General features: G+C 46.8%; 11 protein-coding genes and 1 long non-coding RNA gene across 20 annotated transcripts; 8 read left to right on the top strand and 4 right to left on the bottom strand.

Moving 5' to 3' along the window:
- Positions 1 to 28,375: 28,375 nt before the first annotated feature.
- CMPK1 (cytidine/uridine monophosphate kinase 1) lies at positions 28,376 to 42,462 on the bottom strand. The gene is made up of 6 exons (XM_086753904.1): positions 41,918 to 42,462; positions 34,034 to 34,180; positions 33,001 to 33,153; positions 31,403 to 31,479; positions 31,225 to 31,321; positions 28,376 to 30,755 (listed from the first exon to the last, which is right to left on the bottom strand). The coding sequence occupies exons 1-6, from the start codon at positions 41,990 to 41,992 to the stop codon at positions 30,714 to 30,716; spliced, it is 591 nt and encodes a 196-aa protein (XP_086610030.1). The 5' UTR covers positions 41,993 to 42,462; the 3' UTR covers positions 28,376 to 30,713.
- A 504-nt stretch (positions 42,463 to 42,966) lies between these two features.
- Positions 42,967 to 63,684, top strand: STIL (STIL centriolar assembly protein). The gene is made up of 16 exons (XM_086753921.1): positions 42,967 to 43,107; positions 44,256 to 44,348; positions 46,011 to 46,126; positions 46,240 to 46,427; positions 47,415 to 47,662; positions 48,442 to 48,525; positions 48,646 to 48,732; positions 50,397 to 50,544; positions 51,737 to 51,843; positions 52,665 to 52,779; positions 53,639 to 54,697; positions 56,077 to 56,242; positions 57,026 to 57,251; positions 59,213 to 59,405; positions 60,015 to 60,268; positions 62,227 to 63,684. Exons 2-16 carry the CDS (start codon positions 44,257 to 44,259, stop codon positions 63,053 to 63,055), a joined length of 3,912 nt encoding a protein of 1,303 aa, XP_086610047.1. The 5' UTR covers positions 42,967 to 43,107; position 44,256; the 3' UTR covers positions 63,056 to 63,684.
- A 3,661-nt stretch (positions 63,685 to 67,345) lies between these two features.
- On the top strand, positions 67,346 to 78,921 carry TAL1 (TAL bHLH transcription factor 1, erythroid differentiation factor). 2 transcript variants are annotated; one of them, XM_086753027.1, is made up of 5 exons: positions 67,354 to 67,625; positions 68,869 to 69,018; positions 70,166 to 70,606; positions 71,413 to 71,504; positions 75,835 to 78,921. In XM_086753027.1, coding segments are annotated over exons 2-5 (954 nt in total). In that variant the 5' UTR covers positions 67,354 to 67,625; positions 68,869 to 69,016; the 3' UTR covers positions 76,254 to 78,921. The 2 variants fall into 2 exon arrangements, with proteins under 2 accessions (XP_086609152.1, XP_086609153.1); XM_086753026.1 differs by lacking the exon at positions 68,869 to 69,018 and having other exon boundaries at positions 67,346 to 67,625.
- Positions 78,922 to 93,154: 14,233 nt separating this feature from the next.
- On the top strand, positions 93,155 to 99,963 carry PDZK1IP1 (PDZK1 interacting protein 1). Its single transcript, XM_010119040.2, has 4 exons — positions 93,155 to 93,295; positions 96,802 to 96,910; positions 98,764 to 98,862; positions 99,370 to 99,963. Exons 1-4 carry the CDS (start codon positions 93,211 to 93,213, stop codon positions 99,440 to 99,442), a joined length of 366 nt encoding a protein of 121 aa, XP_010117342.2. The 5' UTR covers positions 93,155 to 93,210; the 3' UTR covers positions 99,443 to 99,963.
- Positions 99,964 to 107,322: 7,359 nt separating this feature from the next.
- Positions 107,323 to 115,201, bottom strand: LOC104478634 (cytochrome P450 4B1). The gene is made up of 12 exons (XM_010119039.2): positions 115,009 to 115,201; positions 113,977 to 114,118; positions 113,312 to 113,356; positions 112,532 to 112,659; positions 111,974 to 112,098; positions 111,728 to 111,879; positions 111,418 to 111,524; positions 109,957 to 110,147; positions 109,565 to 109,698; positions 109,034 to 109,098; positions 108,226 to 108,308; positions 107,323 to 107,491 (listed from the first exon to the last, which is right to left on the bottom strand). Exons 1-12 carry the CDS (start codon positions 115,192 to 115,194, stop codon positions 107,323 to 107,325), a joined length of 1,527 nt encoding a protein of 508 aa, XP_010117341.1. The 5' UTR covers positions 115,195 to 115,201.
- A 10,883-nt stretch (positions 115,202 to 126,084) lies between these two features.
- LOC147599981 (cytochrome P450 4B1-like) lies at positions 126,085 to 139,773 on the bottom strand. The gene is made up of 12 exons (XM_086753750.1): positions 139,453 to 139,773; positions 135,145 to 135,289; positions 134,450 to 134,494; positions 133,781 to 133,908; positions 131,104 to 131,228; positions 130,839 to 130,990; positions 130,137 to 130,243; positions 129,439 to 129,629; positions 128,736 to 128,869; positions 128,040 to 128,104; positions 127,467 to 127,549; positions 126,085 to 126,814 (listed from the first exon to the last, which is right to left on the bottom strand). Exons 1-12 carry the CDS (start codon positions 139,630 to 139,632, stop codon positions 126,646 to 126,648), a joined length of 1,524 nt encoding a protein of 507 aa, XP_086609876.1. The 5' UTR covers positions 139,633 to 139,773; the 3' UTR covers positions 126,085 to 126,645.
- Positions 139,774 to 141,529: 1,756 nt separating this feature from the next.
- On the top strand, positions 141,530 to 144,451 carry LOC147599980 (uncharacterized). The gene is made up of 3 exons (XR_015259194.1): positions 141,530 to 141,887; positions 141,990 to 142,720; positions 143,781 to 144,451. It is a non-coding gene; the product is annotated as an uncharacterized LOC147599980 (long non-coding RNA).
- Positions 144,451 to 156,181, bottom strand: LOC104478721 (cytochrome P450 4B1-like). 2 transcript variants are annotated; one of them, XM_086753393.1, is made up of 12 exons: positions 155,839 to 156,181; positions 152,020 to 152,164; positions 151,325 to 151,369; positions 150,780 to 150,907; positions 149,103 to 149,227; positions 148,838 to 148,989; positions 148,136 to 148,242; positions 147,645 to 147,835; positions 147,110 to 147,243; positions 146,409 to 146,473; positions 145,836 to 145,918; positions 144,451 to 145,183 (listed from the first exon to the last, which is right to left on the bottom strand). In XM_086753393.1, the coding sequence occupies exons 1-12, from the start codon at positions 156,016 to 156,018 to the stop codon at positions 145,015 to 145,017; spliced, it is 1,524 nt and encodes a 507-aa protein (XP_086609519.1). In that variant the 5' UTR covers positions 156,019 to 156,181; the 3' UTR covers positions 144,451 to 145,014. The 2 variants fall into 2 exon arrangements, with proteins under 2 accessions (XP_086609519.1, XP_086609520.1); XM_086753394.1 differs by lacking the exons at positions 151,325 to 151,369; positions 152,020 to 152,164; positions 155,839 to 156,181 and adding an exon at positions 150,985 to 151,223.
- Positions 156,182 to 156,643: 462 nt separating this feature from the next.
- Positions 156,644 to 175,944, top strand: EFCAB14 (EF-hand calcium binding domain 14). Of its 2 annotated transcripts, none has more exons than XM_086753399.1 (11): positions 156,644 to 156,995; positions 157,890 to 158,038; positions 161,994 to 162,139; positions 164,027 to 164,125; positions 166,982 to 167,092; positions 167,961 to 168,041; positions 168,892 to 169,083; positions 169,624 to 169,704; positions 171,027 to 171,138; positions 172,015 to 172,146; positions 172,980 to 175,944. In XM_086753399.1, exons 1-11 carry the CDS (start codon positions 156,814 to 156,816, stop codon positions 173,153 to 173,155), a joined length of 1,461 nt encoding a protein of 486 aa, XP_086609525.1. In that variant the 5' UTR covers positions 156,644 to 156,813; the 3' UTR covers positions 173,156 to 175,944. The 2 variants fall into 2 exon arrangements, with proteins under 2 accessions (XP_086609525.1, XP_086609526.1); XM_086753400.1 differs by lacking the exon at positions 156,644 to 156,995 and adding an exon at positions 157,002 to 157,117.
- A 101-nt stretch (positions 175,945 to 176,045) lies between these two features.
- ATPAF1 (ATP synthase mitochondrial F1 complex assembly factor 1) lies at positions 176,046 to 186,269 on the top strand. Of its 2 annotated transcripts, none has more exons than XM_010120506.2 (9): positions 176,046 to 176,245; positions 176,973 to 177,081; positions 177,649 to 177,699; positions 178,411 to 178,473; positions 179,831 to 179,881; positions 181,679 to 181,726; positions 183,772 to 183,867; positions 184,435 to 184,542; positions 185,488 to 186,269. In XM_010120506.2, the coding sequence occupies exons 1-9, from the start codon at positions 176,049 to 176,051 to the stop codon at positions 185,680 to 185,682; spliced, it is 918 nt and encodes a 305-aa protein (XP_010118808.2). In that variant the 5' UTR covers positions 176,046 to 176,048; the 3' UTR covers positions 185,683 to 186,269. The 2 variants fall into 2 exon arrangements, with proteins under 2 accessions (XP_010118808.2, XP_086609868.1); XM_086753742.1 differs by having other exon boundaries at positions 176,973 to 177,099.
- Positions 186,270 to 194,982: 8,713 nt separating this feature from the next.
- MOB3C (MOB kinase activator 3C) lies at positions 194,983 to 218,419 on the top strand. Of its 4 annotated transcripts, XM_086753212.1 has the most exons (5): positions 194,983 to 195,033; positions 195,453 to 195,623; positions 202,762 to 203,261; positions 213,133 to 213,335; positions 216,854 to 216,996. In XM_086753212.1, the coding sequence occupies exons 3-5, from the start codon at positions 202,844 to 202,846 to the stop codon at positions 216,881 to 216,883; spliced, it is 651 nt and encodes a 216-aa protein (XP_086609338.1). In that variant the 5' UTR covers positions 194,983 to 195,033; positions 195,453 to 195,623; positions 202,762 to 202,843; the 3' UTR covers positions 216,884 to 216,996. The 4 variants fall into 4 exon arrangements, with proteins under 4 accessions (XP_086609338.1, XP_086609340.1, XP_086609339.1 ...); XM_086753213.1 differs by lacking the exon at positions 194,983 to 195,033 and having other exon boundaries at positions 195,359 to 195,676; XM_086753211.1 differs by lacking the exon at positions 194,983 to 195,033 and having other exon boundaries at positions 195,360 to 195,623.
- An 8,329-nt stretch (positions 218,420 to 226,748) lies between these two features.
- Positions 226,749 to 251,046, top strand: MKNK1 (MAPK interacting serine/threonine kinase 1). 2 transcript variants are annotated; one of them, XM_086753528.1, is made up of 14 exons: positions 226,749 to 226,843; positions 227,815 to 227,901; positions 231,582 to 231,688; positions 234,365 to 234,463; positions 235,298 to 235,395; positions 236,818 to 236,897; positions 238,349 to 238,422; positions 241,858 to 241,962; positions 244,946 to 245,001; positions 245,529 to 245,624; positions 246,597 to 246,791; positions 247,439 to 247,603; positions 248,236 to 248,279; positions 249,213 to 251,046. In XM_086753528.1, the coding sequence occupies exons 4-14, from the start codon at positions 234,367 to 234,369 to the stop codon at positions 249,439 to 249,441; spliced, it is 1,239 nt and encodes a 412-aa protein (XP_086609654.1). In that variant the 5' UTR covers positions 226,749 to 226,843; positions 227,815 to 227,901; positions 231,582 to 231,688; positions 234,365 to 234,366; the 3' UTR covers positions 249,442 to 251,046. The 2 variants fall into 2 exon arrangements, with proteins under 2 accessions (XP_086609654.1, XP_010113590.1); XM_010115288.2 differs by lacking the exons at positions 226,749 to 226,843; positions 227,815 to 227,901; positions 231,582 to 231,688 and having other exon boundaries at positions 234,349 to 234,463.
- Positions 251,047 to 279,752: the final 28,706 nt, after the last annotated feature.

The following is a 279,752-nucleotide window of genomic DNA, read 5'->3' as shown; positions in this document are numbered from 1 at the left end:
TTTATTTCTTCAAGGCGCAGGAAATAGACAACCAAAGCAAATAAATTCTTCCTGAGAACTCGCTCCAAGGCACTAATGTATTTGTAGGTAAGCATGCAGCAAGGTCCAGGCAAAATAACTTATTCACAAAAAGTATAGGTAAAGCATTTACCAAACTGGGGAACATCAGGGAAAAATTCCTAAAGAAAAACTTGCCAACCGTTTTTCACTTTTCTAGGGAAGTTTTTTTTTTTTCCTCCACTACAGCCAGTCAAGATTTTCTCCCCCAAATTAATTCTGATATAAAAATGGTGACATTTTCTTTTATTCTTATGGAAATAAAGGAGATGAGAGGAAAAAAATCATTATTTTTTTGTTGTCTGTTTACTAAAAATAATATTAACAGAAGCATCTGTTTGTTTCAACTTGAAAGAAAACAGAAAAGATTCTAAAGGACTTGAGCTATTGAAAGCCATGACTCAGGGACAAAGTTTGCTTGGGAGCTTTGGAGACGTGGCTGCTATACACCTTCTCCCTGGTGGCTCAGTTGTCCTGCCTGGTGGCTTCAACACACTGGGAAGAGCAAAGAGTGGGTCATCCGTGGGGCTAGGAAGGAACATTTGAATATTTGTTTTTATAAAGCCATATTAAATACTCTAGAAACCCAAAACGGTTGTTACAATCATGGTAATACAAGGTAATACAGGTCCAAAAACTCCTCTTGGTGAACCTGCCCTACCAACAAGCTGCTCAGAGCAGGGCACAGCCTTGACTGTTCTCTCACCATCCTTCTGTCCTGGAAGGATTCAGGCTGTGCAGCACCCAGAGGCAGCAGAAGAAACCATCACACAAAATTACCAAGGACAACTCCTGCAAGGACAGATCTTCACAATAAGCTTCGGTCTTCTGCTTTCCAACTGCTTCCAATTCTTCCTAAAATATTGTCCTTTCCCAACAGAACACTGATGTGCACTGACCAGGTTTCCCAGGTTTTCTTCAGAGGATAGGAGGCAGGTGGTTAAAGCTCAGCGCCCTGCAGTGTCACTCTACAAAGCTCATTTGTGGCCCCTACCCAGAAATTTTGACGCTGTAACTGTATAAATAGGTAGCTAGGTCCATGGGAAAACCTGTCCCAAAAGGCATCCATATGAAGGCAACAAGAACAGGACAGGAACCAGCAGGAAAACTTAGCCTGCTCGCAGCACTGGAGCAGGAGTGTTTCGTGTGCTCCCACGCTATTTCCCCCTCCCTGACCCTCTACGGGATCCCGAGCCCTCCCCGCGCTGGGCAACCCTGCCTCTGCCCCAGTGCTTGCTGGCTGCCATGTGAGAGGTGTTTCTGCTGCACAGACACCTACACCACAGCTCCAGGTAGTCCCCCAAGCCTGCAATAGCTTGTGGTTTTCAATGAAATCAAGGACCTGATGCTCAAGTGCCCCAGAAGATTCACACCAGGGCTCCCAGGCAAGGAATTCACTGCAAAATTTTCCCTTTTCCTTGTCCATTTGCTACTCTCTTGCAACTACCAGACCAGTTAGCTGCAAGCCCAGGCAGATGGTTAAAATCCCACCTTGCTAGCTCACTACCTGCTCTCTTTTTCCCCTGTTTAATGCTCCCGCCAGCAGTGATTTCATTTACTCCAACCGTAATAGTCTTTTCCCTCCCCTTAGGCCAGGGGCACACCTCTGTCATGGAAAATTTCCCTCTGTCTTGTACCTTCAGCCTGATCTGCCTGCAGCCGGGCTGGCAGGTTGTTTTTTCCCTCACTGCTTAAAATGCTTTTGAAACAAAGGCTCTTTAATCCCCCCAGCCCAGCCAGGCACCTCTGGCAATCCCCTCCTGGTAGAGCAGGCAGAGCGTGAACCTCAGCAGGAGGTATGGGGCACCCCATGAGCTGGTGGGACCAGGTGGGTGGAGGCTGGGTAGGACATTGGGTCTCCTGAAATGGTGGGGACGGAGCACAGCTAGGAGCAGGGAGGGCATCCCAGCCAGGGCACAGAGGCCAAGCTATGAGGTGAGGAGAGTGATCTAGGGGGAAGAAGAGCAGACATCCTCCCATCCAGCTCATGTGCTCACTCACTAGCCTGGAAAGGGGTCTCCAAGGCCCACAGCACTAACAGGGGGCCAGGGGCTGGCAGCCGAGCACATCATCTCTGCTGGGCATTCTAAAGCCTGGCAAGAAAAGAAGTAAGTCCTGCAGCAAGACACCTACCTTCAAGTTCCCCAGGCATAGAGGGGCTCACAGGCCACTGCCCAGCCCTTCTGCCCAAAATGGGGACACCTTGCCACATGTCTGTGCTGGTGGAGAAGGTGGTTGTCTGGAAGGGAGACAACTTGGCTAAGGTTGTGAAGACCTCACCTGCCTTTCAGACCACTCCATTACACACATTGACCAATAATTAGAATTCTGTGCAACAACTTCAAAGTGCATGTATGTGGTTCAGGAAAAGGGGTCTCCAGCCACGACAGGCCAGTGTTCACATTGTTTCCTTGTGAGAAGATGAGAGAGATGATTCAGACTCGTATCAGACCAGACAAGCATGAATCACAGTGTTTGTCTCGCATTCCTCCTAGCCAAAATCATCCCTGCCAGGTGCTACTTGTGGCTGAGAGAATCAACCCAGACATTTCTTTATTTTTGGGGTCTGAAGAGATCCAGTTAATCAATTTCCACCTGCCACTTCTGGAGTGCTGTGGACACTGGGGTCCTCCAGCTGAGAGGGGACTCTCCAGATCACAGCAGTGTTTGACGCTGCTGGGCAGCTGGTGCCAGAATCCAGGTCTTGGATGGTTTCTGTCAGAGCAGAGCGCCTGAGGAGAACGTTTCCAGTTCATCCATCACTGCTTGCTCTGGAGTAGCTGTTCTGGAGGACCACACCACATGACTTCTATGATGCAGGTCACAGATTTGCCCTTCTTGTGTCAGGAAACCCCTCTGGTCTACACAGGATGGGGGCTTGAGAGAGGTCCAGAGCACCCGCACACCTAGTCCTGCCTCTTCTCTGTTCACGTTGCCAGCTCAAAGCCACATTATAGCCCAGACCAGAAGGGTCACTACAATGCTCGAGGGGAGCTGCAGCTTTCAGTCACACAGCAGGCTGAAGGGGTCTCAGGGTTCATCTAGAAGCTTGGAGATAAACCCAACTCCATGTGAGTATAAACAATGAGGGAGATGGGTTTGGACTTGAAACCTGGCTTGGATCCTGGTCACCCAATAGGATAGGTGCAAAACGGGACATGGACTTCCCTTAGGGGCTGAGCATGGAGGAGAGCTCAGCCGATACTACATCTCAGCCTCAAGGAGGGCCCATGAGCTTGGATAGTGACCACACAATGTAAATCTCCAAGAGCTTTCTTTAAAGACATCCAATACAATACGTCCTTGGAGAAAGGTCAGAAATTATTTTGCCTATCTCTAAATGGGGATAGCAAGTAGAGTGTTAATGACTGACTCATCTGGAGTAAAATAGCAAGGCAGCGGCTTAATCAGGACCACAGTCCAAATACTTTCTGCTGGAACCAAGAATCCTACCCATGTTGACTTTGCAGACGCGTCTAATTAGCATCTCTGGAAGCTTTTCCCACATACATCGTGTTGCTTGAGTTACACTGCATGTATTGCATGCAGTTAGTTTTTGTTTGCATTAAATACATTTTTACCATGACTTTGTAGGATGGAGCTGATGGCTTAACCACACAGATTAAATTTCCTCTGAACCTTATGTGTCCTTCAGTAAGCATGACATGTCTACAAAGACCTAAAAGAACAAAAATGGGCAGCTTGTCCCCAGCACACAAGGAGGGAAACTGAGGCAGGGGGAGACACACAGGAAAGCTGGAGTGAGTCTGGGAGTGGGTCAAAAAAGGAAAAATTTAGCATCTGGTCATCATTTTTCCAGCATAAAGAGTCTGGGAAAGGTTTGCAAGAGCAATTTAGGAACCCGGCTCCCATCCACATCAATGAGCACTAGGCACTTGCATCCTGCCATGAAGTTTTTAAAGAAAGAAAAAAAAAATCAACAGCAACAAAAAGCAGTCCTAGGAGACACATGCATGTTCAGGCAGAGAGGAAGCCGGAAGAACTGTCTCGAGTCCCAGATGAACAGCACATTGACACAGAGATGTTTGAGATTGGTACCTTACCACGGGGCTGAAGGGGTTAAGCAGAGCCCTGGTGAGCCGCCAGCAGCATGCCAGCACCCATGAGAGCTCTGCAGCTTCCACCAGAGAATTAGCTGGTTGCAAACAGGTCCTAATGGCTTTGCCTTGTAGAGCCACAAAATCCAGAGGCTGGCAGCTGTCATGTGTTTGTTCTTCCACTGCTCAGTCTCCCCCTGAGGAAAAGGGAGCCAGACGCAGCCTCCAGTAGTCAAAAAATTCCCAGAGGAGACAAGACAAGGGAAAGAGGATGGAAGACCTCTTCAGATCAGGTGTCCTTGCTGTAAGCATGCTGTGGGACTGAGGTTAGCCCCCTTCCCAGGGCTGCCAGCCTTTGTGTCTTCACAGATTTCTCAGAGCAGGAAGGATTTATTCACATGCCATTGAATTTTTTCCTTAGAGAGTCCTGATTGCAAAGGACAATGTGAAAACTGTGATCCTCCATGTACACCCCACAGAATAACGAAAGATCCAGTGTTGTTAATGGTAGTGAAAGCAGGCAGATGGGGGGAAAAAAAAATGCCCTTTTTAAGCCAGTCTGAAGAATTTGGCTGGCGTAAGCACCAAGCCCAAGGTCCTTCAGATCCCCCATCATCAGCTGCCAGGAACACATCCCAGTGCTTTCCAAACCCCACAGAGGGAATGTCCTCACCAGCTGGGCAATGTCCTTGGCCTCTGGAGACAGGTAGTCACTTCTCCGCCAAGGCCAAGACCAACGAGGAGCGAATCGCAGCACGCGCCCTCCATCAGCCAAAGCCATTGCCAACTGCTCTCATGAGGCCAAGAGCTGGGCATAATTGTACCAAAATTCATTAACTTAATTATTGCTTGTGTTCCCAAGTGAGTGGAGAGGGACTTTGGCAGGCGGGATAAGCATGGCACACTAGCAGGCGGTACCTCTGCACAGAAGGCTTTGTCTTTTTCTTTGCTACTTCCCCTACAAACGCTCGAATTACAAACTTGGCAACCTCATGCTCAGCAAGCGTCTCGTTCTGCAAACAGAGACTTGATACCCTAGAGGGGCTCAAGCTGATGCTTGTGAAGAACCCCCCCCCCCCCTTCCTACCCATTGTGGGGCAAAATAGCAGCAACAGTGGCGTCAGGCTAAGCCTGCCATGGGATGCTCTACGCAGGATCCGGACCAGAGCCCTGCATACCACATATGTCATGGGGGCAGGAGCAGAGCAGCCTCATGCAGCCTGGTGTCCTTGGCCATCTTCAGAGCATTGCTGCACAAATGTCCTTGCAAAGGAGGAGCTGATGGCCATTTCTCCCCTCTTGCAGCTTTGTCCCCACAGTAGATGCTGGGTCCTCACAGCCAGGGCAATTCCCATGAGCCTAAGAGCAGACTACATCCCATCTCTCATCTGACCCAAACCAAAGATCCTCCAGAGAGCAACCAAAAGCCTGAGCAAAAAGGCAGGACAGGCTGGAAGGGCCCTATACAAACAGTGTACCCACATATGGTGAGTGTGGAACAGGCTTAATTTCATATTTCTGCTTGGAGTGAGGGAGATTTCAGGTGGATTTGACGGCTCTCAGCAGCACTTTGATCTGCTGACTTGGACAGGAGCAGAAGCAGACCAGTGCTGAGCACGTCCAACATCCCATCTTTCTAGGGTGACACAAAGTCACCATTCCCCTTATGTATCTGGCAAGGTCCCCCAAAAATCAATTGGGGAACAGGACACAAGAGATTCTTGGAATGCAAGAAACCAATGGAGCATTATTTTTCAGATGGGATATCTTTGCTCAACTACATAGAAGAAACTCATTACTAGTCTTGATGGTGGTTTGATAGCTGCTGACCATTGCTCGGCAGAGTCACTTGGAAAGGAAGGCTCAGAAACACAAGAGGAAAGCTTGGATTCATGCCTGGTGCTCCAGCAGTGTGAAGCAACATACCTGCTCTCACTACCCTACTAGTCTCTCCACATTGAAAACAGAAATAACCTTCCTCACCTGCCTCAGAGGTGCGTTGCAAGGGTTGAGTCATTAACCTGTCCATCCAAAATGGCACACAAAGCACGAAGAGCATCAATGCCTGATATCAGCACCGTTTACCGAATCACACCCAAACTCCTGGAGCAGGACTCTGGGAAGCAACGGAAAAAAACACGGCAAGGTACCACTGACAGCCTACAACGGCAGCAGACCAGAGAGCAATGGTCACATCACTACCAGCCTGGGCTTCACGTGTCACTGATTGACTCAAGTTTTAATTATGTCCCAATACCTCCACATCTCCCTAAACACAAAGCTTTTAGCCAGGCAGTTCCTGCCAGCCGAAATTTCATAAAGAGCAGCAAGTGACTAAGAGAGCCCAACCTCCAAGTGAGATGCTAACAGCTTTGGACAAGTGTGGGATTTTTACACCCCTATCTGCAGGGAAATCTGATGTTTAGTGCCCTGACTGCCAGCAGGTCACTCTTAAACCCCTGAACATCCCAGGCAAAAAAAAAAAAAAAAAAAAAGAAAAAAAAAAAGAAAAAAAAAAAAAGAGGAAAAAAAGCGCCGGAGGGGAATTGTACTGGCTCTAATCCCTTCTGCCATTCTGCATATTCATGGAACATTGTCATAACACATCAGCGGGACAAAAGGTCTGTCGGCACCTCCTCCTCATTCCTTTGATAAACCACGAGACAAATGCTGAGTAAACACTTGGAATCCATTCACTGCACTATTCTCATCGGGATGAGAAAGGGCTCCTCTTTCTTGCAGGCCCAGAGCTGCTCAGCCTAATAAAGTACGGCCCACGGCCCGTGAAAAGAGAGGCCTATGGATGATGAAAACATGGATTATCTCATTTCACCCTCCTTGTATCAGACCCTGCTCACATTCTGAGTGCACTTGGTCTGACACGCAATTACACACACAAAAAAAAAAATCATAATAATGAAATCTAAAAAAAAAAAAAAAAAAAAAAAAATAGCCAGAGGAAGAGAGTGTTTAGCAAACGACGGGACTGTCCATGAAATTTCACAGATGACTTTTCCCTAGTGGGAAAGTAGTTTGTTTCTGCCCTAGCCATTGCCAGGAGTTTTCTCACCGATACCAGCATTCCCCTGAATATTGCAGTTGGTGGGAGAAGAGATAACGCGTAAGGACAAAGCTTTGCGGGTCACTTCAATGGCCTGGTTCAAGCTGGTGCTGAGCCCCCGAGAAGTCAATGGGATGTTACCAAGCCCCCCAAAAATGGCTCCCGGCTGCGCCGCTACCTCAGCTCTCTGTTGCCTGCTTGGCAGCGGGTGCAGGCAAAGCCCCGTTCTCCTCACACAGCTATAAATCAAAAGTCCTGAGGTCACCCAAGGGCCTGGAGAATGAGAAGTGACTTCTGCACCCACAGAGGGACATGAGCAACTCAGTGTTTTGTGATCTCTGGATGAAAACCACGATGCAAACCGAGCAGGTTGGGGCATGAGATCTCCCGTGGTGGGGGTCAATGAGCTCCAGGATGGAGATGAAACTGGCCAGTCCCTCTTGGTCAGGCTTGGAGCCCACCAGAGCACAGAGCAGGCTGGTGGGGCTTGGAACACCACAGCCTTTATTCACACCCCTCAGACAGGCAGAGGGACCAGAGGTGCGGTCAGATGAATGACAACCCCCAAAAATCAGCGTAAAGGGCCTCCTTACCATTAGGTGTTGACCAAGGTTACACAGGACATCAATCATCAAAGTCACCCCAAAGCAGCCTTCTCCATTGCCCAGCTTTCTGGAGGCTGAGCTCAAAACACCTGCAATAAAACAAACAAACAAAATTTTAGTAACCCAAAACAGAGCAAGGAAATGGCTCATTTGAAAACAATCATCTAAAGGAAATATTTTCCATTTAAATGTGATCCTTTATTTAGAAGAATATGAGCAGTTTTCAAAGTGGAAATTATTGTCAGAGATAGTACATGGAGAATGAGCACAATTAATGCAATTGTGCCCGTAATAGAAAACGGGAAACAATTTTGAATTGCTGTCAAATGATTAAGAAACAATACATACACTGCTAATTAACTAAAGTCTCTTCTAAATAAATAGCTCATAAACCTGTCTACTAACTGAGGGATGGGCAAATTGGTTGTAAACTGTATTCAATGCTTTAATTTCTGCAAAATCCTTAAACTCATTTTTAAGCTTCAAACAACTGGTAAAAACCACGAGCCGTTGTTCCTCAGCCTGGCACGTTACTTGTGAACGTCGCTATTCAAATATTTGCATTTTACAAGGTGTTACAAAACCTTCCAGAGGACTCGGCAGAGCCTCATGGCAGCTCCAGTTGCTTGCTGGGCTCCCAGTAAAACCCTCGCAAGCCCCCAGCCAAGGAGGCGATGCTGCTGTTTGTTTTCCCCGAGCGGGTGACTCCTCGCCCTACACAACCAAGACGCAAAAGCAAGTGTGAAACTTGTAGGGCTTCCAACGGGCTGCTCGTTTTGGTGCCCAAAAGCAGTTTTCAGGCTAAGCCGTATTTGTTATGTGTAATGGCCACACTTCCCTGCCCCAGGATGGGTGACAGGCAGGCTGCTGCCTGCCACCTACAAGCACCTACATCCGACCTGCGCACTAATGCAGAACAGTTTCATTGAAATATTAGACTAATGCAGTGATTTCCTTCCTTAGATGATGCTTTTATTTCCCAGTTGCTGCATTATTAAAAAAAAAAAAAGTAATAAAACTCATCAATGCTGTTATGCCCAGATCCTCTGAGATTACTTACGCACACAACTCCCATTCCCATCCAAACAATCTCAACCGTCTTTGGGATACGAGCCTCGTTGAGCTCATCGCTCGCTGGTTTTTGTGGACACAAGTCTCCAGGCAGCTTCTCTGCCTGCCCAGCAGCAGCTCATGGGCTCTGAATTCAACCCCCTGGGTGATAAACATTAGTTTTGGGCACACAAAGATGCAGAGCAAGCTCCCTTTCCTCCTGCAGCCGCCACTGGCAGCCCCTGGTACCAAACGCCCTCGGCTCCCTTCTCCACCAGCCAGGAGCAGGCCGGCAGACAGATGAGTTTTGAAGGGGAGTAGGAACAGTCCTCCGTCTGCTCTGGGCAGTTTTCCAGGGACTCTCCTATGCTTTGCACCAGGTCCCAGTGCTCCTGCACCATTCTCCAGTGTTGGGATGCAAGCAGCTGCCCTGCAAACAAGGCGCCCAGGCTTTAAACCCAACCCAGGGCTGCTCCAAGGATGCTCTCTGCTTTGAGGAGTAGGCGGCTCCATACGTCTCGTTCCAGCCCATTGCTCTCCAGGGCTGACTGACACCCTTGAGAGCTGCCAGGTCCTGGGGAAAGGTCAGAATTCAGCCCTGAAGATTGACGGCGAGTTTTTCCATCGACTCCTGGAGAAGCAGATTTGGTACCCATTACATCCTGTCAGCAGCACTCAGGTTAACACATCCAGCCTCAAATCGACAACGTTCCTCTCAAAACCCAATAAGTAATTGGGGGATCTGCTAATAGGGCTTGTCAAAATCAATTGGGGTTAAACACCTTTAGCTACAATAACAGTCATCTGACCCTGGGCTCCAGAAACCGCCGGGCTCAGAGGAACCCCGGGGGGTTATTCCTGGCTTCCCATTGCTTTGAGACAGATAAAAGAGCAGACGATGCAGAGCTGGGTAATCCGTTCAGCCCATCCCAGCCATGCACTGAAGTGACAGCTCCCAGAGTTTCTGCAGAGCTGGCTCCTCCTGGGAATTGTGTGCAGAGGGGCCAATTTGTTCAACAAAACCTGAGCAACCAGAGTTTTCTTAAATTCAATTGCCTGAAGGAGAAGGCAAATAGTGTTTAAGCAGAGGAAAGTGCATTAAAACCACATCTTTGATACAATGGCCGATACACCCCACGCCGCCAACGCCTGAAATGATAATATTTTTTTTCTTAAATAAATAGCTCAGCAGCAGGATCCCAGCCTCCCCAGCACAGGGAGGCTTCACGCTGCAGCAGCCGCATTTCCAGGCCAAATTAATTCAACATTTCCCTTGTTTGCTGGGCTCATCGCCGAGGGTGGACCAGCTCAGGAGCTACCAAGAGCAATGCCCAAGCTGTGCTGAGGATCCATACATCCAGTGGGAACTTTCAGCTTATGTTTCTCATCAGGTCCCAGGAGGGAGGTGTAGGAACACCAGTCAGCATGGGCATCCTTCCTAGGTTGGTAGGAAGGGCTTATCCTGCCCTTGGGAACTTATTGCCTTTAGAGACCTGCCAGACCTCAACACAGAGGGGAGCAAAGCAAGGCAAAGTTGTGAAAAGAAAAAAATATTCAGGATTTGAGGCACTTGCATAACCCAGTGGGCCCCTTGCTGTTTCTCCAGCTGCGGGATGCACCACCTCCTCCTCCCTGGGAGCTTGTGCCTTCCTCCCTTTCATCTGGGCAGTGTCAGTGACCGTGTGGGCACTGGGGACCTCAGGAGAGGGTCTTTGGGTATCCCAGGGGATGCTTCTTGGTGACCTGAGACCCTGAGCTAGGCAGAGGCGACGCAAGGGAAAGGGGCACGGCTCTCGTGCTGCGCTTCAGGCAGGAGGCTTAGTGGCTGGCTGCTGGTTGTCCCTTTGCAGAGCAGCAGCTAACTTCATTCTTAAGCACTACATGTGATATTTGAATGAAGTCAAGTCAATAATAAAGGATTTCCATTTGTCTCATCTAGTCTCAAAATTTCTGTGAAAATACATGACAGTCAAAGAAAAGCATCCCTTGCCATGCCTCCACAAACTGCAGAAAAAGCTGCTTTCAGGCTTCCCTCCCTAGAAGTTTCAGCTTCTCCTGCTTCTGTGAGAATCCTAACAAGGTTGTGTCTCCCGCACCCATCAGGCATTTTAACTTCTCACCTTGGCTGGAGCCCAAAAATCCAGTACCAAGGGCAAAGTGAGCGACAGAGAGAGCAAAAAATTACCCCAACATTTCCAGTCGCATGTGAGAGGAGAGGGAAGAGAGCAGCGAAACCTGAAAAGGAGATGAAGGGAGTAATGCCAGGGAATACCAGCAGGGAAAGTGGGAAGAAATTAGCTAAATATAATCTTTCCTTCAACACCAGGGAAGGGCTTCCATCTGTGAGATGACTTAGTTCCCTAGGTGACATCTGAGGGGATCAGGCTTCAGGCAGCATCCCTTGGATGCTCCTGGCCATGCAGATATGGACTGACAGGGTGAGCGCTGGATGCTCCTTTCTGCCCATACTCAGAGTGTGAGAGGAGTTGGCCCCAAGAGCTCTGGGGTTTGGTCCTCTCATTTTAGGTCCACACGAGGGAAAGGGAAGAACTGCTGGTCCTCAGCCCCCTCCTGAGTTGCTGAGGCAGGGGAAGGAAGGGCTCAGTGGCTACTGGAAAAAGGGGACACCAGCCACACTGCTGCTTGGGGCATGTCAGCTCATGTGTGTCATGTTTTATAAAATAAAATTGAATCCATCCAGTCCAACAGACTTCTAGTGACAGCAACAAGACCCCTCTGCAGGCAGACTAACCTGCACCTTCACCTGGGTTCTTTTTTACCAAAACCCCAGAAATCAATGGGAAGAGAAATACAGAGTGAGTTGAAGGACCAGCATGGCTCCACTTGAAGGAGACTCCAATTTCTAAAGAAAGTCTAAACCAACTGTCATCGGCCGAGGGGCGCATTGTCCCTTGGAGCAGTGGCTGGTGCCACATAGGAGGTATTCAGTCTAAATTAACTCCCCCTCTAATACCTGAGCAAACATTTTCAGTTTGAGACTTAATATCCCTGGACATGTCTGCTGTCTCCCAGGTGAATCCCCAGATAAACAAGGTCAGCTCAGCTCTAATGCGGCTGTAAAAAGCTGTCACTCAGCCCAGGAGGTCTGGCTGCAAGGTCAAACCAGTTCTGAAGGTTGCCAGGGCCAAACCTGGCCTGTCACTCATTTTAAGTGCAGAAAGGTTTGTTTTCTCATTATGATGTCAGGTATCCCAAATTTAGGATTAGCTGTTGGCCACCACAACATTGTTCTTTCAAAAAACCAAACCAAACCAACAAAAAAAAAAAAACCCAAAAAAGCCCACACCACAAAAAAATCAAAAAACCCAAACATGTGCATGCACACGTCCCTGGCCCCGAATAAATCTGTGTGCTGAGCCTGCCTGCAGCTGGGAGGTGAAAAGAAACCTGCCCTTCAAGAAAAGGGACCTTCCCACATATTGTGTGACAGTTTCTGGCACAAAAGAACCCCCAAAACCACAAAACACGATCCTTCAGTTAAATACACACTTGAATTATGATATCTCCACCAGAATAATCCACCGCTGAAAAGCCTCTCTGTCGAGCAGGTGGGAGTGAGGCAGGGCACCGTCCATCTCAAGTGGAACATGTGGAAGATGTCTCATGCCAGCCGTGAGCAAAATACCTTCATGTGGGATGAATCCTTGGTGCCATGTGTGAAATGAGTGCATAGTCTTCCCCAAATCGCACCAGCGGGGGAAGTTTGCGGGGACCAGTTTGCTTCTCTGCATCCTTTCTCCCAGCTACACATCACTTGCGACCAGATGATGCTCTGGGAACAAGGATCAAACCAAAGAACCCTCCAGAGCCGAGTCCAACCTTGGCTTGGTCCTCCCACCGCCCTTGCAATACACATCACAGAGATAACATTCACAGTCTGGAGGATAAACGGGAACATACAGAGGCAGTCCTCAGGAAGAAGGTGCTCCTCCAACCATAACACTGTTTAAGGAGGGGAGGCAGTCTGTCTGGGGTGGATACTGTGGAAATATATTCACAGGGAGAGATATATTAGAGGGCCTCTTAGGGCATCCCTTTCAGAAACACATCAACCTCCATCATAAAGCTCACTTAAGCTTTTGCCTGCCACCAGGTCCTACATCAATTGGCTTCAGCACTTCACCTTCTTCTGCTAAAAGCAGCGTAAGTCAATCCGCAGCCAATTTATCCCTTTTTGGGGGGAACCCTGGTGGGACAGGGGCTGTCCAGGGCCCAAGACTGGTGCCAGAGACTCTGCCTGCAGCTGAGGAGGAGGCGGGGGATTTTTCATCCTGTGTCTCAGAAGGGAAAGATGGGGAGCAGGGAGCCCCAGCCCCTTAGAAAGAAAAAGAAAAACAAGCTTCTCGGAGGAGGAATTATCAGACTATGCACAAAGAGGCGAACCTGAAGAGACTTGTGTCAGGAATGCCTGGAGTGAGACAGGCTGATGACTGACAGCAGCACCCTCCCTCCGCAGCAGGCGTCACGGTGAGTTTGTGGCAAAGAGCAGGAGAGGCACATTCATCTCAGCCCCTGATCTCTCCACACACCGGTGGAGGCTGGGTGTCCCAGTCCTCAGCTCGTGTTGTCATGCTCCAACCATCTATGGAGACTAATGCCCAGTGTCCCCAGAGCAGTAGAGAGGGCAGGTAACCGCTGCCTCTTTGGGATACACATATTTACTCTCCAAGGTTGTCAAAAGACCTGCAGTGCATCTCTAGATTTTGCTAGTAAGCAGCTATTTCAGCGTGTACACAACTAAGGAAAGCATCTCAACCACTGGGATGATTTATGAGGAGAGATCATCTGAATGGCTGAATATTCCTGTGTAACTAGATAAAGCCTTGGCTCCCAAGGAAAAAACAGATCAAGGAATTGCCATCCTTGATGCCTGCAGGTCCATGCTACAGTTCACTGACGCACCCCTAAAAGGGATTAGTTCTTAACCCAGAGTATTTTGTTATCCATCTAATTACACAGCCTTATAAAACAGTCATAGTTGTGCAGCACAGGAGATGATGAACTGTGGCATAGCTGTAAGAGCAGTCGGGCCAGGAAAGGCTTGGTCTTTTTTTTTTTCCAGCCAAAGTGACTCATCTACAGACTTAAGTGAAATTGAGTTGACACCATCTGCTGTCCATCCTGAAGCACGCTTCCCAAATTATATCTCATGGTGAAAGAAGCCTCCAGAAAGCAAATAGGCAAAAAGCCCTGTAGAACGCCAAGGGTGACCATCCACCATCAGCAGGGCTACAGTGTCTCCCCAGAAAGGTTCTCCTCTATGATGCCCATCACAGGAACATCCCACAGCTAGTTAACAATATCCAAAAGTCCTTTTTTTTGTTCTTTCAGTTTTCAAGGCACATTAACAATTTCAAGACAAAGAAACAAGACACTGTCCTTAAACACCCCCAATATTTCAAACTCAACTTTGCTTCAACCTCCCTAGAACTGTTTTTTCAACAATTAAACCATTAATGTTTTTCGGATCCTCTCAGGGACTTATCTAGGTACAACATTTATTCTTCTGATCTCAAACCCAAGGAGAAAATAGACATTTCTTTCTTCTGCTCCTACGAGACAATACTGTCATAACATTCGCTGCTTCTTCCAACTCAGGCTGTCAATGTGTTCAGTCATTAGGCTTTCCTCAGGTTGCAACTCGGCCTAAAATATCTGATTCTCAGCTTCATCCCATTACATCACTCTCTCAACACCCTAAAAATAAATAAATAAGTGACAAAATTCGGTGACCTAACCAAAAATCCACTTATTGCTGAGGGCTGTGAGAAACTTTCTCTCCCAGACTGCCCCAGAGAGGTCTCAGGAGCTGCTGTCACCAGCTCTTTGCTCTGCTGGAGATCGCTGCATCCAGTGAAGAAGGAGAAAGATCCACCCAGCCACCTACTTCTTAGCCTAACTCATCACCACTTGACCATCAGAGCCCATCATGACCATCACAATGAGTAATCATTCCTACAGAAGGTTACATTTAAGTGCTGTTCCATCTTCACTCCTCCTCACCTCTCCGTTCTTCATGAGGTTCAACTGAATCAAGATCCACTCTCCAGCAAAGGCATTGGAGCTAGACCTGATACACTGTAGTGGTAGAGGAATCTTGGCCAAAGACCAGTTCTCTTCTCTTCCCCAAAAGATGTCATTCCCTGTCCTGGAGCACAGCATGATGGATGTTTTCACCACTATCAACAAACACAACATACAACACAACACAAACACGCTCACAGTTTACAGAGCATGTTCTTCTCCTCTCCTGCCTTGCCTGCTTGAATTCAGAGATGGCCAACGACTATTAAACACGTCAACGTAAATGTTAGTAGATTGCTTCTAATAGGAAACAAAAATGTTTTGAGCAAAGCTAATTGCTGGGAAATAAGGTCGTTCCAACATTTCAGCTGAAGGTTATAAATCTCATGGTTCCTGCCTCCTTCCAGCGCTAAGGTTTTACAGATGTTGCTGTCAGAAGGAGAAGAATGATTTCAGATGCTTGTTTCCACTTAACGTTAAAAAAAGGCACAAATGCATGCAGCAAATTGCAGGGTGAGTTTTCTTTCTACAAGAAAAACACCCAAATCTCAGCAAACAAAATATAGAAAATTTGCACTGGGACTGCCAAAATCTCACAGTCGTACAAAACACTCAACACATAGACAACTAGCAAAATTGGACAAGTAATTCAACTCAGCCAGCTGCATTGACTGCTGAAATGCTTCTTCCAGTCCTCTGCTTCTTTTCACCCTTCTCCACTACCAAATGTTCACTCTACATGGAGGGACCCTTCAGCATCACAAGGAGGTCAGGAACCAGCCCAGTCCTTCCTGGGCTGGAAGAGAAGGAGAAGGAGTTGAGCAGCCATGGAGGAGAGCACTATTCTCTGCAAAGCCTAGACTTAGACCCAGATGCAAAAGTTAAGCGGGCAGGGAGAGGGAAGAAAGCATCTATTAAGTACAAGATGAAGGTTAGGAAAGAGAATGGGACATTGTGGCTGCCTCCGAGTTGGCTGGACAGAGAAGTTAACAATTTGCATCGGAAATATCCATCAGTAAAGGGGCTGGCTCAGCTTCTCTCCCCTTGCACAAAACAGCTGACAAGCTCTTGGAAGTCCCTAGACATCTCCAGTATTGAGGTGACACCCTAGGGTGTATGGACACAGAGTGTGGTCATCTCTTTGGAAACCACTTCTCAAGTGGAAAAATCTTGTTAAGAAAAATCAGAGCAAGGCCTGCCAAAATAAAGCAGTCAGCCCCACAAACAGTTCTCTTCCTGGGAAAACAGGGGAAGCAGAGAGAGGACCAAAGGCAGATGGACCATCGCAGACCAGGGCTTAGTGCCTGCAGGAAAGTGCCCATCAAGTTTCTTATCACTGTATTAATAGGATAATGTAGGCATCAGGCAGGAGGATTACACTATGGTTCCTGCTTAGCACCACCACAAGATCTCAGTCACCTCCTGAGCCAAACTGGTGCCCATGCTGTTAGCAGTGTCTGCATCCAGCATTCACACCAGGAACCAGTCAAACGAGGACTTGAGTGAGCTTCAGATGTCCATGCCCAAAATTGCCACCACAAAAGCCAAGGTGGCTCAAATCGTGATGGGGACACGTACACAAAAGTACATCGATTTACTGAGCTTTAACTCAATGAGCTGATTTGACATTCATGGGTGTCACTGTCACACATTGCAATGTGTTAACATGACCTTTTTTTCCAAGCAAAGCATAATCCATTCATTCTCCAACTTAACTTCGTTTACCTTTATTTCCTTAACACCATTCAAAGCAGGGAAGGGCTCTGCTCCCCCCATGCCCACCACCCCCAGTAACTTCCTTGAGACTCATTGGCATTCCTCCCAAGGCACCAGGCTTTCTCCAAACACGTCTGATACAAGCCAAGGGGTCAGGACCTCTCACGAGAAGCATTTGGGCTGCTCTATTTTTCCAGTCCAGGAGAAGCTGTGCCTCTCCTGCTGAGAAGCCTGGAGCCAGCTCTGAAGACGATGGGTCTGCTCCAGATTGACAGTATTTTTCCTCAAGCTCAGAGATTGCCTCTGAGCTGTCTCTCATCTTGCTTTTGGCATCTTCTTGTGTTTTAAATTGCAACCACAGGTCCCCCACAAAAAACATATCCAGGCAAGGGAGCATCCAGTTCAGCTCCCTTTACATTCTCAGGAGAGCAGTATGACTTCTCCAGCCATGGCAAGATTACACTTTGCATCTGATTTCCACAAGACCCAAATGGCAACCCTGAAAAATAAGCCAAGCCAGACATAACCAATGGGGACACAAGAGCTGATGTCCAACATCTCTCTTATTCAAGTTAGAGGGACTCCTGTCCATCTCAGAAACCAGACAACCACCACATACGAAGACGCAGGTAGAAGTTTATCTTACATCTCTTGATACTCACACGTGGCTGGACCTCTGCAAGGAGGCAACTGCACGGGGCCGTATTCACACAGCCCACATGACCATGCTGCTCATTTCCCACCATGTGGGCTACTCTGCAGGACCCAGAAACAGGGATTTTATTTAGGACCTGGGACTAATATCTGAGTTTGGAGAAGATAAAGATGCCAGGACAGCCCATTTCAGGATTAGCCCGTTAAATCTCCTGAGGCATCCCCACGCATCCCTGCGTGGCAGGTCAGAACCTCCTGGGCCATGGGCTCAGGAACTCACCAGAAAGGATCAGCCCCACCACCTCCATGCAGTGGATCGTGCCAGCTCCTTGCAGGAGGGGTGGCACTGCTGCCAGGTATGCATCCCAAGGTGCTCGTTTCAGGAAGGCTCCTGCACCCTGGCTATAAATACCAGCCCTGATTTCACATTCCCCAGTGGCTCACTGCATTCTTCCAGTAGATATGCCAAGACAAGCCGACGTGAGGCTCCATAATCAGAACTTTGTTGGTCTCCCAGGGCCAGTGAAAGCCCAGATTAGACTTTACAGCTGACTCGAACTCACAAGTAACCAAGCTCTGCTAGGGCCACAAGCAACTGTGGAATGATTTAGGAGATGAGCCCTTGAAGTTTCCAATTATTTATCTAGTTGACGACTCAGACAAGCAGTTTTATTGTTCAAACCTTGGGGGAAAACATGTGGAACTGATCAGGCTACACCAAAAAAAAAAAAAAAAAATCAAATTAATATAAAATAAGTTGAACTACACACACAATACCAAACCTGATTTTTCCTTCCAAATAGGCACCGCATCTAAGTGAGGGGCCTTTTCTTGCTCATTTATTATTATTTTGCTTTTAAAGGGCAACGCATGGCAGCAGAAGTCATTTCTACAAGCACAACAAAACATAATCTCTTCACAAAGAAAGGCAATGGCTGTTTATTCAGCAGGTCCCTTCTATTCATGACGTTGCCACCTAAAAATAAGAATGTAATTGAAATAGTAATAAACCAATGCATCTTTTGTGATTACCCTTGAAAGACACACAATTTCAGTGTTAAACCAACTGACACAAACAAGGATTTATGCTAACAGGTACCATGAGCTTGTTGCCTGTTAATGTAGACCAAAGATGGAGATCAGATGCTTTGGTAGTTTAACACTGGCTGGGAGATTTGGGGTCCTCTATCTTTTGCACTCTGAAACCCTTGGGAAAGTCACTCCAGCTCAACTCATCAGGAGCTGGATGCTTAACTCTCACAGAGATGCAAATTTTGGGATCTTGTAGGATTCAGGACCACCTTACTGCAGAGTGCTATCCAGAGCCCTCACCACTGCCCAGCCAGGATCCGTGTCATGTTAATCTCTAGTTTCACAGGTGCACGTATAGATAAAAACCTGAAACTTTTTTTTTTTTAAAAAGTACAGATTTTGCTTAAATATCATTCTTAGGGAGGGAGATTGAAGTACTAACACATTAAAACAGCGTGCTTCGAAACAGATCTGAGAACTATTGCACCCAGCATCACAGAGGACATAGATAAAGTTGAGTTGGCTTAAACCGGACTCATCCAAGCCAGAGCTCAGCTTCACACCAGCTCTCCTCCAACCTCTCACATCCCTCTTCAGCACTGGCAAAGCACATCCCCTCTCCCACCACGCACCACCTCTCCTTGGGACCCTAGGGCCCAACTCCCAGCCAGAGACTCCTGCTTGCCTGCCCATTTTGCTGCTTCCTCCTTGAGAACACAGCCTCCCAGATAACATCAGGCCAAGGCAATTATGTCCCTCCAGGGCCAGCAAAACAGATTTTCTGAATGACCTGCCCAGATCACCTCTCATCAGCCTCACGCACTGCTTGGTGCCAGAGCTCTTCCTTTACCCAGGTTGCCAGGTATTGTCCTGGAGCCAGACGGTTCCTCCCTCCTCGTGTTCACCGGAAGACTGGCCATGTCATTGCTGGAGCCATTCATTTCACTCACGCTCCAGCGATTCGCATCCTCAACCTGGCATCAGGTGACTGAAACTTGCTCTTCCACTGTGCCCTTCCTGTTGGCCTTCTCTTCTCCACCACCACCCTTTGATTGACTTGCTTAAAGGTGTTCCTATCAAGTAGGCTGTGATCTGGGGCCAAAAAGGGAATAGACCACAGGCGAGCAGGGAAACGTATCTGCTGTGAGAGCTTATTTCTTTCCCGGCAGTGGGATCATGTCTCACCTGAGATATAGGTCTCCCATTTAGACCAGCCCAAAGCTCTCCAGAAAGAACTCAACAGCAAACATTCCACTGCCAGTCCATCCCAAACAGCCTTCTGGCAGCTGCTGAGGGGTTTGTGTTACTTACAACGGGTATTTATCATAGAATAGATAGTATTGGAAGGGACCTTTAAAGGCCATCTAGTTCAACCCCCCTGCAAGAAGCAGGGACATCTCCAACCAGATCAGGTTGCTCAGAGCCCCATCCAGCCTAACCTTGAGCATCTTCAGGGATGGGGGCATCCACTGCCTCTCTGGGCAACCTGTGCCAGTGTTCTATAACCCTCAGCGTAAAAAATTTTTTCCTTATATTGAGTCTGAATCTGTCTCCTTCTATTTTAAAACCACTGCCCCTCATCCTATCACAACAGGCCCTGCTAAAGAGTTTCTCCCCATCTTTCCTGTCAGCCCCGTTTAGGTACTGGAAGCGGTTTGAAACAGTTTCACAGTTGTGTTTTCTACCAGAGAGCAGCAGAGCAACAAGAGCCTGATCTGCACCTGCCTCACCCTCGTCCAGCCCACAGCCATGATCTCACTCAGGAGGTGAGGGGTGACCTCAGGGGCTCCTCTTGCCCATGGAGCAAGGGGGACCCACAGCCATCCTGGGTGCCCATTGCTCCTCTCCTCCCTAGAACCAGGTGCCCAATTTAAGAGGCTACTGTTAAGTAGCCTCAACAACAGGTCTCTTCACAGACCTGCAGGCCTTGCCATCTCCCCTACTTTCACCAAAAAAAACCCTTTCATAGGGAACATGCATGCACCTGAATCGCAAGCCAGAGGAGACCAGGCAAACACTGAAGAGTGAGCAAGAGCGCACCTGAAAACAGAGCAACTGCCTCATGCTGTGTTCCAGAGACTTTTTCTTTTTACTAAAGAAGTGAGACAACCAGCATTCAGGTTGACTTAAAAGACTGAGCAGCACGACGACAGCTCTCATTTCAGGGGAGAAAGGGGATTTGGAATCAGACTAAACCCTTGCGGCAGGGACCCATCAACACGAACTCCAAGGTCACACGTGGGAGGCAGCGCCTTTGAAATAACAGGACAGCTCGGGGCTTTATTTACCTTCAGAAAGGATTTTTCACTCTGCTGGCAGTGGCTTCACTGCCCAGGGACCTCATGGGATGCCAGTAGTGTCACCCCTGAAGGAGCAGGTTTTGGGGACCACCAGTATCTATATGTAGGGAAGGGGGAAATCCAGGTGTGCAGAGCCCAGACAAGGGTCCCACATGGATGGGGGACACATCCCCCAGACAGACTCACATCCCTACAAAACCCAGCCCAGTCACCCCACTGGTGTCCTGCCCCCCATGTACACATCCCATGGGTGACACAGCCTCTCCTCCTGCAGCTACCCAACCCCTCCTTTCTACCTCCATGTACCCACAGACACCCGTGGCAAACAGCCCGTTTCCTCCGCTCACACCATCACAGGTTTAAAAGCACTGAGGATCAAGCCTGGGATTGCAAATTTGCTGGGGAGGGGACAGTCTGGCCCCATGGTCTGGCACAGCAGCAGCAGAGCAGGAAGGCAGCAGGTCAGCACCACGGCAAGCAGTTCTCCTTTCTGTCCCCCCTCTCAGGTGTTAAAAACACCTTTTTGAAGCAGAAAAGCCATAATGGCATCACCTGTACATGAAGCAGAGAGCAGGGCTGGTGCTGCTGCAGGCAGGGGACAATATGGGGTCATGGTCTTTGTCTCACCTCCATCACCTGCAGAAGGGTCAGGGCTTACTCCTGCAGGTCACTTGCCTGTTACTTAGAGCTTGCTCTGACTTAAAACTGAGCTAAAGAAATGCATCACATGTGCTGATCTGTGAGCAGGACTGAGCTCTGGGAGGCTGAACTTGCCACCAGCCTGATCAACCAGGGCAGCTCCTCCAGCAAGCGAGGTTCACGGGCTCGCTGCAGGTGTCTGGCAACATATTTAACCTTTGGCACTTCTCTTTCACCTCTTATCCTTTGCACATTTTCTCAGTTTAAGTGTACTTAGCAATGATTCCTTAAGGCTTGCAATACTGAAATTAGAGGAACTTGAGTAGGACTTTTTTTTCTTCCTTTAGATGAAGGGATGATACAGAAATATGAGGTCACTTTAAAATACAAAACTCTCCTACTCTTTGTGTTTACAGGACAAAAACAAACAAACAAACAAAAAGGGGAAATTAGAAAGCAAAGAGAAAATAGAAACTTCACATCATTTCTAACCAAATGTCATGCTCAGACTTTCCAGTCCTGCAGGCTTTGGGGCACCAAAGCCCCCTTGAGTAACATCAAACTCCTCAGCAACTTGGGAGCTTTGGGGCCTTTACCAGGGGGCAAAGGGATCAACAGGCAGCACAGCAAAGCAGCTGATGGAGACCACCGCCCAAGAGATCCCAAGGTTTTGTGCTCCAGTCCCCTCTCCACCTCCAGAGACATCCGATGAAAAACAAGGGAGCTACTCAACAACACATCCTTGGTAGTGCCCCAAAACACCCCCAGCACCTTGCCCTCTCACAGCCCAAAGGAGCCAGCAGCTTTGCCCCTGAGCAAACCAATGCAGTAATAAGTAAAAACACAGAGACTAAACCCAGAGCTCTCACCTCTGCTCCTTCCCTGGATCCCAAAGCAGGGGCTGCAGGACCAGCTCTTCCCTTCCCAACCTCCAGCCTGCAATTCTGCACAAACTTGTGAGAACCAGCAGGAGCCCAGTTAGCGAGTGCCTGTCCTCACCCACCTGGGCTGGGCTCCCTGCTGGAACCAATTAGACAATTAGCAGCATGTCAGGGTTACCCTGGTTCGTATCAAGGACTGTCATATGTGGGGTTTTGCCAATGACCTCACCCATTTCTGCACCCTTCAGCATCTCCTCGGCTGTTTGCGGGGTCTCTCATCTCCTCACTTTTATCCTTTTCCCCCAGAGCTCATATTTTTATAGGACCGTGCAGTTCAGAGAGGGCACAGGAGGGTAGATAAGGCATGAGTTAATTAATTGCTCATGATGAAAGAGTAATAACCAAGCTAATTAAGGCTCTTCATATGCCTCCTGTCTACTGTTGTTAGCTGCTGTGTTGACCCCATGCCTCCTGAAACAGCAGAAACCTACCTGCTCTCCCAAAGGGACTCAAAATCTCCCTTCTCCAGAGTAATCCCTAAGACAGTGTCAGTTAATGGATTTTTCCACTAATTTTTCAAAAGTAAGGTTATTTGCTTGTATTATTACTATTTATTATTATTATTATTATTGGGATCACTTGTGTCTTATCATTTTAATTAACTGATGTTCTTATCAACCTTTAAAAGCATATGTTATCTGAAGCACAATTATCCAGTCTGTTATTCTGCAGTGGACATGGACATGAGCAGGTTGGGCACAACTGCTGAGAGATATAATATTCATCAAGGGAGCCTGGACTCCCAAACTGGTTTTGGCTCTTAGACTCTGCCCACAAGTGTCTTAACTTGTTCTCGAAGCATTTCTATTCCAGCATGAGCAGGTGTCCTAAAAAATTGCACTGATGATTTTCCATGAAAAAAAATACCTCCTCTAAATACTCTGGAAAATGGCAGAACTTGTTTAACATCTTGACCTAAACACTTGAAAGAACTTTGGAGGTAAATGACTCTCGACTCATTGAACTGATACAGTGAAGTTCTGGTCCTTCCTAAGGGACCTAATTTATTTGCTGCCCCTCCTCAGAGCCCATCCAGCACCAAGGCTTTGCAGGAGGCAACACAAGCTGTTAAACCACAAGCCAAGCCAACTCTCATCCCTTCTTCCAACATCTGCACTGCCTGCAAGACACCTTCCCCTTCTGCTCAGACTTGGTCCTGCAAGCCCCCACTACTTAGCCTACGTAGGGGACTGCTGCCTGTACTGGTCCTGCTTGTGCCCCACATTCAGAGTTACTGGCCGTGCTTCAGCACAAGGCTTTGTCAATGTAACCCTGCTGGCATCTCCAGACTCATCTCCTGTGCCCTCCACCAGCCAAGATGCCAACCCCATCCAGCCTCTTCCTGTTCTGCTTTTGGGAAGCACAGGGCTGTTATTGCTGAGGGACGTCCAGGTAGTACCCACACAGCCGCAGCTGAAGAAGTAAGCTAGTCCATGCTTTTCCATCAGAATTCTTTGGAAAGAATAATAGGATAGAAGGGCAATTAGGAGATTTCACCAAAACCCATGAACCAACAGACAAAACATTTCAGGTTTTTGACTGCATAGCTACAGTTGATTCCCTCTAAAGTTCCCCTGGAAAAGGGAATCTGCTGCTTACAACTCAGCTTTTCCCAACAGCTTCCCTTTTAGTGCTCCCTCTGCCAGCCCAGGAGATACCTCACTTCTGAGGCACTCTGGGATGGAGAGACACCAGGAACACTTCTCTGTTGTGGTACCAGGTATGTGGCTCCTTTGCTAAGGGAAAGCTCTCACCCAAACAAAGCTCAGAAAGTTGCCTAGTAGGTTCAGGATGGGAATCACAAACACATCACACATGTAGTGGCACAGAACAGCCACGATCATGAAGTTGGCCCCGTCTAGTTGCTCTCCTGAGATGCAATTAAATAAACTGACAAAAAAGCGCGACCTTCACTGTTGCCAATATAGCAGATCTCAGAGGAACAAAAAAAAAATCCATCCAAAAATATCTATTTCTTCACAGGGATTTCTTTTTTTTAAGTTACACAATTAAAAAGCAGGCTTTTTTTTTTTTAATTAAAAATCAAGTCTTTTAAGATACGGGAAATATTGTACAGCCGATGAGCGACACTTCCAAGCTGCATCCGCCTCTCTGCGAGCCTCGCACCCCTCCTTGTGGTAGATTGGAGCAATTGTCGGGTGAGCAAAACCCTCTCCCTGATGGCCTTTGGCTTCCCAAAAGGTGACAGCTCTATGCCTGAGACTTGCCTTCAGCTCTGGCACCGAGCATCGTCTTCTCCAGGTTGTGAACGTCTCCGGGCTAGAGATACAACCAACTTCTCCCTCTCACTGGGAGCCAACTGGAAGCATGTGTTTCCAACATAATTAAACTGGAGGGTGTAGACGCGTGTAACACGTTGGAACAGTTACACTACCCAATCTTAATGTTTGTTTAAAGGTTACTTTTGGATGAAAGCCGGTTAGAGAATAAATAACAGATGCTGAAGGCATCCATTATGTATTTTTGCAATTAGCAGAAAATCTTGGTACTTTTCTTAAAGAACATACATAATTTTGTGGGATGTTTATTGCTGGAAGCAATCTGCTCTTGCTGGCAAGAACGGCATCCAAGAGCCCAGGGAAGCCTCACAAGAAGTCACACATGGTAAGCCAAATGCAATGCTTGCTTCAGGAACAGCACTTAAAATCCTGAGCTCTCTGTTGCAAGGAAGCAGTCAAACCCAATTTCTTTCCACAGAAAATTTTAAATCAGAAAAAACATGGTAAAATTATCCCCATTTCTATTTTCCACAGACATTTTGATTACCCGGCAAAAATGTGGCTGATTATACTTTGATTTGAAAAATGCATCCAGGATGTTTCACCTCATTGTTGTCTTCTATACCCAAGGGCTTCTCCCATGGTCCAGCCACCATCTCCCCTCCTGGAGAAGGGAGACATTGCTATACCTTGGGAAACCTTGTCCAGCCAGAATGCACGGCCTGGAAAGGAAAGGGGAAGTAAGAAAGCGACTACAGCTCCCAGAAAGCATCTCCCTCTCACAGAAGTTTGTGTGTGCAGAGTATGGGGTGGGGCAGCAGCTTGACTTTGGACTGTGCTAGTCCTGCCCCTGAAATACAGGCACTGATGATTTCCATCATACCCAGATGAAACCAAAGGAGGTGTTCAGACGAGGACAGAGGTATTTGGGTTAGAACATAACATGGACCTCAGGATAGTTGGTGGCCATGGCTGGGCAATTCAGCTGGTTCTGGTTGAAGATGACAACTGTAGTAATGCCCCAAACAGCAACCCAAAGACATCGCTCTATGCTCAGTCAGCAAAGAGGACCACCACGTGTTACATCCTCCAAATAAAAGTGCATGCCAAGCACAAAGGTTGTACAAGACGCCCTTTCCACATACCATCTACATATCGCTACACTTTGACAGTCGCACAGTAATCTTTGCCATTTCTTACCATGAAGAAACTGCATTGTGCTAAAAAGCCCTGCAGAATAAAGCAGATATTATCTTTTGGGATGGCGCCTTGTATTTTCCAAGAGTTGTCTCGCTGCAGCAGCTATTACAAGAAACTAAACCAAACCCTCCTATTTGTAAATTAGAAAGAAAAAGCACAACTCAAACTGGCATTTGGTTTCGGACTGAATCGTTCGCACAGTGCTTAAGAAACATTTTAGACAAAAGCAAGCTTTCTGCCAAACATTTGAGGGGGAAGAGAGAATTTCTGCTTTGCTGTCTGCAGTTATAAACCAGGATGACCAAACAGCCTGGCACTGCTGCCTACAGTGAAATAAGCTATGCATCTCGTTCTTCAGAAGCATGGCTCAGTTTGTCTTCTTCCTGCCCAACTTCTACAGCTGTACCCTGAAGACAAATTCCTGTCCCCACAACCCCTGCAATTCAAAGTGGCTGAGACAATGAGGGGAGATGGACAACTTTGAGGCAGGGAGTGCTTTTGCACAAATTTCTATCTGGTATAATCATGAAACAGCTATATTAAATACAAGCACTGCTGCTGTGCAGAACAGATATGTTTCTAAAGCTGAAGTCCGACTAGTGAAGCAGAATTGACTGAGCTTCTTTAAGCATCTTTCCTCCCCTCCTCAGTCACCTCACTTGCTCTCATCAAAGCATAACAGGTCATTGCTAGTTTAATGTCTAGTGATCGAGGGTTTTTTTTCACACCGCTGCTGCTAAGCACTGCGCTGAAGCAAGACACACACATCTGATCTCACTCATATAAGAGAAAAGAGCAGAGGTACTGAGATATTCTACAGTTGTGAAACAAAAAAAAAAAAAAAAGCACAATGTGCTTTACGTCAGTTTTGTAACAGATTATGCACCAAGCTTGTTGGCAGAACCAGGTTCTGATGGCTCTAGCTGAAGGTATTTAAAGATTTTGTTTCTTTTGAAAGGCAGAGAGATTGGTAAGAGCACCCCCTTGCCCATCCCAATAAGCATCTGCAATTCAGAAAGCCAAGGAAAAGACATTAAAAGGCAGAAAGCAAATAGGATAGAGAATATATCAGCTGAGAAGATTAGAAGGCTCAATAAAGACGCCTATTGTTACCAACAGAAATACTCCACAGACCACAGGCTGAAAGCTACCATCTTAAACTAAGCAATGTATGAAAAATAGCAGAGAGCAGCAAGATTAAATTCATCTATGCCCCTCTATCTCCACTAAAAGACTTACAAAGGTCTGCAGATCAAGAGAGTGTGACAACTCCTGCTATATGAAACCAAAAGCCTTAATATTTTCGTTACTGTCTCCTTTGTTACCTGATTAGCTGAATCCTCTTTGCATCGTCATGCAGTTTTCGTTATTAGCTGTTAACCCCTGGAATTTCTGGACTATGGCAAACACACAGCCTCAGGTGCCCAGTCTCCAAGTCCTGCTGCACCGCATCTTGAAGAAATAACCTGATTGTGCCAAGGGGCCAAGCGTTGTCCCCTTGAGCAGGTGACCAGCTGAGTAGTTGCAGATCGTAACTTTGAGACATCTGTATCACAACAGGGACTGAACTGGTATTGAACTTCAAACTAAGCAGAAAAGTAATCCCCCAAGCTGCAACTTTCCCAAATGCTGGCAAGCTAGAAACTGCCAACCGGTAACGACAACTGGCAGCTCCAGTCTGAGCTGAGGTTTTTTTTTTTTTTTTCCATTTAACTCTCCCATTCTTCCCAGTTCAGCCTCGGCAGCAGCACACAGATGCAAGACACTGTTGCAAGACAGCATTTTGCACAAGACGTTGGAACTCCCTCATGAACCATCTCTTATTAAGGACAAATGTTGCTAGTGGGGAATATCTTACACTGAGGCAATCCTCAACTGCATGCTTATGGTCTTCTCTGCCTGCCCCCACTCCATCAAATTGGACAGCAGGCATTTTCTGTTCAGGTCTCCCAGTTGTGGGAGCGGGAAGCTTGCTTTGGGGCAAGCTACCAGAGCCTTGCCCCTGTCAGTCAGTCCCCGAGGAGACACTACAACCGCAGGATGAGATTTCAGCAAAACAGGCAGGTTGATCTCATTTTACCAGCAGAAAAATACCTGCGACTGCTGGAAAATTCCTTGCTTTTCTCATCCCTTTCAGGTCAGCTCTGCAAATCTTTCCAGAGTAAGGTTTGAAGTTCAACATGATGTTTACTGGAAACCTACACATGAATAACAACCCATTTTGGGACAAACCTTTAAGCAAAATGTGAAGACTTATTTTAAAATAAGCCTGGTAACATCTCAGTGTCTTTTACAAAGAGTGTTACCCTGTGCCAATCTCCTTTAAGAACACAGTCTTGAGAGCAGCACATATGCATGTGCTGCAAAGTAGCAGAATGGCATTCAGGAAACCTGTTGGTGATTGAGCAAAGCGGCATAACAAATCAAGACAAAAAGCATCTCCAATAGCAGCTGTGCAATAGGTTTGTGTTTCCTAGTCCACTTCAAGTCCCCTTTCTCTCACAGATATGCCAAATGAATTATCACTGCACAACTATACCAACAGAGTAATTTGATAAACCTGTATAATCAATAAAAGGTACCAATTGCGCAGGCATTTGGCTGATCTTACCCTGTGCCTAACAAGGTCTTCAGGACTTCAGTTTTGATAGTGAAAACTGAACTTTTATACATATACTCATGTGTATGCAGCCATGCAAGGTATCTAATAAGTACACACTTTAGATAGATACGAAAAATATCCCTTGTGACAGATAGCTGTAAGCCAAGCACTCATATTAAGCCACAGAACAAAGTTTATTGGATCTCCTCAAATTCTTTGTACAGTTTTGCTGCTAAACGGACACAACACATTGGCATATTGCCTTTAATCTTTATTTCAATCATTAAGTCCAACTTGAAAGAATTGGTAACACATTTAATGGCATCTTCAATAAATAAAATGACCAAAAAAAAAATCTAGTCTTTGCACAGACACATTACAATCCACTCCAAATTCAATATTGCCAAAACATTGTTTTTTCTAAAAATTTACTCCAAAGGGTTTTTTCTTTGTTTCAGCACTTAAATACACAGAAAAGTATATGATGAGAGAAAACAGATACTCTATTCTGAACAGAACTTGTGAAAACCATTAACCTAGGAAAAAAAAGATAATTAAATCTCTGTAATTAGATTAAAGAACCCTGTTTGAAGTCTTTTTTGGAAAAACCCTGATTCTAACCTTCATATCAAAACATGCTGCTTCACTGGATCCTATCCTATGTCAGCATACTTACACAATAAGAATTAAATTCCATGATTTTTTTTTTAAGGGGAAATTCATAAAGCGAAAGCATTAGCCTCCTACACTCACAAAAGTAGTCATGGTCTGTATATTCTGCAAGAGCAAACAGCTATTTGTGCTCAGTCCATTGTTTGAACTCCTACTGCACTGGAAAAGATACTGTACTTTACCCTTTGTTTCTGTACCCATCTCTTCCCCAGTCCAGCAGCTTCAAGAACCTCAGCGAGATGAGAATCATGCAAACACAAATCTGCCTGCACAGATCAGATTGCAGAATGAGGACTAAACACGTCTGATTCTAATTAGAAGCTAGGCTTAATTCAAAGCTATTCCTAAATAATGAAAGTCATCAATAAAGAAAAGCTGAACCCCAAGATTTCCAAATCGGAATTCCCTGTAATTTGCAACATATATTAGCATATCACAAACCAATTACACTGTCAGTTAATGCAGGAAGAACCACTCTATCACTAAACTTAGTTAAAAACCTCATCTTCAAGCCTTCTGGAGCCTTCTTCAGGGAAAGCTTAGGGCACGTGAGGAATGCATGGTCAGGCTGCCACAGACCTATGCATACTACATAGGGGAGAGAAAAGGTTACTTTTAACAAAAGGCATAATTACACCACACCTCTGCAAACATTTAAACCAGTTTGCTTCAACTAGTTATCTACTTACACCAACTATTGCTGTTGACTGTACTTGGCTAATTCAAGAGAACGTGATGAAGTAGGACTCAACTCGTTTAAGGGAATGGAACTTTTTTTCTGCAAGTATCTTCTCCTCAGCTGACCACACCATAACAAAAGTGCAATAATTTACAATCTTTTCAAACAAACAGCTATTAAAATTACACAATTTTAGGGAAACAAATTCACTAGTTTAACCATAAAAATATTCCCCCAGGCAACAAGCCTTAAAGCATTCAGTAACACAGTATTTCAATAATAATAATAATAATACAGAAAATCCCTTCCACTTGTTACAAAAGACAGAACTGTTAGAAGATTTTTGCTTATTGTACACTATTTAAGTTTTGCCATCTTGTGAAAAGCATGCTGTAATTAAGAATATAACTATCATTTAAAATAAATGAGTATGCAAGTACTGACCTGACTCGGAAATTATATTCTTAACCTTTTGCAAATGAAGACAAGGTAAAGCCCAGGGCCATGTCATCCAGGTACTCAAGAACTTGTAAGACAGTTTACATCCAGAGTCACAAGAAAGCACCACTTTCCTTAGAGTACTTTGTACGTCTATTGCTGAACAGCATATTAAATAGTTTTGTGAGAACTGCTAAAACAGATTCTCATACTAACTGTAGCTTGAATTACAGAATTCAAGTTTGGGGATAACAGGGAAATACTCTGAAAAACAATATCTGCTAAATTTGGTCCAAGCATCTGAAAAACAAAAAAGGGCACACAGGTCCCTTATTGCTTAATGCTGCTGTTTAGTTGATCTGTTAAAAAAAAAAAAAAAAAAAAAAAAAAAAAAAAAGGTGTATGGCAATAAGGAATAAGAAGGGCTGCCCATGATAGGCACAGAACTCTGATAGAATAAATAGTCTCTTCAGAGAGATGTTTTAACTGTGGTTTTGCCACGTGAGTAAAAGAACTTGTACTAATGGAGAACCCTGAAATTTCTATACTATAGCCACAAGAAATTATTTCCTATTTAAAAAAACCAGATTCATTTGTAATTAATTGTTTTTCCAATCATCATTCGATATGTGAAAAACAATTAAAAAATATTTTAAAACAATAGCAGTAGCAGCTATTCAAGCAAAATTCAAGCACAAGTTTAAAGGAACTTTCAAGCTGGGAATTAGCCTTCTTTGTCGAAAATTTGTACAACTTTCTCAAAAACCTAAAAAGAGAGAGAAGAATGTTAATTTTATGAAGTGTTGGTCAAACAGTTACTTCAAGTTAAACCAGCACACACAACAATTGACAGCATTTTTAAAAATACGTAGGTTTTCTTAAAGCATTCACAGTAATTCTTTAATAGTGAAATTGGCATCAATTCTGGGAAACTGAAACAGAAGAGCACTACTACTTCAGAAAAGCAAAAGCTTATGTAAGTGAAAGACAAGATGCTGTTAAACACAGAAACACTGAAAATGTGTTTAGTCCAGCTCATGTTCAAGCAGAACTAATTGATTTCTTAAAGTTAATCAGTTTTTCAAGAGTCAAAACGAGAGTTCCAAAACCTCCCTCAGTAATACACATCAGTGCCCAATTAGCACACTAACCACACATACATGCATCTCGGAAGAATGCCAAAAATACGTACCCTGCCACTGTCATCCCCATGGTTTTTTGGCTTACATACTTACTTCATCAACAGATTTAGAGGCATCCACTTTTCTGACTTTTCCCATTCTCTCATACAAATCTATTATAGGCTTAGTAGACTGCAGATACGTATGAATTCTAGGAAAAAGCACAGGGGAAAAAAAGTATTACATAGTAAAATAGAAACAGAAGGGAACTGAAAAGTTTTAAAGATAGTACCTCTTTTCCAGACTCTCCCGATTATCATCACTCCTACCACTGCTCTTGCCTCTTTCAAGACAGCGGCCAATACATATCTACAAAAAACACCAGAAGGATGATCACAAGCAGGAACATAAGGTGCTATCTCGAAAGCAGGAACAAAAAAAAAAAATCCTGAAAAATCTAAACAGGCCTGACACACAAAATACTGTCCAGATTTGGTGGATCTAACTAGAATTCACATGGAAAGTTAGATTCTTCCAGAGAAAAAGAATGATAGCTTTACACTTTATCAGTTTATTAAAATCAGGGCTCTTAAAATGGGATTGAGGTCAGTGGAAGGAAAAGCAACATCAAGCTCTGTGGTTCAGCTGGGTCTCCAACTCAAGGCATTTAAAGAAGAAAATTACCCGATTTTCAAGGATGTGTTCAGACTTTCTGAAATGAAGCATGTCAATATGCCTGCACTGAAAGTTACTGCATGTTCTTCCAAGAATTCTGTAAGGCTACATACTAAGTTACTGTTAAGCTAAAACGTTCTTACTTGACATCACTATAACGAAGACTTAAAAATCAAAATCTAAGTAAAAACTGAAGAACTAATAATTGTTAAAAGCTGCCCAATGAACTAAGTTTTGAAACAAAGTTAAGTAAGCAATGCTGACACATGTACACTTCATCTATACATTTATCCTACTCATACAAGAGGATAATGGTTAAAAATTATTTTTTTCCTACAAAGTACACTTAGAGTAAAAAAAGTCCAGAAGATCATGTAGGCATTGTCGTCTATTTTTAGGTTAAAAAAAAAAATTAGTAAAAAAAAAATTAGAACCCCCTCAATTAACACCCCACCAAGTGAAAAAAAAAAAATCATTTAATCTTATTCAAGTTTTTTCAATAGAAACAGATAACCCCTCACTTGTTCCTTGAGATTAAAAAAAATTGCAATTAAGTAATTTTAAAAAGTAACAAAATTTCTCACGAAATTGGGGAAAAGGATAAAATGAAGAAAGTCAGCTTAAGGTGCTGGGATTCTCATATCAGTTTTTAGGCCTCAAGGGTACTGACATATTAAAAAGACAGCCTATCATGGCACTTGTTAAATTAATCTAATGTATCACTGTCAAAATGCCCTTGTAATCTAATGGCTTGCTGAATAAAACGTTGATTACTGGCTATTCTATAGTACAGCTCATAACTATGAAAATAAAGACTGCTGCTGCCAGCACTTCAGAATCAAAGCGGACATTGCTATTAAGTTCATTTTAGACTAAACAGCATCAACTAGGAGTAAACAGAATAACATTTTCTGAAAATTAACCACATAATTTTGTATAATGTATTTAAAGTTTTTATAAAATTTCCTTAAGAATGCAAATACCTTAAGTACTACTTCAATATAATTTATTTGCACGATTATACACCAAGTGCAATTAGCCGCCTCCTATTTAAAAAACACGCCGTTTTTCATCTCCAAAACCAAGTTGCCAGAAATCCTTGAAACTCACAGACCTTTTCCTGCTACTCTTATGCTAGACCATTCACTATCTGACAGAGTTTTATTGCTGTTCTCGAATGATTCTCACAATATAGCAAAAAAGGGAGTTCACTACCTCATTGTCACAATCAAAAAAGAGGACAAAAGAAACATCTGCCTTTCCATCCATAGTCTTATTCCAGCCTTGAAGATTATCTTCATTCCTGGGGAATCCATCAATTAAGAACTTGTTCTTCTGAGAATTGGCAGCCATTGTTTGATCCATAGCCTGATAAAAGAGAATTCAATTCATGATTCAATTCATCCTGCACATAAAACCATTTATCTACTTATTAAATTACCTGCAAAATGTTGACATGGTAAGTTGAGAAGCATTTATCTTAGGATTATTGCAGATTTACAAAAATATATTTTTGTTTCACCTTCAATGCATGCTCATTAATTCACTAATGCACCAATACAGCCTTCTTTCAAACTGAATTCACTATTTCATAAAGCTCAAAATATCAAAACCCACAATCCCAGCTTTAAAGCTGATTTTCTACAAGATATTAAAAAGTGCTGCTACACAATAAGATACCAAAACATCCCTGATCTAAAGTTAACCCTAATGGAAAAAGTCCAGATACATTCAGTGCTATGAGCACCAGAAGTCTTTTCTGTCTTAAAAGAGATACTTCAGTTGTTTTCCTGGATATCTAATAAGGATAAAGCCTGGAGATTTTCCTTCCACAGAAACAGTAGCAGGTGCTCTTCTCCTTCACCTGGCTATCTATTTTGATAAAACTTACAAAAACTTAGTACCTTTGAGGCCTCTACCCTCCAGTCAAATATGACTGAGCTGACCAAGAGGTCCAAAAGCTAGTTAAGGGAAATACGAAATATAGACTTTCACTGATTTCCCTAGAGCTACTGAAAAAAAAAGAAAGTGAAATTAAAATAATCCTTTCTCACAGATCTCCAGGTATCAGAGGCCATCACCTACTGCCTCCAAAGAAACATGAGTAATTGCTCAGAGAAGCCCAATATGCGATGTGTACCCATGTGTGCCATTTTATACTACTCACAGAGGAAGAAAGGCAGTTCCTCCAGAATATGGCCAATGCTAGTCTGCAAGTGGCCCAGCAAAGAAATAGCCCTTTCCTTACCCTCTTCAGCAAGCTGATTGTTATTTCAACCGGTACAATTTCCCCCTCCTTAATGTAGTTCTCAATGAGCTCTCCGTACTGCGAGCCTGGCCTTTTTCGTTCATCTCGAAGGAGGTCACCAGCAGAAAGGTGCGTGTAGCCATATTTCTGAAAAGTAAAAACAGACAGGCACAGACTCCCATGAATTAGTACACGTGCAAAGTTAACATCAGCCAACAGTATCAAACAGATTCATCTTCACATTACAACAGAAAAATACAGGGAATAGCACCTTGCTAGTGACATATCTATTCCATCTTCAGTGTGTAATCTGACAATACAGCACATTCAGCGTGCACAGAAAGCACAGCAGTAGAGAGATTCTCAGGTAAAATGCTCAACAGGGCTTTGATCAGGCATTCATGTCCTGTTTTCAAAGGTAATTTTGTCACAGTTGGAAGCAAGACTGGCTCAAAGTCTCCAAAGCGCTTCCTGAAAGGTTACACTGTGTAATGAGACATTTAACAATCACCAAACTGGATACAAGCTATACCCCATCCTAACAGTTGAACTACTACTCTTACCAAAGAGAAATGCACTGTTATATGGGAAATTTGAGATCACAAAACAATCATTTTCTCAGCTCATTTAAAACCAAAGAAAACTAACCAAGTGTACTATGCTCCTTCACCAAATATAGTCCATAAAAACAGCCATAAAGAAATCTCCTTGGTGATTACCTAAGTTAGCTATACATCCAAAACACTTACACATAGTTATCCTAAAGTTTTTACACAAAACAAAAGCAGCAGCAAAACCTTTAGGGTTATCAGCTTGGCTGCAGCAACATCCAAAGTAAATTTCAAAAAGGTGTCTGAGCACAATAACAATGTGACTACACACTTCTTAAGCCTGTGAACCTGGGATTTAAAAACTTGGCTGTTAGACTAAGTACAACATAAATACTACACAATTCACTAAGTGACTTTAAAAACATTTCAGTTGCTTTCCAATTTCACTCACAGAAGTGTAGAAACTTAGTTCTGTCACAGTTATGACTTAAGAAGAGATATAATTACCTAAATTTCAAAAATTCTACACAGTTGGGAAAAAAAAAAAAAAAAGGAAGCAAGATTTTGCTCTATGAAGAAAAAGCTCTACAGACATCCTCTATAAGCTCACTGTACTCCTGCTTTAATGTGCACTGCATTTAGAGATGGCTATTTAATTGCCAATCTAAATATTTACTGTGAACTACAGAAGCCATAAACCAGAATAAATCTTTCCTTATAAGCAAGAAACCTTACTCTGCTGAACCCTAAATTAACATGTAGTTCTTTTTGCTAAAGTTCAAGAATGATGATATTTATAACATTAAGTTTCTGCAAAGGAGAAAACAGGAGGAAAACATAATCCCTTTGGTTTTAGAGGATTACCAAACCATTTAATTTTCCCTGGCATTTCCCGTTTCATGCATGAAAACGAAATTGAGTCAGACCATTTTTTTTAATTCTCCATCCTTTGCAACAGCAAACGAAAATAGTTTTCAATGGCTGAACAGGAAAGTAAAAGTGTTTTAAAGTGCTGTTGCATAAGTAGACTTGTTTTAGATAATAGTAAATTGTATTCTAGAGTAACCTTCAGAATGGATTAACTAGGCAGTAATAAAAACAAACCTCTCCTTCAGGGGCAAAACATCTATTTGTTAACTGTACTGAGTCAAGAGCCAAAGACAACACGTAGGTTTAAACAATGCAAACAAGCACGGAGAAAGGGAGAAAGGCTTGGCTGCTGCTCCAAACACAGAAGGCTTCAGAGATGCAGTGCTCACGCTACTCTTGCCAGCTTTAATCAGTGTGTACAGGACACTGATTTTTTGGACACTGAAGTTTTCCTTCATGTGAGGCGAGATAAACCCTCAGCAAGCATCCTGAACCGGAGAAAAATCGTCACATCCCTAAGAGCTCACAAAAAAGACTGGGATGTAACTGCACAAAAACGAGGGCAAAACAGGGTCTTGAAGTTTGCACTGTGCCAGCATGACTTTCCAGCAGTGCCAAGTACATCTTGATGCAATCCCCAGAACGTGACTCGCTGCAACTACTGCCTAATTCTTCTCCTCCAAAATGAGAAAGGGAGCAGGACTGTGGCTGCCAAACAATGAAAAAGCAGTTTCTCCAGTTCTTGAAACATGCCTATATGCTAGATTCATACAGTTAGACTGAAAGGAAGACTTGAAATAGAAACTAGGTTAAAAATTACAAATAGTTGGATGCCAAGCACCTAAAATCTGGGCAGGTTTTACATTACAGAGACAAAAAAAAGAAAATACAGAATTAACTATTCTAAAACTTATTTCAGAGATAATGTTTTCTGCTATGCTAGTGGACTAGCATGCTGTTCTACAAGAAAAAAAAAGATTAAATTAGTAAATTGCTATTACAGAAGTTCTCATTATTTTTAAAACTATTTTTATCTTTTGAGACGCATAATCCAAATCACTTGCAAAAACAGACTGTGAATGAAAAAGATAAAAATCAGATGTCTTCAGCACCACTGTAGACATCTTCCTCCTTTGCTTTAAAAAAAAAATAAAAAAAAAAAAAATCACAACAACATGGAAAGGCAAGCTAAAGTTTCCATCAATCCCACCACAGAGGTGTTACTCAGCACAGCATTTAGCAGTACTGTATAGAGCAGAGCAAACCATTGCTCGCTTGTTTGTCACACAGCGGCCGGGTAAATCGTACACTACGACAAACCAGGACATGCAAGCTGCATGCTCCACATTTCCACATTACTGCGGCCTCCCTGGGACGCCCTTCTCTCCCCTGTCCTGTAGCCACTTCTGGCTTTCTTCTGTCAGGCAAGATTTGCAACTTCCACTCTGCAGACAGAACACGCTTTGTTTTCAGTACAATAAAAAGATGAACACAATTGAAAATACACGAGTCATATTTGTGTCACACTTGAGTAAGGCGGAGTCTGCCCCAGCAGTCTTCCGGAGGCAGTAAGAGAGGATCAGCAGTGCTGCTGGGACTCCTTACACAGCCACCCTTTTCAGGGGGCAAGGTTTATTTCTGATTCAGCCCTGTGTGGTCCAGCAACACATCACTCCACTAAACACACAGCTTGAGACTTCCTTCAATGAGCAGAAGCCAAGAAAAAGCAAGAGAAACACAAATTACTGCTTTGACCTTGACTCCTATCTTGCCTTATCATTGTTACTCGGAAAATGAAAGTCACAGGGCTTAAGATCTAAACAAACAAAATACAAACTTTTATTGCCCTAGTTCTGACCTGTCATATCTTGGGCAACCTTAAAAACCAACTGAAATTTGCTATATACACCATTCAAGAACTACTTAAAATAAAAATAGAACCACGTAAAGCCTGCAGTCTTTGTATTTTTTTAACCTAAAAAGCTTTTGTCTTTCCTATTAGCAATTAGCACACAGAATTATAGCTTTGGGGTATAAACTACAATGCAGTAATAGACCTTCTGCTTGCTTATTCAAATTTAAAAAAATTTTGAAGACATTTTCTTAGTTTGAAATATGTTCCTCGCCTCCAGTGGGGTGGAGGGGGGAGAACAAGCAAAAAACCACATTAACAAAACAAAACGCACAAAGGAGATCCCATTGGTGGTGCACCCAGGGGAGGGGAGGGCAAACAGTGGGACCCAGTGCTTCGGGAACGTTCAATTCACTAAAAGGCACCCAGTATATTTGGGAAAGTCCAAAATTCAACACCCAGTGTTCTGCAAAAAGGAAGCGTATAGGGGTAAATCTTTAGGGGGCAGATTTAAATGATCACTCACCATGTTTTTAAAAAAAGCTCAAAAGTTCAGAAATATAAACTTATATCCCAAAAACCAACTTAAGTTTAAGTGGAATACTAATACTTGGCACACTTGAAAGAGATTTCAGAAGTTGAGTGTAGAGCAAACAATTTTAAAAACGTTTTTATTTCAAGGAAGTTAACACTGTCTCTCAGTGGACTTCTCGAAGACAATTAACACATGACAGCAAAACCTAAATCCACTGCTACTTTCAGAGAAGTGTTTCTGGTACAATGAGTTCTTCTTTGCATTATTTTTTTCACCGTAGGAAATCTCCTTATCATATATCCCAAAGCAACTTAACAGCTTTTTTCCATTTGGATATTAACTTACGCTCTTACAAAAGGAGAAGACTTAGCATCTCACCTTGTGGGATTAATTTTAGATTTAACCACAAACATACAGGATAGGGCTGTGGTGGAGGTAAATTATATTTTGGGTACACAGAAAGGGATGTTTTGCATACTCCAAATCCCTACAGACTCACCTTGATAAAACAAACAAACAAACCACTAAAATCTTGCTTGGAATAAAGACAAATGATTTAGTTATTATTTTTCCCTCCAATTAAAAAGCTTTTCATTTCAGGCAAAGGTTGTAATGATTTAAAATTTAAGTACACAAAAGCATAGTTTGTGCAGACTTGAAGATTTTTTTTTTTTTTCTCTTGACTTTACCACAACCATTTTATAATAACTTTTCCAACCCTAACCATTCTATGATGCTATGATTATATAAGCAAACTTCAGAAGTCAGCAGTAATAAAACAAACTCATTTTGTCCTACAAGAACCTGCATTCAAATGACATAATTCAACTACCTGCTCAAATATTCTGCCTCACACGACAAGATATGCAACAGTCCCAGGTGATGGCAAACGCCACCTAACACGGCTGTGGAAGGTTTCAGGACTTAATCTGCAGAGCTGGAAGGAAGATGATAAGAACTTAAGAGGGAATTCTGCTTCATCCCTTCCTAAATAGGAGGAACTGGTCCAGAGCAGCAGTTCTGCCGCATTTGAGCGACAAGTCTGTGAGTTTGTGGAATGTATACATGAGTCTTCCCTCCATATCGGAGAAAAACAGCCTGGTTCAGCTGTCTCCTCCAACCTTATCTGCAAAGATAAAGAAGCCTAATCGCTTACCTGCTGTTCCCTTTCATACACTGTGTCAATATCCAGTTCCGCTTGTTATTGCGTCTTCTTCCCTCAAATCATTTCTCCATTTAGGTCCAAAATGAACACATGCCTTCACCACAATGAGGGACTCCAGCACACACATATTGAGCAGTTATGATTTAGGCTAGTACTTAACAAATACATATTTTGCTTACAATATGCGACAGCCACCTCCCTTCTCTGGGAACACAGAGCATAGTCAGCAAAACAATTACAACACTTCTTTGAGAAATTGTTCCCAGGTAGTATGTAATACCTCCTTTACTCTACAAAACACAGCTACCTTTGGTTTGTTAACAAAATAAATTAATGCTAAAATCATAAAACCTCAGCAAAGTGAGACTTCTTCCACATGTGATGTGCTCTGTCCCAAATCCCCAGTATGAACAGAAACTGCGAAATATTTATAGCTCATACTGATTTTTTTGTTCAGTACAAACTTCAAGATCTACAGCAAGATACTGGGTCAGATTCATTCAAAATGTAAACTAATATTATTCAGTCCATTTACAACAAGGATGAATGAGGTTTATTATTACTCAGATACAGCCCCTTTTCTCTGTGGCAAGCTGCCAACGGGGTTTAAAATCCAAACAAAAATACACCTTCAACTTAAAGGCAGCATTGACTGTATACAGCCTATTCAACCGCCTGCCCGAGGGCTCTCTGGGGGCTGCCAGGGGCCAGGCCAAGGACGCGTGCTGCTCTCCAGTACCTCTGCTGCGCTTCATCCACATGTCCAATTTTTCTAAGGTCTTCCAGTAGGCTCGTGTCAGTCCAGCTCTCACTTCAACTACCTCAGACCCTCTCTCCTTCAAAGTTTAGCCAGTGGCTCCTGTAAAGGTGTCCAAGAGAGCAGGAAAGCCAGTCTGCCATCAGCAGACCCACATATATTCTACTGTCAGCTCACTAACTTTAATTAACGTCCTTCCATACAGTGAACAGCATTAGCAGAATTAAAGCAAATTTACATTTACAGTATTTGGACTACCCTTTCCAGGCTTAGAAAAGGAAATACAAGCAAAGTTAACTTCTCTTTCATTTTTAGCTGCAAATACAATTTGGACAGCAATGACTCATTTGAACTCCTCCTAATGAAGTGGTCTTTATCCAATTATATTAGCCTATCAAGCCAAAGGCATTTATACTTCTAAACACAGGCCAGCAGCCACACAAGGTACTTCAGCCCTGAGGCTACAGTAATGGTTTGGTGAAAGCCATTAATGACAACCTACAAGATTCCCCTACAGTTTAAGTTCATTTATTAGCTATGTGCTAGAGGCAGAATTTGACCTTACCAAAAAGGCTTTATGAGCACTGTGAACCTTTCATCCCCCAATTTAATTTAATGAATAAGCTGGTTTGAATGAGAGTCTGTAATTTGAGGTTAAAATCATTCAGAACTAAAGTCATAACGGCATTTTTCAGTCTGGACCAAATTCGCATAACTTAGTTACACAGCACCGAGGACTGGGATATAATGGGAGCGTGGATAAACTGTAACAGCACTGCCAGGGCATCACCAGAATAGACAACATACAAAACTGCCTGTGCTAGGAGCTGCGGTTTTATTTTCCACCAGCAGTTTCAGAAACATGGGCATTGCTACAGTTCTTAGCCATTTCTTTCAGTGTGGGCATGGATAAACTTTGATCCTACATGGCTTTCAATGAAAAAAAATATATACAACTGCTCAAAAAAAAGCAAACCCAAAACCAGCTATTTCAAATCCAACATACACACATTTGGAAGCATTCAGCCTTAACTACTTCTGTAATTATCCACCTGAATACAATGCAATTATCCCTGGGTTCTTCTGTTTTTAAAAGGACAGTACTACACCATGTAGTCATTGTTCTTTCTTAGATACCTGTTCTATGTCAAAGGCTGTAAAAACATATTTGGAAAACTCAAAATGTGAAAAATATAGCAGAAAGTCCTCTCAACCTTTACTGTCAGTTTTAAGCTCCTCGAGAAGTGAGAACACAAGATTAACCATCTATGGGATGAGGACACTCTTTGACCTTTATCATATTCTGTCATAGAACAAAATTTTACTTTCACAACTCCCAGAGACGGCACCAGGTCAGAAAGCCAGCACCCCGCAATGTCTACTGTACCACCTCTTACAGTAATAGGCCAGGCTTCAGAAAACACGGACCTTGACCCCACACACTTGAAGTCAACGTATTCCCAGCCGCTGTAAACCACATCGCCTCCGCTCCCAGATCATCAGACCGGCAGCCGGAGGCGTGCGGGTGGCAGCACCGCAGTCACCTACGTGGCTGTGCAGACGTGTACAGAGCCACCCACACCGGCTGGGCTGCAAGACCAGCCTGACAACGCACCACCACCCAGACGGTCAGGAACTTCTCCAGGCCTGTGGTCCTGTCCCTCTGCCAAGGAGCAGCGGGTGACCAGTGCTCTCGCCCAGCCTGCCAGGCTGGGGGAGCCTCCGAGCCCCGAGCAGGTGTCCCACTGCCCAACGTGGGTGCCAGTGCCTGGCAAACCCACCAGCGGAGTGGGATCCCGCGGGGCTGAGGGAGGAAAAGGCAGTAGAAGGGAAAAGGCCGGCCCCCGGCTAAGCTGCCTGACTGAGGCTGGAAGGGGAGCGGAGGGGCTGGAGTGGGGCTGTCCCCGGGGAGACGCGGGTCAGTAATTTTTATTTTACCGCCTCCAAGGGGCGGGAGGTGGATGGAGACCGGACAAGAGCCCAGATCGCAAGGGAGACGCGGGGCCCGCCAAGCCACCACCCCGAGAAGAGGCACGGACCCCATCGAAGGTGGGTGGGCTACAACTCCCAGCGTGCTCCCCGCCCCCCCCCCCCCCCGCAGCTGGAGCCCCGCACCGGGACGCGTAGTCCCGGTACCCCCCGCAGTGCCCTCACCTCCACGATGCGAGCGCACTGCGTCCCCTTGCCTGCCCCGGGCCCGCCGAGGACGAAGACGACGACGGGCTTCATGAGGAGAAGGAGGCGGCGGCGGAGGAGCAGCACGACAGCGGCGGCGAGGCGGCGGCCGGAAGGCGGCCGTGGAGAGGGAGGGGAGCGGCGGGCAGCGAGGCCGGGGCTGCGGCCAGGGGGACCGAGACCGAGCGGCTGCCGAGCTGTTCCCTCTCGGAGGGAAAGTGCTTCCGGGTCCCGCGGCGGCGCGGGGGCGGGCACGTGCGCGCAGGGGCGGCAGCTCCGCCTCTCCCCTCCGGTGCGCAGCGGGGCCGCCCTCCGGTCCGGGTCCGGGTCCGGGTCCGGAGGTAGTGCCGCCCGCAGTGCGTTCCCCTCCCAGCCCGGCGTGCGGTGGGTTCGCCACCTTCCAGGGAACACTCGCCCCGAGCGCAGAGCCGCGGGCGCCGTGGGGTGGTTCACGCACCACCACACACAGCTGGGAAAAGGCCGAGTTCGGAGCGGCGCTGCGGCAGAACCGGGCAGGCGGGACGGTTGTACCGGTTTATTTTGAAACCCATGTCAGCCTCACCGTCCTCTCCCGCAGGACCGGACCGGGCCGGGCCCGGCGATGGCGGCGCCCCGCGCTGCCATGGCAACCCCACCGCACTGCGCCTGCGCGCCCCCCGCTGACCGTTTATTTGCTGGCTGGCGTTTTTAAACCCCTCCTGCGCGCGCGCTGGCGGTTGGTTCCCCGGGGTGCGCTTTGATTGGTCGAGCGAGCCGCTTTCCCCACCGCGCGCCGATTGGGTGGGAGCCGGCGGTGGGGGCGGGAGCTCGGCCTCTTCTGCCTTCTGATTGGCTGACGGTGGGTGGACGCGGAGTCGGCGGTGATTCTGAGGGAGGTGGCGGAGCGGGGCGGGTGCTGCTGCGGCGGGAGGCGAGGCGGTTCCTGGTGCCTCCCTGCAGCGAGCCCGGCGGGAGTCAGGCCTTGGGGAGGGGGTGTCGCTGGTCGCTCCCTTTCTCTCTGGGGGACGCCTGCAAGCCCCCTCCCGGCGCTTGGCCGAGGGAGGGGCTGTGGCGGGCAGGCCCCGCACCTGGGCGCTGCCCCCCGCAGGTGCCCGGCGGCAGGGAGAGGAGGAGGGAGCAGAGCTGCGGCCGCCCCCCGTGGACCCCGTTCTGTCCGGCCCGGATCTGAGGTACCCGCTTCGCGTCGGGAGAACCGCTCAGGGAGGGTCTGGCGTCCCCTTCTTCACGGTGGCGGGGAAGGGGGGGGGGGGGCGAAGGTGCTGCATCGCCCCCAGCCCTTCGGGGCACACGGTGGGCCCAGTGCCGCTCTGGTTATCAAGAGATGTGGGAGTGAGTTTCTGACCAGTGCTGGCTAAAAACTAGGGAAAACAGGGGGGCTTTTAACAAGTTCTCCCTTTTACCAGCCTAAATTAGGGACTTTGGGCATTCGGCTTTTAATGAGAATACATTAACTGTCGCTGGAAACTTGAGAGGCAGGTGAGTTGCTTAGAGGGCTGTTTTAAACATAAAGTTTTGTCCTGAGAACTTAAGGAAATGCAAAGAAAGCGCCTTGGCAAAGTTTGGTGCTTCAGATACCACCCCAGGAAGTTCTTGTTTATTTGTTAAAAAGTGTTGAGATATTTGCCAAATAATATGCACTGTCAAGTGTTTTGTATTTTACTTAATATGCTTGGTTTAGGCAACTCTTAAGAAGTGTAATCCTGCTTGTGTGAATAAGTTTGTGTGATTACATACTAATATCTTCAGGCCTGTTTGAAGTCCAGTGACAAATTTTGCACTATATTGTTTGAGTTCAGCCAGGGCTTTACTTCAGATGTCTTCAAAAGCTCAAGTGGACTCAATGCTGACTTTAAAAAGTGACTAAACCAAGGCTTTTGGAAGTTGATCTAATGTTGTTTGCTAAATCAAGATTTTCTGTGTACGATGGGGGTTTCTAATGACTGATAACCTGTTTCTTTCCCACAAAAGCAGAGCAGCTTTCTCTTGAGCTCTATTTGCAAACTTGTGTTTTGGCCTATACATCTTCCAAGGTTACATGAAGGAACTGTCAGGTGGAAAATGGAAGTTTTGTGTTGACTTTATAGTTCATATCCTTGACAACTTCATAGGACAAAGTTTCTGGTTTGTTGGCTTGGACTTGAAACGAAAGACATACCAACACCTTATACTATTTGTTGTTGTTGTTGTTGTTTTGGTTTTTTTTTTTAAACAGTGTTACTCCTTTTTTCCTTCTTATAAATGCTGGTTGAAAGCACTAAACTTAATCCATTTTCCTTCCTTGTCTCTGTGATGATCTTCCCGGATTTGTTCCCAAAAGGATGGTCCCTTTCAGCTTCCCTCTGTCAAAGTGTGCACTTTGGGACCCAGTCCCTATGGGTGATGTTGTTGGCTCACATATCACCTATTACAGGTATGAATAAGCTTTTTTTTTTTAAGCAGCTAAAGGTTAAAATAAATGAAGAATTATATGATTCGGGGCCTCATTTTATCTTTTGAGTCTAATGTATGACAAGGCACAAAGGAAAAAGAAACAACTGTTGTGTTCGTAGTATGGATATAGGGATTTTCAGTGGAAAGAGTTGGGAGTTTCCCTTTCTGTGGTGTATCATAGTCAAGTGGGTTGGAGGTGCCTCAGTCTAAAGAAACTTAAAATTTCTTTCAGTTTCCTTCCTATATGGAAAGGTGCAAAGGTAACTGCATACTTGTAGTTTTCTTTAACATGTTATTCCTTGCCTCTAAATATTTACAGAAAGAAAAAATTACAAACTGTATACAGATTGCATGCTTCAAGTAAAACTTAAAACTAAGCATTTTGCATGCTTCAGGAATCTGGATTAAAATGCCAAAAGTTCTGACTTTTGTCGTTGTTTAGAATTAGTCTAGAGGTAAATCTGAAGCATGTGTGAGTTTCTAGGGCAGGGGTGTTCCAACTCTGACTTGTAAAATAAATGGAGGGTAAAAATTGATCCTTCTTACTTCACTGGGTAATTTTTGCATAGATTTCATTAAAATCTTACTGCAGTTATTAAATTAAGTGTATGAGCAAGTGTATGCATATATGTGCATGTAAGGGTGGACAACCCTTACATACAGTTCAGAGGACGCTCCACTTGTACTTGCCACATAATGTTCTTTGAGTTAATATTAAAACCTCCAAGTTTTAACAAAGTTTAAAATAAATTACTCTTATTTCTATGGAGGTACTTCTTTTAGTCTTGAGCAGGTAGGATATGAGCCATCACCACAGTGTTCACATAAACCAGTAGCTTTGCTTTCAACTTTGACCTCTCTCCAAGTCAGAATTGTATAAGCTAAAATAATGTTGATGTATTTACTGACCTAGATTCCAAACTTACTACTTTTTTTTTTTTTACTAAATAATGATTTTATAATTACCTAGTCTCTCTCCATACTTTTCTTCCTGTGTCATTGAGCTCAGTCTGTTGCTGCGTCCACGTTAAATATTGTGCTAAAATGAAGCAACATCATGTCAAAATTAGTTAAGTTTTTTGGCCTATTCTACTCTTTAAACTTATGAGACTTTTTAGTGGTTCTGTGTTTTGGTTTGTGTTTCTTTTTCTACCTTCTATTAAAATAGTTCACTTGTGTTCATCCCTAGTTCTTGTGACAATGTTGCCCTTCAGATGGAAAAGCTTTTCTCTCTCCTTGTTACTTATTCTCCATAGAAAAAAGCTTTTTCTCTCTCCTTGCTATTTACTATCCATAGGAAAAATTGTTTCCCCTCTGATGCTGGTTTGCTGTACCAGTCAAGCTGAAATATGCTTGCTGAGATGATCATACAGATCATTCTGTGGAGCTGCTCCAGTTAAAATATGGCTTTCTTGGTTGTGAATATTTGGGGACATGCACAGAACTTGAGCTAAAATTCTGTTTAGATTTTATACAATGTTGTAGATTCTAACCTTTTTGTTGTTTAGGGCTTTGGGCTGTTTCTGCTTGTTTTATTTTTAAAGGACAAAAAAAAAATTGGAAGCTATTGCAATATAATAAGTACTTTTAAAAACCATTAAAAATAATTTTAGTCTTACACTTGCTTATTATCTCTTTTTAGAAACCCAAAGTTATCTATGGTAGAGAAAACCTTGCGACTTGCCTATCGCCATGCTAAGCAGAATGAAAATAAATTGTTTTCCTGCTTTTTGCTTGGGACTCTTGCAGTAGATGAAGGTAACTTTAAGCATCAGGTAGACAAACAATATTGATTGGTTGAGTAAGCTGTTAGCAAGGAGCCTGAGTTGTTGCTCTTGGACTCTAACTTTATTTATTTATTTATTTTAAAGATGGGGAAGGCATAACACTAACAATAGACCGCTTAGATCCTGGTCGAGAAATTGCTGGTGGATCAGGCAAAATTCCAACTGCGTCACTTCCTGGAGACTTTTTGATTCCATGTACAATTAATGCCTGGGGACCTTCTTCAGATAATGTTGTAGTGCACAGTGCTGAAGATATCAGCCTGGCTTTCAAGGTAGGCAGCTCTTGGCAATTTTGGGGTCTTTTACACAATAAACTGTCTTCTAGGCAGGAGACTGGACTATGCACAGGGCTTAATTTCCAGTGCCATCTGCTTCAAACACAGCAAAATTGTGGCTGAAGCAAAACTACTTATTTGGTTATGTGAAATGAGCTGCTCAAGTGTCATTGGAAAGTGTATCGGAAATTACTAAAATCAGTTAGTCTTTGCAGATGTTTAAGGTTCACAGTGTCTTTAATCCTGGACTAAAATCTTGCTGTCTGACCAGATTTTCAGCTGGGTCTAACCACCAAAACCAGCAAGACAATAGTGATTACAGCCAACTTACTGAAAGGAGAAAAACTAGCTTTTTCTTTCAAATCTATCATGAATGAGTTGCAGTATTTGCGCAATTGTTGAGAAAGTATTGCTAGGCAATGGACTTGCAAGAAAGCATGTAAAGTCTGTGTAGGTTAGTAGTTAGAGCTGAAATGTGTGTCTTTCACCTCTGTGTTCTGCTATATATTTGGAATCTAGTAAATATACCTTCCACTGCTGTAAACATTTGCCTGCAGTTGTTGGTGTGTGTGTTTTATTTTACAAATAATGCTTATTTTACATCTAAACTTTCTCATGATGATATACCCAGATGTTAAAATACAAATGTCTTGAATACAAGTAAGAGAACTTTAGCAGATCACTTTGAGCCTTCTAGTTGCCTGTTATTTTGTTATTTTTTTACACAATTTAAGTAACTAGGTTTTTTTAAGCATCATAAAACAATGCGAAGATACACATAGCTTAATTTCAAGTGTATTTTACATTATTCAGTATAGCAGTAAGCTTTGTAGACCTGGGTTTACAGCTTTTTACACAGTGCCTAATGCAACAGTAGCTCTGATGAATGATTTGAGTTCCTAGTGTAATACAGCTTGAATCATGGTAGTAATGAAGACAATTCAGTGTATATAACTTTTTTTTTCTCTTTTTCCCTACTTCTAGGGTCTGCAGCACAGTCTGTGCAGTAAAGAATCACTGGATCTTTCTAAACTGCTTACTGTTAGAGCTCACATTATTTTCACAGAAAATCTGGATAACCTACATTTTAGTTTTCACTGGGCTTCTATTACAGCAGCAAATACCCTGGAATACACCCCCGTGAAGTCTGTCCCAATTATTCCCACAGCCTTAGCAAGAAATTTGAACAGTTCTATGAATATTGCACATGTTCAAGGAACGTATAAATGTGGGTGAGTACAGGATGATGCTAAAGCTATCAAAATTGCTTGGCAGTTTGTTGCATTTCCTAAAGCAGGTACGTAGGTGAGATCTCAACCAGTGCTTTGCTTTTTAGTAAAATAACTGGCGTAAAAATAACATAACTTCTTGGATTTAGAAAAATTTAAAACATTATAAACAAGAAGCAGGAAATTGAGTGGGGCAAAAATTTTAGCTGGTTCAGTCTGAGTACTTCTTGCTTTTGACTTCAGTAGAAGGATCTTCTTGCTGGGGCAGGGGGACACACCTCTAGGTAACATAATAAATATAAACAGCACCTAGCTTTTTAAACAATATCAGTGCTTGCCAAAGAGTGAAAATCAGATGAATGTGAACTAAAGGCTTTTCTGTTAATCATGCTTATAATGTGGTATTGGGGAATTATCATTCTGACTAATAACTAATTTAGTAAGGTGAACTAAGGATAGGTCTGGGAAATAATTTGAAGCAGCTGAATGTCATTTTATTTGAAGAGAGACTTTGTGAATGCCTCTCTGAAAATTACTCTTCAAATTTAACATGACTTACACTTCTGGCTTTGTTGTGAATGCTGTAATACTAAGCAAATGTTACACAGGGAATTGATGAAAAGCTGAGGAGTGGTTGTAAATGTGGAGGAGGAAAGGTTTTGATTTTTTTTTTCTGAACTTTTTTCTTATAGTATTTGATAAGCTTGTATTTGTCCATTATTTTTTTTGTGAAAGTCTGCCTTCCAAAGTACTAAAAAAGCCCAACTTTGCTTTTCTTTCAGCTACCTTACTATGGACCAGACACGAAAATTGCTTTTGCTGCTTGAGTCTGATCCCAAGGCTTATGCTCTGCCATTAGTTGGAGTGTAAGTGTTCGGCTCTCTACAGATAAATGCACATATTGATTTGAGATGTATTTGAGGAATTACATTGTGGAAACTTGGTAGTGTAACTGTATCTAGTTGGATATTTCTTCTTACTTCCAGTTGGCTAAGTGGAGTTACTCATATCTGTAATCCTCACGTCTGGGCCTGTTGCTTGCGGTATTTATTCAATTCTTCAATTCAAGAAAGGCAAGTCACTTTTATCTATAAACATAGAAGCTACTGGCTGCTTAAAATATATATTCCACAGAAATGCATGGCAACATGGATTCTGAAATATGTTTGAGGGAATTCTGCAATTTGTGTGTTATATAGTAGGCAAGGGTGTCTGGTTTAGTAATTCTTTCTGGATTTGCCTTACAAATTTTCTGTGCCTGGAGTGTTAGAAAGCTGGGCTGATATCTCAAAGACAGAAGAGGGTAAACATTAATAACATAAAGGTCACTGCATTTTAGTTTAAGTAAGAACCAGAAAGCAGGAAACAGTAGTTTAAACAGTGGTGGAGTTTTGGTTTTGCTTTTGAACTTTTCTTGTGAGTGTTTTCTTTAACATGAGCTTTCTCCCTGGTAGTATCTGACCAACATATTTAAGTGTATTGATTTGTAGCTAATAGTGTCTTGTTATGCCTTCCTACTAAATATTCTGGTTTTATAGTTTTTGCATTCTGATTCTTTTTTTCATTGTGATGTTAGTGGATAACCATTCCTCATTGTCTAAGACTTTTCACTTGGAACATTTGCCAAGTTCCATCTATGTGGAAGCTGGGAGGGAGTTCAGGTGTTAATAGTTTAAAACTGCTCTTCAGGTAAATGAAACTCTAAAATGTACTGTATGCGTAAGAATTTCTTCTGCTGGACCATACTTGCTTTTAAATTATGAAATAAAATCACATTTGGTGAACAGATGTGTCTGTAACTAGTGAATAGACTTTTTTCCCTTAACAATTTAAATATGCCAAAATACAGATAAGAGCCCAATTAGATTATTAGATAGGCAAGCTAGATGCTTGACTCTTATTAACTTTCACTGATTCCATCTTGGAAGTGGATTAGGCAGATTTGATGAACCATGCAAACAGAATTAACCTCTGCAGACTAATTACTTAATCTGTGCATCATACATTTTTTTAACTCTTAAGTTGTAAGTGTAATTTTAAAGTTATATATGAATGTGTTTTTCAAGCACCTTTTTGCTACTGCTTTCTCTATCACATATATTATTTAAAGAAAAAATAATCTCCTTCCACCCCACCCCCCCCAACCAAATTGCTATTACAAATGCTATTTAAAAAAAAATTGTTCTGAAAGTAGTACTACCTTCTCCTGGAAATGCATGTTGTTGTCATTAAAATGTTGACTGCCTTTACTCACTAATCTCAACCTGTAGAAATAACTTCAATGTAATTTTTCTTCCAAAAAAACCCAAATCTGTTTGCTAATGAGCATTTTTGGAATGTTTAGGGATAATTGAAAAACTAAATGTCTTTATAATACATATTCAATTGAATTATGGAAAAAAAAAAATCACTATCATTTTTTAGAGGTGTTTTCTTCAATGCTATGATTGAAGTCTTCCAGGAGTTCATTTAAAGTACTAAGTGATCCTAAAGGTTTCAACTAAAAAGTAGACTAAGTATTCCCATTCCTCTACTTTGCTTTGATTCTTGCATGTGGCATCAGTCAGAAGTCCATCTGCTCTATCTGTAGCTCAGTACCACTCAAAATGCAGTGATTCACCAGTTTGCTAACCTGTGTGATATTTTCCTCAGTATGTTGAGAAACTAAGGGCCTTCTTCCTGTTTCTTAAGTATTTTTTTTTTTTTTTTTAAGATATGTGGGTTTTTTCTATTTCAGGGTTTTCTCAGAATCTGGGAGTTTTCTTGTTGTGCTTTATTCATTGACGCACAAGGAACCAGAGTTTTATGAGTGCGTTCCATGCAATGGACAGACTGACCTAGGGTTTCAGATCTTAACTTGCAATGAAACAGTACACCTCTTCAAAGTAAGTGGCTTGGTTTCCTACTGCATCATGGTACTTGAAAATTAGACTTTTAGTGTAAGTACTTAAAGGAAGAGTCACTGTACTGTGACCCAAATAGAACTGCAGTGTTTGAAAATGATGTAGCTCTAGAAAGCAACCTTTTTACAGTGATTAATGTAAACTCAGTTTGTCTCTCAAATTGAGAGAGAACCTCCAAAGTCAGCAACCCCTCACTTTTCCAACAGCATTAAGAATCTGTCTTTTAAAATGTAATGTTCTGTGTTGGACTTAGCGCTCTTTCTTACTAGTGTCCTTTTGGCTTTGTGAGCAGAGATTCCTATAGCATTTATTAATCTGGTAGGGTATGTGCACGCTGGACACACCTAATAACTGCTATAGGCGATGCATATCGGTGCTTTTTGGAGAGCAAAGCTAGGTACTTGTGCTTTGCTTAAAGTTGAATGCAAAAGGTAATTCAGTGGTTACTAATCTGCAGATCTCTTGCTGCGCTACAGTAACAAAGCAGGAACAATTTTACCTTTGTGCAAAGTTAAGTCTTTGAAAGAATTTGATGATACAGTATCTGGGAGATAACTAACAAAGTTTGAAGAAATTCTAAGAAATCTCAATTCCTTATGTGTTTTCCAAGGCTTGTGAAGAACTTAAACTTGAATTGTTAATCTGCTTGATCAATGTTCCTATGCTGTGGCAGAGAAGCAGCTGGTGTGATGTGTGTCCTGTGCTATTTACTCTCTTCTCTTCCCAATGAAACTTCCCTGTTTGGGGCTGCTTTCCACCTTTAGTCTAGGTACAGCTAAGCTTTCTGAAGATGACAAGCCTCTTAAGAGAGGCTCGCTTCTGTTGTCTCCAGGACTTGCCCAGCTGTGTTGTGTGAAACAGTATAGGAACAGTTGCTGTTTCCTATAGTGGTGCAGGCTTGTGGAAGAGTATCTAAGCAGTTACAGCAAGGAAGCATCTGCTCATGGCTATAATTAGACCAACTACTTTACAGAGTAGCAGGGGGAACAGTGTTAAACAGGAAGGGAAGTTGCCTGCCTCCTTGTAGTGGTGAAAGAATTGAGAATTGAAAATAAAGGACAAGCAGAAAAAAATCAGACATAAACGTCCTTAAAACTATTTCTTTGGGAGTAGTACCTCAGTGATTAGATGTTGAAAGTTTAATGCTTCACAAATACAGAAAATTTCATTCCAGAATGTTGAACCTTCGGACAAGAGCCCTATCCGCTTTGAGTTGAGTGCAGAAAACCAAAATGCAGAAACTGAGTTCTTCAGCAGAGTTTGCAAGAAACTTCCTATCAGGTAAATCTTTCAGATGTCATTTACATGCAAAAATTAAATATTTATTGGATGAGGGTTTTTGACTTCTGCTGTGCCAGGTGTCAGTTTAGCTGTGCATACAGTGATCTTCTCACTTAAAATCTGTGGGTTTTTTTATTCCTAGAGTTAATATTTTTCAAGTAAGATGGTCAAGCTGACGATATTCTGAGAGAAACTACTAATAGTTCTACTCTCAATACTGGTGGTTGTAATTTATTCAGTGGGTATTTCTAAAAAGGCTTCATTACTGATGGAGCTTAGTTCACTGTATTAAGCTTTCTGAGATCTGTCCTTTGAAGCAAATCTCTAATTTAAATCTACTTAAGTTGGTAAAAATTCCTTTTTCCTTCTGACTTTTCAGAGGTGTGAGATCTGGATACGTTGAAACTTAGGGATTTTTAAGAACCTGACTTATCCATCACATTTTTCTCTATGATTATAAGATGGCCTTTATTTTCTGTTAAACAATGTTACAATCTTTACTGTAGCAGTCCGTATCTTTCTAATATAAACCAGTGCTGTCCTGTTAGAATGTCACTCAAAAGGTGTGTGTGTGTCTGAGGCTGTGGGGAGGGAGGGTTAGTATCTTTTTGCCCAAAACCAGCATTTTATTTTCACTGTTTGATCTTAGAACTGTCTGCTATGTGAACTCCCTAGCTAACGAGGGAGGAGATGTATAGCAACTGCTTGAAAAAGTTATGCTGATATTGCACTGCAGATGGCACAGTGTAAAACATAAAGATTCATGTTACTGCTGCTGGATCTGACAAGCAAACATTTTGTTTGATGTATGTTGGTTTTAGTCCTCCCCATGGCTGTTCACCCAGCAAGTTGTCAGCAAGTGACCACGACTCTGGGGTAGAAGATGAGGATTTGTCCCCAAGACCAATTCCAAGTCCTCACCCAGTGAGTCAACAGGTAACTAAGTAAATAATTGTTTTAGGTGTCTCAGATGTGACACTTAGAAGAGCAAAAATCAGTGTAAGGGGACTGGAGAGTATAGAGCTTCTGTCTCAAAGTGCTAGCAGGGGAAAAACAGAACTGAAGAAATGGACCAAAAGTCCCAACTCCTGCTCTAATTAACCTGCCTTTTTTCCAGGTTTATAGACACTTTAATTCCTGTAGATGCTAGGATTTGGGACCAGAGATAGCAGGTTCTGCTTTGGGAATCTTGCTGCCATTAAATGGAAGAACGGTGGTGTCTGAGGCGAAGATAGAGGCAGCAAACACTTTCTTGTATATTTCTAGGTAAATTAAATAAAGTTCTGCTGGTCTGTCCTTTTTTACTGAAGCATTTACAAATATGATGAGTTAGCAGCCTTCATACTACATAGGTCTAGAAGTATGTGACAGTTGTGGATTATAAAATATGTTCTCCAGCCCAAGTTATTCTAGGATTATATGATTCTGTTGCACCTGTCCACTGGGCCTAAGAACAGTAGGAGGGAACATGTAGTCCACTTCCTGAAGGGGAGAGATCCATATTCTGAAAGGCACTCCAGGATGACATAAACCATTTGTTTGGCAGACGTGGCTATTCTGCCATGTGAAAGCAATTTTGTCTTCGAAAAATGATCCGAGAGATCTTGCTGCTTTTTCTGTATCTGGATTCTCCAATCTTTAGAAAAGTATTCAATGTGTAGCTGGCTTGGAGCTGGTAATGGTCCTATACTGATTTGAAATGAAAACACTTTCTTTGGTGAAACTCTACACGTGAAGAGCTGAAAGGCAATATTTTAAAATTATCTTAAACTTGCTTGTGTAATTGTCCCATTAGGTTACCAGGATCTTTCCTTCAGTTCCTGAACTGTCTCTTCTTTTGGATGGGAGTTTCATAGAATCAGGACAATCATCTAAGCCTGTGGTGACTTCAAATGCTAAAAGTCTACCCTCAGCGCTGCATCAGCCTATTAAAAAGAAATGGTGCTTAGGATCTGCATATTACCCCACCCAGCACTCTGAGGACCAGCAAAACTTTTCTGCTAATACGGGAGATCCCTCTTTGAGGCAGTTACCAAACCATTTAAACCAGAAAATTCCAACTTCAAGGCCTTCCAGAGGAAAGCAAGCTCTACTACAGCAACAGTTGCACTGTAAGAAAGCTTGTCCTCAATCAAGAAAAAGTCCTGGATCTTCTTCTCCTTCAACCCCTTGTAGTGGGCCTTCCCCAGATACATCTGTACATCACCCCAGAAAGCCATCAGAAAGACTTTTATTAAATCCTGATGGAGTTGCACAGCAGGGAGAGCATGGAATTAGAAGAACATCAACATCCAGTTCCAAGCAGCTTCCTGTTGTTACGCAGCCAGTCCTCTACACATCTGCTTTTTCACCACAGAGCTGCAGAAGACCACCAGAACTGCAGGTGCCAGTTCAAGTGTCACCTTGCTGTCCAGCCTGTGCATGCAACTGTCAGTTTCCTGCTTCTATCCAATATAATCTGATAAACTCATGGCAAGGAACTGGTAAAATGAGCCCCAAACATGGAGCAGAAATCCAATCGGAGGTAGCTCAACAAAATCCATGTACAGCACTCCATCAACATATCCTTTGTCCAAATATTTGCTGCAATGCAGGATATACTACAAGCAGCCCTATAAGCATGGGATGTCATGGGAAAATGGGAAACTGTTCTTTTGACAACAGCTTGTCGCCTGGAGTAAGACTACCTTCAAGTGCAAGCCCTTCTAGTCCACAGTTCTGTGCAGCCCACTCACCGTGCCTGCACATGCCTGCTTCTAAAGCAGGATCAGATAATGGGATGATGGGATTATCTTCAGATGCGTACCGGTTTCTTACAGAGCAAGATAGACAACTCAAATTACTTCAAGCTCAGGTGCGTGGACATGGCAGCTTTCTCTTCTGCTGTCTTAGTGATTAGGCCTTGATAGTTCCCCTGCCAAAGGAATTAAATTAGCTGTTGTCTATCCTTGTTCAAACCAGAGAGCCTGTCACACGAGGTCCAGTTTGGGGATGGAGGAGAGTCCTGATTAGCTTTGCTAATTGGGGTCTCTTGAAACAAATGGAAATGATTTGACTCCTGATTAGATTTTGCTTTTATTTTTATCATATTTTCATAACATGAAGGTTTCCCTTTTAACAGACCATCTTATAATGCAAACAGATATGCCTTCTGTGTAAATACTTTCCTATATATGCTTGTCTAAGTTTAAAAAAAAAAAAAATACTGCAGAGGCTATAGACTTTGGAATTATTGCTAACGTACAGGTGAAGCACAGAACGTTCTCGTGTATTGCTTTGCCCACCTTCAAGCCTGCATCTTCCTGTGGTGTTGAGACTGTTGCTTAGAAAACTTCCATTGCCTATTTACAGCAGACTGACAGGATTCATCAGGTGTTTGTTGCTGGGCTGAAAAATTGGGCTTTGCTGGTCTCCCTAAGTTCTGTTTTGATACTGGGCTATGCTGCTTCAAAATGTCAGTCTCCTGAGTTGCGCTGATGGCCCTGTTTTTTGCAGGGTATGATCTGGGGCTGAAGAGCCAGAGTTTAAATTTTGCTGCTGGTGATGAATTACAGGAATAGGGAAGTTGGTACAATTACTCCCAATACATATTTTTTTTTTCTGCTTCAACCAGAAAATTACAACGGAAATATGCTTGAGATGTAGTTACTGTATGTAAAATCGAGCTCTCAAAGCATGGGTGGTGCTTGAGGGAGGAAAACCCCTCGTTATTGTATAAATGCAGCCTTCACTGTTAGCATATTTCTCCATGGAGCTGTGAACTAATTGGTAAACAGGGTGGATGCAAATACTAGAGTGAAGATTGCCTGGGCAACCTTAATTTTATAATTTAGGTGCTTAGTTTTGTAATAACGTGAAGTTGGTTTAGCATGGTGTAGGGACAGTTGGCATATAAACGCTTGGCTGGTAAGTCGGTAATAGGCTTTGTATGTGGATGAAAGGGACGCAGAATACTTCCAACAAGTGCAGTGCAAATAGGCTTTACTCAAGTTGTGTTGGTATAGTTCTGCCAGCATGCTTAAAACCTCTTCTTTGCTAGCTCTGCCAACATCAAATTGATGTTTTGATTTATGCTGCATGCACTGCTGAGAACTGGAAGGTTATCAGACTTCTGTGGCAAAGCAGCCTGGGTTTGAATCCAGACCTCGGAGGAGCCCAATTTAGTAACTCAGTTTTGCCTGTTATACTCCATATTTTGTTATACAAATTACAGCTTTCTGATAACCGTTACAGATCCAACGCTTATTGGAAGCACAGGCTCGTCAGGCTTGTTCCTCCGAACCAGCTGCAGCTAGCCATGCTCTGCAGCCTGAGAAGCAAGAGGACCTTGTTTCCATAGAAACACAGTCCTCACCAGGTTCACACGTGAGGAAAAGTGTGAGCATTGCTGTGAGCACAGGTAATCCTTTATTCTTTAAAAATAGACTGACATAACTTTTTCTGGATGTTTCTGTGATTTGTTTGGGTATGGAGGAAACGTGTTACAGAAATGCTGAATGTACGCAAATGTGCACCTAGATACAGAAACCAGCTAGGTTCTGTAGGTGTTATTTGCAAGTTTAGGCTGGAGCTGCTTTTGTCTTTGGGCTGTGATGACAATGATTGCTATTGCTGGAAGAATTATGTTTCCAACAGCTTTAACAAGGTCTTCTATTTTAAATTGTGCCTTATTGAAAGAAAAAAAATCCACAATTTTTTTAATGTGGATTTTTCTAATACACTGTTCTGAAAATTAATAGCTTCTATCCCATCTGGTGTTCTGTTAAATGTATTATTGATGTTTTTTGTAAGTCAGGCATTTACATGCATGGAGGGAGTCTGTATTCACTTTAATTTTAGCAAGTTAGGCAGCTGTGTCTGTGAAGTTCCACATAATGTATTGGTTCCTGTTAAATCCATGGAAATATTGTGGTTAGTCTGGAGGAAATCTTAAAACTGGCTCAAGTTCAAGGCATTAAAATGCTTTAATACAACCATTTATTTTCATCAAGTATGCTTTGGAAGAAACTAGGACTTGAATGATGTTTTGGTAACTCTTAGCTGTTCTGAACCCTAAATCACTTTTTAAATGATGAAAAAACCTGAACGTGAGGAAATGATCCCTCTAGCTTTGCAAAGCCAAAGGGTCTCAGCAGATACTAATGACTTTCCTTAAATGTGTAAATATCTAATTTTCTTCTAGGTGCTAGCTTATTTTGGAATACAGCCTCAGAAAAACAAGACGACTCCATACCACAAGCCAAAAAAGAGGATGAAGAGATTTCTAAGGAAGACATAAGCCTTTCAATTAATGCTGAACAAGATGCAAGTAATACAAGTATTGCTTCTTCCTTAAAGGTGGTTGACATGCCCAGCTTTGTAGACAGTATTCACCTTGTGGAAGAAGGAACTAATCAGAACACTCTCCAGTAAGTAACCAGAAATCTCTTGTTTGCATAATAAGCTCAACTGCCTTTCATAAGGTACTACTTTCTTAATTTTTTTTTTTCAGGAATTATAGTCACCTGAGTTCCACTGTTGTGTTCTTTCCCTTATTTGTTTTTTTAATTATGCTTCCGATTGTACAGCTCACCGAAACACAGTTGCCTTTAGAGTCTGCATTTATCAGTCATGCACGTTTAGCTCGCCTACCTGTCAGCAGCAGCTGATGGCAAAAGCCTTAACTTGGAAAAGCATGTACAGTGCTGGCAGTATTCCCCTTCTTACCTTAAATCCTGAGGCAGGAAGGGGATGCTGCTGCAGTAGGTTGTTCTCCCTGGCTTTTCCCTGTCAGCATTCAGAACCCTTTCAGTTCTGAGGGACGTAGGATGAGGGGTTTATGATTGTGTGACTGTTACCTGAATTTCTCTACGTTTTACACCTAATTACTTTGTGTGTAGTGAACGCAGATACCAACTTCACTGCTGTTAATTTAATTATTTTTAAGCTCAGGTTCTTTATAGTGCAATGACTAATCTCAGTCTAATTTGGGAGGCGATTTAAAAAATATTTTAAATTATCTATATGGATGGGTTTTTTACATAGGGAATAGCTCAACAATTTAGCACTTTTAATGATCTAATATTCTCTTAAGTATAAAAAACCAAAGGAGAGGGAATACCCTTCCAGTTAAATTAGTTTTTTTAAATAATCATATTGAGAAAGATTATGATAATTACGCTATACCTTAAATATTCATAGTCCTTGATTAAAGTATTATTTGCAAAAATATACTGCTACCATAAATGTTACTGATTCAATCAGTCTTTTGAACATTGTATTTTAGAGAGACAGCATCTTGAGGTTTCCTTCAACTTGGACTCATAAACCTGTAAAAGAGCTGTATAAGTGTCTTATAATAAGAATGTAGAGCATCACCCAGATTTCTTTGAGGAGGAGATGTTTTTGGGACTGATGAATAATTGTTACTGTAACAGTAACTGATAACCTACATTGACTATCTAGTATGTCACATGATTTAAATCTTATCACTTTCAACACAGGCAATTGATCAGTTGAGTTCTGAAATTCCCTTATCTTACACTTGTCTCCTGAGGAGGAACAGGAACAGGGAGGAGGGTTGCTTAAGGATCTCCTCAGGATGATAGTACTGTTGATATGTCTGATCTCAGAAGGTTTATGGGATGTACACACCAGCAAGCAGAAGGGGATGCAGAGCATTGCATTGTAATTCATTCTAAAGTATTTACCCTGTTTATCTGGAGGCTTCAGGATAGATTACAGTTCCTCTTTAGCATCAACTGTTGAGAAATATTTCAACTAAGTGTGTATTCTTGGTTCAGGGTACTTAATGTGTGTTGTGCGTGAGTGTACTTGTAACAGTACACTCGTAACTTGAGAAGTTTTTAAAGCATTTTTAAGCTGCCACAGGAATCTCATTATCAGTTACCTTGGTAAAAACAGCATTTCTTTTTTTTAATAAGTCATGTTTCAGAACATATGGAAGATACTTACTCTTAAAGTATTTTAAGTGTCCATAAAAATGCTGAAAACACAAGACAAACTCCAAATTGCTAATAACTTTTATGTCATCTGTTCTAAGGTTAAGTCATAGAGTGTCATTGAGTTTTGACTAGTCCAGAGAAGCCATCACCATTTACAAATCATCTTTTGAAAAACTAATCAGACCGTTGTAGTTTCACGCTGCTAGGTATATTTCCTCAGTTTTCAAATGGCTTTTGAAAGAAAATGACTGCAGAAAGGAGCAAAGCCTCAAGCAGTAGACAAACCAAGAAATGTTAGAATCTATTTCCAGTACTTGATTTTTTTTTTTTTTCTTCTGGTGTTCATGAAAAGATAAGGTACCTGTAGTGACATTTGTGCACTCTGTTTCAAGAAGGCATCTACCTGTCTTGGTATTCTCTTCCAGAAATGGAAATGTTTCACAAGCACTTGTTCGCAGTTTATCCTTGGAAGAAAGTGTTAGCGTGCCTTTACAGCAAGAGCCAACAGAGGGAGCCAGCAACCACGTGGTGGTAACAAGTGAGGAAAACTCGGAACCACCCGCTTCATTGCTGCCTCGGCAACCATCAGATGATCAGAAGCTTTACCAGAACTTGCTGGTAATTCGTGTAAATTTGATGTTTTGCACTGAGTGCAACAGTCAAAACAGCACGCTGCTGAAGTTACGATGTGGTATTGGCATGAACGAGAACCACACACGGTTTTCAAGTTCACGTATTATGCTCTGCAGAAAAGTTCCAAGTTTGTGGTTCTCCAAGGTTTAAGTGGTTATTCTGTACTTCACTCTTCCATGCATACATGGAGTACTATCTAATAAATAAGAATTCTTTAGTTCAAAGATAATGTCGGTTGATAAAGGGCACTCATTTGGGAAGTTAAAATAGCACAGTATTTTACCTGCAAGTCTCTTAAAGGGCACATACTTTAATCTTGGAGAATATCACTACGTGATGTGTTTAAATTCAGAACAGACTCTTACAGAAAGCTTGAAATGTAAAATATTCCAGTGTTTGACTACACTTCTGTGGGTTTACATGGTTGCATCTGAACTGAATCTGAATTTGACTTCTCTGTCAGGATAAGCTGCTAACCCATCTAGTTGCATTTTAAGTTGCATAAGAATAAACCAGGATTTTGGTTTTTGACAACTCCTGGATGTCAGGATGTTTTTGTCCATGTGGTCTCTCCCCTGCTCCCTTTTTCTGTAGGGCCAAGTAAACCACATCTTAAAGTCCTCGGAAGAGCAAGATCACTTGCCCTTAAAATCAGGATTTGTTAATGATGATGGTCCCAAGTATCAGGATATTGATGATAAAACAGAAATAGCTTCAGAGACTGACACGGGAGTGGTGGATAAAGAGAGTGTGATTAATGCTACACTCAAACAACTGAAGAGTCTTGGAGTGACAATTGACTCACCCGGCAAAATGAAGAAAAATACACACAAAGTGGAGAATGCCAGGTAAAATACTGGTTGTTTTGAGTAGTAATTTGTAGATCCAACCAAAAATGAAGATTGGCTCGATGAACAAAGAGGAAAGGACTGTGTTCACTGCCACTGGGGATTTGTTTGGCAGCTTGATCCACATTTCCTGCAAAAATAAAACACTGGCTCATGCTATGGGTATTTCAATAGGTTTAAGAGCTCTGCTAGTAAAACTCAGATTATTTAAATGTAACAAAAGTAGCTGTGGGTGTTAGAGCATCTGGTGATTCTTAAAAATATCGTGCGTGCAGTAGCACACAATTCCCTAGAATAATAATGAAGCTGCTTGAGTAATTTCAATACTTTGGGCTATGTCAAAGTGTTACAGAGCAACACTGGACTTGGGAGGCTGAACGTTAGGCAGCTATATATTTTGTCACTGTTTCTTAACCCTCATCTTGTATTTCACCAGTATAGTGAAATTGTTATCATGGCTTCAATATATAATCAAAACTAGTTCTGTCCTACTTGCTTGTTACTGCAGTTTGAAACAAGGGGAGACTGCAGTGGTTGGGGAGGGAAACAGCCTTGATGAAACAGGAGAAGCAGAAGTAATTTCTGAAGATGATGTTTGAGGCACAGGAATTTACTTATGTGGCTGCTTATATACAGGCTGACTGCTTGGTACAGCTCCATTTTCATCTTTATTGTCTTGTTGATACTAGCACATAACTGTTAGGTAAACCAAAAATCTAACCATCTCCTAATTAATCTTCAACTGTGTATCAGAAGCTGTTTCCAGTCATACAGTTTCTAAGGTCTTTTATCTCCTTTTCATTTTAATTCTTTTCATTTTAATTTCATCAGGCGTGTTTCTGGAATTTCTGGGCTACCTTCCTGGCTGGAGAGTCTGTCAGTGTTCTTTTAAATGTCAATAATATGCTAATAAGTGCACGCATAAGACAAAACTGTTTGGTGTTGGGTTGTGTGGGTTTTCTTGTTGGTTTTTTTTTGTTGGGGGGGAAGGGGGTGTGGTTTGGGGTTTTTTTTGTTTTTTTTTTCCTTCCAACCTGGGGAGAGGGGTGGGAATCTTCCTCTGCCACTTTCACGACTGATAAACAATTCTGAGAAATGGTCTGCAGCTCAGTACAGAAGGAAACAACAGCGCAACTCCAGAGTGTAACTAGTGGCTGTTCATTAGAGCCAGGAGTTTACTCTCCCTAGGCAAACTTCAGAATCTGTGCTCAGAAATAGGAAGACTCTTAATTCTCAACACGAGGAGTTTGGATTTATGAACTAGTATAGGGCACATGTACTAAATGCACTGGTTTATAACCACTACCAGTGTACCAGAGCTTATCCTTTCAGTCTTTAAACTAAACATCTAATGTATACAAGAATTTGGTGTACCAAACGACAGAACAAATGAACACTTCCCTTACTAAAGGATGTCTTCAAAAACCAGAACCTTGCAGGCTTCTGGAAACAGATCATGTCAGAGTTCCTGTAAAAATCGTGAAATTGAGAAAGAGAAGATGTTCTTGGTTTCTGTCACTGGACTTGTATCTTCTACCTAGATAGAAACTTTAGATTAGATGGCAGCATCTAGAGTCTTAGGATCAGAGACACATAATGTCACATTCACTGGTGAGGATAGACCAAGAGCTCAAACTTGCTTTAAAAGCCAAAACAGCTCTGAAACCTGCTAGAGGCCAGTTCCCCTTCAGACGAGGGCTGTGGTTAGCATTGAATCGGAAGGGAATATCGTCATTTCTCTAACATGGCGTTTGGACATCATCAGTGTGAGTAGCGGGGAGAGCGGCTTTTTATTGTGTGCAGAACCTATGATCTCAGCACTGAGCAGCCTGATGGAGCTGTGGTGCTCAAAAGGAGGGAGAAATCGGTACAGCAAGCAGTATGAAATTATCAGATTGTATTGTGAAATGCATACTTTTTCTGTAATGCTAAACTAACTTTTTGATGTTTTATTTCAGCATCTTGGCGTGCATAAATCCTGAAGCAGTGGTTCCTGGACTAAATTATATGTCGTTTGCCAATGTCAGCATGTGTGGCTTAACTCCTAATGTGGTTGACCTGAGCATGGAAGCAAACGCTATAGCACTCAAGTATCTCAGTGAAAATCAGTTATCTCGACTTTCTCTCACTCGCTCAGGCCAAAATCCTCCCGCAGATTTCTCTTTCCAAGACATCTTGCATACAAATATGGACAAGAGCATGGTGGGTCTTAGCTTAATTTCACCAAACAATATGTCTTTTGCAACCAAGAAGTACATGAAGCGATATGGGCTGATACAGGGCAGTGACAGTAGTGAAGACGAAGAGGAACTGCAGGCTCAAGATAGCAATTCTAGCACAGTCAAAAGCGAAAGCGTGCTGGACAAAACCTGCACTCGTGTGTTGGATGGCTTCAACCACTGGACTGAATTATCCAAAAGAATTGAGGGAAGGCTTCCCATTCATCTAAAAAGTCACAGCAGAGAGTTGACTACTAATGCCTCTCCACCAGAATTACACCACCCTATATTAAGAAATGTTACAAATGACATTTTTCCTCCCAGAGCAGACCAAGCAGATGAAAACTCAGTTCAGATTTTAAAGGACTTAAAATCAAAAACCAAATTGCTACCTGGGAGGGTTGAATTCACAGAACAACCTGCCAGGAAAGACGAAGGAGATATTCAGGTCTTCCCTGGAAATCTGCATACTCCAGCCCTTGAAACATTAAACCAGTCAAACAGCCTGAATTCTGTTGGCACTATTCTTGATGTGAAACAACTCAGGCAGTTGCCGAAGTTGTTCTGAACGTCCCCTGAGATGGCTGGCAACCCCTGTTTCAAATCTGAGCGGAACCACTCTGTAAAAGACTCCAGGAAACCAAGGATTAAGCTGTCTTTGAAGAGGTCACTCTGCGGTAGCAATGTAAAACTTCCAGAACTGAGTTTTCAGCCCAGGTGGTGGACAGCCACCTCTGAATGCCTGGCTGAGTCAGTGCTGAACAGCACTGAAGTATGTGTGCACTTTTTTTTTTTTACAGTTAAGCATGATTTTTAAAGTATCTGAAAGGTGAATCAACTTGAGCCCAAGATGTACTTTTAATATACTTTTAACAGCTATGCTTATTTAATTTTTTTTCTGTTGACTTTTTTTTTTTTAAAACACTGACTTTTACATGTTTGTGCCAACTGTGAACCGTTGACACTGTGTGTGTGGCAGAGCAAGGGGTAGCAGAGCTAAAGCACTAATTTCTAGAAATTTGCTGAAATGGTTGGATTATTGTGGAGGGAGGTGTCTAGTGGGATGGGAAGTGTAACCGTGGCTTTACTTTGCCTAAAATTATTTTGAATTCAGCCACAACGGCACATGTAACTCTCTGTATCATGAAATCTTGGAAGGAAATTGGAAAAACTAGCACTTTTAAAACTTTTGTGTGTTGTTTTTTTTTTCTGAATGAATGTTTTCTATTTATTTAAGAAGTACATATTACTCATAAAGGTCAAAGTTTCCATTAAAAAAAAAATCTTCAGTTGTCTGATGTCGCCTTTATTTAAAACATTTCCCACCTTCCAGCCCTTGTTTAGAATGGCTAACTGGAAGTGTGAGGATGTCACTTGCTACTGAACTCTTCAAGAACTCTGATACTGGATGGTGGGGTAAGCAAAAATAATTGATTTTGCTTTGTTCTGTATTAACATACAAATGTTCTGTCACTGAGCACAACAGTCTGCTGATGAAACAGCCCTTTTCCATAACTCTGCGATGATAATGTTCTACAAGCTGAGGAATTAATTAAGTTATTTATTGTCTAGCAGTTCCATTGCTGTTAAGACTTTGACTTTTGTTCAATTTTTTGGTACGGTAGGGGGTTTTGTGGCACTGTGTGGTGTCAGTTATACAGCAGCCCCCTGGTGCTGGAAGCCCCGCGTGCCCAGCGCCGGCTGTGAGGGCTTGTCCTCCTTTGGTGAGTACGCCTGTGTGCACAGCTTGGCGAGTGTGGCTGTGGTGTCACACACCTCTGTCCTGACCTCTTGCTCTTGGAAATGAGGCTCTGGCGCTGGAAGCGGCAATTCATTCCTATTCCCACCGTTCCTGACGGGAGGACAGTGCGGAGTGATGGTCGAGCCATCTGTTTTCCCACTGGCCGCAGCACATCAACACGCTCTAATGGGAGTTTGAACAAACTTTGTTTTAATGATGGCATTGTCTCAACAGCGGTTCAGCCTACGGTGCTGACCTTGTCTTTCCTGCTCCAAGAGTGTTAAACTGGAGGTTAAAACATCCCACTCTGGAGTCCTGGGCCTTTCCTGGTCAAATCCAAAGGACGACACTGTTAATTCATGGTATGTTTTAGCGGGCAGTAATTGGTAATTAATCTGCTACATTGACACAAGGGTGTTTTCCATCATCTACCACCTTTGTGGATTAACAATTGGGGGTGAAGCAAGCCATTTGCTATTTCAGAGCCAGTATGTAGAGGGGAAGGCAGCAGCTCCCTTCAAGCCCTGTCAGAATTTTTCCTCTCACGCAGCCTCTTCCATCAACAGGAATATTTGCTTCCCTTCAGGAAAGGTGCTACTTTGCTGTGCTGAAAATAAAACCTTTCTCCATCCCTGAATCTTCCCTGGATCAGGCACAAGCTTATTATCTGGCAGCAGGTTTTCTGCTGAATCAGTCAAAAAACAGTTAATGTTTTTGAACATTCCAGTGAGATGAATGAGGCAATTCATACCTCTGAGCTATTGTTGTAGGGTTTTGTTCTTTGTTTCCTATTGTAAAATGTCTGGAAACGCAGGAAGATGACAGTTGTATTGGTTAATATTTTAAAGACTTTCTTCAAATGCTTGAGGACTAGAAACAATTTGAAAACAAAAGCCAAGCTACTTGCACAGAGCTCAGGAGAAGGGTGTGGTGTTACCCTAAGTTACACAAATCATATAATCCTGGACAGCAACCTCTGAGAGGGTGAAACATTAATTTACTTGATCAAAACAATAAAAAGCCACCCTTCCCTAAAGCGGCTTTTCCTTTCATAGCGTAATGCTGAGTAATTTCAAGATGCCTGGATTTATTTTTCTTTTTTTTTCCTGAAGCACCTACTGCAGCTTGGAGTCAAAACCACACGGAAAGAGAGGTCTGGCTTTGTTAACCCTGAGCAACGGGGACCCAGCTCAAGCGCTGGCTCCATCGCCTCTCCTGGCAATGACAGCGTGGAGGGGCAGCGTGGTTTAAGGTTTTATTGTTGGGTTTTCTTTTTTGCTTCTGATTCTCTTGTTATAATTAAAGGGCGTTATTTATAGTGCTTGCTCAAAAGGTCCTGGGCCTGCTCAGAGCTTTGCTCTTTATTCTGTATCGTTTTGATGCTCCCTACCCCGACTGCAGGGCTTGCTCCCATTTCGCCGTGTGAAAGTGTGGAGGAAGGGCGAGCCGTGGGTTGCTCGGCAGGACAGAGAAGCCCACCCGTGGCAGGGCAGTGAGCTGGAGAGGTGCCCGTTACCTGCCACGCCAGGGTCCGCGTGGGGTTGCCCAGCGAGGGGCTATCGGGTCCGGAGATGGGTTGACCACCGCCACGGCACCCACCCCACGGAGAGCGGGCACGGGTGGGAATGGCCCCGCGGCGGCTCTGGGTGCACAGAAGATGCTCGGTTTCCTCATCTCCCCCGCCCAGCCCCGGCTGTTCTATCTTTAACGCTTCCTGTTGGTTTCGTTAGAGGAGCCGGCTTGAAAATGGTCGTGTTTCCTGGCGGCAGGCACGGCGGGCTCTCCTGCGTGTCGTGACCGTCCCTTCCCGCAGCCCCATGCACGCTGCCGGCATCGTGCGGGCTCCTGCCCGCCGGGACCCGACTCCAGCCTCGCCCGGGCCGGGGAAATGGGGGGATGGGGGGAGGAAGGATTTGTGGAAACCCTCTCCCACGGCCGCGTCCAGAGCGGAGAGGTTGAAGGGAAGGAGTGAAAGGAAAAAGAGCAGCTCCGGCATTTCCCCCCGCGGGAGGGAGCGCAGGTGGCGGGGCGACAAAAGGGACCCCCGCACCCCCGGCCCCGCCGCTTCTTCCCCTCGTCCCGGGCTCCGCAGCCCCGCAAGCAGGGACTGGGTGGGGATGGGGGAGGGGGCGGGGGGGTCCCGGGAAGTGCCCCCTCCTCCCTAGTCCGCTCAGGTAGAGATTTCGTTGATTTTCGGTCGATCCCCCGAGCTACCGCAAGCCGCTGCATTCAGGACCGCTTCACCTGCTGGCTTCCGGGGGAGCGGACCCAGCGCTCTCCCTCCACCCCCGCCTCTCTCCCCCCTTCCTCCGCAGGGACCCTCTGGCAATTTGGGGACCAGCCCTGCCTCCCCCCAGCCGCTCCCTTTCCACGGCGGCTTGGGCAAAGGCCGGGGGTGTCCCCATCCCCCCGGGCCGGGCTGAGCCCTAGCCCTGACGGGGCGCGCAGCCGGTCCCGGCCCCCGAGACCCTCTGGCTGCCCCCCACTGTTCCGGGGTGGCCAAGGGCCCTTTCTCCCCTTCAGGCTAGGCCCTGGCCTTTGCGCCGAGCTCTCCCCTCCGCTCCCATCCCAAATTTCCCAAGGGCGAGGGGTACCCGCTCCGCTCCCCGTCCCCCAGGATCCCCCGGCCCAGCAGGGATGCGCGGCCCAGTACGGGAGATGAGACGGGGAGCTCGCCCCAATTCAGCCCTTCAGCGAAAACACACAATGTCAGAGGGAGGGGGAAAGGCCCACTTCTCTCCAAAATATCTCCTCTCGATGGGCTTTATTTACCTCCTCTTGTCCCAAAGCAGCCCACACCCCTTCCCTCTCCCACAGCATCTCCAACGATCTATTTTGGCTCATTAAATTTAATTAAGAACAGAGTAGGTGTTCCATATTTAATAAAAAAATTAAAAAGGAAAAAACAACAACAACAACAAAAAAAGCCCCAAACCTCCAAGAGGACTAAAATAAAGAATTACTATTCAGATGCGGGCAGCCACAGTGCAATTTTTTATTACTCTTTTTTTTTTTTTTTTTTTTTTTTTGCAGTGTCTTTTTAAGAGCATCTAAGCACACACACATAAAAAGCTAGAAGGCATGCATTCCGGAGTTATTCCTATGCATATCCCTGCAATAATTTTCCGCTTTCCTTCGATAAAATTGCCAAATAATAATGAATCATTTCATAAATAATGGGTTTAGAAGCTTATCAGGGCAGGCGGGCCACTGCTGGGGTTTTATCTCTCTCGGCCACATTGCAGTAGTGTTCCGCTCTCCATACTAAATAGGAAACTGGACGTGATGTGGAATTAGAGCCTCCCCAGCTGAAGCCACCCAACACTTACTACAAATATAGCCGCCATGCGTAGGCCACAAAATGGCTTCACTCACTTTTCCCAATGAAAAGCAAATGGTGAGTAGAGGGGAACCGGGCCCTGCAGCGGGTCGGGGCGGTGGGTAGGGTGGCCTGGGGGCTTAGGGGGTTTTGGGGGGCAGCGAGGGGTGCTTGGGGGGCTTCTGCCCTGTCTGAGAAGCGAAAGCGGGGAAAAAAAAACCCACCAAGTCTTTTCCGCGGTTCGTTTTTAATCTTTTTTCCCCCTTCTTTGATGCGGGAAGAAGACCCTTTCCCTTTTGAAAATGTGGGGTGCGCGTCCCCCCCAGGACCCCCGGGTTGTGCCAGGGAGGAGCCGGGGGGGCGAAGCTCCATCACGATCCGGCTCCCCCAGCCTTTCCCGGGGTCGGGGCGGGGGGGGTACCGGGGCCTGTTCCCGGGGGGGCCTCCCCCCATATACAGCTGCCTTTGCGCTTTGGAGCAATTTCCCTACAGAAAGGTCTGCGGGAGAAATGCGTTTCTGGGCTGGAAATTTCCTGCCGATCCGCTGCTGGAAAACAAAAGGATTTTGCGGAGCAGAAATTAACGGGCAGAGAATTAATGCACACCCCCCCTCCATTTTTTTTTTTTCTAAACAAATCACCCCCAAATTAAGGTAAAACACTGCGGGTATTTTTGCGGTTTTGTGTATTTCGTTTTTAACGAAAGCCAGAGGCGACGCCATCGGGATGATTTCGTTTTTTACGAAGGGGAAAACCTTATTTTTCATTATTTTGTTGGCGGCGGGGGGGGAAGCGTCCTCGCCTTCCTGTTGATGGGGAGCGGACTCAGCCTGGCCCGGCCGCCGCGGCTCCTCGGGCGGCAGCGCTGCCGGCAACCGGCCCCTCTAGGAACGAAATTTGCCCCTTTAGGAACGAAAATTTCCAGTCGGGCGTAGGAGAAACGTCTCCGCTCTTTGCCAGCCCATCGGGAGAAAAACAACTCCGTCTCCGGCCCCGTCTGGGATTTCCTCCTGGGGAGACCGGACTTGCAATCTGTCCAAAAAACCGCCCAATTCGCCCCAAATATGGATTAAAAAAAAAATCACTCCTTTTTTTTTTCTTTTTAATCTTTTTATCTTTTCCGCCTCGTCTTGTGGCCCCGTGTGCGAGGCGGCGGAGATGGGGTTGGGGGGTGGTCCCGGGGGTCCCCTATAACGGGGGCCACCCCAGGGTGCTGTCTCCTCCTTCACCCCTCTCTCCCCTCATCTCTGGCAACCCGGGCCCACGAGATCCACCCCCTTCTCATTTTCCCTCTTCCCCCCCGCCCCTTCTCTTCCTCCCAGGATTTAGCCGTTTTATCCCGATGCGGGTGTCCTTCCTCCCTGTAAAGTCGTAAGTACCTTGAGGTGGGAGGAGTAAATTCAGCCTGACACCGAGAGCGCTTTTGTTGAAACAGGAGAGACTTGCGGTGTCCCTACTTAAATATGACACATGTGAGTAATCTCTTCCTATACAATATCGGAATAGGCAATTAGATTTTTCTTTCTCGAGGGCTGGCGGGGAGGGGGCTGGAGGGAAGGCAGAAAGCGTGTGCTTTACGTTGGGTGGTTTTATTCTTTTTATTTTTTTTCAAGAGAGATGGTGAGATATGGCCAAAGAAATGGGGTTTCTCTAGCAATTCAGCCCAGCAGAAACGAGGGAAAAAAAATACCCAAGGCAAAGGAGGGATAAGGGTGGGGAGGAGACCTGCTGTGCGGCAGCTCTCTGCTCTGCAAAGCCCCTTATTTATAGGAGGAGAAAAAAAAAAAACCAAACAAAAAAAAAACCCACCAAAGAAAAACCAAAACGAACGAGGGAGTGTGTGGGAGAAACTAATAATCGCGATATCGCTGCCTGCCCTGTCGCGACAGCGTTCGTTCCGTGGGCGAAGGGGGACAATGCTGGTGCGCGGCCGCGGAGCGCAGGGCCCCTTCCTCCTTCCTGCGGTGGCGAATGGGGCGGGGGGAGTTGCTCCGTTATGGGCTACTTTAACCCCCTCTCCCCCGAAAAGTGGCTTCAGGTGTATTTAGTTGTTAAAATAATAATAATAATAAGAAGAGAGAGGAGAGGTGCTCTCCCGTCAGACTGAGGCCACTGCTGAAGGGGCGGGCTCCGCAGGGTGGCAAACACCGCCGGGGCCCGCAAAATGGGGAGAAATCCCCCGAATGGGGGGGAGGGGGCTGAGCCCCCTCCCGCCCGGCCGTAATTTGGCAGCAGAATTCAACACCCAGCCCCGGCAGGGCTGCGGTGCGGGAGCGGGGTTTGAGGGGGTGGAAGGATTCGGCCCGACCACCCCCTGCGCGGTGCGGGGCCGGGGTGCTGCGTGACGTCAGAGCGCCCGCACCGTTCCGCGGGGGGCTCCGTGACGTCAGGGCAGCGTGGCCCCGCAACCCCCCCACCCGCCCCGGCTCTTCTCGCAGCGGTGCCGGGGCCCGTTCCGCCGGCCAATTAATTTGGGGTGATTGGTGCCTCCCTGCTCCATTTTTTCCCGGTGAGCCCCGAAGCCCCCTCCCCGTCGGGGCGATGCCCGAGGTACGAGGTCCGTATGAGTCCCCCAACCCCATAGTCGGGGCCTCCCCTCACCGCTGCCTCTCTCCGCAGGACGATGGACAGGCCTCCCGCCCCACCGCCCCCCAGTGACCCCCGCGATGCCCGCCCCCCCCGGCAGCACGACTCGGCAGCCCAGACAGCCAGCGAGCCGGCCAGCAGCCGCGGGGGCATGGAGGAGCCGCCGGCCGACCCCCAGCTGCTCCTCAACGGGGGGGGCAAGGAGGCGGGCCGGCCCTCCCCCGGGCCTCCCCCCCCGCCCGCCGCCCCCGTCCCCGTCATCGAGCTGGTTCGCCGGGGGGGCTCCCTGGACTTAAAAAGCCGGGAAACGGCAGGGGAGGCGATGCAGAGAGCGCCTGGAGCCGAGCCGTGCCGTGCCGCCGAGGCAGCCTGCGAGCCCCGCATGGTGCAGCTGAGCCCCCCAGCCCTCCCGTTGCAGCCACCCGGCAGGGCCATGCTCTACAACCTGGGCCAGCCGCTGGCTACCATCAACAGGTCGGTGGCTACCCCGGCCCACCTGCGGCGGGGGTCCCTTGGAGGGGTTTCCCGAGGGAATTGGGTACTGGGGAGGAGGTGGGAGGGCGGCATCAGCATCCCTTCGTCGGCTTGGGGTTTAGTCATCGCGAGTTTGCATCCAACTTTGCGAAGGAAAAAAGGGGGGAAAAAAATAACCCGAAACGAAAATCTGTAATTCGTAGGGGAAAAAAATAATAAAAAAAAATGATGGTGGCAATGCCCCGGGGGGGGGGAGGGTGATCCCGTACAGATGTGCAGCAGCGGGGTCAGCCGGTAAACGCGGTGCCTGCCCAGAGCTGGCTGAGGTCCCGCAGCTCCCGCGCTCGCTCTCCCCTCCGACGAGCCCCACGAGGGACAGCAAACGCTCTGGCAGGGGCAGAGCGCGGCCCGCGTGTGCGGAGACGGACCCCACCGCACCCACCCTCTCTCCGTCCGCGCCCGCGGGGTGGGGGGCAGAAAGCCTCGGGGTTGGGGGGAGGTGTTGGGTTTTGTTTTTTTTTGTTGTTTGTTTGTTTGCCCCGGCGCCCCACGCCGCCCGCATCCCACCGCCCACGCAGGGCTGGCGTCCTTCGGCGCGTGGCCGCGTGTCTCCTCGCCGCACGACTCCGGGGTTCGGCTTCGTGAGCCGTGAGCTCTGTGAGGTCACGCAGCATCTCAGCTTCCCACCGGCTCCGACCCGCCCCCCTTCATCCTCCCCACGCCTCCACCCTCCCCCAACCCCCCCCACCCATCCCCGGGGGATGCCGGTTTCTCCTCACGGCCTCTCTCTGCCTTTTCGGTTCCAGCGGTTTTTTCGGTGAACCGGACTCCTTCTCCATGTACGGCAGCAACCGGGTGAAGAGGAGACCCTCTCCCTACGAGATGGAGATCACTGACGGTGAGAGTGTTTCGCCCCGCGCTGGCTCTGTTTTGGTTTTTTTTTTTGTTTTTTTTTTTTTTTTTTTTGAGGGGGGATGTACCCCATCTGCTGAAGGGGGGCAAGTTGCTGCACGGTGTCATGTGCTGGGAGTAAAACTCCAAACTATAAAGAGCAAGCAGGATGCCTGTGGTGGCAGGGTAGCTCCCTCCTCTAAGCAGAGCCCAAATCTGTCCCGACGGAGGACCAGCAGCAGATTACATCTTCCCAGAGCCGGCTGCTGGTCGTTCGTTGGGACGGACTGACCTAATCTTCCTAGAGATTAAATTCGAAGGAAACCGGTGAATTTAAGTCTTTGCTGGATCAGGGCCGTTGCGGTGACGGGCTGTGTTTGCAGCCCCTCTCAAGCCAAGGGGACATTTGTGAGACAGAGCACAGCCTTGGGCAGAAAGATGCCACCGGCCTCTTAGCTGCCGAGAAGCCAAGGGCTAAACCTGTGCCAGGGTCCCCAGGGCTGCGGTGGGACGGTGGCTGGTCCCCTTGCCAGCTCCTCTGCGCCTTGATTCAGGGCAGATCCCCACCGTGCTGCAGAAACATCCCGTGTCCAAAGCAGAGCCTGGGAGCGGACATGGAGTGTGACGGCCTGGTGCCGAACCAGAGACCCCGGGCGCTGGGGGTCCCTCTCGGACTGGCAGCATCGTTTTGGAGAAAGGAAGGCAAGGAGAGGGCAGGGCAGGGCAGGATCCCTGCGTGGGACATGGGGGGCTGCGGGCGGGCAGCAGCGCTGCCCACGGAAGGGGATGTTTGCACGTGGAAGGCCGACACGTTTATCTGCGGAGTTAAAAGCCTGTACAAACGAGATCCGCTGAAAAGTGTTTTCTCCTTAGCAATTGTGAACGCTGTATTTCAGTCACCAGACAATTAATTTTCCTTCTTTTTAGCTAGCTGCCCCTTTCCTTCTAGCCGGCTAATCTGAAATCAGATCAAATCATAATCCGCATCACTCTCAAACAGTACAGCATAAAATGATCGGCTCGGGGCATTATCTGCGCTCATCAGCCCCTCTCTCCCCGCTCTCTCCCTCCCTCCGTCTGCCTGGTCCTTTCAGACCGCAGCCCCATGGGGCAGGGGTTGTCTCAGCCCCCGGTCTTTTTGTCTGGGTTTCGATTCAGAGGCTTAGCGGCTCCGGTGAAAGTCCATCAAATCACGGTGTCTGACCAGAGCTTTCGGCTTGCTGTTAAATTAGGTATGAAGGATTACAGAGGTACCTGGTTTTAACTAAGTTTTTGGATATGTGCTTTCAGGCGGGTGTATAGATTGGGCCCAATCCTGCAGGTTCTGTCTCCTGTGAATTTCCAATATGAGGCTCAGATTCTTTTTTTTTTTTTTTTTTTTTTTTTTTTTTTGAAAAAATAGGTACCAGACGATGCTGTTTAAACAGTAGCGATTTGTAGGGACACACATCCCACAGTGAGGCATCGGTGCTGCCTGCTGGGCTTCGCTCTGATGGTCACCTCCTGGGCGCCATCCACGGCATCGCTCCTGCGGGTCCTCAGCCCTCGGGAGGTGCAGAGGGGCAGGAGGGTCTTGCTGGGTGCTTGGCGTTTGGTTTCCTCTGTAAGGAAATGAGTGGTGGTTTTTTGTTTTTTTGGGGTTTTTTTTGTTTTTTTTTTTTTTTTTTTTGCAACTATCTGTGTTGGGTAAAGTTTGGTGCACTGAATATCTTCTTACAAAACATATAAATGCAGATGAAAATGTAAAAAAAGTACGTGCAACGATATTCTGTAACTTTGGAAACTCCTCTTTTTACTGGTTTTCCTCAGACATCTAATTACAATTTTAAAGAGCATCAATCAATCAATTGGAACAAAATCCAGGCAAAAATTCTCAGCCAACTGCTTGAATTAATTATGAGGCAAATTTCTTTATGAAAAATGAATCTCTTCTGTTATAACACAGCTATGGGGCATTTAAAATTTTTCCGTTGCTTCACACATTTTGGCCAAAACCTGATCCCTTTCTAAAAGGTGTGTTTGATTCAGTTGATGCAGGAATTTGTGTTAGATACTGGAGCTTGCTTCGGGTGCCCCTGGATGAAAATAAGCAGGGTCTTTTTTCTGATTTCAAAATTTTACAAATAGATGCCTTTTAGTCAGCAACTTTCAGTGAATAGAGAAGCTTGTGGAGACTGGAGGTCTCTTGCGTTTTTTTTTTTTTTAATATAAACAATATCCAATATTTTTTTTAATCATACCCTTACGGGAGTAAAAAGGTGTTAAGCTCCATCTCCTTCTAGGTTCAAGGCTGGCTGCTTTGTCTGGGAAGAGGATTGAAGTGTTGAAGCTGTTGTGTTCTTGCAGCAGGTTGCAGCGTGTTCTCTGCTGCCTTACTGATGGTGCTGGGCAGCCTGGTGCTGTTGAGGTCCCCGTAGGCTCCCCCACCTTCCCCATGACCCCGTGGCTGTGCACATCAGGGGCAAGAAACCTCCCCTTTCCATGAGCTCTTGCACCTTAGTTCATACAAAGGGCATTTACACGCCGTTTGGGAGCAGAAAACCGGCTTTATTAATGCATCAGACCAGGATCCTAGAGGTTGGAGATAAGTTTCTCATTTCAACATCCCCCAGCTTCTCCCAGCTGGGGAGAAGCCATTTTGGGGGACTCCCTGCTCCTGAGCACACTGGGAGGAGAAGTGCATTGTACGCCTGCTCACATGCCGGAGAACCCGGTAGCTTTAATCTGGCTGATTGGGAGTGCGTGCCCATGCAAACCCTGCGGTGGGGGGGTATTTTGTGTGATGGACTAGACCGAAGGGGTTCAGTTTCCCCTGAAGGGAGGAAAGCATGATGGTGTTTAATTGGTTGGAATGTGGGATTCCTCTTCTCACGCTGTGCCAGGTGCGATCTGTCGAGGTGCAGCCTGACTAGGGTGCCTCAAAAATCCCACCTGTTCAGCTGCTCTGCCCCAGTCAAAGCAGCCAAGAGTTTTACTCTGTAAAAATAATGATGTTTAAGTGTCCCCTGGGCTGCTGGTTTCAGCGGGCAGAGCCTAAACTGCTCACCAGAGCCAGGGACTTGCTCTCACTGCAAGGGAGTCATGAGGCAAGTGTCTGGAAGCGGGGCTACAGGGATGGTGCAAACGGGAATATCAACAGCCTGCCCTGTGGGGTGCGGATCAACGATGTGTTACCTGCAAGTCTTTGCTTCACACTTTGTGATGATTTTCACTGCATGTGACGCTTCCCATCCTATGGGGGTTTCTGCCATGGTTCGTTCTCCCGAAGTTCCGTGAAATTCCTGTGCCCTTCCACTGTTAGTGTCTCCTGGAGCTGAGGATGGAAAGGGCGTAATAACAAGAGCATCTTATGGTAGAGCCTCTTTACTTGAACTGGTTTCCACAGACCCAAGGACCTGCAGTCCCGATTTAGCGCGTTGCTGCTCCTATAGTGCACAGTACTTTTGGGTAGACACTCTTTTGGGTGTCTCCTAGCACGGAGATGATATCTCGCTTGAGCCAACAGGAGTAACCCCGATGATCTGAAAGGAGAATTGATGTGTTTCATGCGTCCATCCTGTGTAGTGTGCCCTATCAGGAATACAGCTGTAAAACTACAGGGATTTAACTGGAGTTCATATGTGACTGAGCTACATGGACACCTGTAGCAATTTAGCGTCCCTTCTCCAATGACTGTCAGACAGAGAGGTTTTGCCATGATGTGCAGAGAGAGCAGGCGGTCCTCAGGTCAGTTGTGAAACTGCCTCATCCTCCACCCGTGACCACCTTTCCAGGAAGGACACTGCTTTCACTTTGTGGGTCACGTCGCTACGGGGTGAAACCTCCCACCTCGTTTCATACAAACCACCCAGAGGGCTGGTGGCAAGCCCATGGTCTCTGTCGGCTCCCTGCCTATATCAGGGAAGATCTTTGGATCTTGGAGTTGTCAGAGCCTCCATTCAAGCTTATTTCCTCCTGTTCCAGTGGTGTGTCCTTAAGGTGCTTTTGGGATAGAACAGAAAACTAGCTTGCAGCCTAACCTTTTAATAGGACCTTGTTGCTGAGATATCCTAAAAACATAGCAGTCTTCTGCACATGTGTCATAGCCTAAGCCTTCCTCCTTGGACAGGTAAATTTAGGCATCTCGGGAGACATCTAAAACTCAATTTTCCCCTTCCATTGGATTGAACAGAAATTACAGCTACCTCAGCTCATTGGGTTAGCTGGAAACTCCTGTTTCACTGCCTTGCTGATGTCACTAGAGGAAAGGGGTTAACCTGGGAAATGGTGACCTCTTTAGCAAATTAATAAATGACCTGTTATGCCCCGCTCCTAATTCTGCACGGTTGCAATTGCAGGTCCTCATACGAAAGTGGTTCGTCGCATTTTTACCAATAGCCGGGAGAGGTGGAGACAGCAGAACGTGAATGGAGCCTTTGCAGAGCTTCGCAAGCTCATCCCCACCCACCCGCCTGACAAAAAACTGAGCAAGAACGAGATTTTACGCCTGGCTATGAAATACATCAACTTCCTGGCCAAGCTGCTCAACGACCAGGAGGAAGAAGGAAACCAAAGGGGCAAAGTGAACAAAGACTCTGGGATAGTCCAGGAAGACCTCCTGCAGGACATGTTGTCTCCTAACTCTAGCTGTGGAAGTTCTTTAGATGGAGCGGCAAGCCCGGACAGCTTCACAGAAGAGCACGAAACACTAGATTCGAAACACACACGGAGCCTGCACCATGCCATTCTCCCCGTAGAAGGCAACGCACAGCGGTGATGACCTTCCGCATCGCTCCCGAAGCACCAAGGGGGAGGCGAGACCCGACCATGCAGATGTTGGAACTTGTGCCCATGGGATTTGTGACTCTGCCTTTCCCCAGGGTCTTGGGTTCCATGTTCTCCCCAGCCCGGGACGGAGCGGCCAGTGCGTTGGCCAATGACAAGACCAACTCAGATGGATGTTTGGCATTTAGGTACGTGATCGTACAAAGAAGAAAAGCATTGAAGTCATCTTCATTGTACATACTGCTCATGAGGTGACTCTGCGGAGGACCAGGAGACACAGCCAGCACCTCTCCAGCTTTCAAACCAATTGACGACCATCACTTTTCCAGTAGTCATCTGATTGAGACATGAAACTCCTCTTTCACTGCTCATGGAGGCCACCAACGCTTTCCAGCTCCATGTCATGCTGGAGACTGCTGAAACCCTCCAGCGCGTTTCTCCAGCCTGTGACATCCACAACCGGTCTAAGCAGGAGCTGGGGCCACGTGTTCCTGTTTTCCGAGAGCTTTTGACTGTATCTTTTTAAAGAGGTGAAAAAATACCCTCAGCAAAAGAGCTATTAAAAGGATTAAGACTTTTTCCTTTTATCTCCTTTTTTTTTTTTTTTTTTTTTTTTTTTTTTTTTTTTGCCCCTCTCCTTTCTTCCTTTCCCTTCTATCTAACTTTGGATTGTTTGGGGTTGTTGTATTTATGAGGGGGGATTACTTCTGTTTAACGCTGTCATGCAGTATCCACGGAATGAAAAGGTACATAGGTGTTTTCTGCTGCCCTTCCAGGCTCTGATTTTTCTGCTGGTAATGCTCAGTGAGTGAGCTCCTAGAGTTTTCCCAGCAGTTTCTGTCGGGCCAGAGCTTGTCTCAAAGGAGACAAATTTCAGAATTAGTAAGGGAAAAAAAAATTGCTAGTGAAGCATCCCCTTGGACTGGGGGGTTTTTAAATTCAAAAAGCAACAAAAAGGCAAAAGGAGTCGATGATGCATCAACAGTGCGCATGTACATAGGGTTATAAAGGGGTTTTAATGGTATGCTTTGAATTTTTTGGTTTTATTGTGTGAAAATGGTGGTGGTTCAGCTGTGCCAATGCCCACAGGCTGGACTCCAGGTGCTGGATTCAACCCAACCTCACCTGTCCAAGGCTGATAGGAAACCACAGCCCCTCAGGATCTTGGGGGGAAACACGAAAAGCCACGGTGGGATTAGCCATTCCCGAGTGCTTAGATCACTGCAAAACTGATGGCTGTGGCTGAGCTGATCCTCTGGTCCCTGCTGCCCCCAGGGAGGGCGTTGGGCAAACGGGGGAGCAGGAGGCTGCCGGGGGGAGCTGAGGGACCGCACCACGCCATCACCGCTGCATCAGGCCCATCTCTCACCCACCACCTGATGCCTGATGGAGTGGCTGCCCCAAGCCCATCATCTCCCTCTGCAGAGATTTCAAGGCAAGGAATCTCCACCGTGCTACAGTAAAAAGAAATCCTACACAAATCCTTTGGGAAGGAAAAAAGTCCTCTGAGCAGGGACACCTTCCACCGCACTTGTTCCTTTCCAAGGGTGCTGAGGTACAAGGAAACACAGAGGATTTGGGCGTCTGTCTGTGAGCCCCTCCAGGCTCAATTTAGAGCCCTGTCGCTCTCATCCCTGCTTGGTTTTAATGCCTCTTTGTAAATAATAAGTGGGAGGCTGGCCGCGTGGGCTGGCAGGTTAGGTGGAATTCATTGCCTGGGAAGAGGTCCCAGCCCAAGCAAGGGTTTCCCACATAGACCCCAGATCTGCCGAAACCTCCAATCTCCCCCATCCTAAATTGGGGAAAAGGAGGAAAACTCCTTCCTGAGTCCAGATCACCCATGCACAGGGTTTTTTACTAAAGGGGGTTTGCCGCAGGGTTGGCCAGGGGAGAGGGGCAGTGGGTGATGGAGTGATGCTGAGGAAGTTTTGGCTGCTCCTGGTGCCAAGGGTAGGAGAGGTGGGAGGGTGCTGGCACATAGGGGCTCTTCGGGAAGGGAGGGGGATGCCATCACACAGGTAAAGCCGTTCTTGGTTTTCAGCATTCAAAATAACCCTAGGGTGGGGTGGGTGGGGGTCTTGCACCCTTTTTATTAAACTATTGCAAAAAAAACTCACCGACATCCAAAAATTCCATATTCCCCACAATTTCATTACTATTTTTTTCTATCTTTTCAGTAACTTTACAGTTGGTAAAATGGTACAATCGTGGTGGCACCCCCCAAAGCCCCCTCATGCACATGCTCCAGCTCGTAGCACGGTGTAGGTCTCCTGGGGTCTGTACAGCTGTACTTTAATTGTGATTTGAATGGTACATTTCCTCTGCCCACCTCTCCTCCTGCCTGCTTCATCTCTTGCTGTGTGGACCATCGCCCCCCGTTTCTGTTGGAAACAGCACTTTGGGGCAACGTCGTACTGTGTGAGTGAATTCCCACCTTAAGATTTTTGGGTTTTTCAGTCCCATCCCTTTCTCTGCCACCCTCCCCTGGGATTTCTGCATTTTTTCTGCAGAAACGAAGTAACCAGACCTGGTACCCTGAGTCTCAACCCACTGTGGATGTGCTACTTAGAAAACACATTTGTTGTAATGTGTGTGTATATATAAATATATATATATAATGAATATATCGAGAATATTTCTAAATAAAGTTTTACAAAGCAGCCTCCAATTTCTGTCTGCTTCTCTCCCATCTCCTCGCTTGGATTCGTCACTACTTCAGTATTTCATTTCTGGGCACGGTGGGGTGAGGATGCTGGGATAGCCCATCCCCAGACATCAAAAATTATAAACAGGCAGCAAAAACCTTGCAAAAGGATCTGTTGTTTTTTGTTTTTTTTTTCTTGCATGGCTTACGCCGTCCAGCCTGGGCCAGGCTTTTGCAGAGAAAGCACGTGGGAGGAAGAGCGCGGAGGGCCAGCAGGAAGGAAGACAGGCAGTGAAGCAATCCCCTCGCCGCAGGCAAGCGTTACCAGCCACCGCTGCGTTACCCCCAGTGCGTTATTTGCAGGTGCCCTAAAGGCTCTGACAGTCTTTTCCCTTCTTTTGGGAAGGGGGACAGTGTGGGGAGGGGGCTACTGGGGGCAATGCTGTGTCCCTTCACACCCTGGCAACGTTTGGCCATGATTTAATAGGCAATGACAGTAATTGACAGTAATTCCTCTTTTTTTTTTTTTAAAAGTTGTTATTACAGCCATGTGCACAAATACTTTAAAAAACAATTGAGCTGGTAACATTAGCTAGGGACTGTTTACAGCCTAAGTGGTCCATTGAACGTGTGTGTGTATCTATATTTTATATATTTTTTATATATATATGACTACAGCACCGTGCTGCTGATGGTGGCCAGCACCATATCCATAGCATGGAGCAGGTGAACAAGAACAGCAGCACCACAGGTATTTTCTTGTCTTTAATTTCTATGATTTTCAGAGCCATTATCTAATTAAACAGGGTGTTTTAGACCACCCCTCTTGCTCTTCTAAAGCATCGCCCTCAAAAGCTCAGCTGCTAAAAACCCCTGTCCCCCCCAGCTCTGCAGCCAATGCTTGCTTTTAAAGTTTCTGTGTGACATTTTCCACTGGGTCAAAGAGGGAGACCCCTCCCAAACTCCAGCTTGGGGGGTGCAGGAGCCCCATCCATGCACAGCCCTAGACTGAGGTGATGGGGGGCTCCCCCCAGCTGGGCTGAGCAAAGCCCCCGTGATCAGGGCCGGGCTGGTTTCCATCCTGGGAGCTGGGACAAGGCGTGGGGCGGGCGTGGGGCAGTGTGTGGCTGCTGGGTGTTTATCTGGGGTCCGACGATCACGGCTGCACAGCTGGTTTAACTCCTGTCCGCCATCCTGCTGCGAACCCGGGGAGAGCTGATAACTCGCCTGCAGTTATCTCTTCCTCCCACATCCCAGCCCAATTCTCCTTCCACCTCCCCTTTCTGCTTCTTCTCTTTCTTAAATGAGAAGGTCCTTTGTGGCAACATGGCCTTTGCCATGCAAAGGGAAGAACATCCTCAAGGTGAAGGTTTCAAACCAGTCCCTGCACGTATATATTTAATACATAGCTCTACAGTCTACAGAAAGAACTGGGAGGGTGCCAATGCCACCCGCTTCACAGTGGGACGACCAAAGGACATCCCTCCTGATGGACCCTGGTGGTGGGGAGCCCCTGGGAGCTGCTGTGCTGGGACAGGCTCGGGGGACACGTCCCCAGTTGGGTAGCTGGTGGCCCCACATTGGCCGTGCTGAAAGGAGCATCCTCCTTCCACCACCTTCCTCTCCAGAGCATCCAGGCCCCGCTGCTGCTCGGCCACCAAGATACAAATGTAGGTAGCAGGCATCAGGTGTCTTTTTAAAAATATTTTTAAAAGTCCTTTCTGATGGAATATGTCATTCATTTCCCATCAAATGGTAATTTTTTTCCTACAGTTGTGTTTTGTGGCAAGTGGTGATGAGCACTGCCGTGGGGATTCAAATACACAGGGGAAAAAAAAAAAACAACCAACAACCCATTTTCTTCTCCATTTATACAAAACAGAGGAGAAAATTGGGAAAAGCACCTTTGGGTCCTGGTTTCACTGCACAGGGGAAGGTCCACAGCCTGTGTGTCGCGGGTGGTGAGGTGCTTGGCTGGGATGGGGCCGGGGTTCATTTCTCACCCCTTTTGGCATCACTGGCAGCATCACCGGTGGCGTCACCAGGCGATGGGGGTTCTGATCTGTCTCTTACTGCAGGAAATTTTCTGGCAAATAGCAATTCCATCACAAACTTAAATCAAGTGCATTTAGAGGGATTTTTTTTGTTTGTTTTGTTTTGTTTTTTTTTTTTTTGTTTTTTGTTTGCCCACATTTCTAACACAGGAACCTGGTGACATTTGGGCTCCTGGTGGCAGGAAATCCCCCTTAACATTGCATGGATGACACTAGGGAGCAAGAGCGGAGGGGAAGTGGCACTGAGATAAAATTGAATTAAAAAAAAAAAAAAGAGGTGGGAGGCATATTTATGTCCAAGACAATGAAACAAGAAATGCAAAACACGAAAGTCACCCCAAATTGGGGCAGCTTTCATTTTCAGGCCTCACTATCTAGTTTTAATTATGGCTTTTCTGGCAAAGCCATGTGGAGGGCAGCCTGCACTGGCACCCCTGCCTGGGAACACCACCGAACCCAAGAGCAGGGACCTGCTCGTTACGGGCATTCCCACATCACTGAATTAAACACGCTCACAGAAATGACGGGACCCAAGCATTCCCACCTCGGCAGACGATGAGAAAGCTTCGCCGCTTCGCTATTGCAGGCCAGCGACAACAGGAGGGAGTGATTTACAGCTCTCTGGGACCACTCAATATGCTCCTCGTCCCAGGGCTCGTTCCCGATGTTCCCACCGCCGCACAAAGGCTGCAGCCGGCCAGTGGTGCCCAGGGGACACTGCACTGTCACACGTGGCAAGGAGATGAGCAGCGAACAGGATCTCCTTTCTCCTCCCAGCCCTTTTCTTCTTCTCCTATTCTTCTGCCTCTCCTTTCACCTTGTTTCTTGCTCCTTGTTTTTTTTTTTTTTTTCAGTTTCCACCCAAAAATTGGTGATGGCGGAGCTGGGAGAACACCGTGCCTTGGGGGTGCTGGGGTGGATGGGAGAAGATGGAGATGCTCCGAGACCCCAGGGATTCAGGAGAGGGTACCCACGCGGGAAACCTCCCTTGGGGGGTCCAGCAGGCACTTTCAAACTTGTCCCCCCTCAGTAGACATTCCTTTTCCCCTGCTCTCCGAGCTATTCTCAGCCGCCCCAGTGACCTTTCCGGGGAACAATTTACTATTGTGTTTTGGTGAAGCCCGGCCTCTATTTTTACACTCTGTTTTGCTGATGCGGGCGCAGGGAGCGAGACGGGAATCCAGCAGGAAATGGGAGGGAGCGTCTGGAGCGCGGTTAAAACCGCCCCGGCACTTTGATGTGCCGGGCCGAGCTCGACCAGTGGCACATGGTGGGGTGGGGGGCTCCGCTCCCTTCCTATCCCTCTGGTAAATCCCACACAGCACCAGCTTAACCCGGGGATGGGTGCTGCAGCCAAGGACTTTTGGGGAAGAGGCCAGCAAAGCCACGGTGGTACTGTGCTCCTCGATGCGTGCGCAGTGCGAAACGAAAGGCAGCTTTCTGCTGGCATCGCGTGGCTTATGGGATGCTGGAAACAAGGGGAGGAGGTGACTTGCTGACAGGACTGGGAGAGGTTTGGGAGCTTTCCCAAAGGCATTTGGGAAAACGGTGGCAGAGCATCCTGGGTGGCATCACACACAACGAGCAGGTTGAGAGCAGGCAGAGGTAGCGAGCAGTTCTTTGTACGAGGGGCTGTCGAGCCATGGTCCTCCCTGATGTGGGACCCTGAGCCGGGCAAACGGTGAACAGCTCCAAAATGCCATGTGCTGCCAAGTGTCACAGCCTGGAGAGTGGCTAGGAGAGTGTGGCTGCCCACATGCCCTGTTCACCTGAAGCAGGGAACATCAGACCCTCCAACACCAGAGGTACAGCTGGGGAGATGGCCAAGCCCCAGGGAGGGTCTTGTTTCCACCGTCGTCACCACCAAGGGCAGGGGTAGCACCCTGCTGCCCCAGGGCTAGCCCACAGCCCATCAAAACTAGAGGCAAGGTCCTCCTGCATGGCCAAAGGGTCCAGCCATGGCCTCACTCGCCACCCATCCAAGGCTGCCTGGGAGGGCACGTGAGCAAGGGAACACTGTACAGCAGCCGTCTCATCTCCAGAGCGCTTCACTTCCACCCCATCAGCGATACATCCCCTTGTGCACTGCTGGAGCCGAAAGAACACATCAACATGCTCCCAGTCGTGGCTCTTGCAACCATCCAGCAACGCAGTATTGCTCCTCTGAGCACCCGGTCTGCCCCGTTCCTGGGAACGGCAGTGAAATGGGACTGGGATGCTGGCCGGAAGGATGGCCTTTTTGTGCATCCCGCTCCTGTGGGATGCACCTCTAAGAACATAGTCCTAAATATATGTTTGGATGGATGTGAACATGCAATCCTGCATGCGTGTTCAAACCATCTGTGTTCAAGCCTGTGACATTCTCACACACGTGTGTCTCTGCCCCGCTGGCTGTCCCCACCATATAAAACACCTGGGTGGTTTTGCTTTTGGTTGCATCAGCAGAAATCACTCCCAGGCTGCTCCCTGCCTCGTCCTAGCAAAAACTCCGAGCTGCTTTTTCCCTTTGTCTAGGTCAGGCAACACCAAACCGTCCCGGATGCTTTTCCCAGGGTGTTTTTTGAGGGGTGTCAGGAACGGCTGAGCTCAACGTGCCAGAGCTGACAGCCGTTGCTCCTATCTCAGCAGGCGCTGGGTGGGATGGCTGCCCGCCCCGTCCTGGGGGGCCACCCTCCAGCTGGCTCCGGCTCTGCTCTGAGCTGCCCCTCTCTATCTTGCCGTGTGCAGGCATGGGGGGGGACACAAGGTCCTGCAGCCATGCACACCAACAACCCTCTGGACGGGCAGCAGGAAGGGCTTATGGGCAGAAGCATGTTTTGTCCCCTTCAACGGTGATGCTACCCCAACGACGGCGATGCCATCGCCGCCACCCTGCGTGCTTGGGCCCGCTCTCCAGTGGGAGCTCACGGTCGATGTCGTGGCCCGACGGGGGGTCCTGGCCAGCCTGTCCCTCACGGGTCACACGGCGGGGGAGAGGGTCCCCGTCCTGGCCTCGCCATCGAGGACACGCAGCCGCTGGCGCTCCCCAAGCAGCCTCCTCCGAGGCCTTTGAACGGGTCTCGGGGAACCCCTCATCGCAGATAACGGGCGGATCAAAGCCGACCGCAGCCCCAGCGCTTCCTGCCAGCGCTGGAGCAGCCGGAGCCGGAGCCGGCGGGGCCGCTGGCCCCCACCCGCCACCGCCGCCACCGCGGGCCCTGCCGCCCCCCCCCGCCGCTGAAGGGCCCGCTGCGCCGCCGCACCGCCCGCCGCCGCCAGAGGGCGCCACAACGCCGCCCCGCCCCGTGCGGCCCCGCGGGAGCGCAGCGCCCGGCCGGGGAGGGTGGGGGGGCGGGGGTGAGGAAATTGGGTGGGTGAGAGGGTTTGGTGCTTCCTTGGTGTTCTCCAGAAACAGCGGGTTAAAGGCTGTCCTTTCCCTGTCCGTTCTTTTTCCTCTTTCTTTTCTTTTTCCCTATTTCTTTTCCCTTTTTCCCTTTTTCCCTTTTTCCCTTTTTCCCTTTTTCCCTTTTTCCCTTTTTCCCTTTTTCCTTTTCCTTTTTCCCTTTCCCCTTCCCTCTTCCCTTCCCTTTTCCCTTCCCCATTCTCCCTTTCTCTTCTTTTCCTCCTCTTCCACCCACACTGATGGGGATCTCCAGGTCTTCATGGGGTTACCATGGACCGACAATCGTTATGGTAAAACTGCTGTATTTGAACAGTACACCTATTTTCCCACAAAGTTTAGAATTTTGGGGTGGGAAGGCATAAAGAAAGTTTGGGACAGCTGGTGTCCCCCTCAGCTCAGCCGGGCCCTGGATGTCTCGGTGCTGCCCCGCAGGTCCCGGCTCCCGGGAATGCGGGGGCAATGGGCTCTGTGCCTGCGGTCCCCAGCTCCTCATTGGCACTGCCAGGACAGTGCAGGCTGTCGAGTCCCCCGTGATTTCGACAGAGATGAGGCAACGCTGTGAAGGCTCACACTTTCTGGTGGGAGTGTCAGTGCCTGCGCCCATGCCCTGCTATTTATTGAATTTTCATTAACAGCCCACTCAGTCCTGGAAACAGCCTCTCCTCCTCAATCCCAGGCAAAGGCATCTCTCAGGGGTTTTCACCTTTTCTCCTCAAAACCTATTCATGCCGGGTTCAAGGGCAGCCTGTTCTCAGCTGCGCAGCATGGCTCAGTATTCTTCAGCCCTTTCCTATCAATCCCGTCCCTCCCACAGGAGCCCCAGCTGCCTGTCCCCATCTCACGGCTCTCAGCTCTGCTGCAGTAGCATCCCACCGGGGCCACTGGCCTCCGAGGCTTCAGGAATGGGTTAAAGCTCCCAAAAAGCTTCCCCCAAATTGGTGTACCCTGAGAAACGCCTCTTTCACCCCTTGGACTCACACGAAATCTCTCTGACCTCTCCTTGTTCCTCTCGCTCCTTTCCCCGGCACCAGAAGCCACCAAACAGCAGCTCAGAGCAGAAGATGACGTGACTTTTCCCGTCTCCTTCACTACCTGCATCTGTTTGCTTGGGTGGCAGCCAGAAAAGTGACTTCATACAGTCAATTTTTTTTTTCTCTCTCCCTCCTTTATTTTTCATTTTATTTTTCAACCAGTCCAATACTCTCGCCTGTTGCAGAACGGGTGAAGCAGTCCGGCCAAATCCTGCCCCTGTGTTATGGTAATCGCGGCTGCCGCCGGCAGATGCAGCTCACTGAAATAATAAGGCTGTTTAACAGGCACGGAGGAGGAGAGGGGAGCTTTTGTTTGGCACTTGCTGGGGTTGGAGTACACTTGTAAAGCAACAAATGGAGCTCCTTGAAAAGAAGTGGAGGTTTTTAGATGCGTTTCGCTCACCGCCCATGGCCTCACTATTTTTTTTTTCCCCGTCAGATGCCAGGCAAAACTCCGGTGCTGAGAAGGAAGAGGAGGGAGATGCCACGTGAAGATGTGCTGCTTTTGCTGATGACAGTGGAAATAAACAGGGCTGGTGCCTGCTGGCAGGGCTCTGGCAGGTTGGACACCATGGTTCAGGGATGTTCAGGCTGATCTGTGTTGGGATGCTCCTCACTCTGCCCAGGGCTCACCCTTTGCCCTGGGAAGGCTGTGGGGTCTGAAGGAAGGAAAGAATCTTCCTCAGATGCTGCTGAGCAGGGGGGTCCGACTAAAACCAGACTCTTCTCTACCCACTGGGGACCCAGAGGGGTGTCCTTCTCATGGGACATGGTCTTCTCTGATGCTCCTCTGCTTTCCAGGAGGCCGGATCCCACCTGATGTGAGACAGCAAAGATTCAAGGGTGCACTGAACTGTGTTTGGAGCTAACAAAACACAGGGCTCGTCACCAGCAAAGGTGGTCCAGAATTTGTCAGGGCTTGGAGGGCAACGGGTTGCTGATGGGGATGAAAGAAATTCAAGTGACTGCAGGAGCTGAGGTGAGGTAAAACCTCGTCCTTGTGGGTTATAATCACATTTTGAAGTGTTGCAGTTTTGGATGGGAGGATGACAGAAGGCACATCTGGGTGCCATGGGGTTTTAATCTTCCCGCAAGTAAGCGGGGACAAGAAAATTATTAGATGGGTTGGGAGTCTGTCCACCCATCCCTCTGCTTACCTATCTACCCCTCTGTCTTGATGCATCTCTCTCCAGCCCTATCTTTGCTCTGAAAAAAACCCAACAATCCCCTTCAGAAGCCAGGAATAAAATCAATATATTCCCCCTCCAATTTAGGTAGCTCCCCATAAATCTTCCCAGCTTCAGTCTGGTCTCCTAGGACTCCTGGATCGGTTGGGAACCTATTTAATCAGCTGAGATGATCAGCGCGGTTTGTTGCCGAAAGGCCCTTTGAACTCTTTGTCTCTTCATTGAATGATGCCCGCGTCCCCCGGGGATGTAGCCAGACAGGCCCATTCTGCCTGACAGCTCACAGGTCAATAACACCGGGTGCTGGCAGCGCCCACTGAAGTCCGGCTGCGAGCCCAGGGCACTGGGAAGAGTGGCAGCCCCTCTGCCAAGCCCTTATCGCTGCATCTTCCCGCAGCCCCTTGCTTGGCTCACTGCAGAGCTCCGTAAAACCACAACAAATGGCAAGCCTAGCATGAAGAGCATCCAGCCTGGTGCCAGGGAAAGAGGGTGATAGTTCCTTTTGGCGAGGCTTGGCAAGGGCTGGAGGAGGGGTGTACAATCAGGGCCCCCCTCATCCTCAGGGTGCAGGCTTGGGTTTTTGCGTATTTTAGTGCGTTTTAGGTTTTATCAGGTTGGCAATCAGCCCCACACTGGTACCTCTGCTGAGGGATGGTGGCTTCTGGATGAGGTTTTCCATGCTGGTCCAGCCTTTAGGAGCAGGAGGCTCAGCACTGCTCAGAATCCAGGCTCCAGGTATCAAATCCAGAGCCATCCAAATCAGCAGGACTCCTTCCACTGCCTTGGACCAGTTTTCAACTAGGGAAATGCTGAAGTGTCACCTTCAATAGCCAAGTTTCTCTTCTCAGCTGTGTTGAAGTGGTACTGCAGGTGGCTGCTACCTGCCTCCCCAACAGCTTCCAAGCAACTCAGGCTGGTAAACACCAGCCAGATCCTCACCTCACCTCCATCCAGCTCTGGCCCAAGGGGTCAGTGTTTCTCCTTCCAAAGGCTGCTGCTCTCCACAAACCACAACTTAGCATGGACCACCATCAAGACAGGCAAAGCAACCTAATCTACGAGCGCATTAGGGTGTCGGAAAACAATAATCTGAGAAAGAAACACATTATCTGGCCTTGTTACTTTACAAAGTAATTTAAATTAATTTTTCCCTAGAGTGGTTAGGGAGCACTGCAACTTGCCCTTGTCTATTCTCTCTGGCTAATGAAGCTTTGCCAGTGACTGCTCCTGAATTCCTATTAAGACCTCATCTTAGAGGTTACAGGGCAAAGCAATTTCTGCTCCTGGGAAAGATGCCGATGAATTTGTAATTGTAAGTCCGTGTTTGATAGGGATTAGCATCTGAAAGGGGTAGAGTGGTGGGTAGCAGAGAAAACATTATTTCAATTAGCAAAAGAAAAGCAACTTAACATCTGATTATAGTTTACACTTTTAATTTTCTCCTATTCTGGCATCTGGGACAATTATTTCCTGAAACTAGCCACCCCCACCAAGCCAGCCAGTTCTTTCCTTCTCTTCCTCTTGGCCATCTTGGTCGAGCTTCACATGGAAATGGTTGATGAGTTGGGTTTTTTCCTTTCCTTTCTTCTCCCAGGCAACAGCTAATCTCACCGAATTTGGGGATAGAGAGGAGGATGCTATATCAAGCCAGGCTCAAATGAGATGTAATGTTTCTCTTTGCACCAAGGAGGTCCAGGATGAGGATGATCAGGCTTTGCTCCACAGCTGGGCTCATGTTCAGATTTGTGGACAGCAGCTGGACATGGTGCCAGTGCCCAGCTCTCCCAGGCAGAGCCCCAATGCCTAAAGCTTCGCTCTGCATTTGGAAATTGCTTCAGATTGCCCCCTTTCCTCCCAGTCCCTAAAGGCAGAGGCCATTTACTCTGCAGGAACTTGGCCCTTGTGCTAACCTGTGCTCCAGCAATTTTTTTCTGGCTGCTTGGTCTCCGATTTCCTAATGACGATGCAATCAGTTTTCAGATGGGAGATTCCTCATGAGAAGGCTTGTTGTTATTTAAGGAAGATCATGAAATCCATCCTTAATGAAAGGACAGGAGAAAACCCTTCCACCAAGTTACACTGAAGCCTAAGATTATCATTTTTATGGGTTTCCAATCTTTCCTGCCTCATGTCTTATCAGCAAATGCAGCTGGAGGCTTCAAAAACCCTCCCAGCTTACTGCTGATTTTATGGGATGAAGATTAGAGATGATCGGATAGTAAATTATTCATTCCATTCGATATCGCCGGGCAGGAGGGAATATCCAGAGCGAAGTCAGCTCCCTTCTCCCTTTCTAAGCATCACATATTGGGATCGCAGCTATCTGTCACTCCAGCCATGCAGCGGCGCTTCTCCCTGCGCTCGGAGGTGATTAGGGATGCAAAATGCCCTCTGAGCAGATGGGAAAGCTGAGGAGGAACCATGGATGCAGGCTCATCCCCCAGCAATAAGATAGACTGGAGGCAGCTCTTGTTTCAGGGATTTTTGATTTGACTCCTCCCAGCCCAGGGCAAGGTGGGAAAGATCGAGTGAGTGTTTTCTCTAATTTCTCAAAGCTGTGGGACCTGAGGCTGATGTCAGATCCCTGGCAGCTATCGACCCCACGGGCAGAGAAGCAGGGAGCTCAGAGAGGACAAATCCTGACAGCTGTGTGCAAGCAGGCAGCTAGAGAGAGGAGAGAGCCCACTGCTGCCCTTAGAGGGACGTGGCATCAGCAGCATCGCCCGTCGGGCCCCAGCACTGATGGCGGTCAGTGAGAACGCTGCCCAGAGACCTGTGCCAAAAAAACAGCCGGTGTAAAAACATCATCCAGAGGGTCCTGTGAAATACACATGGGCCATGGTGATGCTACCAAGCAGATCTCGAGGGAAAGTGAAGGGAGAAGCAGGGCCCTATTCGGTGCCCGATGCTGGTGCTACGTCTGGAGCCCATCTCAGACGGCTGCTGGGTACCAGCTCCCAGCGCGTGTCCTGCCAGGAGCATCCAGGCTGCCTGGGAGGAGAAGGGGAAAATCCACATCCTCCCCAAACAAGGGTCCAGGAGGGATCACAGCCACCACCATGCCACCCTCCTCTCCCTGCTGCTTGTTCAAGGCTTGCAATTAGCATCAGTCCTGGGGGCCTCACGAATGGTCTAATAAAATGTCCAATAAAATGCCGAGAGGTGGGTTTTTTTTTTCCCTTGGCCCTGTGTGTGTGTGCAGGAGGGGAGCAAACTGCCCAACTGAATCCTAGGCTGGCGAGGGGAGGATGGAGCCGGTGTGGGGCCGTTTCCCATTGTCACGCCATTGACATCGGGGTTTTCATCAGCACGTTAATAAGAAAATATAGTGCTGTTTAAAGGCATTTTTTAAAGAAGGGAAGTGAAGACACAGAGTTGTGATTGAAGAAAAGCCTTTTTCTGCTGCCATTTATCCACACTGGTATGCTGGGTCAAGAAAATGTCCTTTTTACAGCAGCTGTAGCTCCTGGCTCTCCCCTGGCAGCATCCATCCCAAGCTGGATTTGAATGCTGATGGGAAATCAGAGAATTCTGGGGCAAGTGAGAAATATTTGATTTTGATGGAAAATGTTAAAAGAAACAAGCAATTAAAAATTGGGTTTGTGTTTTTTCTTCTGTTTTTAGAGCAGCTATTGATATGCAACAAATTATTTTTTTTTTTTAAGGAAAAATACAATCTTTTCTTTACGGGCTGTTCAGGCTTGCACTTATCTATTTTCTTTATTTTTGTGGCTCTGTCTGAGAGAGGGGGAGGAGATGGAGAGGATGAAGGGTGGAAGGAGGGATGGAGGAAGGAAGGAAGGAAGGAAATGAAGGAGAAAGACAAATAACCTCCATAAAAACACAGAGACCCACAACGTTTTTTTAAGAGGAACTGGCATCTGTGCTCTGAGCCGTATCACCCAGGAACACATTTTAGGCTCGGGAATGTGCTTTGAACAAAAGTTAATTTTTGCTAAAAAAAGACGTATTTCTTGGGGAGGGGCAAAAATGCCATTTTTTTGGAGGATATCAGCGTAAATCCTGAAATCCCAAGACCTTCTTGGTGTGACTTGTTATAGGGGCAACTGCTCACACAAGTCCCTGCTCACACAAGTCCCTGGGAGAGAATGGAGCTGGGTCTGGCTCCAGTGGGTTTGACTCACTGCTGTGATGGTGACTTGCCTGTTCCGTGCCTCAGTTTCCCTCAGTTGTAAACTGGAGCTGTAGGGCTTTGCCTCACCACAATTGGGTGATGCTGAAGGCATCGATGTGAGAGGCAGAAAGATTTCCAGCGCACTGCAGCAGGAACACATAGCTTCTCATCTTTTCAGGTCCCAAGCCACAGCCAGAACAACAAAAGGACAAGTCGGACGGCTACTTATTTGCTGAAATTTCTGACTTTGCCCTTGCAATAAGGCTGCAGTGACTTGCTATTTCTCATTCCCCCAGGCCTGACCCAGCAATGTGCAACCAAGCAGGTGCCGTGGGCGCTTTCACCACAACGCACATACCTTCCTAATATCTGGGCTGAAGGAGATGCCTTGGAGCTTTCAGATAAGCAAATGAGCAATTCCCTGGTCTTGTGAGCAAGCCCAGAATGATTAAATTTCCTTACATTTCTTAGAATGTGCAATAGTAAAGTGTAATTTGCTTCTCAGGAGGGAGCCGCCAGCAAGACCCCTGGGTGGAAGCCTGCCTTCATCTCAGAGTCTGGTCTGTCATGTCCATCCCCACAACTCACTGTAAGGATACAGGTGGATCTCTGAGACATACCTATCATTGGAAGATCAGCCCAAGGTCCCAGAGCTGGGCTGGGCAGAGCCCTGGGGTGAGGAGACAACCTGGAGAGCACGTGGAGGAGGACCTGAAGGAACTCCAGAGCAACCCGCCGCAGCCCCAGGCGCGGCTGGGGTGTGGGGAGCGATAGCACTGAGATGTCTCAGACCTTGAATTTTCCAAGGGCAGCAGAAGGACGGGCTTCAGATCTGCTGATAAAGCCTTCTGCTCTAAACAGCCAGGTTTTGTTGGTCTTTTGTTATTTTTTTTTCTGGGATTTTGCTAAGAGACAAGCAACGAGCAGGCAGCAAAGACCGCAAGCTCTGCATGTGTTCCCTGATAGATAACTTGGAAACAAGCCATGGGGAACCCAAAGTTCATGCTTATTTTTATTTCTTCACAAGACATTCTTTTTTTCTCTGTAACAGGATTAGATTGCTTTTATAGGGCCTTATTATGGGCAGGTCCCTGTCATGCCACTTCCTTGCTGGGTGCAGCAGGAGAGTCCCTGCCCCGAGGAGCTTGTATGCAAAAATTAGTAGGGTTGGGAATGGGATTATCCCACGTTACAGGTAGGGATTTGGCCACGGAAAGGCATTTGGCAGAGAGCCAGGAACCGGCCCTCAGTCTTGTTTGGCTCAAGCCAGCTCCAGCTTGTTTTGGGGACAAATGACATTATTGTAGATACTGGGGAAAGAGGAGGGAGGAAGGACGGCAATCCCGCACTGGAGGGTATGCATTCCTGAGGGTGCTGCATGTTCCCGAATGTGGGTGCCTACGTGGGGACCTGGCACCCAGGTAGGATCCCTGTGTGGGGCGGGGGGACCACCAGACCCAGAGGCCGGGAGCGCAGACGCTGCTGAGGGGGATGCTCAGCCGCCCCGCGGGGCTGGGCTTGCAGAGATGTCATGACACCATGAGAAGAGCGGCAACGAAACTGCTGGCTCATAATTTTAAAATTGCCCTTCAGGTTTAACTGAAGTTGCACAGCCATGAAGCCAAATAGCTTTTATTCTTCCTGCAGGGTTTGTTTGCCAGCCATCCAAACCCAGCGGGGGCTGGGAAGCCGCTTACCTGGGGACCTACAAACTTCCCCCAGCATCCCGCAGCATCTGCACGGCTGATACGAAGCACCAGCCTTGCTATTTGCTGCACGTTGTCTTCAGGTGTTTCTACCTCTTCTGGTGTCAAAGAAATTTTGGAAATGGCCCTGGAGGCTCAAAAAAAATGAACGTTGTGTTTGCTCTGTCTAACAGTTTCTCCGTTAAACAAGGCATGGGAGGTGGGAGGCAGTACTCAGCATCCAGGCTGGTTTATTAAACGGATGTTTTTAAGCCACAAATGTGTTTTGCTGGGTTGTTAATGACACTTGTTGAAAAGCGAAGAGCAAGGAAGCAAGTGGGGGCTGTGCTAGGCAGCTCACCGCATCCTCAGGACCTGGGGTCCCGTGGGGTGAGAAGGGATATTGGAGCTGGGGCACCGCTGGACCCCCTGGCTCTGCTGCTGCGGGGAGGGGGCCTGGGGGATGCCCCAGTCCTGTTTGGCTGCGTTCCCCAAGCACCGCAGCCATGCTGGGGAAGGGATTTACCCACCTGGGCATTGTTTCTTCCTCCTGGGCCGATGCAAATGTTTTGTGGTCAAGTCTCCTTCCATGCCCAAAGGGGACTGTCAGGTTCAAGTTACCGTGCCCCAAATTCCCTGGAGAAAGAAAGGCACCTCCTTCCACCCCTTCCCACAGCAGGATTTGAATAACCAGGTGTGAGCACCAGCCTCCCTTGTTAATGCGTTTGATAATTGACCAAGGGCTCATTCCTGTGGGAGGGCGGCGTGCCCAAGCGCAGCGTCCTGTGAGGAGGGGCCGCGTTCGGCTGCTGCTCCGCGCGCCGAGAGCCCATGGCCCTGGCTACCGCCATGCCAGCCCACTGCCTCCTCCTCCTCCTCCTCCTCTTGGGGCTGGAGCCTGCCTGCTGCCAGGAAGGTAAGTGCAGGCAGCTGCCCTACCTCCTGGGGAAACTGAGGCAGGGGAGAGATCGGAAGGTGTCCCCAGCCCCGGGCAGGAGGGAGCTGCTTGGTGGGGTGGCTTTGGGGGTCAAGGGACAACTGCGAAAGAGCCTCTCGGGAAGAGAAAGAAACATCCCAACCCCTGCCCAAGCTTCAGCTCCGGCTTCACATCAGCAGGCGATGAGGACGGGTGGGTTGGGAGGTCTTGCCGGAGCCGGGACACGGAGACTTTCTACCTGTTTTGCTGAAGGCTGAGACTGCCATCTGAGGTTTATTTCTCCGGCTTACACAGAGATAAAGCAGCTCTGATTTACCTCGGGCAGGACTGTGCACTGAGATGAGTAATCTGTTTTCTTAAGGCTTTTTTTTTTTTTTTCTTTCCTTCTTCTCGCTCTCATCCCTGGGCAAGCGCTACACTGGTTCACTCCCTGAGCTCACAGGTTTTCCTGTTAATCTGTAATTTTGATCATTGCCGAGGTGAGGCAGCAAATATTTTCCTCTGCAAACTGCCCTCCCCTTCCCCAAGACTTACTAGAGAAACTTCCTAGGGTATTATTTTTATGAAATTTGTGGAAGGACTTATCCAATGCTAGAAATAATAAGGGGTAATTAAAACTCATCTGAAGCTGCCGAAGTCCTGGAAAATTCCCTCCCCCTTTCTCCTTCTGGTGCCCCAGCCCTGACCGCTCTTCCTGTGTTTGTTTACCAACTTGCTGAGGATTTAACAGTCTGGGGTCTTCACGGTCAGCAGGATTGAAAGTTTTGCTGTTGCTTGGAAAAAGAAAAGAGGAAAAAAAAAAAGGCTTTAATGAGGATTCAGAGCCTGGCACAACTTCCTCGGAGAAGAGAAGAGACAGGGGCCAGCCGATGCTTTCCGAGCACTGAAATGTATCAAAAAGCCGATCTGTGTCTTCAAACCAGCCATCAAGTATGGAAATGGACTCGTATTGGTGTCAGCACTTCCCCTGGTCTCATTTGTAGCTGCAGACTCATGGATACACGTGTGTTGGGGGTGCAGATCCCGCATTGCTTAGTCTGGCTTGGAAGATCTTGTTTGGCAGGGGAAATCCCATCATTGCTGTGGGGAGAAACAGAGAGGAAGAGGCAGAGCCTGAGGGACTGACTGCCCTGGGAGGGACATCCCTGGTAAAGTGTTTTTTTTCCAGGAGCACAGTCCCATTTCCACAGGTGAGACTCATTCTTTCGGCCACCCCTCCTGGCAGGGCAGCAAGGTGTGCTGTGCCGGGGCTCCGGCCAGCCGGTGCCCCCCACCCACACACTCACTCCTTGAGAAGACGTTATCGAGCTCTTCCCTCCGCCGGGTTCCCCTTCCTCCTCTCTTATGCCCACGCAAGCTCCCTGCACCCACAGAACTATTTCAGCCCCATGCAGAGGCATTTGCCGTGCCCCCTGCCATCCTCACCTCCCCTTGCAGCAGGGCTCTCAAAGCCAGAATCGCTTGATTTTCGGTTTGATATTTTTCCTTTTGGCTTTGGATGCTCCGAAATCTGGTGGAAACAGCCGTCTGAGTGAAGTTTCGCTTGCAAAAACATGCAGTACCTCCTGAGCACAGCTGCTCAAAGGGGGTTTCCTACCATTTATCTTCTTGCCTCCTTCGCTTGAAGATCACAAGAAGCAAATTTGGCGATTTCAGTCATCGCTGACTTCATTCCCCGGTTGACCTTGAACTCCCTTAACCCCTGCAGAAGCTCACTGAGGGCTGGACCTGATCATCCCCTCTTAGGCTTAGGCTGGAAGCCCTGGCCCTGGAAGGAAAAATAAACCACAACTAATAAATGAATCTGCCTGAGAACAGCCAAGGGCAGAGCAAGGGAGGAAGCAAAGAAGGCCAAAGCTCAGCCCGGAGGCAATAGGTGTGTTCAGGGCTGTACCCGCGGGGGTGGTGGGCAGAAGGGGCAGGAGCATCCCTGCCCATCAGGTTGGGCCGGAGGGGACCAAGCCCTGCTCTTTCCCACTGCCACCACCGCATCATTAGCCCCACCAGCAGCCTGCTGATACCATGAGATTTCAGTCAAAACACGCTGATACAAGAGGGAATTTCCACCGTGGAGCTGAGGATCTTACCAAACGATGATACCCCTCCCCAAAACCAGAGGAAGGAGAGGAGGGCTGTCAGCAGCTGTGGATGAGGAGCTTGCACGGGCGAAGCAGCACACAGCCCATCTTTATTGCCACTAGTAAATATTATTTGCTGTTTATGGCAGAGATTTGTCTCGTGTGAGATGGATGAAGCATTCGGCTAACGTAAAGCTCCTGAGTCACGTGAAAATACCAATGCATCCGTCCTGGGGCATTTCAGCCTGGCGGGTGCCAGTGGTGGGGGCTGGGTTTGAGTGGTCCAAGGTTGATGCTGGGGCTGGCAGGGAGCATCCTCCACCTGGCCAATCTGCCTGCGCAGAGGGACCTCATTTGTGTGCAAGAGTTGTTGTTCCGATCAGCAGAAAGAGGAAAAGCCGTGTCTCAATTAATTAGCAATTAAATCCTGACAGGATGTGTCTGCATGGACAAAGTCTGCTTTCGGTGCTGATATTCAGGACAACACTTAAGGATGGGTTGTGTGGCCTGTTGCCCAAAAGCTGGTGGGAGGTGAGAAGCAGTCATCCCAACAAGGACCAGGACAAGGTTTCTTCTTCTCATCCCCCTACCCTTGAATTCCCATGTTCAGGAATACCTCTCACAGTCTTCCCACCCGTGGCTGCATCACTGCTCGGGTCTGGCTAAAGAAAAGTGAACCCATGAGGTTGTCCCACCCCGGGGGTGCCAGGGATGTTACAGCCGGCTCCCGGCCTGCCCCCCACCGCCTGGCCCCCCGCCAGCCCTGCCTGGCCTTTGCACTGGAGGCTGTTGCTCTGAATGCTCGAGCTTTCAATTTCCCGTCATAAATCAGTTCGCTGCTCTGGAAACTTGTTGAATGGTGCATTTTACTGAAATCCATGCCGGTAACTGTTTGCTGTGAGAGCAACAACCGAATTTTCACCGTTCCTTTCAGAGAGTCCTTGTTTTACCGGCCAGTATTTGGAAAATAACCTGGGAACAACCTCTGTGGAATATGGGGATAAAGAATAAACAGTTTGCTGAAACCCCTCTACCTTCTTTCCCTTACCACTTTGAGCAAACATCCTCCCTCCCTCCCTCCTTCCCTCCATGTCCCCCAGCCCTTTGTCCCCCCACCCCAGAGTCACCTGAACCCCACTGCGTACGTATATGTGCGTATATATGGGACCCCAAAGCTGCAAGGCGCAGCACTCCACATGCAAACGCCAGCAAAACTGCTGTTATTTGCACTTTATTTCATTGCTATCACCCAGGTAAGCCTTCATGGATCAACAGCAACATGCTCTGCATGGCTTTGCAGGACTGAGCTCTTGGCTGGACGTTGGTGAAGCTGGACAGGAGAAGCTCGGCCAAGTAGCTAAAGCCTGAGGATGTGCCTCTAACACGTGTCCTCCTTTTTGTCTGCAGCCCGGGGTAGCCTCCAGCCATGGTCGCAGGGTGTCATCGCAGTGGTTGTGTTCCTGGTCCTGGTGGCCATCGCTTTTGTGGTCAATAGGTTCTGGTGTAAGAAGAAAGTGTAAGTGTAGGAGCCCTGGGGGTCGCTTTGGGTTGGGCTTAGATGCTTCTGCACGGGTCACTTCCAGCCATCTCCATCCCTGTGCCAGGGCTGGGAACGTCGTGATCACTGCCGGGCACGGAGAGCAAAGACCCCGCTTGTCCTGGTCTCCCTGTCCTCTTCTCCCTGTCCTGATCTCTGCTCCCTGTTACTTATTGCCAGGAGCGAGCATACACCATCCGTCCCTGCGGTTCCCTGCACAGGGGTGGCCCCAAACACGGCATTCAGATGCTGCTGCAAGAAAGACGGGAGAGCTGCAGCATCGTGGCTGGTTTACGTGGGCACGCGTCTGGGGGGGCTGGCCTGAGCCTGGTTTCCTATGGATTTGGGGGTGCATTTCCCAAGTGTCTTATATCCATAGCAAAACGAGCTCAAAACAGCTTCATTTGCAAAGCAGACCAGGTCAAGTTGGCAAAAGGCACCAAAAGGAGCTGGGAGAGGAGTGATGTACCCCAGCTGTGGCAGTGCTCTCCACCTGGAGCCCACGGCGCAGGCGGATGAGGTGGCTTTATTTGTCAGAAAAAGTCTGTGCTGAACGGTTACCTCTTGCTCGCTGCCGTCCAAGCAAAGCCACAGGCAGCTGCTCCTGCTCAGCCAACCTGGGCCATCCGGCTAAGTTGCAGTAACTTGATCTTGAATCTGAGCCCAAAGTCACCAGGGGATGAAGACCAAAAGTGCCCTATAGCTTGGTTCCCGGTTCCTCTGCACCGGCACAGGCACTTTGGGCTTTGCACCCAAAGGTGCTGGAGTGTTCTTGTATCCACTCATCCCTGCAGCCTCTCCAGGCTGAAGAGACGGGGACTTGGGGTAAACCCCAAATGCTCAGCAGGTTGGCTTTTGCTCCAGATGCGTTTGAAGGGGGCCCTTTGGGGTCTGTTCAGCGCCAATGCATAAAGCAATGCGTGTAGATATATTTATATGGTCTGATTTGCAACTGCAGTCTTTTTTTTTTCCCAAAGAGAAACCTTTTTCCTCCAACTGGACAAGCTCCCATCCCACGGAGCGGGAGGGAGGGATGGTGCCTACCTCTGCCGGTGCCCGGCTGCCTCTTCCCAGCCTGGAGGCAAAGGATTCTGAGGGCTTGAGGGGGGATGGCGGTTTCTTTTAATTAATCTGGCCTCCCTTCAGAAGAGCCGGTGGCGAGGCTCGGAGAGCCTGGCACTCCGCCAGCTCCACACTATCACTGTGACAGCAGCTACCAGCTCAAGCCATTGCCTGTTTACGCCAGCCTGCTCCCAAATTGTCCTTGGGTGAGTGCTGGAGGAGGCAGGGATGTGCATGCAGGGTGGACCTGCACCCACCCACCAAGGCCAAATCCTCCAGAGCCAAGATTTTAGGCTCCAGCTGAGGACGAACACCCAGTCCCTGGCCCACGGTTCCTTCTCTGACTGATTCAGACTCACGTCCAAGAGGAAGCAGCTCGGCCTCACACAGAGAGCTGCGGCTCTGGCAGAGCCTCCGCATTTCTCTCGGTGTCAGTTGGGACTATTTTGCAACAGATTACATAGAAAAAGACTGGAAAAACCAGTTAGTGGGAGAAAACAATCCCACGTATTGACTCTTGCTGACCGCCAGATCCAGGGGTTGGCACTCGGCGTGTGGGCACAGCCGCTGCGAGGGTGTCTCTCCTCGCCCGTGTCCTGCTGGAAAGGGGGCTGGGCTGCGTGTCTGAGGCCAGGATCACACATCCAGGTCCCTTATCCATCTCTGCGGTGTTGGAGTAGTCCCTTCCTCTGCACTGTCTTTGTCATGAGCTGCTCCCTGGCACAGCCCCTCCATTTCTCTGTCTCAGCTCCTCTCTTCTCCCTCTCCAGGGAAAATGTTGAGACGGTGGTGAGTGTCGAGGACAAGCAGGAGGCTGTCACGTCCAACGGCCACGATGGGAAATACCTAACTGCTGCGGCTGACTTCAGGTGAAGGACTCGCTCAGAACCTCCTCCCCGTAGCTCCTGGGCTCTGCTCCATCCCCCTGGAATGTGCAGAACCACAGCCTCTCCACTCAGGGTCTCACACGTCCCATGTGCCTGGTGTTGGGGCTTTTGTCCTCTCCAGGGGCTAAGGAGGTGGTGAGGGAGCATGCCCTCCTCCTCGGTCTCTCCTCATCCCTGCAGCTGAGCCCCCCATGGTCCATCCACCGCCTTGCAATCCACCACGTTTTTCCAACGCCACACCACACCTTTCAAGCAGGGGAAGCCACTAAAAGTGGCCATAAGTCACCATGCAGATGCTGACTGTCAGAACAGTCCTCGCTAGAAATTAGAACAGTTCCCACCCGGCGCTTGGCTCTCCTCCTGGCAGAGGGTCCCCTCCCGGCCTCCCCATCTCGCCCCTTGCTCAAGGTGCGGCTAGCACCAGCAATGTCAGGGAGGCTGGTCTTGCTGGGGGCAAGCTCACCGCTGTGCTTCTCCCTCCTGACACAGGTCCAAAGAGAGTCAGCATGCCTACGAGAACACCCTGGAGCCGGAGGAGAAGGTGATCACCACAGCCATGTAGCAGGCACCCCGGACAGCCGCCCTCCTTCCTCCTCTCGCTTTGCTTCCCGCTGTCGTGACGGGCATTTTCGCAGGGACCCTCTGCACCTACAGCCCCCACGCATGGCAGCTCCCTGGCCTCTCCATGGCACCACCATCTCCTGGTCTTTTCCCTTTCCACCTGCGGGACATGCTTTTCTGCCCCAGGGGCCGGTGTCCACGTGGGCAGGTGGTTTGATCCCCAGGAGAGGTTCGGAGGTGCCACCTCTCCTGCCTGGCGGCCACTCCACCTGGTTGGTGAGGCTGATGTCCTCCGTCTCAGGGGATGTTGAGCTGCTCCAGACATGGAGGGGTCCCTGCTGGGTGCCTGGGACCTTCTCACGTCTCCAGCCTCCCTCTGGATCGCTGCTGATGGAAAACTCACTCTCTTCTCCCCGTTTCACCCTCCTTTTTATGACCTACACCATGCATTTTGATGACAGAACAAACCTTCTCCCCTGTACATATCTTCCCTATGAGCAATAAAGAGAATTGTTGCCCAGACGACAGCAAAGACAGTCATTTTGCTAATCACCCAAAGGACCCTCTGGCATCTTGAGGCGCTCCCAGCCTCTGGGTGTTCAGGCAGGGAGGGACATTGGGGACAGCAGCGTAGGGGTGAGAAGGGTGCTTAGACAGGGGTCAGCACCCCTATCAGCCCCGTGATCCCTCCTGGGTAGGATCCATCTCTTATTTCCTCGCTTGGATGAAGCCAGGAGTGCTTTTGCATGTGTCTGTGTGTCAACAGGAGAGAAAAAGGAGGAGGATTTTATTTTCACTTGGTATTTGGACTGCCCCAGAGCTGTGAAAGGCCGCATGGGGAGGTGAACATCATTCTCTTCCACTTACCAGATGGGGAAACTGAGGCACGGCATCAACCCAGCACCTCTCAGCACTTCCTGATGAGCGAGAGGCAGCACTCTGTGAATCCCACCAGCCGTGGGGCACAGACCCACAGCCAGCTGGGGACGATTCCCAGGGCTGGAAGCTGGGAATGGCAATCACTAACCGGTGCTGCCAGGATGTGGCTCGGGGACTGCTCTGAGAGGTGCTGGCTCTCTCTGGGGCTCTTCATTAACCAGGGTCCGTTTTTTTGCTGTGGTGGGGACAGTGCTGTGGCGTTTGCAGGTTGAAATGAGAGATCTGTGACGCCTTGGCCTTCCGTGGGACATGGGCTGCCCGAGCAGCTCACAGGGTCCTCCCCTGACCAGTGAGGAAAGGGTTAAGGGGCTCTGCAATCAATGGCAGCCTGGGGCTGCAGGTGGAGCAGGACTCAGAAGGATGGGATGGGGTTTATAAAAGAGGCATTTTTGGCCATTCCTGGGTTTGGGGCTTTGCTGTGCTTATGCAAGGAGGAGGAGGTGGTAGCAGCAGGAGGACATTGGGTGCCTGAGCCACATCTTGCTTTCTGCTGGGCATCCAGGCAAAGGCAAATACTGGACCTGCTGTGAAACAGCAGCTGAGGTGGGTTTGGATCTGGAGGAGCCCTGGCCTCTGCTCAGGAGGTGTCTTGGAGGCCCATTTGCAGGCAGCGATGCCAAAACCAGGCAGAGGGATATTGGGGCTGGAGGTACCTCTTTGCCTATTGCTACCAGAGCTCCTGCTCTGTGGGTTTCAACCCTGAAAGGGTTTCCCTGCTGCAAGGGCTGTTCCCTGCTCCTCTGTGCTTGTCAGTGACCTTAAAAGCCCCAGGGCTGTCCTGGAAGACGTGCTTATGGTGTAGACAGACTTCTTCCCCAGGCAGGGGCTTGCAAACACCCCAATTTCCTACAGCACCAAAACCTGATGGATGTTCGCTGAAGTAAAGATGTGACAGTCCTGGTGAGGAGCTCAGCCCAAAACGGGCCACTTCCCACCATGGAGCCTGCTGGGATGGAGCAGGGAGGTGGAGCTGCATCTTGGTGCTGCCATGAGCTGCTGTCTCGTTTCCCGCAGGTCAAGTTGCCCATGTCCCCAGTGACACAAAAATTTGGGTGTAGGAGTAACACAGGAGCCTTGCAGTAACAGACCCACCCTGAAAGGCATCTCCCCGAAGAGCCTCACATAGGCAAGCATTTTGAAAACACCTTCAAGACTCGGCGTTGAGAAATCACAGCTCCAGTTGAGAAATTGCATGGGGGTAGAAGAAAACAGACAGAAGTTTTGGAGGGGTGCAGAGGCACGACAGCTGCCATCCCCAGCGTCACAGCAGAGCTCTTCCCTTCTACCATCCTGCCTTGGACAGCTGGAGGCTGGGCCAGCCTCAGGCTGGGACCTGGACCTCCCGACTCGTGCCCCTGATGGCTGCTGCTCCTCAGACTTTTCTCTTGCAGGCGCCAAACGTCACGCGGGTTTGGAACAAACAAGCTCCCCGGAGTTTAGCAGTAGTGCTTCGCTCAGCAGGGTTTAGGGAGGATTAGTCATTGCGCGTTTGGCCGCGTCAGCACTCGGGCTGGGGACTGGAGGTGTGGTGAGAAGAGAGGAACCCATTAATTTTTACCTCTCTGTTGCAAAAGGAGTTAGAAACGGCTTCCTTATAATGAGTAACAGCGGGAGTTTATTCTCTGCCCTGTGCACACTCTGGAGATGGGATGAACGCCTGAGTCCTTCCCCGGCAGTGCCTGGGTGCGGGGTTAAAGTGGAGGGGGCTCAGGGGGTCCCTTTCTCCATGGATCCCTCCCGTGGTGGTAGCTTCAAGCAAGCAGAGGGATGGTGCTTTACCGCTGCGTGTTTTGGGCTAGCCCAGGAACCTCGATGCTTGATCTTATCCCAGCCAGTGTCCCTTCAGAGTTTGCTTTCCTGGGGGAAACATCTTTTGTAAGAGTCACCGTGTTACCTCTCTCACCGTCCGTGGTGCCATCCTGCCTCAGTTTCCCTTGTTCACCGAGCACCACGCGAGGCTGGCTGTGGGAAGCGGGCTGCCTTCCCGCGAGCCGTGCAGTCAGCTCATGGCTGCTTCTCCATGCGATCCTAAAAAGAACAAAAGGGAGCGAGCATAAATGAAATTTATTGTAGGAAAATCTTAATTAGATTTTAAGCCCCAAAGGGAGAAAAGTGAGGTATTATCTGACACAGCTAATGAGTGTTAAGGGTCTATTGTTATATTTCTTGTTTACCTTTCTGTGCTGGCTGATATGGCCCGAATCCTCGCCTGTACTGCCATAATTAGGATATCTCATCTCTGATAGGGTCGGGGATGCTGTTTAAAGCACAATGCTGTCTCATCCCTCCCCGGCAGGATGAGCGTGATCAGGAAGGCAACTTCTGGCATCCTGGACCTCGCACCCACCACGTTGACCCTGTGAGCTGGAGGATGCCCTCCAGAGCCAGAGCTGTATCTGATAGCCCCCCAGGTGATGGGCAGCTCCGACAGCCTCAGTGACCACTCTGAAGGGCCCTGAGCCAACTTGCCTGGGGACCAAATCCCCCTCCCCCGCACCCCTCTTCACGCAGCACAGTGGGTACCCATGTCCTCCATAAGACACCTCGTGCCCACCGATGAAGGGAAAGGACACCTGTCGGTACCCCCTCCTACCCCTCACTCCATAATGCTGGTACCTCTGTTACCTGGGCTTCAGGAAGATATTAAGAGTTGGGACCTGCTGTGGACTGGAGAGTCTCCTTTTGGGCAGAAGATACTCAAGGTGGTCTTTTTGTGTTGTGAGGTGTATCACAGCTTTCCTTTATGGTCCAGGAGGGTGCAACTCATCCCTTGGATGCCCAGGTAACAGGACATCTTGTTGAAAGCCACCTTTACCCTGAGGCTTCCCCAATCTCCCTGAGGTTAGTGAGGCTCTTCAGCCATGGAGGTTTAAGATGTTTCTGCTCCAGCTGTGACCACAACCCTGGAGCAGCTTGGGCAGCTGGAAGCCTGCATCATCCCTTGGATGTCCATGCAGAGCCAGGCAGACAGCCATAGCTGCGTTAAACCACCAGCAAAGGCGGGTTAGCATGGCCTGGCCCTGAGGATATGTGCATTATTTGAAGGTGGTTTAATTAAAGACTTGCTGTATGCGCGTTAACAGCTGCTGGAAGGACTACCAGCTCCAGCCTTGGCCCAGAGCAACATAGCCTTGGGTTTATGTCCTGGCATCGAGCGCCTTGACACCCAAGCAATGTGATTTGGACCTCCAGAGCAAAATGGGAGCCCGTTCCACCGTCGCGCTCCTTTGGGCCGAGGAAGGAGCCCAGCCATCCGGGTGGGAGCCAGGAGGGCGACGTGTAGGGGTGGCTGTGTGTGGGCAAGGGGACTGCAAAGTTTTTGGTCTTGATTCAAGCCACTGAAAGCCAGAAGTAAAATACCATCCATTGTTGGTTTGTACACCCCTAGTAGCCAAACAAACATCCCCGGAGCCTGTCCTTATCACTTTATTACACCTGCTAGAGTGAATAGATTAAAGAGGATGGGGGTGGGGGGAGAAAGCAGAAGAATCCAGCAGAAAAACTGGGTTTTGGGATTGTTAATTATTCTCTGGGGTCTCTAATCTTTAACTGGCAAACAGCATCACTAACTGTCTTAAAGCCCCTCCTGGAACATCCTGATAATAAGCCATCTGCATGAAGGCACCCCGTTATCTGCCCTCCTCCAGCCGCCTGTGACATGGCTGGAGTGGGAGATAATGAATGTGCGGTGTGTAATAACGACACGTCATTCATGATTATCGGCCTGATACCCAACCTTTTAGCTCCATTGTTTGTGCTTCAGAAAAGAAGAAAAAAAAAAAAAATAAAAAAGGAGGAGGGAAAGAAGAAAAAGGGGAATTTTTGGTGCTACGGGCTGTCCCGGGGTCCCTGAAGTGTCTCCCTGCCAAAAGGGCTGGCGCTGGCAGCATCTCCCAGAGGTTTGGTGGTACCCTGGAAGGATTCACCAGTGGATTGGCGGCTGCTGTAGCCATGGTGATGGGGGGAGAGAGCCGAGACAGCGCAGAAATGTCACCGCCTGGCAGGGAGACGTTTGGGGCAAATGCTCCAGCGATTAGATCTGTGTCACTGGGCGCTGCCCAGCTCCTCACGCTGCTTTTTGCTGGTCTCCAAGCCGTTTAGCAGTGGCTTGGCAGAGGAGGTTATCTTGAACACGCTGCTGTCCAGAAACTGCCAGCGTTTGAAGGCAGGAGGGATGTTTGGGTTGCCTGGTTTGACCTGGATAAGCTGAAAAGCAGAAGAATTTTCTCCTGGTTGCTGCTGCGTTACAGCTTCATAATGCATTGGTGCTGCGGGATCTTCCCCAAAAAGCTTTGGTCCTTCAAACTGCAAACCTGGGTTAAGTGTTAATGGGGAGAGACTTTAAAGAGTTTGGCTCAGGTTACCTCAATTATTGTTTATTGTGTAAAAAAAAAAATGGCAGTAGTTTCTCCTCTCTTTCTTGAGCAGATTTCCCAGAGGCATTTCCCCGAGGAAGATCTTTTCTGGGAGTGGTTGGGGTTTGGCCATTCCTAACAGTCAGGAGGCCTCTTGGAAACCAATTGAGCAGCCTTGGTCATGGCAGTGAGTGGGGTGATGGCCTCAAAATACAGGGCTAGGAGGCCAACCAAGGCACCAGACGGACACAGGGATGGGCAGCAGCTCTGGGTCCTCATCAGATCCAACTTTTCCTGCTCTGGACTTATCCCCCCATGCCCAAACCAGAAGATGCTGTAGGGACATTTTCAAGTGCCACCCAGTCTCCTTTGCAACCCACCACCAAGGAGACTGGGCCGGGTCTTGGCGGCCAAGCACTCCCCAAGCTCATTGTTTGGACCTCAAGCCAGAGAGTGGATGAGCAGGGCTGTAAGGTGGCTTGCTTGTTCCTAGACGGGTGGCTGAAATGTTAGACAAATAGGGCCAGCAATGAAAAGCTGCATCAAGCTGCTGCCCTCCAACGGCCTCGCTGTGCTGGAGCTGGGGAGGAGGAGGAGAGCTGGAGTCTGACCTTTGAGACCAGCCTGAGGCCACCAGCGGTGCAAGGGTGGTGGTGTCGGCACATACGCAACCAGCACCTGGTCTCTTCCTGGGCTGAGAAGGGCAGGGAGTGGGGAGAAGAGGAACTCGGTCTCCAGCCAGCTTGCACAATAAATACAGGCTGCACCTTGCTGGTTATTCACAGCATCCCTGTCCGGTTAGGTACCAAGACAGCCAAAACAAAGGTCCAGATCCAGCCCTAGAGGATTTTTTTTTCCCGAATGGAAGACACAGCAAGCAGTGGAGATGGGGAGCAGGGGGCTACGGGGGTTTTTTCAAGTGAGATGCTCAGATTTGACTGCCCTGGTCTGGCCACAAGCAGAGGTGAGCTGCCCGGATAGACAGACACAGTTTGGCTGTGTCACCTGCAGTGACACTGGTGATGCTATTGCCACAGGTGAGAGCTGGACAAACAGCCTCGTCTCTCACCATGGCATGGCACACGTGCAGTCCTCTGTGCCTCAGTTTCCCTTGATGCCTGCTGAGAGCCCAGGCACTCGCAGTGACAAACTTTCCCTGTGCGTGGGCAATACCATCATCGTGCTGGGGACCACAACGAAGCAGTGCCGGCTGCGCTGCCCCGCGTGGCTGAGGGTGGGGATGGGGATGGGGATACCCCCAGGGATGGGGTCCGTCAGCCGCCCTGCTGGGCGTGGCCACGCTCTCTGCCAAGCTCGGGGAATTTTGCCAGGGACTAAGGGAGGACTTTGGGTTTTTCTGGGTCTCCCACTGCCACCTAGTGATCTATTTCCACCCCAGCTCACCCAGCAGGTCCCCCTTGGCCTGGGAGCCACCCCTGGCTGGTACTGCAGCAAGTGGGTCCCTGTACCTCGGCCCTTGAGCCTGCACCCCTTGGGCAGCTCACTCATGTACTGAGCGGTCAGTTCTCAGCCTCTGCAGAAAAGGGCTTGAGACAGACTTGTGCTCCTCTTAGGGTTTTTTTTTTTTTTGCAAGCTGATTTTGTTCTTGCCACCACCATTTGAGTGGGAGTGTGTGTGATTTCTGTTTTGTTTTGTTTGACCTCAGAGCGTTTCAGTTGTTTTCTTAACACGGAAACTCCTGGAGGCAGAGGTGAGGGCTTGGTGACCCACAGCATGGGAGGGGTGGAAACAGACTCAACAGAGGACAAACCTGCTGAAACGCCCTTGCATCTTGAGAAAACACTTTCAGGGCTGCACCCTTGGGCACAGCCTTGCCTCCGGGCTGCCAGGACTCATCCTGAACCCTCTGGCCTCCTAAATGCAAAGGAAGCTGAAGCCACGCCTGAGGAGCATCTCCATGAGGCTTTATTCTCGTTTCAGAGAGGAGGACAAGACCGATCACATGTCATTCTGAGGGCAGCGAGTGCTTTCTCCGGGTTAGCTGGTATCACGTCCCTGCCCTTGTTCCTGAGAAACCTCAGCTCAAGGAAGTTCAGTGCCAGGGCAGAAAAACCTGCTGGCTTTCCTTTCTGTAATGGCAGGCACAACGTCAGCCCCTGAATGGATTAGGAGGAATAATTTGGAGGGTGGTGCATAGGGGATACAGTGTGGTTCACGCAAACCACACTGGCATTATTCATTGCTGTGCCCAAGCCGGGAGCTGGCAGTGGTGCAAATAGACAGGCAAGCAGCAGAAGTCCTGGCAGGCAGCGTGTGAGGGCAGGGCGGAGGGAAGGAGATGGGCAGGACGCAGAGGATGCTTGCAGAGGTCAAGGCTGAGCTACAGCCGCGCTGTGAAACCCCTTAGTAGTGCTGTTCCCCATGCAATGATGGGACCCAGACCTGCAGGGTTCGGTGTGTGTGCAAGGGGGTACAGCATGCCCAGCTAGATGGCAGCGGGGGTGGTTAATGTGGGAGAGGTCCAAAGTGGCCAGGGTGAGTCTGTTTGGTTTTCCATTCTTAAACATCTGGGTGGAGAATGGTCCTTGGGAAAGCTCTTGCCTTCCGCCATGGTACCCCACAGGATCAGTGAATCTTCTTCAAATGCAGGTGGATCCCGTGGCTGGACCTGAGGATGATCTGTGATATCAGCATGGGAGGCTTGGAAGGGTTGGGGCAGAGCTCGAAACGGAGCAGGGTCAAGGCCAAAGCCACCTTCATCTCATTCATGGCAAACTGCTGCCCAATGCAGTTCCTGGGGAGAGGATGACAAAATGCTCCAGTTACTGCCTTCATCCCCGACCACCCCTGAGCTGGGCTCAGCCCATGCGTGAGCTGGAGGACCTCTGGCTTCTGCGAGTATGACACCAGAGCTTATCTAGGAATCCCCTGATGTCACACCAAAATGCACCAAGCATCTCTAGTGGGGTATTGCTGTTATTATTCATTATTCATTATTATTATTCATTAATAAGCATTGAAAAAAGATATGAGTTCGAGAGAACTGGGGTTTACTTCACTAGAAAGTGCTGCATGGATCCAGCTAAAACCCCAGACACCTCAGAAGGGTTATTTTTGGCTCTGTGTGGAGTATCTCCTCTTGAAAGTTACTGAGATCTCAGTATGCTGCATCTGTCTATTGGTGCAGTGTGGGAACCACAAAGACTTGAACCCAGCTTGGCATTGAGGTGCACTGGGTATTTCCCCCTAAACAAGGGAGCTTGTGTTCCCAATGCAGGCAACAGAAAATGTAAACATCTTCACAAATCCACAAGAAAAGTGTGTGAAACTCTACAGTGACCACAGAGCTTAGGGTGTAGGAAGTGGTCTGGAGCATGGTAGAGATCCTGTTATGGAAAGCCTGCTTGAGTTGGCCAAGTCAACTTGTCCATGGGCACTGAGGAAGGATTAGCTTCAGGAGCTCAGCTTTGAGCTAAGTCTCCCATGTAAGGCAGGTGCAGGGAAGGAAAGGGAAGAAGGATCTCCCACCTGGATCCAGCAGAGAAAGGCAGGAAAGCATGAGAGTGCCTCTGTGCCGAGTTCTCTGGAGAAAACCTCAGGGGATCATAAATCTGTAGGAGCAACAGAGGGCGTTTAGTCAGTGTTTGGTCTGATATGAACAGCACCAGCTTCTTCCCCAGCCTGAGTTGGGCTGCATGTGGTCTCTGTGGTTCCTGGGGGAGCTGCAGCTGACAGGCATCTCTCTACAATGCCACTGGGTGGATGAGAAGAGGGTGCTGGTGGCTATGCGGATCTTTCCCTTGGAGATATCCACATCACCCACTACAGCGCCCAGGATGCCTACAAGTGTTTTCTCATCCTTGGCAGCAATGATTAAGCCAGACTCCTTCCAGTCCAGAGACACCCGATCCTGGCTCTCCAGACTGGAGAGAGGCAGCTGTGTACCCTCCCTCAAGTTTCCCAGCTAGGTCTTTCCTTGAAGCCTCTAAGACACCAGCTTTGAATCAGACACTGCGTGGAGGGCTTGGGACTTCTCACACCGTACTGGGACCTAAGTCTATCCAGGGCAGCTGAAAGCAGTCTGCCTATCTCTGTGTCACCATGCATGAAGACAGACTATTCAACACACTTTCCCAGTACTTCGTAGTGTTCAACGCTTTTGGGACGTTTGGTAACTTAATTGAACTTTGCATTTGGATGTCGACTGTTGGAATAAGAAGGGAAAAAAAAAAAACAAACCAAAACATGACAGGGAGGCACAGTCTGCCTTATTCAAGGGGAATGGGCATCTGGGCTCAGAAATCATCTACCCCTTCCTGTTATAAAAGTGAAATACCTCAGGGTCCTCCCACACATCCCGATTCCTGTGAATAGCAAATATGTTCAGTGCAACCTGGCAGCCTGTAAAAGAAAAGGGAGAAAAAGCTCGTGACACCTCAGAGTGAAGACCCAGGAGAGACGTTTGTGGGATGCTCCCCCTCCCTGGACTTTGCAGAGCCTGTTGCAGGAGATCTGGTGGGGATGGTGTCCAGCCTGTCCAGATAGGTCACCTCCTGAAACCCTCACATAGAAGAAACAATGGCCTCAGAGCTGGAACCCATTTTGGTACCAGTGGATGAACTTTTACTCTTGGCCAGGATCAACACTCTGCAAGTCCCCTTTGAGCTCTGTAAACACCCCAGTGCCCCAGAGCATGTCTTTGGAGGCTCTCCACCAGCTGTGGTGGTGAGCTCTGGTGGCCCTGTACAGCCCCTGGGAGAGAGAAGAGATGCTGGAAGCCCCAGCAGCCCCTTTTCACAGCAAGCTCTAGTGAGGATTCCCCGCTTGTCATGGAGAGCAGCATGAAGGATGAATAAACTCAACAGACCTGCTGGCAAGCTGCGTCCATCAAAAAATGTGACAGGTTTAGAGAGGTATCGGGATACTGAAGGAGCTGGTGGGAACAGGCGCAAGCTCTCTTTGATGCACATTGTGATGTAAGTCATCTTCCCAAGGTCCTCCCTGAAAGCAAACCGAGGAGTCAGGCTGTGTTTGAGTGGCAGCGATAAGAACACCAGCAATGGGGACTAGGTGGGCCAGACCACTGTGTCTCCCATCTCCTCTTGGGATTTCTTCTCCTCCTAGTGCTCCCTTTCCTGCCGGCATTGCTACATGAAAAGCAGAATGCCCCAATGCAGATGTACCATAAAGTGGATGAAGTTTCATTCTCAGGATGAGTGGAAGGAGTTCAAAGTAAAGGAATAAGAAGTCCTAACTCACCACTCAATGGTATCTCGGTCTCCCAAGATCTCCTTGATCTCCTCTCTGCACCGTTGCTGGTGCTCTGGATATAATGACATGCAGTAGAAGAGCCAGGAGATCCCGCTGGCTGTGGTATCATGACCAGCAAACATGAACGTGTCCACCTCGGCACGCAGGTCCTCATCAGATAGTCCAACACCATTTGCATCCTAACAAAGAGAAGAGTATAATATCATTCTTAAGCGCACATTAATTGGACTTGCTCCTTTGGGTGTATGTCCTGGTTCTGTCTAGGATAGAGTTAACATTCACCTGAGCTGGGTGGAGAACTGAAGCTGGTAGGCCCTATGGCTGGGGCACCCAGCTGGGATAATTAACTAATTAACTAACAGGTGGGGTTAATTTACCCAAATTAGCCAAAGGGCTATTCCATCCCATCTGACATCATGCTCAGTATATAAGTGAGGAGGGTGCTGAGGGGAGCCTCCTGCTACTTGGAAGAAACTGGCTGGGGAGATTTGTTGTAAGCCATTATACTGTATTTGTATTCCATCACTGTTTTGTTTTCTTCTGTTATTGCTGTTAAATTTACTTTTTGTTCAATCTCAACCCATGTATTTTTGCTGGGTTTTTTTTGGTTGGTTGTTTTTTTTTTTTGTGTGTTTACCAATTCTCCCTTCTGTCCCACTGGAGGGTGGGGGGAGTGAGACTGCGTAGTCTGGTCCCGATCGGGGCTGAACTAAGACAGTATAAAATTACCCTGGATGGTGATGAAGAATGATCTGATTTGCTGTCTCTTGTATCTTTCTGTATGTTAGGAAGTAAGCCAGTAGAAAATATATCCAACATACGTGAGAAGAGTCAGACTTGCCGACTCCACAATCACCAGAGCTACAGAGTTGGGCATTGGTGAGATACCAGACCCCAGGCCTTCAGAAGGACACCCTGTTTGATCCCCTACCAGGTGTCCCTGTTATGATTTTCAGGAGTTTGTTTTGGAGAGATTTTGTTTCAGATTGAGACACAAAAGAAAGCAGTGGCTCCAGAGGGACGGAGTGAGCACAGTGTATCTCCTTCCTGTACACCAAATCACAGCTTTAGAGTGTCTAAAGATGTCTGTGAAGATAAAACTACAGAAGGGAAGAAACAAAATCTCAAGAGGACTACTGCCAAGGTGGCTCCCCCTGGAACCTTTCCAGAGATCTCATCCTTCTCTGGTTTCTGACAGCCCACTTGTTTTAAACCATTAATGTGATCAATGAAAATGAAGATGAAAGTCTGTTTGAGCTATGTATGTTCAATCACTACATCTCTCATATTCGTATTTCCTTCCCTTTCCTTCCCACCTTTCTCCAAGCTACGAAATCTGGAGCTCACCACCTGTGGCTGGAGTTGCTGACAACAGCTCCCTGCTGATGCATCCTCGGTGCCACGCAGGTATGTTATTTGGCATTTTATATTATTATTTCAAACATTCACCTTGGCACAAAGAAGAATGTCCAGAAAATCCAAGTGTCTTTTCTTCTGGATCTTGTCAAGCTCCTTCTCACTGGAGAGCAACATCTTTCTTTCTTTTATTACCTTATCTGCATAGAAGAATGACCAGTTAAATGCATCCTGCTCCTCCAGAGACCTCGTGTACTTGTCCACTTGTTCAGCAGCTTGGACTCTGTTTAATGTATAACTCTCTGGCCAGTGCATGCTGCAACTCCCCTCTGAGCTGCTCCAGATGGAAGTGGGGGAGAGGTAGAGCTGGGAGACAGGGCTGGGGAGAAAGGGGAAGAAATACCTGTGTGGGTATGGGCCAGCCTGCAGGTGTCCTGAAACTCACGGCCTTTGTAAGTCAAATCATAGAAGATATCCTTGTAAGAATAAGTCTGAGTTCTGTTGGTCACAAGGTAGCTCAGGTCATAAACAGCTCTGATATAATCGTCTGAATTGCTGTAAGGAGACCAAGGTTAAAGCTGGTGTTAGCAACGTGAGTGGGGAAACAGGAGCACTGACTTTCCCAGAATTTGAAAGTTCATGCCCTGACCTCCGAGTCTGACAGTTGGTGTTATAACTGAAGGCGCACTTCATGATGCTGTCCAGCGTCATCAGGCTGACGTCTTGAAAGAGCTCCACCGACTTCCTCTCCGTGCTCTTCTTTTCCCATTTATCCTGGTGATGGAGACAGGGGTAAGGAGGGACAGACTACCATCTGTGATCAAGTCATGTTTTCCTGTCCCTCTTCCCAGATCCACACTGCTAATTATTTTCTTTTCGGCAAGCAGAGGCCCTAGTTCACTATATATTCTGTGAATCCAATCAAACTCTTCTGTGCATTTCTTTTTCCAGGTTTACCATTACTGGGCTAGGAAAGGATATTATAGAAGTGGTTGATTTTATTACAAAGCAAATGAAAGAGAGAGTAAGTGGAATGGCCAGAGGAAGGTGAGGGGAGCAATTTTAGAAGTTCAAAACTACCTAAAATGTTCAATGAAACTCTAGGAACCATCTAAGTCCAGTCTCTTTCCCTCAGTCATTCCCAGACCTGATTATTTTTGCTGGTGCACAACTGAAAGATAGAAGTAGCAGGAGTTATGATTCTTACCAGCATCACTTTAACAGAGTCTGATACCAGGGCCACGTAAGATCTCAGGACATCGTAGTGAAAGGCTGGGGTGAGCAGCTTCCGATGCTGAAACCATTTGGTTCCATCCAAGATCAACAGCCCCTTCCCTGGAGACACAAACAGCAAAGGCACAATCAGCCCCTCCAGGCTCTGATCAGCCTTGCTGCTGCTTTTGGCCAAGCTCGGCCAACGCACAGGGTCTGGGAGGAGGAAGAGTTGGCGGTGGGGCCTTTTCTCCGGTCTCTCTGAGGCAGTTCACAGCACTGCTCTTTGGATGGAGGAAAAGCATGCCCACATGTCCTTCACTGCAACCAGCTGTGCATTCCTATTCTACCCTGAAACCAAACCCCTGATGGCAGAGGCACAGGACTTGCTTGCTCTGTCAGATGGGTTTTTCTGCCCTAAATTAAATACCTGGGTGCCTTTTGCTGAGAGTTGTTAGCAGGACCCCAGAGGACAACCTCAAAGCTGTGGTGCAAGCCATGAACCCTCCTGCCCTTGGTGTGTCTCGCCTCAGTTATCCCTGCTAGCATTCAGTCCCTGAGCAAACTGAAGGTTGTGTTGCGAAGGCCAGGGTGTGTGAGTCAGGGCAAAGCCACCTGATGTGCTCCATGACTAAGTGGGCACAAGACTGAAACAAACCCTCTCATTTGGAAGCTCTGGGTTTGGAATGGAAGAAAGCAAAACAAAGGAAGACAAGAGAGAAGCCACTGAAATGTACAATCCAGCTGAAAGGGATAATGGAAAAGAATGACTTACCAATCCAGGGAACTAAGAATTTGTAGGGTATGTTGGACTTGGGATCTGTAAAACAAGATAGATACCAGAACAGTATGAATGGCTAATGAATTCAACAATTCAACAAAAAGAAAATTCAGGATGAATTGACATTAGAGTTCATCCTCTAAATCACAATGTAGAAGTAGTCTCATTTTGATATGTAAAATACTTTACCATTAGAGGTAAAGTTTAAAGCTGGTCTTCTACAAATATAAGCTGAGTGGACTTGAGAAAACCAGAGAAAGGTATAATGAAAAAGGTGTGTGGAAAAGAAATGGCCATGGCAAATCCCAAAGTTGAGAATAATGGGCGGGAATTACTGGAGATTTGCTATGTATGTACCACTCACAGGCATCATGCTTCACAAAAAGGAGCAGAGGAGAAGATTTAAGATGTCTTCTGAGACCCATTGCCATGCCAGCTCACCCGTACTACTGAGTTTACTGGGAAGCACAGATACTGTGGTGAAATATTGTGTCTGTGAAACCTGGGGCAGATTGGGAGTTTGCGAAGGGGAGCAAAAAAAAGAATTGCAACAGCAGTGAAGGAAGCCAGTAGAGAGGATGGCTCCAGCCAAGTTTCCCATTATTTTCTCTGTAGGAAAGTGTCAAGGACATGACTTCCAAAACGAGGTGTAGACTTACCTGTTCGGCCAAGTATGCTTTTGGCATATTCAGGATGGTGAATTACTAGGGAAGGCAGGACTGGTCCAAGCCATCTGGGAAAGGCGTAGGGGTATTCTTCTCCCCAGGACACTGTCTGATCTAATATTTTGTCGGCGGTTATCTGCAGCAACAGTCAAACAGAGGCTGAATTCAGACAGAAAAAGAGGGATGTACCAGGGAGAGCAGGGGCTGAACTTGCCCTCTGATGGAAAGCATGTGCAAGATGTCCTCTCCTGGGAAATGGGGAGGGAGTGGGTGGACTTGCCACAGGGAGGCTTTCCATGCTGCCGGTGGACGAGATGCTGCGCATGGCAAAGAGACTGTGCAGAGGTGGCAAAGCTGCCTGAGCCACCTGCGGCACAAGGCAGCTCCAGGAAGAGTCCCCAGCTGGGGCTTGGCTGCCATCAAGCCGCATTAGGACAGCCTGGGCTCGGAGCAGCTCGGTGCCACACTGGGGAGCTACAGCTGGTGTGGGCAACGCCAGGATGCCTGGTGAACAGGGCAGGGGGCAAGGCTCTTACAGCCCTGTTCTGTAAATCCAGCAGTGCAAGGTGGGCATGCAGCATGCAAGTGAAAACATCTGCACTACAGGAGGATGAAAATGCCTGTGATAAAATGCCCTGGTTTTGTGGCCATGTCCTTTTAAGTGGGTCTAGAGGGAGAGACTCTTACTGGTAGAAGGTTTAATGCGGAAGAGAGACATTTTATGGTTGCTCATATTTAAGTAACTTCATGCAAGTTCCAGAAACCACTTAACTCCATGTTTAAGCACATGATCCCAAACAACGTGGTTCTGTTTTTTACCAAAATGATGCCCATCTCATATCCAGACATCTTTTCTGCCTGCCCTGCAAAAGTCTTGTCACTTCTTGTGCAAAGAGGTCCTCTCCCGCAGGTAGGAATAGGAGCAGGGGATGTGCACACCCCACCCAGCTCCCCCTCACATCCTGACTGATATCTTCCAATGTTTTTGGACAAATCCACCCTGACTGAGCCCAGCTCCCTCCTTACCAGGTGATTGTGGCCATAGAGCCAGTGTTTTGGGGGCCCAGGGAATGCCTCCAGAGCTTTGATGAGTTTCTTCCTCTCCCGGTAGAACTGGGCCACCTTCAGCAGCACGAAGATGACACCGAGCACAACAGACAGCTGCAAAACGACAGCAGAAGGTCTGGCTATGTTGTCCAGCAGAGATGCCATGCTAGCTCTGCGTCCAGGATGCCTGACACTGCCTGATGGTGGGCACAGGTAAAAATCCTCTCCCTCCCGTTCTGCTGGAGCTGAGCCTGGTGACGCGCTGCTGGCAGCAATTTATAACAGCAAGATGATCACGTTAAGCAACACGTCAGCTTCGCTGGCAGCCCGATTGCCTCCTTGCCCCCTTGCTCTTTGACCTACTTCCACCAGCCTGTGGATGGACACGGCTCATTAACAAACAACCTTTACTTATTTGCTGCTTTCTTTGGAGTTATAGAATCATAGACTGGTTAGGGTTGGAAGGGACCTTCAAAGGTCATCTAGTCCAACCCCCCTGCAAGGAGCAGGGACATCCCTGACTAGGTCAGGTTGCTCAGAGCCTCATCCAGCCTGGCCTTGAACGTTTCCAGAGATGGGGCCTCCACCACCTTTCTGGGCAACCTGTTCCAGTGTTCTATAACCCGCATCGTAAAAAATTTTTTCCTAATTTCTAATCTAAATCTACCCCCCTCTATTTTAAAACCATTACCTCTCGTCCTATCGCAACAGGCCCTACTAAACAGCCTCTCCCCATCTTTCTTGTAGGCCCCCTTGAGGTACTGGAAGACCGCTATAAGGTCTCCCCGGAGCCTCCTCTTCTGCAGGCTGAACAGCCCCAACTCTATCAGCCTGTCCTCATAGGAGAGGTGCTCCAGCCCTTTTATCATCTTCGTGGCCCTCCTCTGGACCTTCTCCAACTGGTCCATGTCCTTCTTGTGCTGGGTGCTCCAGAACTGGACACAGTACTCCAGGTGGGGTCTCACCAGGGCAGAGTAGAGGGGGAGAATCACCTCCCTCGACCTGCTGGCCACGCTTCTCTTGATGCAGCCCAGGATGCGGTTGGCCTTCTGGGCCGCAAGGGCGCATTGCCTGCTCATGTTAAGCTTCTGTCGTAGTTCAGCCCCAACGGGGACCAGACTACGCAGTCTCTCTCTCACTCCCCCCACTCTCCGAGAGAATAGGAGGAGATTTGACAAACAAAAGAAAACCAGGAAAAAAAAAACCAAACACGCGGGTTGAGATTGAACAAAAAGTAAATTTAACAGTAATGACAGAAGAAAACAAGAGAGTGATGGAACACAAATACAGTATAATAGCTCACAACAGATCTCCACATCCAGTCTCTTCCAACTAGCAGGGCCTCCCTTCAGCACCCTCCTCACTTATATACTGAGCATGATGTCAGATGGGATGGAATAGCCCTTTGGCTAATTTGGGTAAATTAACCCCAGCTGTTAGCTAATTAGTTAACTATCCCAGCCATAGGGGCTACCAGCTTCAGTTCTCCACCCAGCTCAGGTAAATATTAACTCTATCCTGGCCAGAACCAGGACAGCTTCTCATCCACCAGCACTCTCAAGTCCTTCTCCTCAGGGCTGCTCTCAATCCATTCCCCGCCCAGCCTGTATTTGTGCCTGGGATTGCCATGACCCAGGTGCAGGACCTTGCACTTGGCCTGGTTGAACTTCATGAGGTTGGCACGGGCCCACCTCTCCAGCCTGTCAAGGTCCCTCTGAATGGCATCCCTCCCTTCCAGCGTGTTGACAGCACCACACAGCTTGGTGTCGTCGGCGAACTTGCTGAGGGTGCACTCTATCCCGCTGTCCATGTCGCCGACAAAGATGTTGAACAGGGCCGGGCCCAGCATGGACCCCTGAGGGACGCCACTTGTGACCGGTCTCCACCTGGACATCGAGCCGTTGACCACCACTCTCTGAGTGCGGCCATCCAGCCAACTCCTTATCCACCGAGTGGTCCGTCCATCAAACCCATGTCTCTCTAGTTTAGAGAGAAGGATGTCGTGCGGGACAGTGTCAAAAGCTTTGCACAAGTCCAGGTAGATGATGTCAGTTGCTCGTCCCTTGTCCACCGATGCCGTCACCCCGTCATAGAAGGCCACCAAATTGGTCAGGCACGATCTGCCCTTGGTGAAGCCATGTTGGCTGTCACCAACCACCTCCTTGCTCTCCATGTGCCTTAGCATGGTTTCCAGGAGAATCTGCTCCATGACCTTGCCAGGCACAGAGGTGAGGCTGACCGGCTTGTAGTTACCTGGGTCTTCCTTATTCCCCTTTTTAAAAATTGGGGTTATGTTCCCCCTCTTCCAGTCATCGGGGACCTCACCAGACCGCCATGACTTCTCAAATATGATGGCCAGTGGCTTGGCAACTTCATCCGCCAGTTCCCTCAGGACCCGCAGATGGATCTCATCAGGACCCATGGACTTTTGCACCTTCAGGTTCCTCAGATGATCCCGAACCTGCTCTTCGAGTACAATGGGCAGTTCTTCATTCTCGCAATCTCTGCTTGCACCTTCTGCAGCTTGGGCGGTGGGACAGGAACTCTTGTCGGTGAAGACTGAGGCAAAAAAGTCATTGAGAACCTCAGCCTTCTCCATGTCCTGGGTAACCTGGTTCTGTACTTGGAGGGAAATGCTGGGTTGGTGGAGGACTGGGGCTGGAAGCCTGCCTCATGTGGGTGAATTCCAGACATATTGCAAAGAGGAGGATCTCCAGATGGGCTGAAATGATTTCCTATTTGGGTGTTGGAATATTATGAGGATCAAATGGGTCACCAGCTGCTGAACCTGGCAGTCTGATGGGCTGTTATGTAGGGGCTGCTGAGTTTTGTAGGTGCTTCTCTTCAACTTAATATGTCTCTGAGATGAGGGTCTTCTGATATTTGGACACTTTCCTTTAGCTTTTAGTCTGAATTACACCATGGCAAGTTGAAAAACATGTTTTCTGTTAGTAGAGTCATTTTACTGAAAAAATTATTGTTTAACTGTTATTATGAAGTGAGTAAATTTTCCCTCAGCTGGCTTGTGGCCTTCTTGTTAATTAATAATTGCAGCAATGAAGCCCTAGGTACAGACGGTACAATTTGTATTCCAGTCTCAGGGAGACGTGAGGTGTCTGGCTGCTATGAAGACATGCAAGGGATTGTTGATATGTTGCTCACCCATTGTGATATGTTGCTCATTGCAAATAGGCTGAAGGTGACAGCATGTGCCAGTTTGGGTGTAGCAAGGGAAGGTGCCCAGCGGAGAAAGTTGGACTAATCCTCTGCTCTTTCAGAGAAAAATCAACAGACTGCAGAAATACTTAGGTGTGGTGCACGGCACTCCTCAGGAAGAAGCATTGTTAAACCAACTTCTTTTTCACCTGAAATTTTCACACAAAACTCCAAGCTTTCAACCCCTCTTGGGAGCTCACAGTATAAAGCCCCCGATCTGAGGGCATTTGGGGCAGTTTTGCTTTACATCTGTGCAGACATTTTGCAAATGCTCGGGTATGATGTGTTGGAAGTGGCAGTTGCCAACAGTGGCCTCCAGCTCCAGCAGTGATGATGTTTCTGGAGGTCCTCACACACTTTTGGGTTTGCATCCTGAGGTTGGCAGCCTGGACATTTCCACATAAGATGGGACAAGAACGCTGACATGAAGACACGTACCATCACAGTACCCAGAGCGCAAAAGGCACTGGGCATGTCAGCCAGCTAACAACCAGATCCTACCACGTGTCCGGATGCCTGCTAAAGTTTGGGCGGGAGAGGGGGTCTGTCCATTGCTTCTGCATTTTGCTAGTAGAAGACTGCTCCAAAAACACACTGTTGTCTTGAAAGACATCTACTCTATGATCTACTCTTAGTCCATTCCTGGGCTGCAAATACCCTTTTGCTAGTGTGTCAACATTTTCTATAACAGTAAGTTTCTTTGGCATTTCCCTAGAAATGATTGCATAAGTTCCTCAGCTGGGATAAGATGACCCAGTCAACACTACAGCTGTCTGAATGGCACTGGGCTTTTGTTAGTATGGCAGGAAGATGCATTGGAAAGAGCCAATGGCAACGGCTAAAAATCTCTTCTATCTCCCCAGACTTGTGTGCTTTGGCTGCTTGAGCCCTGTCCTAGCACATTACTTCAGCTCCTCAGTGTGACTCTCCCCTGAACTGGACCCCTGTAACTTACATTAAGATGATGTCTCTGGTTCTTCAGACTGGGAAGAAGAGGAAGGAGGAGTTATATTCTATGGCTGACATCCATCATCCTGCTTTCTCCCTATTAATTGCTGATATGCTGAGTCCTTTGGGCCAGAGCCTCGTAAGTCATTACAGCCACATCTGTCAACAATTTTAAAGTTTAAAGAGCACACTGACTCTCCTTGTGTTGCCTTGGAGAACATCCCTGGCAGGCACTGAACAGCATTAACTTTTTACACACTTGGCCATCTTCTTGAGACTACGCGTATCTCATTAAGTATATCTCATATCTGTGTGAAAGTTCACAGGAAAGTTAAAGTTTGTTTTGTAGGTGACAGAAGGCTGTGGTCTGCCAGGTTAGACATTTCTTAAGTAAGGCTTTGGCTGTACCCAGAGCAAGAGGGACCCAATCTGCCATGACAACTTCATGCTCCTGAGCAGGAGCAACTGACTCCAGGGACCTTATGGCCATGGAAGGTTAAGGAGACACATCTAGTACCTCTAGCTCTTCCTATGATCCTCCACCTGTCCTGCAGCACCATGATTAATAGGCTTCCCATCAGGAGAGGAGGCAGTGCAGACTGGCCGGTTGGTTGGTTGGCCAAATGGCTGGGAAGCACGTGGGCTACACTTGTTCAGGAGGCTCCTGCTGAGGCCTCTTGCCTAGCTGAAGAGGTGGACAAAGATGAACACACAGCACATGGAGCCACATTGGGGCTGCCTGAGCCAGATCTATAGCTTTGCAGACTGCCTTGAAAATGTAAGGCTGACCTACATAGATTGGGCAGATGACAGGTGTGAGGACAGTGATGTTACCATGAACTTTCTTTTGTTATCAGATGAGGTCACAGAGGGGATTTGGACAGGTTTGCCGTGGTGCTTGGGATTAACTTTGAAGTTAGGTTCAAGTGGTGTATGCTACAAGAGGCCCCATGCCTCATCTGCAATGCATCACGGGCTCTGCCCCAAAACCGCACCTCCCCCAGGTATTTTTTCCTCTCAACCAGCTCTAAAATGGCCTTTAGGCTCTTTCAGAGACCTCCCTTTAGGAAACAGTCCATGAACAACCAGCCTCTCATCTGGCCTTGCATGTGACTATGGATGGGAGGGAGAAGAAGGGGAGCTCCATGGAGCTGAGAACATTGGAAGGTGGGATAACTACTGTGGGTCTGTTGTGTGAAGACCTGCAGCATGCTCATAAATCCAGCAATCTCACATAGTTGGATGCCTTAGAAGGTCCACTTAAGGAACACAGGAGAGCTGGGAGTTGAGCCTTTGGTCAGCACCAATGGAGCGGTTTTGGGGTGTCCTGTGGCACCTACCCAATTACCATCTGATCTGACTCGGCTGGCACCTTTCAGCAACCACTTACAAAATAACTCAGAAATCCCCCAAGACCCACAGGTGGAGGGGCCAGGCTGTTAGAGTCGCTGGCATGGCATCAGATGAAACTTTTGTAACAACACAGAAGTTGTCTGTGGTGACAAAGTCCCTGGACAATGGGTTTGACCACAGGTTACTGAGCAGGGTGGATTTTTACCCATTTGGCTCCTTGATAGTTATTTAACAACTGTTGAGCATGGAGCCAAGGGGAAGGTCAAGTGAGATGTCAGGCATTGAGCTGATAGGGAAGGGACATAGGAGACATGTGGCTAAATGCACATTTATGGGGATTTGGAAGAAGAATCTGAAATTGGGTGATAGCAAAACTGAGTGCCTAATCCAGCCTCCAGCTTCTTCATTTACTGTTTCACTGGGAGAGGGGAGAGGAATGCACTTCTCATGTATTTCAGAGATTTCATGGTAAGAGGGGCCACAAACATTTGATCTGAAAGCCTGGGGAAGATAACTCAGGAGTTCTTTGAAGGGAAGAAGCTGTGGAAATTAAAAAGGGAAAGTGAAGCGGCCACTATCACAAGTGGAGAAAAGTGAAAGAGAATAGCACTGGTCTGGTCGTCATTGTACTGAGGCGAGGCCAGGAACAGTCTGCTTAGCACCAGGAGAATCTACAGCCCTGCTTCTCCCAGGCATCCTGACTGAAGTAAGGAGCCTGGGAAAGAAGACCTCAGCATGAAGAAGCATCTACAAGGGTCTCCTGATAGCCAGAGTGGTCTGGGGGGGCTGGCAGGGTGAACAGAGTCTTGGCTTGACCTTCCGGATATCTGAGTCTGGCAAAACTGCATCTGGGTTTTAAAGGACACTTGGAAGGTGGTCAAATATTTGCAAAGTGCCCCCGCAGTTTTGGCTCGATGCTGTGGATGTCCACACGATGGCAGTGTACGCCATGACAGCTCAGGCCACAAACGTAAAAAAAAAAATTAAAAAAAAAAAAAAATCACACTGACGAATTCCCATCCTGTACCACAACCGTGGACACATCAGGCTGTGGAAGCTGCTTTCAGGGTCTTGGGAATTTCTCCACTTAGTTTAGACATCTGCACAGAAGAAGGAGAAGATCTTCCTCACCCATTTAACTCATACTACTGGCATTCTTGACAGAACTTGTTTACTGAGCAGGTGAAAATGAGGTGGCAGATCAGTACCGTGCCCCAGAGCGTGACCTTCCAGCAGCTGGTTTCCCTGCTTGCGCCTGTGTTTGTTCAGATAGGAAGAAGAGACCAGGCCCTTCTGTCCCTCTGTGTTCCTGCAGTGCTTAGCATGATAGATGAAATGTAGCTGGAATGCCAAAATACAAAAAAAAAAAAAAAAAAAAAAAGTTTCAAGCTTCCAAGCACGTGATATATGAGGAAATCATGCTAAGAACTCAGCAAGTGTTGCAGAGTAATGGGAGCTGCCTGGATCCCATTTGACCACACACATCTCAAGGATGAATTTATATCTGGAAGCATATAATACAGTTGGTTGCCTTACAAATACGTTGCAATAATTTAATTTACAGGCTGCTTCCAGTGTAAAATCCCAGTGGGGTTTAGATGGAAATCGCTGGTACCATCTGACAATGGGTTTGCCTGGAGCGCAGCGTGGGGCCAGCATCCCTTGGCAGCGTAAGCAAGCTGCTCTTGCCCCTGGTTCTGCTGCTCCTCTTGCTCTTGGCAGCATGCAAGAAAGTGCCACCACCAGACTGGGATGGACTGGTACCCTTCGCGTGACCGGGACGTGGCTGTACAACTGTTACGACCATCTCTGTGGGGAAAGGAATAACTGCGTAAGTAGATAGCATCTTTGCTCTGCTGTCATTGAAAAACCAAGCTGTAGCAATGAGAAAAATCCAAGATCTTTTAAACCAAAACAAAGACTTATCCCGCTGCACCCTGCATAGCCCCTCTCATGAATTTTTGTTAATTAGTTATCCGAAGGTCTGAATTAGGCAGTCCAAGGCCAGCTCATCATCTTTGCAATTACCCTTTACATAGAAAGCAGGGAAGGATTAAAGAATGAGGTAACCTCTTTGCTTCTAGTCCTTGACTGTCTTTATTGCTCTCAGTTTTACATCCCATGTGACTCAGCCTTTTTATTACTGCCATGTCTCTGACATCTAGGAGGGAAAAGGTAACTGGGGGAAGAAGCTCTCAGAAATTACATTCTGTACAGATCTGTCTTGCTCTGGCACTGGGATGCAGTTGCCCCAGAAGTTCTTTTGCTGCCTCAGCCCAGCTATCCAGTTCAAAGGCAGAGCAGCCATGGAAGATGTGGGATGCAGGATGTGCAATGTGGGATGATGCACGGATGCAGGATGTGCAATGTGGGATGATGCACGGATGCAGGATGTGGGATGCAGGATGTGGGATGCAGGATGTGGATGCAGGCTGGCTGGCCTGGCCTCCATGGCTTAGGGAGAAATGGGAGCCGAGCCGCCATGCCTGGTGCCATTTAGAAGAGCGTGACTCTAGCTCCTGGCCTGAGAGGGTGTTAGCACCAAGGAGAGATTTGTGCACAGCTCTGATGGGTTTAGGTATGCAACTGCAGGGGAACCGGGCTCTGCTCCCTTCGCATGCCAAGAAGCCACAAGCATGCCAGAGACAGGCAGATGGGAATGTTGCAGGCTACCTTTCCTTTTCCACTTCAGATATGGAGAGGCAGATTTTAGTTTTACTGCATAAAACACTGCCTGAGGTTTGTTAAGCCCTGACATAGGTTGCAGTGTGATCTGTATCTACTCAAACAGTTTGTCAGCTGCCATGAACTTACATGAGGACGGTTATGCCAAGTTCCCCTAGTTTGATCCCCTTTACCTACCTACTCCCTTTCAGTGGGTACAGCGTGACTTCAGCCTTGTGCTCTTGCTCATCAGATGTTCTTGCTTTCATCGTTCACATTTGCATACTAAGGTTCACCCACTCTTTTTTAAATGTTTTTTTTTTTTCAAATTGTGTCTTAAAAGAATATTGAATCCAATATAGAGATGCATGTTGTTTGCTTTCAGTGACTTCTGCTATTTTGATTAATGATTGTCTTATTCCACACTTCAGAATACGTAGGCAAGGTCCATTTTGGAGTAAATGCAGTTGTCATAACACACAAATCTCCAAGCAGGGTTGAAAGGACAGTGTCTCATTTCATCTAGTGAAAGGAAATGCAGGTGAAAAATGTTGAAAAATACTTGTATTTATGTCTCCAATTATGCTATCTGCTTTGAGTACAACAGCAGGATATTATCAATTCGCATGACCTCTGTCAGCCTCTATATCTAGAGGATACCTTTTGGAGAGATTGCTGCCTATCAGTCAGTTCCCCTCTTGGTTCTGTGCAATGGTTGTGCCTGCTCTTGTGCTTTGTGCCTGTGCTCACAGACTCAAATCCCATTCACTTCAGCATTTTTTCAATGTATCAAGATAATTTTGTATCCTAATACCATCCTCCAAAGTACTTGCGGCATCTCATGGTTTCGTACCATTTCACATTTTAAGAAGCAAACTCTATCTTTCCCCATTGTGAGGATAACTCTGATTTCAACTCAAGAGCTGCACCTCGCGTCCGAGGAGGAGACAGGCAGCTGGAGCGTGCAGATGTTCACCCGTGCTGCGCCGGCGCAGCCGCTGCAGGCGCAGTGAGCATCCCCTGCAAAGCGGGTACCGTATTGTTGTGCCAACACTCCTGCTTCTTTGAGAGGAGCTGGCTTACGCCAAAATAAATTGCATTAATTCGGAAGTGAAAATAAGTTGAACTGGGATTCAGTTTTCCTGGCATAGTGAAAAGCCAACACTGCTGAAGGCAGAGACAGAAAAACACATGGAAAAGCACATTTACTGAGAAATCTTATTTTCATTTTACTTACTAGAGTCCTGATCCCTATGTAGTTAAATAAGAGCAACGGCTAAGACTGTGTGCTGATTGAGCTGCCAGTAGGCAAGGATTGCCTTTGTAAGTTAACTTAAAAGTATTTTGAAAATATATGGAATTCTTGACAAAGGAAGGGTATAGCGTCATCATTCAGATTATAATGTTGGGTTCAACAAGTTTCTGATTTTTTCTTCAGAAAATAATTTTCTTTGTGGGAGACTTTACCTCTGAAAGGTACTGGTGTTCAGAGGAACTTGAGGTTTGAAAACAGAAATGGCATTATGAATCTCTCCTGCTTTTGAGACCAGAAAATAAAAATTGGATTAGACTGAAGTCTGGTTTGATGCTTGGTTTTTTCATATGTTTTTTTTTTGCCAGATAGTATGCCATATAAAATAATCTGCCACATTCTGAAATTCTCACTTACCTACTTACACCAATTAAGGGAAGTGGAGTAACCCAAAGGGCTCAGGCTGGCCCCTGAGCTCCACACTTCCCCAAGCTCCATTCATGCTCTTCCATGAAAGGTTGCAGTAAGCTTTTTTTTTTTAAAAAAAAAAAGTAAATTATTAATTATTTTTTTAAAAAAATTATTATTTTTTAAAAATATCAATTCAGTATCACAGATTTTCAAGTCTTTTGCTGAAAAAAAATAGTGGTCTCCCTGCAAACCCTTTCCAGGCAGACATAGTGCTCTCAGTAAGCACGATGGACTTGGGAAGGTGCCTGCAGGAGGGACAAGGCTGGGGGATGCTTCCAGCACTGCCAACGGGCCCTGGCGCTGAGAATGCACAAACTGCCTGGTCTGACAGATGCTCTCCTGGCTGCTTTTGCAAGGCAATGATGCCAGCAAAAGGCTGTCCTCTCACCTGGCTGGCTTGCGCTCTGCACAGTCCTGCTCATCAAAAGTGGGTGCTGAATCCAGGTATCTGGGGCCAGTAGGCCCTTCTTTAGGTACAAGGTGATGCAATCTTGCTCCATCCTCCTACCATCAGAGCACAGGTCTGATGCTGATGAGTGATGTGCACTGTGGCCTTGTTGGCACAGAACCACCTGCCTTGATATAAACAACGCTTTCCTCAGTGTTCACCAGTTTTACTGCTGTCACTTGCATCCTTGGTCATTGATAACGAGCCATTTTTGCAATCTTTGCTTTCTGTTATTCCTTCTCGTGCTTTCATACACAGCCATTTCCATTTGTGCTTCATGCACAGCACTCCTGCTGCTGCTGTGTCAGGTCTCTGCATGGCTTTGCTGTCCTGAGCTCCACCACGCTGGGTCTGTTCAGCGTAGAAGAACGACTGTGGGTTTGCAGGGGAACATTTGCGTCAACCCCAGATACACAGCTCCTCAGCTGCTGTAGCTGGAACAGCGCTGGTTTAGCAACCGAGGTGAGGTGAGTAGCTTTAAATGCAGATTGCACATTGGACCGCTGTTAAGGAGTTGCCCATGGAAGGAGATGCTGCGTTGGCTGCGGCTGGAGACCCATGGGCAGGGGCCCGGCCAGACACCCCCAGGGCTGTCTCTTGCTGCTCATGGGTTTCCTCTCCATCTCCCATTTCTAAAGGGGTTTTACAGTGCATTTGTGATGAAGCAGGCAAGCATCAGTGATAAAAACCAATGCAGCTGCTGTTATGGGAATAATTATTGGTTTATTAACACAAAAATTACAGAATATTTTGCAGTTTAGGCAGAATTTGAGAGCCCAAACTGGAATCAGTGCTTTCAACAGAACAGAGACACACTGAGTGTGAGAAGAGAGTCCCTGGGCTGTCCCTGCTGGAGGAGAGGAGGGCTGACCTCTAGGCACTGAGGAAGGCGCTGACAACGGAGCAGGGCTGGGAATGGTCATGGATTTGGCCAGGACACAAGTGCGAAGGCAGGATTTGGTAAGGAGGAAGCTGATGGGGCCTGCACATGTTCCCAGCAGGCCAGGCCTTACGGCAGGGCAAGGGGAGAGTCAGTGAAGGGGCATGGCCGTGCCCGGCTGCTGGAGGAGCAGATGGAGATGGGTCTTGTGCAATGCCATCCAGGCTACCTGCGCCCAGGCCAAAAAGAGCTTTCAGCTGGTGGAAGCAGCACAAGAAATCAGGAATACTCATCCTCAAATCCTGCTCTACGCTTTTTGTCCCAGAGATAAATTGTCCCGTCATCTGCGTGGTCCCCCCAGTGAAGGCAGGATGTTTTCCAGCATCAATGAATTTTCTTTAGAAACAGGTGAATCCCGTTCTTGGAGCGAAGGATGATCTGAGGTATTTTTAAGGGAGGTTTGGTCGGATCAGGCAAGAGCTCGAAGCGGAGCAGGGTCAGGGCCAGCACCACCTTCATCTCATTCATGGCGAACTGCTGCCCGATGCAGTTCCTGGGGTAAAAGAGAGCAGCTCAACTACCCTGGGCACAGCAAACCCCCACAGCCAGCCCTCTCACATCAGCACACAACTCGTCCCCTCTGCAGGTCTGGAGGCCCCAGGCAGTGTTTTGGGTAGCAAAGCAGGGGCATGGGCTGAGTACGGAGAGGGAGGGGAGAAGGGGAAGCCAAAGGAGAGCGGCCAGCAGCAGGAGGGTCTGCAATGTTTTGCCTTGGCAGGGTGAGCAAGGGCATAGGGAAGGATTGGGAGCAGGGGAGAAGGGAGAATCAAAGGATGGGGGGGTGGGATGAGGTCTCTGCATGAAGGGGAGCAGGTGAGCCCAGGATGCTGCAGGTTCCTCATGTAATGCCAGCAGGATACTCAGCAGCTTTGGCATCGCATTCCCCATCCCCAAGAGGGGCCCAGCAATGTTTCCTTCCCATTTTGCCTCTGGTCTCAGAAGCGCTTTGCGGCACACACTGATTATAGGCTTATGAACTGTTTAACTCTGCTGGGCCAGGACTTCAGGTGGGGGTCTCTGAAAGCAAGTTTGGAGTGATTCCTCACTAGCAACTGTACCAGCAGCTCACGCGTCTGGGGCTGAGCAGTTTCCAGGGGTGCACATTTTCTCTCCCCACTACTCCTTCTGCGTTCAATACACTTTACCTCATTCCAGCAGAAAAAGGCAGGAAGGCGTGAGAGTGTCTGCCAGAGACGTTCTCCGGGGAAAACCGCAAAGGGTCAAACACCTGGGAAGGAAGAAGATGCAGCAAGAAAAAAGCCATTATTTAAGGAACACAGTACTGACGTGTATCTTCAGAAATGTATCACCCCGTGATTTCGGAACAATCCCATTAGAGAGAGGATTCAATTCAAGATGGACTGAAACTCGTACACCAAACTCCCTTGCTTTCTACTGAGCCTGGCAAGGGTGTTGCCAAGACAGAACAGTTGTGACGAAAACCAGAAAGCGGGGGTTAAATTCTCCACCTGTAGGCTAAGCAAAAAATCATCTTTTTGCCTGTTAATACAAGCAGCTCTTTGAAGCACTTTACAGTCTTTCTGCTTGGGCAGTAGCCACAGTAACGCTGCTGTCTGACCGCCCTGTGCCGCAGCTGGCTGAGGCAAATGCAAGGCGGTCACTTCTCAGCGTGACTCCTGTGGGCAAAGATGTTCAGGAGCAAGTGCGGGGCACAGCATATAGGGGAAAAATTATTGGATAGGCAAAAGGAAACTCACCAAAGGGTCTTTCCATACTGCTGGGTTTCTGTGAATGAGAAAAATGCTTATCGCAGTGATGCTGCCTGAAAGGAATCAAGGAGGAGAGAAGGGCTCAGTGACAAAGAAACTAATGGGGAGGTTTCAGCCCACTCACACAAAGGTCTGCCTAAATCATCATGGTCCTAGCTCCCAACTGGAGACCTATCAGGGTTTTATCACTGGCTTCAGGGAAATCAAAACATTTTCCATTTGTTTAGTTGTAAGCAGAAAAGAGTAGAAATGAGGAAGGCACTGGCACTGTAGGCATGCCATCCACCAACACTGCCCGCTTGTGTGCCAAATCAGAGAAGGAAAGGAGCAGCACAGGGCTTTCCCATGCCACCAGCTGGGATGGAACCACTCCCAGTCCCCCTGCACCTGCACTTTGCCAAAGCAGGTGAACCAGGAGCTTGTGCTGGGCCAGGACAAAAAGGGGCCTTTGGCACAGGTATGGCTGCCATGTCATGGTTGTGGCAGAAAGGATGTCACAGGGATGCCACCATCCAGCCCAGGCCCTATTCTAGTCAACAGGACACCAACATCTGCATGGTCCTCTCTGAACATCTGTGCTGGCAAGGAGCAGGCCACAGAGGCAGGGCTGTCACCTTGGCTTTGCGGCAGGCAGCGAGATGTCCAAGAGCACAATTTAGTGAAGCAGGGATGGGATCTACAGACCTTCTGGCAAGGTGCGTCCATCAGGGAAGGTGATGGGTTTGCTGAGCTGCCGGGACACGCCGGGCACCGGTGGGTAAAGGCGAAGGCTCTCCCTGATGCACATGGTGCTGTAAGTCATCTTGCCCAGGTCCTCCCTGCCAGGGCAGAGGATGGCTGAGACGCACGCTCCCCCCGCTGCCCTGCGCCAGGAGGCCCCTTGCTCTGGGCCCCTGCTCTAGACAGACCCTCTTGCAACATGTGGGGCATATGGAGGAACCCACAACATCCAACCACGGGCTGCTGCAAGCTGGGGACCCCGAGGCCCCTCTGAACAACCTTAAGAACCTTTGAACCAGCTCAACTGCAAAGTGACAGTGAAAGGTGAAAAGCCGTGAGTACAACGGCCTGTGGTGAGAAAACAGGAGAGAGCGAAGGGCAACGTCAGTGGCCCAGGTTTTGGCACAGCATCCAGCAGGTCCCTCCTGGTCTGGGATGTTTTTTTCTCTTGTGTCTGCCTTGACAATACCAGCCCTGAAGGGCAAGGAGGCAGATTTAGGTGAATGATGCAGTATCAGCTCCATCCTATGAAGTCCTTGTACACGCAGCAACCTTACCAATCCGTCCTTCAGCACCCCAGCTTTCAAGCCTTGAAGACATTGCTCACTTAGAAATACCAGTGATGTGAAAAAAAAAAGTTACAGGCTGAGGAAATGTGCAGCCTTACCACTGTAACGTCTCCCGGTCCCCCATGATCTCCCGGATCTCTTCCCGGCATCGCCTCTGGTGCTCCGGGTGTGATGCCATGCAGTAAAACAGCCAGGAGATCCCGCTGGCTGTGGTGTCATGGCCCTCAAACATGAACGTGTCCACCTCAGCACGCAGGTCCTCATCGGACAGTCCAGCTCCGTTCTCATCCTAACAGTCCAGAGACACTTTCAGTGGCCCATATATTTATAAATAATATGTATAGTATAGATAATATAGATAATACAGGTAATATAGATGAGATATATATTATAGTGGCCCAGTTTATGCATATATTAAAAAAATAATATCTCAGTAGGGACCATTATATGCTTTCAGCTATTGCAAGGAGGGGTGGTGATGCCCCTGGAATACGTATGAACAAAATCAATCTCTGTACAGAGAGGATTCAGAGTCCCTTTTCCTTCACTTACGAATCCCTTTATCCTCCGCATATTAAACCACCAGGACTATGAAATCCCTCTGCGTGTTGTACTCTCCAACAGATGCTACCAGCATTTTAGTGATGGAAAATTGGCCCAAACTCAACTGGGTCAGACTGGCCTAATTTATTTTAGCGGCTTGTGCAGAGGGTCTCTGGTGGTTTGTGGCACCTGGGAAGACAGACTGGCTTTTGTACCCTGCTGCCCTGCAACACACCCACTCCTCTCCACTCACTTTGGCACACAGCAGAATGTCCAGAAAGTCCAAATGTCTCTTCTTCTGGATCTTTTCAAATTCCCGTTCATCTTTAAGGGATTCCTTTCGCTCGTGGATCACCTTGTCTGGGGAAGAAAGACTTAAACGTTCAGCAGAAACAGGACATCCTTAGCTGCAAAGCTGCCCTGCCAATGCAAAGCTCACCCAAGGGGGTGACCACCGCTCGGTCCACAATGCATTTGACACCTGCGCTTCCCATGCCAGGCAGTATGGATTTTCACAGCACGGCAACAAATGCTGTGCCCATTGCCAACCTTCTCTGCAAACTTCTTTGTCCCCCACAGGTGACTCAGCCTATTTTAGCCACCTCTCCTGCATTAAAGTCAGGCCAGGACTGACAAGGAAAAATCACGCTTTGCGGTGCTGTTGCCTGCAGCACCCATCCCTTGTCTCACCACTCTCTGATCATTTAGCAGGAGCATTCTTAGAGGAGAATTCCTCCGTTAGTGGAGTTTAATAACTCAGGAGCTGTGAGGCCCCTTGCTTCATGCCCAGCACAAACCACTGCTGCAAGCTGATGCTCTGCTTGGATCCAGGATCCAAGCCTCAGGGCAGGATCACTGGATGGACAAGGAGATAAAGCCTCCGGTTCCCATTCCTCTGCTCAGCCATCACTCACCCTGCCTGAGAGCACTGGAAGGGGATGAAGGCAAGGAATACCTGTGTGGTCGTGAGCGATCTGGCAGGCCTTCCTGAACCGATACCCGTGGGGGCTGAGCCAGTAAATGATGTCATTGTGGTAGGGGAAGATGCGGAGGCGCTGGTGCACCATGTGGCATAGGTCGTAGACAGCCTGGATGTAGCTGTTTTTCCTGGGAAAAATGGAATGGTGGAAGTTTGTCAATTTGGGATGATCACAATAAGCAATTTGCCCGCTTCCCCTTGGAGCTGCAAACTTTCAGCCAGGGTCTGGGGCAGCACTGACCTGCTGGTCTGGCAGTTGCTGTGACAACTGAAGGCACATTTCATGATGCTATCAAGAGTCATCAAGCTGACATGCTCAAAGAGCTCCACTGGTTTCCCATCTGTGATCAGCTGTTCCCACTTATCCTGAGGCACAAAAGAAACAGAAGTGAGAAGGCAAGGGACAGTTCTGCAAGATCTGCAGTCACCCTCTGCTTAAAGAGTGCTCAGAGAAATGGAGTTTCCAGAGAAATAGAAAAAGAAGAGGATCTCTTAGTCGCGGTCAAAATCCCAGAGGATGGAAGCCAAGAGCGGGATAGTTAATACAAGATTTGCCTCCGGCAGCTGCCGCTCTAGAACCCTGGCAGGGGTGAGCTCTGGTACACCCTACCCTGGGGCAAAGGCACCCCAGAGAAGCTAAGGATGGGTGCATTGCTGGGTGAGGGGGCATGTTACCAAAGTTTTTCTTAGGCTGCAGTGTGTTGCCCACAAAAGAGCAGCAGTTGTTGGCACTGGGCTTCATCGAGTCTGTTTTCTATCTCTCTCTTACAAGCACATATGACTTTGGTGCCTTTGGTGTCTAAGATGCAAGGTTCCATCTCATGCTCTCTCTCCCACTATGTTTTCCAGCTTCTCATACAGAAGCTCTTGCTCCACTCTTCCCACAGGGGACCCCTAGAGAAACTCTAAGTGGTGTCTGTCTTGCCTGGCAGACATGAAGGGATGTTGAATCCTGTGTCCCTTTGTGGCTGTAAGAAACCAGTGACCTCAAAAGCTGAGAAAGAAAGAAGAGGGAGGAGTAAAGTCACCATTCTCCAAGTGGAGATCAGTGACCAGTGCCATTCCTCAAGGTGTGGTATTGGGACCGGTCCTGTTCAGCATCTTTGCTGGTGACGTGGACAGTGGGGTAGAGGGCAGCCTCAGCAAGTTCACTGACAACACCAAGCTGTGTGGTGCGGTTGACACGCTGCAGGGAAGGGATGCCATCCAGAGGGAGCTTGACAGGCTGGAGATATGGGCCCGTACCAACCTCATGAATTTGAACAAGGCCAAGTGCAAGGTCCTGTACATGGGTCAGGGCAATCCCAAGCACAGATACAGGCTGAGTGGAGAATGGATTGAGAGCAGCTCTGAGGAGAAGGACTCGGGAGTGCTGGTGGATGAGAAGCTCAATGTGAGCTGGCAACGTGTGCCTGCAGCCCAGAAAGCCAACTGCATTGTGAGCTGCATCAGAAGCAGTGTGACCAGCAGGTTGAGGCAGGGTATTCTGCTCCTCTACTCTGCTCTCGTGAGACCCCACCCGCAGTACTGCATCCAGCTCTGGAGCTCCCAACATCAGAAGGACATGGACCAGTTGGAGAGAGTCCAGAGGAGGCCACGAAGATGATAAGAGGGCTGAAGCACCTCTCCTATGAGGACAGGCTGAGAGAGCTGGGGCTGTTCAGCCTGGAGAAGAGAAGGCTCTGGAGAGACCTTATAGCGGCCTTCCAGTACCAAATAGGGGCCTACAGGAAAGATGGAGATGGACTTTTAACAAGAGCATGTAGTGATAGGACAAGGGGTGATGGCTTTAAATTAAAAGATGGTAGATTTAGATTGGACATACGGAAGAAATTACTGTGAGCACAGTGAGGCACTGGCACAGGTTGCCCAGAGAAGTTGTGCATGCCCTATCCCTGCAAGTGTTCAAGGCCAAGCTGAATGGGGCTTTGAGTGTCCTGGTCTAGTGGCACATGTCCCTTCCACTAGACCAGGAACTACATGAACTTTAAAGTCCTTTCCAACCCAAATCATTCTATGATTCTATGATTTGAGCTCCCCCAGCATGACACCAGGCTGGGGTACAGGGCTTACATGGGCAGAGTTATTTCCTCAGCACGTACAGCGATTGCCACCTGGTGGTACGGGCTCCCACAACAGGCGCTTTGCATTGTCTGCAAGGAATTCTCAGCTGCCAGGCACTCCTGTGCATCGCAAAAGCTTTCCCAGCTCTTCAGCCCCTGACTCCTGGCTGCTCCCTGGGGTGGTGGCAGGGAGGACGGCCAGCATCCATGTGGAGCTGCTAGGGAGGGTGGATGGAGGGAGGCAAAGGAGAAGGCACCCAGATTCCTGCTGGTCCATGTGCAAAAAGCCCGGTGGCCCTCACCTGCAATTCACACTGGTTTCCATCGTGCCCAGCAGCGATGGATGGAAGAACAGTGCAGTTTCCTGTGTGTTAGGCAAGGCAGGGACTGCAATCCAGTCATGGGTATGGTGACAGCAAATGATACCCTTTCACCTTAGGTCACAGTATGGCTCTGCTCCAGCCTTTCTGTTTTCAGGGTATTTTATGAACCTTTATTGACTTCAATTCTTCATTGACAAAAACACTTTATAAGAAGTTGCAGTGGGATTGAGAAGATGCACACTTTGGGGACGGCAGTAACATTAATCCACAAATCTTAGCCGCAGAGCCCAAAGCACTACCAGAGACACAGTCCCTGCAGGGAGGCTCAACTTGCTTATTCCTTCCAACGCACAGGCAGGGATTTGTGGTGACTGGGAAAGCCTGACTGCCAGGACACAGCCTGTCCTTCCAGCTACCAGGTTGTGAGTAAGGGCACGGCCAAGAAAACTCTGCCCCAGCATTTACTCACTAAGCATCAGCATCAGGGAACAGAAACCAGGGCAGAGACAGAAGCATCAGATATCAGTCCTACCAGCATCACGTTAGCAGACTCTGCCATCAGGGCCACGTATGGTTTCAAGACGTCGTAATGAAACCCCGGAGTCAGGAGTTTTCGATGTTGGTGCCATTTTGGGCCGTGTAAGATCAGCAACCCGTTCCCTGGGGAAACATAGGCAAGGCATGTTTTGCTAGGCACAAGCAGGCTGCTTTCACCTGCCTGAGGACACAGCCTTCACCTGCAAGGAGCATGATTAAATCTGTCTGAGCTGCCACAAGAGGGTATTTCCAAATGGTGCCACCAGCTCCAGGGTTCCCATGGCCGAGCAGAGTCCTGCTCATGGAAATGACACAGCGCTGCCTCCCAAAACAAACACCAACACTGCTGGAGCTGGGAAGTTCAGATCAGCAGATGCATTTTTCACCCGTCCTCCACTGAATCTGAGCTTCTCCCATCACCGCCCTTTGCCATCTGTGGATGTGGAAGTGGTTCTCATTTGTACGTATGACTACGTGTGAACTTTCTCTCCTCAAATCACAAAACCCAGCATTATTTAGTACCTTTTTTTCAATAAACGTAATGATTTTAGGCAGCTTTTAGCTATAACTGCATCAAGGGACAAGCACAATACTGTTTATGTATAGCATGTTCTTGACTAACTTCAAAATCATTGCTGGAAGGCAAAGCCCTGGGAATACATACCAATCCACGGGACAAGGTGTTTATAGCTGATGTTATCCTTGGGATCTGTAAAAAAATCATCCAGAAAGAGAAAAGAAAATGGTAAATGTTTCAGTAGCCTCAGCCCACTGGTTTGCAGCTGAAGGCTCTCTCTGGGCTCTCACTTTTGGTTGGGCTGAAGCAGAATTGGTGGCATCCCTGCACAATTCATCAGTATTTCACAATAAAACATCCCCATTTGGGCCAGCTGCAAGAACCATATATAAAAGCAGATGCCCAGACTGGAATAGACAAGAATATTGGTAGTCCAAAGTCTGTGCTGTAAGATAAATGATTAACCCTGCCAGTCAGCACAGTTCAGCACCTTTCTCTCTGGATGCAATAGAGATGTGGTTCCACAGTAGGAGCCAGGGGTCTGAGCTTCCAAAAAAGCTTCCAGCTGTCTTTTCCTTGCTGAGGTCAGCCACCAAGAAAACTTTTCAAAGAGCTCTTGAGGAAGCTTGATTTGCCAGATCTCGAGGGGCCTCGCTCACCCCTGGGACCCTGTGCCCGAAGCACCATGGTCCTGGCATGAAGGAGGGGTGTCTCTGTGCCTTTAGAGGATTTCTGAAGACAACCTCTCTGCAAAACCCTGCCTTGCTGTGAATTTTCAGGGTGGCACAGGAAATCTGCAGGCTGTGGTTGTTCCTCCACAGCCGAAGGCATCATCTCCTCACCTCCTCTGGCCAACAGAACTTTGGCATAGCCAGGATCAGTGACAACCAGGAATGCCGAGAAACTCCCAAACCAGAAAGGGTGAGCGTATTGGTACTTCTGTGCCCAGATCTCCGACTTTTCCAGCACCTCTTCCTCCTTGAGAAACTGTAGTTGCGGGGAAGTAAAAAGAAAAAAAAACAACTTAGATTCAGAGAAAAAAAGTAAATAATCTCCCAAAACACTGTTTAGAAAAGTTAAAAGTGTTTCTGTATCACAAACCCAGGTAATCATAGAATGGTTAGAGTTGGAAGGGACCTTCAAAGGTCATCCAGTCCAACCCCCCTGCAAGGAGCAGGGACATCCCCAACCAGATCAGGTTGCTCAGAGCTTCATCCAGCCTGGCCTTGAACGTTTCCAGGGCTGGGGCATCCACCACCTTTCTGGGCAACCTGTTCCAGTGTTCTACAACTCGCATTGTAAAAAGTTTTTTCCTAATATCCAATCTAAATCTACCTCCCTCTATTTTAAAACCATTACCCCTCGTCCTATCGCAACAGGCCCTACTGAACAGCCTCTCCCCATCTTTCCTGTAGGCCCCCATTTGGTACTGGAAGACCGCTATAAGGTCTCCCCGGAGCCTCCTCTTCTCCAGGCTGAACAGCCCCAACTCTATCACCCTGGCCTCAGAGGAAAGGTGCTCCAGCCCTCTGATCATCTTCATGGCCCTCCTCTGGACCTTCTCCAACTGGTCCATGTGCTTTTTATGCTGGGGGCTCCAGAACTGGACACAGTACTCCAGGTGGGGTCTCACCAGGGCAGAGTAGAGGGGCAGAATCACCTCCCTTGACCTGCTGGCCACACTCCTCTTGATGCAGCCCAGGATGCGGTTGGCCTTCTGGGCCGCAAGGGCGCATTGCCTGCTCATGTTGAGCTTCTCGTCCACCAGCACTCCCAAGTCCTTCTCCTCAGGGCTGCTCTCAATCCATTCCCCGCCCAGCCTGTATTTGTGCCTGGGATCGCCATGACCCAGGTGCAGGACCTTGCACTCGGCCTGGTTGAACTTCATGAGGTTGGCACGGGCCCACCTCTCCAGCCTGTCAAGGTCCCTCTGGATGGCATCCCTCCCTTCCAGCGTGTTGACAGCACCACACAGCTTGGTGTCATCAGCGAACTTGCTGAGGCTGCACTCTATCCCATTATCCATGTCGCCGACAAAGATGTTGAACAGGGCCAGGCCCAACACCGACCCCTGAGGGACGCCACTTGTGACCGGTCTCCACTTGGACATCGAGCTGTTGACCACCACTCTCTGAGTGTGGCCATCCAGCCAACTCCTTATCCACTGAGTGGTCCATCCATCAAACCCATGCCTCTCTAGTTTAGAGAGAAGGATGTCGTGCGGGACAGTGTCAAAAGTTTTGCACAAGTCCAGGTAGGTGATATCTATTGCTCGTCCCTTGTCCACCAACGCTCTCATCCCATCATAGAAGGCCACCAAATTGGTCAGCCACGATCTGCTCTTGGTGAAGCCATGTTGGCTGTCACCAACCAAAGGTGTTGTCCTTCTGGGTTTGCAGAGCATGAGAAGTACAGATGCTTGTTACTCTGAAGCCTGATATAAAATAACTCTTCCTTATGAATTGACCCTAACCACAGAGAACGTCCTTAGGGGCAGTGGTGCTGCCTATCAGTGCACGTACATTATCTGTGCTTTTTCCATGGCCACCGCAAGGAAGACTCCTGTATCAGCAGCACTGGCGGGTTTACTCTTTGAAAGAGATCACTGTTTTATTGCTTTTATAGCCACTGTTGTTGTACATTAAACAGGAAATAGCCAAAGAACAAGTGGAAAGATAGGTGGAAAGATCCAAAGTCAAGGCAGAGACAAAAATATCTCAGACAGAAAACTATGTACAAATTCCCTTTACTTTGAACAGAACAAAGAGCAGCCCTCCCCAGCGCCCACCCCTGCAGCAGTGCCAGCAGAAGCAGGGCTTGGCTTGGTGCCCTTAGCCGAGTGGTACTTGAACACATGAAAGTCCCTTTGGTACGGCTGCTTGTGCTTCCTCCCGTCACAAAATCCCAGAAAGCATACATGGTATTAATGGGGAGATCCTGAGCAAGTCTCACTGGCAGAAGTCCTAACACGAGAAGCCTTTGCCTCCAAGCTTGGCTTTGGAGACCCAGTTTTGGTTTGTGGTATCAAGAACCATCCCTGCACGGGCAGAGGGTGGGATGGGTTTATTTGAGAGGGGAGGTTACCCGCAAGGTGAGTAACATCCACCTGCTGTGCCGAGGCAGAGGGTGCAAAGTCCTGCAAACTGTGTAAGAGTGGGAATGGAAAGCTCCTTCCTCTTTAACCAGGGCTCCAGCTACCAGGCTCTGGTTGAAAGACCATCACTTCTACTTCTTCCTCCCTTTGGGGCTTGAAGAGAAAAGTATATATCCCGGTCAGGCGTAAGGAGGAAAGGTGAAACCTGATTTCACATGGAAATGCAAGTTTTGAAATGAATCCCATACTAAAAGCGTCTGGGAAGAGGCACTTAAAGGCGCTTTTAACAACTATGCAGCGATAGCACATGAAAGAGAAAACAGGGGAGCTGAAATCTGAGCACAAAGCAGTGCTGTACTCTGTCAGGACCAGGCTGGCTCCCCTCCACCAGCTGCCTGCACGGGGCAAACGCAGGCAAAGGGCTGCCGAGGGACCGACAGCCCCCCTGCGCTTGTGGGGCAGCTCCCTGCTCTCCTCTGCTTCCCACCAGCCGAGGCATTGGGAAGTCGGTTTGGCCAGCTCGGGGTGGCACTCTGGGTTTTAACGAAGTCGTGCCGCTGCAGTGAGACTGAACAGCTCTACACAACCTCTCCTGCTCTGGTAATGTAATTTCTACCGAGTGAATTGGATAAGCGCAGCCTCATACCTAAGAACACCTTAAAACCGAGTGATGTATTCCCAAGAGACCCACCCAAAGCATGACAAATATAATTGATCTGAATCAAAACTGGCAATTAATCATTTTAAATCAGCAGAACAGGAAATGTCAGTGCTCTTCCTGAATACAGCTCTCAGGTTCTCCTCTGAGGTGCATGTAAAAACTTTGTATTCAGCACGCACCCAGAGCACTGGCAGTTTCCTCGCTGGCTCAATTAACTGTTGGAGTCTGATTAAATTTGCAAAGCAGGAATTCTTCCAAAAATACAGTCTGAGGTAAAAGTCGAGCCATCAACAACCTAGCCACGATGGCAACAAGCAATCAGCACAAATGCTTAAATCCCATTCCAGGACAAATAGTTACAACTAACAAACAAGCAAACTTACTTTATTTAATCACAGTTTTAAAGTCTGACTGGCAGTGCAACAAAGCCCTGAACTGGCCCATCTTCCTGCTTACGTTGCCAAAAGACTGACTGTCCCGTCCAGCGCAGCAAAACTGGGGCAGCCATGGCACAGAGGTGAGCCCTTGGAGGTCCCCTCCAGATTTCCCAGCCCTTTTTCAGAGTGCCCATTATTTAACGTAGCACAGATTTGTCCAGGGCAGGGAATGAGCAGAGCCCAGGAGAGGTCAGGGCCATTTTAAACAGCCTTTAGCCTGCACAGAAAAGTTTTTTTTGCATCAGGCAGCTCAGTTACTGCTCAGAAAGCTGCTGATGAGTTGTGGAAATCGGTTTGCCAAGGCAACCATGCTGATCTGTACAGGCAAGCGCATCTGTCAGGAAACAGACATGCACACCACCAGCACCCAGAACAAGGCTTGCTTATGTGCACAGGTTTAGCTAGTCATTAATTTAGTGCAACCTTAAAAAGATCCATGGCCCCTGTGCCAGATGCCATACCTGAGATGTGTTTTGTGGCTGAAATATGACTCAAAACGATCAATGCCCTGCCTGGCTCACCTGGCCGTGAAGCCGATGCGAGGTGGCAAGGCAGAGAAGGTGCCTCGGGATGCAGGGACAGCTGCAGCAGCCACACTTGGACTTTCCCAGGAGCAGAGCAGTGACAGCGGAGCCCCGGGACAGAGCGGTTCTGCCGCCTCCAGCACCAGTGCTGGGTTACACCCCAGGACCACCCCACGTTACGCTCTCACTGTCTCGACTTGTGAGCCAGCTCCCAGCTCTGCCCATCGTGCGTGTTGCAGCAGCCTGCGTGTGCGGTTCTCTGGGCGCGGCAAGAGGGAAAGCAGCATGGCTGGGCGAAAGGATGCCCACCCTACCCTGGGGACTGGGAGAAGCAATTCTCCTGGATCATGGGTACAGGTCTCAGCAGCACCACTGCCGCCAGCACGGGGCAGGTGCCCCCCACGCCCCCTCCGTCCCCCCGGCTCTGTCCCTACCTCGTGGACGTGGCCGAAGAGCCAGTGGGTCGGGTGGCCGGGGAAGTCGGCCAGAGCCCGGAGCAGCTCCCGCCGCCGGCGGTAGAGCTGGGCAGCCTTCAGCAGCAGGCAGGTGAGGCAGAAGACGGCAACCAAGTGCAGCGCCCGGGAGACATCCACGCCAAGCCAGGAGAGCTTCATCCCCCCGGCGAAGGCCTCCAGCCACGGCAGGCTGGCTCGGGAGAGGCCGGTTCAGGGTTTGCGCGGCTGCCGAGTCACGACAGGGAGGGCAGCATCCCACGGGACCTCGGGAAACGCCCAGCTTGCCCGCAAACCGGGCTCACACTGCCGCCCGCCCGCCCACCCACCTTCCCCGCCGCCGACACCGGCCCCCGCCTCGCCGGCGGCTGCGGGTTCCCTCAGTGTTGCGGAGGGGGGGGCGGGAGGCCGGACCGGGCTGGACCCGGGGCCACGGGAGCCCGCCCGTGCCCACCCACCGCGGCTCGGGCTGTGTGCGCGTCCCCGGCCCCAGCCCCGCTGCGCTGCGCCCTGGGAAACGGCAAAGATCGAGCGCGGTTGAATGGAGAGAAAAAAAAAAAAAAAAAAAAAGCGCCTGGCTGAGTGAGGCCATCAGCCATCCCAGTGGGTGTGGGGAGCCGGCGTTTGGGGATCTCGCTCTTTTATATGCGGTTCTTCAGGCTTTTAGTGCACACAAGCCTGAAGGAAGGAGAAAATAGGCTTACCTGGTGCTTCCTCCCCGAGGTCTTCATCACATATTCCTGCCTCTCACCCTCATCTCCGTCCATTCCCGTCCCGGCATCCCGGCTGACAGCTCCCCCTCCCCGCCGCCGGCGCCCCCAGCCAGCTATCCTTTCCAGCCACATCTTAAAAACGGCAGAAACAACATCTCCTCCGCAGTCAGCGTGGTGAATCCTGCAAATCCTGCACCGGGCTGGTTTCGCGGTGCTGTGTTAAAGAATTACGGGGGGCTGTCTGGGCATTCACTATCATCCCCATGGTTCGAACCCTAGGCATCCCGTAGCAGAGTCTCAGGCATCAAATCTTAAAAATTAAATTGTTTAAAAGGTACAGCTGGGAAAAAAAAGCAGCTCGAGCTGGGTGCCTTTGGAGAGGGACCCAGAACAAAGAAATTCCTGGGCAATTATGCCCTTACACGCACCCGTCCCTCATGCGCTCTTCGTGTGCCTTGCACATGCCTCTTGGTCCAATGGCAATTACTGGTCTGGGGTCTTCTAACACCTGGTTGGATTCTTCCTCTGTCTCCAGACAGAGCGTTAGCTGTCCGCGCCTTGTCCAGCCACAGCAGTCAACAACTGCTGCAACTCGTTGAAATGAGAAGAGCCAAGGCAGGGGAGATGAAAGGGGAGACCACTCTGTTGTTGTCCGCTGTGGCTTCCTTATCTTCCAGTTCGCCTTGGTCTCGGGGCCATCCGGGTGCTGTTGCCTCCTTACCCTTCGGTTTGGGCTAGTCTCAGGGTCAGCCCTTACGTAACTCAGTAAAAGTGAGGAAAATCAGCAAAAGGCCACAGCTTGTGGCCTAAGGCTTCGGTAAATCCAGCCACCCATGCTAAGTAACGCTAAGCAGACGGCATAGCACATCCTGCTACGACTCTTGCATCCTAGTGCTAAATGCTTGACCCTAACTGATCCATACTATTTCTAACATGTTATTCAAGTTAAACAAATAGTATTTTTTATCAGCTGTGCGAGGCGGGAGGCAGGGTGGGTAACATGGCCGCTTTGGCACAAATTTACGGCAGACAGGGGCAGGCAGGTGCCAGGCAACAGCGCTTCTCGGCCAACGCTATCTCTGTCAGTCGGGGCCCCCGCTGGGCGAGGGGACGGAGGGAAGTACCGGCCGGGCCGGGCCGGGCCGGGCCGGGCCCCACAGCTCGGCCGCTCCCAGCCGCCTCCCTCAGCGCCCGTCGCACCTGCCGGGAGCGGGACTCGAACCGGTGGCTCCTCCTCTTGGGTCTTTAAGCCCCGAGGCGGGGCGCTCTCTCGCGGCCCAATGGCAGCGCGGCTTGTTGGCAGGCGGCGGCGGAGGGTGGATACCGGACGTGGCTGTGGTGCGGCCGGGCCGGAGGCTGGCGAGCCGGGGCGTGCTGGCGGCGGCCGGGGAGCCGGTAGACAGCTGCAGGCCGCGCCGCCACCCCACAAGAGGATGAAGAAAGCGGAAAGGAGCTGAACGCCCTCGTGGGCCTGGCCGCCGCGGGCCCGCAGGAAGAAGCCCCCCCAAAACCTCTGAAAATGCAGATTCCCCAGGCAACCTACGTCAGGGCTTAGCAAACCTCAGGCAGTGTTTTGTGCAGTGTGATCTGTGTCTAACCAAACGCAGTTTGGCAGCTGCCATGAATTCACATGAGGACAGTTATGCCAAGTCTGGAGCTGGCTTACGCCAAAATAAATTGGATTAATTCGGAAGTGAAAATAAGGTGAACTAGGATTCAGTTGTCCTGGCAGTGTTGGAACACTGCCGGAAATAGAGGCGGAAAAGCACATTTACTGAGAAATCTTATTTTCATTTTACTTTCTAGAGTCCTGATCCTTGTGTAGATAAACAAGAGCAACTGCAAAGACTGCATGCTGATTGAGCTGCCAGTAGGCAAGGATTGCCTTTGCACGTAAGCTTTAATATATTTTCAGAATATATATTTCTCATTATAAGTTCAGTTTCTGATTATTTTTGTAGAATTCATTATGAAGGAAGGGTGTAGCATCATCATTCAGATTATAATGTTGAGTGCAACAAGTGTCAGATTTTTTTTCTTCAGAAAAAAAATATTTTTTTTTTTGTGAGAGACTACCTTTAAAAGGTACTGGATGCCAGAGGAACTCAAAGTTTGAAAAGAGAAACGGTATTTTGAATCTCTTCTGCTTTTAAGCCCAGAAAATAGTAATTGGGTTAGTGTCCTGATTTCAGCAGCAATGGAGTTAATTTTCCTCTCAGTAGCTGACCTATTTTGGATGTGAAGAATGTTGATAAACACACTGACTTATGACTTGTTGCAGAAGAGACCAAGGACACTGTCTGGTTTTCCACGTCTTGCTAATGTGCAGCTGCAGAAAGCTGGGAGGGGTATAGCCAGAACAGCTGACCCAGACTGCCCAAAGAGAGTATTCCACGCTGTAAGTGTCATGCTCAGTATGTAAGCAGGGGTTAGCCAGGGGCGCATCTCGCTCTCTTTCGCTCCTTTGCTTGCTGCTTGGTTTCGTTTCTGCGATTGCTGCTCGCGATGGGCTGTATCAGTCATTGGGACACGGGGTGGTGAGAAATTATGGGTTGTTTATTTTGTATATTTTAGAATCCTTATATTTTGTTATTATTGTTATTTTGCTTTACTATTCTAGTAAACGGTTGTCTTCTTAACCCACAGGTTTTCCTTTCTTCCAAATTCTCTCCCCCATCCCACTGGGGAGGGAGAGCTAGCTAGAGGGTGGCTAGGGCTAAACCACAACAGTCAGACTGAAGTCTGGCTGGTGCTTAATTTTTTTCATATGCTTTTTTGCCAGAGAGTGTGCTGTGTAAACTAATCTGCCATATCCTCGCTTACCTACTTAAGCCAATTGGGGGAAGTGGGGTAACCCAAAGGGCTCAGGCTGGCCACTGAGCTCCCCACTTTCCCAAGCTCCATTCATGCTCTTCCATGAGAAGTTGCAGTACGGTTTGGGTTTTTTTTTTTTAATAATTATTTATTTTTAAATTATTATTTTTAAAAAATACCAATTCAGTATCACAGATTTTCAAGTCTTTTGCTGAAAAAAAATAGTCGTCTCCCTGCAAACCCTTTCCAGGCAGACATAGTGCTCTCAGTAAGCACGGTGGACTTGGGAAGGTGCCTGCAGGAGGGACAAGGCTGGGGGATGCTTCCAGCACTGCCAACGGGCCCTGGCGCTGAGAATGCACAAACTGCCTGGTCTGGCAGATGCTCTCCTGGCTGCTTTTGCAAGGCAATGATGCCAGCAAAAGGCTGTCCTCTCACCTGGCTGGCTTGCGCTCTGCACAGTCCTGCTCATCAAAAGTGGGTGCTATATCCAGGTATCTGGGGCCAGTAGGCCCTTCTTTAGGTACAAGGTGATGCAATCTTGCTCCATCCTCCTACCATCAGAGCACAGGTCTGATGCTGATGAGTCATGTGCACTGTGGCCTTGTTGGCACAGAACCACCTGCCTTGATATAAACAACGCTTTCCTCAGCGTTCACCAGTTTTACTGCTGTCACTTGCGTCCTTGGTCATTGATAACGAGCCATTTTTGCAATCTTTGCTTTCTGTTATTCCTTCTCGTGCTTTCATACACAGCCATTTCCATTTGTGCTTCATGCACAGCACTCCTGCTGCTGCTGTGTCAGGTCTCTGCATGGCTTTGCTGTCCTGAGCTCCACCACGCTGGGTCTGTTCAGCGAAGAACAACTGTGGGTTTGCATGGGAACATTTGCATCAACCCCAGATATGCAGCTCCTCAGCTGCTGTAGCTGGAACAGCGCTGGTTTAGCAACCGAGGTGAGGTGAGTTTGCAGCTCTGACCCAATGAGCTTTTACCGAGTGACCCTGAAATATGACTGAACATAACTGAGGAAAGTGGCTTTTATCAGCTCATTACTTGCCAAAGCACTAGAGGCTGTGACTGAGCAACTGTAAGCCAGGTATAGTTACTGCTTTCCTGTGTACCTCAAGCATACAAGTCTCATAGCTTCATCAGCTTAGGAAAATTAAAAAAAAAAAAGAAATAAAAAAACCTTATGGAACTATCAGAATTCCTCCCTTGCAGCTTTTAATACAGATTGCACATTGGACCGCTGTTAAGGAGTTGCCCATGGAAGGAGATGCTGCGTTGGCTGCGGCTGGAGACCCACGGGCAGGAGCCCGGCCAGACACCCCCAGGGCTGTCTCTTGCTGCTCATGGGTTTCCTCTCCATCCCCCATTTCTAAAGGGGTTTTACAGTGTATTTGTGATGAAGCAGGCAAGCATCAGCGGTAAAAACCAATGCAGCTGCTGTTATGGGAATAATTATTGGTTTATTAACACAAAAATTACAGAATATTTTGCAGTTTAGGCAGAATTTGAGAGCCCAAACTGGAATCAGTGCTTTCAACAGAACAGAGACACACTGAGTGTGAGAAGAGAGTCCCTGGGCTGTCCCTGCTGGAGGAGAGGAGGGCTGACCTCTAGGCACTGAGGAAGGCACTGACAACGGAGCAGGGCTGGGAATGGTCATGGATTTGGCCAGGACACGAGTGCGAAGGCAGGATTTGGTAAGGAGGAAGCTGGTGGGGCCTGCACATGTTCCCAGCAGGCCAGGCCTTACAGCAGGGCAAGGGGAGAGTCAGTGAAGGGGCATGGCCGTGCCCGGCTGCTGGAGGAGCAGATGGGGATGGGTCTGTGCAATGCCATCCAGGCTACCTGCGCCCAGGCCAAAAAGAGCTTTCAGCTGGTGGAAGCAGCACAAGAAATCAGGAATACTCATCCTCAAATCCTGCTCTACGCTTTTCGTCCCAGAGATAAATTGTCCCGTCATCTGCGTGGTCCCTCCCTCCAGTGAAGGCAGGATGTTTTCCAGCATCAACAAATTTTCTTTAGATACAGGTGAATCCCGTTCTTGGAGCGAAGGATGATGTCCTGTATTTTTAGGGGATGCTTGGTAGGGTTGGGCAAGAGCTCGAAGCGGAGGAGGGTCAGGGCCAGCACCACCTTCATCTCATTCATGGCAAACTGCTGCCCGATGCAGTTCCTGGGGTAAAAGAGAGCAGCTCAACTACCCTGGGCACAGCAAACCCCCACAGCCAGCCCTCTCACATCAGCACACAACTCGTCCCCTCTGCAGGTCTGGAGGCCCCAGGCAGTGTTTTGGGTAGCAAAGCAGGGGCATGGGCTGAGTACGGAGAGGGAGGGGAGAAGGGGAAGCCAAAGGAGAGCGGCCAGCAGCAGGAGGGTCTGCAACATTTTGCCTTGGCAGGGTGAGCAAGGGCATAGGGAAGGATTGGGAGCAGGGGAGAAGGGAGAATCAAAGGATGGGGGGGTGGGATGAGGTCTCTGCATGAAGGGGAGCAGGTGAGCCCAGGATGCTGCAGGTTCCTCATGTAATGCCAGCAGGATACTCAGCAGCTTTGGCATCGCATTCCCCATCCCCAAGAGGGGCCCGGCAATGTTTCCTTCCCATTTTGCCTCTGGTCTCAGAAGCGCTTTGCGGCACACACTGATTATAGGCTTATGAACTGTTTAACTCTGCTGGGCCAGGACTTCAGGTGGGGGTCTCTGAAAGCAAGTTTGGAGTGATTCCTCACTAGCAACTGTACCAGCAGCTCACGCGTCTGGGGCTGAGCAGTTTCCAGGGGTGCACATTTTCTCTCCCCACTACTCCTTCTGCGTTCAATACACTTTACCTCATTCCAGCAGAAAAAGGCAGGAAGGCGTGAGAGTGTCTGCCAGAGACGTTCTCCGGGGAAAACCGCAAAGGGTCAAACACCTGGGAAGGAAGAAGATGCAGCAAGAAAAAAGCCATTATTTAAGGAACACAGTCCTGACGTGTATCTTCAGAAATGTATCACCCCGTGATTTCGGAACAATCCCATTAGAGAGAGGATTCAATTCAAGATGGACTGAAACTCGTACACCAAACTCCCTTGCTTTCTACTGAGCCTGGCAAGGGTGTTGCCAAGACAGAACAGTTGTGACGGAAACCAGAGAGCGGGGGTTAAATTCTCCACCTGTAGGCTAAGCAAAAAATCATCTTTTTGCCTGTTAATACAAGCAGCTCTTTGAAGCACTTTACAGTCTTCCTGTTTGGGCAGTAGCCACAGTAACGCTGCTGTCTGACCGCCCTGTGCCGCAGCTGGCTGAGGCGAATGCAAGGCGGTCACTTCTCAGCGTGACTCCTGTGGGCAAAGATGTTCAGGAGCAAGTGCGGGGCACAGCATATAGGGGAAAAATTATTGGATAGGCAAAAGGAAACTCACCAAAGGGTCTTTCCATACTGCTGGGTTTCTGTGAATGAGATAAATGTTTATCGCAACCATGCTGCCTGTAAAGCAATTGAGGAGGAGAGAAGGGCTCAGTGACAAAGAAACTAATGGGGAGGTTTCAGCCCACTCACACAAAGGTCTGCCTAAATCATCATGCTCCTAGCTCCCAACTGGAGACCTATCAGGGTTTTATCACTGGCTTCAGGGAAATCAAAACATTTTCCATTTGTTTAGTTGTAAGCAGACAAAGAGTGGAAATGAGGAAGGCACTGGCACTGTAAGCATGTTGTCATCCACCAACACTGCCCGCTTGTGTGCCAAATCAGAGAAGGAAAGGAGCAGCACAGGGCTTTCCCATGCCACCAGCTGGGATGGAACCACTCCCAGTCCCCCTGCGCCTGCACTTTGCCAAAGCAGGTGAACCATGAGCTTGTGCTGGGCCAGGACAAAAAGGGGCCTTTGGCACAGGTATGGCTGCCATGTCATGGTTGTGGCAGAAAGGATGTCACAGGGATGCCACCATCCAGCCCAGGCCCTATTCTAGTCAACAGGACACCAACATCTGCATTGTCCTCTCTGAACATCTGTGCTGGCAAGGAGCTGGCCACAGAGGCAGGGCTGTCACCTTGGCTTTGCGGCAGGCAGCGAGATGTCCAAGAGCACAATTTAGTGAAGTGGGGATGGGATTTACAGACCTTCTGGCAAGGTGCGTCCATCAGGGAACGTGATGGGTTTGCTGAGCTGCCGGGACACGCTGGGCACCGGTGGGTAAAGGCGAAGGCTCTCCCTGATGCACATGGTGCTGTAAGTCATCTTGCCCAGGTCCTCCCTGCCAGGACAGAGGATGGCTGAGACGCACGCTCCCCCCACTGCCCTGTGTCAGATGACGCCTTGCTCCATGTCCATCATCTCTCTGGGCAGACCCTCTTGCAACATGCAGGGCATATGGAGGGAACCACAACGTCCAACCACGGGCTGCTGCAAGCTGGGGACCCCGAGGCCCCTCTGAACAACCTTAAGAACCTTTGAACCAGCTCAACTGCAAAGTGACAGTGAAAGGTGAAAAGCCGTGAGTACAACGGCCTGTGGTGAGAAAACAGGAGAGAGTGAAGGGCAACGTTGGTGGCCCAGGTCTTAGCACCCCAGCTTTCGAGCCTTTAAGACATTGCTCATTTAAAATACTGGTGATGGGGAAAAAAAGTTACAGGCTGAGGAAATTTGCAACCTTACCACTGTAATGTCTTCCGGTCCCTTATGATCTCCTGGATCTCCTCCCGGCATCGCCTCTGGTGCTCCGGGTATGATGCCAGGCAGTAAAACAGCCAGGAGATCCCGCTGGCTGTGGTGTCATGGCCCCCAAACATGAACGTGTCCACCTCAGCACGCAGGTCCTCATTGGACAGTCCAGCTCCATTCTTGTCCTAACAGTCCAGAGACACTTTCAGTGGCCCATATATAAATATATATACATATAAATATATAAAAATTTTTTTATAATGCCCAGGTACATATATAAAATGACAAGAAGAACATTGTATTCCTTCAGCTATTGAAAAAGGGTGTCATGATGCCCCTGCGACATCTACAAAGAAAATCAGTCTCTGTTTAGAGTGATTTCAGGGTCCCTTTCCCCTTTCAGGGCTCCCTCAGCAATACTATAAAATCCCTCTATGTGTTGTATTCCACAACAGTGGCCACCAGCATCACTCCTCTCCACTCACTTTGGCACACAGCAGAATGTCCAGAAAGTCCAAATGTCTCTTCTTCTGGATCTTTTCAAATTCCCGTTCATCTTTAAGGGATTCCTTTCGCTCGTGGATCACCTTGTCTGGGGAAGAAAGACTTAAACGTTCAGCAGAAACAGGACATCCTTAGCTGCAAAGCTGCCCTGCCAATGCAAAGCTCACCCAAGGGGGTGACCACCGCTCAGTCCACGATGCATTTGACACCTGCGCTTCCCATGCCAGGCAGTATGGATTTTCACAGCACGGCAACAAATGCTGTGCCCATTGCCAACCTTCTCTGCAAACTTCTTTGTCCACCACAGGTGACTCAGCCTATTTTAGCCACCTCTCCTGCATTAAAGTCAGGCCAGGACTGACAAGGAAAAATCACGCTTTGCGGTGCTGTTGCCTGCAGCACCCATCCCTTGTCTCACCACTCTCTGATCATTTAGCAGGAGCGTTCTTAGAGGAGAATTCCTCCATTAGTGGAGTTTAATAACTCAGGAGCTGTGAGGCCCCTTGCTTCATGCCCAGCACAAACCACTGCTGCAAGCTGATGCTCTGCTTGGATCCAGGATCCAAGCCTCAGGGCAGGATCACTGGATGGACAAGGAGATAAAGCCTCCGGTTCCCATTCCTCTGCTCAGCCATCACTCACCCTGCCTGAGAGCACTGGAAGGGGATGAAGGCAAGGAATACCTGTGTGGTTGTGAGCGATCTGGCAGGCCTTCCTGAACCGATACCCGTGGGGGCTGAGCCAGTAAATGATGTCATTGTGGTAGGGGAAGATGCGGAGGCGCTGGTGCACCATGTGGCATAGGTTGTAGACAGCCTGGGTGTAGGCATTTTTCCTGGGGAGAAGGAAATGGTGGAAGTTTGTCAATTTGGGATGATCACAATAAGCAATTTGCCCGCTTCCCCTTGGAGCTGCAAACTTTCAGCCAGGGTCTGGGGCAGCACTGACCTGCTGGTCTGGCAGTTGCTGTGACAACTGAAGGCACATTTCATGATGCTATCAAGAGTCATCAAGCTGACATGCTCAAAGAGCTCCACTGGTTTCCCATCTGTGATCAGCTGTTCCCACTTATCCTGAGGCACAAAAGAAACAGAAGTGAGAAGGCAAGGGACAGTTCTGCAAGATCTGCAGTCACCCTCTGCTTAAAGAGTGCTCAGCTAGGGATACATCCCAGAGAAATGGAAAAAGAAGAGGATCTCTTAGTCGCGGTCAATCCCAGAGGATGGAAGCCAAGAGCGGGATAGTTAATACAAGATTTGCCTCCGGCAGCTGCCACTCTAGAACCCTGGCAGGGGTGAGCTCTGGTACACCCTACCCTGGGGCAAAGGCACCCCAGAGAAGCTAAGGATGGGTGCATTGCTGGGTGAGGGGGCATGTTACCAAAGTTTTTCTTAGGCTGCAGTGTGTTGCCCACAAAAGAGCAGCAGTTGTTGGCACTGGGCTTCATCGATTCTGTTTTCTATCTCTCTCTTACAAGCACATATGACTTTGGTGCCTTTGGTGTCTAAGATGCAAGGTTCCATCTCACGCTCTCTCTCCCACTATGTTTTTCCAGCTTCTCATACAGAAGCTCTTGCTCCACTCTTCCCACAGGGGACCCCTAGAGAAACTCTAAGTGGTGTCTGTCTTGCCTGGCAGACATGAAGGGATGTAGAATCCTGTGTCCCTTCGTGGCTGTAAGGACCCAGTGACCTCAAAAGCTGAAAAATGGAGGAGATTCAGGAGCACAGTCACGTGAGAGCTCCCCCAGCATGACACCAGGCTGGGGTACAGGGCTTACATGGGCAGAGTTATTTCCTCAGCACGTACAGCGATTGCCACCTGGTGGTACGGGCTCCCACAACAGGCGCTTTGCATTGTCTGCAAGGAATTCTCAGCTGCCAGGCACTCCTGTGCATCGCAAAAGCTTTCCCAGCTCTTCAGCCCCTGACTCCTGGCTGCTCCCTGGGGTGGTGGCAGGGAGGACGGCCAGCATCCATGTGGAGCTGCTAGGGAGGGTGGATGGAGGGAGGCAAAGGAGAAGGCACCCAGATTCCTGCTGGTCCGTGTGCACAAAGCCCGGTGCCCCTCACCTGCAATTCACACTGGTTTCCATTGTGCCCAGCAGCGATGGATGGAAGAACAGTGCAGTTTCCTGTGTGTTAGGCAAGGCAGGGACTGCAATCCAGTCATGGGTATGGTGACAGCAAATGATACCTTTTCACCTTAGGTCACAGTATGGCTCTGCTCCAGCCTTTCTGTTTTCAGGGTATTTTATGAACCTTTATTGACTTCAATTCTTCATTGACAAAAACACTTTATAAGAAGTTGCAGTGGGATTGAGAAGATGCACACTTTGGGGACGGCAGTAACGTTAATCCACAAATCTTAGCCGCAGAGCCCAAAGCACTACCAGAGACACAGTCCCTGCAGGGAGGCTCAACTTGCTCATTCCTTCCAACGCACAGGCAGGGATTTGTGGTGACTGGGAAAGCCTGACTGCCAGGACACAGCCTGTCCTTCCAGCTACCAGGTTGTGAGTAAGGACACGGCCAAGAAAACTCTGCCCCAGCATTTACTCACTAAGCATCAGCATCAGGGAAAAGAAACCAGGGCAGAGACAGAAGCATCAGATATCAGTCCTACCAGCATCACGTTAGCAGACTCTGCAATCAGGGTCATGTACGGTTTCAAGACGTCGTAATGAAACCCCGGAGTCAGGAGTTTTCGGTGTTGATGCCATTTTGGGCCGTGTAAGTTCAGCAACCCGTTCCCTGGGGAAACACAGGCAAGGCATGTTTTGCTGGGCACAAGCAGGCTGCTTTCACCTGCCTGAGGACACAGCCTTCACCTGCAAGGAGCATGATTAAATCTGTCTGAGCTGCCACAAGAGGGTATTTCCAAATGGTGCCACCAGCTCCAGGGTTCCCAGGGCCGAGCAGAGTCCTGCTCATGGAAATGACACAGCGCTGCCTCCCAAAACAAACACCAACACTGCTGGAGCTGGGAAGTTCAGATCAGCAGATGCATTTTTCACCCGTCCTCCACTGAATCTGAGCTTCTCCCATCACCGCCCTTTGCCATCTGTGGATGTGGAAGTGGTTCTCATTTGTACGTATGACTTCTTTAAAATTTTTCTCCTCAAATCACAAAGAATCATTGCTGGAAGGCAAAGCCCTGGGAATACATACCAATCCACGGGACAAGGTGTTTATAGTTGATGTTATCCTTGGGATCTGTAAAAAAATCATCCAGAAAGAGAAAAGAAAATGGTAAATGTTTCAGTAGCCTCAACCCACTGGTTTGCAGCTGAAGGCTCTCTCTGGGCTCTCACTTTTGGTTGGGCTGAAGCAGAATTGGTGGCATCCCTGCACAATTCATCAGTGTTTCACAATAAAACATCCCCATTTGGGCCAGCTGCAAGAAGCATATATAAAAGCAGATGCCCAGACTGGAATAGACAAGAATATTGGTAGTCCAAAGTCTGTGCTGTAAGATAAATGATTAACTCTCCCAGTCAGCACAGTTCAGCACCTTTCTCTCTGGATGCAATAGAGATGTGGTTCCGCAGTAGGAGCCAGGGGTCTGAGCTTCCAAAAAAGCTTCCAGCTGTCTTTTCCTTGCTGAGGTCAGCCACCAAGAAAACTTTTCAAAGAGCTCTTGAGGAAGCTTGATTTGCCAGATCTCGAGGGGCCTCGCTCACCCCTGGGACCCTGTGCCCGAAGCACCATGGTCCTGGCATGAAGGAGGGGTGTCTCTGTGCCTTTAGAGGATTTCTGAAGACAACCTCTCTGCAAAACCCTGCCTTGCTGTGAATTTTCAGGGTGGCACAGGAAATCTGCAGGCTGTGGTTGTTCCTCCACAGCTGAAGGCATCATCTCCTCACCTCCTCTGGCCAACAGAACTTTGGCATAGCCAGGATCGGTGACAACCAGGAATGCCGAGAAACTCCCAAACCAGAAAGGGTGAGCGTATTGGTACTTCTGTGCCCAGATCTCCATCTTTTCCAGCGACTTTTCCTCCTTGAGAAACTGTAGTTGTGGGGAAGTAAAAAGAGGAAGAATACTTAGATTCAGAGGAAAAAAGTAAATAATCTCCCAAAACACTGTTTAAAAAAGTTAAAAGTGTTTCTATATCACAAACCTAGGTAATGGCAAACAAGGTGTTGCCCTTCTGGGTTTGCAGTGCATGAGAAGTGCAGATGCTTGTTACTCTGAAACCTCATATAAAATAACTCTTCCTTATGAATTGACCCTAACCACAGAGAACGTCCTTAGGGACACCACACAGATACGTGGTGCCTATCAGTGCACATATGTTATCTGCTCTATTTCCATGGCCACCTCTAAGAAAATTCAGATTTGCCCCAGACAGCATCTGCATTTTGTGGAGTGCGATTATGTTCTCACTTGCACATGGCTAAGCAATTAGCTCCCTGCAGTCATAAGAAAATACAGCTGCACTTTTACAGGAGCCAACGGCATTGCTGCTGGGTCGTCCCCAGTGCCATGATAACCTCCTGACCAGGAATCCTGGTCCACAGCTTCCTCCAGCCATTTAGGTTGAGATGGCCAGTGTCCAGGAGTCCTACAGTCACCAATGGAGTGTACAGGGAGAGTGGTTAATAATGTCAGATTAGATATCATTGATTTCCAGGAATTGAATTTAATAGCCGATGAAGAGCTGTTGCTCGCAGAAAGGTTCATCTCTGCTCCTCGAGGCTGCACTCTGAGCAGTAACACAAGCACTGGCACTCGTTTCAGTGACACTGGCGGGTTTGCTTTTTGAAATTGATCACTGTTTTATTGCTTTTAGAGCCAGTGTTGTTGTTAAAGAGCAATAGCCAAAGAAGTGGAAAGATCCAAAGTCACAGACAGAGACAAAACCATGTAAGAATTCCCTTGTCTTTGAACATAAACTACTCTGCCATAACATGCAGGGGGAAGGATTTTGGTGAGCTAGGGCTGACATAGCTGCTACTGCTTCCACGTGAAGCTGGAAGTTCAATTACATCTGCATATTGTCAGAGAAATCAGCCACAAAATCCCCATATTGGCTGAGTCAAGTGAATATTTGCCCAATCGCTTTGGTGCTGATGTAGCTCGGCTCAGCTTTTAGTTTGGCTAGTATTTCTCAACCCGAGAGATGGCTTCTACTCAAATAATCACCCACGTCAGGCTTGTCTCAGAGAAGATGCTCAGGAGGCATGGGGTATGTGCCAAAGGACTGCGCAGGCTTCGTGGGGGCAGGTGTAGGCTCCGTGCTCCAAGGCTGAGTCCCCTTCCTTGTGAGAAGGGTGGTCCGTGCAGCACATCCAGCTGTCTCTCGTATTTGGCAAAATGACAAACTATATCCAGTTACCATTTATGACAGAAAGTTATCGTTCAACTTTTCTTGCTGAAGGTCAAGATTTTGGACTTACTAAAGAGACTCATCAATTTCTCTGGTTGCAGGGATCAGGTTTTCGAGTGAAAGGAGCAGCCCTCCCCTGCCCGCACGCCCACCCCTGCAGCAGTGCCAGCAGAAGCAGGGCTTGGCTTGGTGCCCTTAGCCGAGTGGTACTTGAACACATGAAAGTCCCTTTGGTACGGCTGCTTGTGCTTCCTCCCGTCACAAAATCCAAGAAAGCATGCATGGTAGTAACGGGGAGATGCTGAGCAAGTCTCACTGGCAGAAGTCCTAACACAAGAAGCCTTTGCCTCCAAGCTTGGCTTTGGAGACCCAGTTTTGGTTTGTGGTATCAAGAACCATCCCTGCACGGGCAGAGGGTGGGATGGGTTTATTTGAGAGGGGAGGTTACCCGCAAGGTGAGTAACATCCACCTGCTGTGCCGAGGCAGAGGGTGCAAAGTCCTGCAAACTGTGTAAGAGTGGGAATGGAAAGCTCCTTCCTCTTTAATCAGGGCTCCAGCTACCAGGCTCTGGTTGAAAGACCATCACTTCTACTTCTTCCTCCCTTTGGGGCTTGAAGAGAAAAGTATATATCCCAGTCAGGCGTAAGGAGGAAAGGTGAAGCCTGATTTCACATGGAAATGCAAGTTTTGAAACGAATCCCATACTAAAAGCGTCTGGGAAGAGGCACTTAAAGGCGCTTTTAACAACTATGCAGCGATAGCACATGAAAGAGAAAACAGGGGAGCTGAAATCTGAGCACAAAGCAGTGCTGTACTCTGTCAGGACCAGGCTGGCTCCCCTCCACCAGCTGCCTGCACGGGGCAAACGCAGGCAAAGGGCTGCCGAGGGACCGACAGCCCCCCTGCGCTTGTGGGGCAGCTCCCTGCTCTCCTCTGCTTCCCACCAGCCGAGGCATTGGGAAGTTGGTTTGACCAGCTTGAGATGCTAAATTGATCTGAATCAAAACTGGCAATTAATCATTTTAAATCAGCAGAAGAGGAAATGTCAGTGCTCTTCCTGAATACAGCTCTCAGGTTCTCCTCTAAGGTGCATGTAAAAACTTTGTATTCAGCACGCATCCAGAGCACTGGCAGTTTCCTCACTGGCTCAATTAACTGTTAGGGTCTGGGGAATTCAGCAGCATTTAATTAGCAAATTATTAAATTTGCAAAGCAGGAATTCTTCCAAAAATACAGTCTGAGGTAAAAGTCGAGCCATCAACAACCTAGCCACTGATGGCAACAAGCAATCAGCACAAATGCTTAAATCCCATTCCAGGACAAATAGTTATAACTAACAAACAAGCAAACTTACTTTATTTAATCGCAGTTTTAAAGTCTGACTGACAGCGCAACAAAGCCCTGAACTGGCCCATCTTCCTGCTTATGTTGCCAAAGACTGACTGTCCCGTCCAGCGCAGCAAAACTGGGGCTGCCATGGCACAGAGGTGAGCCCTTGGAGGTCCCCTCCAGATTTCCCAGCCCTTTTTCAGAGTGCCCATTATTTAACGTAGCACAGATTTGTCCAGGGCAGGGAATAAGCAGAGCCCAGGAGAGGTCAGGGCCATTTTAAACAGCCTTTAGCCTGCACAGAAAAGGTTTTTGCATCAGGCAGCTCAGTTACTGCTCAGAAAGCTGCTGATGAGTTGTGGAAATTGTTTTGCCAAGGCAGTCGCGCTGATCTGTGCAGGCAAGTGCATACCTTGTGGAATAGTCATCCATGGCATGAGCACCAAGGGTTGCTTACGTACATGAGTTTGGCTTTAGTGCAACCTTAAAAAGATCCATGGCCCCTGTGCCAGATGCCATACCTGAGATGTGTTTTGTGGCTGAAATATGACTCAAAACGATCAATGCCCTGCCTGGCTCACCTGGCCGTGAAGCCGATGCGAGGTGGCAAGGCAGAGAAGGTGCCTCGGGATGCAGGGACAGCTGCAGCGGCCACACTTGGACTTTCCCAGGAGCAGAGCAGTGACAGCGGAGCCCCGGGACAGAGCGGTTCTGCCGCCTCCAGCACCAGTGCTGGGTTACACCCCAGGACCACCCTGCGTTACACTCTTACTGTCTCGACTTGTGAGCCAGCTCCCAGCTCTGCCCATCGTGTGTTTTGCAGCAGCCTGCGTGTGCGGTTCTCTGGGCGCGGCAAGCAGGGAAAGCAGTTTGCATGGCTGGGCGAAAGGATGCCCACCCTACCCTGGGGACTGGGAGAAGCAATTCTCCTGGATCATGGGTACAGGTCTCAGCAGCACCACTGCCGCCAGCACGGGGCAGGTGCCCCCCACGCCCCCTCCGTCCCCCCGGCTCTGTCCCTACCTCGTGGACGTGGCCGAAGAGCCAGTGGGTCGGGTGGCCGGGGAAGTCGGCCAGAGCCCGGAGCAGCTCCCGCCGCCGGCGGTAGAGCTGGGCAGCCTTCAGCAGCAGGCAGGTGAGGCAGAAGACGGCAACCAAGTGCAGCGCCCGGGAGACATCCACGCCAAGCCAGGAGAGCTTCATCCCCCCGGCGAAGGCCTCCAGCCACGGCAGGCTGGCTCGGGAGAGGCCGGTTCAGGGTTTGCGCGGCTGCCGAGTCACGACAGGGAGGGCAGCATCCCACGGGACCTCGGGAAACACCCTGAGGAATCGTGCTCACACTGCCGCCTGCCCAGCTTCCCTGCTGCCGGCACCGGCCCACAACTGGTTTTGCGGTGCTGTGCAAGGTGGGAGGCTGGGTGGGTAAGGTGGCTACTTTGGCTCAGCTTTGTGGCAGCCAGATGCCAGGCAACACTGCTTCTCTGCCAACGTTGTCTCTGTTATTCGGGGCCCCCGGTGGGCGAAGGGATGCAGGGAAACCACAGAAGAAGGCACCAGCCCCTCAGCTCTGTCACTTCCAGCCGCCTCCTTCAGCGCTCGTCGCACCTGTCCAGGGTGGGACTCGAACCGGCGGCTCCTCCGGGCGTTTCTCGGCCTCCGCGGAGAGCGCGCCTGGGCCTTTAAGCTCCGAGCGGCGCGGTCCCCCGCGGCCCAATGGGAGCGCGGCTTGCTGGCAGGTGGCGGGGGCGGGAGGCGGTGGAGTCGGTGGAGTCGGGAGCGGCCATGGCGCGGGCGGGGCGGGTGGCGGTAGCGGGGCCGGGCGTGGCGCCGCGGGGCCGGCGGGGGAGCAGCGGCCGCGGCCCCGCGGAGCGCCTGTAGCCGCGGCCGGGCCGCAGGCTGGCGAGCCGGGGCGCGCTGGCGGCGGCCGAAGAGGAGGAGGGGGGAGGCGGGAGCCAGCTGCCGGCCGCGCCGCCGCCGACGCCGACGCCCCACAAGAGGATGAAGAAGCGGAAGGAGCTGAACGCCCTCATCGGCCTGGCCGCCGACGGCCGCAGGAAGAAGCCCGCTAAGAAGGGCTCGGGCCACCGGTTGCTGCGCACGGAGCCGCCCGCCTCCGACTCCGAGTCCAGCTCCGAGGAAGACGAGTTCGCGGCGGCGGGGGTGCGGGGCCGCTGCGGAAAGTGAGTCCCCGGGGCCGCCGCTGGCTCCCCGGCCCGGTCCTACCCGCTCGGGTCCCAGGCCCTGGCCCCTCCGCACGGGAAGCCTCTCGGTCTCCGGGGCCGTGTTGCCTTCATCGGGTCAGGTTCGCGGTTACGGGGAGTTTGTGGGGCCTTGGGAACTGCCAGGGAAGACCTGGAGCTGCACCGAGTGTGTCTCGCCCAACAGGAACCCCGACTTGGGGCAGGAGTAGATCTGACCCATCCTGTGGCTCTTTTATTCTTGGTTTTTCTGTTTTACGCTCACTGCAGCTGAAGTCCTTAGAGCAGCTCGGGGTCAGTTGCTTGAAATGTTGAGCACAGTTATCCCCGTGTGGTCAGCGTGGCCCGGTCCTGTATCTGTGATCTGACCCGCTGCTGGTTTTCTTGTGAACATGATGTGCTTGTGCCAATAAATAAACTTTTCAGTTAAGTAACAGCGTTATTAACAGGCCCCTAAGAATAATTAAAAGTAGACATGTCGCAGAGAAAGTTAGGCTTTGGCAGTTTGGGATAATCTAGAAGTACTTGTCATAACATTGTGGTAATACATGTTCTTGAAGCCTGCTTTCCAAGCTATCAAGCAGATGTTCCTAACATAAGTTTATGTGAGCAGAACAGGGGATTTTAGTACAGAAATCCTGACAATTGCTCTTAAATGTGCTAGATGTGCCTCCTGAGGATAAACTGAACAGAGGCTAAAAGCCCTGATCTCACTCTATAGCCTTATTTATTCTTGGAAAAGCTCTTTGTTAGCTCTTGTCAGCCAAAACATGTGCTCTTCTGACGCTGATGCTTACTTTGATAGAACAGCATTTAAAATAAAACTTTTCTAGGTACTGTTGAATATTCACAATCTGTTATTTTTGTTTTGTCCAGGGGAGACTATCTACGATGCTGCAAGCTCTGTTACCCATTATGTGCGTTTGTCATTCTTACTGCTTGTGTGGTAGCATGTGTTGGCTTAGTCTGGATGCAGGTGGCTCTCAAGGAGGATCTGGATGCAATAAAGGAAAAGTTTCGAACTAGTAAGTATAAAAAAACCCACACTATTTCACATTTGCTTTAAGCAGCATGAAGAGCTTTAGTTGTCTCCTGCTTGTTCAAAGTCTGAAAGTACTGAATAGACAAACTGGCCCTGAGCTGAGGAGTTCCCTGAGCTAAAACCACTTATAGGCTGGGCGAATCTGAGGCAAATGTTATATGTTCTTGCCTGCTCTGTGTCTTCTGAGAGGCAGGGACACTGGACTAGGTAGGCTTGTAGTTGTTTGTACATACATTCCTAAAATTCCTGACTTTGGTCTTGGGAGTGCTCTCTTCCAAAGGAATCCCCAATTTAGAAGAAGTAGTTCTCATCAGCCCCATAAAAACAGTCTAGGGGATTTTGATGCATCCCTAAAAAAAAAAAACCACCTAATGGAAAACACTGTTCTTGTCTTGAGCTCTTTTAAAAAACTTCTAATATTTGCTATGGCATTGCTACAATTTGAATGTTGCTTCATATCCTCTGAATGTTTCTCTCGCTTGCATTGACCTGTTCTTGTTCAACTTTTATGTTGTGTTGCCCATGGTGTGGAGTTGCATCATGTTTCATACTTTGAAGTGTGGAGTTTCTGCGAAGCATTCTGCTTGCAGGTCTAAGGTTTTCCCTGTCATGTAAGGTTTCAGTATTATAACTTCCATGGTGTTGAGGTATAACATGGTGAGATTTGTATGTAAGGCGTGCTTTCGGTTCTCTGTATCTCATCTCTGGACGCAAGAAATGTTTTGGTGCCTTATTTTAGTAGTGTTTAAAATCCTGTATATTGAAAAAGGTGAGGATAAGCTGAGGAGCTGTGTGAATGGCGGAGAAGAGAGTGAAGCTTAAGCGTTCAGGGCTATGTAGTTACATTTTGCAGATTTTGTCCCATGGCTTCGATCTTCATCTTAGAATTTTTGTGCCCAGGACATGAAGATAACCTTAAAAATAAGGCTGGTGAAATCAGTTCAAAAACTAGGAGGCTGCTAGGGCTGGAGATAAGCAGAGGGCTTGGTTTGCTTGTGGTAAGAGGTATTGGGGATACGTGTGTAGAAATTCTTTGCTGTTGGTGTTTAGGGCTTCCTCTTCAGCTGTGTAACTCTGCTTTGAGGTGGGGATGTCAGCGTTGGAACCTGCTGGCTGGGAGTGAGAGAAAGCATTGCTGATAGATGTGCTTTTATGTTAACTGATACTGAGCTCTGAAAGTTAGCTGTAACTGGTGTCCACCAGTTATGGAGGATATCTTCAGTTACAGGTGCTGCTTTGTGGCTGTGAGTGTACCGAACAGCTCTGTAGTAGCTGTTTCTGTGTTCTGGGTATGCTGGCTGCTGCTCTTTATGGACTGGTCTGCTTTGAAGGGGCCTGCCTAGCTCAGTCAGTAGAGCGTGAGGCTCTTAATCTCAGAATCGTGTGTCTGAGCTTCACGTTGGGCACCGTAAAGGAACTGTCATGGTTTAACGCCAGCTGGCAACTGAGTACCATGCAGCCAATCACTCACTCCTCCCTCTTTCTTAGATGGATTGGGGGACAGAATTGGAAAGAAAGGAAAATCTATGGGTTGAGATAAAGACAGTTTACTAGGACAGCAAGGGAAAATGTAATAATAAAATACATCAATAATGATAATAAAACATAATGATAATAGAATATACAAAATGAACGATGCACAACTTCTTGCTGCCTGATGACTGAAACAGCCCATCCTCAGCTGCAATCGGGGAATGGAACCAAGAGAGATCTCGGAATGGTCCTGAGAGAGAGGGAGCTGCCCACCAGCCAGCCCCTGCTTGTCTACTGAGCGTGACATCAGTGGTGTGGAATACTTCCTTTGGCCGGTTTTGGGTCAGCTGTACTGGCTGTACCTGCACGTTAGCAAAAACTGGGAAGCTGAAAAAAGTCTTTGATGTCTTGGCAGCAACTAATAGTGTCAGTGTATTATCAGTGATCTTCACGTACCAAATCCCATACTAAATCCAAAACAGATCAGCTACTGGGAGGAAGATTAGCTCCATCCCAGCTGAAACCAGGACAAGTATGTACTGGCAGTAGAAGTTTTGCACAATGACAACATTTGTTGGCTTTGGTGTAGTTAAGTTTCATAATTCCTGTTCTACATAGACGTCTTTGTTAAAGCAGTTGTTCTCTCTGAGCTTACTGTCGGGCAATTACAGATGTGCTTGTTTTCTTCTTCATAGCTCTGATAGAAAAGCCATGCATTTTATACTTCATTTAGTGATAAAATAGTCTCAAATTTTCTTAACACAGTAGTAGCATGCAGAGAAGCTGGATGGAAGGCTCATAATGAGGCACAGCATTAAAAACAGCAACAAAAATGCAGATATCAAGAATAACCTGGTTCCTGAAAGATAATGTGCTTTGGTGGGATGTGTGGGTGGACAGAGAAATTGAGGCATGGGATCCATCTGTCCTGCAGCAAGTTTGGAAAAAGAACCTTCCTCCTCTTAATCTTCATCCAGATTTCTCCCCATAAGAGCAGATTCCTGTGGCAATATATGTTAATGTTCTGCCATCTTTTGGACAAACGGAGTATGGTATGAGTGCTTTTTAAAAATAAGACCTCTTTGCATCTAATTTATTTGGGATAGGGGGAAGTCATTGTGGCGTTTCCCTTCAGTTGTTAGTAATGATGCTAAGAATGTATAAAATACTTAACCTTCCTAGCACTGCAAAAAACTCTTATGTGGAGTCTCACTGAACACAGTGAGAGTGGCAAAACAGAAAATAATTTGTTTATAAGAGCCTTTGAAACATCAGATTCAGGGTGAACTGCTTGTGTCAGGTGCACAGTTAGCTCTCACTCTGTTTTGGCTGAAATACACCTTTCAAGGTCTTACGTAACCGAAAGTGTTATTTGGATCTCGGGTGATCAATGCGGATTACTCTGTATCTAGAAATGATTTTTAGGACTTGCTTCAAGAAAAGTGAAGTAGGTTTTTGAAGATGCATGGTTTTCCAGTTGTGTGTATTTGGGCATCCATTCCATGGGCATGGGGCATTCCTGAAGGCTTCCTGTTTTGACCTAGTGGGTCACACGTGGAGGTTTGTTCTGGGAGGCACTAGCCACATACCACGTAGGTCCCACTGCTCTTGGCAGCCTGGTCTGAACGATGGCGGTTTGTTGTGGAGCACTCCAGTGCTGTGTTACAGGGTGGAGATGCAGGTTTTGGAAACTGTTGTCATCTCTGTCTCAAAATCTTTGCTTATTTGTTTCTCAGGCCTAGGGATTTAGGATTGCCTAATAGTGCCTGCAGATAAACAGCTTAGTCACTGCAGACCTGGAAGAGCTGCATTTCTGAGGCTCGCTTTAATTGGTCTGAGCTGCGTGTTTCCCCCTTCCTGTAGTATTAATTGCAGTAATAACTGACTTTATTTCCAAGGACCTTGTTTACTGATTTGTTTACCGACAGATCTTAGTGTGTAAGCTGATACTTTTTTTTTTTTCAGTTGTCTTTCTGTCACACAGAACTACTGTAATCACATTAATCTCTTTGGAATTCACTTTATGGCCAGCAGCCCCTTTGCAGGCTTGAAAAGGGCACTGAGGTTCATTTCAGGTGCCTCCTTTGCCCTGGTACTGTTGGCAGTTCTTATCCACGGTCCCATTACTATTTCATGTTCCTCTGTAAAAGTAATGCAAGATAACTGCACTAAATAAAGACCTGCTGAGGTTTGCCAGAACGACGCTATTACTGCAAAGTGTTAAATTTAGTACGGTCTCTCTGGGTTGTCTCTGCAGACATTAGTACTCTTATAACAAAAAGCTGTCATTCTGAACAAATGCTTAATTCTGAATTGGCAATAAACCCATATGTAGAAACTGTTATTGCCTTCTTCCACTGCTGTAGATGTTGCTGCTTGTAATTTGTTTTCTGCCTTTCAACACTGTTTACCTGGACTTTTGGGAATTTTTATAAAACAAATTTAATTATTTTTTCATTTTTTAGTGGAATCTAATCAAAAGACATCATTCCAAGAAATTCCTAAACTGAATGAAGATTTGGTGCAGAAGCAAAAGCAATTAGAACAAATTGAGACTGGAGAACTGGGACTAAATAAAATTTGGATAAATATCACAGAGATCAATAAACAGGTGAGAGGGATCAGTGCTTGATTTTTAAAAAGTAATAAAATATTCCACTCAAATTTATTTTTAAAGAAATTACTCTCAAGTGCAGTGCTGAGCTTTTATCTAAGGACTCTGTGACCATAAGCTAAAGTTTTATCTTTAAAGTTAAAATGGAGTATAAGCTTTATTATTAAACAAGCAAAAAAGTTTGAGCATCCAGTTGGACTGGAGATTGATTGCAAAGAGGAGAAGTTGCGTAACTGGTGAAAAGACTTCAGGCAGAATTTAAAAGAACCTGAGAACTAGGCAGTTCTTAGTTTTCCTGTCAAATAATTGTGTTGTTTATGGTGAGAGAGTTGACATTTCAAATTTCTGAGAGTGTCTGCAAAGATTTTGTAAGTGTGGAAGAGAATTACCCAAATCAGTGCGAGTTTGTGTTGCTACAAATTAAGTACCAGTGTCTCGTGAATATGAGCTCTGCTAATGCGCACTCGGAATTGGAGCCGATGTAAATCTCAGCTCTGTTCTTGCAGCTAGAACTAAGTCACTTACAGAAAGTTGTTTCCTCAGCTATCTTAACTTACGCTTCAAACAAAGCATCTAGCAAGGCTCTTATTGAAATTGTTGCCTTGGAGGGTTAAAGTTCAGAGCTGCTCACAGCTAGTGGTATCAAGAGGTGTGGGGGGGAGCCCTTCCTGACACTGGTGCTTTGGGTTTAATTTTTAAGAGTACTGAGATGCCTGCTCACATTGCTTTTTCTTCAGTCCTGTGCAGTTAAGTGCTTAATGAGGCACGTAAATATATTTGAAAATTTGACTTGTTTTCTTTACTGTGCATTATCCACAGATATTTAGTTTAGCTACTTTATTGGACTTCTAAAATGCTATCACCTGCACCTGGACATTAAAGATACTTGCACATGGTTCTTGCACGTCCTCAAGTTACTTCAGGGTCTGGTCACAGTCTGAGCTGGCTCTTCTGGGGATCAAAATTTAGTTACTTTTTTTTTTCCATGAATTGTTGGGATGTGCTGCTGGGAATTATTTCAGCCAATATTCACAGCTGTGGAACCAAAGACTCTGCACACCAGCTGATCATTGTTGGCCTAATGTGAAGTTAGGATTTTGCCCATTTCTTCAGCTTGCAAAACAACTTTTTTTTTTTTAACCAGAAGAAAGTAGATTTTATCCACTCTACTCTTGTGTTGTCAGATGTGAAAAGAAATAGTTTTTCTTAATTTTGACTACTGACGGCTACAAATGGATCTTAAAGTGATAGTGTTAGCAATTAATGACTAGCATGTAGTTGCTTTTAATTAATTTGTCAACTGGAATGAATAAGGAATCTTGAAGACTCGTTTAATAGCTTGCTGTCTGGGTCAAACAACTGACAGAAATTGAGCTAACCTGCTGTACCTAGATTGTCACTGTTTCACTTGTGTAGCAGGTTTGGGTGGTACGTGCAACTTATTTGCCTGTCACTCAGTTAGGGAAATTGCCTGGCTTCCCTGGGTTTTGCTAGGCAGATTTGATTACTAAATACAGAAGTGGATGACTCTATCTTCCATGTAAGGGCTTCTTGCACAATTTAAAAAATCTTTCTTGGGCAACAGCCCCTTTCTAAGGTGTTGAATATAAAATGGGCAGAAGGTACCTTACTGAAAGGAAGGGGCTTCTATGGCTTTCATTCAGTTTAAAAAAAAAAAAATCTTGTTTCTGTTGCAAGAGGCAGAATATTTTTCATGTAACGCAGGCAGGACTTCTAACATAGAGATGGGGTTTTTTTTGTGTGTGTACATATATAATTTTGTCTTGCCTTATGTTTTAATGTTGCAAATTAAGTTATTAGTATTGGGGAAGGTCAGAATCAGGATGATGTTGACCAATTCTAAACATTCGTCTTTGGTTTTAGGTATCACAATTGACCTCAGCAGTAAATCATCTCAAAAACAACGTAAAGTCCGCTTCTGATTTGATTTCTCTTCCTCTCACAGTAGAGAAACTTCAGAAGGCAAGTACTGTAAATGTGACTATTGCTAAACAGGTTCTGCTCTGAGGTGCAGCTGGGTTCTTGGGGACAGCAGTGACAACAAGAGTTACCTGAATTGCATGTGAGAAATACTTCCTTCTCCATGTTGTTTTGAAATTGAGCTGCATATACTTGATATTGTATGGTCCTGCGATAATCTATGGCAGAGGAACAATTTGAAGACCTTAATTGTCCTGTTCTGGAGATGCATTTGTTTATATTGTGTTGTCACTTCTTTATCTTGCAGCTGATATTTCTAGTTACTTTCCTTGAGGTTGCTGATCTTAATAGGATTTAAGACACTTGCAAAAAGTCTGTCTGCAGTTTGACACTGTGACTGCAAGTAGGTGGTTTGTTTATCTTTTTTAATGGAAAAGAAAATGGATTGCTTTTTGGAAAACTTCCTGATCTTGAGCAGTGTAATTCTACATCTGTCCCTGCATTGACAGTCTTGAGGCTGGTAGGGGTCGAACTTGGGAGCGATGGGCCTGGAACAGTAGTGTGGGAGCTTTCTTGGTATTCGGTACATATTTAGCAAAACATAAATTGTACTGGGATAGTTTTCTAAAAGTGCCTTGAAAAATGGGCCCTACTGGGTGATTGTCCTGGTTTCGGCAGCTTATTTCTGAAGTGACTTCTGTTAATACAATGTGTTACTGTGTGCCTCAGCTGAGCCTTCTTTATGAAAGACTTGGCTTGTTTATTTTGGTGAAAAGAACGACTTGTTTAAACTTGCCTGGCTCTTCCAGGGCAGTTCTGTTGTTTAGCAATCAATATTTATATTGGCCCAACACCTAACGTCATTCCAGTCATCTTTGTGGCTTTTATGGGTTTCCACCTCTCCTCATTTACTATGCCTACAAAATTAATGTATAATCAAGGAGCTAGCCATAAGCAAAGCAATTAGTGTGGTTTGACTGATCAGGCTGTTAGAATTTCTTTTTCTGGAAGGAGTACAAAGCTATTTCCTAAGCTTCTAATTTGCTGTTATAAGCGTGCTGGATTTTCACTATGTTGTGTCAGGAGTAAGTCTTAAGGTAGTATCCTAGAGCCTGGAACCTGCACCTACTTTATTTATATAATATATAAAAACCTTGTTGCCATCTTACTGCCTTCAGTACTGACAAGACAAAGTGTTAAGAGCCAACAGGTTTCAGCTTACAGCGATCTGTTGAACAGCAAGCCTTTTTATGTTGAAATAAATCCATCCTTGTTCACACTTTGTGAAAATCAAAGATCTTGGCAGTTCTGAGTTCTTTCCAGTCTCTGCTGTTGAGTCTAAGTAAAGTGTTAGATGTGGCATCTGTTCCCATTGCTCTCTTGATGCCATCTTGCTTGCATTTATGTTTTGGAAGGTTGATACAATAAAAACAGTGTTGGCATACTTCCAGGAGGTGCTGCATGTAGAAAAACTACTCTGAGGCTTAAATACAGTGGTTTTAATGGCTTGTAAGTGTCATGTTAATGAAGAGTGATAGGTTTCAAGACTTGGACTTCTTTTTGACCTCTCATAGCATGCTGCACTACCTCCTGTCACACAGGAGAGTGGCAGTGGGTGTAGGTGGGTAGCCTGGTTTTTGACAACCCTGGTGAAAAATCTCCTGCTTAGCTGTCCATTGCATCTGGCTGTCTTTGGAATTACCTGCCCTTCTCGCAAGAAAAGGCTACTGTTCTTAGAACAGGATTTTGATTTTCTTAAGCCCTTTTCCCTCTAGGTACTGTTTCTGAAAGTGGGGAGCTACCTGCTGATGTTAGTCCTGCAGGATTACTGAGGAAGTTCCTCTTGGACAGCGGCTTGTATTCAGACCGATGAAAGGTGCTAAAGGTGTCCTGAGGTCCTCCAGACCAGAGAGATTGCTTACTGAACCTACCTTCAGACTTGCAAAATGAAGAGCTAGAGGGAGATTTGTGTGGATATTGTTTGAATATAGCTAGAGGTCACTTCAGTGCCTTAAGAGCTTATGAGCATAACAAAGTCATAGAAAAAGGGGATTTTTAGATGGATTCTGTTTGTTTTAATGACTAAAGAAAGTATTAAAATTTGAACAAGAAGCATAGGGGCATACTCTGTCCCATTACTGTAACTTCCACTAGTGTTTCTGCATGTCCCAGCTGACAGTCTAACTCTGATAGGTGCTATGCTGTCAGCTGCTGAAACACCAGTGCAGCTTTACAGAATAGTTACTTTCTGAAGTTAGAGCTGGCGGTAGGAGAAGTTCATGTAGATGAAGGCAATGGAAGGATGGGACAGGAGCAGTCAGAAGCAAAGGCAGCTGTCACAGCGCACTGACTGTACCTGCAGAATTCAGAGGCTTTCCTGATGCTTCAGAGCTATTATTTAATTTTAAAGAATGCAACACATGCTTGAGAAACTGATCTGCAACCTTTGTCAGACTAGTTTTGCAATACATGATGTGTCTGATGGGTAATCCTGAAGGACAATTAAGGCAGGATAAATCAGTGATGTCAGCATCCTTGTATTTAATATTAATACTCCGTATAGAGAGGAGGTAAGATGTCTTCATATCAGGAATTTTTTTTAATTAGTGACAGAACATTTGTATTGTTTTGACAGTGGGAGTAGCAAACCTGTAATTTTGGTTATCTAGCTTAAGCTTACATGGTGTAGAGTGTGTCTGTTTATTGGTCTGGAAATGCCATGGATATCACCTGCAGTTTTGTCTGCAAAGTAAGTTCCAAGTGCTTCAAATTTGTGCGTGTATTTTTGTGGCAGTCTGCCTGCAGTTTCACTAACAAAACATTGTGTTTAGCAGATTGAAACTCTGGGACACTGCAGTTTGAGAAAGGCTGAGATTTTTGTCATCTTCTTTATTGCAGACTGTAGCGAACATAGGTAGCACTCTTACCAGTGTTTCTCATGACGTTGAAAATATACAGACAGCTATTGAAGAATACAAGAAATCCATAGAAATACTCCAGAATGATGTGGTAAGAAAATACACTGATTTAACACTGTGTTTTAATGGTTACCTGCCTAATATCAAGCAAGTTTAAGAACTGTACGGAGTTCTTCCTTATGCCTTCGAAATACTTTTGAAGTTTCAGTAGGTGCTGGATGGTACATTACTTCTAATCCCTGTGTGGCATCTTCTGTATGGTACCAAGTATGTATTTCTCTGGAGCCCGAATTATTGGTCCCTACTACACTTTTATCCTGCGGATTTTTGCTTCCTGCTAGACAGATGTTGAGCTTTGGGGATATCTGCTTTTGTGTGACACAGGGTACTGCTTATGGTAACTGTCCGCACTGTCTTAGGAACTGGGAATGGTAGAAGCTTTGAGATAGTTTGTTGGTTGAATTAAGGATGCATATAAGGATTAAATTACTGACCATCTTTACCAGAAACCACTCACTGTATTTATACTGACCTCTCGCTTGGGGTTAACAAACTGAGCCAATAATTAAAGTTTTTCAGCTAAACGGCAGTACAGCATTGCTTTAATAAGAATACTTGCAGATAAAATCTAAATTAGACACATTATAAAATTTGATTCAGTCTGTGGGTGCTATGAAAACATTGCAGGTACGGCAGTGTGTGTGGTGGCACTGAAATGTGTATCATAATACATCATTGAAGAGAGAAGAGCTAATTAGGAGGGTTTCATTAAAATGAATTTGGACTTTGTGTTTGAAAGAGAAAACTTCGTATTAACCTAGTTAAAACACTGCATGCGCAACAGACTTGAGTGACTAATTGTAGCAAAATATCCTTAGCTACAGCCTGGCAGTTATTAAAAGCTTAGTATTTTTTTTAACAGACATTTCGTAACATAATTTTTCTACTTCTTTCCTTAGAAGGAATTAAATCAGATGCCTTCACTTCCCTCCACTGTTGTGCCAAGGACTGAGATAAATCAGACAGAAAATTGCAAACAGGTATTTTCTCCATTGCGTAAGGAATATTGGTACAAGTATTGCTGATACTTAACTTTTTTTTGTGTGTGTGTTTTGCAGTACTGTAGTGAACAAAAAAGTATTATTTTTATCACGACAATACAGATAGCGTCCTTCAAAATGAAATACGAGATAATTTTGCTGTAGTTTACTCCTGTGTACGTGCAAACGGAAAAGTATCCTAGTCTGAGAGTATATTTTAATGTTCTATCTGGATGAGGAGCAAAAAGACTGAAATGAATATCAAACAATTTATAGGTGTGCTTTGTTCATGCAAATGGAAATGTGTTAAAGGCTTTTATCAAATGGATTTTATGGCAGATACTTGCCAATCTGAGCAAATTTGGGAGTGGCATGTATTGAGTCACCCTTAATGTAATGAGGTGTGGAAATCAGGGATTCGGCAACAACAGATAAAGGATAATGTGTGGGCATTTAGCTGAATGCCTTGGAATGGAATGACTGCATTTATTTACGTTTAATACAGTTGATATCTTCCTCAAAAATGAATCTTGTGTATCGTACCTGCTTTCTTGGGTTGATGTAGTTACTAAGCTTGTGCTGGAAAATTAGATGAATAGGCTTTGTGTGTTTGCTGGCACAGTTGAAGAGATTACATTAGCAACAAAGAGGTTAGCGTGGGGGAAAATCTCATTTTCAAACTTCTGAAAGTTGAAATAACTTTCTGAAATCTTCCATTTGGGTGTTTTCAGCGGTGTCAGCGGACAGCCAGTCTGAAGTCTGCCTGGTTAAACTGAGTCAGTGACTGTGTTGTTAGTAGCAAGAACACTAGAGTTTGAGTAAATTGACATGTTCTGGTTTTATATTTCAGGAAACCCAGTTGCTGCATGCAGCTTTGAAGGACCTAAATAATACTGTGACGGCGTACCAAAAGTTGAATGACATCAAGCTTCTGAATGTGGATTCAGCCATTGGTAACCTTAGCCGGAGGGTTATGCTATTGGAAAACTCTCCCATTGCTGTGAATAACCTAGACAAAACGGAGAATTTGTCTACCAATTTGGTAAGTATTTGATGACTAAGGGTGTCTGCTCTTTCAATACTTTCTATATACTACAGATACAGCTTTTCAAACTTAACTAAAGAAAATGTCAGCATGAAACCTGAGACACTTGGGATGTAATTTTGAAAGGCTGGAATTTGTTCCATATTTCTGAGCAGATAACCAACATTAAGAGTATATCTGAAGTATAATTTCTTCCCTGCAGAGTCTACAGAAAAATGTCTGAACCACTGTAACATTTAAGACTTTGACTGCTTAATGGGACAGGATTCACAAATCCACAGATTTTGTAAATTCTTCCAGTGCTTTCTGTATGCCATACCAGGGCCAGTCTTTGAGAACGTGTTCTGTATGTTTAGCAATAAGGAACATGCTGACATTGCTGTGGTACATTACATAACCCAGTGTCTTCATGTTTGTTGTAGCATGTATTTGTCCTGTTTTTTCCCACTTTATGCCTGCCAAATTTGAAGGAAAAAAACTATTGTAGAAAATAATAAGCACATGAATAAATTCTGCTCCCCTCCATTTTTCCTGTAGGGGAATGATGCACCTACCTCTCTAAAACTGGAAAATGAAGATCAACTAGATAATGAAACTCATTCAGATAAAGAACTGAAGGTAAAGTAAAGAAACACAAATTACACTGGATTACTAGAACATGTCATTGTCCTTATAATCATGTTTTAAATTAGATTTAATTGAGGAAAGATCTGCCAGCAGGCTAATCTGATCTAGTTTCTTTTAAAAGTCTAGAGTAGAAGGACAGCTTATCCACTCCATTTTGGGGACAGGGAATCAATTTGGATGGAAGAAAAGTTGTACTAGTTTAAAGTCTTGCCATTCTGACTACATATGGGATAACGTAGCGGAGCTGCTGTAATATCCTTCCATGCAGCTGAAAGAATCTTGGGGGGTTCAGACCATGGTCCAGTGGAACAGGGGACTCTGGCAGCCAGCTCAGTTGAGTTCCCATTGCCGTGCTGTCAGCAAAGCCAGCCCAGCTATCGTGAGTTCACACTGCAAATGGGGTTACAGCATTTATCTGGATTTTAAAACTGTCTTGGCTTATAATGCAGCATAGGGGAAATCCTGAAAGGGTGAAAGGAAGGAATTCAAGATGACAGTGCTGCCTAAGTGTGCACAGCCCCTGTTTGTCCTGTAGCTTCAGAGCTGTCGCTTTAGGAGCTAATAGCCAGAACTTGACTTAGAGAAACTTTGTACTAGTGGAGTCTAGGAAGTGATGAAAGTCGTCTCTCAGTAACAGTCTGATGATCGGCTATGAGTGAGTTTAACAGACTGAGTAGCCAAACTGGGCTGGGGATAAGAGGCGGTACTGCTGAGATTAGTTTCCGTCTTCTGGGAGGAAGGCAGGTGAGTAAACTGGCTACGCTGCCAGTTCTAGGCTTGGATTGGTGTGAACTCAACCTGCCATCTGAAACCTACTCATAAAAAGAGCAAAGGCACTCCAGATTAAAAACTGTAGTGGTTTTGCTTTGACAGAGATATAGTGACTCCTGCATTAGTCAGTACTGCAGACAAACATTTGAAACAATTACGCAATTCAATTAATATATAAATATTCACTCCAAGTATATTTGACTGTTTTACGTTATGATTTTTCAGAGTCTTGCTCATTTATATAAGAAATTTGGAAATTAAATGTCAGATTCTTTTGAAATCAGTGTCTGCAAAATAGTTGCCTATTTTTCAGGTTGAGGTACTGATTCTGTTGTTTTCTTACAGACCATGTGAATTTATTCGTTACATCTTTCTGTATTTTGGGTTCTTATTTTTAAATCTTGTTTACTGTTTTAAACTTGATCAGCCTGGAGACCTCGAAGTCACTCAAAAGTACTTACATATTTTAAATTACTACTTTTCCTGTCATCTCCATCTACTGAAGTGGTGCTTTTTAACAAAATCTTTTTCTACATACGTAGGAAACAGGAACTAGAGATTCTCAGGTATTAAAACTAAGAGAGAAACTTCAGCTGATCAGTGCTCTCACAGGCAAGCCGGAAAATGACAGACCCCTTGAGACATTAAAGAATGGTAAGAATGCCATATAATAGTAATCCATAAACGTGAAGGTTCCCTGTGTAATTCAAAGAATAACTAAGGAAGGTGGATAATTTAGACACTTCCTTAAGACTTTTAGTGAAGATTATTTCTGTTAAAGTGGTAGGAAACTGGTGGCTTTAAACCAGAAAACTGTGTATGATCACAAAAGTTTGGAGGTGACTTTCCGTGCATATAGCAGGATCCACATGCCTCAGTAGCCTGTATTTGAAGGCATAGAGTGATTAACTTGTAGAAGTTTATAGCCAGTAGCATCTATTTTTGCTTTTTCAACATCTAAGTGTAACATAGGGAAAAGGTCTGCATCTCTGTTTACTTGTCTCAATTCTGCACTTTCGCAGTATATATTGAGGAAATGCTGAAGATAAGATTTGAAATACTTCATTACAGTAAAACTGTGCTTGTTAATTTGCTAAGCAGCACCTTGGAAGTTTAGACATGGTGTTGGGGAAGACAGATAGTTGTATTGACAAGGTGAAAACAACCCAGGTGGGCAGATGTGACTTGCTTAATAAAACTTATTCAGCACCTTCAGACTGGGAAGTAGAAAACACTTCAAAGTAATTCTTTGTAATGGGGTTTACAAATAAACATCTCCTAGTGCAGCACAAAAGATTAAAGTTGTATAACTGTCCAAAAAAACCTTTTCTTCCTTCTGTTCTTCCAGTTATTGGTAAAAGGGGAGAACACTGCTGTATTCTGAAATTATTTTGCAGCATTCTTATCCCATACAGCATCTGTGATGCAGAAAAAAAACAACCCAGTTTTATGAGATTTTTTTGATTGTTTGTTTCTGCTAATTGTAATTCTCTGTAATTAGTAAAACTAATAGAAATTGTTTTGTAACAGTTGAAAGTAGTCTGAGTACTACAGCAAAGCCCACAGACCTTTCAAGGCTGGCTTCAAGGTCAGCTGATGACGACACAGAGAGTAACGGACAGCTGAGACATCTGTCCTTACCAGGAATTTCCAGCATCGAAGGTATGTCCCTTCTAGGCTGACCTTTTCTTTTTCTGAATATTTTATGTAAATGTGTAGGAGACAATAACTATAACTGGAATTATGGTAGTGTTTCTGGGTGTTCTGGGAGAAGTGAGGACAATTTTAAAAACTTGAGAACTACGGACTTAAAAAAAAAAAGAAAACAAACTAGCATGTAAAAGAAAAGAAACTGGGATTGAAGCAGGAGTGTGCATTATAAGTGAATTTTAGTTGTTTTGAGTGGCACAGTATTACACCAAGTGTCCCAGAGATTGAGAGAGAAGTCAAGGGCAGAATTAGGGTGCCGAAGGAAAATGAAGTAGGTGTGTGTGTATGTTTGGGGATTTTTTTCTTTTCTTCTTTATCTTTTTTACGAGAACACTGAATGGCTCAAATGAATGGTTTCTGGATCTTGCTGTCCAGTCTCTGCAGCTACTAAAAGGGCAATGCTTTGCATCAGGAAATGAATAGACACTTTTCCCTTTGTATCATCGGTGCTGTTGGTATAGCAACAGTCATTCAGAGCTTGCTTTTGTGGAGGATAACTGCATCTGTATGCAGTTAGCGGTTGTAGAATGGGCTATTAGTCATGGCCAGAAATAAGGATTATTTTTTTCAGATCTGATGTAATTTAATCCAGAAATGTTCATGCTTTTTTCCTCCTCAACTGTTACTGACAGCTTGCAGTAATGTAAAAGGCAAACTACATACTTGGAGATGCTTTATTTAATTACTAGGTAGTAAGACATAGTGCAGTAAAGCTGGAAGAGCAGTTATAGGGTATTCCTCTACACTTGAAGGAGCTACTTCAAAAATTCTTGTTCTCTTTGCAGACCTTCAGAATTTGTTTGAAAAACCAACTGAAGATGCTGACGGAAAACTATCGTATGAAGATCTTCAAAAGCTGCTTGGCTCTACAGCACTGGAGTCACAGAGCTTTAAGAAGTTTGACACTGATGGAGATGAGAAATACTCTTTACAAGAACTGAGATTAGCTTTAGGTGTATAGGATATATATTTAGAAATGTGATATTGATGGATGCTACTGTAGCTGAAGGAAACTACGGGGTATGAAAAACTACGTCTGCACTTTCCCAGTGTTTTACTGATCTTTGGAGCTAAATTACTGTACACATTGCCACCTCTTTTTCCATTTGTGTTTATTGAGAAGAAATTTACAAGTTTAGATGTCAATAGGACATAATATTGGGACTGTGTTAAAACCCAGAAAATTCCCAAACTTGGAAACATTTTCCTCTCATTCTTTCCTTCCCAAGGGAGTTTTTATTTTTAATTTAAAATGTGTACATACTAAAATAAAACTATGGTTTTATATTTCACTGAAATTTGCCTTAAATTAGAGAGCTGCACTTTATGTAGAGCAGAAAGAAACCTGTCATGTAAAGATAGGCTGCTTCTGCTTGTAAATATTTGAGACAGTGTAAATTATGCACATGTAAGAGGAAGTTTGTGTTAGGGGCTGTGTTGGTAGCAAACTGATTATAATGAGAGACTGAGCCTGAAAGGGGATGGTTAAGAGCTTCCGCTGAACTTCTAATTTTGACTAAGTATATCCAGGAGTGAGTTTGGACTCAGGCAGAGGAAATCAGGAGCGGTAAATCACGCTGATCTGTAGCAGGATTTATTTTAGAGGGAAGAGTTTAAAGTTTTTATATCCTGAGCCTACAGGAGCAATTACCTACCAAGTGCTTGAGTTTTCAGTTCAGCATTCTTTTAGCTTTGCTGCATTGCCTCCAGATTACATTTTGTGAAGAACGACTTCTACAGATGCTTAAGAGGTACAAGTCTACAATGCAGCCTGCTGAGTAGCACCTGAATAGTTCATATCTTGAGTATGATGAGCAGTGTGCTGACGGTCTCGCTGACTGGTCACTGGAGATATTTTGAACAGGGTTGCTGATGCTGCGGGTTTCTTCCATCAGCTGTTGTCGGAGTTGCTCCAATGAAGTGTCCTGAATAAAGCTCCTGGTCACCTGGAGTGTGAGCAGGTGAGGAAGGCCCAGAGTAGACCTGTGGGCTGTTTCCTGACTAGTGTGAACGTGATCATTTCTTGGTACTTTACCTTTTGGGTTCCTGCCAGCAGGACAGGAGTGCGCAATCGCATCGGCATTCTCAACTGTTGCGTGCTTTGTAAGTGAGGTTTCCTTACTGTAGAGGAACTTAAGGGTTTGTTTCTGCTAGTGGATCGAAACACAGAGTGTGTTTATAACCTTCTGGAACATAGAAAATGATTTTTGCAGAAGGGATTCTCTTGCAGACTAGATGAGGGCCAAGTCGGATGATTTTGCTCACAGATATTACTAATCTTGTTGGGAGTTTTTTGCATGATTAGTGAAGTTGCTCAGCTTGCTGAAACATCAGTTTATATGGAAGTCTGTTCATAATTGTTGACTTTTATATAACTCTAGACTGGATGTTTTGTGAATAATTGTATTCTGGTTGCATGAATCGGTGAAAGAACGTATGAAATGGAACCCTGTGACCCATTGCTTGGGCTTCTTTCACTGTTGCTCTTCCATCCTGTTTGGGTAATGCAGACGTGACCCAATATGGAGATGCTTTTGATGTGACATTTCAAAACACAGTATTTAAGAACAAAACAAAACCAAACGAACCAACCTTGGCTTTTGAGAGGACAAGAAGCAAACACTTGCTTCTTGCTGCTTCCCACGCCCTTTTATATACTGCTATATAATTCCTTAACCAAATAAAAAAAAAAAAACCCTAGCAATAAAATGTAACCATTCTGGTATTTTATTTGTACATACTGTATCATAGCCATATGCCAGAGTTTGCAAAATATTTTTGGAAGTTTGATTTGTACAGAACTTAACTGACCTTAAAATTTAAGGGATTATTGCATTGCTGTGTGAATCTACTAGTGTTTTGTTTTGTTGCAGTCTGCTTTACTTTTAGAAGGCTCTTCAACAGCAGCAGTGCGGCTGTCAGCTAGAGACAGTGCGTGCTGCTCCAGCCACCCGTGTCCTCTGCCTGCGGCCAAGGAGCCGAGCTGGTCAGTAGTTGGCTCTGGGGCACAGCTGTCCGGTGGTGCTGCTTAATTTGCATGTCAAAGGCACAGTCAGTCGCTAATTGCTGTAGTCACTGCTGCTGTAGAATGGACTTGTGCTATGAATTTAACAAAATCTGATCGTCCCTGAGTACAGGGGTTGCTTTTGTTTGGCCTAGGGTAGCCGGTCGAGGCGTGCTGCAGCCTGGGAGCTCCGATCCCTGCAAGTTCTCTCCTACGCCCCGGTCTCCATTCCGCATGCTTCCCAAAGCCCCCGCGCTGGGTGCTCCCCCGTGTTTTAGTCACGATGCTGTTGGCAGAGGGCATAAAAGCCATGGCTGGAGTAAATACCCTTGTCCGGATCCGCTCTCTGCTGTAGCTGGTGCGTGCAGGCCACGGTTTTGGAGGGGGGATGACCTTGGCCTGGGGAGGCTGTGCGCTTCTGCAGGTGGAGAGTCCTGGGCAAAACGAAATGAAGTGGTGAGAGTGATGAGTCTGGGCTGCAGCGGGACCAGAGCGATGCGCTGCTGAGACTTGCTGTTACACTGTGATTCTTGGGTTCATTTTCAGGCTGTGTTTGTGGTTTTTGGGGTGACTCCTGCGCAGGGATCACCGTGTACCTTTCAGTTCAGTTACTGAGCTATACAAGGAGCAGAGCTGTGCTGTGCCCGCATCGCGCTTCTCTGCTCCGCTGGGTCTGAGCTGCGGCACTCCACGCCTTTTATCGTGTAACGCGACATTTAATTTATCTAAATAAAAGTTCGTTTTTAGTCTGTGTCTCTCCGGCCGTTTCATTTCGGGGGCGGAACGGCGGCGCGGGGCGGGTGCGGCGGGCGGAGCGCTGCGGCGGACGGACCGGGACGGACCGGGCGCCATGGCGGGGCCACTGCTGCAGGGCTGGGGCCTGGGGGCGGCCCTGCGGAGCCGCGCCGCTCTCCGCCCGCTCGGGCTGCTGGCCCCGCCGTGCCGGGAGGTGACGGGGCCGGGGTCGGGGCCGGGGCCGGGAGAGGCGGCGCTGGAGGAGAACCCCTTCTACGGGAAGTACCGACACAAGATCCAGGAGCTGCGGAGGTGCGGGGGCAGCCGGGCCCTGAGGAGAAGGAGGGGGCAGCAGGATGACCGGGGCGGGGAGCTGCTTTTTGGGAAGAGGGAGCGCTGGGGGAGCTGGATTTCTTTAGGAGGAGGGCGGTCATTTTTAGCTTTGCGCCCTAATGAGAAAACTAATGAGTTTAGGCCAAATGCTGCTTTGAAATTCACATGCAGATGGCACAAAGTCCGTGAGAGAGTTGTCTCCCAACATGATCAGCTTGATAAGAGGTAGCTTAACTAACAAGAAATCAAAATTTTAAGTTAAGAACATGCATCAGTACCACGGTAAACATTTAAAAGGCCAAATGATGTTAATCACCCTGAGAAGGCTCTGAGGAGACCTTACAGCAGCCTTCCAGTACCTTTAGGGGGCCTACAAGAGAACTGTAGAGGGACTTTTGACAAGGGCAGGTAGGGATAGGACAAGGGACAATGGCTTTAAACTGGAAGGTGGTAGATTTAGATTGGACATAACAAATTATTTACTCTGAGGGTGGTGAGGCACTGGCACAGGTTGCTCAGAGAAGCTGTGGACGCCCCATCCGTGGAAGTGTTCAAGGCCAGGCTGGATGGGGCTTTGAGCGACCTGGTGTAGTTGGAGATGTCCCTGTCCATGGCAGGGGATTTGGAACTAGGTGATCTTTAAGATCCCTTCCAACCCAAACCATTCTATGATTCTGTACTGTTAATAGTCCCTTTTCTGATTCAGATCCAGTCCAGAGGTGTTTGAATCCCGTCTGGAAAAAAGAAGTGAAGTGAAAAAGCAACCCGTGGGATATTCCAAGCAAGGAGAATTCATTAGATGCATGGAAGAAAAGGCAAGGCCAATTTTCCTTGTAATTCACATATTTTAAAGCCACAATGCTATTTATATAGGATCAGCATAATGCTAGAAACATACAGTGTTCCTGTTAGCAAGGAGCTCCATAATTTCACTCTCTGGCAGATAAAAATGCTGTTCTGTATTCCAGTTTATTACTTTGCTTTTTTTTAGACTGTAAATTCTGTGCTTGAGGCCTTACATAAGTGTTTAATTAGTTTGAGATTACCTTGGCCAGATGGAGTGACGTGATTGTGCATTTATCATTTTGTAGTGAATGAAAGCAAGCTGTTTAATAAGATTGGACCCAAAATGCTTAATAGTTTTTGCTTTCATCCTTTCTGGTCTTGAGAATGATAATTCACATTATTAAGTTACTAATCTTCTTATTCTTCTAATCAATATTTTATTTTAATAAAATACACTGCAACAATCTCTAAGTATCTTAAATTTGAGCTCATACTCAGGAGGTCTTGTCAGCAGGCATGCTACGTGTGATAGTGAAGGCAAATAAATGGTATTAAAATATCAGCTTTAAAAAGTAAAGAAAAATGTTTTCTTCTAGGCAGAAGGCTTGGGCACAAAGACATCAAAGGGAGGTTTCACAAAAGATAAGGTAAGGGAAGGGTGCTGACAAATCAAGGATGTAGATTAACTTACATTGCTGCCATCAGTGCTTCAGAAAAGAGCTTCTCGACATAAAACTAATATTACTTATGCTGCACTTGAGTATAAGGTACTCATTTGCTATTGGGTTCACGTTCAAGTCTTAAAACTCCCAGCAGTCTGGTTTTTATTATCCAGTCCTTTCTCTCTTGACCTCTTGGACGTTCTTGCTATTTAGGGGATCAGTACTGAATGCTGACAGTAATAAAAGGAAAGAGTTAAGCTGCCTTTACAGCACGTAAATATATTTCCAAAGATCAACCAACAGAGGGACAAGAGAATAGTTTTATTCTCTTTAACATTCTTGTGTTTTGGCAAACTTTCCTTGTGAATCTGCCAGCATGTATCCAAGATGGCTGAAGGGGAAAGGCTGCAACTTCTCTTGCAGCTTCAGTAGAGATCTGCACAACTGGAGCAAAGTGTGTTCTGTGTCCTGAGAGAATCTCTTCTGTTCTGCCTCAGTCTGTGAATCCACTTCTCAGTCTGTTACTGCTTATGATTTACTGGTTTCTTTGGCAATTAAGAGGACTAAGTCACACTGTAAACTGAATTAAGTTCCACCAGCTTGATTTTGTTCTCTGTAATTGCATTCATTCATTCTGGATTCTCACTGAATAAGAGAACTGTCATCATGCCAAATTCCTTCTGCTTTCTCTTGCAGACGCTTGATTCCATTCTTAATGTTGAAATGGTGAAAGAAAAATCTGCGGAGGAGATAAAACAGGTGATGGATTTAAATGGAATAAAGTTTGCTCTGCATCTGTGCTTAATAGTAATCTACATGTGAGGATGGAAATTTTGCTTTGGCTGTAAAATAAAACATGATTGTGGATGTGTATTTATAAAAAGCATATTCACATGCGTATCAGTAGTGCAAGATAAAGTTTTCTCCATACAGGTAAGTCCATCCAGGATGTACCCACTTGATAAATAATACATCTGGACTTGATCATTCAAAAACTGTCTCTGCTGTAATTCTTATTGTTGCCACTTAATGTGTAGGAGTTGAACTGCCATTAGCAAGCTCATGTCAGGTTTGAAGCCAGGTAAAGGTAAGTCCCAGCAGTAGCTCATATGGATTATGCTGCATTTGTTTTGCAGGAATAAAAATAAAGCTTTTGCCACCTTGTACCTTTGCATTATCTGTCGTTCAGGAGCCTGTGTACTCATACTAAGTTGGTTGGGGTAAGGAGGAGGTGGATGGGTCTGTTTGTTTGCCGAACAGTGTGACTCAAGCTATTCTCCCTGGTATCTGTTTGGCTTTGCACTCCATTCCCTTTTATCTAGTTATGAGTCACATCTGTTGCACGTTTCTGATGTACCTTGAGTGGGATCTGTGTATTTTTTTTTTTTTCCTTATCTGACTCTGTGCCAAGACACTATGTAGACATGATCATTTAAGCACGTATGAAGGAGCCTTCTGGCACAGCTTAGCAGAAATCTAGCTGCTTTCCTGATAGCTCAAGAACATCACAGAAGTAGTTGTGCTCTGCAGGGGATGGTGTGGACCAGTTATAGCAGGGAGTGCATTTGATAACTTATGAGTTTCCTTCGAGTTCCTCTCTGTTTCATTGCTTAAACATTTTATTGATAATTCTCATTAGTTACGTAGGATTGGGAAAGAGCAACTGAAAGAGTCCTGGACTCTGAGCTTTTATGTAGGTATTGCCATCCTGCTGCGGTGAAGAAAAAGATTATGAATGCAGAGGAGCATTATGCAAAGACTTGTCTTCTGCTCAGAATGTTTTGTTTGCTCTTTATTTAAAAAGCAAACAACTCCAGAAATCGTTAGCATGATTGTTGTGAAAAATACAAGATGCACTTCTGATGGCTAGTAAATCTAGAGCCACCTCTGAGCCCACTGCTTCTTTCTGTTATCTGGTTGAAATTTGTTATTGATTACAAGTACTCTGCAATGTTAGTGTATTGCATTAGCAGGAAAATCAGTCAGGCTTGATGGAAAAATCACTTCTCAAAGTGCTTACAAAGGTTAGTTGACAAATGGAGTGATTTTTGAAGCGTTTAATATTACTGCACTGTGCTTGATTTTAACTGTAGCTCATCTCCTTTGTTTCCCACAGATTTGGAATCAGTATTTTTCTGCAAAAGATACGGTTTATGCTGTTATTCCTGTAAGTACTTCCCTTGTAATTATGCACGTGAAAAGCTAGTATGCAGAGCTTTCTTTTCTGACTGTGATTCTGTTGCTTTTAAAAGCAATCATTGAAGGAAAATGAGGTTTCAAGAACAAACTTTCTTTCCGGATTGAGTCATCTTATTGCCCCAAATAAAAGCTTTAGTTACCAAAAATGTTTATCTTTTTTTTTTATTATTTTTTTTTTCCCTTCTCACTTACATCAGTCTCAATAAAGCTAGTGCCTTTTTCTACACACGTAGCTTCAATTTCCAGGTATTTTTTATTATGAGTATCCAATATTCTTTGCAGGGCCCTAGTATCTGTTAAGGTAGCGTTTGTATTTTCACATCATTTTTTCCTCATAGTTACTAGTCTCTCTCCCCTCTTCCCTGCTGCATGGACAGGTAACTCAAGTTTAACATGGCAGTGTTGGAGCACTTGGCTAATAACTTGCACATGGCTAATCGCTTGTTACTTTTATATATTTAAAATTATTGGCAGCACTGTCTTTCATTGAGATTGCATGGTGCTTCCTGTGATAAGATCGTATTTCTGATTCCTGCTAACTTTACCAGATGTTAATTGTTGTTAATATGCGTTAGGCTGAAGGAGTTTTTTTCGCTTTTGGGATTTCTTTTTATTCTTTGCTTCAGAGTCTCCATGTGATCGTGATCTCTTAAATCTGTCTTTTCACAGCTGTGCACAAACTGCGTATTCCTTGAGTTCTCAAAACCTCATTTAGATCTGGGGTCTGATTTGCCGTTGTACTTGGCCCTTTGATGCAGCTGAAGCCAGTGGGAGGCTGTATTCCAAACGTATGAAGCGCTGTGCGCTCTGAAAATAGCAATGTGGGATTTGAAGTCAAGCAGCTTTGTGTTCCAGTTTTCCCAACATGTGGATGTTGTGAAAAGAGTTTGCATTGCACGTTTACTGTAGCAGAGGGCCAGAGCTGGGGACTCCAGTTAAGATGGTGTAGGTCTTTTATTAGCAGGGCGTGCATTGTTTTAGAGGAGCTTTGGATGCTTTTAAGGCTTTAATGCAAACCAGATCCCAGGCATATTAGGAACTAGTTTATGGTGTCATCGAGGGGGAAAAAAAACCCTGTCTTTTGCCAGAAGCTTTTTGTTGGCTGCAAGAAAGGCCTTGCATAATTCTTGAGTGCTCAAAAGCACACACAGAGGAATTTCATGTTTATGAATGGCATATGTTTTCTTTCTTGAACACCTTAGGGTAAGTATCAATATATGGTGCTGGGAAGAGAAAAGCAGGCAAAAGATTTGGGGGAATGCAGTGAACATGTGAATGAGGTTGCGAGGTTTCATCAGGGATGACCAAGTATGTTTGTTGTTTTAACCTAAGCAGTACGTATGTTATTTGAGTAAATATCTAGGCTGCATTTTAATACTGAGGAACAGATGCCTGTGGTGTAAAATCCACAACTTGGGGCCAGGAATATTTCATCTTACTCAGCTGTTGACACCACATGATGCAGTGGAGCTATTACTGAAGGAAATGTAAGCCTGAAGCACGGGCCCTTCACCTCCAAGGAGCTTTGGATCCAAAGAGTTTGCTGCTGCATCTTAGAGACAGCATTGTTAAAATGGAATACTGATGACCTTTAGGCAACTAAGAACTAAATACAGGTTTCCATGCACTCGACGTTAGCTGTTCCCCCAGTGAGAGCTCCTGTAGATGGAAGTTGTACCCTGTAAAGGGTAATGAGGTGATTCTGAATAACTGTGTATCCATGTTTGTGTTACGAAGTTGAATTTCTCTTTCTCCTTCCCCAAAGGCAGAGAAGTTTGATTTAATATGGAAGAGAGCCCAGAAATGTCCATCGGTACGTATGGCAGAGACTCGTGACGCGTGGATGTATAGCTGTAATGCGTGTCTCCTCTCTGAAGCCTAATTCATGAACTTTTGACCCTTCTGTATTCACTCTCATTGTATTAGCTCAATTAGTAAAATCCAGGTGCTCAAATAATTGTCTTAGTGTTCAGATAAAAGCAATGGCTATTCACATCTATTAAAAAGTTTGATGTAGCTATGAAATACCTAGATACAAGCGATGCAGGGTTCAGAAACGAGAGCACAGAATCTCCCAGGGAATGGATTTAGCTGCAGGCCTCCCGTTTCCATTAACTGATGTCTTGCAGTTCAGTCTCTTCCATGCAGTGTTGTAGAAAGACAAGCCTTTTAGGCCAGCTTCACTGATGTTCCCACCTGCCTTTCCTTATTGCTGAAAGCGTCCTTGCTTTAACCTAGTGGAACTGCTGTTAGCTATAGCTACATGTCACCATGGCATTACACTGCATGTACATGGAAAAAGTGAGTTCTCTTGTCTTAATGGTTGGTGTGAGTTGTTCCTCTTTCTTTTTATGTTTCTTTACTGGCAGTGAAGATAGGCAGGAGTATCTGAAAGGGATAAAGATAAATCAGTATGTTGGGGTTCTGTCCACGGAAGGAGCTGAACCTTGTCATCTGTTAGTCTGCTTTTCCTCATCCTAAGCGTGCATAGCCGCCCTTTCCTCACCACACTGGTGGTCTGTGATAGGTAAAGGTTGGTAAGCTAACAAGAGCTGTTTGCAGGGAAGCCATACTGGGCAGGCACTATGCTGTGTCAATGACGCATCTCTGTCCCTAAGGGAGCGTGAGTTGTCAAAAAAGACTGTATGACACGCACTGCAAAATTTAGAAGTGTAAGTTTGCTTGCAAGGCATTGTAATTCAACAGCTGTGATGGGAAGGAAGAGGGGAATTGGGTGTAGTCAAACCCTTTACTACAGATACAGAGTTGTGTCTTAGGTGTACGCCAGCACAGCAAAGCATAAAATCCTGAGAGTGTGTAATACTGTTATTTCAGAAATGAGTGGATTTCCAAGATTTGCCTTCACTGTTTCTCATGTGGGTTGGTGGATTTCTTTTAAGCTTCAATTAGAAGATTCCTGTGTGAATGAGCATGTTGTTGCTTTGAAGAAGTTAAACTACAAAAGAGCAACAAACCAAAGCGTATCTTTCTGCAGTTTTATACCACATGCTGCTGGATTAATATTATTTTTTGTTGCAAGTAATGTGTTTTTACAGTAATTTGTGTGCTGAAGCATGGACTTTGTGCAAATTTCACTGTGCTGAGACAAAAATTAAATGCTTCATTCCTTTATGAAAACAGTGTAGCTAGACTTCACCGCGCTGGGAAGAGTGCTTTTGTAGATCTGAATGGGAGACTTTACTGGATTGATGGATTCATCCTGTATATTTTACTTGCCAAGAGCATGATCAGATATATCTGGCTTCCCAAGCTACGTGGAGCTTGGAAAGTTATTTATAACTTTAAGTGCATTTCTGTACGGTGTGTTGGCATTCAGTCAGGTATCCTGCATGTTTTTCTGCTCCCATGTTGTCCTTTCCCTTGGTGTGGGAAAAAGAGCAAGTCCCTAGCCTATGGAGCTGAATAGACTGTAAATGTTTAGAGAGAAAATGCTTGCTGCCTGTTCTGGAACAGCTGGTGAAATTACAGGATTAAACACTCTGAATGCTCATTATCTTACCTTTTACCATTTCTGCTGTTCATTTTCTAGAAGTGAACCAAAAGGTCAGAGTCTGAATGTTCTCCACTGTTCTTTCCTTTCCTTTGTCTGTCTCATAATACTAATAAAAATATGTGCCAACATATTTGCTAATGAAGTAATACTGGTAAGATAATGCTGGTTTATTATCTGCTTTGAAGTCTGATTCCTGCTGTCCTGTCACTTCTGATGGGGCAAATAAACGCTTTTTTCTGTTTTGATTCTCTCACTGAAGCATTTATGCTGGAGGCCATTATGACAGAGGCATCATTCTGTTCTATGAAAGGGAGAACTGGGTTTTTTTAATCATTTCTCTGCAGTTTCTATATGCTTTGCCAAGAAAAGAAGGCTATGAGTTCTTTGTGGGGCAGTGGTCAGGAGCAGAATTGCACTTCACTTCACTAATAAACATTCAGGTGAGTGATTGAAATAAGAAGTCCAAAAATGGCTTAGGATCCAGAAATTGTAATATCAGCATATTACAATATATAATATTTGCTATATAGTTTAATGAACAGGTTGTCTAGCTTAACTTGGAAATAAACCATCAGGGAAAAACTACCATTAATTATGGGTAAATTAGTAAGTTTATGGGAATTAAGAGTCTCTTTAATCTAGAGGAGAATGAGGTAGAAGTCAAATAGTATCCGAATAGAAGCAAGACCCAAAATTTTTTTGAACTGTTTGTGCAAACTACTTAAAATACCAGTAAATGCTATGAGATTAAATATCTTTCTGGAAATTGTGGGTTATTTTAAATGCAAAATGGTCTTTAGTCAAGGAAAAACCCAACCTAACTCTGCAAATCCCTTTTTTTCCTCTAAATACCAGGAATAATGAACTTTTAATTAGAACTGACTCTTTAGCCTTGAAAAATGGCTTCATAGCAGTTAATACTCAAAAGTTTTGTAATCAAGCCTCAAAATCTGCAATAGAGCTGGAGTTCTTTATGGGATACTGACAGGTTTCTTTATCTCCTTCAGACTCAAGGTGAAAGTGCTCCTAGCCAGTTGGTCTTGTACCATTATCCTGAGCTGCAGAAGGAAAAAGGGATAGTACTGATGACAGCAGAAATGGACTCAAAGTTCTTGGTAAGAGAAATCCGTTCATTGGCTTCCTTCATTTTATGCAGCAACTCCTCCTATAGTTTTGAGTTAAAACCAAATTAAAGTCAAATATTTAAAAGACCCTTTCCCAAAGAGTGGTTTGACTGTATTTCTTTAACTTAATCTGCTTACTACTAGAGAAAGCTAGAAGGAAATCATCAGTCTTTGGCTATCTGGTGATTTCAGCTCATACATTGGTTTTTTTTTTTTTTTTTTTCCTTTCTTTGGGTATTATAGTTTATTGCTGTAAAAATAGAAGTGCTTCTGTTTTTCTTACTGATGGAAGGAAATTGAAATGACAGCTGTTGCTACCTGAAGAAGATAGAACAGTGAAGCTTAATACTGCTCATCAAATCAGGAGTCTTCCAGAGCTTTGTGCTAGATTTCTGCATGCCTTTGCTCTTTTCTCTGTGTGTGGGTGTGCTGTTACTTGTTTATCTGTAATAGTATGGTGTTAGGACTAAGAGCACAGGGGATTATACTGGTGGAACATATAACTAAAGCATCCCACCTCTAACTGACCTACTTATACCAGTTCTGAAACTGTGCAGAGGAGCCACTGGTAATGCATTCGCTCTGTTGTATCTCAGAGTAGACAGTTTTTGCAAGTAGGTCAACTGGGAAGAAAGGGACGATGAGACTTTGGTGCATTTCCAGTGCTTTAGAGTGGGCAGGGATTGTGAAAGACATCTTTGACCTCTGATGTATGCTCAGCAGGAGAGAAGTTTGTAGGCACAGTACTAAATATGTAAGTAGGTCAGGAACAAGAGGGAGGTGGTTTGTTAAGAGATTTGTGAAACTAAGGTGGCTTGGAATTGAGTTATTTGGTGAGTAGAACTGCACCCTTTCTGCTGCTGAAGAGTCTTTTTCAACGGGATACTCAAATACTGCAAAACCAGATGGTAACAAATTCTTTGTTTCAACTTGCAGATGGTCCATGAAGCACAGTGCTTGGCGAATCAGGTGCAGTTTTTCTATGCAACGGATCGTTCTGAGACCTACGAATTAGTGGAGGCTTTCAACCACAGATCGAGTGAATTTAAATATATGTCGGTTATAGCAGAGCTTGAGCAAAGCGGACTTGGACGAGAACTGAGACCTGGTCAGGCTTCTGACAAGTCGTAGAGCCTGACCTGTGGGTGAAGCAAGCCAGCAGCAGGGAGGGGGTTTCCCAGCTGGGGTATTCCTGTCTCTTTTGTTTTACAAATTTGATTTGGCTACAGAAAGGATCTGGCAATGTCCTGGGAGTGTGATAGTCAAGCCTGTCTGGCACTGATGCAAGATGAGGACTTGGGCCGTTTGAACAACAGTAACTAATTGCCAAAACGGAGCCTTGTACTTCAGTGTAATTTCATCAGAACCAGCCATTTCTCCATCCTGTAACTTACTGCTGCATGCTGTATTTTTGAAATCTGGAATAAAGTGACAGAAGCGGAGCTATGTAATGGACTATATTGACATCAGGAGGCAGATAACAATCAATGTTTATTTGCAGTAAATGCATTTTAAATGCCCTCTGCCATTATAATTGCATGGTCCAGCGCTCTTTAATCTGTGTGGAATTTATACAGGCTTGTCCATCAAGAAAAGGGAATAGGACCCATGGTCTAAAACAGACTTCTCTTTGTTACTGTGTGTGTGAGGTTCCTTACACAGATGTAAACTGTGACCTGTTTTTTTTTTTCTCAGGATTAAAAAATAGAGTGACTAGATCTGTTTGGGGAATTTTATGCTTTTTAATTGATATATTAATTTTATCCTGTTGCTGTGTTTTTCCTGAGGAGTAGGATATTATAAAATGGTTTTACTTTTGTATATTTTTGAATAGTGTAGAGGAATTAATTTTTCTCAGACTGGCAGCTAGTCAGGTAACTCTACAAATGGTATTTGGAGGGACAAAAAATAACTCTTGTTCCCATTTCAGGAAAGCGTCTATCTCCAATAAAAGCAAGATGGAATTGCATAGTAAAAGAGAGTGAGCTACCAGCTGGTTTCTCCATTGCTAAGTGACAATGCATGAAAAAATGCATTGGTGTTAATATGCACAGCAAATTTAACATGGCACTGTTGGTAAGAATCTGGCTTTTAAGACCCACAGCTGGTTTCATTTTTTAAACCTGTCTTCAACAAAAGACTCTCAAAGCATTCATGCTTTGAGCTTTTGTCTTCATTCCCAGCAGAAGCAGCCAGTTTATCTGCAGACAAGGGTGTACTGCAGTAGGACTAAGTCATGTGCAGCCTGTGCACGGACTGCCAGCATCCCACCACTGCACAGGTAGACAGGCAAACAGAAGACAGCCAGGAGCTTCCCAGGAGCAATGCTGAAATATTTCCCATATCCACATCAAATTCTTGGCACTAACTTGACCTTAGCACTAATGATTCGTGATGTCCAGGCCACTTTGTGTTTTCCCATCAGCCTGCTGAAGCCAGAAAGCATTCCCTCCTTCCTTGCTTTGCCAAAGAAATGGAGGCAAGAAGAGTATGCAACTTGTCGCTCTGTTAGAGTAAAAGTAATTTTTTGGGCAGGGCTGATTTTCTGTGCTACTGTGAGCTGATAGGGAGGTTTGATTAGTTATGAAGGGCTCTTACACAATCGCTGTGCTAGCGTAATGGTAGGACCCTGTTGCTGTAATACTGTCACCCCATACTTTCTCAACCTGTTCTTTGGACATCGTTCAACTAAGAACTAAAGGCAGATAGCGAGGTTTTATTGTTGGGGTCTGTTTCAGCAGTGACTTGTATGCATTGGGTGTGAACTCCTGTCCATTCAGGGAATTGTAAGATGTTTCTAGATGAGGCACAGCTTCTCCTGGGGCTCTGCTGCAAGAAGGTGCTCTTGCTCCAGTAATGTCGTCTTTTTGTTTCTGATTGCATTGGGTCCATCAGTGTGTGCATAGCAGGGGAATGATCAGAAGAGGTGTGGATAGGGCGGCTATAATCTGAACAGCAAATCGCCTTTATTAAAGAGCCTTTCTACTTTTATAGCTTTCATGCTCCATTTATCACTTTCCCTTAGCTGAAATAAGGGCAGTTTTGATTCATTATTCACTTCCTGCTTTGAAGAAGTCAAAGTTGCTGCATTCATTTTTAATATAGCTGTAATATAACATCCCTGGATGAGTAATGGCTAACAGGAGTGAAATTCAAGGCTTCCAAATCTACACTTGAGCCTCTTTCTGAGCTTAAAAGGCCAAAGCCTCTAGTAAGGGCTGTAGCAGTCACTACCTATAATTCTGAGCGGTTTTTATTTTCAACCCATTGTGTGATTAATCCCAAGCTAAGGACTTCTCCAAGGGTTTAAGACAGACAGAAATAGCAAAGTCAAGAAAAGGAAGCACTTCTTGCATTGCATTGGAATGGTGTTTAAATAAGACCCAAACTGAAGAGGGAAAGTTGATCATACCACCTGTAGCCATTTTATAAGAGACTGCATTTTCTGGCTCTGGCAGAGGTGGAGTCGACTGATGGAGGGAGTGAGGGCTTTTTTCTGCAGGTGTATTCCTGTGCACGCCGTAACACGTTTCCTCCTTGTGTCAGGGTGAGACCACTTGGCACAGAAATGACTGACTTGGTGTCAGTGGTGCTGTATTGCATCTCCCCGAGGAGCAGAGGAGCAAAGAGCTGTCGAGACTTGTATGTGTGCGTGTGCAATGGCAGGGAGATAGCGGAGGGCTTACAAAGCTGAAAGTTGCACATTCTCCCTGGAGATATTCCCAGATCTGCTGCTGTGGACAGGATTTGCTGCAGTCTGGGAAAACGTTACTGCTGTGTTTTCTTCAGGAAGCCAGTGCAATGGACTGCACCACTGAAACGCTGCTGTGAGCAGGGGAAGCTTCAGACAGCTACGTCCTCTTGTATCGCTGAACTAATTTCTGTATTCCTATAGCTTACAACAGCAGGTGGCCCTGTAGTCCAAGACGCTGCACCATCAGAGCATCTTGGTCATGGACAACAGAGTTGGTTCAATATTCAGTGGCCCAGTTGTAGGATGCAAATTTGGCAGGGTGTGAATAAGCTCCCTAATTTGTAAATGGAAAAGTGGAAACTGAGTCCTTTTGGAAGCGTATGTGCTAATGTGTGTGCTTGTGCCACAGTTCGGATTTGAGCAGCACAGTCTAGGATCTGTGCTGACTGCTGCTGGGGTGGTGATGAGGCTGAAACTGGGATAAAGACCTATAATAAAAAGGACCTAGAGAAACTCTAGGCCTGATCCTCCATTCCACTAAGTGCTTGTTGTACAGGGGAGTAACTCAGCTGAAGAACTGGCCCCACAAACCATCCCTGCAGAAACAGGCCAGCGGTGTTTTGTGGCTGTGTGGCTTCTGCGGTGCCTGGGATGCACCTCTGCATGAACCGTGCTGCTGGCTGCCTGGCATAGCCTCGCCATGCTTGTAAGACACTTAGGATCAGTGTTGAGCCGAAGAACCGGTGAAAATAACGCTGTCAGTCTTGAGGTGGGGAGAGAAGGTAACTGAGAATTAGGTGCCATGCAGCCACTAGAGGGAAGTTTTGTCTCCTTATTCTGAGCTACTGGCACACACACAGCTTGTGTGAGCTGTCTGCTCAGCTTTGTGAACTTGGAGTGAGTTTTGTGCTAAAAAAAAAATTTGTCTAGGTGCCCAGGCTGCTCCTGTGTGGTTAATATTGCAGTGGGCTGCACAGAGTTAAACCAACGGTTCCCCTAGCTTGGTGTCCTAGATCCTGGATGAGCTGCCTTGGGAAGGGTAAACATCTCACAATAGTTTTCCTGGTCGTTTTGCTGATTTCCAGCCATTTGTGGGCCAGGATCTTCCTGAGCTGGATGCATCGCTCTGTCTTTGGTAGCTCTCAAGTTGGCAGGTTCACGGAGGAGAAGCCCAGGTCTCCCCATGGCCCTGTGTAGGCTTCAGACCCTGTAGCATCCTGCAGCAAGAACTTTATGGCTGAACTAGGTGCTGTAGGAGCCACCTCCTTCCCTCTGTGCTGCCTGTGGTCTGCCTCTGGCTGGAGGAGAGCCCAGAGCCAGGGCTGTGGCAGCAGATCCTGCTAGGAGCGGTGGAGCAAGTTTTGCAGCCAGCGGCTCTTCGTTATCAGCATCTCAAACCCCCGGCTTTCCCACCCACCGCTGTTGCCCCGAGGAGATGTACCCCCACGTCAGCAGGAAACCCACAGCCCCTCCTGCTCCCTGGGGAGACACCCTGGCTTATGAAAGGCGGCTGTGGCAGCAATCAGGGAAGTGCAGATTGAAGGATTATGTTCTTACCCTCGCTTAAAACGCTGACTCCAGTGCTTTTTCATCTGCGCCTGGTTTTTAACCTGTGCCTTAGAAAATGACAAGACTCCAGTCGCCCCTGATCTGCAGCTGAGGAAGTTCCCACTCCCTGAGCGTGCGCAGGACTTGGTGGAGTGGGGAGGGCGAGATGGCTGTTCCTGATGCTGCATAGCCGAGGCAAACTTCTCTGGGCACATCCTTTGCCTCTCTGGGAATAACCGGAGCAAACCCACTGCTCCCTTTGCTCTATCTCGTGGTCTGCACAGGCACACAGAGCCTTCAGACCTTTCCTGGGGTCTGCATCTCCCTGTCCCACAGGGTGCTGTGCTGGCTGGGGTGCTGTACGGCCGGGGTGTGTGCCATGCAGGGCATTGCGTGGCCAAAGAGAGCCCAGCCTGGCACCACAGCTGTTGAGGGGCTGACTGCACCCCCACCCCCCTGGTGCAGCTGTGTCCGGCTGAGCCATGTGAAGCCACATCACTGTTGGGCCTCCTTCCATGGCCCATGAGGTCCGATGGAGCCATCCAACACTCCAGGCTCACTTCCTTCCCTGCTTCCTTCCCCCCAGATAAATTCAGCCATGCACCTGCCTTTAGGAGTGGGGCCAACCCCCCTCTTCCTTCCTCCGGGGCAGACAAATGCCCTCTTCACAATACCACATCCCTCCTGCCCCAAACCTGCCCCTTGGGCCTTTTCCTCTCTCCCAAGCAACTCCTGCCCTCCCTCCCCACAGCTGGGATGCCGAGTGGCTCTGGTACTGTGAGCACTCTGCTCTGAGAGGTTTCCAAAACCCAAAGACCTGTGCGAGGGGGTAACTCCCTGACCAAGAGGTGCTGTTCACCCCTGCAGACTTGTGAGGCTGCAGCTGATTCTGTGTTCCTGGCCCCTCTTCTTTGGCTCCAGACCCCATCTCGCCTTGAACTGTTTTGGCTCCATCTTGCCTGTGTATAAATCTTGGCCATGAGCTCCCTCTGGGATCTTTGCGATACAGCCAAGCCCCCTCAGTTTTGGATTTGTGCCCATTTTTTGCTGGGGTTTCAGTTGAAAGTTTCCTCTTGGCTTGGCATTAGCTGTTGGGAGTTACATCTGCTCCGCAGACCTCTGCCTCCTGCTCACGAGGTCTGAGGACATTTTGTGGTTTCCTGCACGGCTTGGGGATGAGCGTGGACGCTGGTGCCTGCTGGGTCCCTGGGGTGGAGGACAGCAGCGTTGCTCAGCCCTTGCTGGAACTCAGGATGGCTGCGACGTGCAAGCAGGGAGCATCCAGCGTTGCGGATGCTCCCCCAGGTGCCAAAAAAAGACTTTGCAGAGCTGCTACTGCTGCCTGAACCTGCTGGAGCTGGCGCAGGGCTGGGTCGCCAGCAGCCAGGGGGAGCCTGCTGGACTCCTTGGACCTGAGCCTGGTTTTAGGGGTGTTACTTCGACCTGAGACCATCTGCAATGACCATGAGAGATGCACTCAGGAGCAGGGCCAGGCATGCAGAGCAGAGCTTTTGGGGTTACGGCTGTTGTATTAAATTGGCTGATGATCACGGTGGGAAGCAGCCAGATGGATGAACTTGACAGCTTGTGTTTCCCTCCTGCCCTAGGAGCTGAGCATGCAGGGTGCTTTGCCTCTAAGTTTTACCTTTTTTGGCAGAAATGTGCTGCATGTGTGAGACATCTCAGCCATCTCATGTTGCAATGGTTGCCAAGCACAGGCGAATCCTGCATGTCCTTGGTGTGTCCTTCTCCCATCACCTGGCCCGCGACCTGCCCTTCAGCCACATCCCAAATGGGGACAGGCAGGAAAGCAAGGAGCTGCTGGGGTGAGTGAGCCCAGATTCCCTCTGGCTCCACTCGAAAGTGATCTGCTAGAGGCTACTGCCTGATGCTATGGGCCCTTCGATGTCTTCTTTGCTCCTAATAAGACGCTGCTGCAGGTGACAAAGCGTCCACTGCACCTGCACAAAACCAGCACTGTGCTGGTGTCCTAGTTCCGGCTGCGATACAGGTAATTGTCCCAAGAAGCTGGGAGGGGACACAGCCAGGATAGCTGACCCAAACTGGCCAAAGGGATATTCCATACCATTTCACATCACACTCAGTATATAAAGTAGGGACGGTGGCTGGGCTGTGGGTGGGATTGCTGCTCAGGAGTGGGCTGGGCATCAGGTTCTGGGTGCTGAGCCACGTGCTTAGTATATTTTATTGTTGTTATTGGGTTTTTTTCCTTGTTTTCTCTTCCTTTGCTGTCCTGTTAAACTGTTTTTATCCCAGCCTACGAGTTTTGCCTGTCTTTTTCCACGATCCTCCTCTCCAATCCCACTGCAATGGGAATGAGTGAGTGAGCAGCCACGTGGTACTTAGTTGTTGACTGGGGCTAAACCACAACAGTCCTTTTCGAGGCCCAACGTGGGGCTTGAAGGTATAGACAGATCTGACCAGAGCGTGTTGAATCAAAATTTGTTATATGTACTTATTATTTTAGTTAAATAGTCGCTGGTCACAGTGTTGCTTTGGTTGGTCAGAAGGTTGTGTTATGTAAATCTGCATGTGTGCTATGTATTCCCCGTGGTGTTGTTCATCACCTCGGGGAGAATGACGAGGATTATCATTTTGCTGCACTGTGTAATATCGACTTACGGTATGATAACATCAATGGCCGTGAGGTTAAGTCGGTACCTGTATGCGGCATTGCTCTCATGCCTGTACCTCGGGTGCCATCTCTCGAAACTCATCAATAACGGCACCCAACCTATGGGGAAGATGGAGGAGGATAATTTCCCACACTCTTTCACCTCCCCTTTCTCCTTCAGGCTAGTTACAACAGTTTTTGAGAGTTTTTAATATCTTGGGGATGTTCAAGCCGGCATGCTCTTATTGCTGTATCTCCTGAATGTGTCCCAGGTCTTCTTTAGGGTTCCAAAAAAATTTTAGGAATACCACCCAGAGATCTGCCCCAAGGCTGGACAGTCATGGATGGCATGGCACATGGAAGAATATGGGCAGGTATCTAGAGAACGTCTCACCTCCAGCGGTTTGTAATTTCACTCCTGAACAACAGATGAAATGATAGAATATTTGAAGGGAAAATGCTGTGGCTATCTCAAAGAGGCACAACTTACCACACTGTGCTGGGCCCTGGCCAGTACCTACCAAACACTGCTCCACGTTCTGCAGCAGCCTGAGGGAGAAGAGAGGGAAAACAGACTGACAGGCACTGCAGCTGTGTAGGATCTGGGCATGACGTACATGGTATAGAATAAGGGGTGGATACTGTCCTGGTTCTGACTGGGATAGAGTTAAGTTTCATAAGAAGCTGGGAGGGAACACAGCTGAGACAGCTGACCCAAACTGGGCAAAGTGATATTTGATGTCATGCTCAGTATATAAAATTGGGATGCCACTGTGGAGGCGGGATCGCTGCTTGGGAACAGGCTGGGCATCAGGCCATGTGCTTAGTATATTCTATGATTGTTACTGGTTTTTTTTTTTTCTTGTTTCCTCTTCCTTTGCTATCCTGTTGAGCTGTTTTTATCCCAGCCCATGAGTTTTGCCTTTCTTTTTCCCCGATTCTCCTCTCCATCACACTGCAGGGGGGAAGAGTGGCAAGCAGCTGCGTGGTACTTAGTTGCTGGCTGAGGCTAAACCCTGACAGCTGAGCCTTGCACCAGCACAGAGAGAGGGAGGAAAGAAGAGCAGATGCTTTGCAGGGCCTGAGCTGAGCTCCCTCATGGCCGTCTGCTCTGGGAGGCTGCTGGATAATTGAGAGTGTTCGCCATTGCTCGGCCTGTAACTTTATTTCTAAAGACTGTCTCTGAACGTTGTGCCTCAAGGGCAACCCTTGGCATCACCTGTAGCTGAGAAGCCCCATTATGGGGGAAGGAGTCCAGATCCTGCAGAGACGTGTCCTACTGGATGCACAGTCTGCATGGGGTTGGAAGGTAAATCCATGGCCGCAGCAGCAGGGGAAGTGAGGTGGGGTTCAGAGGCAAACCCTCATCCTAAACCCTCCTGCTTCATACAAACGTACCCAGCAGCCGGATCCTCCCGCCATCTCAGGCTGCTGGGTTTGTGGTTTCCTTTCTCACACTCCTGCTGCTCCTTACCCCCACCTCGCCCTTTGCCCCAGTCGCCAGCTCGCCCCATCACCTGCAAACGCTTGGCTGAGCCTGAGTTTAACACACATTTAAGCAAAGCCTAGAAACGTTTCCCTCACTAGAATTGTCCCGGTGCCAAACAATTTGCAGATGTTTCCAGCAACGCCAGCATCTCATCTCATCACGGCTGCTCCCCTGGGAAAGACACGCCGCCATGCCAAAAAGGGGACCCTGAGCTCCAGGGCCGTGCTGCTGTCTCCCACCCTGCTGCCGCACCTGTAACCATCACACGTGGGGTGCTCCACGAGTTTTAAATCCCCACCCGGGAGTCTGGCCCCAAAGCAGGGTCCTGGCCTGTGCCGAGCCATCCCACGCTGGCTGCCTGCTCCTCTCGGCGCCGAACATGCTGGCGCAGGCTCGCTTTCGCCGAACGGTATTTAAATACCACAACACGCTTCAGAACTCACCCCACCTCCGAGACCAGCAGTAAGTCAGTCTGCTCTGTGCAGCGAAAGTTTTTCTGCTGTTTCTCTTTTCCTTTTCTCTGGCTTTTCTGTTTTGGATGGCGTCCAGCTTGGCCTGGCACTGAAACCTCCGGCTGATTTTTGTGCATGCAGAGGGGGGAAGGATGAAAGGAGAGGGACTGTGAAAGGGTGGAGTGGGGGGAAATAGTGCAGGATTTCATCTCCATTCCCCCAGCACACTTCTGTCCCATGAAAGCCCGGAGCCAGCCGGCGGTGCGGGACTGCATGCCAAAAAGGAACTCAGCCTCCAGGAACGGTGCGTGGGTGTGGGTGCCTGCCTGTGACTGTGGGTGCTCGCTGCGGCGGCTGGCGAGGGGCGGCTTTCCGGGGGTTTTCCAGGGACAACTAGAGCTGCCAGTGGGGTCAGGATGTGACATCACCGGCCAGAGAAAAACCCTCGGCCCTGGATTTCTGTAACAAAACCCCGGCGAGCGCTGCAGCGTGGCAGCTCTCCTGACTGCTGCGATCCCCAAACCGCCAACAGTCCCAACAGGGAGCCTGGCTTGGACATTTTTTTGTCTTATATATATTTTTTTTCCTTTTATTTTTTCTCAGTAAGAGCAGAAAGTGCAGCGGAGGGATTTGGGGCTGGAATCCGGGCGTGCCGGGGGATGAGGTGAGTGCTGGGGGTGGAAAAAAGCCAGTGCTGCACCTGGAGGATGCTCCTGGGGTGCTTTTAAACATGGGTTGGGCAAGACTGAGTCGGGGTTAGCCTGGAAAGGAGCAACCATTCACCCAGCCGGAGCATGGACACTTGCAGAAGGCTCTTTCCCTTCCTCCGACGTGTCTCTGCTCTGCGAGTGCGTAAATAATAAGGGAGCCTGTTTGGGGGATGCGGGGGGGTCCGGGAGCCACCGCTGCCAGCAGCACACAGCGTGGGCAGACATTTGTTTCCCGAGTGGGACAGTCCCAGCAGCGGCTTTGCCGGTGTCAGAGGGAGGGCGGAAAGTTGTGGGCGGGAGGAACTGGGTGAGAGTGAGCGGCGGAGATGGGTTTTCAGCAACTGGCTTATCTCCTCTCGTCTTCTTCCTCAAGCTCGCAGACCCGGAGCTCCCAGTGGCTAGGATTACGGCTCTGACGGCAGAGTAACCACCCTTGGGACTGATCCAGAGCAGCTGGGCACCGTGGAGGCCATCGGACACCTCTTTGCAGGGCTCCCAGCAAGTCACTGGTGGCAGCAAGGGGATCCCAGCCCCCAGGAATGAGGTACCGCTAAAGAACCCTCAGCCCCACAAGGGCATCACCCCAAAATGAACTGGGTATGCTGCCTCCAGCCTGGGGAGATGGGGCTTTGCTTTTCTGTTTGAAGACATCTTGGGTGACTGGGGAAAAACCTTCTCAGTGCCTTTGATCCCCACGGAGCTGCTGCTTTGCTGGTGGCATGGGAGGGAGGCAGGACAGAGCCAGGGGACAGCGGGGCTGGCTGAGGGGCAAGCTGAGGTGTGTGCAATCCCATTCCTGGAAGCCATGCTGGGTCTGTTTTGGATGAGCTGGAGATTTACGACACGCCTGGAGAGCTCGGGGAAGCACCAGCATGGCTTCCCACTGGCAGCTGCCCGCAGCCAGGGAAGGGGGGGCTGTGTCCTGCTGCCACTCCGGAAATGGGTGCTCAGGGGCTGCCTCAGAGGATGCTGCACCTCTCATGGGTCTCTGCGGCACTCGGTGGGTTTGCAGAGGAGGGTTGGGTGGCAGGGAGATGCTGCTGAGAGCTGAAGGCTTCTCTGCAGCTCCCCCAGCCTGCGTGCCGGGCCTTGATCCCCCTCCCGGCATCTTGTCTTGGCTCGTTTCCTGGAATTTTCCATCGTTTGGGTTATATTTGGGATCGGCAGCCAATAACCCCGTTTCTCACGGACAGCCCAGCTGGGGCTTGGCTCCAGCAGGAAGTGCAGAGGGAGCGGGGCCAGCGCCCCAAGACTGTACTCCCCAGCATCGTCCTTCTACACCCCTACATTCCTTGGACAATTAAAACCAGACGTGGCTATTGCAGAGGCTGGAAAAGAGGGGATACATTCCCCCCTCTAGGAGCCCCGTATGCCCACAGGCCCTAGCTAGATTGGGGCTGGGGTGGCTGGGAGAGCAAGGGATGCTTGGGAGAGGCAGTTTTGGCCTTTGGGGTGCTTCTGATGTACTTTCAAGTCCACCAAGAAGCAGCCCTGATTGCAAAGATGCTCTAGTACAGGTTGAAGACCTGTTCCCTTTCTGGGGCTTGAAGGAAAGCTCAGAGACAAGGCTGTGAAGTCAGCAGCCAAACAGTAACGCTTCCTAGAGCAGCGAAAAGCCAGCCGAGCCCCCGGGCCAGCTGGTTTCTGGTCCGACTGTCCTTCTGGAGGCTGGCTGGCTGTTTCGGGGCTCTGGCAGACAGTGGTGGAGCTGATGCCTGCCCTGCTCTTCTGCTGAGGACGGGGCAGGACGGGACTTTTACACTGCCTGTGACAGGGGGACAGGAATCCCCTAAAGCAGGGAAGCAGAAGTAGGTATCTGGGTGGCTGAAGGCAAGATCCCCCCTGGGAATCCCAAGCGGGATGTGCAGAGCTGGTAGTATTTAACCTACACTTTACTCTATGGTGCCCGGAGCTGCCTGGATCCGCGCTCTCCCTCTGCGGCCTCTTCCCACCGCCGGAGTCTCTCTGCGGATTGCTGGCGGCATTGGACCCCTCGTTGCGTTCCCCAGCTGTTGCACTGCCAGCGAGGGCTGGACCACGCTGCTAAAGCAGCTGCCTGTGGTTTCCAGTCAGATGGTTGTGCAAGTGTGTAACCGTCTCGGGCTGGATCCAGCGAGGATGCACTTGGCACCAGCACCACGAGAGATGCTGGTGTCGGAGCCTTCCCCTCTCCTTCCCCTCCACCATCATTAATGCTTCCCAGGGGAACTTGCAAAGCACTTTTCCCCCTGAAGCCTTTCCTTCTGTGGCCCTCAATACAAAGGTAGCCCAGGGAGGGAGAGGAGTTTTGAAATTGGGGAAACTGAGGCAGGGAGCATGGGACTGTCCCTGGTGCCCATCACCCTGCAGACTGGCAGTGTGTCTGACTGATCCCTCCTGCTGGGTTTGTGACTAAAGCTTATTTGGGGTCAAAACTGGAGGTTTTTGTTGGTGACCTTGCCTTGTGCCTGCAGGACTGGGAGGGAGGAAACCCCCCTCCCGCTGCTCTGCCTGCTTTCCCCTTTTGTTTTGCCAGTTTCTAAACAGACCTTTCAGAGTTGTTTTTAATTTACAACAAAGCCTTTGCCTTGCCATGTTCCTCTGTGGTTTTCAAATGATAAAAAAAAAAAAGAAAAAAGAAAAAAAGCTTAAGTAAAAAACCAAAACAACTCTCGAATCTGTAATTAGCGGCTCAGTTTGACCCTGAACTTGCATCCCCTCCATCCAGTTCATTTCCTTTTGTCTCTGGACCTGCCAGCAGTCTAGGAAATCCGTTTTTCGTGTGACCCTGCCTGCTACATCCCCAGCAGTGGCTCTGCCTTGCCTTTGCAGAGCTTAACGCTGCACTCATTTGGTTCTTGCTAAACCCAACCGAGTTTCGCTTCTGCTGCTGCAGGTAAAAGCGGGGGCAAGACTGGAGCCAGCGGCTTTTGCAGCCACAGATGGGGTTTTGCAGCTGCTCAGCTGACTTTGAAGCCAACCCTCTGCAAAACCGAGGCTATTTTGGGAGCGTGGATGGCGGTGAGCATGCCATGGCATGGATGTCTCATGGGAAGCAGTGGCCTCTTTCCGCCTGGCAGCTTCGCTCATCCTCCTCCAACCGTCCTCGCTGGGGACATGGGGTGACAGCGGGGAACGTCTCCGGCTCCACGGCTGCCTGCTTTACTCCTTGTCTGCTCCCGGAAGCGGGATGAGGTTTAATCTGGGGGTTTGCAGATGCTTCAGAGATGGATGTGTGAACCCCCCGGGGTGCCGGCACCACCCCGTGATGGGAACTGTGGCGCGGTGAAGTGGGGTTGCATCCCTTGCCAAGGCTCCTCTTGGGGAAGCTTTGATTTTGGATGTGGGAACCGAAGGCAGAGAGCTTCAGGCTGCCTCTGTGGCGCCGGTCCAGGCCCCGCCGGCACAGGCTGGCTGCGGGATGTGTACGGTCATGTCGTAGGAAGCTGCTGTCTAAGCTTGCTGAATGGCAGTTCTCCCTTCGGATTTCCCAAAACAGCCAGTGGAAGTGGTGATTTGGACTTGGACAGATCTCCTGTCCCACCCCAAGGCCCAGCAGGCCACGGCCTGATTTCCAAGAATGCAACAGCCTTGAAGATCAGGCTCAGCTGATAGACCTTGGAACTTCTCCCATTTTCTTTCTCTTTACATGGACCTGTCTCCAACACTCGGCCAGTGATGGAAGAGCACCAGCCGAGTTGGATGGATAAAGCTGGACACTGGGAAAATCACGGCTGACGCCCTTTTTCCACCAGTTAAAGTTGGAATATGTCCAGGTCTGTTCCCAAAGGACTTTGCCTTTCTTCCAGGAAAACGTGAGTGGGTGCTGGGTCCCTGCTCGAGGGGAAACTGAGGCATCGGTGACTTTGCAGAGCCTGTTTTTATCTGAGCGGCTACGTCCCATCTCAGCGCCCCAGCAGCAAGGGCATAGCTGGTATTTAAAGCCACGGTGCCTCTGTGCAGCTCCCTCCCTGTGCCGCTCACATCCTCCCCTGCACATCGATCTCTCTGGGCAGCGAAAGCTTTGGAGCGAGCTGCAGAACAAATCTGGTTTTAGGCCTGGCGCCTCTCCCTGCTTCTTTGGGCCGTAAATCCCAGGAAGTGTTCTTGGCTTTGTGTTAAATTTAATTTCTGGAGAACAATTTTCTCCAGTAAAGATTCACAAGGCCTTTTAATGAACTTGGTAGTGTGGTAGCGATGCTGGCGAGGATCCTGAAAGCAAAACTGCTCGTGTTACTCCAGCTGGTGCCCAGGGAGCAGAGAGGCTGCGGTGCCGTGTTGGCATCCCGTGGGCTCAGGTCTGCTCCGAGCACTTAAGCAGCAGTGGGTTTTGCTCCCCTCTTCCTGGGAATCTCAACAGATGCACAGTAGGAAAACACCTGATTTGTTGCTCTTTTTTTTTTTTTTTTTTAACTGATGTTTAATTTGGGTAGCACTGAAGCACAAAGCACATTCCCAAACTGCTTCATGAGCAGCTTGCAGGGTAACACAGAGATCCAGTCGTGGATGACGCAGAGATGCAGTTGTGGGATGAGTTATGGGTCTGGCTTCGGGAGATGAGATGCATCATATTTCCCAGTGAGTGGCTCAATATTTGCAGAGGGCTTGCAGTGTAAGGCAAGGGAACCCACCCCATATTCATGGAGAACTGGTTTCACTGCTGATGGTCCCTGCAAGTGACACATTTGTTGGGATATCATCTGCCGGGGTGGCTTCTCATCACTGTGGAACAAACATGGCCTCTGCCTGGAAGAGCCTGCAGACAACAAGAGCTCCTGGAGCAGAGCAAATGGAGCTGCGGCCAGCAGAAACGGCGACCCAGAGAAATGTCTGCTGGCACAACTTGCTGAAATCCCAGGGAAATCTCCTGGATTAGGTCCCAGTCCCTGCTTGTGTTGATGTTAACCTAGAGGGGCTGTGTGACCTGGTGGGATCGATCCAGTCTAACATGGTGATAACAGAGTTGTTTGTCCTCCGTCTACCCAGCAAAGAGTGAGGACACAGGCTTGGTGTGGTGCCATGCGATGCCCATCCAGCCTGGCAGAGGGGGACAGCCCCTGGGTTTTATCTGGGTGCTGGGCAAAGGGGCTGCTCAGCTTTGTCAGGGTTCATGGACCGGCTGGGGATGGGGATGAGGGAGCTGCAGGACGGATCAGTGGGTGCTGATCATCCCCGTCCTAGGAAGCTGCCAAGTGTCAGATGGGGAAGTCCTGGCTTCTCATTAGGGGCACGATTGTTTATTTTCGCTTATTTTTTTAATGACTTTTATGTTTCAGCCAGAGCCCTCTGCCATTGGCTGGTGACAGGAGACAGTGAGGGGAAAAATAAGTCACACGTGAGGGCAGGGACCGGGACAGCCTCATGTCCTAGTGTGGTGGCAGAGCCAGGTAGTGACAAGTGTTTGTGAGGGGCCAAGGCAAAAGTATTGGAGGTGCTGCTGACCCCCTCCCTCCCATGCTGGCTGCAGGGCAGGGCACCGCACGGCCCCATCGCACCTGCCTTGGTACAGGCAGGCCCTGCTGCCCTCATCCCGAAGGGTATCCCAGCACTTCTGATGCTGCTGGATTAGGATGCCCCTTGCAGTAGTTATTAATAAATATATATATGTATATGTACGTGTTTTTGAGACTGTTACTCATTAGCAAACTCCCCCGGAGGCTTTTTTTAGAGGTGTTATCAACAGGATGTGTCTTGAATATGTGAGAACTGGGTGGGAAGCCCTAGAGAAGGGCTTTTCTTTACAGCTTTGCTGAGCTGAGAGTGCCCTGGGCTCTGCTGGGCTCTCTCGAGGCTGCTGTACCAGAGACCCTTCCCCTCAGGACAGGCAGGAGTCATGATGTGATGCCGGCTCCCTCCATCAGTTGGCATTTTGGAGAGCTCATGCTCTTTTTTTGAAGTGGGGAACAAGCTCTTTGACATGGTTGGAGCCAGCTGGGGAAGGGAAGGAAAAAACATGCAAGAAACATCCCCCAGTCATTGCTCTTTGGCAAAAAATGAGGAAACAGGGCTGGAACCACTAAAATCCCACCCAGCCACATGAGCTGGGGAAGGTTTGCAGATACCTTGGTATTAAAGTCATCCTGCATAACATTGCGTGATGGCTGTGACCTGCTCCATGGGGGAAAGAAGCACCTAAACCCATCCATTCTGAGGTCTGGTTGTACCTGGGTACAGCAGAGCATGGTGGGGTTTGGTACCACCTTGCTGTGAGCTACGTCACAGCGGCAAAGCAACGCTCCAGCCTGCGGGAAAAGCTGTGGTTAGGGCACTACAGCACTCATGCTGGGGTTTGCACCCACACCAGGGTTTTCCCCTTGCAGCCACGTGCTGGCTGTGGTGTAGAAATCCCTGCCGGGCAGATCCTGCCAGTGGTTTGGGACCATCACTAGGTGCTGCTGCCTCCCAGTGATGCCCTCCATGTGTGGGCTTTGAGGGGAGCACAGGGTTTCTCTTGCAAGAGGTTTAGCTGGTCTCTGCTGGGCAAAGTAGGATCTGCCTCTGGCTCAGGACTAAGTTTAGAAAACAGAGTTTATATAGTAAGCTTTTAGCTAAAAGCTGTCTTTTTAATGATGAATGTACATCCAAGTTTTGCTTGGGCACTGTTCCCGGCTGCTCGTGACTTTGGGTAAGCCACTTCCCCTTTCCGTGAATCTTTTTCTTCCTTTTTTTTTTTTTTAACTCTTTCTCTGTCTCCTCCCAGTCAGGCACAGGCTGTTGGAGTACTTTCTCTTCCCTAAGCCTTATCAAATCATTTAGCACAAGGGGGGCTTGATCTCACGTTAGCACCACTGCTGATGAGCGCAGGTAACTCAATGCACAAGGGTGTTTCAGCCTGGGGCGGACGGGGTTTCCCACTGGAACTTCAAGGAGGAAAAGGAAAAAAGAAGGGAAATACCGCAGCCCTTGGCTGTGCTGCTGACCTCGGGCAGGAAGGGGTGAGCTCAGCGCTTTGTAGAGCGATGACTTCCAGACCACGGAGTCACCCAGCGCATCAGCTGGACACCCAGCCAGTGCCTGTGTACATTGTGTGCAGCCTGGAGGGACGGCCGCATCCTGGCACGTCGCACTCCTGTCCTGCGCTGGGCTGCCGTTTCCCTTCTTTGCACGCGGGTTTTGTTCTTTTCGAACAAACACACCGAGCAGAACAACAAAAATAATCCCAACTTTTCCCATTGATCTCAGCGCTGGGGCTGTGTGAACCAGCAGCCAGCTGCGGTCGCAGTGCCCTCCCCGGGGCGTTGCTAGCCAGCTGCCGCGGCAGGGTCGGGGGTTATTTGTACTGAGAAATCCCTGGAAAAGAGATGCTTCCCCTTTGCCGGAAGAGGAAAGGGCCACCAGGTTGGGACTGCCTGGGCTGGTGAACTCTGCTGATCTCACAGATCTCGCTCTATTGCAGCAATTATTGATAAAAGCCCTGGAGGTAACGGCTGGCTGAAGCCCGGTGACCTCCTGGTGTGCTCAGGAGGGAGGAAGGGCTCTGTCTGTACCCTCAAGCTCTGCACAGGGCACGTGTGGCAGTGCTCACCCTCTCTGGTGCCAAGAGCTGCAGTGTGAGGGGCCGGGAGCTCGCCCCAAATCTCCATCCCCACGTGCTGCCGCAGCAGCGGGGCCAGCCAACATCCTGGTGTTAATTTGTCCCTGCACACATGCCCATGTGTGTAGCTGCCTTCACAGATGACTGAAATTTCTCCTTCTCCTTCCAGAGACCTCCACCCCTGAAGACCCCAGCCTTGGGTTTCACGTTGCGCCGAGCCTCTGCCCTCACCCTGGCTGGCCCTGCCCGCGATGGCGTTGTGTCTCAAGCAAGTCTTCAACAAAGACAAAACATTTCGTCCTCGAAAGAAGTTTGAGCCGGGCACCCAGCGCTTCGAGCTGTACAAGAAAGCCCAGGCCTCCCTCAAGTCTGGGCTGGACCTGAAATCGGTGGTGCAGCTGCCTCCCGGTGAGAGCATCAACGACTGGATCGCTGTGCATGTGGTGGACTTCTTCAACCGCATCAACCTCATCTATGGCACCATGACAGAGTACTGCACGGAGAAGAGCTGCCCCATCATGTCGGGAGGGCTCAAGTATGAGTACAGGTGGCAGGACGATAGCAAATACAAGAAGCCGACCAAGCTGTCGGCCCCCCAGTACATGTGTATGCTGATGGACTGGATCGAGATGCTCATTAACAACGAGGACATCTTCCCCACCAGGATAGGTGAGTATGCTCTTATTCTTAATGGGAAGGCTGGGATTGTAACCAGTTCATTTTTTCAAGCCAGTGGTGCACCTTGGGGTTGGTATTGCTGAACTTTGTGATCCCAAGGATGGTGGCCTTTCCTCCTCTGGGTCCATCTCACACTGCTTTGCTGTAAATTGAGCTCAGGATTCCTCGTCCAGCTACTAGAGGATGTGGAAAACAATGTTGTTCTTTTTTGGGCTTGAATTTTTCCCCATATTGCATACTTGTGAGACATGAGGGCTGGTAGGTCATCAGCTTCCTTGCCCTTCCTCAAGGTGCTGAGCTGCAGGGCTAGATGGAGGTGGTCATCACATCCCTGCAGTGTACTCTTCCCTCAGCAAACCAACTCCATTTCTTTCTAGTTTGCCAAGTATGTTTATGCTCCCAAGGTCTAACCTTTGTCCCACCTTGCTGCGCCTCTTCTGAGCTCCTCTCCATCTCTGCTAATTCATCGCAGCCCTGACTGTACCTCACATCTTGCTGTTTAGCTGAGCCGTTGCCCAAGCAGAGATGCCTGACCCAGGATCTGGCCTTTCCAGCTGCCAACCCCCAGCATGTATGATGCATCCCTTCAAAAAGTTTGGTCTCAAGAGCTTGCAGCATCTGCCAAAAGCAACACAGTTTGCAAACTAAGCCCCTCTGCTGCCAACCTGCAGCGCCTGGCAGCTGCCGGGGCTGATACCAGCCCGGCTACGTCTTGTAGTTTGGGGAGATGAGTTCAAGGGTTGAAGCCGATGCGTTGGGTGGTGGGACTGCCAGAACCCCAGGTTGCACCTTGGAGTGATTGCTTTTCAGACAAAATGCGAAGCTGCTTGAATGTAAAAGAAAATTTAAGGAGCTTTAGGGGGAAAAATTTGGCTTTGCAAGGCTGCTTGACCTTTTCTGTTCTCCCAAGCAGCACAGCTGACAGAGCTGTATGAAATGAGCGCGGTTCAGGCTCAGGACTTTCATTAATACACTGGGAAATATTGAAGAAAATGGTCTGTGTGGGATTACTGGCTGCCATGAACTAATATAGCCTTGCTTGGCTGTGCTGCAGCATCTAGTTGTGTATCTTTTTTTGGGAAAGTCTCTGGCCCTTGGAGGCTCAGAGAGGTCGTGGCTCTCTGCAAGAAGGAGAGAGGCAGTGCCTGCAGGCTGGTTGTGCCACGCTTTCAATTTCAGCCTTCTGGGATGGGGTGACCACCCAGACCGCTGGTCTGACACTGGCTAGGCGTAGGGTTAGGGTTGTACAATCTGCCTTCCAGCCTTTTCTCTTTCTCCCTCCATTACCTGAAGCGCAGACCTCTAGGCAATAGCTGCTGCCTTCCCTCACCCGCAGTCTGGGTAGCGCAGTGCTGGATCCTCATGCGGGAGGACAGACAGACAGACTGCCTTCAGGGCTTGCGGGGGAGTCAGCCCTTGGGATTCAGCAGGGCCATTCGCTGCGCCATGGAGGCATCCCTCCCTCGCAGTCTCTGCCAGCTCCATGCATCCCAGTGGATGGAGGAGCCTGGAAGTGTGGCTGGCCAACAGTGTCGGTGCGGGATGCTCCGTGCCGGTAGCCCCAGCTCTGCCAGGGACAACAAAGTCCCTGTTGATTCTGGCAGCAGCTGGGCACAGGTTCACTGCTGCCAAGGGGCAAAACGGCAGCCACATGGTACAGGCTGGGTCTCCCTCTTCCCAAGGGGAATTGTTCCCCAAGGAGAAGCTCTGTGCGCCATTAAAAGCAAGGACGCAGATGTGGATTTACTGTTTTCCCTCTGGCCAGAAAGGAGAGTATCCTGGTCCAATTGCATGCCTTTTAAGTGGGATTTGGGATGTGATGCTGTTTGAAAGGTGCTTTGGGGAGTCGGGGCTTACAGGGAGTCTTAACACTGCAGGAAGCAGGCAGCTGCAGAGGGACGGCGGCATTGCAGCACTCTCCGCTCTCCCACGTCTCCCTCAGAGGCACAAAAGCCAGGTACAGTTGTAGCCCCTCAGGTTTTCACCCCATTTCTGGCACTTCTCTCTCCGAGGTGTAACACAGCCCAATGTGGGGAGGGATGGCTGGTGCCTCTGGTTTCTGCTTCTCTTTTCATTTTGGTGTGGGGGTGGCTGGGTGAGATCCGGGCTGTCTGTGAGCGATCATGGGGCAAACCCATTTTTTTTCTCATCCAAAGCCATTCTGGGGGTTGCTCTTCTGAGCCCCTTTGTTGTGGGGATCCTTGTGTCCCCGAATGACTTCAGTTCCCTTGTCAGCACCCGTGTATTGGTGCTTCTGGCCTCACACAGGCGAAACGGAACTTAGCCTGCGATCGCACTTCAAAACACATAAAAGGCTGTTGTGGGTGGCAGGGGGAGGAGGGAGCCGGTGGCACTTTGTCATCAGTGTATCCCCAATTAACTGCCTTTCACTGGCCTGCCTTGTGTGCTGGGTAATTGCTCGGCAGCTCTGGCATTTCAGAAGATGGAGGTGTTTGGCCAAAGGGAAATGTCACATCCGCCCGTTCCTGATGGGCTGCTCCTCATCGCCGTGCTGGATGACGGGGGAGGCTGGGGGACGTGCAGTGGGGAGAGACGTGGAGCTCGGTGACAGCAGCCAGGGTGAGCAAATGGAGATGCTCAGCCTCCCTCCTAAAGAGACAGCCTCTTGGAAAAAGACCCACGACAAGGGGAATAAGGCACAGAGAGGACACAGGGGAGATGTGAGCTGCTTTGAGGAGGGGGAGAAGTCTGATAAGGTGATGGAGGGAAAAATAAATTTCATGCTTTGGGGTTAAATGAGGCTCTTCAATATTAGTAGTAGAGATGGGACTTAGCGTGAAGGTTTGTTCCACTCCTGCTCGCACCAGAGAGGTCCACTGGCATGGCTGACCACCATCTCAGTGGGCGTTTCATGAGCTGCATGCATTCAGCTTTCCCTCCTGGCCTCTCTTTGCCAGTGCAGTAAAACTGCAGTAAAACTGTCCCGGCACAAAGACTTCCCTAGCTAAGGCCACCTGACCACAGACAAAATAGACAGTAAGTGTTCCCCAAACTTGCTGATGTTGTCTGATGCCAACCTTAGCATCCCTCTCTGTCCAAAAGCTACAAAGCCTGAAGCAGCACATGTTTCAGCGGGGCTCACTCACTCCTGGCTATCCTGACAGTGAAGGGGGAGTTATCTCATGGGTCAGAGTGGCGAATTCCTTCACCTTATGGTGAGAGGCTCAGCTGGAAATGAGTAGAGATGGTTCACTGGTTTGTGGGCTCACAGGGTCCTTTGGTATCACAGGGGAGACCCTGGCTGGGGTAAATGGGTGCAGCTCCAGTGACCAGAGCAGAGCTGGGCTGATTGCAGCACTAAAGTGTGTGGTCCTTCAGCGTCTGTCAGAGCTGTAGAGGCAGGAGGGGAGCGGAGCGACCCCGGTGACAAATACCTTCGGTTTAGCCAAACTGTGTGATGCAGAGCTTGTGCCGGCTCTGCAGCGAGGCCGCAGGGGCAGCCAATATCCGAAACGGCAGCAAGGGATCCTAATGCCAGCAGACAGCTTGTGACCTGGCTAAGTTAACTAGCAAGACTGCAGCCCTCGGATGGCTCTCTTCCACCAGTAGAAAGTCCCTATGGTGGTTTAATGGGGCCGGGGGGCTGCCAAGCCCTCTGTGTACCACAGCAAGGGTCGGAGGGAGATACTGCATCCTCCCCATCCCCTGGGAAATCCACCTGCAGGGCTCAGTCCACTTAAAGGCTTTGCTGTATAATCCTTCCTCTAGAGCGGAAACCTGTTGTCTGCTGGTCAAGATGAGACAAATCTTCGCATGGGGTGAGCTATGCCAATCTGATGGCTACAAATCTACAGCAGCAGCAGCTTTCCCAGACGACCCGTATCAGTTTGCATGCGCTAGCATTCTGATTCCAGACAGTGTAGCTGTCCTGAAAAATACATTTAAATGGAGAATAAGCATTGTTCCCATACAGGGAGAAGAATAAATGATTCTACAGGTGTATTTTTACCAGCTGGTAAAACTATACCAGTAGATTACATCAGTGAGTAGCCACATGAACGAACTACCACCTGGAAAATAACAGCTTCTCCCAGTAGTCATTCTGCCCCGTGGTGCCTGGTTTTGGGGAGCTGCTGTTGGGCGGTAGTGCACCAGGGCGGAGGGTTGGGTGGATGGGGTTTGCAAGGTCCTTGGCAGTTACTCTGCTGTGTCTGCACCAGTCAGCCCAGCATCAGGCTGCTGGTTGCACGAGGCCAGCTGTCCCACACCAGCACCGTTGGGGATGCTGAATCTTCTCTGTAACTAAATCAGTGTGGATGCAGGTTTTGGGCCAGACCCAGTGCCGGAAACACCCTGCGCCCTCTGCCAAATGTGCCTGTAGCTCTAAAGAGCATCAGTCACAGGAGATTTTGGAACAGTTCTTGGAAAGCTTTTAAAAACTGAAGCTCTGCCATTCAAGCATGGTCCCAAAATAATTATAAAAAACAGAGAAAACTTGGTGCAAAATTAGTCTATATTTTCTCCCCATAACCACAGGAAAAAAAAAATGTTCAGAATTCAGTTAATTATTGCCATTTTCTCAGCTTGCTACTTTTTATATGATTTGTCTTTTATTTTCTCCCTGTTTTCTTCCAAAATTAAGATCACACCAGCTTGCAGCTGCCATCACGCCATTAGTTTTAAATGGGGCTTTAAAGACTTATTTTTAGGAAAAAATGAATCACCAAACACTACGGTGGCCAAAATGGAATTGAGAGCTAATAACAACAACAATAATTCATCACGTAGTTCATTGAATTACTGCTTTTGCAGAGGAAAAAAAAATACAATTGCCAAGAAGCAAAATAGCTTCCCAGTACTGATCCATCATGAAAAAATTAAATTGGCTGGAGCACGAGGGTTAGGGACGGGAGAGATGGCAGGAAAGATCCAAGAGCCATTTGCAGTCCCTTGCCATAACTGCAAGCACTTTGTTACCGCTCATTTTCTTTTCCTTTTACACATGGTCCTGGATGGCTTCCTTAGATTTTGAAGCAATTACCACAGAGTGAGGAAAACAGATTTCTCACAGCATTAGATCACATCTTGGGATTTTCAAGTAAAGCATCCAAGATAAAGTAAAGGTGCCAATTCATTTCAGGGCTGTGAGTCACGCCACTTGCCAGCGCCCTGGCTGCATTGCAGTGAGTGAAATTGTACCTGCGGCACTTACAGCTTTTGCCCTGGCTTGGAGCACGGGTAAAGTTCTCCCTTTTCCGCCGCCGTGGATGGCTGCTCTGCTCCACTCCTCCTGGGCTTGGGCTGCGTTTCTGCCCTGGGACAGACAATGCTCCCAGATGCTCCTGGTCTGTGTGCAGTGTCTGGGCAGCGCGTACCTGTGATCATGAGTGGAGAAAAAGAGCTGACCTTGTGTGTAAATGTTTTCCTGACATCTGAGCAAGCTCCCATTGCATCTCGTGGTCCTCTCCTCATCACTCATCATGCAAGAAGTCAGAGCGAGGCTAGGTTTTGGGTTTGCTGCTGCTTCCTCCGAGGTTGCTGGATGGTGAGCATCAGTGATTTAAATGTAAAGGTAATTTCAACGCCTTTAAATCATCCCAGATGGGTTTTGTGGTGTTCTGCTCTTCCTTGGGGTAGCTGGGACCAGCATCCCTGGGACATGCTGGGATGGTGTTGCTGGGTTGCCGTACGTGTGTAGGGCTGGGGAGGGTGAAGCAAACCCAAGAAACATCATGCTGCCAGGGCGGTTTGTCAAAACTCAGGGCTCCGTCCTGACTTTCCCCCAGCCTGCCACACTCCCACTAGTGGGTCATTTCAACCATGCAGAGTGAGTCCCACCAGCCTCACCCCTTTGTCTCACCAAGCTGCTACTCCTGCTGGTTCATGCCACCGTGCACACACCTCAGAGATGGAGAAAGTCCCCTAAGCAAGGGCCACCACTGCCCCGTTCCCAAGTGCCACTTATCAGCGCACTGGTCGCTAAAGGGGTCTCTCTGCCACCAGCTGTACCGCTGAGCTGCCTGCCCCAGCCTGGCAGAGAGGTGGGAGCTGTGGTGGGAGCAGCCTGCTGCCTCGCACACTGGGGCAATGGGCCCCATTGCTCCCTGCTTGCTGTCATGGTGACCTCTCCTAGCAGCCAGAATGGCTCCGATGTGAATGTACAAGGGCCTGGCTGCTCGCTTTAGAGCTAAACATCTGCAAGGGCAGGATAGGTGCATGGCCAGTGCCGAGATCCCTGTCCCAGGGCTTTCCCTTTGCTGGGATGTGCTGGCTGCAAAGCGTGCAGGGCTGCAGGGAGGAGGCGCAGCCTGCTCTCGCTGTGTTCCCACATGTGCTGGAGAGGATGTCACATGTGGTGTCTGCTGGACATCCGCTGCACCAGCAGCTGTGACCCAGGGCGAGCCGTATTTAAGCCAGATCTTTCTGCTGCTCTCCCTGGCTTGGTCAGATGCAGCCTTTACTGGAGAGCCCTTTCCCTTCAGCTCTGGGCAAGGGGATGGGGAACTTCTCCAGTTCCTCTCTGGTGTGGCTACAGCGTACTGGGGCTGCTGTGTGTTGCTTTCCAAGTAACTGGAGATCAGCAGGGAGGCACAACTGCTGCTGGCGGAAGCAACCTGCTTATCAAATATCCGCCTCGCTTCCTTCCCGCAGGGAAGTGCTTAGAATCAACTGGCACAGGCTCTGTGCCAAATGTGGGGTCCAGTTGAGCATCTGGAGCCTGTATTGAGGGTCCTGGCACAGGAGGCGCAGATGTGGCTGCAGCACGGGGAGAGGAAACAGGACCTGATGGCCCAGGGTTGTGTGCTGGGCTGCTGCGGCTGGCCATGCTTCCCAGGGCATGTGTGAGAGCAAGGGGTGATGCGGGGAGAAAGAGCCAAAGCTGGACCCCAGTGACCCCTGGACCCAAAGGACCAGAGTGGGTGGTGGTGTCATGATATGGTAGAGTAAGGTGTGACCTGTAGAAGTGACTACCAGCCAGCAGTACAGCTTGGCCGTGTCTGGAGGGGATGGCCACACACTGACACCTTGTGATGGACATAAAGAGGAGCAGCCCAGCTTCACCTTGCAAGAGCTGCTGCTGCTGGGCTCATGACTACCCCACCAAGCACAGTGGTGGGGTAGTCCAGAAGGGTACATGTAGGTCCCAGTAGCTCGGTGATATCTTTCCAGGCATCATTAGGTACAGGATAGCTCAGCACCTCCCACAGTTGCTGATGACCAAGAGATTTGGACTAGATCACCTTTACAAGTCCCTTCCAACCGGAACAGTACTATGATTCTATGATTTATGTTAAATCTCTGTTCCCTGATGCAACAGCTGCTTTTGGAGAACCCAGGATGTAGCTGGAGGTGTCTCCCCTCAGTCTCTCAGTTGCCAGCCTGTCCATGAAGACTTTCTGGTAATGGATTTAAAGGATAAGATGGTTCCTGGCTAACCTCTGAACAAAAGTGGTGGAAAGCCACTTGTCACCATCTGCCAGCTCTGGAGGTGGCTCATCTAACAGCAGTATCTGGACCATAGGTGCTATCAGCCCTGGGAGTCTGCTGCTCACTGTCTGATCTTATTTATTTCTCAGCTCAGGACTGGATTGAGTTTTGCTGCTTTCCTTCACTGTCACTCTTCACAGTTTGGTGACAAACTCCTGATGGCTGGTCAGGCCTCATTTCTTCCTTGCTGCCCGCTTTGACAGAAGGAGGCAGTAGGCAAGTGGAACGGGTGACAAACTGGAGGCTACAAATGTGTTGCTGCCTGCCTGCTGGCACCTTGCTGAGTTCCCGGCAGCGACTGCTTGCCTCTGGTCCCAGCGAGACAGGCTGTTCAGAACAGCGTGTATTCCCCAGCTGAGACTCTGCAATGTGTGCTCATAAGAAATTACTTACTGTGATAAATTTTTCTTTATTTAAAAAAATGTTTCTTAACTGGTTCTTCAAAGCTGGTCTGCAGGGGCCACCCTAATAGCATGTCTGTGTCCCCAGCTGGGTGATTACAGCTTTTATTTGCTCAACAAATTCTCACTCAGTGCAAAAAGTTCAAATGAAGCTGTTGATAACAGACTGTGTCCCTCCTGGCTGCAGGGAAACCCAGAGATACCTCTCTGATCCCTGCCTTGTCAGACTGGCAGGCAAGGAGAGCTGTGCAGTCAAGGGTGCAGGACAGAGGCAGATCTCCAGTACCATCTCTAAGCTGCTGCCTGGTTGTATTTGCCATATGTGAAGTCCTTTCCCCGAAAGTCCTAACGGGATCTGTTAGAGCTGGCAGTGAAACGGGTCATGCCGAGGTCCCTGCTGCGGCAGCAGTCCTGTGGCTGCAGCGTGCTTGTGGTGACACAGAGCAGCGGGCGTGAATCAGTCTCAAAACCTCCACTCTGTGTTTGTGTGATGCTGAGCTGAGCTATGTGTCCTCCAAGTGATGGCTGGGACATCCACCCATGGCACAAGCACACGCGCTTCTGCCCTGCCCTGCCCACCACACCCATGCTGTGCACGGAGCACAGTGAGACTGGGCTGGGCTGAGGGTGATGCTGTTTTAGACCAAAGAGCATTTTCTGTTACAAGTGCTGCAATACTGAACCCAGTACCTGCCAAGCCCTGGCCAAAACATGGACTCCTCACGTGATGTTGGAGGGACAGACTCTTTGCGTTTGCCACCCATGGAGGAGAGGGGCATGACACTGCTGCTGGGAACCAAAACTGCCAGGAGTCTTTGAGAAAAACAGTTCAATTGCATAGCAAGGCTGATGAGGAAGATTCAAAGATAAAATTAACATCTTAGATTTTTTTTAGCTAAGAGATCTGCTGATGCTTTCTACAGCACAAAATGTGTGAGCTGGCCATGGCTGAGTAGAGATTATTTTTTTAAGAGGTTATGTGATGCATTAATAAGAAGCTAAGGGAGGAGGCTGGTACAACTGTGGAAAGGGAGGTTTTAATTTTGTTCTTTGCAAATTTGCATTGAATTGCTCAAGGGAGAGGAAGAAGACTCAGGAAAACAAATTCCAGTTGTTTCCTTTTTCTCCTCCCAAAAAAATATGCTCAGGGTTTCAAAGCTGTGTTTCCTTTAGAGATTAACCTCAAGCTTGCTGACACTGACTGTATCACACCTCTGGGATTTTCACTGTGATAGCAGTGCCCTTAGACAAGGGTGGAAATGTAGAGTACGAAATTCTGTCCTTGTGTGGGACAAGGGCTAAAAGTATAGAGCAATGTATGGTGGGTCCTCTTCTTTAACAACCTGGGAGGACATCTCAGGAGGGAGCATCATACAGGTGCAATGAAATTGCAACCTAAGCTTTGTCAGGATGGGCAGTTTTCTTCCTGTTTTGATAGACATTTGTTTGAAAAAAAAGGATCAGGAAAAAAAAAATAGAAACTCCAGCTGCTTCTGTTTCTTTTTCTATTGATGCGTCAGAAGTGATGTTTGAGGGTGTGCGGAGGAAGAAAAGCAGTATGAACCACACTTTTGATTCAAAGGGCCAGGGAAGGTTTAGTTTTGTTCATGTACATACAATGACAATGTGACTTATGCTGTGCCTGCACAGGCTTGCAGGGGAAAGGCAGGGAGAGAGGCAAGAAGGATCCTCTGCCAGATTGCTCTGGATAGAGCCAGATGTGGAGAGATGCGATCTTCTCCACTGGATGAGAAATCTTCTCTCCTAAGAAACTCCCCAAGTCCTCAGACCGTGCCTGTGTGGAATTGCTAGCTGGGCAATGTGGAAGCATGTGGGGAGAGCTAGATGGCACGCTGCCCTGGTGTAGCTGTCACCATTAGCCAGGAGAGGCTTTCCCCATCACCCATGACTGCCTGTTAAGCATGACAGTGGCATTTAAACTCTAGCTGGTTTGTTGGTTTTTTTTTTTTTGGAAATGGTCAAATGGCTTCCAACTTGCTTCTGCTTTGCAGGTGTTCCCTTCCCCAAGCAGTTCCAGCAAGTTTGCACTAAGATCCTCACCCGCCTCTTCCGTGTCTTTGTCCATGTCTACATCCACCACTTTGACAGCATCATCAACATGGGTGCTGAGGCTCACGTCAACACCTGCTACAAGCACTTTTACTACTTCATCAGGGAGTTCAGCCTTGTTGACCATCGAGAGCTGGAGCCTTTGGTAAGGATGCCCCAGCGACGGGGAGGTGGCGGGGGTGAGAGTGGTGTGGGCTGAACACCGCACTGGCCGATTCAGGTGGGGCTGGACTCTGAGCAGTGCAGCCACCCTACCTCAGAACCACGCCTGTGCTTTCTGTCTCATAACCATCAGCATTAGTGATCCGGGAAAGAACTTCCCAGCAACACTGAGGAAACCCTTTACCTTTTGAAAACCCTCCTTAAACCTTTCCTGTGTTGCAACGTATATGAATTGCTCTTCAGGATCCCCAGAACCACGGTAACATGGTGTCTCTCTGTACCCTCTTGGTAGCTCTAATGCAATTTGCACATCAAAATGTTTCGGCCAGTTCTGTCCACATGACCTTCAGGGGTTAGATTTGAGCCCAAGGTTCCTCTTGACAGTCTTTGAGTTTTCCTATTAGGAGACTGAGGTCCCTGCTTGAGATCCTGGTGTGAATTGCAATGAGACTGGAGGAAGGCAAGCCCCAGTAGGACATGCAGCTCCAAACAACAGCTATAGAGGCCAAGCTGGAGAGGCCTCGCTGGAGCTCCAAGTTTCTCTGTAGCCTCCCTTGGGAAGCAATTAGCCAGGCAGGGAGCGCGAGTCCTTGAAAAAAGCAGGATGGTGGGAAGCAGAGGCCAGACAGCCCAGGCACATAAATTAGAAAATGCACACAGTTAGTTTTGTGTCACAGGCAAGTTTGAGTGTGGTTTGACCTAGGGAGGACATGTTGCAATGGGGAGAACAATTAATAAGGAACCTAGAAGTTAGCATGTTGTGACAAGGGCTGGGTTGCAGAAAAAGCCATATCCAGCAGCAGAGGGCCAGAGAAGACAATGAGGATCTAATCCCAGAGAAAGAAAAGAGCTGAGAAAAGTCCCAGAATCAGCTGCCTGTTTAGGAGTATTGAGGATGCTTTCATTTGTCTCAATTTACTGCCTGTCTGCCCTGATCGTGATCTGGGGGGGCATGGAGGGATGATGATCTAATCAGAGGAGACGTGAATGACAACAGCTTCTACCTTAATTACTTTGTGCAGTTTGATTGTGACCTATATTATCACAATGGCCCTCGGCTCCAGAAAATGGCAGCTCAGTGTCACTCTGTCCTTAGTCTTCCTCACCACTGCTCTTCATGACAAACTTCTTTAGCGTTGATACACAGCCCATAATGGTGTCATCTCCTTTGACTGATGCTTGCTAATGTGAATAATTAGCACCTAACAGCCAAAGCAGAGGCTGACATTGCTAACTAGGCTTTCAATGCTGGTGACTCACATGGAACATGACATGATTTATGGGTCTGGATGAATCTAAGATGAACAGAGTTTCCTGTGTGATGCAACCAGGGTTAAACGACAAGGAAATGAGACATATTTACCTCTGGTTTATCTGTGCCTCATTTCTTGGTGTGCCCATTGCCTGGCATCTGAGCCCTACAGCAGACCCAACCACCTGGGAGACCTCCTTCCCCCAGGCAATGACTTGTTGTAGGTGTGTATGGAGCACTGTGCACTTGACCTCACCCCACTTCCCTGTGGCTAATTACTGTCCCTCAGGGCAGAGCACCACTGACTTGCTTTGCTCGTTCCCCTTCTCACTGGGCTGCACCATAGCTGCTGCCCTGCTCCTAGGTGGTTTTAAGTCCTGAAGGATTCATCAGCTGGTTTGACACTTATGCAAGGACAGACAGTGCAGTGCATCTGCCTTCATTTTCAGCTAAGACTGCAGGGCTTAGTTTTTCCAAGTTCTCGAGGTTTGTGGAAAGGCAATAATCTCTCAGTAGGGATGAGATTAACTGTCCTTGAGTCTCCTGACTTCCTCATGAGCCCAGACAACCATGCCAACCTTGCATTTACATGGCCAGCTAGCTCACATAAATCCCACAAAAGAGCAGACTTCTGCTTGTAGAGGTGCCTCTTCCCTGCATGGAAGGCCACCAAGAATGTGGAGGGAGCACATCTGAAGGACAGTAGGTCTGAGTGCTGTATTATGGCTGGAGCTTCCCAGATGTGGACTTTCTAGAGAAGAGCCCCACTTTTGATAATTAGGAGTAAGACAAAATTAAAAACAGCACCCCCTTGGCCAGAAGATGTTCTGTTAGGCCATATATCTTAGAAAATTACAGGGATTATAGAATGAAGGAGTTCTTGGTTTCAAAGCCCACCTCTGGCTGAATCTCTTTTTGCTGCCTCAGTTTTCCTTTTGTCAAACTTCTTTGGGAAGTGATTTCTTAGCAGCAAATCTTGGGAGCAAAGAATGAGATAGGTCCTTTGTACAGGCACAAGCAGCGACAGGCAGTGATTCATCTCTCTTAACAAATCAAGAAATACGGGGGCAGAGAGAAACCATGCACTTGTTTCCTTGACAAGGGCAGGTCATGCTGCTGGGCAGCAGCACTGGCAGAGGTCCAGCTGGTTACCTACCAAGGCAGAGCTGTGGGGATTTCCAGAGTGTGATGAATGCCTTGGACATGTGGGGCCAGCCTGAGGAGCTCGCAGGCTCCTACAGAGAAGCCCTCTCTTTGCCACTCTCTTCCGATGGATTCTAAGAACAAAGCTCTCAACACTGAAGATCTGGGATTGCAGCTCCTGTGCCCCTTGGTTACATCACTAAAGAGCCTTTTATAGGATTACTCAAGGGTCATCCTACTTTCCTAGTTCTCCTTTTTTCAGAGTTGCATCCTTCCTTCTCCACAGACCAGTCCCACTTCAGATCTACTTCGGGAGTACATTTTAATGTGCAGGCCTTTCTCTGAGGTGTGTGAGGGGGTGTGTGTGCACATGCAGATTCACAAGCCATGAACCCGATGAGCCAGAGAGAATCACAGACTTTCCTCGCTGTAGCAATATACATGATTTGCAAGCTATTAGTTGAGCTCCTTAAGGCAAGGACAAACACCACCTTCCACCAGCTGAAAGCTGGGCACCTTCCTAATGCAGCTGGCATGACACCATCCTGGCTGAAGAAAAAAGTCTGTTAGCCTCAACAGCGCTTGGTCTCACAGCAGGTTTCTGGTGGCCCTCTGTAAGTAGCACTCATTTGCATTGCAGAGTGACTGTGGGATCCCTTGCCAAAACCACAGGTCCTTCGGGTGAGCTGTTGTCATCTCCCGGAGCGAGAGCCGGGAGCAGCTCCGTGTGCCGTCTCCCTAGGCAGCTGCAAAGGGAGGCTCTGAGAGTGGCACTGCCTTGTCTGGCTGCTCTGTGGCTGAGTCAGGAGCAGGACCTGCATCTTTCAACATCTCGGCCAATGCTCTTTCCATGGTCTTCTCTCAAAGCTAGGGCACAGCCAAAATATCCTTCTGCCACAGAGACTGAGGAGGAAGCCAGGAAGGAGCTGCTGAGGCAGCGTGGTTCCCAGGAGGGCTGGCATGGGAAACAGAAATGCTCCCCAAGACTCCCACGGTCGCTTCCTTGGGTTGTTTTTGGATACCTACAAGCTGTCTGACACATCACTCTACTAAAACCTGTCTTTTACACTTACTGTTTCTTTCTTTTCTCTCCTACTTCAATGCAGAAAGAAATGACAGAACGAATTTGCCACTGAAGCATTTTGGCAGACGAACTCAGCGGGCTCATTTGGAGTCTGATGGGACAAGACGCCCTGAGGTGGGAGACCTCTTCTCAAGGACTTGCTCTGGGCATTTCAACCCAATGAACTATGAACACTGCAGAAGAGCCTCTTCAGGCCAGGGCTGAATCCTGAGCTTGCCAAATTTTTCTGGACAGACTTTTTTTTTTAATAGATCCCAGCCTCTGTTGTATGGCTACCGTCTTAGAAAGCCACTGACTAACTGGAGAACGAGGCAAGTCTGGTTGACTTTTGCACACTCTGGCTTCAGTCCCATGTCTGATAATATCCCTTCAACTAACTTTCCTCTTGTTTTGTCCTCAGCTACACTGATCTCCAAACGTTTTATTAGTGATTCATGCCCTGTGAGCAGATGTGACCTTGGCTACCAAGTAATGCCTGTTACCTTTCCCACATGCAGTGGTTTTGTGATAACATCTGAGATCAGCTCTGCAAAGTTGGTGACATTTGAGCCCAACTGCCTTCATGTGGTTAGTTGTCGATGTACTGTTTTCAGCCATGAACGTCTCTCCTTCTGCCCTAATTCATGCTTTACCAAAGGGACCATTTTTTCCTCCAAGGGATTTTTCATGCTTGGCAGAGGGGACTTCATGATGTCCTAAGATGCATCCAACACTACTTGGACTAATCGCAAGGTGGCCCCATAACAGAGGAGGTGAACTAGGCCACTTTTCAGTGTCATCAGCCATCTACCTGAGAAGAACTCAGAAAGTGGTGGAAAGAAACTGTTGCTAGAAAACAACATTTTCAACACGTCAGCATTTCCTGACATGTCGTCTTCGATCAGCAGATGCTGGCTGTAGAAATTGTTGTTCTCCCATTATCCAACCTTACAGCATGGTAAATCAGGTGGAGAAGGACTTTAAGATACATCTAATCTGCTCTGTTTGTCCAGAAAGGCAAGATCAGTCCTTCTTAAATGTTTTTTTGACCTCTCGAAAGCATACTGTTGCTACCTGGTCTGTGCCATTATACACCTGAAAGGTATCACCTCTCAAAATTTCTCCCCCTTCTGCTTGCAATGCCTCATAACTAGTGTTGTGTTCCCTGTGCTGTTTTTCTTTTGACAAGAGTTGAAGCCTTTTTTTTTTTTACTGTTTTTTTAGGGAGTTAAAATCAAATTGTCTGAGCCACAGCAGTGTTATGTTTGTGTTTGCTGCCCTTTTTCTGGGAAAGTTTTGTATACCAGACACAGCTGATATTTATAATGTGGGGTTTGCCCATTTTTGGGATAGGGAGGGGATGTGGCTAGAAAATGTAAATATTTAGGCCAAGATTAAAGTGCACAAGTGCATTTTTAGTGCTCAAAGCACTTATTTTGTTGTGAAAATCTATTTTTTTTAATCTCGTGTACCAGATGTATATTTTTACAGAAAAATAGAGCAAAATGGACACAAAACCACCTGAGACATCACTGCAATATTTTGTGTAAAATAATCAGTAAAAGTCCAAATATTTTTGTTCTATTACTAATTAAAGAAACATTAAGAAGCCTGGTGTACTTCATTCTTCCTTGATTCATCTGTAGTAAGATAGGCATCAGGAAAAGGCACTCAGGATAACTTGCAGAGTGGATTTCCCCCAAGAGTTGCAGCACTGATGGATCTCAATGCCACGTTCAGACTTCAGCTTGCATCTCAGCAAGCGCCTTGACATAGGCTAATGTTGCTGGTTTGCATCCTCCCTTTGCAGCTTTTTCCTGCATCCCACCTGAAGGTATTTTTCCAGTGACACATGGTGGTGAGTTTTACTCACGACTTTTTGCAAAGGTGTGTGGTTGCTGGGATCCATGTTCCAGCCTCTTCATATAAATCAGAATGGCAGGCACACATTGCTATGTGGTACAGAGGCAGGAGATGAAAATAACTCTATTGGGAACCTTCTGCCTTCCTGAGGAGTGAGGCCTGGTTGGACCCAATGCACAGGATCCTCTGGGAGCTGTTAAGGTTGGGACTTATAAAGAAGCTGTCTCAACAGCGGGGTCTAAGGGATGAACTTAGAAACAGCCAACAGCTACTTCAAGGTGAGGCACAAAGATGACAGAGTCAATCTCTTCTCAACAGTGGAAGATGGTGAGACAGTGATCAACAGCCACAACTTGTGGCTTAAGAGGTTCAAATTGGACAACAGACAAAAAAATCCAAGAGGGTGTGTGGCCAGTGAACATGTACCCAGAGAGGAAGCATTAACCATCCTCAGTTTAACAAGACTTGGTGTAAATAATGCCCATGCACAGAAGCCTGCTTATTATTTTTGTCCTCCACATTGTCCTGTGGCAATGAGTTCCACTAGGTAATTATGCATTAGGCATTACGAAAGGGGAGTGTGCTCTGTTTATTTTTTAACCCCATGCCTGAGGATTTCAACCCTCCTGCTTTGGGAGTGTTTCCTGTTTATCTCCTCCACACCATGGAGCTCCTATAGATTCCTGTGGAATAGAAAGCGCTCTTTCTGAAAGATCAACCCACAGGATCATCTCAAGCAGCAAGTTAAAAAAAGAATTTCAAAGGTCTTTTTTTTTTGCTTCCCCCACCTTTTCTTTTTAACCTGGTTTACCCAAGGAAACAAAGCTCATGATTGTGCTGTGACGACTGCATCTTTAGTAACTCTGGAAGCAGTTTAGGAAGACAGAGAGATAATTAGGAGACAGAGAGATAATTCACTGCCAGAAAGGTCTTCTGTCTCTCTCTAAGACACTGAGCTAGTCCCCTGGTCCTCATCCATCTGAGTGCCTGCAGTGTTTCATGCCTGAGCGCAGCAGAGATGTTTATGAAGCAGAAAGCACTGAGATAAGTATCTAAGCCAAACTTCTCCTCCCTCTAGGAGGCTGAAGTGTGCCTATGAGGCTCCAACATCCCCACATCTTCAACAAACATCCCTGTGCAATTTGAAAGCAGGCAGAAACTCTGGGATGCATTAAATACGCACATAGCTCTTGTTAGCCCCAGCTCCCCAAATGACTCATCTGCTCAGCTGGCTGCCAGTTGCCTGGGACTCATGTGTCTCTTTGCACCATCCCTGGCTTCTCCTGATAAGAGGAGATGTGCTACTGCTGGGATTTTATTTTCCTTCTCTGCAGCCGCTCTGTCCTTCAGGACCGAATAAAAGGCCATGGCGCTGGTCACGAGGTCACACAGAGACTGGCACAGGAGAGAGGCCGTGCTATGCAACGTGACTGTGTCCTGCTCTCTGCAGATGCTGGACAACTTAGAAATAGTCTTGGAAGGGAGGAAAAAAGCTTTGTGGAGTGTGATGGCTCCTGTTGTAGCGGCACAGGGATGGGATATGGAAAGGATTTGGCCTCGGCTAGTGAAGCATGCTGCCTTCAGCCGTGCATAGGCAGGGGTCAAGGCTGATCTACTCTGGCAGCAGGCCCACTGGGGGTTTGCTGGTCTGAGTGGTGGCTCCTGGGTTTAAGCCTGCCCATGCTAAGCCTGGAAGGTCCTGGGTAAATGGTTACAATAACCGTGACATGATCTGGTCTGAGATATTCCTTCTTTCTTGGTGAAAGCTCATAAGATGTAAGAAAAGACTTGAAAAGAGAGAAAATGGAACCAAGGAGAAGCTGGGTTAAAAATCTGTCCATGCTGGGAGACAATCATGAAGCCACTCAGGATTAGAAATGGATGATAGGTTAATAATGCTAGATCCATTCCTTGATCACTTTTTTTGGAGATGGGGGAAGATGCTGATTCCAGCAGAGGGTTTCACAACTAGAGACAAGAGTGTCTCTCTTGAATGCATGCAGCTTTTAATTTCTGATGGCTTTGCTAGAGCAGCCTGGTTGGCCAGATTCCCTCATGCAGGTCAGGAAAGGACAAATGACTCATAAGTGTCAAGAAAACCTCCAAGCAAGAGCGTGGCATTCAGCTCCCTGATGAAAAGAGACGCTGAGTCAGAGCTGAAATGCCAGCGGTGCGTGGGGGACTACTGCATATCTATGTAGAACATAGCAGCAGCAAATGAGACCTCTTACACGAGAGTCTCTCTCTGTAGAGGTGGTTGTGGGGGAAATAAAAGCATGGTCTGCCTGCAAATTTTTTTAAGATCTCCATGGAACACAATCCATTCAGCTTCAATGAAGTGCCTTACTTTGAGATACTGCGTAATGGCATCTGCTACTGACATCCATAGGGCAGGACTCACTGCCTGTGTAGTCATGCAATGCTGGCCACACTTTGACTGCCCCAGGGTCTCAAGTCTCTTCCAGTGTCTAAGCTCACCCAACCTTTCCCTGATCCAAGTTGTCTCACTGCTGGGACCAGGCACAGGTTCCTTGGCAGCGACAAGGATAATTGGGATAGCAGTGTTCAGATGACACCCGCTGGATCCTATGTGAGTCCAACAGCTCCACGTCTGCTGCTTCTTAAAAGTATCTGTCACTTCTTCTTCTAAATCATGTATTTTGGTCAAAAACTCAAAAGGAGTTTGGGACTTTGCAGGAATCCTGGATTGTACAGCCTCTCTCCCATAACAATTGGGTGCGGATGCTGGCTATTGAGGTACAGCATTGCTCCATACTCAGCAAGTGATGGTATCCATTTAACATCCTCCTGCTGGGAACAATAATCATGAGGGGGAGGAAGAGGATCCATATTTTCAGGATTCTTCAAGTTGGATGACTCTTCAGCCTGCATTAGAAGGAGAAGCTTCACCGCCATTTGGGTAATCCTCTGGCAACTATTATATTATTGACTTTAGTGAAGCTGTACCACCTGGGAGTTGCCATACTGGAACTGAGCTCTCCTTTGTCATTTAGTATTTTATATCCACTGGGCCAGTTCCCAATTGCTTTGGGCTATGCCCTAATGACAAGTGAGGTAAGCATTCTGCCATCTGTTCATGTGGCTGTCAGCTGAGCATATGTAAGAGCTGGCAGTCTCAGGGCAACTTGCTGTAGGCATCCTGGGCTGGAGGCCAGGGCCAGCACTCATGGTCTTCCTCCCTCAGGTCTTACTCATCTTGCAGTTTTCCAGTAGTGCCAGGGATTCTCCACACTTATGTGTGCTGGAGGCAATAAGAGCTGAGAGGTATGCAAGGTCTCAGTCCCAGCCTAAACTAGCAGGGTGGATGTGCTGGTTTTGGTAGAAATTGGCCTCAATTTCTAATGCTGTGACAAATGTTCTGCTGTTTTGGTGACTGTGCTCATTTCTGATGACCTGTTTTCTTTCAGTCCTTGAATTGCTTCTGTAACCTGTAATTGGCCTTGTTAGGAACTCAGCTAATGTCTCCTCTGTGCTAGAACCAGCAGGCCCAGCGCCTTGTCTAAGTCCTTCTTGCCTGGCTTTGCAATCTGCTTGATATTAGTGCTCTCTGATGGAAAAATAAATACCAAAGTAGAATAGCAATGCAGTAAAATGAAAAATGGGGTGCTGCATTTGAAAATGTTGCTACTCAGAAGGAAAATTATCTTCCCACTTCTATTCCTAGCAGTTACAACAATGTCCTCCCCATGACACCCTTTTTGTGCTATCACTGGCCCAACGGGCAGTGGGGTGGCACTGTGTGAAGGTGTGAGTACTCCTCATGGGTCTGGCTGTAGGAAGAGCAGGCTTCACCCTGGCATCCACCTCCATACAGGCACTTTTGACTTCTATTCCGAGAACTTTTCCTTGTCCCCTGCTGTGAACAGCTTTGCCAGATGGGACACTGAAGTATGGTCTCTAGGGGTAGAGATATCCCATCCTTCCCGTAAAGCTACATATGAATCATAAGGTTTCCTGAAAGAAACAGCACTTTCTCTTTCTTTCCTTTTTTTCTTTCTCTTTTTTTTTTTTTTTTTTTCTTTTCTAGGGAGGAGGTGGAGAAGGGACATTCACAACAAAAGAATGACACAGAAGCTTGATCCTGGCAAACGTGATTGCATAAGCCTGTTTCTGGGTTTAATTGCCTAAATCAGAAGTGTAATTTTCAGAGAAAGTGAGCCTGTACAAATTCCTTGAAGAGCAGAGGGAACAGTACATGCTCTGTGTCCTGAAAATCAGACTAGACTAGATTGCAGGTGCTTAAATATACATTTAGGTGCTTGGCTGCAGACAGATAAGGGAGGAATAATTCCAGTCAAAGCTTGAAATAATTTTAGTAGTAAAACATCGGCCAAAGTACAGTGATCCAATTGTAACACTGCTAAATCAAAACTAACTTTGGTAATTACTTCTTATTTGTCTAACAGCCAGCACAGATGGCTCTTTATCTTTGCTGTGTGCTGCATGGGTAAAAAGCAGACATGTGCTTGAAAAGCCATTAAAAATAAAAGTCATGTGGCAGAACTACTAATTTTACTATGGTTAATAAACCAATTACACCATTTGACAAGGTGTTTTCTTCTTCCCTTTTCATGGGACTTAGCCCTGAAATATTAGCATAACCATTTCTGAGAAATGCCATGCCTATTCTATTAAAAACAACTAAATTAAAAACAAAATACTTCTTTTTTTTTCTGTTTTTTTTTCCTTCTCCTTTTTAATGATAGGTTAGATTGAAACTTAAGATTTACTCTCTGGTTAAGTGTGTTGTGCAGCTGGGTTATCTTGCAAGTAACAGAAGGGACTGAAAACCAAGAAATACTCGAGTATATACATCTTGCTTTGAGAACGGACGCTTACTTTCACAGACAGAAGATGCTGTCTTGTTTAAGAGACCTTTAACCAAGTGAAGAAGTAACGGATGGGAATTAAAAACCATAGTGAATTCAATCTGAAAGCAGGCTACAGAAGTCTGAGATTATCTCCCCTGAGCTGATACAGCTCTAGATTTTGAGAGTCTGAATGTGCTTGCACGGATTTGAGCTGCTCTCCCAGACTGCCCTTCACCTCTGCACAAGTGGAGGTATGCATGGGGAGACACTCAGACGTAAGTCCTGAAGGCTTCAAGGATAAAAGGTTTTGAAGTGTTGCGGAAACATGTGGGCAGCTAATGGAGAATGAAGACTACTAATGCCCTCCCTAAGGGGAGAGGGAAACGGGAGCATCCTTAACCTGGATAGGCCTCCAGGGATTCGTGTTGGGAGTGGCTTCACCATGCAGAAATCTTCACATGGGCTTGCACCTTGTTAGAGATCAGAGCACTGCAAAAAACACGTGCATATTGAATGCATCCCTAGGAATCCAGGTTTCAGTGCTTCTGCTGTTTGCAGGACGTGTTCTTCCATGCCAGCTTGGTGGAAAGCACAAAGCATGCTTTCATCCTGGGAAAGGATACCACAAAGTTACCACTGAGGTGCAGTACCCCCATCCTGTCCTGGGACCTGCAGGCTTCAGCTGTCTCAGGCACTGCTCTGCTTCTGGGCTGTTTCCTTTGAACCCACGTGAGGAATTGGCAGCTCTCAAAAACTGTGGTGCATCTTCCTGGCCCCTTGGCAGAGAAGGCCACAAGACCACGTCGCACATGTCTTAGCTTGCCTTAGATTCGCTGAGCTTACGGTTTTGAGAGTTGTGGGTACCAAGCTGCACGTCCACAGAGTGCTGGGAAGCTCATGGGTTAAAACTGTAATTCATTAACTAAGCTGAGTTTAGTGTTTCTCTTGAGCCACAATAGCCAACATTAGCGGGAACAGCTTTGGCTGAAAAATGCTGTTATCAACAAGTTACTGACCCTGTACGTGGCAGCAGAGTTGAAAGTTTTGGGCCAATATAACTAAAAGAGGTTGCTCTCCTTACATGGCAACTTGGAGATGGTTTCTGCTGCTCTGAGGGTGGGAATTGCTGTATCTCTTTGCCATGTGGCAGTTACCATCTCCCAGCTGCAGTAACAGTGTGCAAATTCCCAGATCCTGGCAAATGCAAAATAAAATGAGTTAGAACATCTATATGATGACTGTTAAAATTCTGCTAACCTGGTAACTTGCAATTTGCTTTGATTTTTTCCAGGCATATTCAGGTTCTGCTTCAAAGGTTCCCATTATCTATCTGACATCTGCAGCCACACATTGAGGCAAAGCTGCACGTTCACAGAATGCAGCAAAGCTTGCAGCCTCTAGGCATGACCATCTCCCCCTTCCCAGCAAAGCTAGTATCTCCACTGATGTTTGAAATCCTTATGGAGAAGTTATTACATCACAAATGAGGTAGGGAGCAATATCTCACAAGACTTTTTGTTGGACTTGATTTCAATTTACTCTTCTTTTTTTTTTTTTTAATATGGATTCTGAATTTACCAAGTTTACATCTTTTTATTTAGTTTATTACAATGAGTGGTGGATTGAAATGTCAACCAAACTGAGCATGACCTTATAAAATGTCAATTTGAGTAGATATGGAAAAGAGCTATTTCTTGCCAGGTATATTTCTCTGCAAATGAATCCATCTCCCTCCTCAACCTTATGGTGGGAAATAGCACTGATAACTGTCTCTTAACATAACCAATGTAAAAATTAATAAATCTGGCAAAATTAAAAGCCTCATTCAATAGTTTGTTGTTTTTTTTGGTTTTTTTTTGTTTTTTTTTACTATTTGAGTAGCATGTTTGTCTTTGCCCCACTGCTTTTCCACTGCTGCCCCTCTTCTGTAGCTGTATTGGTCACACAGGAGACTTATCTTTCACTGCCAGATAAAAATGGGCAGCAGTTCTGGGGAAGTAAAGGAAGTAGCTGCAAGAAATAAGGCTACTGGCTAAATTATTTAAGAGAGTGTGGGAAAAATGAGAAAATCCATCCTAATGTAGAAGGACTGTGATTTATCCCAAAGGGGGCAGGAGCAAGTGAGCGTGAGATACAGAGCCTCTGCTGAGGAGAAGCAGCAAGTCAGGTGTACAGCACTGCCTGCTCAGAGTCCCTTAGATGTTCTGTCCTACAGTAAGGTTTTCATACTGTGTCTCCCTAGGTTTATCCCTAGCTCTTGGTTGTTATTACTTTACTTTTTCTTTCCATTCTTAGTCTGGCTTGCTTGAAGGTGCACCTGGCTTACTGAATGTCCCCAAACCCCTCTGCTGTAGCCACAATGCTCTGAAGGACAAGGCATGGGACGCTTTCCCCTTGTCACCTGAGCAACTGCTGGGATATATCAGCACAAAGTTGATCCTGAAGCCAAATGGGAAACCTATGAAAAATCCCTGGCTGATGCAAAATGCTGGTGACGAGCACAGGAAGCAGAGAAAGCAGGCAAGGAAATGAAATTCCACAGTATCTTATTATGCTGCTAGCATTATAGACAGTACATTATCAACTTGTTAAGCCAAGACAAAAATAAATTTTCCTGAATAGTCTTCTAGAAAGTTATCTTTATGACCCCTGCTGTGCCCTAACAGGTTTGTCAGACACAGTACTTTGTGCAAGCAGATGTGAAAGTCTTACTGATTTTTTTTTTTTAACTCACTAGGGTCTTTTCAGCAAAGGTATCACCTGAGCAGCATGTGCTGAATTTTGTTTGTTAATTACTCTGGTTTTTCCACAAGCACTTCTTGGCAACCCTGCCGAGGGATGAGGGGCAGCAATACAAGACGGCAGCCACTTGGCTCTTGGCCCCAGGCTGCCACAGAGGGTCCTCAACCTGCCCTGAGGGACCCTGCACCTTGCTGCCACAAGTGAGGATATGGCCAGGTGCATATCCCTCTTCGAGGAAGAAGATTGCAAGCTGCCAGCCTACTTCGGGGAGCAATGCCCCGAACCCCCGTAACGTCCCCACCCCTGGCGCCTTGGCAGCACTGCGCCTGCGCGCAGCTCCCCCTCCTCTCGATACCCGTTTGCCGGCCGCCCGCACTGCGCCTGCGCGCCCGCCGGGCTGCGACCCCCCGGGCGGGAAGGGAATGGGGAGTCTTCTCCTGAGGCGCATGCGCATAGAGGGTGGGCACCCGCTGGCCGGGCGTGCTCGCACGGGGCGGTGCTGCGCATGCGCACTCTCCCCTCTCCACACACCGGGGGGGGACAGTTTTGGGAGCCGGGGGCGCTCCTGCCGTGGGTCGTTGGCGCTTGCTATGGAGGTGAGGGCGTTGGGATGGCTGTGTGGCGGTGAGTGGGACGCGTCCCATCGCCCTCCCTGCCTCGGTGGACTGAGGGGAGCCCTGAAGGGGAACGGTCGGCGCCTGCCGGGCTCCCCCGGCTGCGAGCGCGGGTCTCCTCACCGGGGCTCGTCCGGGCTCCTCCGAGGCGCGGGGGACAAGGGCGCCGGGAGCGGTGGCGGCCCTGGTTGCTGGGACTGGTGCCGGTGGCTGGGGATAGCTGGAAGGCGGTAAAATGCCTGTAGCGCGCCCGGCCGCAGCTTCGGGTCTCGGTGCCCTCTCAGCAGAACCTGGGAGTTTCCTGTGCTTGGAGCTGGTTGTTCCCCGAAGGCTTAAACTGCTCTATTTCATACCTTGTGTGTTTTTTTAATAAAGAGTGGTAAGTCTATAAACTCCTAAGGTGGCTGCTTGCTATTAAGGATATTGCTGGGACAGAGAAGAGCAGGTGAAGGTGAATGAACCTGTTCTTAGATTTGATCACAAGTAATGTTTTAGTTCTTCATGTGTCATTCATCTGTCATAAAACAATGAAACCTGTCAGCCCCTGGGAACACTGAAAATCTGTCTAGAGTTAATCCAGACTTTACATCTCCGGTATCCGTTGGTGTGACTGGGGTGACCTTCTGAGGCAGATCAGAAGGAAGAGAAGCAAACACAAGGCAGCGGTACAGACCTGGTGACAGCTCGGCTGCCGGTTTCAGCAGTGCGTGTGATAGTCAAAAATTAGCCCGTTCCCCTGATGCCATTGGCACTTGTTTGTGAGGTGTCAGATTTGTTTAGAAATAAACCACCCTTTTGATTTTTTTTTTCCCCTTTTATAAGCTTACTGCTTATAAAAGCCTCTTTTTCATCCAAATTTATGCCCTACAATTACCTTGGAAAGATTGGCATATGCTCTGATAAACTTTGAAGAACTAGAGTTTGACTTTTTAACCTTTTTTTTTTCAAAACAGAGCTGCTCTTCATGCCTTCCAGGTGATGGATGGAAGAAAGGCAAAATGCACTTGTGGAGCTGAACCTCTTCCACTGCAGTTCTAAAGGTAATTGGGTTTGGTATTGGCAGCCTTCCAGCTAAAGTGGATTTGGGTGCCTTGGACTCTTGAAGGTTTCTTGCCATTGAGTATTATCCATCACGGCATTATTTCATGGTATGGGTGCTGTATCAGTACTCTCTAATGCTTTCAGAAAATTTATTTACTGTTATGAGGAATTTCCTGTTGCCTTCCAGTACCTTCCTAGTAACAAATGTTAAGACACCGGTACAAATTTTATGTGACATCAAATCTAAAAATGCATTGGAGTGTAATGGCTATTAATTTTAGAGTTGAAAGTACAGAGGAGGGGAAAAGGAGAAAATTCAGTCTTGCTTCAGACTTTAAAACCACATTTAGTCAGATTAACTTCTCCGAACAAGGCTGCTTGCTAATACAGGAGTATGTTGTGTAGCTTTTCTTCCAGTGACAGATGTCATTATCTGATCGTTTGTGGGGTGTGGAGCAGGAAATGCTTATCTTGTATCTGTATGAAATTAAAAGTTGTCTTGTAAGAAGTTTTTCTCTTTGGTTTAGACTTGAAAACTATCAAGGGAGCTGAGCAGGATTAGAGGAGCTAATTGACGATGCAGAGAGAGTCTTCTGAGAGTTTTTGATGCCATCAGATGTAGAAGAGAGTAAGCAGCTTACTGTTTAGTAAGTGGCCCTCAGATCTTACTTGCCTTTTATGTATTCTTAATTTAAAAGTGCTCTAGGGGTTAGAGAAGCTTTGAGTAGTTGTGTCAAAGTACTATTGCAAGGACTTTTCTCATTTAGAATATGCGTGATCTGGAGTTTTGAATAATTTTCCAGCAAAGTTCCTGCTGCACTGTGATGGGAACTCTTAAATATGAACTGTCTTCCAGTGGTCAGTGGTGTTAAATACCTTGTTTGGCTGTACTGCTCTGTGTGAAGGAGGGAAGATGGTCTTCAGTGCGATAACCAGCGTGTATGCCGTGTTGTTCCCGACAAGGCTTACCATTTGCATTTATTTGTTAGCCCTGTGAAATACATTCTATTATGTCCTCTCATCCGTGTGGCTGCCTCAGAGGCATGTTGTCCTAGAACAAGAAACTAAAAAATTACTGTGTGTTTTTAAGCCACCTTCAGTCTCATTTGTTACCCTCTCTTGTTAACTCGTAGCAGGGTCAGCACGCTTGTCTTCTTTGCCTTTTTCTTTCACATGGGGATGATGGCAGTTCTTTTGCTGCCATTCTGAATGATAGCTAATGCTTTTAAAAAAATGCATGTGTATCCGTGTAAACACAGGCAGACCTCAGCGACAGCTGCCACGTCTGCAGCATGTGTGCTAAAATACGCTGTTTTCTCCCAACAGGAGAGGGAAAGGAGTGCTGTGTGCTCTCCTCACCGTGAAGGTTCTCCCTGCTTTCCTAGTAGTAATCATGGTGAAGTAATAAATTGGGGTGGGAGTAATCTATTTGAAGTGACTTTATGTGCTATCCTGCAAAGTGAGATCCACCCATTGCTGGAGGGTTTGACTCAGAACCTCAGAAACCCCATGCTAAGTTTGCAAGGGAAGTGGCTAGCTGAGAGGATGAAAATTTAGGCTCTGCAACTTGCATGTACAGGATCATAGAATGGTTTGGGTTGGAAGGGACCTTCAAAGGCCATCCAGTCCAACTCCCCTGCAAGGAGCAGGGACATCTCCAACCAGATCAGGTTGCTCAGAGCCTCATCCAACCTGGCCTTGAATGAAGATAAGGTGACTCTGGTCTTCTAAAAGTGTGACAAAAATGAATCACAGAGACAAGTACAAAGGTAAAGAAAAAGGTTGCTGTAACCTTTTCTGCAGAGTGAGGGATTTTAGAAGGATGGTGCCAGCTGTTATACTCTGTAGGTGTTACAGCAGTGCCTCTGCAATGAGGCAAAATTGATAATTTTTCTCAGACTTGCTTTTTCATGAAATCAGATTGCTTGGGCTTCCTGTGGACTTTCAGCTGTTCATTTTAAAATGTTTATACCCCTGTATCTTATGGGGAAGATGTTGGAATGTTTTTAAGTTCTTCTTCCTTCATGGATAATTCAGATGAATGAATTAAATGATACTAAAAGTTTTCTTGTAGGTGGAATGAGACGGTAACTCTGACAGCTAAGAAGGAATTACGGTAAACTACTGTGATGATGAATGACCTGCAAGAATGCTCACTTCTTACAATTTGAAATTAATCTTACTTAATGCAGTACAGAATGAGTATTAAATAATCTGCCTGTGGATTTGGCACAGGACTGTCTTAAAGAATTGGGCATCCTTCCTTTCCAAATTGTGTTTCTCTTGAACTGTAATGTTACAAGCACAATTCATCACTATGTAGTCACTTTGTAAAGGTAACTTTGATGATTCTGAGCTTCCTGCAACTAGCAGATTTTGGCCGAATCAGCACCTGCTGAGTTAGTCCTGTTTCGTTATGAGCCACATCTACAGGAATCAAAGTGTTGCTGGAGAAGGGAGGGTCCAAGAACCATGTGAGCAACTGAGTTGGGAAGAAAATGCGACTGAAGTCTGTTTCCATTTTGTTTCTTTGTCCAAAACTCTGGATGTCTGAAACTTTACAGTGGCTTAACTTTTTTTTTTTTTTTAGGGGGTGGGGGTTTGAGCTCACACTTTTACATTTGAAGTCTGAGAGTCATTACTATGTCCTGCTTTTGGAATCAAGGGACTTACTTGTGCCTATTTTATTGAGTCTGTCAGTAGCTGTTTGAACAAGTAAACAGTGGCTTTGAAAATAAGTGTAAGTCAACAGAGAAGTTGCTTGCTGTTCAGAATGTGCATACTGGTCTGCCTATTGTTCTGTTAGTCAACATAGTATTTTTAAATCTCAATTAGAGGAGCCTTATCAGAGATCTCGGTGGACTTTTATTTGGTCTGAATAAAAAGCCTTTGCTTTTACAGTATCTATGGGACAGTAATATATTTGTAATTGCAGCTGTTTAGGTACCACCTCAGTGGTCTGAAAACATGCTGTGCCAGCACATCAACTTTGAGTTTGTTTCATCTATTGAATTCCAGGTTGAGGCTGTCCTCTGTGAATCCACAGAAGGCTTTGTGTGAGGCTCCTGATTCTTCCTTTCTTCAGATGGTGTTACCTGAACATCACTGCCTTGTTTGCCGCTTGCTAGGAGTGAATTCAGTACTAGTGGTACCTGTTCTCAGGAGACTTTTGGCTGTGGAAAATGCCTTCTCATGCTCCTGGTCTGTTGGAGCCTGTTTGGCTGCCTTCAAGACCGGTTTCAAGATATACTTGAATTTGGTTCTGTTACGGCTGTAGTTGTGGTGCTCTGTCTTGGCTGAGTGTTGATCTAGATTAGGAGAGTGAAAATTTTTGTCCATTAACAGTAATTCTGTATTTTATATCTAAACATGTTATATTATGCAATGTTATAACAAGAAGTAATGAACACCGTAAGTCCCTCGATTGTTTTAGCAAGACTGGAACGAGGGGTCTTCTCTTCAGTTGAAATGACTGGAGCGCTGGAAATACCACTGTGTTTCGCATTCTGTTCTTAAGAGTTATGAAGTCTTTAATGCAGAGGTGTGCTCTTGCTGTGTGCTCACATGAAGCCCGGCACAACAGGTTCTTGCAATCTTTTGAGACTCTGGGCACTACCTGCATGTATGTAACAACGTTTATGTGATGTCGGAATATAAACGTGATTGTGTTCCTTTTCAGCTGCAGAACAACCTGGCTCAAGCAAGACCCAGTTTTGAAGCAGGTGGTGGTACCTGGACTCTCTGCTTAAACTGCTTTCTTCCGTTGAATTCAAACGCACAAAAAAGGTATCTTCTTAATAGAAAAAGGCATCTGTACTGTGTTCCCCAGTGCTTCCTGTACGTGTGTGTGCTTGTTTTCTAAAATAGACCCTTTCTTCCTTTGGGAGGCAGTCTAGAATGAGAGGGGAGTTATGTCTGGGTAGTGGGTTTTGGCATGTTTGTATATGCAGTGTTTGAAAGGAAGATGAAAGGTGATTTAAGATCTGGATGAAGTGAAACTTGTGGTAATTGTTCCTTTTCTTCTTCACTTGGCATTGTTTGCATGTCTTCTTTACAATAAATGCTTTTGTTCATCCTTTTGAAGAGAGTTGTAGAGACCACAATAGCAAAAGGGAAAGACTTTAACTGTACCTTCCCACACAGGCTCTGAATAACGCGTACGTTGCATATTGCCTCAATACTGAATTATGATGATGATAACAAATTACAGGGCTTCAACAAAATTGTATCTAAGACAGAAACTTGCTCTCTTTTTGCTTGCAGTATGGATTTTGCTGCGTTACGTTATCCTGTGAGCAATAATCCTGACCTGACTGGAGGAGGACAGATCAGAATTTCAACTGTTCCCAATATCTTCAGCTTTTCTCTGACTGCTACTCAGACAGTAGTTATTAGAGAACAGTCTGACTGTTAGAGTTGAGGGGGATGTAAAAAGTGCTCTTTATCAAAGGTTTGGCTAGTCTGCTCTGAACACCAAGTAGCATTCTGCTCCCACCTCCCTGTACTCAGCCGGAATAGATCACAAAGTGGGTGGAGAAGTTGGTTTGGTGGAAGCAGGGCTTCAAAACTTTGGGCCGCATTGAAAAATGACCTTAAAATGATAACAGTTAAACGTTCTTGGACTTGACGTGTCCATGGGCCATTTCCCTCCAGAGGTGTTCATCCAGTCTCTGAGCTTTCTGTCTGGCAGAGTGAGCTTCCTCAGAGCCTCTGAATGAGGAATTGTCACCACCTAGTCCTGCAGTATGCAAAACGCCTCAGCATTGCTTGGATGATTGAGGCATGCTGTCTTTCAGTGTCATCAGAAACTCTTTGATATACAGTCACAGAAACACCAACATGTCTCTGAAAGCTTGAAAAACCTCTAAAGCATTTGGCTGGGCTAAAGGCATTTTCTTGTCATACCAGCTGCTACTGGTACAGTAAAGTACTGATTCATTATAACAAAGTGAAGAATGAGAATGAAACTGTGATACCTTTAAAGGAAAAGCTGTGTTGACAGAAGTGAATTACACAATGATGTGAAATAGCAGACCAGAAAGGTAATAAGAATCTAATATAGCAAACATTTAATGCCTGTCTGATAGCAAATTTGGTCGAGTCTATTCGTTGAAAACATCACCTTTGCAGTAATTTGGTTTCTGTACACATGACTAGTGAACTTCCTGGTTTCAAGGAAGCAGTTCTCTGTAATTTAGGAATTGAGTCAGACTAAAGGGAACTGTGAGTAGTGAGTTACTAAACACCAGACTGTAAATATCATAGCTAACTGCTAGAGTGCAGGAAATGGTTGTGAAGAAATGTCAGCTGTGCTAAGATGCAGGATTCATCCCATCTTTTGCTAACTTTTAGTCTGTTACAAGCTCAAAAACAGTGTGATATTTGAAATGGAATAGAACAGTCTGTGTATGACTTGTTGACTTGCAGAAGGTCAGGTCATTAAAATGACTTATTTGGCATCTTCTGGAAATCAAGCACCTCTTTCAAGCTGAGCAGCTCTATTTCTGAACAGCTTCATATGTATCATTTCAATCCCAATTCTGAATAACTTCTAACACAGGTCGGATTGAAATCGAGGAGAGCTGGAACTTGCTGTCAAAGGCCAGCCTTCTCTGAGATAGGAGATAGGTTAGCTGTGTGAAGCAGCCGCTGGCAGAGGAAGTGTATGGCAAAGGTTTTAGTTAGGCCTTCCATAAGAATATGCACATGTGTTTTTCTGCTGCATTATTTTGTATCAGTGAATTGTTATCTTTCACTAAGCTCTTGTAACATCTGCAGCTAGTACTGCAGGAAAAAAAAAGATATCTAAATGCTGTAAACAATGCTGATTTTGGAGCATAAGTTATCTACTGATCTGTGGTTTGGAAAGGCACGTTATGTTTCTGTGAGAAATTTTTTTTTTTTTTCTGGCCTTTTTGTAGTGTAAACTGACCTAGATTGCTCCTTTGACCTGTTAACTCCTGTAGTTGATTTGCTTCACCAGGTTGTTTGAAACTTCCCCACACCTTCCTCCTGTTTTGGAAGCTTATTTTCTTAAGCTGACTTGAAAAAAATCTACTTGTAAAACAGTAGAATAGGTCAAAGAATAGCGCCCGTGTGAGTGCTGTAAGTGCTGTCTTGCATCGGGGCGTCTGTTGTGTTGTGGATAGCTCATGGTGGCTGTTGACAGGGTTATTCCCATGCTTTGCTTTACTGTGCTGTGAGAGGAGTATTCCGTATAGATGCATAGTTATTTACTTCTGTTTTTACATTTGTTTATCAAACCTCCCCAGAGCTGTTAATTAGCACTCAAATTGTCTTTTTTGGTTTCATCTGATAGTTGGGGGAAAGGTGGCAGCCTGTGATGAAGACAAGCAGAGAAACTTTTGGATAGCTTAGGAACATAAACACACAAGAGCACGTTCATTTTCTCCTGAAGTAATCCATTGTGTGTTAAAGGCATCTTTATGTTCTGCCACACAGAGATGGTCAGCAGTCAGCCTCTCCCCATAGCAGACAGTGGGAAAAGGAAAAAGAAAAAAAGAACCAGAGCCACAGATCATGTCCCTGGGAAGTTTGAAGGTTGGTGGCAACTTCTAAGCTTTTAATGGTAATGGTCTGTTTTCCCTCTGCATTCTCAGTTTTCTTAGCTAAACATTGCTTTTTGGCAAAAATTATAAGTTAACGTTTCTGTTTTTCTTTATCCTCGATGTTTCGGTCTTCAGTCTGTTTTCTCTCAGTGGTGAAGTCTGAGTCCTATTGATAATCTATTTTCTTTTTTTTCTCTTTTAGTAGGAACAGTGCTAATGTGAAAATGTTTTGATTGGATAGATGTGAGCACAAGTACTGTGAAGCATTGTAGGTAAAATACAGTTCAGTGTGACAAAGCTGACTAGTAGAAAACTTCCTAGTGGGCAAGTAGCATTGTAAGGTACATTGCAAATCCAGACAGTAGCAGTCTTCTAGGTTTAAACATTCAAATTTCAGTTATACTTAAACTACTATTTCTGCATGTAGATTTGTGTGGCAGGTATTTTCTGATTGAGGAGTGAAATGTTCTTCACCTGAAAAAATTGGGTCTGATTTTTACGTGAAGACAGGGAAGGTGGATGTGATCATACCAGTTGCTGAGATATAAAATGTTTCTTGTATGAACAAACTTGTAATTTTGATGCTGGAATGAAATATACTTTAAATTTTCCTGGAACTTGAAGAGGGGGAAGTGAAAAATGAGACATAATTAAGGCTGGCACATCTACTATAATAGTGCATAAATCTATTTTCTGTTTTCATTACCAAGGGAATTTTTTCAGTTTCTGTCGTATGAGGGATGCTCCTCAGATAAATAGCTTGTCTTGATGTTATTCACTGAAATTCTTTGGCTAATGTGTCCTTTCTGTTGAATTTCTTTGGCAGACTTGTACAAACTGACTGCTGAGCTGCTTGGTGAGGGAGCATATGCCAAAGTTCAGGGTGCTGTCAGCCTCCAAACTGGGAAAGAATACGCAGTAAAAGTAAGTATAGAATAAAAGCAGCATCACTTCTACCTGTAACGTGTCTTCCCTCTCCTAGTATCTCAGTGAAAACTTGTAATAGAGTGGGTAATAGCAAAAGCTTTTAGAACATTTTTGATGCTTGAAATGAGCTTGCTTTATAACCGTTGATATATCTGTCATCTTAAGAATTGTCCCTCTGGAGTGAACTGGTGTATCAGCCACAGACAGAATTCACAAACAGTAAATGACTGTGTGATGGTTAGGTCTCAGGGCAAGCTTTCTTCTCGTGTCCTGATTTCATTGTAGTCCTACTAGTTTTACTCTCTTTTTATGAAAGAAATGGCCGAGTCATTACCTAGCGTGGCCTAGCAAATAATGCAAGGTTTGGAGAATGCTGCTTGGAGTCCAGAGAGCACCAGTTACGGCCATTAGTTCATGTAAGGATTTCTTTTATTTTTTGATGGAGGTGAATCTTCTGTAATACTGTTATATTAAGTGTTAGGGCCCATTTACAGATTTGTGGTTACCCTGAGCCCCCCATTTAATTACAAACACAAATAATAATAATAGTAGGAAAGCTTTATGCTTGATTCTTTTGCAAAAACTCTAGGCACAAAATTTTAAGCTCCTTTAAAAATCTAGTCATATAGATGCTGTAATTTTGTGAGTACACTGTAGAATTGCTCAAGTTGAAAGTCTGGAATAAACAAATGGCTACATTATGAATTAGACATGATCAGATAACGAGTTCCGTGTAGAGAATGATTGCCCATTCTGGAGACCTCTGAAAAAATGAGAAACCGATACTGGATATGGATGGTGGTAGTATTTGTAGTAATGTCATTGAGCTTTCGGTTCCCGTAGCAATCATTCAGTCTTGCTCTCTGTCGGAAGCCCTTGTCCTTGTTCTCTTTCACTCTGAGGAGTGTGTGAAGGAACGTGACTTCTGATGGCAGTATGTTTTCTTTAACGTTAATGTTAGGTCCCGTTATTGGGTCTCCACGAAGTTTGCACTATGGACCAAACTCTTGTTTTTACTTTGTACCTAAATGCCTGTAATGACAGATTTCTTATTTTTGACTGTTCACTGTCTGATGTGACTCATCTATTTTTGTTAAAACGTAAAAGGATATCCTTTTCTGCACATTGCAGAGTTAAAATGGCGCAAGAAAAAGCTTGCGGGAACTGGTCAGTGACTGTGTAACGTGGATTTAGTTCCTTTCTTCTCTTCCTGTCCTCATTTCTGTTGTCCTTTGAGTGCCTTACAGAGCTCTGCTGACACTGTAAATTAATGACAGATGAGAAATTAAACAAAGATGGAGTGTTTCTTTCTGGTGGGCATGCCTGAAATTTAAGCTTTAGACCAGTTACCTAATTCCAGAGCCACATGCACAGTTTCTGCAGTAATTTTTCAAATATGAGCTCTAACTCTTTCCACAGATCATTGAAAAAAATGCTGGGCATAGTCGGAGTCGGGTTTTTCGTGAAATAGAAACGCTGTACCAGTGTCAGGGTAACAGGTAAGTATAGGGTCTTGTGTCTGTTTGTTTGTTTATTTAAAGTATCTTGAATATTTTTTTCACGTTTTTTAGCCTCTTGTGTGTGACTAGGTTAGGAGATTTGCAGTAGTCTCCTTAAAATTTAGACTTAACCTATTCAAAATAAGAATTTGCCCTTCTCTTACCTGTGAAATTTAGGGAAATATTTACAAATTAAAAGTCATGTAACTCAATTATCAACCAGGTCAGTGTAGCCTGAATGTGCTTCAGTGATGCGTGGCTTTTTTCTGAATGAGGAATTAACATTTTGACATTCTCCCCTGTGATTTCACCATCAGCAAAAGCTGACCTGATAGCAGCTGCTGTTGAAAGGAACAGTCTTGCTGTTCCTTTCCTTAATGTGTAGTTTGTCCTCCTCTTTGTATCAGCCTTCCTGCTTTTGCACTGAAACTCTTAGATCAGCCAAAAGCTGACTTAGTTTTCATTTGGATGTGTGCTGACTTCACATAGCTGCAGGATGAAGCAACTTTTGAAGCTGCTACTCCTGTCTGAAAAGGAGGGAAGGGCTATGCAGCCAGCGGCAGCATGCTCTGTGATCAGATTTAGCCAATTCTGCAACATCTTTAGGCGTCTCTGTTAATCCAGAATGTATACAACAGCTATTAACTGTACTACAGCTGTGCAGCACATATTGAGCCTTTTTTTTTTTTCAATTTTTTTTTAGTATAACACTTGATGATAATTTAAGAACAAGCCCATGAGTTTGGTAAACAAGTTTAAGTTGTGCTATAGAGAAGCAGATTGTATCTTTGCTCTGTGTGTGGTTAAGAGCATATGGTCATCTAGTACATGACTGATGGAAAAGCTCAAGCTCTCATGACCACGTGCAGAACTTGGATGTTGTGTGTACTGTAAGAACAGAAAAATCTGACTTAGGTGCTTAACATTCTCAAGGCAACATGAGGTGTTTCTGTTGTGCTGCAAAGACTGTACACTAGCTGAACAGGAGTTAGTTAGTCTAAAAATGGTAACTAATGTGCTGGATTTAATGATGTGTTGACAGGTCTCCGAGCCCTGTGTGTTCTGCCTTCTGATTTCCAGAGAGGAAGAATGACAATTTAATTTTTTTTTTTTTTTTTTGTTCTTCCCTTCAGCACAAATGCAGTGTTCTAAACTTTTAAATACAACCTATTACTAGTTATCTTCCTGTCAGTTGAGCAGTAGCAGAACTCTTTCACAATCCTGTCTGCTGTTGCCTATTTCTCCCACTTAAATTTCAGTGTGAGTTGGAAATGTGGTTTTAATGCCATAGGCAACCAAAGGAACTTGTTTAATTAGCACTTTCGTTTTTGGTTACTTCTGGCACTTCCTGATTATCTGTGCTGAAACTCTTAATTGTTCTGTTTATACTTAGTGTCTGTTTCTTCTGTTTTTCCCTCTTTTCCCTTTTTTTTTTTTTTTTTTTTTTTAAGGAACATTTTGGAGTTAATAGAATTTTTTGAAGATGACACAAGATACTACCTTGTCTTTGAGAAGCTGCGAGGAGGTACTGTGCAGTAACTGTGCCTTTGTTTATTGAATTGTCTTGGTGCTGTTTGTCTCAGTGTTTTAAAGTAGAAAATTAAGAGCTTATTTTAAATGCTTGAGAATTCTAAGACAAAGTAGTAGTAGAGGAAATAATGTGCAAAGCTTCAAGTATGGTATTGGTGGAACTGGTCATGTATTTGCAATCCCTTGCTGTAGTTAAGTGATGGAAATGTCAGCTCTATTAAAGTGGAAGCTTTGGAATCTAGTTAGTAGGTCACGGTACCTTCAGGCAAGGGGAGACTCACAGTATATCAGGTATTACGCATGATCTTAGTGCAGCATCTGGTAGCACTTTCCCTTGATGTAGGATTGACTTTATTTCCTGAAACTCACGGAGCACTGTTGCAAAAAACATCTTGCTTCTGCCTCAGGTTTCTGTAATTGTGAAGCTGTCTGTTTGTGGCTGTTTGAAGGCCAATCAAGTGGGCATGTGTGGTCACTGATCTCCAGCATTTAACACTCTTATTTGGGGAACAAGAAGGCTCCATCAAGCACTTTGTGGACTTTCTCACTTGTCTGTGTTGAGCATAATTACAGTATCCATTAATTGCGTGTTTGTGCAAAACCACGAGTTAAATGTGACTCACCCTTCAAAGAAAAACTGAGTTTCTGTAGGAGTTTACTTCTGTCCACAGAACATCATCTGTTGTCACTGGTCAAGTTGGTTTTCAGTAGGAAATCATATGTGCAAGAATGCAAGAAATGCAGATCCTTTGAGTATAGACGCAGAATTTTTTAAAAAGAGAAGGACTTTTTTTTTTTTTTTGAATAAAAGCTTTGTTTACTTTCCCTTAAAATTACTGCATCATTTCATTGTGATTTCCTCTGACACTGTTCCTCTTAATGCACAGACTTCTCTGACAAATGAGCTGTAATAGGGCTCAATTGGGATGAATCTGCATTTATTTGCTTTCCATCTCTACATTCTTCCATTAGTTAACCCTCTCCTTTGACTGTGAGACTAGAGTTGTCAGTGCACCCACACAGCTGTGGGGAGGATAAAAATCCTACACCTTCTTCCCTCTTTTAGTGACTGTTTGTACAATGGTCAACTAGGGCTGAGACTGGTTTTCTCTTTGAAAAATGTTGGCGTTTGAAGTGTTAGGTATGTGGGTTTGAAGAAAGAAATAATGGGAATTAGGGGTCAGACCAGCTTCTGATGCACTGCAGATTCTGATGTAAGCAGCATGGCTGGCAAGACTGAGACCATAAATCTTCAGTGCAAGCCTTACTTTAGTAATGCCACTCTGAGTCTGATGTTACCTGCAATGCTGGGCTATAACTTGGGCTTTCCATTTTCAACTTTGCTTTCCTATAGCTGTGGTAACTGAAGGAGCTCTGCTCCCATTTTAGCTATGCTCCCATTTAGCTATGTTCAGTTCAGCATGATATGCAGAAGCCATTTAATATCCTTGCCTGACAGCATTTTATAATTGAAAGTGTTAAAATACAGCTTATTGTGCTGAACTTGTGTGATTTAAGAGTCCTTTCCTCCTTTTGTGGTTTGTTTTTTTTTTTTTTTTTTTTTTTTTCCCTCTGAAATGCATCTCGGGAGGTGCTATGCGATGCTTTCTCTCCAGTGAATACTGAAGAGATGGTAACGAGTGTGGCAGGAGTGCCCTGCTATTCTTTCTGTTTGTGAGATTCCTCTACGTGGGCTGAATGTAAAGTCTGTAGAGTATGTTTTCATTGATATTGTTATAATTCTTACCTGAGAGAGTTTGGAACATCTACTCTATTCAGAAAGGTAATCTGAAATAAACCTGCTGAGTGAAATGAGCGCTTCAGGTGACTCACTATTGTTTCCTGCAAAGTCTGGGGTCTTTTCCACAGGGATGGAAACATTCAAGAACTGTTATTACTTTCGAAAGGTATAAAGAACAACTGTACCAGGAAAACCCTTTGAACTCTATGTCCTTAAGAAATCTGTAGCAAACTAGAAAGTGGTGGTTTTGGCAAGGGAAACCTTCTGTAATTGACATCTGATAACCTGCTCCAAAGTGGCTTCCCCCCACCCATCTGACACAGCATATCTGTGTATGTCTGAGTCTTTTGTGATATCAAAGCATATCTGAAGAGTCTTTTTTCCATCTTTATTCTTTTTGACTGTCTTCCCTGTTTCCTCGCCGAATCCTCACTCTGAAGGAGTGGCAGCAGCATTGCTGATGTAAGAACAGGAATTGTCACCATAGAGAAGAGGAGGTTTCCTTCCACATCTAGAACTGAAGAATAAAAATGAAATCACTTGCGATATAAAATGTTTACTGTATTGGGGGCTAATAACAAATGACAGTTACTTCTTGAATTTCTTTACCTGACTGCTTTTTAAAATATGCCTCTCTGGGTAAGAAAATGGAAGACAGTAGTAAGGCTACTTAGTGGGCTTGGATCTCTGTGAAGCATGTTTAATTGTTTTGTTTATAGACATTTTTAATCTTTTGAGAAGATTGATGGAATTCACTTAAAGAAGTTAAGGAATCCAACCTCTCTTTACCCTTTGTTAAAGGGATACCAGTGGAGCTCTGCCTACAAGCTACCAGTCCTTCAGTATGTTCGTATTGGAGTGGTCTTTTGTCAGATTTCATGTCCCTGGGCAAATTTTGCCTTAAGTCGGTGTGTGAGCCTTACCTTGATGTCAGTGGGAGTCTTAATGTGTATTTAAAGGTAGAATGTCTTTTTATTTTGATGGTGTTGAGACAAAAAAAACCTGTATACTTGACTTTCCTTGTGGAGTTTCAGTTGTCACACTACACAAAATGAGGAGTGTTACTTCGAGCATGGCCATCTGTGACATGGGGGAGGGTGGGTTTTGCTGAAGTGCTGTGTACGTCCTTGGCTGATGTTTGAGTTTACTAGTGCTATTAGCCAGTCTCTAGTGTTCACAGTGTGTGGGAAACAGACCAGTCATGTGCTGGGACAGTAAAAAGTGATTGCTTCTCACGGTGTGCCTGAACTAGAGGGCTGCAACGTTTGATAATTATTTTGTACCATGCTTAAGTATTGAAACTGCCCAGTTGTACCTTTTTCTTCATAGTAATTCCCCTCTTTGGTCTGTGGAAGTTGCCCACTGTGAAAGGCTGTTAGAAAATACAAGAAATGAGGTTATGGATTCATGATACTTGGTGCTAGTTCATCATTATTTTCTGAGGCTCTTTTCATATAAAACATGTGATTGTGACACTTCAGTTTCTGCCATGTAAACACACTAGGGCAGAGAGTTAGTTGCAAATAACTTTTCTAAATTCCTTCTTGTGCTGTTCACACTAAGATCAGTTCCCCCTTTGTGGCAGACTAGTAATGGCTAGTGTGTTTTTATCCTTGTATTGACAAAGCCTTTTCTCAGCCCAGGCAGCATTCATGCTAAGGTTTTCCCTTTCACCTATTGCTCTGACAGGTTCAATCCTGGCCCATATACAAAAGCGGAAGCACTTCAATGAACGAGAAGCTAGCAAAGTGGTGAGAGATATTGCCTCTGCTCTGGACTTTCTTCATACAAAAGGTAAAAGAAGGCTGTGTCCATCTGTACTAGTTGATGTTGTAGACTTAAGTTATGGAGCATATTTTATCTGTAAGTAGGCAGCCTTTGCTAGTGTTTCTATGTACAGCAATGCCAGATGACTTATGCTGTTTTCCTCTATAGTATTATTTTCATAATGTAATCAGTTGTGTTAAGAAGGTGTAGCCTTTTGAAGAAGAAAAGTTAAATCAACATCTAGGGAGAATTAACGTCAGGGTTGAATCTGTTTGCTTGTTTGTGTTACCTAAGCCACCATGTAAAGGTTACTCAAAAGGAAGCTAATACACTTTTTAATTTCCTCCTATTTCAGGTCTACAGAGATGCTTTTCTTTCTTTACCAAGAGTGTCTGCTGGTTACAAGACCTCTTTGTTTGTAGTAGCTTTTGGTCTCCCAATTTAGACTCTCACTGCTGGGTTGAGAGACCTGCAAGTGAACCATAGTCCTTGTTTGAAGGTGTCCTCATTTCATTTGGGATTTGCTCAGATTTAAAAGCAGTTCTGTTTATAGAAGTTCTTTTATGTTAAAATGTTTTCCTGCTGCTTTTTCTGCTTGGGAGTACTTTTGTTTCATTTCAAGACATCTGTGTGCATTATAGTCATACCAGGGGATATATTTGTGTTGAATGTAATAGATACCTTTAAAATCTTATCCTATGTCATGGTTATCTGGTCTTGCATAGGTTAAGAAACTTCAGTTAATGTTACACTGACTGCCTCTGAATAGAATGGTATGTAATTGGAGGCTGTGTTTATTGGTTATTTATTTAGATATGTTTTTCTCTCCATTTATTTTGCCATTCTGATTAGCCAGGTAGATCTCAACAGATCTATGTGTGCTGTCTAAGTTATTTAATACTGGCCCCAGTTCAATGAATGTTTAATTGCAGGCTTTACCCGTAAGTCACAGGACTGTGTATATGCTTGAGTTGGAATCACAGCATTGATACCTCAGTAGGTTGAACCAATTAAAAAGAAATCTGAAGCAATGCAGAGGGAATAAAGAAAGTGGTAAACCTGAGGAGTATGGATCTTGTCCCATGTTGTGAATGTATTATGAGAAGTTAATTTGCATGTGGAACAAAACTTAGTTTGGATTAAGGTTTTTGGTACTCTTCATAGCCTATCTATGCAGTAACTCAACTTTAAACCTGCAGAGAGTGTACTCTGAGTACTGATGTTTAGAAGATTTTGACTATGAGATATTGGGCAAATAAGGAACAGCAATCTTGGGCTGAACATGTGGAGAAGAAATACTTACTTGATGTGTTAGGGCTGTAGTAGATTTCTTAACAGCAGAAAGCGTAGGAACACTGTTCAAGGAAGTTTGACATTGACTCAACTAATATCTTTCTGTAGTTCTTTCTTAGCTTTTAGTTTAAATTCCCTTTTCCCCAAACAAGATGGGAGTGATTCATTAAAATGGCTTTTGAGCAGCAATCCACTTTCTTGTCGTTTGCTGTGAATTGGTACAGTGGGGACGTGGCTTGTGGAATCGGCTACAGCACCATCTGCTTTCATTTTATTGTTCTCTTTATGATTCTTCCATGTGATGTTAAAATAATTAGTAAGTATCATACAGAACACTAAAGTAACAGGAAATTAAAGCAGTTTTATTGCACAGCTCAATAGTGAAGTGCTATAGCTAGATGCTTTAAAAAAAAATTTGAATGAGGACTCTCATTCTTTTGCCAGGAGTAGTTTAAACCTCAGCTGGATAATAATACTGCCTTACACCCACTTGTGATACGTGTGCTTTATTGCTAATAATCCACTGGAGGAGTGTTTAAAGGCAGTTATTTTCTCTTCTCAGCGCTGTGTGCAACTGCAAAATAAAATGTTATATAATCAGACATTTGAATTCAAACTATAATACTAAAAAAGTGCTGTTGGGTTTCATATTGCAGCCAACCATTGGGAGTTTTGTCAGCCTTGCTGCAAATGTCACCATGGGCCATCTTCATTTGTCATGTTTCCAATCTTCTACGCATGAGCAATATGAACTGCATCATTATAAAAGCTCGGATTCCTTTAGATGAGTGCTGTGCTATGCTATTTAATGTTATATTTTAAGTCATATCTTGTGGAGTCTGCTAAAGAAAATACATTAGAAACTCCCTTACCTAGAATTTGGTGGGATTTTTTTTTTCCTCATACTCTGAAGTAGTATCAAGTGTGCTTGGAGTATAATTTTTTTTTAAGCAAAGCTAAAGTGCAGTTAAATTGCAGCCAAGCTGCTCATTTGATTTGATTTTTGGTTCTCATTTTCTGCCTTCCCATTAAGTTTCATCATATTAAATGGAGAACTTCCAGAAATTGTGTATTTAAGCGTTTGAAGAACTGCCACCTTTGCATGTAAATTCAACAGGTCAATAACTTTGTGTTTCCCTGTTGGGTTTGCCTGTTCTGATAGCAGTTGAATGTGGAAGTCCTTTGGTTGTTCTCCTTTGGCCTTTTCTTCTGCACCTCCAACCAAATCCTTTAATTTTACTTCAGTAAAGAGTACCTCACTGTTAAAGAGATGATGTTTTCAACTGAGCCCTCAGGGGTTTTTTTTCCTGGGGAGAGTGTCTTAGGTACTGTCTGTGCTGGTAGGAGTTCAGCGAGCCACCAATCGATTCTTCTGGAAAGAAGGACCTTGCAGTAGAAGGCACAAAAATCTTTTGACTAAACTGTGTACACAAGTAAACTTGCCTACAGGTCAGTCATCTTAATAACCTGGTACAGTGTTAGCAGGTTCTTACTTGCTTGACTGACTCTCATGTACATTTAACGATGATAAAGCCATAGCAGGATGCAATAGTGACTTTTAACAAACACACTGTGAAATTCAGTTATTTGCAGTATTGTTAAGGGGGGGGGGGCCTGTGTAGTAAACTATTTCTCAGGCCACCTTCTAATAAAGAGAGGTAATGAGAAGTAGAACAGGAGAATATCTTCTTTAATGGATGTTTGTACTCTTGTTTAGGTATTGCTCACAGGGACCTGAAGCCTGAAAACATCCTTTGTGAATCTCCAGAAAAGGTGCTACTATGGTCTCTTAACCTTCTAAAGTGAATTTTTTCAACTTGGTTTCCAAACACAGCTGTCACATTCTGTCTTTCTCTTCTTGAAGACTTTTGAATCCATTAGTGATATTCAACTAAATTTAATAGAACTGAAGCCCAAAAGAGATTAAATTCTTCTGTTAGCTGTAAAAATGTAAGCATCTGGCTAGAAGATAAAAAGCCACTTGTTCTTAAAGAGGGCAATCTGTTCTGAGGCAGAACCCAGATGGAGAAGCAACATTTACAGGCCAGTTGGTCATGTTACGTGTAGTTCCTGAACTGCCCCAATGTGTACTGGTGCTTGTCTAGCCAAATAAAAAATCAGCTGGGACAGAGGAGGCAAATGCAAGGAGTGGAATATCGCTGTTAGAGACTGGGTTTTATTAGTCCTCGTGCTAGAACAACTTGGCTTTTGTTCTGGGGTTTTCCACGTGGTGCTGTATTCATATATATTACGTTAGTCCCAGTCTTCTGGACCTCTTACTGTTTTGTCCTTGTTTTTAGATATCACCAGTAAAAATATGTGACTTTGATCTTGGTAGTGGGGTGAAGCTGAACAGTGCGTGTACTCCAATAACTACTCCTGAATTAACAACACCGGTAAGAGACCCGCTGTGGCTTCACATTTTCTCTTTTCTACCATAAAACAATTTTTTCTTACCTCCAGAGGAGTGCTTCCAAAGGCCTTACTGCAGCTGCACCCGGAGGTGGATAGTGCATTTCAAGTGGGTGTATGTGTGATAAATACTGTCTTGGTTACCTGGTCATAGAACAAATACACACAAGCACCGGAACTCACTGTGTTAACTCTCCTGTTGGTCAGAAAGTAACAGGTTGATCCCGTTTCTCTCTTACCCCATCAAATGAGGAAGCTTTTTGTGGAGGTTTTTTGTGTGCTTATGGACTGAGTTTGAACCTTAGTTTTGTGTTCATTTCCCCATATTTGGGTTGTGTAGCTGAGACCCCTGAGCTAAGTGCAGTGCAAGCTCTGTAATCAGTGTATGGCTTTATAATACACGTTAGTTTGAAAAAAATACAGTGCTATGTTTTTGGCATTACTGTGAAAGAAAAATCTGATAGTTTTGCAGGAGTGTGTTACAGAAATCGCCTCCCATCATATACTTGTTTACTTTCTGAAAAGCTTGATAACTAATGGATAAGATTTAAAAACCTGAAATATGTGAATTAGTATTTTGACCCTCTATAAAGGATCATAGATTCATATGGAACAGCTTATGATTCTGCTAAAGAACAGTAGGAACTCCTTTGCCTTCTGTTAGGTCTCTGTAGTTCTTAAACCTGAAATGTGTTAATTTTGTCCTGTGCAGTATGCTCACAAAATGTTCCAAAGCTCTTGGCAATTCTATTTAACCTTTGAGGGATGCAACAGTTGTGTTTTGGCTTAACAAAATGAAACCTACAGTGAAAGCCAGCAGTAAACTTTAGTAGTCCCTGATGCCTGATTCTGCTTTTAGACCAAGCTGCCTACTATAAAGAGAGGAGAATGATAAACCTGAGTCTTGTTTTGATTTGACTCTCCCTATAAAAACTTGCTTGAATTCATTTTCCTAGTGTGGGTCTGCAGAATACATGGCACCCGAAGTGGTTGAAGTCTTCACGGAGGAGGCCACGTTCTATGATAAGCGCTGTGATCTTTGGAGCCTGGGAGTGATTCTGTACATCATGCTCAGTGGTTACCCACCTTTTGTGGGCAACTGTGGCACAGACTGTGGCTGGGACAGAGGAGAAGTCTGCAGAGTTTGCCAGGTGAATGCGCATGTCCTGCGCTTACTTGGGAAAGTGTAGTTCGCCCCGTTAGCTTAAGGTGTAAGACTTGCCGTAATGCCAGCAGCGAAGAGCGGTGTCTGTAACCCAGCCAGTTATCTGGAAGGATAAGCTGTCACTGAGAAGTGAGGGTGGTAATATAGAAGTTGATGATACCTCTTTCTAAAGTAAGGTTGGGCAACTTGGCAACTGCCTCTTTCTCCTCCTGATGTGAGGTCTCAGAGTTTCTCCTCGTCCTCTCCCCCACCTCTCAATTCTTCTGTATTCTGTAATTCTTGGTCTGGTTTATGATAGTCGCCACAATTCCTCACATAAGTTGAGCCCCAGGAAAGCCTCCATGCAGGACCTGAGTTTATTATTTCTAAAAACTGAGTACATTGGCTGCACTGTTACAGAAAGGGTGGGAGAGGTGTTTTCAGTAGGCAATGTATCGCATCCCTCTTGGGATATGCTGAGTCACGCTGTGGAGCCGCCTGTCACTCTCCGTTGACTCCTTAAGGAGACTGGATGGTTTCAGCTGTCACCCACCACATTAGGGGGATAAAATTGAGTGACAAGAATCCCACCTGAGAAGTCTTTTGGCTGCTTTGTAGTTGCTATTTAAATCACATAAATTTTCCTTTACTTAGAACAAGCTTTTTGAGAGCATTCAGGAAGGCAAGTATGAATTTCCTGACAAGGACTGGTCGCATATATCCTCTGAGGCCAAAGATCTCATCTCAAAGTTGTTGGTTCGTGATGCCAAAGAACGACTTAGCGCTGCTCAAGTGTTGCAACATTCATGGGTTCAAGGAGTATGTATCCACCTTTATATTTTTTTTAAAGGTTATTCTTTTTCTAAAGTGACAAACAAGCTGTTCCCTGTCTGAACTTTTAATAGAGTCGTTGTGTGTTTTAGTGCTCTTATCTTGATTAATTAAACAATACACAGTGGCATTATTCTTTCTGGAGCTCTGTGTGGTAAATATTTGGATGAATCTGTCAGGCTCTAAGTGTTATTTTAATTATTGCTTTATGCATTGTAAATGGCTTTCTTGTGAATACCAAGCACTGCAGTACACAGATTAGTATGTTACTCTTTAATACAGTACTGCAGGATGCTGGTAGCTGTGGTTTTAAAAGAACAGCAGTGTCCTCTTTTGCTTTAGTTCCCAGTTCAGGAAAGAAGGGATTAAACCCTTTGGAGACCTTCCAAACCTTTAGTCTTATACCTGCAAACTGTGATATTTTCTTGTGAGGGGAGATGGATTATGAAACGTGATTTGTAAACCAACAGTGATTTGTAAACCCACAGTGAATTAGCTTATGTGCAATATCCATCAGTTGTAAAGATTTGGGGGAGTCACCTGTTTTTTCACTCTCTCTGGGGAAAGCTTGGTTCCCAGCTGCTAATATGTAACTAATTTTTCTTCACTGCTTCTTCTAGCAGGCTCCTGAAAGGGGATTACCTACCCCTCAAGTTCTTCAAAGGTAATTTTTTTTTTTTTTTCAAATGTCTGTGACCTTGGCCAAGAATCATTACTGAAAGAACAGGGAGAGATTGGAGGTGACAAATCAGAGGGAAAGATCCCTGATTGAGAGTGGAACTGCATAAATGTGCAGCACTAATTTTAAGAACATCAGAAATATTAAAGCTCTGGTTTTTCTTTATGATCTGATCTTGCTTGTTTGTGGAAAAAGCATTGGAGAGGATTCTTGTGGTGCAGTGCTAATCTTAGACAGGAAAAAACGATGGTTTTGGCAGTTTGCTGCCCAGGAGAGGAAGAAAGGCATAAAGGCATGTGTTATCCAAAGAGACTTCTTTCTGATGGATGAATAATCATCATATACACACACTTGGATCTGACTTCCACTGTAGTTGGTGGTAATTGCAGTATCAATTTAACTGTGAGCAGGACAAGCCTCATTTAAAGTGATTTGATAGCAGATTCTGTATGCCAGAGACCTTGAGTCACACATCTCTGTTTCTATTTCCATGCCTGCCATTGGTGATTCCAGGTGGTTCTTCCCATCAGAAATGCATTTCCTTAAGGCAGATGTGCAGTTGTAGTGGGATTGTAGTTCTCTGAAGACAGACATCAGTGTTGCCCCATATGCCTGTCCTTTTTTAACATGTGGAAATTAAGCATGGCATCTCAAGTGGGTTCCTGGGTTTACATCAGAAGTCCTTGGCAGAATGAGAACTAGAACTATGGCTGTTTCCAAAATCCCAGAGTGTTTTTGTTACGTATTGCTGGTCCTCACAATGAGGGGAGATGCAATATTAACTGGTCATTTTGCCTGCTATGTCGATGTTTTGATAGGAGCAATACAACTGCGTGGAAATAGATATTCTGCTGTGAGGGTAACCAGGTGAAGTGACTCTGTGTGAACTGAAACTGCTTTCTCCTTTTCCCTTGAAAGGAACAGTAGCACGAAAGACCTGACGCTTTTTGCTGCTGAGGCTATAGCCCTTAACCGCCAGTTGTCTCAGCATGAGAACGAACTCAGCGCAGAGCAGGAGAACGTTGCCCATGCTGTGTGCTCCATGAAGCTTTCTCCTCCATCCAAGTCCCGCCTTGCCAAGCGCAGAGCCATGATGCACGCCACCAAAAACAGTGACTTTCAGCCAGTTCCCCATAAAGCCTTTTAAACTTCCTTCCTGCTATGGATTGGCAAGATCAGCCTATGTTCTAATTTGGATTTTCAGTGCTGATAAAAGCTTCTCTGCTTCTGACTCTTTGATTAGAAGCTTGCTCTTGTGATGTGACTTGCAACTTTGAGGGGACAGCTTTTTATGGGAATGGTTTTTTTGCCTGTCAGATTTGGTGCATTAAGATAATTTAACTGATCTTTTTAAAGTGGAGAAGATGGGTTTGCTGCTGCATTATCTGAGGTGATAAATCACTAAGCTTTCCTTATTTTCTTCATAGAAGAGAATGCTTTAAAATGTAAACTTGAAAACATCAGAAAAAATCCCCACTTTTCTTGCTTTGCCTGGCAGAGCATCACATCTCTCCCTGCCTATGGCTGCTCTCCATGATGCCACATCTTGCAAGGTGCTGCTGCTAGTGTCAACAGCAGGAACTGTTTTCAACCAGCAGTGCCCTTCTCTCTTGTAGACTCAGGAAACAAAGATGATGACTGGGTGGATCTCTGTCTCCGTTACTTTTGTTGGGCTCAAGTTGTACGAGGATGATACTGTAAAGGTGCAAGGGTCGCTCAGGCTTGTAGAAATGAAGAGGACCAGGTTGCTTTTTTTTATCCGTTTGATAGTTTGTGTGTGAGCATGTGGGATGAAAGCTGAGGATGTGTTATTTCTTTATCTGACATCTTTTTGTTCTTAACTAAAATGTCCTCCATATCATCTCTCTTTTTTTTTTTTTTTTTTTGTCCATTGTTTCCCCTTCTCTGACAGTTACATTCTTCAGTCTGATAATCACAGTATAACAGACTGTTTATATAACAGTTTATATTTAGTATCTATTTCTTTCTATATTAATGCAATCCTCAGTTATACCTTACTTTCTGTAAACCCGTATTTTTAAGTCTTTTTCTGTGTGTTACCTGGAGTTCTTGATGTGAATGGACAGGCTTCAGTGAATTTTGGTGTGTGAATAATTTAAGATTATCAAATGCAGAGGTACTGTCCAAAAATGGTGATGCAGCTGTTGCATGCTGCTTCTTGCAGTGATGTCGGGCTGGGTGTCCACTTTTTGGCTTCCAGTTTTAGTTCTGTGGTGCACCAGGGGTCAGGAGTAATTTGGAAGGGTACTGGCTGAAAAGCTGAAGATTTTTGCCTGACCAAGATGAGGTGTCCATGGAAAAGGACATGGTTATTGAGCACTTTCTGAAATGCAAGCTGTGAAAATTGGGCCACTGAGATGCCCGACATGATGCACCTTAAACTTGCCAGCCATTTCTGAAACCCTTGTGCAGGGTGGAGAGGGGGAGGAGGAAGGCCCCAGGTCCCAGCACAAAACCCTCTCAAACAGAATGAGAAGGAATAAAGTAGCAGATCCAAGAAGCACTTGGAAACTGAAAGGTCAAAGCTGAATGTCTTGCATGGCCTATTCAGAGTGGTTTTACATTATCTTTTAGCAGTGTGCATACAGCTATTTTTATACGATATACTGTATTTTGTGACTAATATTAAAGTTGTTATTTAAAAGATTTTATACCATGTGCCAGTGGACAGATTACAAAATGTATTTTACTTTGTTTTTATTAAAATGTTTTAAGTTATGGATTTAACACATTTAGCAGTTCTGTCTGGTTTTTTTCCTCTTGATTTTTGGTGACATCAAAAAAAAAGAGACTTACTTCCTTACTTCTCTGGGTGACACTGGATTTAAGACAACTTAAGTCGCTGAAGTCTAAGTGTACTTGCTTCTTCTGTGGCTGTATTGCTTTATCAGTCTCTGGAGGCTCCTGTGATCTCAGCTTTCTTGAGGTAAAATGAAGATATGACTGCACAGAGGGCTGGATGGGATCCTGTGATCTTTTTGACCGTAAGATATCAAGTAACTTGAGGGCCAGGGAGTTCAGGACAGTATCTGCGCTGTTACATTTCGTGGTCTTCTGTTTTCATTTATGCATGAAGCAAAAAGTCCTGAAGTTTGAAGAGGCATTGATTTAAGTCGGTTGTTCTGCTCCCAGGTGTAGTCTGGTTTTGACTGCCTCTTGCAGAGTAATTTTTTAGTTTCTGTGGAGGTCCATGGTTAAGAGTTTATAATGGCCTTTGGGTGGGGAACATCGTTTTGGTGGAGAGGCGAGAGATGCAGCTCTCCCCAGTGCCCTGTGAGGCTGATGCCTGGCACAGTCGGATCTGTGACAAACAGGGTGGGTCTTAGTTCCTGTTCCAGTGAAATCTGAACAGAGCAGGGAACCCAAACCAGGTGGCAGGCCCTTTATTTGTACTCACCTTTCTTTCAAAGGAAATCTGCCATATTCATATCAAATGGTTTGGGTTTGTTTTTTTTTTGTTTGATTGTTTTGTTTTTTTTCTTTTGTTAGGTTTTTTTTTTTTTTTCCTTTGAACTGTGCTTTAAAAGCATCTGCTTTTCCTTCTGTCTTCCTCCCAGGCAAGAGAGGTAACAGAGAGCACCTGATAGCGCTGGTACAAGAGCGATGTTTCAGTGACACAGGTCTTAGATCTTTGCTTCAAAATGAAAAGTCCAGATTCAGCTGATGGTCCAACAGTCTCTCCTCACGGGTGCATCTTTCCCTCAGATCTTTTATCTTTCTATGAGAGTTCAGCTTTCTTTAGGTGTTTTATCCCTAGAAAGCATCCCTTCAGGATGCTTTATTTCATGTCAGTGAGGAAGAGGCACTTTTTTCTAGGTGGGAAGTCACTAAATCCAGAGACCCTGCTCTGTCCTTTTGAAGTAGTGCTGGGTTTGCTCTTGTTGCCCGAATGTCTCCTGTTTGGGCAGCCTGTAGAACATGACTCCATTCCGTTGCTGAATCCTACCGTGACCCCTTTGGAAAGGGCTGAGTCTCTGCGCCACGCTTTTTCAGTCAGTGGTGATAAAATACACCAGGCAGCTTATGTGGGTTCCCTGGCTTCTGAAAAATTAAAGAGGCTGCAGAAAATGTTATGTGGTTTTGTGGGTTTTTTTTTGTTTGGTTTGGTTTTTTTTGGTTTTTTTGGTTTTTTTTTTTTTTTTTTTTTTTTTGGTGGGGAAATGGAATGGGCAAGGCAAAAGGTGACTTTCAAGAATACAAAAACATATTCTGGCTGACAAGGACAGTAGCAAAGGAGCTAAGCTGATTGTTAATGTTGACTAAGGCAGCCCCCAGGAAAATTCCCGTTCTTCTCCCCAGGCTTTTCCTGGGAGGTGAGTGAGCAAACCAAGGGAGAGGCATCAGCGTGATTAAGAGAGAGGGGGTAATTTCAAACAAATTGCAATCAAACAGCCCTGGGTTCAAAGTACCCCCTCTTCTGTCTGAGAGCTGGTGGCACAGGATGCTTTGCCGGATTTTGCTGACCTCTGTGTGCAATATTTCACAAAGGGCATTCGGCCTTGTCCTTACCAGTGCGGTTTCTGCTTTGTTGGTTGCATAAAAGGAAGGGCCTGTTTTTCATTGTGTGGTATTTTCTTCTGCTCTCTTCCTTCCCCACGTGTTTATTGAATCCTTTATCAGGGGTGGTGTTATTTTTTCTGAGGGCTGTGGGTAGGCTGGCGTTCAAGGTAGAGAGCAGCTTAGTTAATTTTCAAAACTAATAATTTTATTTGGGCCACTTCAGTGGCAGCAACAGGCTTCAAATTTGGCTTCCATGGAAACATACTGCCATGGTAACTGAAAGGCCTGACAATCCTGCAGAAATATTTGCTTATACCCTTCCTTCCCTCCTTCGTTCCATTTCCCATGCGATGTACATGTTCAGTTGCCCCTGCCAGATTCAATCAGTGCATTTAAAAAGCTCCAAGCACAGAAATGCACTTTTCTGGGAAGAAAACAAACAAAAAAGTTGTAAAAAGTGATGGTGGCATTTCACTGGCATTGTTAGCAAAAAAAAACCTCTTGCAAGCCTGGAGGGAGATGTCACTGAGTCACAAATTCCGTTCCAATGGAAAAAGAACCCTAGAAGAAATACTTCAGCCTTAGATTATTTTGTGGGGACTGGCTGGCATGGGCTGGTCCAGGTGAGAATTGACTCATCCAGTGGTCACTACACGGAGGACCAGTGTTTTGCTGGGTCCCTTCCAGATGATTAATTTGACGATAGATTTTCTGTCACTGCAGAAAAGAGAGAGCTGCAACATCCTTTTGGTATGAGCAGTAATAGCTGCTTGCTGAGGACCTGTGTGGATGGTCCTTCTTGTCACTAAGCATTTGTTGGTGACACCAACAATCTGGTTGCTTCTGGTGATGGTGGATATGGCAGGCTGGCTTTTCTTCTCTAGGAGAGGGGAGTTGAATGAAAGTGAGCGGTTACATTGGGCTGAGAGAACAAGTGATGCTGGAGAGGGATGGGCAGAAACAGCTCTACTCAGCACTCTTGGAATGATCCAGGAGTGGATTCTTTATTCTCTGCTTTTTCAGAGGAAAAAAAATTAAATCCCTGCTATGCAAACCTTTTGTGGAGCAAATGCCTTCCATGCTCATCCTAAGCACTGAGCTCTGGTGCAAAGCTTCCAGCTGACGTCAGCAAGCATTGGTCCCACTCTGGCTGCGTTCTCTTATATTGAGCTGTGTCCTGTCTTTGCTGCTCTACAGAGTAATCTTAACCTAATTCGGGCACTTTCAGGCTGTGTTTACAGCAGACTGCCAACGCTCTCTGAGCTAAGTGAGGGATGCTGTCCAAAACATGCTTTTTTTTTTTTCTGTGTTTTGTGAAAGGATCGTGTCCCCTGGGCTAGGGAAAATACCCTTTATCCCCATGTGTGCTCCCAGCAGCAGCTGGATGCAGCTTTCCTCATGCCCTGCCTTAAACTGTCTCACAGTGCTATCATGCCCTGCAAACTCCATTTTGTGGTGTTGCGTCGGAGCAGAGCGCGTCCTCTCTCATCTCTACACCTGCTCTCAGCTTCATTGCAATGCAGGAAGGGGCGTCTGTGAAACTTCCCTCTATTCTGAGCAATTTACTTAAAGTTTTACTTGAAACTGGAACAGGCTCCATCTCCTGCGGGAAATACCACGAGGGCCTTCTGAGATTTGGCCATCCCACTTCTTTTCATTTTAGGTCTAAACCACTTGGGCAGCTTTGCAAGCCTTCATCCCGCTGTGCATGCCAAATGTGCTACGGGAGCATCCGATTTCCTCGTGCGGTTGCATCGCAGAAAGCCAGGGGTGATATCTGTACTACGGCTGGAACACAGCCCTTGGGCTCGGGCTGGGAACGTGGAACCGTCTGTCTGCGTCCTACACGCACTGTGCAGCGCCAGCTTTCCCCGCCAGCCCCGGCTGCGAGCAGAAAGCAGTCCACGTTACCTCTCCCTCGCCCTAGAAGCTCAGGTGTGTTCCTGTGACTGTCTGTCTCTGCATTTCAGGGCTGAAAATTGCTATGGCGTCATAAAATTAATTATTCATTAATGTAGCAGCCTGTAACTTTGGGGAAAAATGAATGGCATAACAAAGGAACTCTTCAGAGTGGGGAAAGAGAGGAAATGTTGTTTTCAAGCATCCTGTGTCCAGAGTGGGCAGAGATGTCACTTAAATTCCTTTTTTTTTTTTTTTCTTCTTTTTTTACCCCTCTGTTTTAAATCACTACTATTTTTCTCTTGTCATCTCTTGCAGGTTTAATTCCGTAGTGTTTCCCTCCTCTCCTGCGCTGTTTTTCTTTCTCTCCTCCTGTCTCTTTTGGAGCTGGGTGTTTGGAGGAGGGAAGGACGCGGCTCTGCCCACTGCTGTGTTTTGTACCCAGCTTCGCCTCTGGCCTGCTCTGTCCCAGGCGCCTGTGAGCCGATCCGAACTGGGAACCTCGCTGGCATATAGATGAGGCCTGCTGCAGTCCCAGGCTGCCATTATGCATTTGTAAGGGAAGTGATCAGATTAATTGAGCAGCAGTAGGAGTGTTCAATTACACAGGCTTTTGATTAATTACCCTTTGTCAGACCATGTCAGCATGCTTCCTAACACCAAAAGCATTGCCTGAAGTCTGCGGAGCAGCAAGGTCTTTGCGGTAAGCAGTGGCAAAGCCAAACGTGCCTGGAGACCAATAGTTTTTCCCCTGCCTTCTTGATTTCATGGAGAAATTTGCCAAAGTCTCAACCAAGTATTTGAAGCCATTTTGGCTAATTTGCTTTTGATTCTAAAAAAACAGGGTGATGGGGGGATTTTTACGAAATCAGACGGGAACTTGGACTGATCCTCTCCATGTGGATGTATCAGCCATCCTCAGTGTAGCATTGCAAATGTGCACCCAATGCTGTCACCTGAAAGTGATCCTGTTAGTATTTTATTTTTGTGCTTTCCCTCCACACATTATCCCAAAGGATGATGAATCTAGGATGTCTCTGGGGAAGACTCTAAGCCAGCACTGGAGCTGCCTTGAGAAGGGTTGCTCCACCATTCAGCCTGTCTCTCATGACTTCCCTGGAGCTCTTTGCGGGGCTGGAAGTGGTGTAAGCCCTTTAGCTCAATTTGCGTGCTGGAAGTCAGGACTACTTGCCTTTCCCACTTTCAAAGCCATGCATAGATGCCATGAGAGGTCTGGGCTATTGTGAAAGCTGCAGGAGAGCCTGAAGGCAACATCTGAACCCATCTGTAACCACTCTCTACCCCTTAGTTCATGCCATGGCCTCATCTTCCAGTGTGAATACATCTACTTTTCTAAAGATTATTGCTTGTAATCACGTTCCTTCTCAGCCTTTGCATGTCCAGGTAAATGCACTGAGCCCTTTGGGTGGGAAAGCCCCCCATTCTGTCTCCAGCTGCATGCGTTAAGGTGTGTCACTGTCTTACAGACGAGCACGGATGCTTCCCTGCTCCCCAGAAGTCTCTCACACAGTTATGCTGAGATTTCCCTGATATCTTGGTATTTGTGGCCACTACCTTGCTTCTGCATACCCAGTCCTTTCTTCTCCTCTGGGAACAATAGAGCAGAGGTTGAGTCTTCGCTCTTACAGCAAAAATTCTAATTGCTCCCTAATGGCACTGCTGTCTGTTACATTACTGAGGTGCTCAGCATTGTTCTTGTGATATTCCAGTCCTCTTCTAAGCGATGGCTCAGTGTCATCAGCAGATCTCACTGCCTGACTTCTCTTTCTGTCTAGGTCATCAACTAAAATGATTTAATTGCTTGATGAATTCCATTGTTGCTGCTTTCTCTTCATCTGTTAGATCCCCTCCTGTCAGCACAACTGTGGCATAAAAATCCTAGCTTCTGTACAGATTCCTCTCAGAGGCTAACATCTGAAATACTTTTACACAACATGTATGTATAACTAATCTCTTCACAAAAATATACCAAATCTACTTGTACAGTGTTTCTGGGGGAAAGAAAGAACCTGCCTGGGAATGAGCGAGTGGGTGGTAGCCTGCTGCGCAAGCAGCGCTGCGCTTTCAGGCCCTGCAGTAGCTAAAGGGCATGCTTCCCAGATCTCCAGATTCATGTTTTCTCTTCCTAACATCACATGCCAATTAAAATAAGCAGATCCCTATAGCTTATGAAGGTTCATAAAACTCACTGTCTTTTGCTTTAGCACAGGAAATACACAGCTGTAAGAAAGAGAATTCATGTGTGGTTTTTTTTTTTCTGTTTTCTTCCCCATGTCTGGACTTTGATAAGTCCATATTTCTTCTACTTTTGCTTATGAGTTGATATCTAAATCACATAGTCCCTATTTCCGAACCCTTCAGATAACACCCTGCTCCCCTGCCCACACTGCTTCTGGAGTACAGACAGTCGTCCATTTTCTCTGCGGTCCAGTCTGCATACAGACTGCTCCGGTGGAGGACTTTGTTCCATAATCTTGGGGTGTCTCCAAGATACCAACTCTGTTTTACCTCTTGGGTGGATGAAATCTCTCACCAGAGGCTGTGTCCTTAGTCACCTCCCTCAGAAGTTAAGGTTGAGGTCCTGGTTTTGCCCACTTGCATGCAGTTCCCCAGCAATATGGGGATCCTCGAGCTCTTGACCACCCTGCTTAATTTTGTGCCTGAATCAAGCTCTTTCCCTTTTCAGGTTACATAAGTTCAGAAGCCAGACAATCCTGACTTTCCCATCAGAGTTTTTGGTCCCATTCACAGCTTTAAGGCCACAGGCTGCCACATGCCAACTCCTCTTGCCATCAGCGTGTGTAAGGCAGCATGCTCCTCACCCAAGGCTGATGTTAAGCTCTTCTGAATTACACAGGATTTATTACACAATGAGAACACACACGCAAACTGTTGCTGTGGCTCCTCGTGGTGACTTGTTTCAACACTGAAAGCCTATGGCTGGGTGTGGACGATCTTCAACACCACAAGTTACTCACAAACTGCACATAAACATATCCCTTACATTATGGTTTTGGAAATAGTCCAGCCTTGGGCTTCTTCATCATCAGTTCAAGACAGCAACGATACAGTCCAATATCTGAATTGTGAATGCCAGCTTCTGTCTGCTTCCGTGCAACCGTTCAGCCTTGCCTGAGTTCCTAGGATTGGTTTAATCCTGCAATCAAGTTTCGAGGAATGCTGCAAAACTTTTCTAACAGCACCAAAGTCAATAAGCTTCCCTTCCCTCCCCATTCTCGTTGCAGCTTTTTTTTTTTATTATTTGTCATGTATTTTTGCTTCTGTTGAATAATTCAGCTAATAGGCTGGCGCTTGGGCGCTTGAGAGCTGTGTTCCCTAATGAGGGAAGCAGCTTGCCAACTTTTTATCTTTCCAGTCGTTTGACTGCAAACCCAACATCGTTAACAAATCACCATGGAACAGCCGTGGAAATACAGAACAAAATGTTTTTGTCTTAACTGACATGGGTAAGGAATAAAAAATAAACGGAATGAAAGAAACCCAAGCCCTGCACTGGAAAATGAAGTATGAAAGTGAAGTGTGCATGGAAGGAAATGATGATAATAGAAATCTTGTAGCGACGTCATTTTGTCTCAATATCTGCAAGGAGGAAAGCTGTATCAGAGAAAGGATGTTAACCTGTTGAAGAGACATAGTTGCACTAATTCAGAGGATGAGTGTAGGCATCTCTGTTGGCAGCTCTGCTGCTTTCCGTGTTTACGTGGATAAAGGTTTGTATAGAGAGTTTTTTTCTCTTTGCCAACTTAATTTTTTTCCTAAAGCTGAATGTTTTATAGTCTATGTGATACAGATAGGATTAAAAAATATAAATACGTGCGATGCCTTTTTGCACATTGCTTAATCCCCTTTAAAATAGCGTCACGATCATAGTGGCTTGTGTTTGTTCAGATGAAGATTCAGACTGACGTGTTTCAGGTGAACGTTTAGTCTTTGGCACTCCCTGGACTTGTTCTTTCCTGGATCCCCACCTCTGCTTACAGAGCAGGGTTCAGCAGCTCTGGGTTTCTGAAGAGACCCACTTGGCCTTCAAGCAAGTGAGGGCATTTGGAAGGTCCCTCATCTCCTTTGCAGGACCATAACTGCCATACCTTGGGAATCAGGCAGAAACGCAAGCTGGATGAGAAGCAGGAACCTAGATAAAGTAACGTGTCCCCACACCCACAAGGTAAGGATAGTCAAATCATGTTCTGGGCCTACTTTGTCTCAGCCTAAATAATGCTCTGGGAGCAGGTCACTGAGCTTGCTATGAATCTCGTTTTGGTGGTAGGAGCTAAATATGTAGCTGAAGTATTGCCAAAGAATAGTACCTGAACATCATGTCAGTAGCTAATGTTCTTTGGTTTTTTGTTAGATCAGTGCTGAAATTTTTTATCACCATAGGCAGAAGTGGAAGTGTTAGCATTGTGTCCTGTTGCGGTAGAACATGGGAGCTGGCAAAGCATGAACAGAAACAAAGGCTTGGGACTAGACCACTGCCTCCCACCAAAGACATACTCCTACCAAGATGCCGGTCAGGATGGCCAACAGGCTTCTCTCCCTTAAGGATTTGACAGTGAATCCCTTTAAGAACTGTCTGGGTATCTAATAATGGTCTGGTTCTTAACATACATGCTTAAAGAATAACTATTTTCTTGTTTAGCAGTTTAGTGGTAGGGAAAGGGCAAACAATGTCAGCACTTTGGTTTTTGAAGTGAAGGTTTGTATTCATGAAGGGTCCAGCTAAGAGATGAGAAAATGTAATAAATAGAGCTTTTCATCCTGAGGTATCAATGTCATTCATGTTTCAGGGATGAGGAAACAGACTTGAGAAGCTGAGGTGGCTCAGACACCTCTTCTCGCAAGCCAGCATCTTGCCCGAGACCAGAACTCTCATCTTGAATCCCTGCCCAGTGAAATTCTGAAGCTGAACTGAAATTACGCCAAGTGCTGCATCTGAGTTCAGTATCGTTATCTTAACTGTGCAGTGCAGGACAGATACTCATCTTGGGTCTTGGGGCCAAATTCTCAGCAGTGGATGTGTGATGGGATGCTTAGCGTGATAGAGACTCTTATCTCAAATATTGACTCAAAAAATGTACATCTAAAACCCCCACATATGGCAGAAGTTCCTGTTATGCTATGTACTGCACAAACATGGATCCAAGAGATTGTCCTGGTCCCAGGAAGTGTGTTTTCTAATTTCTTTCCTGTTGTGTTGCCAGCATTTACACAAAATGTGGAACACTGAGCTGAATGGCAGAGCTGGGCAAAATTTGGCACTTCTGAATTGAGCTAAGCTGGCTTAATTGGAAATTAAAATCCCACTCGTCTGGCCTGTAATTGCTATTAAGGAGTCCTTTGAAGACACAAGGCTGAATTAAATCAAACTTGCTACATGGACATCCAGGGAACTGCACCAAATTAGGGTGGTTAGAGATCTGACTTGTTATGTTTGTTTGCACTCAAAGCCTGGAGAAGGGAAACTGAGATGAACAAAAATGGTGACTGTAGAAAAACAAAGGAAAACAGACAAAATGAATGGGATGTCCTGGAGCATTGCTCAAAATGGGTCCTCAGGGAATGCAAAGTAGCAACTGTTGCTTGTGGAAGGCAGCTCCCCTTTTGTTTTCATGGATGCATCACTGAGCACCCTCCTCTCTGCCTCTTGCTTGTTTATCTTCTGTTTCACATCAGTCTTGCTTGTTTCTTAGTCCATCCTTCAGCTGTTGGTGGCAGGAGACAAAATACCCTTTTGCTCTGCGTAGCAGGGATGTATGTGCTACGAAGCCAGATGGCTCCAGGATGAGCAATTGAGAGTGTCTGCACGTTATTAATTGCAGCTGCTGTTTTTGCAGTCGGAGGTGACGGGAGGGCTCCCAGCAGCAGCTGGGAGCAGATGGATGAAGAGGGACATGTCTTAGTGGCGTGTGATTAAAATCCACTGGGATGGGGTGTGCTCAGCCCCACTCTGGGCTTAGGCCTTCTGTTGGACAGCGGGATCAAAGGAATGGATTTACTGTAGACTGCCCATAAAGGTGATGGCCAGGAGCTCACTTGGATGCACCAATGTGATCCCATTGTATTTGGTTGAAGCAGAACTGATTTTCATTGTTTCTTGCTCTTCCTTTCTTTTCCTCTTACTACTGCATTACATTAGTAAAAATACATAAAACCACATCATTTACTGAGCTGCTTCCTCTTGTTCCAGGCACAAACACACATCTCCATCGGAATGCCTGCCTCATCTGCCCAAGTTAAGTCACTGCTTCTGTTGTGGTTTAACCCCAGTCAGCAATCAAGTACCACGCAACCGCTCACTCCCCTTCCCCCTCCCCAGTGGGATGGGGGAGAGAATCGGGAAGAAAGGAAAACTTGTGGGTTGAGATGAAGACAGTTTACTAGGATAGCAAAGGAAGATGATAATAAAATATAGAAAATAAACAATCCACAATTTCTCAACGCCCGACAACCTGATGACCAATACGGCCTGTCCTGAGCAGCAATCATGGAAATGAAACTGAAAAGCAATCCTGGAACGATTCCAAGCAGCAAGAGAAAGACTGAGATGGGAGGTCCCCTCTGGCCAATCCCCACTTATATACTGAGCATGACATCTGTGCTATGGAATACTTTCTTCGGCCAGTTTGGGTCAACTGTACTGGTTATACCCCTCCCAGCTTCTTGCAACCTGGGAAGCTGAAAAAAGTCCTTGTCTCTTTAGCAACAACTAATAACATCAGTGTGTTTATCAACATGCTTAACTTACCAAATCCCATACTAAATCCAAACTATAAAAGCTACTGAGAAGAATTTTATTAGTTCCATCCCAGGCGAAACCAGGACAGCTTCAAAGCAGAACTTCACCTTTGGGGAACCTGTTATTCTGTAATGCTGGCTCATCTCCTCTTGTGCTGACGAGAGGTCTATCGCTCAAGGTAGAGGTCTAGTTTGGTAATAACTGAAGGGAAGGGTCAGTAATCCCATCATCCTCTAAACTGGAGGCTAGAAAATCTTGGCTTCTTGCTGAGAATTAGAATGGCTGTTTTGGGTCAAGCCAAATCCTGTCTAACTCTGCATTCTGTTTCTGTCAGTGGCCAGGAGGAGATGCTGAAGAAAGACAAGTAATTCTGCATTTGCATTGATAGCAGCAGAGTCAGAGTTCTGGCTGTGACCTCTTCATGGAAAACCCTGCTCTCCAGGTAAAAGGAAACAACAACAACAAAAACTAACTTGAAAAGAATCCCTGTGGAAGGACTCTTCGACAAGACAAAGTCGATGTAAAACAGTATAGCTTTGTTGATTATGTCATGACAGCTCTCCCAGTTCAGAGCAGGAGAGGATCTGGCTTGTCATGTTTGGAAGCCTGTGGTGATGCCAGTGACCTAAGGTGATACCTCACTCATGACCACCCAGGTACCCGAATCCCTGGGAACGTGCTTAAGGTTTTTCCTCTGTCCATGTCTGCCATCTGGCATTAAGGAATGTCTGGCACGCCAGCTCTATCTGTGAGGGATATTGTACCTCAGGCACTGCACGCGTCCCTGCTCACAGCTTGAGGCATTTTGCCATCTGGAATTTGAGGGTTTTCAGAGTTGGAGTTCCAGATTTTGGCCTGTTCACACTTTATGTTTGGCTCTGTGCCCTGAGGAAGGGCAGTAATGGTTGCCAGCCATGTGGTGAGCCAAGAAAGGAAGATCTCAAGCATTTCCGTTCCTGAGATGTATGACTGAGATGGTGATGATACTGTGTTGAGGGCACATTGTTGCCTCGACTATGGTTTCAGGGCTTTTGTATTAGGACATGGCTGAGAGGTCCCTGTGTTTCTTCTCCAGAAGAAGCCTTCATGGGAGGGAGAATGAGCTGACAGGCAGTTTGGGATGGATAAGATGCTTCTCCAGATGCATGATACAGAATCTGTACTCTGCCCTTTCCCCTAGGACAGTGATAGGCTCACTTACACTCAATACCATGGCTATGCATAGAGCTATCGCTGTTCTGAGATTGAGTCCAATTTGGTTCCTTAAAAAGTGTATTTCCCACATAAGACCTTTTTTTTTTTTTACATTTAGTTACAGCCACGTACGCAGTTACATGTTTTCCATGCATGTGTTTGCACATACAATTGCTTTAATTGCATGGCTATTTCCTATCTGTTGTGATCTGACTACAGCAAAAATTAAAATAAAGATTAGATTAGTTGCCGTGGTAACAGCTACCCCTGCCTCATATGACGCACAGATTCTGTGAAGCGAAGGAGCACATATCAATTTACACTCTTAATTTTTGGGACACTCAGGGTTCAGCTCTTCCCAGGAGGTCCTCTGATGACAGCAAGTGATATCTCCCTGTTTCCACTCAGCAGGCTTATCCTCTTTGATTTTTGTAATTCATAAGAGCTTCAGAGCTGCTGACACCATCTCTTGGTAGAAACAATCTCCTCTTAAATTCATTTTATTTCTTAAAATGAAAAAAAAAAAAGCAGGAGGATGATGAAGGAAGTCTGGTCTGGGGAACAGTGTGATTGTGAGAGGTGTATTTTCTCCCCTGGGAAAGGAAACAGCCAGGGCCTCACAGGGCATCAGCGCAGAGTGATGCTCGTGGACTGGAGTTATGTGGCTAGTAAGTAATTGCTAATGAGGGGGAGAGTTGTCACGTAGCATCAGCAGTCATGAATTAGCAAAGAAGCTCACGAAAAAGGGTAACTGTCAGATTTGCTAGGCTCTTGGTTTATTTGTTCTCATGACTGTACATCAAGGTTTTAAATGCTTCTGCTTTGTATTGGAGGAAAATAAACAGCCTTGAATAGATGTAGCTGGACTAACGATGTCTTGTGGTGCGAGATCTCACTTGTTACATCTCCCAGCTACTGGATCTTTTAAGGTGTAGGATGAGATGAATTATTGGGTTGGCAGGAGAAGAGCACATGAAGAGATAATACACTTGACTGCAGTTAATGATTGCTGCTGTGTGTCTGTGTGCTTTACAGGGATAAATAGGCCTTGCTGATTCTTGCCCACTGGGTGCATATCCACGTCATCTTTCAATCTGTGTCCTTGGTCCCTCCTCAGAATCTATTCCAGAGCTAACACCACTCCCAAAGTTAGGTCTTACAGCGCAAAGGGCACAGTTCTGAGCCCACTGGTAATGAAGGGCTGAGAGGGGAAGATCTGGGGGATGCCTCTCCCTCCACTCTTCCCACATCATTTCTTATCCATTGTTCCCTGCCACTTTTTGTCTCCACCTCCCAAAGAAATGTATTTAAAGCCCCCACCTCCAGAAAAAAAAAAATGGTTACCTCTGCTGCATTAGGTATCTAGTTCAGGCACAGACTGCAAAGGGGAAGTGGAAAATAAGTTTAATACCACCTTGTCCCTCTGTATCTGGCTTCCTCGTAAAAATCAGTCTCTCTCCTCCACACATGATGAACATTTCTCCCTGCTGATCTGTCTAGAAATTTGTGAACCTGTCTGATAGCATACCTCAGTCTTCCCAGCTGGAAACCCAGCTCAGGCTTCCTTGCCACCTTCTTCTGGGACACAGACTATGGCACCTGCTTGTTTGCTCCAGGGAGCTGGAAACAGCTTGGGGCTCCTCAGCAGCGTGGTCAGGACTGGATCTAACTAGACTGTTTCTGAAGTTGGGACGGGGAACCATAGACTCTTGTGAAACATCAAATCATCCGTCGTCCTGAGTTTCCCTTGGAAAACCCGTTAGGAAGAACTTTCTTTGTGGCGGTGGCTTAAGAAGCTGAAAGAGGACAGAATGTCCCGGTTCACCCTGGAGAGGCAGCAGTATAATTCGAGGTGTCTGTGTTGTCACAGCTGTAAGAACAGAAATATATTATGAGTGCCAATTGTATTATTTAAAGTTGTGCTGCTGTTTGTGTGCATGTTTCCAGAGAGGAATACAGATTTTCCCTATTGTTTGTTTCCGGAGAGAAGCTGGAGGCCTGACAGGGGCCAAATCTGTACAACGCAAGAACATACGTGCTGTGATTCCTGAAACAGAATAAAATACCCAAAGTATTTTAAAAATGCAGTCACTGAAAGCAATATTCCTCTTCTTCAGATTGATTCATTAGCAATTTTGATGCATGAAACACATTTGCTTTCTCTAGCATCCCTGCCTGAGTTGTGCACACAGATGCTTATCCTGAGAACTGCTTTGTGCCTCAGTTTACCTCCAGTTTCAAGAAAGGAAATGGGATAATTAATTTTCCCCTGTTTCCTTGTTTTATGTGGAACATCCAGTCTTCAGGACCTTAGCCTGTGTTTTCACATAGCCTAGCACTGGGGGACTGTTGCTTTTTCACTCTGATTGTAATAAAGCCATGTCAGTACTAAAGATGTGCTCCTTTACGTGGTCCGGGAGGAGCCTTGGAGTATGCAGAAATCTCTGGCTTCAGGGGTGAGCTGGACTGTTTAATGAGCTTTCTCTTTCCTGTCCTTCCAGCCCCTGCTGCTCGACTCAAACCCTAGGTGCAATTCTTGGGAAGCGTTGCCGTAAGTTTCCAGGCGCTTTGCTTTCTGGTACCTTTGTAGAGTTCTCACTGCTGTTTTGTTCTCTTTTTCTTCTTTCCGGTTGCCAGGGCCTTAGCTAATAGCTAAAATAAGGCACCAGCTCTGAAGGGGCAAGGTTCTTTATTCTGCAGTGCTCTTGCCATGGCTAGGAGAGGGGCAGCTGCTGGCGGCGTGAGCGGGAGGAACGGGCTGTCTCTTCACACAAGTGCTCTATTTATGGGCTGCTAAGGACTCCCGCAATAACGCAGAGTTCTGGATGCCTCCTTCTTATGGGGGCCGCGGAAAGCATTGTCTCTTCAGCTTTATGGCTGATTACCAAAGCAAGCTATCGCAGGACTGAGATTGTTGGAGATGCGGCAATACCTGTGCAAGCTTGTCTCTTGTATTGATGCAGTTGCCTTGGCTGTCTTAGCACTGAGCATTTGCAGAGAGGCTTCAGTCTGCCCTGGCCTAGACCTTCTCATTTTCTACCTGCATTCACTTGACGGTAGCCAACTGTTGCCCTTCCTTCAGCAAGAGTGTTTCTCCCTCTCTGCTTAGCAGCCTGCTTTCTTAAAAACTTGTGTGAGCACAACCTGGCACCCAAACTGGCTGGGAGGCTCGTAAGCTGTCACAGAACGGCATCCTCTTCTGCTCTGAGCATCGTGGTACTGAATGCAAAAGGTGGAAGGGGCCAGTTCTAGTAAAACCTGAAATAAAACTTCCCTTTAGTAAAATGCCATTTGTAAAAATTAGCAAAAGCGGATGGAGGAAGGAAGATATGTATGCTGCATGCAGGTCAGCAATGCTCCTGTTTGCCTGCTGTCTTCACCTCAGTATTGGTGTGGCATCTTTGTCTCATCAGAATAAGAAAACCTGTCCAGCTGCATCCTAGCTTGTGCCTTAAGGAAGAAGAGTGGAAATCACAGATTTTGTGACTGGAGAAGGCTTTGAGAAGACTTTCCTGCTGCCCCACGGTGAGCTTGGTACATTAATAGGCTCAATACCTGTATTTTTATATATTATTAGATGCAATAACTGTTATGTGTCTTTTTACAAGCTGAAGATTCAGATAGATCTGTGCTTAGCTGGTATATGGTTTGCTACAGACAGAGAAAATGTGAACAAAGACTTTATCAGCATGGTATGGGTGAGGGAGAATGGTTGGAAAAAGAGCAGTTTTAGTCCTCAGCCCTACTAAAGCCTTGCGGTGTGATCCAATGCGAGACACTTCATCTCAACACATGAGAAAGGGCCAGAAGGATTCCCTCTGTGGCACATCCAAGTTGCCTGGCAGCATCTTCTGTACGGGCTCGATCCTGTCCCGAAGAGCAGATGCAGATCCCTCACTGCTGCAGCCCCTTGCTTCACCTCTTGCAGCAGCATAGTTCTAGAAGAGTCTAAGAGACTTGGTGCAGCCACACTCCCAGTCTCTCTGCCTGATCTTCCCCATTTCAAATGACATTTAGCTTTCTCTTTGTTTTGCTGCCGTTCGCTGGCCCAAAGATTTGAGTCTTTCCGCTCGATACTTTTCCGAGCTAACGCTTAGAGCAGGCTTTCTCAGGTGCAATGCGTTGTGCTCCCCAGTACAAGCTGTCTCTGTTGACTCTAAACTGCAGTAACAACTATCTTTAATCATCTTTCTTGTTCAGCTTGTAACAGGCAGCTTAGCCAGAGCAGATGAACTTGAGAATTTTCCTAGCCCGCGTCTGGTATTATGCCAGGCTGGTTTCTATTTCCTACCCTTCTGTCATAATTAGTTGGTGGTGAAACCTGAGTGGAAGTTGTCTAGCCTCAGAGAGCTGATGTTCACTTCCTCTGACGGATGAAAACAGCAGGAGAGTGGGTGAAAAACGCTGGGTCACACTACTCTCACAGGACTTACAGAGAGAAACAGCAGCTCATCTTCATCCTGAAATAATCACTAGCAAAGTCAGAGCTTTCCAGGTGGGATGCGTCAGCTGTGATCTTGGGAAGAGTTCCTGCCTCCTAAATCAGTGGCCAAGTGATGGCACAGCAGGTGATGAATATCCATCTCCATCTTCTTCTACTTTCTAGTGCCAGATCTTCACCAAAACCAGTCACAAAGTCTTCCTCACCCTAATGTCATATTTCCCCAGGCAGCCTTGCTCTGCTCTTGCAGCCCCAGCAGCCCAAGATGGTGGTGACGACACATGAAATGGAGGAAGGAGACCTGCGCTGGGTTATAGAAGGCTGTAGGTGGGGGAAAAAAGGAAGAAATCATGCTAGGACAAAAGGGTGGTGAGCCTTTGAGAGCGCTTAGGTCTGGCAGGATAGGGTGGGATGCTGTTCTGGGGTGAACGGTCTTGTTTAATGCCAGAACTCTCTTCCCTCATCCCTGCACCTACAATCAAAGGGGTTGTCCTGGCTGGAGCTAATGGAAACTGCTGGCCACAAAATTGCCTTGCAGCATTGAAAATCAGGGAGAAGGTGTAGGTGAACAGCGTTTCTCACACATCCACAGGGTGCCAGGCTCTCGGGATTGCAGCTGGCAGCGCCTGGGCTATGGGAATGTTACAGGAGCCTGGTTTGGGTAAAGGGCTTGCAGACAGACCATGTGTAGCCTTTACTCCTTTATTTTCTGTGCGTTCACCTGTGGGTGAGCTGAACAGTGTGTTTGGCAGAAATTGCTTCTGACGTACTAGAATCAATATTTGTCCTCGGCTGGACCTAGAAGACCTGTGTAAGTCCTCATGCAGCTGGACCGGGGACATTAACCCTGTGGAAGTTTGAAGCCTGCAGTGCTGGAGCTGCGGGGCTCCACTCCAAAAAGCATCAAAAATAGCTAGAGAGAGTGTTTTGAGAAGGGTCTGAAATACAGGTTGCCTGGCAGTGGTGCTTCCTACCCAAGGGAATTTTACAGAAAGCAAAAGACGACAGGGAAAAGTGGGAGATTGTGGTCATTTTGCAAACTGACCTGAAGTCAGTCTGCGTCCTTCACTCCTGAAGGAATCACCCTCATGGACCATGTGCCTAAGCCGTAAGGTTTGCTGGGTGTCCACAGGCGCTGGGCAGGGCAAATAGGGCTTTAGGAGGTGCCAGATGCTGATGCCTGATTGTGGATTCCTTTTCCAAACGAACTGAAGGCTGTTCTGGTCTAAGTCATGTCACTTTCCTCCCACCACAAACCATCTAAACAGCCACATAGCTTTTGTTATTTATGTTTGAAGATTGTAGCTGTCCTTGAGTGTCTAAAGCAGGCTGAAAAATCCAATTTTTCTGCAGGATAGAAGACTTTGGTTTAGAGTCACATTTTTGTGTGAGCTAGATGCTCTCAGGCCTCGTAGCTGCTCAAGGATGTTGGTGGGTTTTGCACTGACTCTGGTTTCTTTGAGTAGCTGCAGGAGGCTTTGGGGTTTGGTGGCCCACTGCATGGGCCCCAGGCTCTCTGGGATCTCTGTATCCATCTCAAGGCTCCAAGGTCTCTGCTGCAAAGCCGGGAGCTCACCCCTTGTTCATATGTCAGCACGCTGTGGGACCTGGTGCTAGTCCTTGGTCGGTCTAGGAGAAAAGCAGGCATCCAATCTTTGCAAGAAAATCAACTTAGATTCATGGAACTTGAGATGTTTTGATGAAATTTTGTATGGTTTTCTTGGTGAAACAAGGGTTTGAAGGATCAGCTCTGCCTAGTTCCGCTACTCACGTCTGCACTCAAGGAACCATGGTATCCGGTGCTGCACTGCAAATGCAGAACAGAGAGGCAGCTCCCTGCCTTGAAAGACTGGGACTCTCTGATGTGGGTTGGTCCTTCTGGATTCCTGAGTGGGTCCCCTTTGTGATCTATGTCCCTGTATTGTTCCTGTGGTGTTTCATCTTAGGTCTGTGTCATGGCCTGATTGCATTGTGGTTTTTAATGCTGCTGTTGCAAGGAGCTCAAAGAGTTACAGGAGGGAAGCAGGACACAATTTATGTTTAGTATTTTAGCAGTGGAATCAGCAGCTTTCCTGGCTGTATCCCCAGTCCTGATGTTTCTCCCTGCTCCAGGCTAAAAGCAGCACCTGCATAATAGTCAGCTCTGAGGTTCTACCTACTGGGCAGCCTGTTTAACGAATTATAGGCTGAGCAAATTAAAAGCAAATGGAAAATGAATGATAACAAGCAGAAGAGATGGTTGCTGGCACTTTCTCTGGGAGATCAGGGTATTTAATTCTTGGCTGACTCTGTAAGAGGCTGCTGTTTTTCTCCATCCTTGACACTGACTCCCTTCCCTCCACCTTGCTGCAGAGCGATCTCAGCTGGATGCCTCGCGGGGCTGGATGCGACCGTGGCGTGGGCAGGCGCCTGTGTGACCGCTGCTCGCCGCACAGCAAGGCGGGGGCTTGGAGCATCACCTCTCCCACGGCCCGTCCCCAGCACAGAAAATCTGACCCTGGCTGTTCATCGCTACAGACCCGTGGTTGTGTTGCTGCAGAAGCAGTGCTCCGAGATGCCTAGGCAGATGCACGTGCCTATTGGTGGGTCCAGCTGGTTGGATCTGAATAGGTCTTACTTATTTTTTTGGCCAAGTTTCCTTCAGAAGTGAGGCTTACATGGTGCTGTGCTTTGTGCATCTCCCTGCTCTGCTCTGGTTTCTCTGTCTGTTCATCTCAGCTCTGTGCTGAGATGTCTCCTGCTCTTGCTCTTCCTCCATCCTGCCTCCTGCTCTTGCAAGGACCAAGGGTACAGTTGGGCGGCTAAAATCAAATGTCTGTTTGGCTTCTGCTCTGGCAAATGAAAAGGCCAGGTCAAAAGCTGAATCGATGGCCACAGAGTCTGTGTAGCAATGTGTGGGGCAATTCCCTCTGCTTTGGAGGAACTAACAGCCAATTCAGATGCTCTCATACCTTACTGGCATAAAGCTAAGTCCCACAGAGATTCCTGCCGCCCTGGAAGATGCTTCACTCCCCCCAGTTTCCCCCTCTCCCCTGTTTTGGAGAACAGGGAGAGCTTCCAGCCCACCCTAGAGTCAGTCTTCTGGAACTGAGCCTCAGTGCTGAGAGGATAAAACTTCACAGCAAACAAAAAAAAAAATTCCTGTGGAATGTTTCCTATGAATCCTCCTGGATTACACTGCTTATTAATGCTTTCTAACAAACATACCACTTGTGATATAACTAGGCGATCAAATGCTATCTGGGGAAATTTTATTGCATTAAATGTTTTTATTTTTATTTCTCCTGCAGCCAAATCTTCTGCTACTCCCTCCCCACATGGACACTTCTGCCGCTCAATAGTATTAGAGTCAACTTGTTGTCTGTAAAACCGGGTCATTGTCGACTCAGTTCCTCTGCCGCTATTTCTGTTTCTCTGGTCATGCAGATGGCTGAAGACTTGGAGCAAGGTGCAGAGCAGGGGAATTTATAGCTGAGCAGATAAGACAGGGAGGCCGAGAGGCTCAAAATGTCGTTAACCATGTTCTGCAGAAGGGGTGAACAAGGTGCAGAGAGGCTGTGTCATACCCAGAGTGCCACGTGGGAGTCAGGGCAGAGGTAGGAAGGAAAGGATACATCTCATTGTGCATCCCCAGACCTGCTGGATGATCCCTGGAGGGAGAAAATGAGTAAAATGGATCCAAAACACCAGGGGATGCATTCTGGCTGAGCTGAGGGGTGAATTGTTTCCTTAGTGGCAAGGATGTTGCTGTGTTATGGGGAATAAATAGTTACACCTGAAATAATACTCATAGGTTTCCAGGCATTGATCCAGCACAGCTTGCTGGTCTCAGGCCTGGGAAATATGCTTGAATGGTTAAAAGGTATAAATTACTTTAAATTAATCATTGATTTAATCAGTCTCTCCAGAAGCTGGGATCACCATATTATTGAATCAAGAATAAGCTGCAGTTGCACACAGAACTCTGTGAGAAACACACATACGCCGTACTTTGGCTTCTTGCTCTTTCTGTGAAGCACATATCATCCCCCACTGAGATGAGTAGGTGTTGTACGGGCCCCAGCAGCGAGCAGAAAATCTCACAGGAAAGTACAAGAGCACTTCCAATCCATTCAGCATCAAATTGCACCCATTTGAACACGCAGAGGAGTCAGCAGAAGAATTATCCCGGGTAAGATAGGGGTGGGGGAGCATTTGCCTCCAATCTTTACAAAATGAGGTTAAACGTGACAAACACCCAGCTGAGCCTGTGAACCTCCTGTGCCCAGGGATGCCAGGAGCAGCGGGATGATGCTGGCACTGCTGCCGGTTTTGGTGGCAGTCCTGCGGTGCAGCGATGCCGTTCCCTCTCTGAGGGCAATTCAGTGCTCTCACACAGGTAAGGGGTCAGCTTCCTCGTGGGCCAGCTGATGGGAAAAGCCTGGAGGTAGAGAAGATGTGGTGCCCTCCATAAAGTGGAATTCGTAAGGAAGGATGGAGGCCCTGGAGAAAACGCTGGGCACCGACCGATGAGCTGCTTCCCTGCCAAAATGGTGCCGGCCTTTCCTGTAGGCAGCCTGAGAGCTGGGGTGGCAGGGGGGGAAGGCTAGGGGCACTTAGATAAAGTACCCCAAATAATTTCATTGGAGGAAAGATGACAGCAAGGCGATAGCTAGAAAACTTGCTAAGGGAGCAGCAAGGGACACACTTAATTATTTAAAGACCATCAGATATGGCAAGTCATTGAGTCAGGGCACTTAATGAGTTAGCGGTTATGAGCGCGCTCCTTTCCGCGGTCGATGTGAATGCTCCAGGCCCATCTTGAGTGCAAAGGAAAACACATTAGCTGAAAGCTCTCCCCGAGGTACTTAATGAGGTGCCCCTTGTTAGCTGAATCTCTGGAGCCAGCTCTGTGTATGCTCCCAGCCTGCTCGGATCATGCGGTGAAATGACTGCGTGGTGCTGCTAACGCAGTTCAGTCCGTAATTGGAAGGAGGTGGGAGTGTGCATAGTCAGCGGCCGCAGCTGGGCTGGTGGCTGATGAGAGATCGTGCCATGGGCTTATCACTTGTGAACGTCTTTCCTAGATGCTGACAAGAGCTGAGAAAACCAAATCCGCAGGGAATCCAGCAACGGTCATTAAGAAGTGGGTTTCTTCAGTGGAGTTAAACTCTGCCCTGGCTGGGCAGGGACTGCATGGAAAGCAATTAGCAGCAGGTCAGAATTGCAAATGAACACTAAATAGGAGCTCTGATCCCGATCTCCTCTTCTGAGGAGGTGGGGAAAGTTCAGTCCTCGCCTGACCAGAAAGCTGGGGGAATGCCTCCATACCTCCTGGTAACTGCCTGTCCTTTTTTAGAGAAATTAATGATCAACGAAAGAGCATTTGTGAGAGATGAGGGGGAACCTAGTGTTCAGAGGAGACCATTTTTACTCCTTTTAAACAGTCACAGACACACTCATCCAAGGTCTTTCCAGTTGCTTGGTTTATTTCTTTTTCTTTCTCTTAATCATGTTTGCAGCATCTCAGGCTTTTCAGAAAACAGCTGATGAGTTCATCCTATGTCCAAACGCACTGCAGTATTTTTGGGGCAGTCTCTTGCCTGCCGGGCATGAGAAAATGGTTGCAAATCAGCCCTGGCTCCATTAGGTCCTGCAGATCTTTGCCCAGCAATTTGCTGTAGCACTAAACCACCTCCCCCAGTCAGATCAGCACGGGCCAGGCTTTCTCTCCCAGCCTCTTTTCTTACCTTCAGCCTGAGCTGCTGCTTTCTTTATTGCACAGTTTGATCTTCAGGATGTTGGATACACAGACTGTTTTTTCCCTATTTGCTCAAAATAGTGGTGAATAATTCTAGGCACTGCTTCTATTGCCTAAGGAACAGGCAAACCATGACTCCTCACGCAGGCAGGTTAAGTGTCCTTACTCTCTCTTTACAAATGATTTAGTGAGAAAAACAGTGAAGCCCTTATCTCCTGCAGACCTTAGAGGGACTGCTCAGCTGGTCATTGCCTGTCCCCTGGGCAGCAGGATGGGATGTTCACAGCATCTGTGCAGTTGTGCTGCGTCTCTGGGTGATGCACAAACCCTGAAAAGCCTCTCCTCGTTGCCTCCCAGACTGGGGGAGGCAACGGTCTTGGGATGGGCCTCACCTTGACATAGTCTTCGTGCCTCAGTTTCCCACTCTGCCAAATGTGTGATGATAGCTGAGAGCCCCGTGCTTAATTCTCATTTGATCTTAATCAGCCTGCTGGGTGGAGGAGCTAGCAGGGTCTCACCAATGGTCGAGGTGCCAGCTCAGCTTTTCCCTGTACTTGCCCTGTCTGCATGTGGGATGGGGAATGGGAAATAGTGCAATTTCAGTGACTCCTAAAATTAAACAGCACTAAAACCTGTCTACAGAAAGGCACCTCTTTGCAGCTCCTGTCCTGCCCCGTCAGTTGTCCACCCAGTTGCAGGAGGTGAGTAACACTTTCTCTTGTCTGCAGGCAGAATTACAGGCTGGTGGTCCTCATCTAGATCCTACTGCTCTGAACTCACCTGCACCAGCACCTGCTGGCATGTCTCTGAAACGCTGGGTGCTGCAGGAGACAGGTACATTTCCTAATTCACTGGTTTATGGATCCCATCAGTCTGTGAATGGCATGGTGAAATAGGAACCTCTCTTCTGTGCCAGTGTTTAAACAAAAAGATTCGGTTGTCTTGAGGACAAATGCAGGTGACTGATCTTTGCAGGAGATGAAACTTGTTTGACTCAGGGTTCTTGACCCGTCTCTTCAGCTACCATAAATAAAACTCTGCCAGGGTTATATGACCACAGCACTGCTTTCTGCCGAGGATCTTATTCCAAAGCCTGCTGAATGAATCATGTATAAGCTGCCATAGTTTTCACAGCACATGATTATCTTGGGATTTTTTTTCCCCCTCTGGATCCTGCTCTTGAAGGCAAAAAGATACCTACCACATGCAGCAAATCTCAGACCTGTGAGAAGCAGTTGCTCCACGTGGACCAGTGGGTGGATGTGGAGTCTGGTGTGCAGCGTGTGCGTGTCTACGTCTGCTGTAGGCAAATGCAGCGCTTCTGGTGTGCGGTGTCTGAGAGCTGGATTCATCCTGACAGCAGGTACCTTGAGGGAGAGGAGAACCTGTTCACTGCGTTTGGTGATGACACTGGGAGGGTGGTGTAGGAACCGAGAGGCTGGAAGATTAAGTGTATTAGGAGAGAGGCTTTGCGGCAGAGCTAATGAGTTGGAGTCAAGTGTTTTAATCAGATGCTTCCCCAGGCTCTGTAAAATAAAACTTGTGCAGGCACAATGATGCTAGGTAATGTTTGACGTGATGACCTTATAATCACTTTGTTTAAGGATGTGATTAACGATCTGTGCTTTGCCATGTTATAACTTGATATCCCATATGGAGGCCGCAGACATCTGCTCTCTACCAGAGGGTAAATATTCACAAGGCAGCGTCCTGCAGACCTTGTTCACAGCTCACTGACGTCACTGCAACAACTTAGATGAAGTTATGTGGGATCTGGCTAACCCACAGAAGGATCCAAATAGTCTAGCTTTTTTATGCACCCTGCCGTTGAGGAGATAGGATACCCCTTGAAAAGTTTTCCAGACCTTCACATAAGGACAAATAAGGACTCTCAATTCTGTTCTTTAATTTTCACTTAAGCCTTGCACGCCTGTGAAGCATTCTACTGTTGTACTGCTGATTGAGCCATGAGGGACCCAAGAGGTTTTGTAAGCCACAAAAACTTTCAAGAGACCACATCTGTGTCCAAGGTGTTAGACATTTTTAAGGGACGTGAACTGCATCACCCTGGCATTGCTTTTCAGCACTAGCTGTATTTCCAGGTCTTAATCATCATTGTAGATTGTGTGTTGCCATGTAAAGCCTCAGCCCTTGGGTGAAGAATGCTGGGGGAGAAGCAAGCACATCAGGACCCAAAGCAGTGACAATCTGATCAAGAACCTGTCTCCTCTTCAGACAGAAACACCATCTGTTGATAATGTTGAGTCTGACATCCCTCAAAGCTAGATTTTCCAGGAATCCAAACTGGCTAGAGTAGTGTGATTTACACTGATGTTCATTAGTTTTTCTTGGGGTCTGGCATGCTACAAGTTGACCATCAGGTGGATATAACAGGTACAAATTAAGTCTCTTCTTGCTCGCTCACAAAGCAACATCAGATCTGTTCCAAAAAGGTTTTAGTCTCCATGTCAAGGGACATTTTCAATGCGGACAGCATTGAAAACAGTGAAATTATCAAGATATGGAAAGCTATATTCCATCATTTTACCCATGGTAACTAGCTTAGCCTGTCTCCGCTGGGAAATAGATGACAGTCTAAATAACCACGTGGTTGCTTTTCCCCATGAGGATGAGTGAAATGAACATACTTGCACCTGAGGCACCTGAGAGCATGCATGCAGTCAGCCTCTGACATTGCCCATGGCTCAACTGGGCAGCAGTACCTTGCTCAAGGGGACACCTGAGTGGCTGAATGGACAAGAAGACACTGTAGGCAGGCCAATGGGCCACATGGTGGATTTGGTTCCCAAGACTGAACTGTTGTGGCAGGTTACCCGGTGTCAGAAGGTGGCACAGATGGCTGTTCTCTTTCTTGTGCTTTGGGCTCAGCCACCAGAACTGGGTTCAGAGAGGACGTGACATTTGGTTATTCTTTCCTTTCAGATCCCATTGTTTCTGGTTGTATTTGTAATCAAAAACCCACTTCACCACTGCTGGTTTGTGAGGCCACCTAAATCCCATTCTCAGAAATGTCCTCGGACAAACTCCCAACAGAAAAGCATAAATGCTCTTGGAAAGGTGGCTCCTTGTCCATATAACTCTGTTCCCATGCTAAGTACATACTTACCTTAAGGCTTGTGAGTAGTCCCATTGAAGTCAAGAGGCCAATACCTAGAAAAAGCATGTAATTAAGTGCTGAATCAGGACCTCCCTATCATGGCTCCTATCCTATCAAGGCTGTTAATTACCTTGGCAGCTCAAACGCAGATCAATATTTGTGTATTCTTCCTGGAGAAGAAGGGGAAGATAAGAAAAAAAATATTAAAATATATAACATGTAACATACAGTGTATAAAGTGTAATATATAATGCACACCCTGATTTCAGTTTATGAGGAGGCAACAGCCTTTTAACTGAAATCTCCACCAGCACTTCTTGATAAAGGGCTGATAAACTGCATTTGAGGTCGTAAGGTAGAGTTGCTGATGGGCATGCTGTGCATTTTTGTCTCTTCCAGATCAACTATCCTTTGGTCTGATCTGGCTGGCAGAGAGGACCACAACGTGACAGAGGAGAATGAACTGGGTGTTTGCGTCCTGGGTGAATAAAGCCACGTAACTTCAGGCCTGCTCTTCCAGTGGAGCTGCTTGCTAATTAGTTTACCAGTGGGAACCTTTGAGAATTAAACACAGGAGACACAATCCTCCCTGCGAGGAAATTAAGAATATTTGCCCCTTGCTGATAACTGACCTGCTAATTTCCTCCTGTTTGAGAAAGCTTCATTAAAAATTACTGTACTGTTTGTGTAACAGGGCAGCTGCTTGCACAGATATTTCCCGTCTGCTAACTTCTTCTATCTCAGTATTTCCAGAGGGTGTCTTAGGAAGGAGAAACTTGTTTGAATATCTGGAATCCTTCTTCTTCATGTTAGTGTGAAGGGGAAAAAATGATCTCTAGATTTATTTATTTTTTTTAAAATCAAACCACAAAGGTGCTATGGAAGTAGATAATCTGATCAGAGGGAAGAGGCAAAGCTTTAATGATGCTGGGGGTCAGGCCGATGGTACCCGCTGACTGCCTAGATGAGATCCCTGTTCTGTCTAGGGCCCAAATCCCAAGCAGTGTGGCGTGAAGACAACTCTTTATACCTTTCCCAGTCTATCTCTCAGCAGTGTCCTGTTCTGATTTTGGCTTCCTCAAGCCTGTGTGCGGGAGTCTTGGCACGAGCGGATCATGCAGGAGAGGTTCGGTCCACGTCAGGTCCCAGCCCTTTGAATGGAGGGGCTTGTGAGTGTTCCACGGACACATGGTGAGAAGCTCTCAGCACCCTGGAGGAGATGTAACCTGATGAGGAAATATAGCTATTCTGCCTACAGTCTTTAGCTAGAATAGTTAATTGGGGGTTAATTTGCCCCTGCTCTGAAGGCATTTGGTGTAGGGGCATAAGCAGGCATGGGGATGGGAGCATCTGCTAACAAATCTGGGAAGAGATGACCCACATGCTTTAGGTCAAGAAGATGATGGTGTGCATGGTAAGAAATCTCCTGGGAAGATAAGAGTAAAACTACGAACTATCCCTGCTGAGATGCAGTGGCTAAGTTAGGATTGCAGTTGTGCTGAGGGAGACCACTGTGAAGTGTGGCTGCCATATCTCTCTGATCAGAAAACCCAGTTTTAGCTCACACTCAGAAACAGCGAAAGCTTCATCCCTGACATGAGAACAGTCATATGGGACCAGGTGAAAAAAATCTACCTTACCTATTATCCTGCCTCAACAGCTGCCAGTGGCAGAGGCTTAGATTATGAGGACCATGGCAAGCCTAGAGCAAGCTTTCCCCCACAGACACAGTGATCCCCCTCATTCCCAGTGATCAGAAATGGAGGGACATTGTGAATCAGAAGCTCCGGCTGGGCAGTTGTGTTTGACAGGTCTGGTTGCATCTGTGTTCTGGGTCTGAGCACATTAATACAGTCGTACTCCATGGCAGGGTCCTGTGATTTTAATTACACACTGTATGAAGAGGTGTCTCCTTTGTGGATTTAAATCTCCTGCACAGTAATTTCACAGCTGCCTCTAGGAATGACAAATACTAATTTCTTTTTTACTTCCTTCTTTCTGTACTTGATGTTATAGACAGGTAACATTGCTGCAGAAATTGGCCTTGCCCTCTTCTGAATGGCCAGAGACAGCACAGAGCCGTGAGACAGAGCTGGGTCCTGCCATTAGAATTGGTTTGGAGCAACAGCAGATGCAGTCTGGTGTTTCCTTCCCTTAAGAGGCAATTAAAATGTAAATGCACAGAGGTGTGCTGGTTCTGGAGACCTCATGGAAATCTGCAGGGGAACCTTTCTTTGGTGACCTTTGTCTAATGATCTTGTTGGACCATAAACTTCCAGGCATCCTCTGTCTCCCACACACTTCTTCCGTGCTAGGTATGGTTCAGCAGGCAGTGTCACGGGCTGCTGCTTTTTGGTCCTGTTGTGCTGAGGGATTGGGCTGTTCGCATGCTGCTGGTCTCTTAAGCATGGATGCTGCTCATGCACTTTCCCTCCAGTGTCAGTCGCAACCAAAATCCTTTGAAACCTCTATGAAAGCATGTATCATCCTTACTCTTCCCACCTTTTTCCCAGTTGGTCTTGCAGAGAGAAACGTCACAAAATCAGCATGATATCTTAGGGCTTTGTATGTGGTAGTCACCATCCTGACCTGCTTCAGACCAGGAGGCGGTGACACTGAATCCTGGCCTTTATGGGTGCAAGGGTGCTTGAGCTAGATTTCAAAGTAATGTAAACCACGGTCAGGATGGGAAAAGGCAGGCAGGCAATTTTGCCTCTCATTCAGAAATTTCTGACTTGAGCTAATTTCTGAATTCAGCAGAAGCTGGCAACAAACAGCTTCTCCCAGAGGAAGAAGAATTTCTAGTCAGCTGAGGGTTGGGATCTTGCCTCTGAAGAAAGCAGGACTTTCCAGTTCCTGGCAAGTTTGAAATTAGGAACCATCAGTCTGGCAAAACTCCCGTGGCAAATCATGAGCTACTGAAGCTCTGCAAGGCAATGAATCTGCTCTGATTTATACCAGTGGGAAATCTAGCCTTTAATTTCAGTTCTTGAATTAGCGGTTGTTTTAATCATGTGAACACAGCCTGCCAAGTTGTCAGGGCCACATATGCGAAACGCAGAATTACTGCCTCAGCGGAGCCCTAAATATGTAATGTTTCCGTAAAGCCTTTTTATTGGGTTTCTGGACCATTAAGCAGAAAGTGTGATGGAGAGTCACGCAACAGTCAACCTGAAGTGGGCGCAGCCGCCTTCATCACTGCCTTGTGCAATTAGGGAACAGCTCCCAGGTCATTCGGTATTAATTGGCCATCTTTGGGGCTTGAGCGTTTTATGAATGCTATTATACAGTGTGATAGGAGGGGATTCAAATCCCTGACCCTGATGGTCTCTCCCTCTGACAGCCGCTGTTCCTAAATAAACATGGCTTAGAGGACCGTTTCTGTTCTGCTCTATGGAGCCACACCAAGAATGAGTTCAGCCACTCCAGTTTCTACCCAGCAACAGTCAGCAAACACTGAACACCAGTTCTGCCACATGTAGAAATGCCTCTCTCAGGTGTACCATGTGGAGATTTTCTCCAGAAAATCTTCCATCACGCACTCTCTCATCACTTTTCTGGTAGGGATGAGTACACCAAGCCGTTGTGAACCTCATGTTACAGGGCCAGGGAATCCCTAGAGGAGCTGCTGCATCTGTGGAAGAGTCTGAAACGAGATTTCATGGTTATTTCTTTTTAAAAGCCCAGGCAATCAACATGTCTGATCAGTACTGCTTTTCTAATACTCGCCTGCCCTCTTGCTCAAGCCATGCAGTGTGCTGTTAGCA

Source organism: Chlamydotis macqueenii, chromosome 8 (assembly GCF_036417535.1).
Source record: "Chlamydotis macqueenii isolate bChlMac1 chromosome 8, bChlMac1.mat, whole genome shotgun sequence".
In the NCBI taxonomy this organism is placed as follows: domain Eukaryota; kingdom Metazoa; phylum Chordata; class Aves; order Otidiformes; family Otididae; genus Chlamydotis; species Chlamydotis macqueenii.
Note: the sequence above shows the minus strand (reverse complement) of the source record. Positions and strands in the feature narration are given on the sequence as shown.

Bases quoted from the DNA above. Each gene is read 5' to 3' on its own strand.
- LOC104478721 (XM_086753393.1), bottom strand. From the start codon at position 156,018: ATGAAGCTCTCCTGGCTTGGCGTGGATGTCTCCCGGGCGCTGCACTTG. The intron at 149,228-150,779 runs GTAGGACTGATA...TTTGTGCCTCAG, and splicing joins AGTCTGCTAACGTGATGCTG to GATAAGTGGGAACAGCTGAT. The intron at 146,474-147,109 runs GTCTGTAAATCC...ATTGCTTTACAG, and splicing joins TGGACGCACCTTGCCAGAAG to GCAGCATGGTTGCGATAAAC.
- MKNK1 (XM_010115288.2), top strand. From the start codon at position 234,349: ATGTTCTGCCACACAGAGATGGTCAGCAGTCAGCCTCTCCCCATAGCA. The intron at 245,625-246,596 runs GTAAGAGACCCG...TCATTTTCCTAG, and splicing joins CTCCTGAATTAACAACACCG to TGTGGGTCTGCAGAATACAT. The intron at 247,604-248,235 runs GTATGTATCCAC...TGCTTCTTCTAG, and splicing joins AACATTCATGGGTTCAAGGA to CAGGCTCCTGAAAGGGGATT.
- PDZK1IP1 (XM_010119040.2), top strand. From the start codon at position 93,211: ATGGCCCTGGCTACCGCCATGCCAGCCCACTGCCTCCTCCTCCTCCTC. The intron at 96,911-98,763 runs GTAAGTGTAGGA...CTCCCTCTCCAG, and splicing joins TTCTGGTGTAAGAAGAAAGT to GGAAAATGTTGAGACGGTGG. The intron at 98,863-99,369 runs GTGAAGGACTCG...CTCCTGACACAG, and splicing joins ACTGCTGCGGCTGACTTCAG to GTCCAAAGAGAGTCAGCATG.
- MOB3C (XM_086753212.1), top strand. From the start codon at position 202,844: ATGGCGTTGTGTCTCAAGCAAGTCTTCAACAAAGACAAAACATTTCGT. The intron at 203,262-213,132 runs GTGAGTATGCTC...TCTGCTTTGCAG, and splicing joins CATCTTCCCCACCAGGATAG to GTGTTCCCTTCCCCAAGCAG. The intron at 213,336-216,853 runs GTAAGGATGCCC...ACTTCAATGCAG, and splicing joins ATCGAGAGCTGGAGCCTTTG to AAAGAAATGACAGAACGAAT.
- ATPAF1 (XM_086753742.1), top strand. From the start codon at position 176,049: ATGGCGGGGCCACTGCTGCAGGGCTGGGGCCTGGGGGCGGCCCTGCGG. The intron at 176,246-176,972 runs GTGCGGGGGCAG...TTTCTGATTCAG, and splicing joins AAGATCCAGGAGCTGCGGAG to ATCCAGTCCAGAGGTGTTTG. The intron at 184,543-185,487 runs GTAAGAGAAATC...TTCAACTTGCAG, and splicing joins AAATGGACTCAAAGTTCTTG to ATGGTCCATGAAGCACAGTG.
- EFCAB14 (XM_086753399.1), top strand. From the start codon at position 156,814: ATGAAGAAGCGGAAGGAGCTGAACGCCCTCATCGGCCTGGCCGCCGAC. The intron at 156,996-157,889 runs GTGAGTCCCCGG...TGTTTTGTCCAG, and splicing joins GTGCGGGGCCGCTGCGGAAA to GGGAGACTATCTACGATGCT. The intron at 158,039-161,993 runs GTAAGTATAAAA...TTCATTTTTTAG, and splicing joins AAAGGAAAAGTTTCGAACTA to TGGAATCTAATCAAAAGACA.
- LOC104478634 (XM_010119039.2), bottom strand. From the start codon at position 115,194: ATGGCATCTCTGCTGGACAACATAGCCAGACCTTCTGCTGTCGTTTTG. The intron at 112,660-113,311 runs GTAAGTCATTCT...TTGTGTCTCCAG, and splicing joins ATTCTTAGTTCCCTGGATTG to GGAAGGGGCTGTTGATCTTG. The intron at 111,880-111,973 runs GTCAGGGCATGA...GTCTCCTTACAG, and splicing joins ACCAACTGTCAGACTCGGAG to CAATTCAGACGATTATATCA.
- LOC147599981 (XM_086753750.1), bottom strand. From the start codon at position 139,632: ATGAAGCTCTCCTGGCTTGGCGTGGATGTCTCCCGGGCGCTGCACTTG. The intron at 133,909-134,449 runs GTATGTATTCCC...ATGTTTCCCCAG, and splicing joins ACACCTTGTCCCGTGGATTG to GGAACGGGTTGCTGATCTTA. The intron at 128,870-129,438 runs GTAAGGCTGCAC...CTGCCCTGGCAG, and splicing joins GACCGGGAGACGTTACAGTG to GGAGGACCTGGGCAAGATGA.
- CMPK1 (XM_086753904.1), bottom strand. From the start codon at position 41,992: ATGAAGCCCGTCGTCGTCTTCGTCCTCGGCGGGCCCGGGGCAGGCAAG. The intron at 33,154-34,033 runs GTAAGGAAAGGG...CTCTTTTATCAG, and splicing joins CAATCAGCTTGCTGAAGAGG to GCTATGGATCAAACAATGGC. The intron at 31,480-33,000 runs GTAGTGAACTCC...TGTTTTTTGTAG, and splicing joins TTTTTGATTGTGACAATGAG to ATATGTATTGGCCGCTGTCT.
- TAL1 (XM_086753026.1), top strand. The intron at 70,607-71,412 runs GTCGGTGGCTAC...TTTCGGTTCCAG, and splicing joins CCGCTGGCTACCATCAACAG to CGGTTTTTTCGGTGAACCGG. The intron at 71,505-75,834 runs GTGAGAGTGTTT...TTGCAATTGCAG, and splicing joins CGAGATGGAGATCACTGACG to GTCCTCATACGAAAGTGGTT.
- STIL (XM_086753921.1), top strand. From the start codon at position 44,257: ATGGTCCCTTTCAGCTTCCCTCTGTCAAAGTGTGCACTTTGGGACCCA. The intron at 56,243-57,025 runs GTAATCCTTTAT...ATTTTCTTCTAG, and splicing joins GAGCATTGCTGTGAGCACAG to GTGCTAGCTTATTTTGGAAT. The intron at 57,252-59,212 runs GTAAGTAACCAG...ATTCTCTTCCAG, and splicing joins ACTAATCAGAACACTCTCCA to AAATGGAAATGTTTCACAAG.